At 43.7% G+C, this 288,358-nt stretch overlaps 1 protein-coding gene across 1 annotated transcript; it reads left to right on the top strand.

The window, feature by feature from the left end:
- Positions 1–54,247: 54,247 nt before the first annotated feature.
- Positions 54,248–198,980, top strand: MXRA5 (matrix remodeling associated 5). Its single transcript, XM_073565958.1, is given in 8 exon segments — positions 54,248–54,641; positions 164,478–164,688; positions 176,816–176,945; positions 181,057–181,447; positions 182,502–187,295; positions 191,694–192,594; positions 196,257–198,126; positions 198,128–198,980. Coding segments are annotated over 7 exon segments (8,361 nt in total). The 5' UTR covers positions 54,248–54,641; positions 164,478–164,485; the 3' UTR covers positions 198,200–198,980.
- Positions 198,981–288,358: the final 89,378 nt, after the last annotated feature.

The following is a 288,358-nucleotide window of genomic DNA, read 5'->3' as shown; positions in this document are numbered from 1 at the left end:
AGAAGTTAGAATCAGTTCAAAGATGGGGAAATAGGTTATTACAAGGGATGGAAGACCTTTCATATGATAAAATGTTGGAAAAGTTGGGCTTGTTAAGCTTAGAAGAAAGAAGCATCAGAGGAGATCTCAAAAACATGTATAAATATATGTGTAAAAAACAATGCCACATGACCTATTTCTTCATAAAACTATAGTGAGGACTAGGAAACACTCATTACGGGTGGAAGAAAGGTGATTCTGGCAGCTATACAGGAAAGGGTTCTTTACAGTTGGAGCAGTCAGACTGTGGAATGCCCGACCACAACAGGCAGTAAAGGCAGACACTATCACAGCTTTCAAAATCGGGCAGGACAATTTCCTTGATACACATAACATTTTGGGTTATAGTTAAATTAGTGACAAAATGTACAATTGGTGGAGAAAGGTTGAACTTGATGGACCTAGGTCTTTTTTATCCTATGTAACTATGTACCAAAGAAATGTAGCACAAAGCACATAATACTACATGGATGAGTAATTGAATCCGGACAAAAAGTTGAATGCTTTTTGGAGTCGTATATACTGCCAAAATGTACTACAGAGTACATAATACTTTGTAGATGAGTAATTGAATCCAGAAAAATGTTTCAATGCTGTTTTGGAGTGTTATATACTGCTGAAATCTACAATTCTACAACAGAGCATGTAATACTCTATGACTGAGTAATTGAATAAAGAATAATTTTTCAACACTTTTTTGGAGTGTTATATACCACAGAAATGTAGCACACAGCACATAATACTATACGACTAAGTAATTGAATTCAGAAAAGATTTTCTATGCTTTTTTGGAGTGCTATATACTATACAAATATAGCACAAATCATATAATTCTTTATGGATGACAATATAGTCAGTTTTTCACCCAACAGACTGCAAAGCCTAAAGCCCTGCTTAGAGACTGTATTCAGCCACTCTCTCTGCTCCTGCAGTTGTCCCTCCCTAGGTAATGGCGTCAGTGTGCCATGTTTGGTGGTACCTGTACTCCTGTAAATCCTGATGATGTCATTGGATTAAACAACATATAAGAGAATGCTGCACAATCACTTACCAACTTACACAATGGAAACACACTCCATAATTAAAGCAGGCTTTTCTCTAGGAGTTATAATGGAAAAGGAAAAGTATTATCTAATAGTCAACCATCCAATGCTTTCTTTTTTATATGGTCTTCCGAAAACACATAAAGTTGTTTATCCACCCCTATGAGTCCAATAAACGCAAGCATTTATTCAGTCACAGAGTACATGGGAGATTGGTTTTACACCCTACTACAACTTCTGGTCCAAACAACAGGTACCTTCCTTAATGTCTCACAAGATGTACTGAAACAACTGTCTCATATTTCATGGTGTCCATAGTATACATGGTTAAGCTGTGACATTAGCTCACTGTATACTTGTATTTCTGTGATATTGCACTACAAGCTGTGAAATACCATCGAGCTGAGTATAGCAATTATAAATCTGATTTATGTAGCTATAACCTACAGGTTATACTATTTTTGATGACCCATAACTTTTTTATGTACCAACAGGACTTTTTCCTTCACTGTAAGAGCGTGTTCATGGGGGACAAATACTTACCCTTTCTTGCCAATCTGGTGATGTCCTACTGGGTGCTCAATTACTTCTGTCTCCACTAACCCTTTTATACAGAACTTACTTTGGTGTGCCAGATATATCGATGACCTCCTCTTAATTTGGAGGGGTGATATATTTGCCATTAAATACAATAGGTAGAGATATCAGAAGACATCTATTAGATCTGGAGGCAGTTTGGATGTACAATCTGAATACATGCCATCCAAATGGATTAAACATGCGCCATGAAATAATGTTCCATTATTAATATTGACCTATGTATTTTCACATCTGAACTCTATTTTAAGTCTCTTGTTTCTTTTCAATTGTAGTACATATATATTGTTTTTTCAATTGTGGTTTTAGACACTGCATCATGTGACCACACTGTGCAGTTTCATTGGCGGCTTGCCATATAAATGAACTTGTGGTCAGCATGTGTGCAGCTTTGATAAAGAACGCAGTTTGTGCATTCAAAATGCATTGCTAACTTGATCATGGAATCCTAAACTGAAATAAACTTTAAAAAATGATGAAGCTGGAACCTTTTTTTCGTTTTTGTACTTTACTGCAAGCGGTCCCTTGAAGACATCTAAGCCTGGGCTAGTTGGTTACCTTTTTTTTGGTATACTATAAAAGTGGAGAAGATTGGCTATGAAGAAAAACTCTAGTTCTTGAGGATTTGTTGTGTGCATGGACTGTCCATTCATTTTAATGTCAAATGTGTAATGCTGTATTTTTAAGGAATGTTGCTCAAAAATAGTGAAACATTTGTTGTTCCACAAATTACAGCTAAACTTTGGGGAAGTCTCACGACCCAGTAAACAGTTTTTTCATCAGGATCCCCTTTTAACAAACATGCCCACAACTCCTAAAATTCACAAATGCAAAATTCATAACTTTACGCTTTCTCCATGGGTTCCAGTTTTCTTTTTTAAATATATTAAATAATTTGTGTATTCACAAACCTTATTTTATTGCAGGAAGTCATGAGGTTTATTGCTCAAACTAGCATGGTTATTAAAACACTTTGAACATGCTTAGTAATTGAAGAGTGCAAAGACAAATTGTAATATTTAGAACCACATGTAGAAAGTCTGGACACCAGCTGATTATTTGATCCACTGGTGAAGCTTAAGAAATCTGCGCCAGCTAAGCCCAAGCTTGACCACAAGGTTTAGTAGAAAATATAAAAAAAGACATGTGGGAATAAAATTGAAGAGTATAGAAGAAGGAAGGTCTCATTTTACTTGTATATTGCATGTCTATTAGTATTTGCATGAAGAGATCTTAGAATATGGGGATCTCTTGCAGTCTCCCTGAATGCAGTACCAGGGCGGATTGTTGGAGGACAACATCTTTCTTGTTGTGTTCCCCATTCCGGCTCTGTTCTAATTTGGAGGACCTTCACCCAGCTATGCCCTTCTCTTGAATTGCTTGTTATTAATTATTCTCTCTTCTTTATTATATTCAGCCTAGATATTAACATCAGCATGCTGCATTCTTCCGGCAAATTATCCTATGGAAGATACGTCCATCATCATTGAATTTCATTGAGTTCAACAAGATTTCTCAGTTTTGACCTATCTGCATATTAGTGGAATAATTGCTTGGTCGTTGAATTAATATAATTGGGCGTTGGGATGGTATATTTGGTGTTTTTAGGCACCTTTGGCATCAATTTTTGTATATGGAATAATTGTTATATATGTCACATTGTTTAATGTTAATGTAATTTTATATATAATTTGGTGTGTTAGGTGTTATATATTCACCTTTTATATACAGTGGGGCAAAAAAGTATTTAGTCAGTCAGCAATAGTGCAAGTTCCACCACTTAAAAAGATGAGAGGCGTCTGTAATATACATCGTAGAAGAACGTGAGCAAAGCTCAGAAAAAACGCGATAAAAGGTCCACACATATCATAAAATGTAAATTTATTGTTATGATTAATTACACATTACAACAAAAAGAAAAATGAAAGAAAAATATGGACAAATGGTGATAAAGGGCCGTAGTGTCACAACCATACCAAATGGGCACAGCAGAAAAGGGGCTGGAAACTGGAGAGCCAGTCAAAAGGTGATAAACTAGTAATGTCTTCATAAATACACAAATCACCAATGTCCTCAATTAGAAATAGTTGGCAAATATGGCACACATTCCCATAGTTATGCGGATATACCATAGATGGCGCCACAACGATGAAAAAACCAATTCAAATGTACCTGAGGACAAACACCCAGCGGCTCCCAGAGTCCAAGCACCCACCCCGACGCGCGTTTCGGATGGTTAATCCTTCATCAGGGGGTATGGATAATAGAATAACCATGCTAGTTAAATACCGGAGAAACCGGAAGTAGCAGCGCCATCTGACCGGAAGTGACACGTCCGCGTTCGCAGCAGCCGCGGTCACGAGCGGCGTCGGCGTCAAGTCACAGGGGAGCACCATGGCAACCACTGAGGCTGGGAGACGCCGAAAGCCGCACGGGAGCGGGGGAGCCGAACGCGCACGCGCCACGTCAGCGGCGCAGTCTATAAGATTATTAGGGAGATGCTGATAATAATAATAACGCGGTGAAAGGAAAAGACTGTGAATCTAAGGCTATAACAAAGAACAAAATAGCATAGGTGTATAAATAAGGATATGCAGTGTCCAAAATACAATATAATATCATATAAGCGATAACATCAAAAAAATAATACCGTTTCACATAATATCAGTGGATTACATAGTATGTATATAATATACAATAGTTAACATAATGCATATAACATGCTTCAAATTTACAGAAATAGATCAAAAAACTGTATCAAAAAACTGTATATCCAATACTAATAATAGGGGGCAAGAGGAAAAATGGGTGGGAAGGAGAGGGGGAAGGGGAAGGGGAAGGGAAGGGAAAGGAGGGGAAACAGGCAATCAGCATCTCATCCAGATCGTAGAAATCATCAGGCAACCAACATGGAATCAATAACATCAAAATGTGCAAAACTGGAAAAAGAAGAAAAAAGAAAAGAAATTAGTAAAAAGTTAAAAACATAATAAAACCACACCACTGGTAATGGAGATGGCACAAATATACAGCATGCCAGGCAGTCACAGAAAGTCACCTCTCCTTCCCACCCATTTTTCCACTTGCCCCCTATTATTAGTATTGGATATACAGTTTTTTGATACAGTTTTTTGATCTATTTCTGTAAATTTGAAGCATGTTATATGCATTATGTTAACTATTGTATATTATATACATACTATGTAATCCACTGATATGTGAAACGGTATTATTTTTTTGATGTTATCGCTTATATGATATTATATTGTATTTTGGACACTGCATATCCTTATTTAAACACCTATGCTATTTTGTTCTTTGTTATAGCCTTAGATTCACAGTCTTTTCCTTTCACCGCGTTATTATTATTATCAGCATCTCCCTAATAATCTTATAGGCTGCGCCGCTGACGTGGCGCGTGCGCGTTCGGCTCCCCCGCTCCCGTGCGGGTTTCGGCGTCTCCCAGCCTCAGTGGTTGCCATGGTGCTCCCCTGTGACTTGACGCCGACGCCGCTCGTGACCGCGGCTGCTGCGAACGCGGACGCGTCACTTCCGGTCAGATGGCGCTGCTACTTCCGGTTTCTCCGGTATTTAACTAGCATGGTTATTCTATTATCCATACCCCCTGATGAAGGATTAACCATCCGAAATGCGCGTCGGGGTGGGTGCTTGGACTCTGGGAGCCGCTGGGTGTTTGTCCTCAGGTACATTTGAATTGGTTTTTTCATCGTTGTGGCGCCATCTATGGTATATCCGCATAACTATGGGAATGTGTGCCATATTTGCCAACTATTTCTAATTGAGGACATTGGTGATTTGTGTATTTATGAAGACATTACTAGTTTATCACCTTTTGACTGGCTCTCCAGTTTCCAGCCCCTTTTCTGCTGTGCCCATTTGGTATGGTTGTGACACCACGGCCCTTTATCCCCATTTGTCCATATTTTTCTTTCATTTTTCTTTTTGTTGTAATGTGTAATTAATCATAACAATAAATTTACATTTTATGATATTATGTGTGGACTAGAGTTGAGCGAAACGGGTCGAAAAAATTCAAAAGTCGCCGACTTTTGGCAAAGTCGGGTTTCATGAAACGAAACCCGACCCTAGGATGAGGTCGACCACGAGGTCGGCGACTTACGCGCCAAAGTCGCGTTTCAAAAGTTTGTTTTGCGCTCTTTTTCAGCCAATCAGGATCCACGGACACTGTGGGCAACGTGATGACATAGGCACGGGTCACCACCATCTTTCAGAAGGGCATGCAAGTGATTGGCTTGCTTTGGTGGGCGTCACAGGGGGTATAAAAGGGCGTGCACGCCGACCGCCATCTTACTTCTACCGATCTTAGTATAGGGAGAGGTTGCTGCTGATTCTGTTGGGAGAGCGTTAGGCAGGGAAGAAGACAAAAAAACTGCTTCTGCTGCTAGCGATTTGGCCTGCACAACACACCAGTCACTGTGTGTGCAGTGCAAGGGGAGGCTAAATAGTGGTGTATCAGTGGTGTTGGTTGTTGGGCTGCCTTTTAAGGCTTCCTGACAGGCTGGCATTGCTGTTTACACACTGCTCCGCAAACTGCTTTTTTAAAAGCAATCCCAATTTTTTTTTTGTCCTGCTGAGAAGAAAAAAAAACTGCTTCTGCTGCTAGCAATTTGGCCTGCACAACACACCAGTCACTGTGTGTGCAGTGCAAGGGGAGGCTATATAGTGGTGTATCAGTGGTGTTGGTTGTTGGGCTGCCTTCTAAGGCTTCCTGACAGGCTGGCATTGCTGTTTACCCACTGCTCCGCAAACTGCTTTTTTAAAAGCAATCCAATCTCCCTTATCCTCTAGTCACTTTTGTCACAGCTGTGCCATCGAGCCTGTCACATAGCGCTCAGATATTCATTGGGCCTCACACAATCCAAAAGTGTCCAGTGTCCAAAAGTGTGTGCAGAGATTCAAAATCTCCCTTATCCTCTAGTCACTTTTGTCACAGCAGTGCCATCGAGCCTGTCACATAGCGCTCAGATATCAGTGGGCCTCACACAATCCAAAAGTGTCCACTGTCCACAAGTGTGTGCAGAAATTCAAAATCTCCCTTATCCTCTAGTCACTTTTGTCACAGCTGTGCCATCGAGCCTGTCACATAGCGCTCAGATATCAGTGGGCCTCACACAATCCAAAAGTGTCCAGTGTCCAAAAGTGTGTGCAGATATTCAAAATCTCCCTTATCCTCTAGTCACTTTTGTCACAGCAGTGCCATCGAGCCTGTCACATAGCGCTCAGATATCAGTGGGCCTCACACAATCCAAAAGTGTCCAGTGTCCAAAAGTGTGTGCAGATATTCAAAATCTCCCTTATCCTCTATTTTGATACAGGAAAGATGTATATCTTTGTACCGTGTTAGCCAGTGGATAGAAAAATATTCAGGATTGAGAGTCCTCAGTAGTTGATACCTTTTAATGGCTAACTGAAAAGATGGTAACACATTGCAAGCTTTCGAGACTACTCAGGTCTCTTCATCAGGCTAGACTAATACAAAATCTGAAGTCACATATTTATGCACAATACAGCCTAGAAAAAATGCAATAGATAAGACAAGTGACGTGAAGCAGAACTATCAATATGGGAGAGGGAGAAACATAAATATAAACATTGGACCAGTTCATAGATAAGGTGTCTGGATGTTTTATGGTCCTCTGATTGGGGTCTAGTTCTGTGTTGCCCCGCAAGGTTTTAAAAGGAAATTCCTTAATTGATGTAAAAAGACATAAATCCATGCGACACATTCATTCCAGCACTGAGAGTGTCAAAGTTCGTCATAAATTTGTACTCCCAAACTCGTCTCTCTCTCTGAGATGTGAAGTTACCTTTCAATACCAGTAATTTCATATCCATGCTGCTGTGATCAGGGATACAGAAATGTTTTGCCACAGGTAGATCCATTCTTTTTTCTCTTATTGTGTGACGATGAGCATTCATCCTTGTTCTAAGCTTTTGCCCTGTCTCCCCCACATACAGACCCCCAGTTGGACATTTAGTACAAATAATTAAGTATACCACATTAGATGTAATGCAGGTGAAAGTACCTGGGATCTTGTAGTCCTGATGTGAGTTGGGGATCTTTATCTTGTCCGTGGTCATTATAAATGGACAGGTTTTACATTTTTTCTGGTTGCAAGGAAAGGTTCCTGCAGCTGTTGGAGAGGACAGGGAGCTTCTGACAATGATGCTTCTTAAATTTGGGGGCTGCCTAAAACACAGCAGTGGGGGGTCTAGAAAAATGGATTTTAATCGGGCATCTTTTTGTAGTAAAGGTTGTAATTTCCGTGCAGCTTCCCTTAGCACCTCCAGATTTGGGTTGTAGGTGACGACTAGAGCATAAATATGTGACTTCAGATTTTGTATTAGTCTAGCCTGATGAAGAGACCTGAGTAGTCTCGAAAGCTTGCAATGTGTTACCATCTTTTCAGTTAGCCATTAAAAGGTATCAACTACTGAGGACTCTCAATCCTGAATATATTTCCCTTATCCTCTAGTCACTTTTGTCACAGCAGTGCCATTGAGCCTGTCACATAGCGCTCAGATATCAGTGGGCCTCACACAATCCAAAATTGTCCACTGTCCACAAGTGTGTGCAGAAATTCAAAATCTCCCTTATCCTCTAGTCACTTTTGTCACAGCTGTGCCATCGAGCCTGTCACATAGCGCTCAGATATCAGTGGGCCTCACACAATCCAAAAGTGTCCAGTGTCCAAAAGTGTGTGCAGAAATTCAAAATCTCCCTTATCCTCTAGTCACTTTTGTCACAGCTGTGCCATCGAGCCTGTCACATAGCGCTCAGATATCAGTGGGCCTCACACAATCCAAAAGTGTCCAAAAGTGTGTGCATATATTCAAAATCTCCCTTATCCTCTAGTCACTTTTGTCACAGCAGTGCCATCGAGCCTGTCACATAGCTCTCAGATATCAGTGGGCCTCACACAATCCAAAAGTGTCCACTGTCCACAAGTGTGTGCAGAAATTCAAAATCTCCCCTGCCCTATAGACACCTTGTACCTTGTTTTACATTACTATATAGTTTGTTGGATTTTGTCTACATTTCTACCAAAAATGAGGAAGGCTGGTGGAAGAGGCCGTGGAATTGGGCGGGGGTTGGCAGCTGGTAATGATGGTGTTGGTGGTGGATCTGATGGTAGTGGCAAGAGCAAAATAGGACCGAATGCAGGAGGTGCTGACCCTGCGTCATCGTCTGGCTACATAAGGCCTCGAACGCTTAGTTTTCTAGGAGTTGGCAAACCGCTTTTAAAGGCAGAGCATCAGGAAAAAGTTTTGTCTTACATTGCTGACTCAGCCTCCAGCTCTATCGCCTCCTCTTCTTCAGTTGTAAAAAGTAAAAGCACTGAGTCGTCATTGGAGGCTCATGTTCATGAACCACACCTTTCCTTGTGTCCTTCACCCCAACCAAGATTGAAGGATGACGCAGGCCATACTACTGATTACTCCATGGAGCTGTTTTCACATACCATGCCTGGATTATCAAGTCAAATGGTGAATTACCCAGGCCAAGATGAATCTGACATGGAGTGCACTGATGCACAGCCGCTGATGGATGATTCTGCTGGTACATTCACTCAGAGCACTACATTGTCCTCGTAGTGTACAGAGCCAGATTCTGACCCTGATGAGACTCAGGTGCCCCTTCCCGCACACTATACCACCATACACGGTGACACAGAGGAAGGTGTACATGACATAGAAGAGGAGGTGATGGATGACCCAGTTGTTGACCCAGATTGGCATCCATTGGGGGAAGAGGGTGCTGCTTCCAATAGCTCAGATGAGGAGCATCCACAGCAGACATCGACATCGCAACAGCTGTTATCTGGCAGGCCCGGAGCACTCCAAAGACAGGTTCCAAACATCAAAAGAGTTGCTGGACAGCTTGTCCAGAGGGTCAAAAGATCACAGCGTGCTAGGCCGCAAAATGTCTGCCAAAGTAGGAAGAGTGCAGTGTGGCACTTTTTTGAACAAAATCCTCATGATCAGGCCAAGGTTATCTGTAAGAAGTGCGCAAAGACCTTTAGCTGAGGGAAAAATCTGAAAAATTTGAATACCAGTTGCATGCTTAGACATTTAACCAGCATGCACTTGCAAGCGTGGACACAACACCAAACCTCAAGTGCCACATGTGCAACTGATCACAACGAAGGTAGTCAGCAACGCTACATTGTTTCCCCCACTCTAAGCCCACCGGTTAGCACAGCAGCAAATGTTGAGGTGTCGTTGCAAGGCCACAGCAGTCAGGGAATCCCACTGTTATATCAACGAAAGACTGATTCTAGGCCATCAGAAAGAACACCAACTCCATCACCATCATCAACCCTCTCTCAGTCCGCCCTGTCCACCGCTACTTCCACCATATGCAGCTCTCAAGTCCAGCTCACCCTCCCAGACACTATGAGTAGGTCAAGAAAGTACTCAGTCTCTCATCCGCGTACACTGGGTTTGAACGCCCACATTGCCAAACTAATCTCGTTTGAGATGATGCCCTTTCGGTTGGTGGAAAGCACAGCTTTCCGCGAACTCATGGCCTATGCAGTACCACGCTATGACCTACCCAGTTGCCACTTCTTCTCTCGCAAAGCCATCCCAGCCCTCCACCATCATGTGAAAGACCGCATTGTCCATGCACTAAAGCAGTCAGTGAGCGGAAAGGTGCACCTCACTACTGATGCATGGTCCAGTCGGCATGGCCAGGGCCGTTACGTGTCCATCACTGCACACTGGGCTAATGTGGTGGATGCAGGGTCCACAGGGGACAGCGGTGGTGGGACAGTGCTGCCTAGCCCACGGTATAGGAAACAGTTGGCTGTAGGCGTTCCACCCTCCTCCTCCTCCTCCTCCTCCAGAAGCGAAAGCTCATCCACAGAGCGCAGTCGTACGAGCACTCCATCTGCAGCTGCCACTGTTGCACACGATGTGTCCCCCTATCGAGCAGCTAGTGGAAAGCGTCAGCAGGCTGTGTTGCAGATGATGTGTTTGGGCGACAGACATACCGCCGAGGTGCTGGCCGAGTACTTGAAGCGACAAACTGAGTCATGGCTGGGCAGTGTACATCTTGAGGCAGGCAAGGTAGTTAGTGATAACGGCCGTAATTTTGTGGCAGCCATAGCCCTTTCAAAACTCAGCCACATACCTTGCTTGGCTCACACCTTGAACCTGGTGGTGCTGTGCTTCCTCAAAAATTATCCGGAGTTAACAGCCCTGCTCCAGAAGGTGCGAAGACTGTGCGCGCACATCCGCCGGTCGCCTGTACACTCCGTTCGTATGCAGAAGCTGCAGCGATTGCTCCACCTTCCCAACCACCGCCTCATTATTGACATTGCAACAAGGTGGAACTCCACCCTGCACATGGTGGAGCGGCTGTGCGAGCAGAGGCAGGCCATAATGCATTTGTGGGAGGATACACGGCCAGGCACTTTGAGAGCAGACATGGAGTTGACAGGTGTGCAGTGGTCGAAGCTGAAAGACCTCTGTAAAGTCCTTCAGTGTTTTGAGGAATGCACACGGCTGGTAAGCGCAGACGACGCCATCCTAAGCATGAGCATCCCACTTATGCGTCTGCTCATGCAAACTTTGACGCACCTTAAGGAGCAGGCGTCTGCAGCCAATGTTGATGAGGAGGAAGAGGAGGAGGGAATCCTTGATGACTTTCAGCCATTGTCTGCTCAGGGACCTCTCCTGGACGAGGTGGAGGAAGAAGAGGAGGAGGAGGATGATGATGATGGGGATGATTACTTAGGGGAGGAGGATGCATCTCGTGGGGCAAGTGAAAATGTTGGCGTGGCAAGGTCTGGTACAGGGTTTGTGCGTGACTGGAGGGATGTGGATTTGCCAGAAAGTGCTCCTCCACCCAGCACTCGCAGTGCATCATTGACACCGGGAACATTGGCCCACATGTCAGATTATGCCTTGCGGATCCTAAAAAGGGACCCCCGCATTGCCAAAATGATGAACGATGACGACTACTGGTTGGCCAGCATCCTGGATCCACGCTATAAAGGCAAATTACAAAACATCATGCCACAGGAGAACCTTGACCTAATATTGGCTAATAAACAAGCAACTCTGGTAAATCGGTTGCTTGAGGCATTCCCAGCACACAGCAGCGGTGATGGTTCTCACACGAGCCGTATGGGCCGGGGGCAGCTTGGCAGAGGTGTTCGTGGTGCACACAGCAGAAGTGGCGTTGGAGACAGGGGTTTCATGACAATGTTGTGGACTGATTTTTCAAATACCGCTCACACAACTGGTAATACTGCATCGATGGAAAGTGACAGGAGACAGCAGTTGTCAATTATGGTAACAAACTACTTTTCCTCCCATATCGATGTTCTCCCACACAGGTCATTCCCCTTTGACTATTGGGCCACTAAACTGGACACCTGGCCTGAATTGGCACAATATGCCTTACAGGAGCTCGCTTGCCCAGCTGCAAGTGTGCTATCGGAAAGAGTCTTCAGTGCAGCTGGATCAATCCTGACAGAAAAAAGGACCCGTCTGTCAACCCAAAATGTGGATGATCTAACCTTCATTAAAATGAACCACGCATGGGTTTCCAAGGATTTTGTCCCACCTTCCCCTGATGACAAATAGGGTGACAGAAAAATGGCTTGCTTTGGTCCACCTCTTCCTGGTACTTCACCTATTTCGCCTTTTGCATCAGCTGAATGTCCAACATCAACATATGCCACTTTCTAAAACTCCCTAACTGTGCTGCCTCCCCCCCCATGGCCGGGGTCACCACCTACCGCAAAACACCGTGCGAGTGCCATTGCCCTGGACAGGTGGGTAGGCCGACTCTTGGGCGCGGGCACTGGCACAGGGTCCCTCATAGTGCAATCAAGTGTCTCTGACGGTGGTGGTGCACGCCCGCCGTCAGACACACCGCTGTACTATGAGGGGCCCAGTGCCAGTACTGACGCCCACGAGTGGGCCCCCCTTGCTTGGGCAGGGCCCCAGCATTTGCAATCTTTACCTCTCCCTGCTCCTCCGCTGTGTAATCTGGGCCGTCAAATCCATACTGTGCCTGACACCGTCTGAGCCTGCCTCCTGAGACATATATTTTGAATGTGTACGCTATCCATACATGTTATCCAGGGATACGGTACCCTTTCTAACCTTTGTGCAATCACGTGCAATCCATACTGGGCCTAACACCGTCTGAGCCTGCCTCATGCTGTATAGACATATATTTTGAATGTGTACGCTATCCATACATGTTATCCAGGGATACGGTACCCTTTCTAACCTTTGTGCAATCACGTGCAATCCATACTGGGCCTAACACTGTCTGAGCCTGCCTCATGCTGTATAGACATATATTTTTAATGTGTACGCTATCCATACATGTTATCCGGGGATACGGTACCCTTTCTAACCTTTGTGCAATCACGTGCAATCCATACTGGGCCTAACACCGTCTGAGCCTGCCTCCTGAGACATATATTTTGAATGTGTACGCTATCCATAAATGTTATCTGGGGATACGGTACCCTTTCTCACCTTTGTGCAATCACGTGTAATCCATACTGGGCGTGAGAACGGCTGGCGAGCTGTTAAGCAAGCTACAGCACCTGTCCAGACAAGTACAGGGATTCCCTAGCGAGACTTATTTGATTGTTTTCAATGTTGGGACAGCAATTTTTGGGGAGCACTATACTCTGGAGAATGATAGATGGGGCCCACCATACACTGGAACATTCCAAAGGTGGACATCAGACACTGGAGCAGCATTTACAGGGCCCATTATACACTAGAGCATTAGAAATGGGGCCCATTATGTTTGGAGCATTATTTGGGCCCATAAGACAGTGGAGCTTTATCCATGGGGACCAACATATACTGTAGCATTATGTGGAGCTCATCATATACTGTTTCAAACATTATATGGGACCAATGATTCTGTATGGAGAAATAGATGGGCCTCGTCATGAGATGTAAAAAGTGAGGTATTTTTCATTGTACTATACCGCTATTTCTCTGCCGTATCGGAGCATGATGAGTTGTGGTATGTGTTAAAGGGGCGCTCTTTCGCCCAGGGCACATGAAAACCTGGAGCCAGCCCTCCCCCCGACAGTTTGTAGCCAAATAACCCCCATTTTTCAGTGAGTAACTTGTATTATGAAGTTAATTAAGGTTGACAAGCTTAAGAAAGAAGAATTGATGCTTTTGGCATTCAAATGGGCACTGTAGGTGTGTTTCCTGTCCTCCTCTCACTGCCGACTTTTATTCCCCATTGACTTACATTGGATTTCGTGTTTCGGGACGACCCCGACTTTTCCCTATAATCGGACGATCTTGCTCGACCCGACTTTTGGAAAAGTCGGGTTTCACGAAACGAAACGCGACCCTAAAAAACCAAAAGTCGCTCAACTCTAGTGTGGACCTTTTATCGCGTTTTTTCTGAGCTTTGCTCACGTTCTTCTGTGTCTCAATATGCGATAGGTCATATTATCCCTATGTGTTTTCCCTATTATTGCTTTATTATGTTTGATGGGATGACAATTTGTCACTAGCATGCAATTAATCTATGTTCTTTCTGTGTTATGCACAGGTCTCGCTTTTGACATCATGGATTTTAGAGCCAGGGATCAGTCTTGGCTTGGACAGGTTGATCAAGTGTTTGGGGATGATGGGGCTGGTGTGCAGCGGCCGGGTAGTCATAGATGGGAGGCACTGTGTGAGTCCATACAGACCTTATTGGTTAAACGCACCAAAATTTGGTGGAACCGGGCCTTTTTAGAAAAATATATAACCCGCAAAATTATACCTAGGGGGCTTAGGATTCGTGTGATCCCTGCTTTTCCAATTGATGACGAAGATTTCAGGATCAACTGGGAAGAAGCTTGTAATAATTGTTCACTGACTTTCATGCAGTTACTGATTGGCCTGAATTCGAAGTCGATAGGCGAGCTGGATAAAACCATTGATACAGCACAGGCTGAGCTAAAGGCCGGTTGTCCTCCTGACACTCTAAACAATTTTGAATTACGATTGGAAAAAGTCCTTGATGAGACTGTCAGAAGGATACAGGAATCACAATCTTCTAAAATTAGTAGAGATAATAAGGATTTCCTTCTAAAAAATGTATACCAATGGCGCAAGACGTTTGATAGAGGTGTTCACTCCTTACATCGGGCTACATCAGTGACCTCGGTCTCGTCATTAAGCACACAATCTGAGGCTTCTATGTCGTCCATGACCACTAGGGCAGGCAATAAGAAAAAGAGGAACTATGGATACCACCTGTACAAACGACATAATAAAAGTTCCGTTGATGCTGCTACCACTAATGATAATAAGGTAATTAATCTAAACAGCCATGAATTATCTACCACTGATATGTCTTTATTGTCACGAGGTCTCTCTTTTTCTCCTGCCACTGGTCTGGATTCCTTTACAGTGATAAAAGACTTGCATCTCTTCGCGCGGTCACTGTTATTTAAGCGTTTTTATTTTGATGACAATTCTCACCAAATGTTCCCTACAGATGAGGAGCAGGCAGCTCTAAGGATTCTGGAGGATCTATCCTGTGAACATAATATGGTGGAGGGAGGTAAGATACCTTTATCCATTCGGCCACGATCCAGAAAATTTCCTCCACTTTCTACGTGTAGCAACATCGATCTATTTGTTAAGGTAGTTTCCCAGGAGGTGTTACGGCTTAATAAGAACATCGTGCATGATAATTTGACTGGTGATGAACGTCAACTCCTTAAATACTTACAAAATCTCCCTGACGTGGTGATCAAACCTGCGGACAAGGGGGGAAATATTGTAGTATGGCCAATGATTATGTATGAAAAAGAGGCCTATAGGCAGTTAAACAATTCTATTTGCTATAAAAAACTTACTTTCAATCTCTTGTCCGCCTTTGAGATCCAACTCAGGGAGATTATTACTAGGGCTATGGATAATAACATCATCACTAAAGAGTTGGCAGCTGCACTAATTGTTGTTGAGCCAATGATACCAACATTTTATTTACTTCCTAAAATTCACAAGAATTCCACCAACCCTCCTGGTCGCCCCATTGTTTCTGGTGGGGGTAATTACCTTGAATGTGTGAATCGCTGGATTGATTCTATGTTACAGCCATTAGTTGAGGACCTCCCTTCATACCTGAAGGATACTAATCAGCTACTTCGCAGGATGGATGGTCTATCACTTGATGCGGGGACTCTGTTTGTTACAACAGACGTAGAGTCACTGTATACTAATATAAGACATAGGGACGGTTTACATGCTATTAGCTATTTTCTGGAAATGTCTAAATTCAGCAGGGGTATGAGGGCTCTCATACTCGAGTTGCTTGAATTTACACTGACTCACAATTTTTTCACGTTTAAGGGGTCCTTCTTCCTGCAGCTCCAGGGGACAGCCATGGGTGCGGCCTATGCGCCGGCCTATGCTAATCTGTTCTTGGGACTGTGGGAGAGGGACCTCTTCCTGTCGGATCATGAGATGTCGATGGAGCGTGTCCTTCTGTGGACGCGCTACATCGATGATGTGCTCTTGATCTGGCAGGATACACCCGTGTCTTTTGCACAATTTATTTTGAAGCTTAATAACAATGACCTGAATATACATCTCACTGTTAAATCGGATCCAGATCATATAGAATTCTTGGATGTTAATTTGAGACGAGATTCTTTGGGAAGGGTCCAGACAGACATTTTTAGAAAACCCACCTCTACTAATATGTTACTTCATGCGGATTCCTCGCATCCTGCCCATATGATACGGGCAGTAGCAACCGGCCAGTTCCTTCGTCTGAGGCGCATATGCTCTACAGACGATGACTTTGAGCTGCAGTCACGGGAACTTGAGAAACGCTTGAGTGAACGTGGCTATAGTCATCGGATAATTAAAAAAGCTTACCATAAGGCCAAATACAATTCTAGAAATCTACTTCTATATAGACATTCTGAACAGGATACTGCTTCACAGCCCATCAGGTTTGTAACTAATTTTCATAGTCAATTTGAAGCATTACGTAAGGTCCTTTCGAGATCTTGGCCGATTTTAATGGCTGACCCTGTTTTATCTAAAATTCTACCTGATCGACCACTTATTACCTACCGTCGTGCCAGAAATCTTCGTGATCGGTTGGTACACAGCCACTATGCCCCCGCTCCCCTGTCTCATTTTTTTAGCCACCTAACCCCTAGACGGGGATGCGTTCCTTGTGGCCACTGTGTAGCCTGTGTTAATGTTGAACGTAGTTCTGTATTCACTGATTCCTCGGGATCACGTGAATTTGACATACGCAAGTTTATGACTTGCACTACTAAGAACGTGATTTATTTTGCTACCTGTCCATGCTCTCTGTTATATATAGGTTTGACCACCAGACAGTTTAAGGTTCGTATCAGAGAGCATGTACTAGGCATTCAGGCCGCTGTGGAACATGAGGACGCTTCTACCCTGAAGACCTTACCCCGCCATTTTAAATCACATCATCATTGCGATGCTAGTGGTTTGAGAATTAAGGGTATTGATACATTGGAGGTGGGCATACGTGGTGGCAGGGTCTCACGACGTCTAGCCCAAATGGAGACACATTGGATTTGGAGGCTTAACACGGTCCATCCCAATGGGCTGAATGAGAGTCTCAGTTTTGCTCCCTTTCTGTGACTGCCTGGCATGCTGTATATTTGTGCCATCTCCATTACCAGTGGTGTGGTTTTATTATGTTTTTAACTTTTTACTAATTTCTTTTCTTTTTTCTTCTTTTTCCAGTTTTGCACATTTTGATGTTATTGATTCCATGTTGGTTGCCTGATGATTTCTACCATCTGGATGAGATGCTGATTGCCTGTTTCCCCTCCTTTCCCTTCCCTTCCCCTTCCCCCTCTCCTTTCCACCCATTTTTCCTCTTGCCCCCTATTATTAGTATTGGATATACAGTTTTTTGATACAGTTTTTTTTATCTATTTCTGTAAATTTGAAGCATGTTATATGCATTATGTTAACTATTGTATATTATATACATACTATGTAATCCACTGATATTATGTGAAACGGTATTATTTTTTTGATGTTATCGCTTATATGATATTATATTGTATTTTGGACACTGCATATCCTTATTTATACACCTATGCTATTTTGTTCTTTGTTATAGCCTTAGATTCACAGTCTTTTCCTTTCACCGCGTTATTATTATTATCAGCATCTCCCTAATAATCTTATAGGCTGCGCCGCTGACGTGGCGCGTGCGCGTTCGGCTCCCCCGCTCCCGTGCAGCTTTCGGCGTCTCCCAGCCTCAGTGGTTGCCATGGTGCTCCCCTGTGACTTGACGCCGACGCCGCTTGTGACCGAGGCTGCTGCGAACGCGGACGCGTCACTTCCGGTCAGATGGCGCTGCTACTTCCGGTTTCTCCGGTATTTAACTAGCATGGTTATTCTATTATCCATACCCCCTGATGAAGGATTAACCATCCGAAACGCGCGTCGGGGTGGGTGCTTGGACTCTTTGAGCCGCTGGGTGTTTGTCCTCAGGTACATTTGAATTGGTTTTTTCATCGTTGTGGCGCCATCTATGGTATATCCGCATAACTATGGGAATGTGTGCCATATTTGCCAACTATTTCTAATTGAGGACATTGGTGATTTGTGTATTTATGAAGACATTACTAGTTTATCACCTTTTGACTGGCTCTCCAGTTTCCAGCCCCTTTTCTGCTGTGCCCATTTGGTATGGTTGTGACACTACGGCCCTTTATCCCCAATTGTCCATATTTTTCTTTCATTTTTCTTTTTGTTGTAATGTGTAATTAATCATAACAATAAATTTACATTTTATGATATTATGTGTGGACCTTTTATCGCATTTTTTCTGAGCTTTGCTCACGTTCTTCTGTGTCTCAATATGCGATAGGTCATATTATCCCTATGTGTTTTCCCTATTATTGCTTTATTATGTTTGATGGGATGACAATTTGTCACTAGCATGCAATTAATATACATCGTAGGTAGACCTCAACTATTGGAGACAAACTGAGAAAAAAAATCCAGAAAATCACATTGTCTGTTTTTTTTTTCCTTTTATTTGCATATTATGGTGGAAAATAAGTATTTGGACAGAAACAAGCAATCAAGATTTCTGGCTCTCACAGACCTGTAACTTCTTCTTTAAGAGTCTCCTCTTTCCTCCACTCATTACCTGTAGTAATGGCACCTGTTTAAACTTGTTATCAGTATAAAAAGACACCTGTGCACACCCTCAAACAGTCTGACTCCAAACTCCACTATGGTGAAGACCAAAGAGCTGTCAAAGGACACCAGAAACAAAATTGTAGCCCTGCACCAGGCTGGGAAGACTGAATCAATAGCCAACCAGCTTGGAGTGAAGAAATCAACTGTGGGAGCAATAATTAGAAAATGGAAGACATACAAGACCACTGATAATCTCCCTCGATCTGGTGCTCCACGCAAAATCCCACCCCGTGGGGTCAGAATGATCACAAGAACGGTGAACAAAAATCCCAGAACCATGCGGGGGACCTAGTGAATGAACTGCAGAGAGCTGGGACCAATGTAACAAGGCCTACCATAAGTAACACACTACGCCACCATGGACTCAGATCCTGCAGTGCCAGACGTGTCCCACTGCTTAAGCCTGTACATGTCCGGGCCTGTCTGAAGATTGCTAGAGAGCATTTGGATGATCCAGAGGAGTTTTGGGAGAATGTCCTATGGTCTGATGAAACCAAACTGGAACTGTTTGGTAGAAACACAACTTGTCGTGTTTGGAGGAAAAAGAATACTGAGTTGCATCCATCAAACACCATACCTACTGTAAAGCATGGTGGTGGAAACATCATGCTTTGGGGCTGTTTCTCTGCAAAGGGGCCAGGACGACTGATCCGGGTACATGAAAGAATGAATGGGGCCATGTATCGTGAGATTTTGAGTGCAAACCTCCTTCCATCAGCAAGGGCATTGCAGATGAAACGTGGCTGGGTCTTTCAACATGACAATGATCCAAAGCACACCGCCAGGGCAACGAAGGAGTGGCTTCGTAAGAAGCATTTCAAGGTCCTGGAGTGGCCTAGCCAGTCTCCAGATCTCAACCCTATAGAAAACCTTTGGAGGGAGTTGAAAGTCTGTGTTGCCAAGCGAAAATCCAAAAACATCACTGCTCTAGAGGAGATCTGCATGGAGGAATGGGCCAACATACCAACAACAGTGTGTGGCAACCTTGTGAAGACTTACAGAAAACGTTTGACCTCTGTCATTGCCAACAAAGGATATATCACAAAGTATTGAGATGAAATTTTGTTTCTGACCAAATACTTATTTTCCACCATAATATGCAAATAAAATGAAAAAAAAACAGACAATGTGATTTTCTGGATTTTTTTTCTCAGTTTGTCTCCCATAGTTGAGGTCTACCTATGATGTAAATTACAGACGCCTCTCATCTTTTTAAGTGGTGGAACTTGCACTATTGCTGACTGACTAAATACTTTTTTGCCCCACTGTATGACATATTGTAATTAAAAACATATGATATGTTGTAATTAAACACATTTTGGCTATAATATGACTATATTTTTTTTAATGGTATTATGTATATTTATATGATATTGTTAACCTTATATTGTATTAAGATGTATGTATATCACTTGTATTCACATCATCCCTTTAGCTCACAATATATGTGGTTTTATTATTCACTGGCCACTTTATATAGTTTTCTTGGTTACATTTAGTACTCATTGTAGCGATCTCGGCGCTGGGCTGTAGCGCATGAGTGGGTCATGACAACCACATGACTTTCTGCCCCACTCTCTATGGCAACGTACATTGTTTATGTAGGGAAGGTGACCTGACGGACAGACGGACTAGTCAGAGTGAAGAAGGAAAGGTTTGCACAGTGTAGGTAGGTGTCAGTTATTACAGTGGGGAAACAGCTAGGAAAGTGTAGTGGACGTGCAGTACCTTGGGTCGACATTAGATGGCAGGGAGGAGTGTGAGCAAAGGACTTGACAGCAGCTTAGGGCTTTAGAAACCGTTGGTCATGGGGGGCGTGGTTGGAGTGACAGTTTCAAGGAACTGGGTGAGCTATAAATTCTGAGGGAGGGTTCCAGAAGATTCCAGTCCCCAGGGGGAGCTCCAGTGACAGGAGGACTGCTACAGTCTGTGCGCTGTGAGGTGAATCCAGACCAGGGGGACTGAGGAGAGAGAACAACAAGGGGGTGGTCCTGACAGGTACACCGCAACAGAGACGAGTTAAAAGGGAATAGGCACACCGTGTAGAGTACGACGTCTGACCAGTGAACGGACTGTTGGTGATTTGGCTTAGGGCAGCCACAATGTCGGAAGCTGTAACTACGTCAGGAAAGGACAGGACGTATATATACGTCCCCGGCGAGAAACACGGTGTGTGAAGCGGCTCTGGATATAGAGGGCCATGAGTGAGGTACTGTGCTGTGTCGTGAAGCGGCTCTGGATGCGGAGGGCCGAGAGAGAGCGATATGGCGATGTGTTGCGAGGGCCGTCAGACGGACGGCGCGCAGAAATAAACTTGGACCTGTTGTACCCAGTACCTGCCTCCATCTTGTCTCTGTCTCGTCTCTGCACGGTAAGAAGAGGGACCACCCCCTCCAGCTCGCCCCCCCACCAACCCTACATTTACACTGGCATTCCCAGCACGGTGAGCAGGAAGTTTCTTGTGTGGAGGTAGTCAGTGGACCGGTGCATTCGCAATGTGAAGCCCATGATGCTGATATTGTGATCAGCTGTAGGGAGTTGTATTTAAATCCGGGCATTGCAGAGAACACACATGCCCCTCATGGAGGAAGCCTATGTGGCGAAACGGCGCTGTCAGGGGTGGCTGTAGGCGCTTATCTAAGAAGCACTGTACATGTAAGTGAAGGATTCTCTTTACATTTTGGTGGCTAGCAAGTGTATTGCAGTAATGGAAATTTTCCTCACCTTTCTGGACTTTTTATGTGCCTTTATTGTATCGCAGCAATTAAATACAGATGATTTGGAACATTGCTCTTGGTATTAGAATCCACATTGCTGTGGATACAATTAATTCTCATTATGTAGATATTGGATCAATTGGAATATTCTAGGTCTAGTGTTGATTCACAGGAACCAGAATTTTATATTTTTGGATAATATGCATCAGATTTTTCGTGGTGCCAATTTAATAACTATAGAGTTTTTTGCTCAGTTTTTCCAATCTCATTGAGAAAGTGTTGGTACTAGTCCTATATATTTTTATCCTCAATGTGTTTCTTTACATGTACCTATGGTGCTATTTTATGTCTACTTTCCTTGTTGAATATGAATATTGTGAAAATTGTTATGTAATAAACATTGTTGTAATTTCATTCCATGCCTCTTTTTCTGCCCTTTATTGGTGGTAGATATGGTATTTTCATAATTGTTATTGAGGTGGTGTGAAAATTTAGGACATTTGTTTGACATTAAATCCAATAGGTAGAGATATCAGAAGACATCTATTAGATCTGGAGGCATTTTGGATGTACAATCTGAATACATGCCATGTGATCAACCTGGATATCAATGGACCTAGAAAAAGGATAAATTGGTTTACATACCGATGGAAGATTTCTCAAAAGGTTTGTGTACTAATAAACAAGATGCAAAAAAAACTTGTGTAGCATGGGAAAATAAAATTGTTCTGCTTTGTGCAGGCAGTGTGGAATTTATAGTGGTATAATGTTCCATATTTGACAAGATTGCCCAAAACTTACATCTTTTTGGAGCTCAGTGCTTTCACTTACGAGATGTCCAATATTCCACAAATAATCTTGTAGCCAATGCTGTTTGTGGAGACATGGGGGTCATTGAGTGCTCTTGTCCACTGGTCTGAGACCGCATGTACCAGGGCTCATCCCACTGAATGCCCGTTTTCCTTTCCTGTGGGCAGAATACTACTCAAACCACACTGGGTGAGGGTAAAACAGCATGGCAATGCTTTATTGAACCAATTAACAGACAATAGCATTTAGAACAGTCCCACCAAAATACTGAAGATGGTGCAAAATGACAGAGTTTTACCCTTCTGCTGACTTGCCGGGATTAGAAAAGCTGTGACTTCAAGGCTTTCCAGGACTGACTACCCTCACCAGTGGCACCCTGATTTTGGCAGGCACCCACAGAGAGAAAGTAACGACAGGCTTAAGAAGCTGACAGTCAGTTCATTAAGGCACATGGCCAGGTGACAGGATGGCCCCAACTTGGGTCCGAACCTGGCTTCTTCAAATGTATCCATAGGGGTCAGGTAACGGGAGGGTCGAAACCTGCCTTCCCCAAACATATCCATTGGTTCTGAGAACTGTATTTTTACAACTAGGGCCATTGTCCTTAAGCTTGCATCCTGTAGAATGTCAAATCTGTGTGCCTTTTGATGGATCAATGGTGTAATGGCAGCTGTGCTGTAGAGTGAGTGTTTCTGGCTGTGTTCCATGATTTCTGGAACACAGCTGGCACCATTGTAAGAAAAACATGCCCATATCATGATGCTTGCACCACCATGCTTTACTGTCTTCAGAGTATATTGTGGCTTGAATGCAGAGCTTAAGGGGAACTGTCTGTGACCCTTGGACCCAAAAGGAACAATTTTACTTTCATCAGTCCACAAAATGCTTCTCTGTTTCTCTTTAGGCCAGTTGATGCATTCTTTGGCAAATTGTATCCACTTCAGTAAATGTCTTTTTTTACAGTAGGACTTCTTGATAAGAGATCAGCTTCACACAGGCATCTTCTAACTTTCACAGTGCTCACAGGTAAATTGAGACTGCCTTTGATGATCCTGGAGCTGATAGTTGGCTGAGCCCTTGCCATTCTGGCTATTCTTTCATTCATTCGAATGGTAGCATTCCATTTTGTTTCACATCTCAGAGGCTTTGGCTTTCCATTTGAAAGCATTGGAGATCATCTTAGCTCAACAGCCTATCATTGTCTGCACTTATTTATCAGTTTTACCCTCTCCAATCAACCTTTTGATCAAAGTTCGCTGTTCTTCTGAAATAAGAGCCACCTGATTCATACATGTTTCTTCACATAATGATTGACCTCACTAATTGAACTCCACACTGCTATTATTTTTAACACACCCCCTTTCAATTAATTTTTCTAATACACAGACTCAAAAACATGCAGATCATGAATGCGGAGTCTGTTGATTTTCTTAGAATCTACTGCACCAACTGGTAAATTACTTAACATGTTGTAATATAATTTATACCAAAAACAGTGATTAATCTGGTTAGTCATATTGGACTTCTATTATTTTGAACATTACTGTATTTAACCAATATGCATAGTTTGTCCTCTGTTTTGAAAGTCAGTAAACTTGTTTGACTTCACAACTAGAGAGACAGGTAATCCCTCCAATTTCTCACACATAGTGATCATTTGGTATACTATGTGACACTAGCTAAGCTGACATGCTTTCTTTAATATTCTCTATTTTCTAGATTTGGATGAAATCAATGGTGATGAGCGAGCACTAAAATACTTGGAAGCTCATTACTCGAACCAAGGAATTTCTAATTCTTGGATGCTCTTTTCGAGTAATGAGTATTATAATAGCCAATGGGAAACCTGAGCATTTTTTTCAGGCTGTCCCTGCAAGGAGGTTTGGGAGGCAGTGAAAATGTTTAAATGGATGAAAAAAGTGCTGATTGGAAGGATAACATCAGATGGAAGTCCCCTAGAAGCATTTCTTACTCAGATCACTGCTGAGAGCAATGGTGTCACACTTTTGATTCACTTTAAGGATTGATAATAAAACATTCAAAATCAAAGAGAAATTAGAATTTACAGGAAAAAAATCAATAAACATTATTTCCTGTATAAGGACTTGTACATAAGGCAAAATGTAAAAATAATTAAAAAAAAATTTAAATAAACCAAAATTCAAATTTTTATTAAAAAAAATTGGAAATTCCAGTGTAATTTATGAAGGAAGCAAGAACTGGTAAAAATTAGATACAAAAGGGACACAGATAGACTCTATATTAGACATAATGGAGGGCCTCATAAATAATCTGTTCAAATTGTCATGTAGTAGTACTCAAAGACTCATAAAGATTATGCACTAAGAGCAAAACCAACAAAAAATTACAAGCAGGGTAATCCATACACACCATTGACGCCATGAACTGACCAGTGCATCATTTATATATTGTGAGCAGTCTAGTTGTGCTACACACATAAAAGCTCTGCACACAATTCATGCCAAATATTACAAGCAGGGTCATCCATACATCCTTGAAGGCACCAAGTCTAGTACCTTATTCAAAGATTGTGAGCAATGTGTAGTTGTGGTACTCCTACATTCTTAAAATCTCTGCACACAGTGCAAAGCCTGCCAAAAATTGCAAGCAAGGTCACCCATACAATCTTGAAGGCACCAACTGTTGCACCTCATTCAAATAAAATGAACAATGTTGTGGAACTTCACTCATACAGGCTCTGCACACAGTGGAAAGCCAGAAAAAAAAATTACAAGAAGGGTCATCCATAGACTCTTGAAAGCACCAACTGGAGTGCTTCATTCAAATATAAAGAAAGTGTAGTTGTGGTACTTCTACACTCATAAAGGCTCTGCACACAGTGTAAAGCCATAAAACAAGTTATAAGGAGGGCCATATAAACAGCCTTGAAGGTGACATCTGGAGTGCCTCATTCAAATATTAAAAAAGTGTAGTTGTGGCACTTCTACACTTATAAAGGCTCTGGACACAGTGTAAAGACAGAAACAAATAATAAGGAGGGTCATCCATACACCTTTGAAGGCAACAACTGGAGGGCCTCATTTAAATATTGAAGACTAAAACATTTTACCTGCTGCTGTCATATGATGGTTTGGAAAAATGTGACCTGCGGTGCGTGAGTTATACAAGGGAATCCAGTTTGGCTGTAGCTGCAGGATAGTTCACACCCTTGTGATAATTGGTGGGGACCAGAGCTTCAAAGGGCTTGTTCTTGGAGTTAATTAAAGAAAAACAATGATCCTGTGGAATCCCATGGGTGGGGGGAACATTTCAGGAGTGAAGTGAGATGTCTTGAATCTATAATCCAAAATGGAGTCTCCCTCGTCCCTCACAGTGCTAAGTACTATTAGACTGGTAGTTGCTACCTACCTGCCTGCTATTGCTACCTACCTGCCAGCTGCCTCTGCTGACTTCAGGTTGACAGAGCAGTGGATTCTTTTCCGCTCTGTTCTGTCCACAGGACAAGTCTGCCGACATCATTTTGATTGACAGCCTGCCCTCTGCTGACTAACTGATGGAGCCAGCTGTCAATTAGCAAAATGTCAGAAGTCACGCCCCGTCGACAGAGCAGGGTGGAAAAGAAGCTGCCATTCTGTCACCAGAGGCAACTAAATCGAATTTCCTGCTTGTTAGTGTTATATATATATATATAATTTTTTTTACAAAGACTAGGCTATGCACTTTAAAGAGTCTCTACACCTTTTTTTAAGGTGAGGCAGGAAATGGATGGAGACCTCCACCAATTGTTTAAAACACTTGTCTGATGTGTGTAGCTCTTGAGAGAGAGGTCTACATCTGTAGAAAGTTTTTAACTTTATATATTTAACAATACAATTTAATACATAGAGAAGAAACTTCTGTAACAAACATTGTCATTGCCAAATTAAAACCATTGTATGTAACGTATACATGAGAATGATACATTTTAAATATGTAAATATAGTATACACTCATTTTACTAAATGTTTACACTAATTATATTAGTTAAAAAAAGAAACTGCAGTATGTGCAATGTTGCATTGTCACACAACTTCTCAGGAAATACTCGGAGGCATTTGCAATACATTTACTGTATGATCTGAAAGACATCAAGGAATGGACAAGAACAGACCTGAGCTTCTGAGAGCTAGCATGCAGAAACAAACATTTCAAAGAAAGTAGTTTAAAGGGAATCTGTCAGCAGGATTTTACCCCTAATCTATTTATATTTGCATGTAGCTATTTCAATTACAATTTTAGCAATACCTTTTCATGGTCAGTCAATTCTTCTACTACTCACAAATAAGCTTTCGAATTGGTATGCAAATTAAACTAAAGAGTTATGATAGATATGAAGCCACTATCACTCCTATGTTGTTCCCCAACAAGTGCCCTCTTCCTACTGCTTGATTGACAGATCCTTTGCCTGAAGTCACAGGTCAAATAGGCTGTCAGTCAAGCAGGAGGAAGCGGGCTGGGCAGGGAATAGAGCTGGACTGCCAGAGAGTTTATATACAAAAAGTACTTGAGGGTATCAAAAGAGATGACCTGCAGAGAATAATATAATAAATGACAACCAGCACGATCCGGTTTCCTGTTCAGGTTCACTAGTCTAATGAAACTTGTTGAAAGGCTGCAGTGCAGCCAGTCAACAGGCTTTTAGACTGTGAGCACTTCCAGAACAATCACAAGGACTTGATCACATGACCTTTTTTTGTGGTCAGCATCTCTTTCTGCTGAGCCACAGGAGTCATGCCTTTTCTTTGAGTGTTTGGATTTTGTTTTCTGGCTGCAGTCTTTGTCCACCTATCATCTTTTGAGTGCAGCTTTATGTTCTGTCCCCAAAAGGCGTTTTTGGCTGGTGATAGATTAATTTAGATGTTCTGACATTGTATTGATATTTGGAGCCAGTCTACGAACTTTGAGGTAAGGATTTTTACCTTGTTTTTTCTTTGCTATACTTTGCAACTTTCTTCTGTTTAACTTTATTAAGTAATTGCTTTATTTTTTGTTTGGTATTTTGTTATTTATGTTACTCACTGTTACTTATTCCTTTGTTCAGCACACTTCTCTTTTAGCTAATTCACACTCTGCTCTGCCCTCCAGTTTCTTATTAGTAACATGAAGCAACTTGACATCCATTTATGGAGTTTAGATCTGAGTTGCTATTAAATAGTTCTTTGGTTAGGGCTATCTCTGTACACGCAGGTACCACTTGGGACTGCAGTGTCAGTATATCTAGCCTGGACAGGAACCAGCAGGCTGAGTTGGGTTTTTTAGTGTATAACCTATTAATTAAGAGTGAGTCGCCACATAGGCATAACATCAACGCTGTCTCCTAATAATATGTACTGTATCAGTTGGTGTTGCTGAATGTGGTGATATGCTGGGTAAGGTTTTACATATTTATACCATGCTATCCCTTTCTTTCACGGTGATGTTGGTGCCCTAGCTGCATTGATGACTTCCTCATTCTTTGCCTTGTGCTTCTACTGAGCCACTTCTGTCAGGTGAGGATGCCTTCAGTAGTGCATCTATCAATATGTTCTTGTATTTCTGCATTTTCTGATCATGCTCTAGTGATGGAAGTAAGGATGGCACATTGTGCTGGTAGTTGGAATCCAGCAAGGTGGCCACACAGTAATCAGCACTTGTAACAATTCCATGTACACGGTGGTAATTGCACAGGCACAGCAACATATATTACCTGATGTGTGCCAGACTGCCCAGAGGCAATAACAAGCTGTATCATCTGTATCCCCCCAGCCATGCTCCAGTGGAGTTGCATTGAGTGGCACCCTGCTGCAAAAACAGTTATTCTTCATTCTCCTCCTCCAAAACTGTAGCCTGTTGGTACAGAAGCCCATCCACCAAGACATGTGTAGACTCCTGTTCCAATAATGATGTGAATGGTCCCTGTTCCTCCTCCTTTTTCTTCTCTGCCAACTCCTCATCCATCATCACTTGAAGCTGTTTATCTAGGAAGTATGGGAGTGGGATAGTAATGCTGATGATGTTTTCATCAGCCCTGGCCATGTTTGTAGAGTACTCGAAGCAGTGCAATACGTCACACATGCATGAAAGCTCACTCGTTGGTCATGAAGTGTTCCATAGATCAACTCACTCATGCGTGCTGCTCTTGTGACCTCCTAATTCATGAAACAGTACTTGGGCACTGGAAATTACACTGAAAGTCCTATCATCTGCTTGCCGCAGAAGAAGTGCTTCATTTGAGTGCATAGCAGACACAGATCAACCACACCCTCTCTCTCCCTGCAGCACCTACATCACCACAACCAGCAACACAGCCACATCTTCTATATGATGCTCTCCTCATTGATTTCCACCCAAAAATTGCAGTGTGTTACACAGCCTGTATACAGAGACTGTTCAGCAGATTATTATACTGCCTGTTTTCAGAGTACCTCCAAAAACTTCAATTGAAAAAAACCTTTTTTGTCTACTTACTCCATCTCCACTTTTTCCACCTACATCTCTTCCTCAACCTTCTGCTCCACTTGGACCTTGGCATCCAGTTTCAAGATTATATTTTTTTATTTTTTATTCCATGTAATTTAAAGTAATTATCTATATTTGTTTGCAGGGCAATAATCCTGCTCTTACCCCCATTAGGCTTCCTTTTGCAGTCCCCTAGCCCTTACTACCATTTTACAGCCATTTTTACAAACCAAATTTTGGGTCCCTTTGACCTTTATTGGTTTCAAGGTCAGGGTCATGAATTTTCACTGTTGCTTCATTGAATCCAATAAACCCGAACATCCACGGTCCAGTTCATACCCTGTGTTAGACATAAAGGAGGGCCTCATACAAATTCTGTTAAAATTGTTAGGTGTTAGAACTTCTAGACTTATAAAGCCTATGAACTAAATGCAAAGGCTGCCAAACATTTGAAGGCAAGACTCCAATACACCCTGGAAGACACATAGAGGAGGGTCTCATAAAACCTTTTTTCCCTCATTATTAAGGAGTAGGACTGCTAGACTTAGTAAAGCCTGTGTAGTAGGTGCAAGGCCCAGAAAAAATTAATAGAAGGGTCACATAGAGGATAGTGTTTAAGAATTGTTTAAGAATTTTAAAAACAGTGGGACTCCTACATTGGATAGCCTACGCCCTAAGTGCAAGGCCTAGCAAAATTTTAAAGGAGGCATTGCAATACACCCTAGAAGAGATGTAGAAGAGAGCCTTAGAGTAATTTTTTTGACAATTTTAAAAAGAGTGGGATTCCTACACTGGAAAGTCCTATACAGTAAGTTCTGATATTTTTTCATAAATAGACACAAATCATATCAACCTAAATTTACCATTATTATAAATTATAATGTGCCACAAAAAAAAAACAATCTCAAAATACCTTGAATTTGTTGAAGCATTTCATAGTTATTACCACATAAAGTGACACTTTAGAAGACCCGGTCACTAACTTTATCAGATTTTCAAATAAGTCATAAAAATAGAAAAATAGATAAAGAAAACTAAATTAAATAAGTGAAAAATATTAAGCTTTGTAATTTTGTAAATTAGGAAAACAATCTAATATTAGTTCTTTGAGTGTCAAAAATATGTGAACCTTTAGAATTAGCAGATTGAAGGTGAACCTAGAGTCTGATGTTTTCAATCAATGGGATGACAATCGTATGTGAGTAACATAGTAACATAGTTTTGAAGGCTGAAGGAAGACCTTATGTCCATCTAGTTCAGCCTATTTTTAGTGCAGCTGTTCTGCATTGTTGATCCTGGGGAAGGCAAAAAACCCACAGAGTAGAAGCCAATTTTCTCCATAGGGAAAAAAATTCCTTCCCCTAAGCTGGGTCAACCATCTACCTATAATATTCTGTTATTCATATAGTAACATATAAAATAGGTGGGTGACCTATTTTAATTGAAGATCAGAGATCTATCAAAGTCTAATCTTTTCTTCTCGTTTGTGGAAGTGTATCATGGTTTTAACAAAGGAGATTTCTAAGGACCTCAGAAGACTTTTTGCTGACCATCAGACTGTATAAGAAAAAGCCATCTCTAAACAGTTTGTGCTCCACCAATATACTCTCAGACAGATTGTGTACAAATGGAGTAGATTAAAGACCGTTATTACCCTCCACAGGATTGTTTGACAAACTAAGATCACTCCAAGAGCAAAGGAATCCAAGTAATATATAAGCTATTTTAAGTGTTCTCTCACATTAGCCAATGCTAATATTCATGAGCACACCGTCTAATATTTTTTTAACTTATTTGTTTGATTTGGTTCTTTATCTACTTTTATGACTTGTATGAAACTCTGATGTAGTTTTTAAGTCAAATGTATACAGAAATAAGAAAAATTCTAATTCCGAAGGGTTGCTCAAATCTTTCAAGCAACATTGTATGTTTTATTTGACTAATGTATATCACGCCATATAAATTACTTCTATAATAATACAGAGCTCTTGACAGGTTTTCACAAATTTACATAAACCCATTTCCAAGACACTTCTTAGTGTATAAATTGCAAATGCTTGAGGGAAGGTTATAATAACTATTAAGCAATCATATAAAATATGGCAGCAGAAATATGATACATATATCTACACATTTCACACCATTTTCCTGACCAAAAAATATTTAGTTGCCCAAACAATATTTAGCTACAGGGCAGATATTTTACACTGGGTTTTGTCCACCACACGGATCGCATATCATTGCGCTCAAAATTGTGGCATTTCAGGCCTCCATAGAATTTTTTGTTGTGTCTTAGCCTACTTATTGACACAATTTAGCTGGGAAAAAAAAAAATACAGGCTAGATATTTGAAAGTGGGCTATCTCCGACAGACGCCTCCTCTATCTGTGGGCTACAAAATGTGGCATTTCAGGCCTCCATTCAACTGTTTTTGCTGTGTCTTACCCTAGTTCTATACAATGTTGTTCATGAAAAAACAAAAAATACAGGCCAGATAATTAAAAGTGGGCTATCTCCGTCAGATGCCTCATCTATATGTATGCTACAAAATGTGGAATTTCAGGCCCCCATTCAACTGTTTTAGGTGTATCTTACCCTAATTCTATACACTATTGTGCAGGGGAAAAAAAAACAAAACAGGTCAGATATTTGAATGTGGGCTATCTCCGACAGACGCCTCCTCTATCTGTGGGCTACAAAATGTGGCATTTCAGGCCTCCATTCAACTGTTTGCATGCAGGATGCTACAGGGACCCTGGAGCAGAGGAGAGGGGAAAGGGGGCCACCAGACACCAGGGAAAGGACGGGGCACCAGAGGGAGTCAAAATCCAAGACAAGCCAAGGTCAGTAAATGAGAGAGACAACACAGTACACAAGGAGTAGGCTAATCAGGAATAGTCAGGGACTTAGCAAGAGTCAGAAACCAGAGAAGCAGATGCACAGTAAAGAATCAAAAAGGCAAAATCACAATGGGGGATAGAACCAGGTCAGAACCATACAAACACGCTATAGCACAGGCACAAGGCACAGGCACACAGGGGTCGACACACTCAGCCAAGGGTCAAAGTATAACCGACAAAGGATGGCCCCACAATGAGGCTATAAAAAGCCTCAGAGAAAACCAAAAGGAGGCCATCCGGGTTAACCCTTAACATACCCAACCCACTCACCAGCAAACCATGACAGTACTCCCCTCTTAACAGGTAGCCTGGGGACCCCCAGGTTTTTCAGGATGCCGAGCATGGAAGGCTCGAACTGTAACAAACCCTACCGGCTTCACTGCATGGCCTCCCATCCTACACACATGAACTTACTCACTGCTCCAGGCCTTGTTGTGTGTTCTGTCTGCTTCTGGCTCCATGATGTGTGCCTCTTGCTTCCTGCCTGCTCTCTGCATGCTTCCTGGCTGTGTGCATAGGGGGGCGGCACCAGAACTCTCTGGTTCTTATGGAGTCAGGATGCACCTGTCTAATGTGTCCCTGACCAATTACCAAGAGGCCCCTAGTATTTAGGGCAGCTCCACCCGGTGGTAGCTGTCTGAGCAAAGCCTTAACTCAGTTAGTGTCTTGCTGCTGAGTCGCCAGGTCCTGTCCTATGTTTCGCCTTCTCTGGAGGCTTGAATTCTAGTTCTGTGTCTGTGCCTGTCTGTCCACCCTCTAGGAGGCAGAATATCTTAGTCTCTGTGTCCTTGTTCCTTTACCTTGCCTTGTTTCTCTCCGTCCGCCCTCCAGGAGGCAGAATATCCTGATCCCTGTGCTATCATTCCTTGCCTTGCCTTGCATGTGTACTCTCTGCCCACCAGGAGGCAGTATATCCGGCTCTCTGTGTCTTGGTTCCTGTATATTGTCTTGTACTGTTAACTTGTCTGAACTCTGTCCTACCTCTGTCTGTCAGTCTCCTTGTCTGTGGCTTCTTTCTCTGCTGTGTCTGTCCTTGTGTCCTCTCCACCTGCCTGTGCTCTGGACTCTTGCGGCTCTGCCTGTGCTCAGCACTCTTGTGGCTCTGCCTTCTCCATACCCTTGTGGCTCTGCCTGTGCTCCGCACTCTTATGGCTCTGCCTGCTCTGTACACTTGTGTCTATGCTTATGCTCCGCACTCTTGCGGCTCTGCCTGCTCCGTGCTCTTGTGACTCTGCCTATGCTCCACACTCTTGCGGCTCTGCCTGCTCCGTACTCTTACAGTTCTCCAGTGTGAACAGGTTCAAACCTGTTCCTTCATACACCATTCCTTCCTGCGAGTACCAGTACCTGCACCTGCTGTGTGAACAGGACTCTACCTATTCCATACACCACTCCTTCCTGCCCATGTCCCTGTACCTTTTGAGTTAGTTCCTGCCCCTGTGTCTCAGCCGTGCCTGCCTGCCCTGTGTCTCAGCCGTGCCTGCCTGCCCTGTGTCTCAGACGTGCATGCCTGCCCTGTGTCTCAGCCGTGCCTGCCTGCCCTGTGTCTCAGCCATGCCTGCCTGCCCTGTGTCTCAGCCGTGCCTGCCTGCCGTGTGTCTCAGCTGTGCCTGCTTGCCCTGTGTCTCAGCTGTGCCTGCCTGCCCTGTGTCGCAGCCGTGCCAGCCTGCCTTGTGTCTCTGGTGTGCCTGCCTGCCTTGTGTCTCTGCCATGCCCGCCTGCTAGTGTCTCTGCCGTGCCCACCTGCCAGTGTCTCAGCCGTGCTTGCCTGCCTACTCGTCTGAGTATCAGCCATGCTCAACTGACAGTCGTGCCTGTTGCCCCCCCTGTCCTAATGTTCCATTTCCCTGAGTGGGATCAGCAGCCACAGCCAGACACCACCCTGGAGTAGCACCTGGCAGCTACCTGCCGCACAAACCTGAACTCACCATCAGAGGCTCCAGTGAAGACCGAGGTAGCTGTCTTAGTCAAGCCCCTTCCAGGGTAATCTGGTTTGTGGCACAGTGGGGCCACAACCCCCTCGCTCGCGCCAACCCGCCAAGGCCCCAGCGTGACACAAACCAAGCGGTCAGCATGTACCAATCTGGCAGGTACTCATGATTGATCTTCCAGCCCATACCCCCTCCAATGCACCAGGTATTGCAAAGACCTTCGAACCAGCCGGGAGTTCACAATGTGTTGCACCTCAAACTCCAGGTGTCCATCTACCAACACTGGGGAAGGAACCGAACCAGGATCTTCCACTGCAGACCCCAAGGGTTTAAGCAGGGACCTATGGAACACATCATGGAGTTTCAAAGAGGAAGGAAGACATAAGCGATAAAGTACCAGATTAACCACTTCGATGATTTCATAGAGACTGATAAATTTGGGACCCAGCTTATCCGAGGGTCCCCTAAGACTTATGTTTCGCGTAGAGAGCCATACTTTATCCCCGAGTTGCGACACCTGAACTGAGTTTCTTTCTATCCTCGAAATATTTATACTTCCCCTGGGCCTTGGAAATATTTTGCCTGACTTCAGACCACAGTCCCTAGTTGATTAATATACTCCTCCACCCCCAGGCAACCAGAATCTAGCCGCGAGAATTCCCCAAAGTGGGGGTTCAACCCATAATTAATAAAAAAAATGGAGACCTACCAGTAGATTGATTCACCTGGTTGTTGAAGGCGAACTCTGCAGGCGGTAAGGCATCACACCAGTCATTTTACAAGGCAGAGGTCAAACATCGAAGAATCTGCTTGAGCGACTGGTTGGTGCGCTCTGTTTGACCACTGCTTTCAGGATGGTATGCTGAGGAGAAAGACAAAAATATCCCCAACTTTTTACAAAAGACCCACCAAAACTTGGCTGCAAACTGTGCCCCCCTATCAGACACTATATTCTTAGGCACCCCTTGCAAACATACATGTACAGGAAAATGTCTGGAGAGGGTCTCCGCTGAGGGTAAACCTGTCATTGGTACAAAATGACCTAGTTTGGAAAATCTGTCCACTATAACCCATATCACCGTATTACCCCGGGTAAGAGGGAGATTGGTAATGAAGTCCATGGACAGATAAGTCCATGGCCTCTCTGGAATTGGTAGAGGCACCAATTCCCCAGCCGGCCGGCAATGAGAGCTGTTTGAATGGGCACAGACCCCACACGCCGCAACATGTTTTTTATATCAGAAGCCATTAAAGATCACTAGAATACCCTGGCTACTGCTTCCCGCATGGCCGAAATACCTGTATGAGCACTTAGTTTAGATTCATGAAACTCCCACAGGAGTTTAGTTTGCAACTGTTCAGGGACAAACAGTTTGCCTTCAGGTCTAGACCTTGGAGCTAAAGATTGAGTCTCCACAATCTCCCGCTTCAACTCTGATGAAACCTCGGCTATCACCACCCTGGGTTGAAGAATGGAGGACGACGGTTCGGGGGTGTACACTGGCTCAAAACTATGTGACAAAACATACACTTTCACATTTTTTGATCCAAGGCGAAAAGTAATAGAAAATTGAAATCTGGAAAAAAAGTGACCAACGAGCTTGCCTGGGAGGTAACCTCTTAGCGGACTCAATATATTCTAAATTTTTATGGTCTGTGATGACAGTGATGGGGTGAGCTGCTCCCTCCAAAAATTGTCTCCATTCTTTGAACACCAATTTAACTGCCAGGTGCTCTCTGTTGCCTACGTCATAGTTTCTCTCGGCCAGAGAAAACTTCTTAGAAAAAAAAGCACAAGGCATAAGATTAGTCAAGGTGAGGGGTCCCTGCGACAACACTGCCCCCACCCTCACCTCCGAAGCATCCACCTCTACAACAAATGGCTTGGATGGGTCAGGTTGTACTAAAGTTGGGGCAGATATAAAACACTCCTTCAGGGTTTGAAAAGATTGTTTAGCTAAAGGAGACCAATTCCTAACATCTGCCCCTTACAATTGAGATCTGTGAGGGGTTTAACTATTTGTGAAAACCCTTTAATGAATTTGTGATAATAGTTTGCGAATCCCAAGAAGCACTGGAGTCCCTTAAGGTCTTGAGGCTGGACCCACTCAACTATTGCTTGCACCTCCTTGGGACCCATACAAAACCCTTGTGATTAAACGACTTCACCAAATTTTCAAAGAGATCCTCTGATGTAAGGAAGGCCGTTTTCTATTCATCTTCCTCTCATACTCTTATCAAATTGTAAGCCCCCTAAAAGCCCTTTTACATTTAGCGATGCACCAGCGATCCGACCAGCGATCTGACCCGGTCAGGATCGCTGGTGCATCACTAAATGATCGCTTGTGAGCTTTCATACAGAAAGATCTCACAGCGATGCAGCAGCGACGCAGCGCACGATACTCACCTTTCACACACAGCGATCCTGACGTCCTCCCGCCCGTGTCCAGCATCGCTTGTCTCACACAGCAGGAAGCCCAGCAGGAAGCGCCCGACGAGAAATGGAGCCGGACATTCTCGCGCGATCAGCGATGGACAGCGGGGGAGCCAGTCGTTGGTAAGTATCACACATAGCGATATCGCTAGCAATATCGCTATAACGTCACAAAACCAGTGACGTTTTAGCGATATTGCTAGCGATATCGCTTAGTGTAAAACCCCCTTTAGGTCAAGTTTTGAGAACCACTTGGCCAAAGAGAGCTGATTACACAGATTGGGAATCAGAGGCAGGGGGTATGTGTTCCTGATAGTGATTTCGTTTAGTTCTCGAAAGTCGAGGCAGGGGCGTAACCCTCCATCTTTTTTCTTAACAAAAAAGTACCCGGCAGCCACTGGGGAAACGGAAGGTCGTATATGCCCCTTCCGAAGGCTCTCGGCAATATACTCCTTCATGGCTATGCACTCTGGGCCAGACAAATTACGCAAGCCAGCTTTAGGCAGTTTAGCCCCAAGAACTAAGTCGATAGCACAGTCAAAAGACCTATGTGGTGGTAAAGCCTTGGCCTCGCTTTCAGAAAACATGTCCTCAAAGTCTTTTAGGTACTCTGGATTACCCTCCATACTAACAGAAGACACAGAAACAGATTGTGCAGGTTCCACACAAGAAACAGCTTTATAGCAGGCATTGATACATTTAGAACCCCATCTGATAATTTCCCCCGTCTCCCAGTTAATGACCGGGTTATGGCGTTGCAGCCACGGCATGCCCAGTACCAGCACTGTGGGCAGATTGTCCAGAACAAAACATTTTAACTCTTCCTCATGGGAATAACCAATCCGTAAAGAAAACGCCTCAGAAATATAAAGAATCCCAGCTCGGGTGAGGGGAAACGAGGCGATGGCCACGATTTTAAGTGGGGTCTTGAGCCTGACTATCCCTATCTTGCATTGAGAAACGACACAGGAGCTGACCAGGTTGATGGATGAACTACAATCCACCAAGGCTGTAGAAGAAAAATGACAATTGTCCACCAACAGTTCAACCTTTAGCAAAACTTTAGAACATGAGGAGAAAGGTACCTGAAGGTCAAGAGGAAAGAGAAAGCACTGCTGTAAAATTGCGCACACTAACCCAAAATAGAATATAATGACCTTTATTAGTACATGAGAAAAAGAGCTTTAAAACATAAGTAAAATCACATAACCATGACATCCATGATAATCTGCAAAATCTAACATCATACATATGTCACGATCCATTTTTGGATCTGTGTCAGATTATGGACTCTCTTGTATAAACCTTTTTCATTTCTGGCCCTCGGGGGGTTAATATGGGTTTTTGCCCCGGTGGCCGCTGGTGTTACTACAACTGTAGTTGGTCGGCTGCTGGGTTTTTCCCCCATTGGTGGCCACTGGTGTTACTTCATGTTTAGTTAGTCAGCAGGTGGTGACTACTCCTACTTCCCTTTATAAGGTCACCAGGTGCTGCAGATCACTTTTGGTAATACTGGTCATTTGCTAACCAACCTTGGTGAAGCCTGGACCTACCTGGTGCAGCTTATCGGGAGCAATGGTGATGCTGCTGGATGCTGATTGGGTGCCTTACTTTGCTGCTTGGAGCATTGGCAGCAGATAAAGCTAAGTTTGGGTATTTAGTTGCATTAACCCCATGGTGCCTGTTTTATCTTTCCTGTTAGGCGTCGGATTTCCGGCACTGCACAGCGGGAATCCCGAGCCTTGCCTCCGACGGTCTCCCATTCCTCCCCAGCCGCAGAGGAGCCTGCTCAGCAAACTCGTCGGTCCCGGCGCTCTGTCCAGACCAGCTCCGTGGGTCTGCTTGCTGCTGCTGCCACCCCTGGTTCAGCTTTGGCAATGCATGCTGCTCAGCAGCAAGATCCTCCAGGGACTAAGTCCTCATGTCGGGCCACTGAGCATGCCTGTGGAGTGATCTCCCATTGGAGATCAAAGGTCATGTGCTCAGGTCCTGCTCGTGTTCAGATTGGCCCATCCGAGAAGCAAGGAGGATCACGGACGCCTGCAGATATAAAAGGTTCGCATGGCCTCTCGGCCATGCACTAAGATAGACTCAAATAGTTTGGTGTGTATGATGATGGATGCATGTATCTGGTGTCTGACTCATTATGAAACCCCTACCCTTTGATACGTCTGTTGATAGGGTTTAGAGACTGAGTCAGCGCCTGCTAGTGGCTAGCCTGTAGGCCACAGTGCATACCGGCCGTCTGCACACTTGCACAACGCCATTTATTTGATCCCTGTTGGTATCGCAGTCGCGGTGCCGGGCGCTAGCGGTCTAGAGGGACTTCAGTCCTGCTGTCTAAGGGCTGAGTTCTGTGACGTTACGCTAGCGCTTACTCTGCCGAGCTCTGTGAGCGAAAACAGGCTATGGCATCTATTATTTGCGGTAGTGCGGCTCTAAGTCATAAGAGTTCGCCTCGGTACACCTTGGGTGAGGTTAACCCCGTGTGTGCCGTTTTTGCACCGCCATATCGCGTCCGCCATTACCGAGCAGCAGTTAACACCTCTGCACGGTGGACCTCGGGCTGCGAACGCACCTAAACACCATCTTATTATTTGGTGTGTTCCGCCAGCCCTTAACATTATCTTAGCGCCAGGGTCTGGCCGATAATGGCGGATGAACAACGACTGCATAGGTACATCCAGCAGTTGGAGGGTAGGTTGGCAGCGCTAGAGCGTTCCACCTCAGCTGCAGATGTTACCTCGGTCGCCGTTCAGGCAGCTACAGAGGCTGTCGCTCGTGTCTCCACGGCCAGTCCTGCCCCGACCTTGTCCCGCCTCCCGCTGCCCGAGAAGTTCTCAGGGGTTAGTGCTTCGTGTAGGGGTTTCGTGAGTCAGTGCTCCATTCACCTAGAGCTGCTGGCTACACGATTTCCCTCTGAGCGGGCCAAGGGCCTTGGAATGGGCCACTCCACTGTGGGAGCGTGGGGATCCCCTGGTACAGAGTGCCACCCACTTCTTGGTCGCTCTGAAACAGGTGTTCCTGGGACCTCAGGTCACACATGATACGGCACACCAGTTGCTGGCGCTAGCCCAGGGTTCGTCTTTGGTCAGCCAGTATGCCATCCTCTTCAGAACTCTGGCCTCTGAGCTGGAGTGGCCAGATAAGGTACTCATACCCATATTCTGGAGAGGCCTGGCTGATCATGTCAAGGACGCCCTGGCCACCAGGGAGGTTCCCACCACCCTAGAGGAGCTCATTACAGTCTCCACCCGGATTGACGTTCGCTTCACTGAGCGAGGGTTGGAGCGCTCCAGGTCCCGCCAACGCTATAAGTTGGCTCCAAATTTTGCCAGACCGCTGGAACCCCTCGGCCCACCGCCTGAGCCTCCAGAGGCCATGGAGGTGTCCCGCACAGGGTCCAGGGCCCGGTCCGTGCGGGTACCCCCAGTCAGCTTCCGTTGTCGGCAGACTGGGCACCACGCTAACCAGTGCCCACAGCGGCCGGGAAACGCCCCCGTCTAGTGGTTATCGGAGGGGGCCTACTAGACACAGCTAATTTCTCCTCCAAGCTCCTGTTTAAAGGGGCGTTAGAGTTTGAGTCTTCCACTCTGATGGTGGAGGTTTGCGTGGACTCTGGGGCGGAGGGCAACTTTATGTCATCTGCCTTCGCTCAACAACACGCAGTCCCTCTGGTCTTGCTACCTCAGCCAGTCACCATTAGGGTGGTGAATGGGGCGACACTCCCGTCCCTAATCACCCACCAAACGGCTCCACTGAGACTCTCATTGTCTCCGTCTCATCAGGAGATGCTGTCTCTCCTTGTGATGCCAGAAGTTATCGACCAGGTCCTCCTAGGGGTTCCCTGGTTACGGGCCCACTCTCCCCACATAGACTGGTCCTCGGGGAAAATCCTCGCTTGGAGTAAGTCCTGCGAGGGTAGGTGTCTAAGGGACTGTATTCAGGTCGCTACTTCTGAGGTTCCTGCAGATCTCTCCTCGCTTCCCAAGCCATATCGGCAGTATGCAGACGTTTTCTCCAAGAAGGCGGCGGAGATCCTTCCGCCGCACCGCCCTTACGACTGTCCTATTGACCTCTTGCCCGGCGCTGAGCCTCCCCGGGGTCGAGTATACCCCCTATCTCTCCCAGAGACAGAGGCCATGTCGCAGTATATCAGGGAGAATCTGGCAAGGGGATTCATTAGGAAGTCGGTGTCCCCGGCGGGAGCGGGATTCTTCTTTGTCCAAAAGAAGAATGGGGAATTCCGTCCGTGCATCGATTACAGGGGACTTAACGCCATAACCGTTAAGAACGAGTATCCTCTGCCCCTGATATCGGAACTATTTGATAGGCTACGGGGAGCGAGAGTGTTTACTAAGCTTGTTCTGCGGGGAGCCTATAACCTGATTCGCATCCGTGATGGGGACGAATGGAAGACGGCAATTAACACCAGAGATGGGCACTATGAATATCTGGTGATGCCCTTCGGGCTATGTAACGCCCCAGCCGTCTTCCAAGATTTTGTGAACGATATCTTCCGGGATATGCTTGCCACCTCGGTAGTAGTCTATCTGGATGATATTCTTATTTTTTCTCCAGATATTGACTCCCACCGGAGAGATGTTCGCAAAGTTTTCGATCTCCTGCGGGCCAACTCCCTCTATGCCAAATTGGAGAAATGTGTGTTTGAGCAGGAGTCCTTGCCTTTCCTGGGTTACATCATCTCAGCCCAGGGTTTGGCCATGGATCCTGCCAAGCTACAGGCGGTGATGGATTGGCAGGAACCCCATTCTCTCAAAGCGGTGCAGCGCTTTATGGGGTTCATAAATTACTATCGCCAATTCATTCCCCATTTCTCAACTTTGGTTGCACCCATGGTAGCCCTCACCAAGAAGGGTGCGAACCCCAAACTGTGGTCGGAGACTGTCTCCAAGGCTTTCGCCTCCATTAAGTCCCATTTTGCTAGCGCTCCCATGCTACATCGCCCTGATGTAGATAAGCCATTCATTCTAGAAGTGGATGCCTCCTCCGTCAGTGCTGGGGCGGTCCTTTTCCAGAAGGACTCGCAAGGTCGGAAGCACCCATGCTTCTTCTTCTCCAAGACCTTCACACCGGCGGAGAGGAATTATTCCATCGGGGACAGGGAGTTGCTAGCAATGAAGCTGGCCTTCTCAGAATGGAAACATCTCCTGGAGGGGGCTCGCCATCCTTTCCAGGTGTTCACCGATCACAAAAATTTGGTCTATTTGCAGACGGCTCAGCGGCTGAATTCTCGTCAGGCCAGATGGTCCTTGTTCTTCTCCCGGTTCCATTTCACACTACATTTTCTCTCCGGGGAGAAGAACGTCCGAGCCGATGCTCTTTCTCGCTCTGTGGTGTCATCAGTGGAGGAGGAGGAGCCTCGACTGATAGTCCCATCGGAGAGCCTGAGGACCGTGGCTCCGGTTGCTCTTGAGTCTGTACCTCCGGGCAAGACTTTTGTCGCTGTCCATCTGCGACCGGAGGTCCTCTCGTGGGCTCATTCGTCCAGAGTGGGAGGTCATTTCGGGATCAAACGGACCACTGAACTACTGGCGAGGACGTACTGGTGGCCGCATATGGCCCGTGACGTCAAGGACTATATTCAGGCGTGCGTCTCTTGCGCCCAGAATCGGCCCTCTCGGCATCGGCCCGCTGGGTTACTCTATCCTCTACTGGTTGCGGACAGGCCCTGGGAGATGGTTGGTATGGACTTTGTGGTGGGTCTGCCCAAGTCCAGTGGCAGCACCGTCATCTGGGTGATCACCGATCATTTCTCCAAGATGGTGCACCTAGTACCACTCTCTCGGTTACCGTCGGCACGAGGCCTAGCGGCATTGTTCATTAAACATGTTTCCGCCTACACGGCATGCCGGATAAGATTGTCAGCGACCGGGGTCCCCAGTTTGTTTCTCGGTTCTGGAGAGAGCTCTGTTCTCTGCTCAGCATTGAGCTAAATCTCTCTTTGGCCTATCATCCCGAGACGAATGGGTTGGTGGAGAGAGCCAACCAGACCCTGGTGACATATCTGCGACATTTTGTCTCGGCTAGGCAGGATGATTGGGCATCCTTACTGCCGTGGGCGGAGTTCACCTTGAACAACGCGGTAGCCGATTCCACCGGTCAGACCCCATTTCTCTTAAATTACGGTCAGCATCCGCGCGTCCCCGTGCCCATGCCCGTGTCATCCACCGACTCTAGGGTGGCAGACTGGGCGGTGGAAGCACATGACATTTGGGACCGCACGCAGGATGCTAGCCGGGCCTCCAAGGAGAGAATGAGGTCCTCCGCTGATACCCGCCGGCGCCCTGCTCTGACCTTTGCCCCTGGCGACTTAGTGTGGCTCTCTGCCTGTAACATCAGGCTGCGGGTGGAATCCGCTAAGTTCGCACCACGCTACATCGGCCCTTTCAAGGTCCTCGAGCAGATTAATCCTGTGGTCTACCGTCTAGCCCTTCCACCACACTTGGCTATCTCGGACACGTTTCATGTGTCTCTCCTCAAGCCAGTTCACATGTCCCGGTTTTCTGAGCCAGCTGCCAGAACATCAGATCTGTCATCTGACGAGTTTGAGGTCAATGCCATCGTGGGATGCAAGGTGATGCGGGGCAAAATGTTTTACTTGGTGGATTGGAAGGGTCATGGTCCAGAGGCCCGGACCTGGGAGCCGGTGGAGAATATCCACGCTCCTCTTCTCATTGCAGAGTTTGAGCGAAGCGAGGCTCAGAGAGGAGGGGGGTAATGTTAGGCGTCGGATTTCCAGCGCTGCACAGCGGGAATCCCGAGCCTTGCCTCCGACGGTCTCCCATTCCTCCCCAGCCGCAGAGGAGCCTGCTCAGCAAACTCGTCGGTCCCGGCGCTCTGTCCAGACCAGCTCCGTGGGTCTGCTTGCTGCTGCCACCCCTGGTTCAGCTTTGGCAATGCATGCTGCTCAGCAGCAAGATCCTCCAGGGACTAAGTCCTCATGTCGGGCCACTGAGCATGCCTGTGGAGTGATCTCCCATTGGAGATCAAAGGTCATGTGCTCAGGTCCTGCTCGTGTTCGGATTGGCCCATCCGAGAAGCAAGGAGGATCACGGACGCCTGCGGCTATAAAAGGTTTGCATGGCCGCTCGGCCATGCGCTAAGATAGACTCAAATAGTTTGGTGTGTATGATGATGGATGCATGTATCTGGTGTCTGACTCATTATGAAACCCCTACCCTTTGATACGTCTGTTGTTAGGGTTTAGAGACTGAGTCAGCGCCTGCTAGTGGCTAGCCTGTAGGCCACAGTGCATACCGGCCGTCTGCACACTTGCACAATGCCATTTATTTGATCCCTGTTGGTATCGCAGTCGCGGTGCCGGGCGCTAGCGGTCTAGAGGGACTTCAGTCCTGCTGTCTAAGGGCTGAGTTCTGTGACGTTACGCTAGCACTTACTCTGCCGAGCTCTGTGAGCGAAAACAGGCTACGGCATCTATTATTTGCAGTAGTGCGGCTCTAAGTCATAAGAGTTCGCCTCGGTACACCTTGGGTGAGGTTAACCCCGTGTGTGCCGTTTTTGCACCGCCATATCGCGTCTGCCATTACCGAGCAGCAGTTAACACCTCTGCACGGTGGACCTCGGGCTGCGAACGCACCTAAACACCATCTTATTATTTGGTGTGTTCCGCCAGCCCTTAACATTTCCTTTCTTGTTATTGGTGCAGTTCACTTTATTCCTTGTCTCACCTCTTGGGGAGGGGGTTGGGGGTTTAACTCAGGGCTAAACAGGAGATAAGGACAGGTCGGGGACTTGGGCCTCACTACCATCAAGTGTACCCCCAAGGAGAGTCAGGGCACCCCCTTAGCTTGAGGGGCAGTGCAGGGGCCCAGGTTCCTCATCCCCTGTTTTCCCACTACTGCCCCGTGACAACATATAGCAATATCATATCTAGAATATATACAAATATATACCCAGCAACATGTAAAAATACATTCCCCACCTATCAATATGGTTCATGAGGACATAATAGAACCTATAGGGAGCTGAAAAAAATTCACAAAACCTAAAGCATGGCCCCCCGCATATCACCGTAACCTGTACGGCTTCTTCAGAGGAAGTGTAATTGTTACAGACCACAGGGCTTAAATACCTTGCAGAGTGTCCTCAAAAATTCTCCGGTGTGCAGGAGGCCGCCATCGTACTTAGGATAAACCGGAAGTTAAAGACCGGGATGCCGGTCTTTAACTTCCGGTTTATCCTAATTACAATGGCAAGCCAAGGTCAGTAAACAAGAGAGGCAACGCAGTACACAAGGAGCAGGCTAATCAGGAATAGTCAGGGACATAGCAAGAGTCAGAAACCAGGGACATAGCAAGAGTCAGAAACCAGAGAAGCAAATACATAGTACAGAATCAATAAGGCAAGCTCAGAACGTGGGGACAGAGCCGGGTCAGAACCATACAAGCACACTATAGCACAGGCACAAGTCACTGGCACACAGAGGTTGACACACTCAGCCAAGGGTCAAAGTATAACCGACAAAAGATGGAAAGGATGATCCCACAATGAGGCTATAAAGAGCCACAGAGAAAACGAAAAGGAGGCCATCCGGGTTAACCCTTAACACACCCAACCCACTCACCTGCAAACCATGACACTATTGTGGCATACAAAATCAAATTAAAATCTGGGCACAAACTGTCAAATTGATTGCTAGACACCAGTGGGTCTTGTCCCAGTACCATGTTGACTACAGTCGACAGATGGAATCTAGATCCCTAAGGTCACCTCTACTTTATCAGCATGATGAAGTAATAGGAAAAGCATGTGGTTTTAATGGAGCTATTTTTTTCTTTCCAAAGAAACTATATAAGATCAATGAGGTGGTTAGCCACACACGCAATGGAGAAATAGTAAAGATTACAATTACTTTCACAAATGAGTTGCCACCAACTTCACGAACTTGCTTTCACTTTTACATTATATTGCTGAAGAAGATGATGAATATGAAGCAAATAGGTATGAATTATTATTGCCCAAATGATGTTACAGAAGTCAGAACACACAACCTATCTGTGTGGCAAGGATTTATACAGAAATTTTGAAGTATGAGACTAGTATCTTGTTGTGCATTGATGTGAGCCACAAAGTCCTTCAAAGTGAAACTGTTCTGGATGTAATGTACAATTTGCACTTGAAAATTGGATCACATGCCTTCTATGATGCTTGCATTAAAGAACTGATTGGACAGATATGTAAGGAGGAGGAAGACCGAGCTGCGGGTACCTGTGCCGGGTCCTGAACTGTTGATGCTGCATCCCCTGTTTCTCGGGGGAAGGAATAGAGGACCGGACAGGCCCCATAAGCCTGAAAGAGGGGGTATGTCTTCACAGGGAACCCAGCTGGAAGCTGAGGAAAAAAGCACGCAAAGCAGGAGTGAGTCCCCCGCTGTCAGCGTGTGAGCAGCAAGGGGGCAGCGCGCTATGCACCTGAAGTGCCGATGCTGCGACAGACTGCAGTAGACAGACCCCGTGACCTAGAGTCAGGGGGCAAGGCTAAGAGAAAGCATGCATGACAGCAGAGAGTTTTGGCGGGGACAAGCAATGCGTAGGAGGCTGAGCAGCGTGCTCCGCCCTTAGAGCACTGGCGCCGCTAAAGACTGTTCCCATCGGCTCCTGCCTCTAACAGCCAGACTACCAGAGAGCGAGGTGCCATGTGCCCAGTGACCACCAGAGAGTGAGCCGCCGTGCGCTCCAAGATCGTGAGTACAGCGCATGTGCACAGGAGAGAGAGCCAGTTCATGCCACGTGTCAAGCTTGGGTACCCAATAATTATAAGGCACAGAGGAATCACAGAGGATGTTGCTACAGTCAGCAAGGTGAGAGTACCCCAAGCGTCATGGCCAGGCTGTTGGGAGGGTCTTAGGGTACCGTTACACCTAGCGATGCACCAGCGATCCCGACCAGCGATGTGACGCGGTCAGGATCGCTGGTGCATCGCTAGGTGGTCGCTAGTGAGCTGCCACACTGGCAGATCTCACCAGCGACATCGCTGGGGACGGGGATCGCTACTTACCTGTCAGATGCGGCGATCCTGCGTCCTCCCGCCCGTGTCCACGCGTCGCTCGTCGTCACAGCAGGAAGCGCCGCAGGAAGTGGCCGACGAGAAATTATCCAGGAGCTTCTCGCGCGATCAGCGATAACCAGCGGGGGAGCCGGTCGGAGGTAAGTATCACATGCAGCGATATCGCTAGCAATATCGCTGCAACGTCACAAAATCGGTGACTTTACAGCGATATTGCTAGCGATATCGCAGTGTGTAACGAGGGCTTTAGAAAACTCTCCCAGAACTTTGCCAGTGTTCCACTGCCTCTGCTGGATTGGAGTTGTGTCTCTTTCACCTGTACTCCTTGGCTGTCCAATGAACTGTAACCTCTGCCACCTGCGTTTTCAGATGGGAATGTTTTTAATAATTCCGCAAAAAGGGCCCTCTAGTACTGCAACATTTCAATAATTTTATTACACCTGTCTGCCTCTGGAATAAGAGATATAAAGTTCTCCTTGTAGCGTGGGTCTAGAAGTGTTACCAATCAGTATTGCCTGTCACCCAAACTTTTGAGAATGTGAGGGCCATGGAAAAGGCAGCGTAACATAAACTCAGCCACATGTGCCAGACTTCTGGCAGGCAAGACTTACGTGTCCTCACCAAGAGGATGACTGACCATGCTCTCCTCCTCCTTGTCCTTATCCTCAGGCTATCCATGCTGAACAGATAGTATGACAGTTGTGCTTGTAGTACCATCTATAGCGCTTGAATCTAGCTCCTGTTCTTCATCCTCCTCCTTCTCTTCCTCATTGCATGAGATGAGGCTGGGCTGTATGTAACCTCCCTGTATGGTTCCTTGCTCCATCTCATCATGCTCTACCAGCAATTCATCCGCCTTGATTGTGAGCCTTTAACGCTCTATTAATTGGCATAGCCCCTCACTCGACTTTCCACTCTCCAGTCCATCCTTAATGCAGCAGCCAGGGTCGTCCATCTGGCTAATCGGTACTTAGACGCATCCGCTGTTCGCCAGTCTTTACACTGTCTGCCCATTCATTAGAGGATCCAATTCAAAGTACTTATTCTCACCCACAAAGCTCTCCACAGTGCAGCACCCCCTCACATCTCGTCCCTCATTTCTTTCTATCAGTCTAGCCAATCGCTGCACTCTGCAAATGACTTTTGACTAACCTCTGCACTAATCTGTACCTCCTGCACCTGACTTAAAGACTTCACCCGCGTTGCGCCAATCCATTGGAATGCTCTACCCCAAGAAATTAGGAGCAGTCACAACTTACACAGTTTTAAGCGCTCCCTCAAAACACATGTGTTCAGAGCAGCCTATACTGTAACATTCCCTAATCAAAGTCATTTTATGTGTAAGTGTGTGTGTCCAATGAACTGTGTGTAGCCCATTCAATATCTCTATCTATCCCCACTCCATCAAGATGGCTGGACCATCATTGTAAATACATCATTGTAAATACACAAATGTACTTTGTACCTCCCCCACCTAATTGTAGATTGTAAGTTCTAACGAGCAGGGACGTTTTATTTAGTTTTAATTATTGTATTTTTGTTAATGTTGTTACTTATGACTGTTGTGTTTAAAACTGTTAAACTGTAAAGCACTGCAAAATATATTGTCGCTATATAAATACCGATTATTATTATTATAACACAGAGAAGCGGGATGGTGACGGTAATTATGGCGTCATCACCGTTCACCATCTTGGTGGAGTCCTCAAAGTTTGGGAGGATGGTACATATGTCTGACATCCATGTCCACTCCTGAGGTCTTATGTGTGGAGTCTGAACTGAACACCGACGGCTTTGTTGATGCTGGTAGTCAACAACTGCCCTCTTCTGCTCACAAATCCATTCCAACATCTGCAGTAGGGTTGTCCCACAAGGATTGCCGTGACGTGGCGGGATGGCTTGTACATTATTTTGATCAAAATTATGTTTACTAAATACCCTTATTATTATTATTACCTTTATGCATTATTTGCAGTTTATTTTTTACTTTTTATTTGTGTTTTTTGCCTTCTGTTTTCTCAACATCTGCAGTGTAGAGTTCCAACACGTGGGGACATTACACACCAGTCGGTGTATGTAGTCTGAATTGAATACCGACGGCCTTGTTGATGCTGGTAGTCAACAACTGCCCTCTTCTGCTCACAAATCCCTTCCAACATCTGCAGTGTAGAGTTCCAACACGTGGGGACATTACACACCTGGTGGTGTACTTTCACAAGCAGATCTGGCAGCTGCGGGTAGCTTTTGAGAAACCCTTGAACAATGAGGTTAAGCACATGGGCCAGGCATGGTACGTGGGCGAGCTCAACTCGCCGCAGAGCCGCCACCAGGTTCTGGCCATTGTCACACACGACCATGCCTGGCTGTAGGTTCAGCGGTGTCAGCCCATATCTGTCTGTTCTTTCAGAGCTGTCCACAACTCTTCAGCATTGTGCGGTTTGTCACCTAAGAATATTAACTTCAGCACAGCCTGTTGCCTCTTGGCTGAGGCAGTGCTTCCAGCTTGTGACTGATGTGGTTGTGGTGCCCTGCATCTTTAGCGCCACAAAAGGGTTAAATATGTACTGTTTTGTATGTGTTTTGTGAGCAATGGGAGTTATGCTTTCTCTGCTAGAGACCACAACACACACATAATTTGCCTCACTCCCTCACTTGTCTGAAGCTGAGAGCTTTGCAGACATACCCTAAATGGGAGGGGGAGGGGCCGAGTTGTTGTTTCAGTGGAGAAGAACGAGGAAGGACGCTCTGGGAAGCCATGTTAAGACATGTGCTCGATCCCGGAGTACAGCTAATAAGAAGCATCAGGGAACCAGCCCCTAGACCATCCATGCTTTCAGAGCAGGGTTGTAAGCTGAGAGACTGCGTGGGATTATACAACCAGCAGAAAAGTGTTTTCCCTCAAAAATACTGCAATAACCTAGGATCAGTGAAGGATAGTGCAAGTGGGAGCTTGAGCTGCTTCACAAAAGATTCAAACTGCAAGTTGCTGAAGGCGAAACACACAGTGAGCAGTGGCAATACTAGGAAGTTCTAAACTCCAGCAAGCCTTGGTCCCAGAAGGGATTAGAGTAGCAGGAAGTTACACTGAGTCACAGGAGAGAAAGATAACTCCCATTCTCCAGAGCAGACTGTAACCTAGTGAGAGTTATAATATCTCCTCTGAACTGCACCTGAACTACAGTAAATGATAAAGTGACTTTCCTTGTCTCCTGCCTTATTACTCCGTGCCTTCTACTTGCATCACAATCTCTGGGTGTCTGCCCTGGTTGGAGAGGGTTTAACATCTGCACTGCCATCACCATCTACTTCCCTAGGGATCATCTGCAGTGCTGGCTATACTACAGTCGAACACTCCAACTGGCGTCACGAATCACTACATAAACTTTATCCCCATCCAATTCTACCCCTTTTACATGACTGCCTGGGACCACGGGCTGGGTTACCGCCACTGTAACATCTCCCATTGAAGTTAACGGGCTCCGTACCGAGTATCCCATGGCCCCTCGGGCGCATCATGGTAATTTCGGAGGAGGGAGAGGAAGAGGAGGTACAGGAGCTGTATACTGTGGGGACACCCCAGATTGACGTAGGGCCCACAATCCTCAACGTCGGGAGGACATGTTCCATCACAAATAACTTTATTCCACAGCCTCTCCTCTCTGCCAGGCCCTTCACTGGCTTCCTATTGCCCAGAGGCTATAGTTGAAAACCCTAACTATGACATACAAAGCCATCCACAACCTGTCTCCTCCATACATCTGTGGCATGGTCTCCCAAGGTCCGACTGGATCCCGGCTTCCAATATGTTAACCCAGTGTGCCATCAGTGAGATGTACCGTCCCTGTCCACAAGCACTTTTGCACGTGTTCGTGGTTAGGTGGACTTTCCAGTAACAGCATTGTTTGGGGCACGGGAAATGTTGTGTGATACGTGCTTGTGTAATGCCAGGATGGCACACCGGGAGAAAGAGTGTTGGCTGGGAACAGAGTACTTTGGGACGGCCGCAGCGATTAGGTAAAGCTTCCTTCTCCACGAGCCTAAAAGGCAACATTTCAAATGCAAACAGATGAGAAATGTGTGACTTTAGTACTGTGGCCTGTGGGTCGTTGGCTGAGTGTCATGTCCGCCATGTCTGTCATGTCTGCCATGTCTGTTTTGTCTCAAGAACTTCTGGAGTGATGTGCATGCGCATATCTTGTCTGATATCCTGCTTGTTCCCTAGAGCAGTGTGCACACTCACCTCATGTCTGCTGAGCTGCAAGATGCCTGTGTTTCTGCTTTGCCTTCTGTGATCTTCTCATCATGTCTGAAACCTTGATCATGTGACATTTCCTAAGATCCTGCACTGCCTGGTTCTACAATCATCTCGTCATGTCTGAAACCTTGATCATGTGATGTTTCCTAAGATCCTGCACTGTCCACTTCTGCAATCATCTCGTCATGTCTGAAACTCTGATCATGTGACCTTTCCTAGGATCCTGCACTGTCTGGTTCTGCAATCATCTCGTCATGTCTAGAATCCCTGATCATGTGTCCTTCCTAGGATCCTGCACTGTCTGGTTCGGTGATCATCTCGTCATGTCTGAAACCCTGATCATGTGACCTTTCCTAGGATCCTGCACTGTCTGGTTCTGCAATCATCTCGTCATGTCTAGAATCCCTGATCATGTGTCCTTCCTAGGATCCTGCACTGTCTGGTTCGGTGATCATCTCGTCATGTCTGAAACCCTGATCATGTGACTGCGCTCTGTGATCCTGGAGCATCTGAACTATGAAGTTCTACCCTGGTCCTGACCCGGAAGAGGAGGTGCTATGCCCTATATCAGACCTTACACGTGCAGGCCCCCGTCTCTGTACCCTGTCCCTGACGTGTCTCCCTACACGTGCAGGCCTCAGTCTCTGTACCCTGTCCCCGACATGTCTCCCTACACGTGCAGGCCTCGTCTCTGTTCCCTGTCGCTGACGTGACTCCTTACACGTGCAGGCCCCCGTCTCTGTACCCTGTCCCTGACGTCTCTCTATACGTGCAGGCCTCCGTCTCTGTACCCTGTCTAGTCCCAAGGTTCTCCCTTGGCCCGGCTCTGGGCTTCGGCCTACGCTCCGCTGCTAGACTCTGTCCCAGTCCCTGGCGTGTCTCTACATGTGCAGGCCTCGCTCTGTACCCTGTCTAGTCCCAAGGCCCTGCCTTGGCCTGGCTCTGGCCTTCGGCCTACGCTCCGCAGGTAGACTGTCCTTGTCCCTGGCATGCTCTCTGCATGCGCAGGTCTCTGCCTCATTCTTTGTCTTGTCCCTGATGTTTCATGCGCTCTTGCACTTTTCATACTAGGCTTTGCCATGCAGTATCGCACGTGTCTCTGTCCTGTACCTTTGCCTAGCCCTGCCTTGTGGCTCCGTGCCTCCATGCACATGCCTGGTTGTCTGTGCCTGCCTGGTGTGCCTCAGCCGTGCTCCCGTCCAGTGCTAAAGTGGTTCCCGGCTGTGTGGCCCCGCAGCGGTGCCGCCTCTAGTCGTGCCCGCCTGCAACTGCCATTGTCGGTACCACCTGCCAGTGCCCCCGCCGTGGTCTCCGTGCTCTCTTGCACGCACTCTGGTTCTTGCACTGTGCCTTTTCGTGCTACTCTTGCACAAAGCCTTTTGCCTCTTTTGCTCTGCTCTTAACCCTAATTTGCCTGCCAGATTCCGTAACCTGCCGACCGCTGCCAGAGGTTCGGACCTAGATGACTGCGGCCTGATGTCCGGAGCTGATGTCCATAGCCAGATACCTGGACCCTGTCGGTCGATGCCAGTACCTCGGTTTCCGATTTCACTGTACCTGTCCCTGGCGTGCCCTCGCACGTGCAGGCCACCGTCCTTGTGTCTCTCCCTGGCGTGCCCTCGCACGTGCAGGCCACCATCCTTGTGTCTCTCCCTGGCATGCCCCTTGGCATGCGCAGGCCTCGTCCTGTGAACCCGAACCTGGCGTGTCCGTTGACACGCATCATGTCATTAACCCTGTCTTGTTACCTTGCATGGAACCCTGGCTGACTCTCGGATGTCCGGATCCTGATGATTGCCTACAGAGCCTCAGAACCTGATGTCCCGGTTGATCTTCGCTTGCTGTCCGGAGTCTGATGTCATCGTGCCTTCGCCTACCATCTGCACTTACCATGCTTGGACCTTGGTGTGCCCTTGTACGCACCTTGCTATGTTGTCCCTGTTCTGGTTATGTTTGTACCTGATGTTATCCCTGAAGCCTTCCTTAAATGAAGTTTCTTTGAATTAACGTCTCGTCTCGCCTTGTCTTGTTTCCCTGAGCCGGCCGTCTGGTCCAGCTGCCGTGGTGGCTCACCCCCTTGGTCTTGCCCCTGACACTCCCTGTATAGGGTGTGGTTCTCACTAGGTTAGCTTGCCCTAGGTGGATGGGTGCCACGGCCCAGAGGGTCTACTCATTCAAAGAAGAAACGACTCAGCGTAAGCTGACGCTCATCACACTGAGTATTTCCGCTTGCGTTCCAATAACGGGAATGGACAATTAAAGGCTGCACTGGGACAAGGAAGTGGATATGCCTGATAATGGTGCTAGTCGAGTGTGGGCAACGACAGGTGCAGGGCAGGAGGCATCTTCGCATGCAATATGGACAGGGGATTGGCTTGCATGCACAACACTGGAAGAAGCAGTGGTGTCACCTGCAGACACTGTTCCTGAAGCCTGGGGTTCGGCCCACAAAGTCGGTTGCTTTGCTGCCCAAGGCCTGATCATGCTGGTGGTGTTCAGGCTGGTAAATTTGATAACCCTGCTGATGCGGGCATGGAAGATGTTGCAAATGGCCTGTTTGGGGTTATTGTCAGAGTCTTTAAAAGACAACCAGACTCGGGAAGACCTAACAATTGTACTGCCAAATTCTGTTGTGTTGGTGTTACCAGGAACGGTTGCCCACCTTTTGCCTGCGGCAACCACACTGCTTCTACCTGCCTGTTGGGGCAGGGCAGGCCTTGCATTCGCTTCATGTGCAAACTTTATGGGAGTACAAAAATTATAATAATGGGAACTTTGGTTTCATGTGACCATCCAGTACGTCAGTTCAAAGGGTTATTGGGGTGCGTGTAACTTTGTGGCAAAGCAGGCCTTGCATTCAATGCATCGGTTAAGAGTATTGCAGTACCAAATGAAAAATAATGGGAACTTTGGTTTCATGTGGCCATCCAGGACATCTGGTCCAAGTGTTATTGGGGTGCATGTACCAATGGAGCAGGGCATTCTGTAATGCTGTAGATAAGCCCCTGATGGCGGTGGCCACATCTTATATACCAAAAAATAGGTGACAGATTCCCTTTAACTCTGCATATTGTTTATACTATGAACTGCTTACGCCCCTGATAACCATTTACCTCCCTGTGTGGAGTATTCCCTGTTCAAGTAAAGTTGCTAACTCTTGCTCTGCCTTCTGTCTGTCACTGCATCCCACAACCTGCTCACAAGACCAATACCTACATGCTATGACAGCAAATATTTCAAAATCCCTTTATGACAACTCAGTGGAGTACAATGGCCTGGTCGTTTCAGTATCATCTGTGAAGCAATAATTAATTTTCAGGAGGTCATTTAGATTGGAGAAAATGTCTCACTGTGTAGTGTATCATCCTAATTTGTACCAGACGTGTAGTGTATTCATAAAGCTGACAACTTGCTAATCAGCTTACTACTTGTAAGTGGCATGGCTCTGTGTACCTCATCCGCTAGGATCTCCTGTTTTCTTCTACCCACTGCTATGAGATCAGTGTGTTTGCTCTAGGATTGTTTTTTTCCCTTGGGGAATTTCTCTCTCAGTTAGTCTATCTCTGCATCATCTGAGAAGTTCAGGAAACCTCCTTCTAGCATCTCCAGGCTTCCCCTCACTCTGCATCAGGTCCTGTCTGGAGACAGAGCCGCCCACCAGAGAGCACAGACTGCACACCCCTCCTAAACACTCGACAAAAGCAGGAGGGAGCAGGGCAGGAGTCCTTATTCTAAGGTTCATGCTTTCAGTCTTGCTTGCTCCCTATCTTGGATCACTGCTCACTTTTTCTAAATGGATGATGCTGTATGATTCTGAAAAGAAATTCTGCTTCAGGCTTCCCTCTCCTTGAAGTTGCCAGATTTGACTAATATTTGGAATATTCTGCATCAGGTTCTGGAGCTGTTCAATGGATTTGTGCTTTCGTCTTTACTTATTATCATATATGTGTTCTTCTTCCAAGTGGATACAGTGAAAACATTGTACAGATCACAAAGGGTTAAAATACTAAATCACAGGAGGAGGCAGAGTACAGTGGTTCAGAAGTTTTCTCCTAACATCCAAGAAGTTACTGATTCTATTATCAGGACGATGGACTGTGACAGATTTGTGTGACAGCGCTGCGATATTGCCACCAGCCAGGTATGGTTATACTAATTTTACCATTTTTCTTTTAGTTTCTATGTTTATAGTTATTTTAACCTTTTTTTTTTACTTACTATGTTTGTGCTCATTTTTAGCAATTTTTTAGTTACTTTTATATACACTGCAGATTTTTTCTATATTTTAGGGACAGATGTTGTGTAGCTTGATGAAGTAACATATAATACTATTTTTCCTATACTGATTGTTTTCTATTAATTATAAAGTGTTAGTTTTATAGTTACCTATAATCCATGTGGACATTAACAATGTGAAGGCAGCACAAGTTTGTAGTAAAACTGCCCCACTGCAGCTGTTATGTGTGCCTCCATCCTCAGCGCCAGGCTGTGGTCACACCTTATGGCAGCAGATTCCGAAATATCATTGTGCCTACAGTGATTTTGGAAAACCGTAACTAAAATACTCTACTATGTGTGAGAGTTGACATAATACCCTAGTAATCATTCTTGGTGGAAGTGTGATGTCTGGATGAATGAGTTTGCCTGAGTTCAAGCAAAATTTGGGGTCAGTGTTAAAGGTTAAGAAATTTGCTAAATGTAGACCTCTAATGTGCTCATAGATATCCTTAACTCTTCGTATGTCTATTACGTGCATATACTTTTGGGGGGGTGAAAGCAGATGGCCGATGTGATATATACTGTATATGCATATATTTGCATATACAGTATGTGGGCACATGTTCAGTGGACCACTTTGAATGGTCCCGCCTTAGTTGACCTCAACCGCTGTGTGAACCTAGCCTTGGGCACAATGGCATATTATGCCTCCTTTTTGCTACAGTGGTAGTCATACAAAGGTAGTCTTCTGAGCAGCCATATATGTGGCCAATTTTGAAATATACTGCCAAATATAGATGCAAGCCCCAATACATCGTTCTGTTTCTCCTCTGTTATGGAGTAATTTGCTTTGTTTTAGGGGCTCTACTATTTGCTCCTTACTCTCTATACGTTTTGTGCCACTTTTTAAGTCTTCTTTTGCTTTTCTGCAATAACTTTGCCTATCCAGATGTTTTAGACACATGCGACTTTTACCAAATGTTGGGGGGGTTTTGGCGCATCTCCCTCACATTCCAGCCTCCCCCAAAAAAATATTTTTGGTGGAGGTTTGAATTTTGTGCATTTTTGCCATTTTTTAAAGTTGCAAAACAAAAGTCACAAAATTGTATTTTGCTCTTAATTCATGAACTGCATGTGCCATCTTGAAGAATTTGGGGCATAAAAAGAGTATCAGCAAATGCCATAAGACAAAAAAAAAAAGAAGAGTGGCTTCAATAAATCTTCAATGATGAATCTGGACCCATGTCTCTACATGCCCCAACACATCTCCTCTCATGGACACATTTGGATAAAGAATGGTGCATAGAAATCTGGTGCGCTCTAAAATCAGAGTCCCTTTACACCAACAATGGATTAGGACGTTCTGAATATCGCACTGACATTAATACCTTATTTCTTATAAATGATGAAGACCACAAGTATATAATGTAATAGACGAAGCAGAAACTCAGACTTATGAAAGAAAACTTCCATAGATTAAAATATTAAAATAAATCTTTCCATTTGGTTTCATTTTCCTTTGAAAGGTAGCCGCCATCACAGAGTTCAGGTAAAGGGTTAACAGCGTTCATTAGAGCTCAGTGAAGTAGCTGAGTTTGCTAATGGGAATCATGTGTCAGTGATGAAGTTGGCAGGCAGGGGGCAGGTGTGTCCATAGTCAGCTCACTGACTGCTGCCAGACCTAGGACTAGGACAATAAAATGGGATAGTAGGAGGAAAAACTTCCTTAGCTGCTTATGTAGCTGGTTAAGTCATCAGCATATGAATGTGTCAATGTATTACACAGTTGGAAGATGTAAGAAAATTCTTGCCAAGCAATTCTGCCTCCTGTTGCATTAAATCAAACGCCTCCTAAATGTGTCAGGACAGAGCTTAAAGATGACAGTACCTAGAGGCAAGGTGACCAGACCTCCTCTTTTGGAGAAGGCGCCTGTGAAAGTCACGCTGCACGGCAGCATTTTTTTTTCTAACGCCCTTTAGCAAATATCAAAAGTCTTATTTCCTTAGAAAATAAAATACTTTGTTCAGGGGACGTTTGCTGATATTCGAGGACAGTCTGGCCTCACTTCTACCTTTTGAGCTTCTTTTTTTCACTGGATTTCCTTGAAAGCTCACGTTACCTATAACGTCACAATGACACTTGAAAATACTTAAATTACTACATTATTATTTAGAAAGATATTAAACTCTGAAAAATAAATAGACTGATCCTCCTGAAAATGACACACGCCTCCTTAAAGGGAATCTGTCAGCAAGTTTTAGTGATGTAATTTGAGGACTGCATGTAGTAGCAGCTGAGATGCAGATTTCAGGGATGTGTCACTTGTTGGGCTGTGTGGTGTTGTTTAATAACAATGAAGATTTAACCACAAGGAGATAAATAGTTCTCGAACTGATGTGCCCATGAGTACTGGTCCAACCACACCCCCTCCTCTGATAAGCTGCTTACTGTCAATAGACAATGTACACAGACAGCTGTGGTGTAGGAAGGGCAGCATTCTGAGTTCTGCTACATACTACATCTAAAACTCTAATTGTGTCACAACTGCTGCACCCAGTAAACTAAGTGATACATTTTTTGAATCAGGGTCTCTTCTCATACGTTATGCAGCTCTCAGATGATGCAGCAAAAACTGGTGACAGATTCCCTTTAAAGTAAAAGTTTACCGTTGATTTTTCAGTTGGCAGAAGATTATATGGTTTTTCTAAAATAGTGCATGTACATGACTCTATTTATTGTGCATATTGTTCAGACACTTTTAGGGTAATGTATGTGGATATATCCAGAGTTCATCTAGCAATTTACTTACGTTTTGTGGTCTCCAATCTGTGGCTTTTAACCTGTTTCATCCTCTGTCTCAATACCACTGTACCACTGTACTTCTACATACCTCCATGTTTACATGGCGTAGTTAAGTAGAGTGACCTATAAAGACATGTAGACTTTTTTCAGTTGTGAGTCAGGTTCTGTTGGAAAATGTATTACCAGAAGCATTGGCAAGGGTCACAATGTTAAAAGATGGGATTACTGAAAAGTGAGAGTATGGAAAAAAGTCCAGAAAGGATAGTGTGAGAAGTGACAATCCTTTATTATTGTTGAGTCATCATGGAGCTCCAGCCTATTGACATTATGTTTCATGGGCGAGGTACCGGCATGTTGCACCTCATTGAAAAGGTTGTCTCAAAAAGACAACCCCTTGATTGCCTCATTAAGGGAGGACCTCTCTTGGGACCATCTTATTATGAGCCACAAGGGAAAGCCACTCTGTAAGAGCAATCTTCATGACTCAGCCCATCCATACTTTTGAATAGTCCTCCTGATTTCCTGATTTGGTGCCTCTAGTAGCAAACTTCATATTTTTGCTATTTTCCTTGATACTTGAACTCCGGCATTTTTTCAATCATCATATTGGGATATGGTTTGATAGTTGCTAGTAATGCAACCCAGTGAAGAAATATGGCAAACAGGCCGACAACTAAAGCAACATTTATACATTTCTCAATTCATATGCTTGTCAGTAGGGATTCATGCCCCCAGCATGTGAAACATAAGAATTAATTACACATGCTTTAAAAATGTCTTAAATCATTGGATTTTTTGCTGAGTTTGGCCCGGTGTGAGCAGTCTGTTACTGACATTGTGTCTTCATAATAAAGACTCAATGATTTCGTAAAGCAGTGATATCTGTAATAAGTTCCATCACTGCTGAACCTTCCCATGATGGATGAAGAAGACAACACGGGTGGAGGGTAGACGCATGCAATATTACATACTGATTAGTCATACCCTGGCAGATGCCAATGTTTTAGGATCTCTTCAAGAGCACATCTTGCAGTAAAAATGTGCTAATCAGCTCCAGAAATGGCTCCAATCCAGATCTGACCTATATTACTTCGTAGTCCTACAGGTGAATGGAGTACCCTATACATATGACTATGCCAGATGCACATTATAAGGAGAATAAATTCAGGGGGAGGGTTTTTAATAGTTGTAAGATGCATGTGAAAAAATTATTATGTTACATAATAAAATGAAAACTGTAAAAAAAGAAAATAACAAAATATAAAAAACTAATTTTTGGTGCACTTTCCACATTTTTCTACCGCACATTCATGTAGCTAGAGTCCAGTAAATCTCAGGGCATGTTTCGGACCTTGCCTCCTGTTATACCCAAATATTAGGGATGAGTGAACATGCGTGGTGATACTCAGTTGCCACTCGAGTATCACAGTGCTCCAATATGCTCATTACTCTGTGAGAAATATGCAGTGCTCAATGTAAAACTCGAATTCCCGCCCCTCATCTTTAGCACATGTTACACAGCCAATAAGCATGTGGAAATTGCCTGTGAGTGACTGCAATACTGTAACCATCTTCGTTGTGGCATTACTGTGATTGGTTAGTCTTTTGATATCATCAGGGATTAGAAAAAGACCAGAGGCGAACGTCTCAGCAGACTGACACCATTGTAACTCTTCGTATTGGAGGGAGAGAGTGCTTGCCTAGGCTTATGTGCACAGTATTATGAATCAGAGGCCTGTAGTGTTGTTACTGGTGCTGAAGCTGAACCATCATACTAACTGCTCTTCTAAGGGCTAATTGCTTGCTTTGCTGTTTGTATTGCATATAGTGTTGAGCATTCCGATACTGCAAATATCGGGTATCAGCCGATATTCGCTGTATCGGAATTCCGATACCGAGTACCGATATTTTTTCTATATCGGATACCGGAATCGGAAGTTCCCATAATGCAATGAGCCCGCTCGATTTGATTCAGCCAATGGGAATCCTCAGAAGTGTGGGCACATCCTGTTAGGCATGTAGGCATGTTAACTATTGGCATGGCTGTGATTGGCTGCTTAAATGATGTCATCATGATGCGCGGTCTATGCGCATCATGATGCGCAGTCAGTGCGGGCCTGCCGGAGGTCTGTACGGGCCTCTCAGGAGCCTGTGCCAGCTGTCGGTGGTCTGTGCCGGCTGCCGGTGGTCTGTACGGGCCTCTCAGGGGCCTGTGCGGGCTGTCGGTGGTCTGTGCCGGCTACCGGGGGGCCTGTGCCAGCTGCCGGTGGTCTTGTGTGTGTGCAGGCATCGTCCGATGGGACTACAAGTCCCATCGGGCGATGCCTGCTACACTGACAGTGATTGACACATTAGCCAATGATGGGACAGTAGTAGTCCCATCATCCGGCTAATGTGTTGAATGTAAAAAAAATATATATATACATACTACATACATACTTCATATATACTACATTCATACAACATACATACTACATATATACAACATACATACTACATATATACTACATACATACTACATTCATACAACATACATATATACTACATACATACTACATATATACTACATTCATACAACATACATACATACTACATACATACTACATATATACTACATTCATACAACATACATACTACATACATACTGTATATACTACATTCATACTACATACTACATACATATATACTACATTCATACAACATACATACATACTACATACATACTACAGATATACTACATTCATACAACATACATACTACATACATATATACTACATTCATACAACATACTACATACTACATACATGCTATACACATACTACATTCATGCAACATACATATATACTACATACATGCTACATATATACTACATTCATACAAAATACATACATACTACATACATACTACATATATGCTACATTCATACAACATATATATATATATACTACATACATGCTACATATATACTACATTCATACAACATACATATATACTATATACTACATACATGCTACATATATACTACATTCATACAACATACATACTACATACTACATACATACTACATATATACTACATTCATACAACATACATACTACATACAATACATTCATACATTCACACAACATACATAAATACTACATACTACATACATACTACATACAATTCATACATTCATACATCACATACATATAGACATACAGTACATATAACATAGAGTACATACTCACCATTACTTGTCACTTTGATCCCCGAAGCCAGTGTCACCTATGAAAGAAATTAGAAAAAAACAAACCACCAAATACTCCCTGATCCGCAGAAATCCAAGAGTGAGTGTCCCACGCCAATTTCCCATGGAGAACAGCAGCATCAGCTGATGCGACCACTCTCTAGGGGCTTCAATAATCCAATGACGGAAGGTAGGTATGCTTCCGCACTGTATTCCTCTGCCACTTTAAAAACAATAGTCCCTAGTCTCACGTTATGGCAAAAGCTGCCTGGGAACTTTCTCACACAGCTTTTGCCATAAAGTGAGACTAGGGACTATTTTTTTACAGTGGCGGAGGGATACAGTGCGGAAGGATACCTACCTTCCGACATTGGATTATTGAAGCCCATAGAGAGCGGTCGCATCAGCTGATGCTGCTGTTCTCCACAGGAGATCGGCGACGGACACGCATGGATTTCTGCGGATCAGGGAGTATATTGCTTGTTTGTTATTTTCATAATTTTTCATAGATGACACTGGCTTCGCGGAACAATGTGACAAGTGATGGTGAGTATATACTCTATGTTATATGTACTTTATGTCTATATGTATGTATTGCATGAATGTATTGTATGTAGTATGTATGTAGTATGTATGTATGTTGTATGAATGTAATATATATGTAGTATGTATGTAGTATGTAGTATATATGTATGTTGTATGAATGTAATATATATGTAGCATGTATGTAGTATGTATGTATGTTGTATGAATGTAGTATATGTAGCATATATGTATGTTGTATGAATGTAGTATATATGTAGCATGTATGTAGTATGTATGTTGTATGAATGTAGTATATGTAGTATGTATGTATGTTGTATGAATGTAATATATATGTAGTATGTATGTAGTATGTAGTATATATGTATGTTGTATGAATGTAATATATATGTAGCATGTATGTAGTATGTATGTATGTTGTAGGAATGTAGTATATGTAGCATATATGTATGTTGTATGAATGTAGTATATATGTAGTATGTCTGTAGTATGTAGTATATATGTATGTAGTATGAATGTAGTATATATGTAGCATGTATGTAGTATGTATGTATGTTGTATGAATGTAGTATGTAGCATGTATGTTGTATGTAGTATGTATGTATGTCATATGAATGTAGTATATATGTAGTATGTATGTAGTATGTAGTATATATGTATGTTGTATGAATGTAGTATATATGTAGCATGTATGTAGTATATATGTATGTTGTATGAATGTAGTATATATGTAGCATGTATGTAGTATGTAGTATATATGTATGTTGTATGAATGTAGTATATATGTAGCATGCATGTAGTATGTAGTATGTATGTATGTTGTATGAATGTAGTATATATGTAGCATGTATGTAGTATGTAATATATATGTATGTTGTATGAATGTAGTATGTATGTAGTATGTTTGTATGTTGAATGTATGTAGTATGTATATATATATATATTTTTTTTACATTCAACACATTACCCGAATGATGGGACTACTACTGTCTCATCATTGGCTAATGTGTCAATCACTGTCAGTGTAGCAGGCATCGCCCGATGGGACTTGTAGTCCCATCGGACGATGCCTGCACAGACACAAGACCCCTGGCAGGCCCGCACAGGCCCCCGGCAGCCGGCACAGACCACCGACAGCCGGCACAGGCCCCCAAGAGGCTCGTACAGACCACCGGCAGCAGGCACAGGCCCCCCGAGAGGGCCATTCAGACCACCGGCACAGGCCCCCCGAGAGGGCCGTACAGACCACTGGCAGCCGGCACAGGCCCCCGAGAGGCCCGTACAGACCACCGGCAGCCGGCACAGGCCCCCCGGCAGCCGGCACAGACCACCGACAGCCGGCACAGGCCCCCGAGAGGCCCGTACAGACCACCGGCAGCCGGCACAGGCCCCCGAGAGGCCCGTACAGACCACCGGCAGCCGGCACAGGCCCCCCGGCAGCCGGCACAGACCACCGACAGCCGGCACAGGCCCCCGAGAGGCCCGTACAGACCACCGGCAGCCGGCACAGGCCCCCGGCAGCCGGCACAGACCACCGACAGCCGGAACAGGCCCCCGAGAGGCCCGTACAGACCACCGGCAGCCTGCACAGGCCCCCCAAGAGGGCCGTACAGACCACCGGCAGCCGGCACAGGCCCCCGAGATGCCCGTACAGACCACCGACAGCCCGCACAGGCCCCACCCGCACACACAGACACACACAGTGTCTGCCCACGCACCACCCACACTCTTCCCCCCTCCCGAAAGGGTTTTTTTAATTCTGATATTTCTGTCCCATTGACTTTAATGGGACTTCCGGGATCGGAATCGGCGATACCGATACTTTTTTTAGAGCGGCCGATCCAATCCGATCCGATATTTTTCAATATCGGGTGGTATCGCTCAACACTCATCGCATACCATTTTCATTTTGCCTAGGGAGGGAGAGAGAGTTACAGGAGCAGGGAGAGTGACGGAGGCCAGTCTGTAGACAGAGATTAGGCTTGTCTAATCCGTTGGCAAACATATAGCTGCAGCTTTTTTTGTGGGGGCTGAAAAAATGTAATATATTTTGATCCATCAAGTATTATGTGCTTTGAAGTCCTTTTTTGTGCTATATAACACCCAACATTTTATGGACTGCATTTCTCAGCCATACACTATTCGATAGTGTGGAGTACATTTTTGTGATCTCTAAAACTGATAAAAAGCTTTTAAAAATGTTGTAGGCTTCAGTATCTCAGCCCTTCAGTGATATGTGATCTGTGAAAATTTCTGTGATCTCTAAAATTGAAAAAATGCATTGAAACATTTTTCTGGATTGAATTTGATTGTCATCCATACGCTTTTGCATTCTTTCTTTTACATTATGGTGGAGTAAAGTCCCCAAAACTGCTTCAATTGCTTCCGGTTGACCAATTTTTTTCCTTCTATAAAAAATAAACTTGGTTTCAACAGACCTAGCAATTACAAAATGCCTAAGGAGTACGTTTAAAAAAAGGGGAAGTGGAAGTAATAAGGAATCAGGGCAGGTGCGACTACACATGTTGCTGGAGCACAAGTAACATGCCGATCCATGACACATAGGTACGTGTCCCACTTTGCAAGGAGGAATGGTACACCAGTTCTGAAGCCATAGCAGTGCAAACAGATGGTCAGATGAATAGCAGATAATGCTTCCAGCAGATTGGCAGCACCACACAGTCTTCCACACGGCCAAGTCTCACCAGCCTAAAGTCTGGATCACTTAATCCTAACGTTGATCTGCCTCTGTCACACCATGTTGTGTCCTAGGAGACTAGTTATCCCACACTAGGGCACTCCAAGGAGCTGTTTACCATAACATTTCGTGATTGTAGCTTCTCAACCTGCATGAACCAAGAGGGACAGGAGGACATACTGTTTAAACATGTACAAAACTTAAAGCAGCCACAGAACATGATGGTGGGGAATGTGTTGGTGGGTGGGGAATGCAAATATGGGATAAGAAGGAAGATGATGATGATACTCAGTTGCCGCTACGTCTTGTTGTTAAGTCATAAAGTCAGGAGGACCAAGGTGCAGTGGTGGAAGATGAGGTGGTGGATGACAAAGTCATCCACCCAACCTGGGAAGCTGGCATGCAGAGTGAGACCAGCAGCACTGATGGGGAGAGATCGACAACACCAAAACAGATAGGAAGAGGCAGTGCAGTGACCAGAGTGAGAAGATGGAAATCTATTCTGCAGAGCATCGACATTCCTGAATTTCTCCATCAAAGAGTTAGGTATTCCCCATACTGTAACTTTTGTAAAGAGAGTTCTGAGACAAACAACATGGACATATGCAAACTGTGCAAGAGCTTGACCACTAAGAACCTAATCACCACTGGCCTGATCAGGCACATATCTAAGCACCTGACTATCCTTGCACAATCTCACTTACCATCATCAAGGACTTTCAAATCCATGTCCCAGCACAGCTTCAACTGCCCCTACCCCAGGCCTTGGAGCAAAACAAAAATTCCCAGTCACCCACTCACAGGCTCAAATGCTAAACTGGCACATTTCCAGGCTGCATGCCATGGAAATGTTGCCATTTACACTGGTAGAACTGGAGATTTCTTTCAACTCGTGGTGGCAGCCGTCCCTTGGTACTCAGTCCCCAGCTGCAACTTTTTCTCCCAGTGTGGCATCCCTGCCTTGTGCCAGCACATGCCCAGGAACATCACCCATGCACTTAACGCACTTAAGGGCATTGTCCACTTAAAGATCGCCACATAAACAAGTGCTTTTGGCCAGGGATGCTACATTTCCCTAATGGCACACTGGATGAACATTGTGCAGGCTGGAGTCGAGTCACACTCTGGCACGGCGCATGTACGCAGAGGATTGCTGGCCCTACTTCTATCAGGGTTTCCTCCACCTCCTATAGTAGTTACTGAAACCCCTCCTGCACCTCCTCATCCTCCATCTCCAATGTGCCATCTCAGAACACACATCGTCTACATCATCTGGAATCTGGAAGCTCTGCAGCATTGCCTCAGCTTAGTGGAAACAGGCTCTTCTGAAGCTAATTTGGCTAGCACACCCCAGCAAAGTTACTTAAAGGAATAACAGACCAGGGAGATATGTGGTTTTTGCCGCTGAACCTCCTTTCAGGCATGGTCATGTGTGATAATAGGCATAACCTAGTGGCTGTGAAGCTTGGCAAGCTCATACATATGCCATGCTTGGCACATGTGCCCAACTTAGTAGTTCAGCAGTTTCTGAAAACACCCAGATTTGCCAGAGCTTCTGGTCAATATACATTGCATCAATGCCCATTTCCTCAAGTCGGCTAGAACTGTGGCTGCTCTGGTAGTGCTACAGCAGTGCATGCAAGTGCTAGCTCACTGACTGGTGTGCAATGTCACCACACTCTGGAACTCTACACTGCACATGCTATCAAGGCTTTGTGAACAGAAAAAGCCAGAGATTGAGTACCAGCTCCAACAAGACAGCATTCTAGTCAGCCTCACCATATAACAACTGAAGAGTGGGTATGGTGGTCTGACATTTGTGCTTTTCTCCAAGACTTTAAAGACTTCAGTCAGTGCAACAATCCTGCTTCTCTGCCTACTTAAGCAGTCGCTGCTCACAATTAAAGATGAAGCTTTGCATGCAGAGAAGCTGAAGATGGACAAAGACATAAGACAGAGAGATTGTAGCCAGCCCAGCCTCATCTCATCTGCTCAGTGCTGATTTGTTATATGAGGATGTGGACACTGATGAGGAAGAAGCAGAGGAACAGAAGCTTGTGACTAGCGCAACAAGGGCTAGTAGCCATTCAACCTTCATCCCATCTTTCCTATGTGGATGGGAATGAAATGAAAGAGAGGGAGAAGAGGAGGAGATGGAAAGTTATCATCATGGTGGATACAGGGAAGTGTTGACTGTATGGAGCTTGGCACATATGGCTGACTTTATTTACTGCTCCCTTTCCCTTGACCCTCACGTTACATTAATTTTAGCCAAAAAAGAGTACTGGTTGTTCACCCTGCTAGACCCACGCTACAAGGAGAACTTTGCATCTCTTCTTCCTGAGATGGAGAGGTCTTTTAAAATGTTGCTATACCAGAAGGACATTGCAGAAAATATGTTGAAATATTTCCATCTGACAACTCTAGCAGCAGGGGGCAAGCTGCCTTGCCCAACCAATTAAGAGAGGTCAGGGAGACATACAGCAGAGGCAGTATACTGTCAAAGATGTGTTGCCAATTTCATGACACCTGCCCAGGGCCTGATGATCGGGTATTTTTGACAAGGAGGGAAATGTTTTTAAAGATGGTGAAGCAATACCTGGCTGATGAAACCAGGGCACTACCTAATTGTTCTGCAACTTTCAACTATTGTGTGTTAAAGCTGGACATCTGCCATGAGCTATCCCTCTATGTCTTGGAGGTATGCTGCCCTGATGATAGCATCCCTCACTTTTCCACACCACCAGATGACAGCAGTTCATAAAGTGTTTGGAATATATCCAAAGAGGAAAAATAGGTAACGCTGGATTCTTGAATTAAAAATATCCTTGTTTTTATTTGAAAATCATGTAAAAAAATTACATCAGGATAGTCAGTAACTGGTTGACGTGTAACTAAGGCTCTTGCCGAAAAGTGTCAACCAGTTACTGACTACCTTAATGGGATTTTTTATATGATTTTCAAATAAAAACAAGGATATTTTTAATTCAAGGATCCATCATTACCTTTCTTTCTCTTTGGATATAATTATGCACCCAGCCAATGGGTGGCTGTGTTTCTTATTTGCATGGATCAGGTCAAAGGACTTTCTGGTGAGCAACATACACTCTACTGAATTTTAAAGTGTTTTTAATATTCAATATTTTAATGATTCTTGCCAGTTGTCATCTTTCAGGGGTCTATGGTTGACCCTCCTCATAATTTCTGTCTGGCTTTGTACTTTTGGCAAAGCCTTTATGACTATACATCAGCTACACTTTCAAAATATTTTTGTTCAACATTTTTTTATTGATTCAATGATTCATCCATACAGTTCAAGACGGCTATTGTGTTAGGGTTGGCGGAACGCACCAAATAATAAGGATGGTAATAAGATGCGTGCGCAGCCCGGGGTCCACCGTGCAGGGGTGGTAACCTGCTGCTCAGTAATGGCGGATGCTATATGGCGGTATAATATAAGAACGCATGCGGGTTATCGTCACCCGGTGTGTACGGGGGCGGACTCTGTTGCTTCACAGAGCCGCATGACCGCTGAACATAAAGCGGAGCCTGTTTGTGCTCACAGAGCTCAGCTAAAAGAGCGCACAGTGTACGGCCACAGAACGCTACCCCAAGGACACAGGGTTAGAGTCCCTCTAGGCCCACTGGGCGCGCGGCATCGCTGCCACGAGCGCCGCTATAGACGCTGGCAGTGACGTGTGGAGCACGTGCACTGAGGCGTGCTGGGTCACTGGTGAGGACCAATGTCTGACTCAACCCTGAGCTACCTTCACCTAAGCCTGGGCGCTAGCAGGCTAGGCTGCACAACACATACGTGCATACATCTCTCACACCTTATAGTCTGTAAATACAGTCTATCCTAGCACATGGGCGAGCGGCCATGCGAACCTTTTATAGCCACGGGCATCCAGGACCTTCCTGGCTTCTCGGATGAGCCAATCCGAACACGAGCAGGACCTGAGCACGTGACCCTCGATCTCTAATGGGAGATCACTCCACGGGCATGCTCAGTGGCCCGACATGAGGACTTAGTCCCTGGAGAATCTTGCTGCTGAGCAGCCTGCATTGTCATAGCTGTTCCAGAGGTGGCAGCAGCAAACAGACCCACGGAGTTGGCCTGGGAAGAGCACCAGGACCGACGAATCTGCTGAGCAGGCTCCACTGTGGCTGCAGAAGAATGGGAGACCGCTGGGTGCAATGCTCTGGATTCCTGCTGTGCAGTGGCAGGAACCTGATCCCTAACATGTTGTTGCATTATGGTGGTATGTAAAATTTACAAAAAGAGTAGAAAAATATTTCAGGATTAGATTACTCATCCATACAGTCTTACATGCCTTCTGTTAAATCTTGGTAGTATATTGCAATACAAAAAAGCGTTGCAGTCCAAAAAGTGTTTGAAAATGTTGCTTGTCTGTTCACATTTCTTACTCATACACTATTCTGTGTTCTTGAGTACATTTTTGTGATATATCAGACTGAAAAAAACTTTTTTTTAAATTCATCGGTATTATATTGCTCATCCATAGGGTATTAGAAATTTTTGGGTACACTTTGTTGCTATATGACCCTCAAATAACTTGTTCAAAATTTAGTTGGTAATATATTGCTCGTCCATATGGTATTACATCTTCTTGGGTTCATTTCTGACTTATGTAAACTCAGAAAAACTTGCTCAAAATTTATCGGTATTATATTGCTCATCTATATACTATTCCATGGTCTGGGATATGTTTTGTTGGTATATAACAATCAAAAAACTTGTTCAAAATTTGTTCGTATTATATTGCTCACCCATATGGTATTACATCTTCTTGGGTACATTTTTTGCTATATTGGCCTTAAAAAATTGTTCAAAATGTTATCGTTATTATATTGCTCACCCATGGACTATTCCATCATCAGGATTACATTTTGTTGCTATATAAGCCTCAAAAAACTTGTTAAAAATGTATAGGTATTATATTCTTCACCCATACGGTATTACATCTTCTTTGGTACATTTCTTTGCTATATAAGCCTCAAAAAATTTGTTAAAAAATTTATCGTTATTATATTGCTCAGCTATAGACTTTTATGTGGTCTGGAGTCCATTTTGTTGTTCTAAAAGCATCAAAATATGTCTTAAAATATGTGTGCACACATTGCAGATTAGGTACATTTTTGTCTAGTTTTTTCTGCACAAATTTGTGTCAAAACTAGAGTTGAGCGAAACGGGTCGAAAAAATTCAAAAGTCACCGACTTTGGCCAAAGTCGGGTTTCATGAAACGAAACCCGACCTTAGCGTGAGGTCGGCCACGAGGTCGGCGACCATCGCGCCAAAGTCGCGTTTCAAAAGATGCTTTTGCGCTCTTTTTCAGCCAATCAGGAAGAACGGACACTGTGGGCAACGTGATGACATAGGCAGCGGTTACCACCATGTTTGTGAAGGGCATGCAAGTGATTGGATTGCTTTGTGTGGCGTCACAGGGGGTATAAAAGGGCGTGCACGCCGACCACCATGTTACTTATGCTGATCTCAGAATAGGGAGAGCTGCTGCTGCTGCTCATTCTGTAGGGAGAGCGATAGGCAGGGAAGAAGATACCAAAAACTACTTCTGCTGCTAGCGATTTTGCCTGTACAACACACCAGTTACTGTGCAGTGCAAGGGGAGGCTATTTTTTGGTGCATCAGCTCTGCTGGTTATTAGGCTGCCTTTTAAGGCTCCATGATAGCTGCATTGCTGTTTTTCACACTGCTGAGCAAACTGCTTTTTTCAAAGCAATCCAAATTCTATTGTTTTGTCCTGGTGAGTTACTGAGCGTTCATTTTTTCACACACCGTACAGCGGTGTACGCTCCTCACACAGTACCGTGTACTGGCTGGTATCACGGCCAAATTGAAGCTATCTAAGTGTGTGACTCTGTAAGGAAAAGCCGAGGAATTTGTCCGTTCTTACAGACCTACACTCTAGGGAGATTCCAATTCTGCCCAATTCTATATACACCTTGTAGTTAGTCATACAATAGGCAATTTCTGCCTGTCACATTGCGGTGTAATCTGTCCTGGGCCAGAGACAATAGTTCAGCGGCCAAATTGAAACTATCTTTGTGTGACTCTGTAAGAAAAAGCTGAGGAGTTTTTCCATTCTTACAGACCTACACTCTAGGGAGATTCCAATTCTGCCCAATTCTATATACACCTTGTAGTTAGTCATACACTAGGCAATTTCTGCCTGTCACACTGCGGTGTAATCTGTCCTGGGCCAGAGACAATAGTTCAGCGTCCTCCAATCTACAGTGAGATTCAAATTCTCACCAATACTCTATACAACTTCTGTCTTCTCATACACCAGCCAATTTCTGCTGGTCACATAGCGGTGTGATCTCTACTGGGCCTGAGACAATAGTTCAGCGTCCTCCAATCTACAGTGAGATTCAAATTCTCACAAATACTCTATACAGCTTCTGTCTTCTCATACACCAGCCTATTTCTGCCTGTAACATTGCGGTGTAATCTCTACTGGGCCTGAGACAATAGTTCAGCATCCTCCAGTCTACAGTGAGATTCAAATTCTCACCAATACTCTATACAGCTTCTGTCTTCTCATACACCAGCCAATTTCTGTCTGTCACAATGCGGTGTAATCTCTACTGGGCCTGAGACAATAGTTCAGCGTCCTCCAATCTACAGTGAGATTCAAATTCTCACCAATACTCTATACAGCTTCTGTCTTCTCATACACCAGCCAATTTCTTCCTGTCACATTGCGGTGTAATCTCTACTGGGCCTGAGACAATAGTTCAGCGTCCTCCAATCTACAGTGAGATTCAAATTCTCACCAACACTCTATACAGCTTCTGTCTTCTCATACATCAGCCAATTTCTGCCTGTAACATTGCAGTGTAATCTCTACTGGGCCTGAGACAATAGTTCAGCGTCCTCCAATCTACAGTGAGATTCAAATTCTCACCAATACTCTATACAGCTTCTGTCTTCTCATACACCAGACAATTTCTGCCTGTCACATAGCGGCGTAATCTATACTGGGCCTGAGACAATAGTTCTGCGTCCTCCAATCTACATTGAGATTAAAATTATCACCAATACTCTATACAGCTTCTGTCTTTTCATACACCAGTCAATTTCTGCCTGTCACATTATGGTATAATCTCTACTGGGCCTGAGACAATAGTTCAGCGTCCTCCAATCTGCAGTGAGATTCAAATTCTCACCAATACTCTATACAGCTTCTGTCTTCTCATACACCAGCCAATTTCTGTCTGTCACATTATGGTGTAATCTCTACTGGGCCTGAGACAATAGTTCAGCGTCCTCCAATCTACAGTGAGATTCAAATTCTCACCAATACTCTATACAGCTTCTGTCTTCTCATACACCAGCCTATTTCTGCCTGTCACATTGCGATGTAATCTCTACTGGGCCTGAGACAATAGTTCAGCATCCTCCAATCTACAGTGAGATTCAAATTCTCACCAACACTCTATACAGCTTCTGTCTTCTCATACATCAGCCAATTTCTGCCTGTCACATTGCGGTGTGATCTCTACTGGGCCTGAGACAATAGTTCAGCGTCCTCCAATCTACAGTGAGATTCAAATTCTCAGCAATACTCTATAGACCGTTTACCTGGTTTTACAGTACCATATAGCTGTTGCTATTTTGGGTTCCTTTTTAAAAAAAATGAAGAAGTATGGTGGAAGAGGCCGTGGAAGTGGGCAGGGGTTGCCAGCTGGTCCTGATGGTGGTGTTGGTGGTGGTGCTTCTGCTGGTTGTGGCAAAAGCACAATAGCACCTAAGGCAGGAGGTGGTGAGCCGGTGTCATTGTCTGGCTCCACAAGGCCTCGTAGGCTCCCTTTTCTGGGAGTAGGTAAACCGCTTTTAAAGCCGGAGCTTCAGGAACAAGTTTTGGCTTACATTGCTGACACAGCCTCCAGCTCTATCGCCTCCTCTTCTGAAGTTTCAAAAAATAAAAGCACTGCGTCGTCAGTGGAGGCTCCTGGTCAGGAACAACACCTTTCCTTGTGTCCTTCACCCCTACCAAAAGTGAAGGATGCGGCAGGCCACAGTACAGATCCATGGAGCTCTTTTCTCATACCATGCCTGGGTTGTCAAGTCAAATCGTGAATTCCCCAGTCCAAGATGAATCTGACATGGAGTGCACTGATGCACAGCCACTGTTTGATTTATCTGCTGGTACATTCACTCAGAGCACTACATTGTCCTCGCAGTGTACAGAGCCAGAATCTGACCCTGATGAAACTCAGGTGCCCCTTCCCGCATACTATACCACCATACACGGTGACACAGAGGAAGGTGCACATGACAATGAAGAGGAGGTGATGAATGACCCAGTTGTTGACCCAGATTGGCATCCATTGGGGGAAGAGGAGCTCAGAAGAGGAGGAGGAGCATCCGCTGCAGGCATCAACATCGCAACAGCTGTTATCTGGCAGGCCCGGAGCAGTCCAAAAACGAGTTACAAAAACCAAAAGAGTTGCAGGACAGCTTGGCCAGACGGTCAAAATAGCACAGCGTGCAAGGCCTCAAAATGTCTTCCATAGTAGGAAGAGTGCAGTGTGGCACTTTTTTGAACGAAATCTTAATGATCAGGTAAAGGTTATCTGTAAGAAGTGCGCAAAGACCTTTAGCTGAGGGAAAAATCTGAGAAATTTGAATACCAGTTGCATGCTGAGACATTTAACCACCATGCACTTGCAAGCATGGACGGACTACCAAACCTCACGTACCACATGTGCAACTGCTCCCAAAGAAAGTAGTCAGCAACGCTACATTGTTTCCCCCACTGTAAGCCCACCGGTTAGCACACCACCAGCAGTAAATGTTGAGGTGTCATCGCAAGGCCAAAGCAGTCAGGGAATCACAATGTTATATCAACGACTGAATCTAGGCCATCAGAAAGAACACCAACTCCATCACCATCATCAACCCTCTCTCAGTCCACCTTGTCCACCGCTAGTTCCACCATATGCAGCTCTCAAGTCCAGCTCACCTCACCAGAAACTATGAGTAGGACAAGAAAGTATTCATCCTCTCATCCGCTTACACTGGGTTTGAATGCCCACATTGCCAAACTAATCTCGTTAGAGATGATGCCCTACCAGATTGTTGAAAGCGCAGCTTTCCGCGAACTCATGGCCTACGCAGTACCACGCTATGACCTACCCAGTCGCCACTTCTTTTCTCGCAAAGCCATCCCAGCCCTCCACCTTCATGTGAAAACCCGCATTGTCCATGCACTCAAGCAATCAGTGAGTGGAAAGGTGCACTTCACAACTGATGCATGGTCCAGTAGGCATGGCCAGGGCCGTTAAGTGTCAATCACTGCACACTGGGTTAATGTGGTGGATGCAGGGTCCACAGGGGACAGCAGTGGTGGGACAGTGCTGCCTAGCCTATGGTATAGGAAACAGTTGGCTGTAGGCATTCGACCCTCCTCCTCCTCCTCCAGAAGCGAAAGCTCGTCCACAGAGCGCAGTCGCACGAGCACTCCATCCGCAGCTGCCAGTGTTGCACGCGAGGTGTCCCCCTATCAATCAGCTAGTGGAAAGCGTCAGCAGGCTGTGTTGCAGATGATGTGTTTGGGCAACAGACACACCGCGGAGGTACTGGCCGACTACTTTCAGTGACAAACTGAGTCATGACTGGGCAGTCTACATCTTGAGGCAGGAAAGGTAGTTAGTGATAACGGCCGGAATTTTGTGGCTGACATAGCCCTTTCAAAACTCAGACACATACCTTGATTGGCTCACACCTTGAACGTGGTGGTGCAGTGCTTCCTCAATAATTATCCGGAGTTAACAGGCCTGCCCCATAAGGTTCGAAAACTGTGCTCACACATCCGCCGGTCGCCGGTACACTCCAGTCGTATGCAGAAGCTGCAGCGATTGCTCCACCTTCCCAAGCACCACCTAATTATCGACGTTGCAACAAGGTGGAACTCCACCCTGAACATGGTTGAGTGGCTGTGCGAACAGAGGCAGGCCATAATGCATTTGTGGGAGGATACATGGGCAGGCACTTTGAGGGCAGATATGGAGTTGACAGGTGTGCAGTGGTCGAAGCTGAAAGACCTCTGTAAAGTCCTTCAGTGTTTTGAGGAATGCACATGGCTGGTAAGTGCAGACGATGCCATCATAAGCATGAGCAACCCACTTATGCATCTGCTCATGCAAACTTTGATGCACATTAAGGAGCAGGCGTCTGCAGCCGAGGTAGATGAGGAGGAAGAGGAGGAGGGAAGCCTTGATGACAGTCAGCCATTGTCTGGTCTGGGACCTCAAATGGACGAGGTGGAGGAAGAAGAGGAGGAGGAGCAGGATGAAGATGGAGATGATTATTTAGGGGAGGAGGATGCTTCTCTTGGGGCAAGAGAAAATGTTGGCGTGGCAAGGTCTGGTACATGGTTTGTGTGTGACTGGAGGGATGTGGATTTGCCAGAAAGTGCTCCTCCACCCAGCACTCGCAGTGCATCATAGACACCGGGAACATTGGCCCACATGTCAGATTATGCCTTGCAGATCCTAAAAAGGGACCCCCACATTGCCAAAATGATGAACGATGATGACTACTGGTTGGCCAGCATCCTGGATTCACGCTATAAAGGCAAATTTCAAAACATCATGCCACAGGAGAACCTTGACCTAATATTGGCTAACAAACAAGCAACTCTGGTAAACCAGTTGGTTGAGGCATTCCCAGCACACAGCAGCGGTTCTCACACGAGCCGTAGGGGCCGGGGGCAGCTTGGAAGAGGTGTTCGTGGTTCACACATTAGAAGTGGCATTGGAGACAGGGGTTTCATGACGATGTTGTGGACTGATTTTTCAAGTCCCGCTCACACTACTGGTAATACTGCATCGATTGAAAGTGACAGGAGACAGCAGTTGTCAACTATGGTTACAAACTACTTCTCGTCCCATATCAATGTTCTCCCTCACAGGTCATTCCCATTTGACTATTGGGCAGCTAAACTGGACACCTTGCCTGAACTGGCACAATATGCCTTACAGGAGCTCGCTTGCCCAGCTGCAAGTGTGCTATCAGAAAGAGTCTTCAGTGCAGCTGGATCAATCCTGACAGAAAAAAGAACCCGTCTGTCTACCCAAAATGTGGATGCTCTAACCTTCATTAAAATGAACCATGCATGGGTTTCCAAGGATTTTGTCCCACCTTACCCTGATGACACATAGGTTGCCAGAAAAATGGCTTGCTTTGGTCCTGCTCTTCCTTGGACTTGACCAATTTCGCCTTTAGCAACAGCTGAATGTCCCAGATCAACATATGCCATTTTGTAAACCTCCCTAACTGGGCTGCCCCCCCCATGGCCAAGGTCACCACCTAGTGCACACAACCGTGCTAGTGCCATTGCCCTGGACAGGTGGGTAGGCCGACTCTTGGGCGCGGGCACTGGCATAGGGTCCCTCATAGTGCAATCAAGTGTCTCTGACGGTGGGGGTGCACACCCATCAGGCACACCGCCGTACTATGAGGGGCCCAGTGCCAGTACCGACACCCACGAGTATGCCCCCCTTGCTTGGGCAGGGCCACAGCATTTGCAATGTTTACCTCTCCCTGCTCCTCCGCTGTGTAGTCTGGGCTGTCAAATCCTTCACTGGGACTGCCACTACAAATTTGGTCAACTGATAGATGATGGTTAAGACGTAGCTATGCCCTGTCCCGCTGGCCGGGCTCTAGCTTCAGATGATCAATGGCTTCCATTTCTTATGGACGTCGACTCACAATGACATGCAGTGGTGGTTTATCATCAGCTTTCACAGTTTTCCTACTCACATACGTGTGACATTCCGGCGCACAATTTTAAATGTGCCCTCTCATGCCAATCCCATTGAATTGCCTACGGCCTGTGGCTTCTGTCTTTTGCACTCCAAAGTTACGTGACAGATCATGATAGGCAGTGAGCAACATGTTTACATCTCTCCCTGTGATTAAAATTTGATGGAGATGAGTAACGCTGATGGGATCAACGGTACTGCGATACAGCAACACTTTCTTCACAAAGTTATGTTTTCGCTGTCTCCACACATAAATTAATTGAGGGTCAGCATCGCCTCTGAGAATTGTGACGGGAGTTTTTCCCGTGATTATTAATTCCTAGATTTCTGCAATCAATAGACTTTTTGTCAGTAATTGTATGCATCTCATTTCCTATTACGGAGAGGCTGGACTGTCTTACTGAGACAGAAATATATATGAATATTTAAAAATACCATCAAAAGTGTATACAGGCGTATGCTTCAAAAACATTTCCTTTTTTCTACTTTTTAGATTGTTGTGTAATCCATACTGAGAACACGGAGATTTTAAATGTTTAAACTATGCTATATATACCTGCTATCCAGTGATAATGTACCCTTTCTCACCTTTGTCCAATCACGTCTAATCCATACTGGGCCTAAGACCGTCTGAGCCTGCCTCCTGATCTATAGATATAGGTTTTTAATGTGGTTTGGACACGTAATTTTTTCATTTTGTCAGGAATGCCGGTTAGGCCTAATTCTGTAATTGCGGTTGACCTGCACTTACTGGGAAATCATCGCTCGCGGGGAATTGGAATCCCAGATCCCCATCACTAACGGTGTTCAGCGGGTTATCAACACCTGTAAGCGACAAAAGCTGGTCCTTTCAGTGTAGCACGCATGCAGCCCCGGACATGTAAGGGCATGATAGACCTGTTATTGCTCGATCTCGCGTGCCAGAGCCTCGCGTATCCCTCTAGTAAGCTTGACGCGTACCGCGTGGGCATGCCGGAGTCTCGGTCGTTAACGGAATAAAGCTGAGAAATCGCTAGCACAACTAAAAACGGACATACCACACCACACAGAATCGACAAAGCTTGCAATATGTCCATCTTTTCTGTAGCTTGTATAGGTTGTGGTTTCCCGGGTGGAGTCCAATTAAGCCACAGGCTCCACTCCTGGTGGTGCCCTTTTGGACATTCCTTTAAGGTTCAGCTTTGCAATCATACAGCCGCCAGAAACCAAACACTTTGCCTTCATGGACGCAGTTTGGAGGTTTGTGGGAATAACGCCGCCCCATCGGCAGTTGGCATAATTTATTGGTGGGAAGTCCGACGGTATATGATCGTGTTCGATTTCAGAATTTTTTTTTTTTTTTTTTGGGGTTGTATTTTACATTTTTATTCCAGCCTTTCTTGACTTCATAAGGGCATGACAAGCCTATATCTGTTTCTCCTCCACCTCCTCCTTTTACTCCTCCACCTCTTTTCTAAATGTAGTTGCCCTTTTCCATATGTTATTTTTGTCTTCTGAGCATTTTGTCTGCTTTGGGACACCTTTAAAGGTGTTTTGTAATTGTTTTCTATGTGTTTGCATGTGTTTGTGTTTGCCTGCCATTGTTTTGAATGGGGTTCGACGGTGTTCTTCGAACGTTCGACGAACTTGCCTCCTGTGCGACGAACCAAAACACTAGCGGGGTGGCTCAACACTACTCCTGATATATCGAAGTACATTGTTAATGTTTAAACTATGCTATATATACCTGGTATCTGGTGATACTGTACCCATTCTGACATGAAGTCCTCCTCCAACCAACACTCTAAGTGTATCATTGACACCTGGAACATTGTCCCACATGTGTGATTATTTCTTGCGGATCTTCTTGTTATATTGTGGTGTGATCCATCCTGAGCGTGTGAGTGTCTATGGGTTACTCCTGCAATTTAGATGTACAATTAAAAATGACCCCAACACTGTATACAGCTCTATGCTTGGGATACATTACCCATTTACTGCTTGTTATATTCTGGTCTAATCCAAACTGACCAAGTGAGAGTTATTTTCTGACTGTGGAAATAAATACTGAAATTGACAACAATGACACCTACACTGTGTACAGCTGTACTCTTGAGATCCATTACCGTTTTACGGCTTTTTAGATTGTGTTGTAATCCAAAACTGAGCCTGAGAGTGTCTGTGTGTGCCTCCTCAAATATCTATGGAGATTTAGAATGTTTAAACTATACTATATATACCTGCTATCTGATGATACTGTCTAAATTTTATATTCTTGTCTAATCCATACTGAGCCTGTGAGCGTCTGTGTGACTGATGGAATATATAGGGAGATTGACAATTATCCTTTGACTGAATAGAGCTGTACACTTCTGATACAGTGCCATATATCTGATGTTATTTTGGGTCTATTTTCTGCAAAATTTTGAAGTTTGGTGGAAGAGGTCGCGGACGTGGGCGTGGCCAGCTGGTGCTGATGGTGGTGGTGCATCTGCTGGTAGTGGCAAAAGCACAATAGCAGCTAAGGCAGGAGGTGTTGAGCCTGCGTCATGGTCTGGCTCCGGAACGCCTGGAAGACTACCTTTTCTGGGAGTAGGTTAACCGCTTTTAGAGCATGAGGAACTGGTTTTGGCTTACATTGCCGAAACAGACTCCAGCAAATATGCCCTCCTCTTCTGAAGTTTCAAAAAATGCAAGCACTGAGTCGTCAAGTGCTGGCTCCTGGTCAGGAAGAACCCCTTTCCTTGTGTCCTTCACCCTCACCAAAAGTGAATGATGCAGCAGGCCACACTTCACATTAGTCCATGTAGCTCTTTCTACCATACCATGCCTGGGTTATCAAGTCAAATCGTCAATTCCCAAGTCCAAGATGAATCAGACATGGAGTGTGGGTTGCCAGCCAGGGCAGTGGGGTTAATCAGTACCGGGCCGGTGTCTCACAGGGATGTGTCACGGTGGTGGTGACCCGTTCCGTGGCCATGGGCGTCCATACAAAGGGGTGAATTACGTTGATAGGTGAATGATATGTGACGCCACCTGTGGTTTCTGATTAGATTGACCAGCGCTGCAGTGTCGCTTCTCTGGGACAGATGTTGTGGTGCAGCTAAGATGTGGAAGCACTGCAAAGGTTGGGCCGTAGTCGCAGGGCAGATGAAAGAGTTGGTAGATGGTGTGCAGTGCAGGATGTAGCAGAGCCGTGCGCCAGGCGCAGGAGAAAGATGACAGACACAGTCGTGCAGTTCCTTTACCTGTACTTGGTAAGTGCCGTCCAGGACCCAGAGTACAGATGGAGAAGGAGTTGGTCAGCCTGGAAGCCAATTTCGAATTCTCTCTCTGCAGATAGGTAGTGTGGCCTCCATTGTAGCGCTTATCTGAAGTATTCGCAGTGCTGAGTTCAATGAAGTTCCCCCTGTTGACTCTCTTTTGGAACTTTCTCGTATGGACTCTCTTTTGGAACTTTCTCGTATGGCAGGCAGCCGTAGCCTTTTCCTTCTGGCTCCCACACGTCGATGCTGGGGCCTCCGAGCCTTAGTTGGGTACAGAGCATTTACAGCTGCTACTTCCTCCGGTTTCTGCTGCAGGAATGTCAGTGTCCCTACAAACTCGGAGACCGGAATCCGGAACATGCGCTCCAGCTAGGAGTGAGCCTTCACTCTGCTCATCCTCCAGCTCCCCTTCTCACGTCCACACACTTCCCCTTCCCTGCACAGAGTGCCCTAACTTACCTCCTCCTGACCACAGAGAGCAGCTCCTCAGCAGTCAGGTTCAGAGGTCTCCCTGCTGGCCTGGAGTGGGAATTGTGTTGTGTGTTAGTTGAACTGCTAGAGAGATCCTTCGTTGCTCCCAAGCATGACATCACACTCCCTAGGAGGAAGGTAATGCCACTGTGGCGACCGTACTCCTGGGGACGCCACAAGTGCACTGATGCCCAGCCACTGCTAGATGATTCTACTGGTACCTTGAACCGGACCACTACATTCCCCTCACACTCTACACAGCCAGAATCTTACCCTGAGAAAACTCAGGTTCCCCTTCCCGCATACTATACCACCTTAAAAGGTGACAAAGAGGAAGGTGCAGATGAAAGTGCAGGTTCCTTGAGCAGGTGTGGGGGGCATACTCATGGGCAACGGCACTGGCACAGGGCCCCTCATAGTACGCAAAAGTGTCTCTGTCAGTGGGACACACCGCCACACACCGCCATACTATGAGGGACCCTGTGCCAGTGCCGTCGCCAACGAGTGGGTCCCCCCTGCTTCCTCCCGATCACAGCACTTGCAAAGTTGAAATACTTACCTCTCCCTGCTCCACCGCCTTGACGTTTTGCGCGTGTCCTGACAGTGATATTCTCATCAGAGAGCGCAATGACATCACGTCTGTACGCCCTCTGCCTAAACAGCCAAGTGCAGTGAGATGGAAGATGGGGACGACGAGGATTCCAGACTAGTACAGGGATTCCCTAACGAGGAGACTTATTTAATTGTTTTCAATGGTGGGACAGTAATTTTTGGGGAGCACTATACTCTGGAGAATGATATATGGGGCCCACCATACACTGGAGCATTCCAAAGGTGAACATCAGACACTGGAGCAGCATTTACAGGGCCCATCATACACTGGAGCATTAGAAATGAGGCCCATTATATATGGAGCATTATTTGGGCCCATAAGACAGTGCAGCTTCATCCATGGGGACCAACATATACTGTAGCATTATATGGAGCTCATCATATACTGTTTCAAACATTATATGGGACCAATGATTCTGTATGGAGAAATATATGGGCCTCATTACTTTGTATAGCGCACTATGCGGTGCCCATAATACTGTATGGAGTAATATACTGTCCGTTTTTGGAGCTATTGGAGAATTTAAAATCGATATCAGTCATGAGATGTAAAAAGTGAAGTATTGAAAACCTGGAGCCAGCCCTACCCCTCCACAACTTTAGCCAAATAACCCCAAGTTTTCAGTGCGTAACTATTATTATGAAGTAAATTAAGGTTGACAAGCTTCAGTAATAAAAATTGATGTTTTTTCCATTCAAACGGGCACTGTAGGTGTGTTTAATGTCCTCCACTCCCTGCCGACTTTGCTTCCCTATTGAGTTGCATTGGGTTTCGTGTTTCAGTCGGCCTTCGACTTTTCACGATAATCGGCCGATTTCGTTCGACCCAACTTTTGAGAAAGTCGGGTTTCATGAAACCCGACTCAACCCGAAAAAAGACAAGCTCGCTCATCTCTAGTCAAAACCTGATGCCCGCAAAGTGAATGAGAAGCCTAACGTGTCATACACACATTGAGTATTTTTGACTGAGTTGAAAATTTGTTGCAGAAAATAATCTGCAGCATGTCAATTCTCTGTGCGTTTTTCACCATTGACTTCACTCAAATCAATCATAAATGCATGGCAAAAATGCACCAAAAATGTGCATTTTGCAGCTCTGTTTTTCTCGCATAGGGATGCAAAAATGGTGCAGAAATTTTACTCAACGTGTGCACATACCCTTATCGGTATTTCATTGCTACCCATTTTCAGGCCTCAGAACACAACAGAATAAATTTGGAACCCAAGCAACATCTGTAAATGTATTCAGACTCCAGATGAGACCTTAGAATAAATTCAGACCCCAAGCCAGACCCCAGAATAGAATATTGATGCTAGACTAGAATTTGAAACTCCAGACACAATAAATAATTTTCACCTCAGACCAGATTCCTCCAAACAGCACTTACACTCTTGACTACTAGGTTCATCTTCAGCTTTAAAGGGGTTGTCCACAACTAGCATAACCCCTTCTTAAACTAAATGTTTGGCCTCACTAAAATAAAATAGTTGAGTATAGGTTTTTATTTTATCGTGGCCAAACATTTAGTTTAGGAATGGGTTGTCCAAGTAGTGGACAACCCTTTTTAGGACCTATGCACTCAATATCCTAGAACTGACATTGTCAGAGCTTTAGGTGTGCTATGTTTAGATGAAAAGAGCCTGGAATCACACAGTGTACTCGTATGTAGTAAATATAGGCCATTAAGGAAAAATGGCTCCGTTATATGGAGCCGGTAATTAAAACCTTTCCCTCTGAATTTGTTCATAACCGTACCTCTTTGACCGTGATCGGCACCACAATTGTTCGCACATCTAGCTATATGTGACCTTATCCTAATAAAAATGTTGGTCTTCTTATCCATAGCAATCAATTACAACGCTTCCATTTTGAGGACCTTGGAAAGATTGCCATAAATGACAAGGCCAGTTTTATTCTTAAGGATTTTTTTTACAAGTAACCATAATGCCTTTAGGAAAAATTCAAAAACATCAACATTTTTCAAAAATTGTTGTGAAAACTGCTGTTTGACAACAACTTTTAAAAATCCCCTTGGCCAATTTTGATGAGTACTAATAGTACCTCTTTTGTCAAAATTAGAGGGTCTCATACCAGATCCATACAAATTGCTTATCACATGAGTGGTATGTAGATAAGCAGTCCCATCTTCCAAAGATGACATCAATAAGAATCTGATTTTTAGGGTTTGCTCACAACTGCATGTAAAATCGCCGAGTGCAATGTGATAAAAAAAAATCACATTGCACTAGCACCAATGTTATTCAATCAGGCAGTGTTCATCTGCAAGTTTTTCATTAGCTGGAATTGGGCTATTGAAAAAATCGCAGCAAGTAAATGGGAGCAAGAAAAAAACAGATGGCACACGAACCATACGTATGATTCCATTTTTTTTCTCACATAAGTCTCATAGGAACCCCAAAATTTAATTAGCCATGTACAGAAAATTCACAGTCGGAACCCTGAGAATAGATAAATACAGTATATAGAATAGATAGATAGCATTAATAGATACAGTATATAGATAGATAGGCTGATAGAATGTCACAAGCCCCCTACAAATAGTAAACGCACATCCTTTAGTGCCTTTCACATAGCACTAAAGGGTGTTTAGCTTTGTTTAAACTAACAAATAAATAAATAATTTAAAGAAAACAATGTGGGGTCCTCCCTATTCTTGATAACCAGCAAAGGTAAAGCAGACAGCAGACATCTACCTATCTATTTATCTATCTATTTATATTGTTATACAAAAATTACTGCTTAAGTTACATAGAGTATTATAGTATGTAAAAGATGATGTTGAAAACATGCCATATGGATGTCATACAGATGCTAGGCAAGGAAAATATTGCAAACTTACACTGCACCCGCATGACACTCGTTCAACTTTTCGGGATGAACATTGGATCGATTTATGTGAGTGAACCCTTAAAATGATGCTGGAGCTCAGTTAGCTCAACTGGACTAGGAGAGCATTTGGTTATCAACACTGGCTTAGGCTATAACTGTTGGTTTAGCCAGTCACATGCCACACACTATGAATGTATAGCAAATGGTCTTTAGTTTTCACTTTAGCCCAGCCACCTGTGTTATTTCCAGTTTATAGTATCACAGCTGCACAAATATGTAGAAAAAGTGGATGCTCCTGACAGCCACAAAACCTTAGAGGGCGCTAAAGCAAATTCTGCCTATTACTGCTTACTATTATTTTTAACATTTTTACACCATGTTTCAAGGGGGTGTCCCTCCAGAAAAATGATTTAATGTTTTTTAAAAGATAAAAGTTGATAATTATTGATATACTTAAATTAAGAAAATTAAGAAAGATGCTGTGACCTCAAGATATCAATTCCAGTCTGTGATCTTGGCAGCTTCTTTTTGACTTCTGTTCTAAAATTGTTCAGCCAACAGCTACTGTATCTAATTATGTGGCTAGCTTTAGATATACATCGTTAGTCACATACTGACTTAAAGGGAATCTGTCACTCTACTTTTTGCCTATCAGCTGCCGGCACCGCCATCAGGGGCTTATCTACAGCATTCTGTAGTGCTATAGATAAGCCCCTGATGCAACCTGAAAGATAAGAAAAAAGAGTTAGATTATACTCACCGGGGGGGCGGTCCGGTCTTGGTCCGATGGGTGTTATGGTTTGCCGCCTCCCTTCTTCTAACGGTGATGTCTTCTTCTTTGCTGCCTGTAGTGGCTCCTGCGCAGGCGCACTGCTCTACCCTGTTGAGGGCAGAGCAGGATACTGCAGTGTGCAGGTGCCGGACCTTTGCCGGCACCTGTGCACTGCAGGAATCTGCTCTGCCATCAACAGGGCAGAGCAGTGCGCCTGTGAAGGAGCCGGGGTGAGTATAATCTAACTCTTTTTTCTTATCTTTCAGGTTACATCGGGGGCTTATTTACAGCATTACAGAACACTATGGGTGGCAACCTACTATTTGGGGACTTTGATACCATCACACTCTTTGGGGTGATGTGGGACCATAATACTGTTTAGGAGCATCAAACTGTTTGTTAACCATGAGGGCAATTATATTGTAGGACTATCATACTGTTTGAGGATCTATAGGAGCCATGATTTTGAGCTGGGCATCACATTTCTTTGAAGGGCTCGGGGACTATCATGCCATGTGGGGGTCTGTGAGAATATAGAAGCATTGTAATGTGTAGGGTGAACGGTGGGGGCATCATACTGTGGAGAATGTCCTGTGAAAGCTTAATAATGTGTGGAGAGGATGGACTGCAGGGACATCATATTGTGGGGTGGGCCACTGTGAGGGCATCATGCTGTGTGGGGCCATTATACTGGCGGGGATAGGCAGTTATGTCATCATATAGTATGTGTGAGGGATATTTTATACATCTTGGTTTTCTGGCACCTGGGGCAAAAATTCATTTTGCACCCATGCTCCTATAAACTGCATAAGCGATTCGCATAGTTATTGTGACTTATCAGGTGCAATTTGCGCACTTACAGTTGTGTGCTGACAAGTTGCTCTTCGTTATTCTCTCAAAGTGGAGGGAAATATTAAATCCCCTGCTATACTGGGAGATGCAGACATAGCCGTAAATATGAAATGTATATGAGAAATATGAAAATCGCATATGAGTGATCACGTGAGGAGTGGTCATTTGTAACTGCTGGAACTAACAAGTGGACCTGAATCCTAATATTGAGTATTTTACATGCTGTTAGTATTGGGCACACTACTGTGAGCAGGTCGCGGGATGCAGTAACGGACAAGATGCAGACTAAGGGTTAACAAGGGGTTTAATTAACAGGAGGTTACTCCTCGCAGGGAGATATTTAAATGAGGGGGAGAGTTCTTCCCTATTACAAAGAATACTTCCAAGGGGGTTTTAACTAATAGGGGAAGATAATATAAATTATACACTTATCACTTTGGACTCCATTCACAGGAGTGCCTCTCTCTTTAGCTGGGGCCTCTTGGAATGAGCCACAACGGAGATCTGTTACAGTCTTGTGGAAAATGGGTGAAGCTTTTCTGGCGTTGAGAATTTCCTCTTGTGGTCCTGACGGTGTCGATGTCCTCTATGATACTAGCGATGACAATGTCTTCTTTCGATCCTGACAATGGCGATGATTGCCCGGGATTCTAGCCCGGGCACTGGCCCCAACGGATGCAGGGAAGAAGGGAGGATAGACTCTCCCCTCACCGGTGAGAATCCTTGTACTATCAAGGCCTGGGACATGGTCCAGACACAGTTCACAATGGCCTGTTCGGTCTGCTGTGTTGTACCGTTTAGCACCGGTATCCCTTACACAGACTTTGCGTTCCCCGGTCAGTACCGTCGGCCGGGGCAGTTGTGTCAGGGTCGTCGGCCGAGTTCACAGTCTCGTTAATGCGTGATGTAGGTGGGGACAGCGATATAAGTGGGGACAGTGGTGTTAGCAGGGACAGAGGTATATGCAGTGTGTCAGCGGGACCCTGTCGGTTGGTTCCTGTCAGCGCATCCTCTCACCCCGGCTTCTCTTAGCTCCGCCCCCTCGCCTCACAGCTGAATTTACCTCACAGGATTGATGCGCACTCAGCGTTCCCGCCTCACCAATTTGAATTTCTGCGCGCGCATTTTCTGCCTGCTTAGCCACGCCCCCTTTTCTCAAGCTCAGGGAACATCCAGTTACTCTAAGCACTCCCCCCTGTAACTTAGGTGACAGACCCGATGGTTTTGGACCCTTTACGGATGAGACTAGCCTGGCTTTCTTCTTCTCCTTACACTACAATGCTACAGCGATTAATTTTATACTTAAAGGGTTGTCCATACTTGTGTTGAAAGTCTTAAGTCACTCTATGTGACTGAATCCTCACAGCATGCGCACTGAATGATGTCAGGTTTTTCCCATAGGCAGTCATGTGACCAAAAGTATGCAGTTTGAATACTTCTGGCCACACTCCAACTAGATGTGCAGGGCCTTGACTAATATGTGTGAATTGAGCAAGAAATGCACATCTAGTTGGCAAATGAAAGTTGGTATGAAAATCGCATACTTGCAATTATGTAACCTCCCACTCTCACTACTGGCTCTAGGGAATCCTGCCAGCATGTAGGCCGAGGATTCAGAAGTCTGCAGTCACATATAATGGCTGCAGAGTTTCACTGCAAATCTGGACATGCTCTTAACATAAATACAATTGTAGTAACACTTAACTTGTCAGATAGCACAGCACTTTATTAATATGGCCTTGTGGTCGTAATCTTACAAGTTATGGATTGTTACATATATACAGCATCAGCACCAATAACAGCACAGGAATACTGCATCATAGCCATCAACAGTTCAGAAATGCATCACTAAAACCCCTATAAGTACAGAATTAATGCATCACAACCCCCATCCATTTAAAAATACATCACCAATACCACCATCAGTACATGAATACATCAATAGAATCACCATCAGGACAGAAATGCATCACCAGAACCACCATCAGTACATGCATACATCACCAGAACCAACATCAGTGAAAGAATGCATCACCACAACCTCCATCAGTACAGAAATATTGCATGGGAGCCTCTATTGGTACATGAATACATCACCAATCTTAGTACAACTGTAGGTAACAGCAGGTATGCAGGATGCAGTGACGAGACCCGAGACTGGGTGAACTAAGGCCAAAGAAACTTATATAACTTTGAGCCATTAGGGCTATGCTAAGCAACCAAAAGTAACAATAGCAGATACTGTCCTCGCAGGGACTATGCACCAATAAGCACTTTAACTGAGAACATGACTAATCCGGCAACAGCCGGTTGCTATAGAGCCGCGATATGGCCGACTACGGGTCCTTATTTTCTAAAGTGTCACTTATCCATCCTGACGTCCCTTGGTGCAGTTCCCAGGAGTGGCGGTTGGCAGGCCACGTGCACGGCTTGGACCTATGCGAAGAGTTCCCCTGTAGGTGGGGAGTAGGCCACAACTGCTGACTGTTGGGGGTGACGTCTACTGTGGCCGATGATGAAGAGGCCGCAGCCACGGACTTAGGCGGGGCGGCAGCGTGCAGGCCACCGCAGCGGGCTGGAGTGAAGTGGCGACGGACCAGCCGAAACAGACCAGAGCACAGTGTTAACGGCTGTGGACGACCGTAAGTGGGGAGCGGCCCCGGATTGGAGTAAAGCACAAGTCTCTTGTCGGCAGGTTCATCGCTTACCCTTCGCAGGCCAGTGAAGGTCTCCCCGCTGGTCAACGTCTGTCACCCTGGCTCTCTTAACATCCCACGGTTTCTTGCTCCGTGTTTGCCTCTCTGCTAACTGACTCCCCTGCGCGTTCCCTGTCCCTTTTATACTCGCCCCTCCCCTTGCTGCCCCATCACTCTCAGCAGTCCAAACTCCTCCTCTGCTCCCCGGGAACTGTTTCCTTAGGAACTCAGATGGCGGTCCCCTTGGCTCTGGCCTGGACACTGTACGGGGGTCCTCCTCCCTACACTCCCCCATCCTGTAAGCTCGCCAGTCCTCGGGCAAGGGCCTCAGTATACTTGGGTTTGTCTGTGGAGGTATCAGTTTTTGTTGCCATTTCAACTCGTCCTGTTCATATCGTTCAGGGGGTTTGCCGGCTGTTGACCGCTCGGAGTGTCTTAGTTCGACTAGGGTGGAGTCTTCTGGGGTGGTGGCCGGTGGTGGGCTAGCTGGTTTGGGAAGGCTAATTGTATCAGTTGGTTTGTCATTGAGTAGAGAGCCCCTGGTTATTGTGGGGAAGTCTTCGTCGTTCAGAGACCTGAGGAGCAGGTTCAGGTTGTTTCGGGTCGGTGGAAATACAGGAGTGTAACATATTATGGTGCACAATGCGAGTAGGCAGCACTTTGTCTTTCTCTGGTCGTATCTCATACACAAGTCCCTCAGGGTTTATACAGCGTAGGACCCGATAGGGACTCTCTTCCCAGCGTGACTCTAATTTGTTCTGGGGGACGATGGTCTAGTACGAGTACTCGGTCTCCACTTTGGAGGTTGGGAGGTGGAGATGAATTCTTTCCTGGGTATTCTAAGTCTTGAAGTTTGGTATGTACAATTCGATGAAGAGTTTGCAGCCTGTGCCGGTGATTTCGGACCCATGATGATACCCGGTCCAGAGCTCAGGTTCCTCTGGGTCCAACTCTACCTCCGTAATCCCTTTGCCCTCGCGTCCGAACAACAGGGAGTAGGGGGTATAGCCAGTAACTCAATGTACTCGGTTGTTATAGACCCATACTAGTTCAGGGACATATTCGGGCCAACGGGCCTTCTTGTCACTCTCCAGAGTACGCAACATTTGGATTAATGTCCGATTAAATCGTTCGCAGGCCCCGTTTCCCTGCGGGTGGTATGGCATGGTCCGGGATTTGTAAATACCGTAGAGACGGTGTAGTTCCTCCATTATTTTTCCCAAAAAACATGCTCCTTGATCGGAATGTATCCGTTGAGGGCAGCCGTAAACTTGTATGAAGTTTCTACAAATTGCGGAGGCGGCCGATTCTGCGGTCTGGTCTCGAGTGGGGGTGACCACAGCGAACTGAGTGAAATGGTCTACCATGACGAGGCAGTGTTCATACCCCTGGAATGCGGGACCGATGGTCAGGTAATCCACCGTCAGAAGCTCGAGGGGTGCTGAGGTCATGATTGTTTGTACTGAGGCTCGCTGTGCGGGCGGTTTAGCTAAGTCGCATAGGCGACAGGTCCGGCAAGTCTCGTCCACAACAGCATGCAAGCGTGGATGGTAAATTTTCTGTTGTAACCATTGCAAGGTCTTTTGAGCTCCAAAATGAGCCCCTTTTTCGCGTGCTTCTCGAGCCAGTTCGTTAAGTTTGGCTCCGGGCGCAACTATCTGCCAAATCATCATAGATGTTGTTCGTGATGTCATTTTACGATACAATAGTCCCTTTTGGATAACCAGCCTCTCCCATTGTCGTAACATCAGCGACATGTCCTTGTTAGGTGTCAGGTTTCTGCATCTGCTCTGCAGGAATCCAGACCCTTACATTCTGCAGTCTCTTGCGGTTTATCTACTGCAGAGGAGATTGCCTTGCAGCAAATCTCTCCAGGGGCTAAGTCCCTCTGTCCTCCTACTGAGCATGCTCATGAGACGATTTCCCATTGGAGATCGGGAGTCATGTGCTCAGGTCCTGCTCCAGATCTCATTGGTCCATCTCGGAGATTTGGAAGCTTCCGGAAGGTCCCGGCTGCTATAAAAAGTGCGTATGGCCGTTCCGCCATGCGCTAATGCGCTAATATAGTCTCTAGTTGCTACTGTGTGAATGATGATGGATGTATGATTCTGGTGAATGACTCATTTGAAACCCCTTCCCTCTGATATTACGTATGTGGACAGGGACTAAGCTTAGAGTGCGCCTCTACTCCATCAACCACAGTTGCTAACGTCCGACATTGCGCTTGCATACTAGGTTTGTCGTCTAGCGGCAGTGTCCTGCGCCGCGCTGCAGTTGCAGCCCTCCCTGGCGTCCGCAGTTGCGACGTCGCACGCACGGTAGGTCTAAACGGACGCAGTTTTGCTGTCTTTGGCTCTGCTCCTGTGACCCGATACCATGTGTGCATTTACTCTGAGTACTGTGACTCCAACAGGCTCAGCCTTATTGTATTTGTCTTTGTTGGAACCTCTGTGATTTAACAGAGATTGCTCTGCGCACCTGGGTGACGTTTAACCCACGTGCGCATTTCCGCCATATTGCTTGCCTGCCACCACTTAGCAGCAGTCATATCTTCTACTGCATGGTGGACCCCGAGCAGCGAACGCACTTTATTATTATTTTTATTTAGTGCGTTCCGCTGTTCCTAACAGTCCTAAGTCAAAGTCGGTCTTTGGGAGTCAGTGGGCAGTTTGCCAGCGGTTACCCATTTCCGGAGAAGCCCAATTTCTTCATCTTCTTGCTGCTGTTGGATCCACTTATCCTGGGATTGTTCCAGCATGCCCCTTAGGGTCTCCTTTGGAGGTGCTTTCTGGGTGGCAGCTGTGAGCACAGCAGCGGTGAGGGTGAACGGTATCTCTTCCCCTTCTAGTTTGTCGTCTCAACTCTTCCCTGGCGTTGTATGTCGAATTCTGGAGAGGGCATCAGCATGTACATTCTCTGCCCCTCTTTTATAGATGATTTTATAGTTGAATTTCGCCATCCGGATGACCCATCTCTGTTCTAGAGCCCCCAATTTGGCGCTTTCCAAATGAGCCAGCGGGTTGTTGTCGGTCCGCACCACTACTTCGGAGCCTGCCAGGTACTCTGCAAACTGCTCCGCCATGGCCCACACTACTGCAAGGAGCTCGAGCTTAAAAGAGCTGTAATTGTTAGGGTTGCGCTCGGAATCATGGAGTGAGCGGCTTCCATATGCGATCACTCTCTCCCGGCCATCTTGAACTTGTGACAACACAGTCCATAGCCCGTGAAGACTCCCGTCAGTGTGTAGGATAAATGGTTGCGAGAAATCCGCATAAACTAACACAGGAGCATCCGAGAGCACAGCCTTAAGGTCTTGGAAGGCCTCTTCTTGTGGTTGTTGCCACTGGATTTTTCGTCCATTTGCCCCAGCGTGAGTCCCCTTCAGCAGGTCGTGCAGGGCTTGAGCTCGACATGCAAAATTCTTTACGAAATGACGGTAGTATCCGCCCAACCCCAGGAAGGCCCGCACGTCTTTTATCGTCTCGGGGGTAGGCCATCCCTGAATGGCAGCAACCTTTTCTCGGGATGGCCTTACGCCCTCTGCCAAGACGACATGGCCCAGATATTCGATCTGGGTGCGAAATAGGTGGCATTTCTGGGGTTTTACCTTCAACCTGTACTTTTGCAGCCGGCCGAGTACCTGCCCCAACCGCTTCAGGTGGTCCTCAGATGTGGCAGCATAGATGATAATATTGTCTAAGTATATCAACATGGCCTCAAAATTGAGATCTCCCAGACACCGCTCCATCAACCGCTGAAAGGTCCCCGGGGCTTTGGCCAGTCCGAACGGCATACAATTGAACTCAAATAGTCCCATAGGCAGTATGAACGCCATCTTAGCCCTGTCTTCTTCAGACTTGGGCACCTGTCAGTCGAAAAGTACTTCGCCTTCCCCAAGGCAGACAAGGATTCTTCTATTCGGAGTAGTGGGTATGAGTCTTTAATGGTGCAAGCATTCAGCTTTCGATAGTCCACGCAGAATCGTAAGGTGCCATCTTTTTTGCGGACCAACACAATGGGGGCCGCCCAGGGGCTTTGGCTTTCTCGAATAACTCCCTTTCATAGCATTTAGGCCAGCAAAGTTTTCACCTCTTGGTAGAGTTGTGGAGGATTCTGTTGATATCGTTCTTGTATGGGGGCCACCCCTGCCGTGGGAATTCCATGGGTGATGGCGGTGGTACACCCAAAATCTTCCTCATGACTAGCAAATATCTCATGGTAGTGTCCAAGCAGTGTTACTATCTGGGAAAGCTAAGCTGAACTTAGTCCGGAGAGCTCGGCCCGCATCTGTTCCAGGATGTTTTGACCCTTCTCTTGAGTCGAGATTTCGGTAGCCTGTAGAGTCCGGACAGTTACTTCCCAAGGGTCCTCAGATTGCACTCTCAATTGAACCACAGGGGCCGGCAACACTTCTTCCAAAGGCCTTACTAGCTTGGCCAGTTCCGTCCGAGCTTTCAGGACAATGTCTTGGTCCTCCAGGTTGACACAGCGCACCAGGACGGACCCTTTTTGCACTGTAGTCAGGGAACGGGCCACCAGTATGCTAGGAGGCAAACGCTCCTAGTATGGCTCCATCTGTATCTCCACGCTCCCAACGGGTATTGAGGCTCGAATTGGAAGGGCCATCACCATCTGCCCAGGAGGCAGTACAAGCAGGGGAGCCGCTGGCACGATGACTTTGCTCAGAGCCTCGCCCTCCCGACAGTCCTGGTGTACCCGCACTTCCCGCACCAACTGCTGGAATACCGGTCCTTGGGCAGTGCGGGAACCCCACTGCTTCAGGATCTTGTGTGTGGGATCATTGAGGAGTAGATTGCCGAACTCCCACAGTATGTTCATGCCCAGAATGACTGGATGCTGCTTATCAGTTTCCCCTTGAGTCAGTACCACTCCTCTGCGACTGAGGGATTTACCGCACAGCGTCACCTGTACCCACACCACCCCGGCAACAGGGACCGGTAGTTGATTGGCGGCTACCAGTCTGATCATAGCTCCCCACTGGGGTCTCGCTGCTTTGGGGAAATTTTGCCGGAAATAAGTTGCAGGCATAGTTGTCACTTGTGACCCCATGTCCACTAGGCACCGGACTGCCCGGCCCTCTACTTCTGCCCATACCACCGGACATTTTGCGACCAAATCTTCAGGACTTTCACCACCCCTAATCGTGGTTGCTGGCTCCGAGCGGCATCCCCCCAGCCCTCTAGTTTAATGGCCGCTGAGGTGGGTATCTCCAACACCGCGGACACTCTCGGGCGAAGTGGCCCGGCTTCCCACACTCATAGCACCGGGTCTGCGCAGACTGACCGCCCCAGGGGGAGCGGGGCCCCCAGTAGCCAGGATTGAAACTAGGTCATCCAGTCCTGGACTCAGTCCTTCTCTTCACTTCGGCCAACTTCTTGTTTCATCTCCTCCACCCATTGAGGCTCCTCCACTGCGTTCACGGAGGCCTCTAGACTCCGGACCTTTCCCACGGGGACCGCCATCCCCTGCTCTTGCTCTCGAGCGCGTGCTTGACTTCCCACCTCTGAAAAGTCTATACGGGGATTCATTCTGACCTGCTCCCGTAATGCCTGTATTATTAACGGGTCCCGCAGTCCAGTCACCAGTAGGTCACGGTAATGTCAATAGGTCCTACTCCTACACCGTCCTTTCTTTCGATGGCCATATGCAACTCTTGGAGGACATTCATATATTGGGTGATGGTCTCCCCCTCTCCCTGCGTCCGAATGAACAACCGGGTCCTTAACTCTCCCACATTAATTGGATCCCCATGGGTCTGTTCTGCAATCTGTAAAACTTTATCAAAGGTGTTGCGGTGTCCCAGGGGCCTCAACATTACTGAATTCTGAGCCTCCCCGTCTAACGCCATGAGAGCTACTTCGGCTTCCAGGTCAGGAGTCATCAGGTGCATCTGAAAGAGCCCCCGCATCCGATCTGTCCAGCTCCATAGCATAGTATTGGAACCAGAAAACCTAGGCAGGTTGCTCAGCATAGCCCCCAACGAAATGCTGGAGCGGGGGCCCTCGCTATCTGTCGAGTTCACGGCCCTGCCCTGGTCTGGGGCATCGTTGTCTGTGCTCGGAGACTGCATCCTGCCGACTACGCCAAATGTAGGTAACAGCAGGTACGCAGGATGTAGTGACGAGATGTGAGACTGGGTGAACTTTGACCAAAGAAACTTTTATAACTTTGAGCCACTAGGGCTATGCTAAGCAACCAAAAGTGACAATAGAAGATACTCTCCTCACAGGGACTATGCACCAACAAGCACTTTAACTGAGAACACGACTAATCAGGCAACAGCCGGTTGCTATAGGGCCGCGATATGGCCGACTACGGGTCCTTATTTTCTAAAGTGTCACTTATCCATCCTTACGTCCCTCGGTGTCGCTGATGGGCTGCATTGGCATCACAGCTGCTGGGCCCAGCTGCTGAAGATCTGTCGTAATCTTCGGGCGCCCCAGCACCCAGGAGGAGTTGGGGCACAACAGGCCCTAAAGGAGTCTTGGAGTTGGGGTGCAACAGGCCCTGAAGGAATCCTGGAGTTGGGGCACAACAGGCCCTGAAGGAGGCCTTTGATGAGGTAACCCCATGTAAACACAGCGGGGTTCGGCTTATCCGCAAGTTTAATGAGACTCTCGACTCCAAGCTGGGTTATATCACAGTTCCCAGGAATGGCGGTTGGCAGGCCACGTGCACGGCTTGGACCTATGCGAAGGTGGGGAGTAGGCCACAACTGCCGACTGTGGCGGGGTGACGTCTACTGTGGCCGATGATGAAGAGGCCGCAGCCGCAGACTGAGGCGGGGCGGCAGCGTGCAGGCCACCGCAGTGGACTGGAGTGAAGTGGCAGTGGCTGCGGGGGGCAGCGGACTAGCCGCAACAGATCGGAGCACAGTGGTAACGGCTGCGGATGACCGTGAGCGGGGAGCGGCCCCGGATTGGAGTAAAGCACAAGTCTCTTGTCGGCAGGTTTGTCGCTTACCCTCTGCAGGCCACTGAAGGTCTCCCCGCTGGTCAACGTCTATCACCCTGGCTCTCTTAACCTCCCACGGTTTCTTGCTCCGTGTCTGCCTCTCTGCCAACTGACTCCCCTGCGCGCTCCCTGTCCCTTTTATACTCGCCCCTCCCCTTGCTTCCCTGTCACTCTCAGCAGTCCACTCTCCTCTTCTGCTCCCTGGGTACTGTTTCCTTAGGAACTCAGATGGCAGTCCCCTTGGTTCCGGCCCGGACACTCTGCAGGGGTCCTCCTCCCTACACAACAATCAATTGCAATGTATCTCCAGCCCAAAATACAATTGTATTGCATTAACCTACAATTTGCAATATGTCCTTAACAATGTTGAGGAGATGCTGAAATTGGTTTTTACCAGCCATGATAAGATTCTGCACCATACAGGAACCACAGTGCTGATGAAACGCAGGCAGTATCACAAATAAACATTTACATTCAGGTACCTTATAGATGACATGTTCTCTGATTGGAATCAATCTGAGCACTTTCACAAGCCACTGTATAACCAGAAATTATTCAGATTTTCATGCTTTGCAACTTGCCATCCACATTTATGACTAGTCTTTATCAGCATTCTGCCAGCACTATAGGTCCAGAAATCGCCTTCCCTTCTTTTTCTTTGCAAGCCATGATCTTGCCATTTTGCAATGACTTTAATGACTTGCCTGCCCTTAACTGAAAGCATGCACACCCTGATATGCACGCATGCATTTTGACAGATAGGAGAGCAGGAACAGCTAGAAAAAGACCGGTCCCCACTTCCTACCTATCAGAGTTTCTGCTGTTAAACACAGATTATGCTCTGAAACTGACAGCGTGACAAGTAAAGGGCATGTTGCATTAAGAGATATCGCTAGCAATATTGCTATAACTAGTGACGTTATAGCGATATTGCTAGCGATATCTCTGTGTCTGATACTTACCTACGACCGGCTCCCCCGCTGGTTATCGCTGATCGCGCGAGAACGTTCAGGACTGTTTCTCGTCGTCAGCTTCCTGTGGCGCTTCCTGCTGTGAGGACGAGCGACGCGTGGAGCCGGGCGGGTGGACGCAGGATCGCCTGGTGTGACAGGTAAGTAGCGATCCCCGTCCCCAGTGATGTCGCTGGTGAGATCTGCCTGTGTTGCAGCTCACTAGCGACCACTTAGCGATGCACCAGCGATCCTGACCGCGTCATATCGCTGGTCGGGATCGCTGGTACATCGCTAAGTGTGACAGTACCTTTAGGCAGAAGGTAGACAACAAGAGGCCAGCACTGATTTTTCAGGGATAAGAAAAGATAATCTTTAAATTAAGTGATTTCCGGATTGCCTCAAGTATTATGCTGATTACTGTAAAATACATGAGAAGATATTGACAGTTTTTCATGGGATTGAAAGTAACTATTGTATTATATTTGTAAGGCATATGTTTTCCTACCCTTTAAATGATAAAATGATAAAGCCGAACAACTGCAAGGTGATTCCAGGAATAGAGATTTTGAACCATACTGGGACATACCATGATAGACAGCCATCATACAGCGTAAGTAAGGTATAAGAGTTGACATATCTATAGCCATGGATCATTTCCCGGGACTCAATCTTAGAAATTTTAGTTCTACATGCCACAATTTAAAGATGGTGTTTACAAGAAAATGTGATGGCCAGATGTGGGCTAACATCTAAGAAAACTATTGTTTTTTACTGCTTGCTACTCTCCATTTCAGCACATCACATGTTGTTTATTATGATTAATTTTCTGTTTTAAACCTTGAGATTTCATATTAAGGGTGAAATAGAAGCTACTGAATGGCATGGCTTTTAGGAGCAGCGGTATTTTAAGATGAATACATTTTAGTCAACTGGCCGAGCTCAGTTTTTGTTACACTCAGATATTGTAGGAGAAAGGGGCCCTTCCTTCTAGGGCCAGAAGGGTGAGCCTACAGTGAGTGGGGGCATCAATTGTGCTATTGTACGGTGCTAACCTCCTTGACAAGGCAGGGCCAGTCAGCCTTTGAGCAGGGTCAGGCACCTCCCCCTGGCTTTTCTATTTATATGTTGTCTGTTCATTTTTGGTGGTGGTTCTATTAATTCATGTATTGGAAAATTTTAACTACTTAATAAAAGTTTAATTTTAATATATCTTACTAAGTACAGAGTCTTTAGAATTAAGGAAATAGCCATATCACTTCTGACAGATTGGCGTTCATGTAGGATCCTGTCCCATAACGTGAGATGTAAGAAACTTGGCATCTTCCTCTTGTACACAGCGGTGGATAACGCTGCATTACCATGTGCTAACGCTCATGGTTAAGTTGCTTCCCTAGGCAATCCACACACTAATGAAGGTCAGGTACAGACCGAAATGTTTGCGTATCTTAGTTTTGATTGTTTTTCAACATTAAAAAATGTCCTTTTTCATCATTTTCTATTGCCAAATTTCTAACATCTCATTCCCATCTATTTAGTCACTAGCCTCAATGTATGGCATGAGATTGCTTATAGGCCTTTGTGCTAGCATAGATAGACTAATACATCATCATTGCAGCACAGTTGTGTTGTGGGGGCATCAGTGCAGTAGCAGAGGATTTATAAAGTAATTATAGGTTATTTTGTAAATTTATGTTATTCTTTTCTATATTGGAAAGTCTCTTTAACATGGAGGGTTTTTTTTAACATTGTTTATATCATTCTTAAATAATGCATGTCAACATCACAAGGGCTCAGATGGAACTGTAACCTCTCCAGTCCGCCTTAGTTATGCTCCTGTTTACATATACTCTTGATTCATCCTATGCTTTAGGCCAGAGGTCCCCAACTGTTCTGACCTTGAGAGCCACATTCGTCTGTGAAAGAGGGTTGTGAGCCACATTCAGCTCAGAGAGAGGGTCACGAGCCACATCTAGCTCCTTCCCCACCACAGTAGTGACACCCGGAGCCCCCTGTTACCGATGTAATGCAGTATGCCAAGCTCCAGGGCTTCCTGTCTTACCTCCTTTCAGATTTGCACTTCTGTGCAGGGCTTCACACAAAGGTCACCATCTAGAGATGTAGTCTTAGTAGCTGTTTGCTACACCTGGTGCTAATACAACAAGCTGACAGATTGTCGCTAGTCACACATCACGGGCCTGTGAGTCACATGTGGCTCTCAAGCTACAATTTGGGGACTCCTACTTTAGGCGGAAGTAACACTAGCATGTAGAAAATCTTCCTATTTTCATCCAGAAACCTTGGACAATTTTCAACAGTATTGTCATGTGCATCATCAGTGTGTCCGTTTTTTACATCCACATCCTTATTTATTCTTCAACAATTTAATATGTTCATGATCAAAACAGTTTCCTATGTTAATAATTGCAATGTTTCCTTAAAATTCACATGGACATTTGATCTGAGTGGACATCATCTGATCAAACATATTGATCTTCGCTGGTCAATGTGCTGTCTTATTTCTACTCGGCAGCACATGTCCATATAAAATGCTTGCCTGAATGAACATTTATAAACATTCTGATAATTTATTTTGCCCTTATCGGAATATTAGATGAGGCTCAATGAGAATAGGGACTAAAGTGAGAACCTGGGGGATATGCTGACGATGTAAAATAAGAAAAAAACAAGAGATACCGGGGTAAGGTTGGTTTTGATGTGTGCAGCTGATGTGATGGACTCTGAAATGCGTCAACAACAAACCCCATTTCTTCCTGATACCTTTTGTATTGTATTTATATCAGCATCGCATATCAAAATCCACCCTACCTCAGTATCCTTTGTGCAAATTCTGGCATAAAACACTTTGAAATGTTGCAAAATTTATGTGCAACACAAAATTCCGTAAACATTTTGCGACTTTCAGCGTTTTTACATAAGTTTCAGGCAGCTCCACCATATGTGCGGAGCTGGAGAGGAGCCGGGTTGGAGTGGGGCTTAGCTACATCTACTCATCAATCCGGATAAACATTTCTGACAAGGCGCACCAAGGTGCACGCCACAGATAAGATGCACTGAATTCACAATGTGACATGCACCTTCTAATGAATTTGCTGCATCTTTTTCCTGCATGCCCATTACTAAGACTAGTGTGTCCAACATTAGTCTTAATGAATTGGGGCTTAAATGTTTTTGAAGTCTTACATTGTTTTGTTGAGCACATAGTTAACATGAAAAGTTTACTCATTTTTATAAATCAGTCCTAAATAGTAGGGAAACACATTGCCTCCTTCACAGGTATGCAGTAACTCCACAACAGATGCTGTCATAAGAATGTGCACCAACTGGACTAAACCTTCCTGCTGGAAACAGTAGCTCACTGTTGTCCATCTGGCAGACAGTTTACGGGAACCAAAACATTCTTCTGTTAACTCTATGATCCTGGTTATTACAGAGCTGAAGGTGTCTCTGTCTCTGATTGGGTGAAGTCGATGTGGGAAAGGGTATATGAGAATCGTTAAAGCTGGAATATTCATTTGGCAGTGAAGAACCATGAAGAGGTACAAACCCTAAAACAGCCACAGCGTTCTAACGATATTATGTAACATGATGTCACTATAGACACTTTCATGTGACTGTAGCTGAAGTGCAAACACACGTATTTATTTTCTTTGGAATTCAACCAGTTAACTCCATGTATGTGATAGACATCTGGAAAAGAGTTAATGTACTTCCAGGAAGATGGGATTTGGAAAATCCGACACTTACAATATCACTATTCCAAAATTTGACATTAATTCTATTTGTTAAATAAAAACCATTTTGTCTTAACTTTTTAGTGTTTTAAAAGTTGTGATTTCACATGTGAAATTCACAAATACACATGTATACACACTTTACAGAAAAATATATTCTGTACGCACACAAACATATATAAATATGCATATGCATGTGGCATTCATTTATAAATTATGCTTACAAATAGATATTAAATATGCATATGTATAATACATTCACAAGCTCATACAAACTCGCACATACACATTACACATGCATAAACACATTAAAAGCATATCTTTATATTATATATATTTGTGTACGTACAACGTATGTACAGTATACATTCTGCATACATACACACATTCAGTAAATGTAATTCGTGTCTGCGTGCAAGTTTGTCTTTGACCCAACTCCTTTTCCATCCTTTTAGCTTTAAGAGGTGTGTTCACATCCCTAACAAAACCAATGCAACTATTGGCATATTTGGGTTAGTGGAACCCTGTGATAGTGATATGTGGGTTAACCTTCCATATTGAGTATGTATGACATAACATGGATGTGCTATAAAATGCTTTAAGGGCTTTATTGGTTTGCAATTAAAGGGAATCTGTCACCCTTTTTTTCAGCTTGCAGCTGCCGGCATAGACATCGGGGGCTTATCTACAGCATTCTGTAATGCTGTAGATAAGCCTCCGATGTAACCTGAAAGATAAGAAAAACACGTTATATTATACTCACCGTTGTGGGCCGTCCGGTCCGGTGGGTGTTGCGGTCCGGTCCGACGCCTCCCTTCTTCATGCGATGACATCCTCTTCTCCTGTCCTGTAATGGCTGCTGCGCAAGCGCACTGCTCTGCCCTGTTGAGGACAGAGCAGAATTCTGCAGTGTGCAGGCGCCGGACCTCTCCCACACTGGAAGAAGGGAATAAACAGACACGGGTACAGTCATCAAAAGCAGCAGGATGAATCAGTGTACGCAGAGTCAGCTACACATGCTGTAGGCAGAAACTATAACTGACACCACCTGTAGGATGCAGAGAAGAGAAATAGCCGACCTGACGCCAGAACAAGGCAGAAAAAAGTTAACCCTTGACATGATCAGACTGGGAAAGAGAGACAGGATACAAAACCCGGCCTGGATCATGACACTTGCTATATCCTGGATCTCCTCATAACTTATCAGCCGCACATTTAGCGTTTCCTACTCCCACAATACCTCCTCATCTATAATCTTTGGCTTGGGACAACTCATAAAGTCCTATGTATTCCAGTACCATGTATGTGATGACCCTCAGATCTACGTCTCTGGCCCAGATGTCGCCTCTCTGCTGTCCAGAATCCCAGAGTGCCTATCAACCATATCCTCCTCCTTCTTCTCCTCTTGCTTCCTCAGGCTCAATATGGACAAATCTGAACTAATTATCTTTCCTCCATCTCACATACCTTCCCTACCTGATCTATTTATCACAAAAAATTAAATCACACTTCCCCTGTCCCGGAAATCCGTTGCCTCGGAGTAACCCTTGATTCTGCCCTGTCCTTCAAACCGCACATCCATGCTCATGCCACCTTCTGTCGCCTCCAGCTCAAAAATATTTCCAGAATCTGTCCCTTCCTCAATCCTCACTCTACCAAAATGTTTGTGACACTCTAATATTACTCAAGTATCTTGGTGTTCAGATGTGCTGGCACTTGCCAAGCATTAGGTAGTGCTCTGATTGAATTCTCGAATCCCTTCCCCTCAAATTTGGTGCCTCTTACACAGCGAATAAACATGTGTGGATTGCCTGCCACTGCCAGTCACTGTAATATCGTAGCCATCTTGATATCTGCATTACTGTGACTAGCTGGCCGCATTACCTTATCAGAAGCTATAAAAAGACCGGAGCTGCCACGCTCAGCACATTGACACCATTTCACAGCTCAGGGACAGTTCTGATTGGAGGGAAAGAGTAGTTGTCCAGGCCTGTGTGCACAATCTTGTGCTTTGCTGTTTCTATGCTATACATTTTGAATTTAGCCTAGGGACATCTGCTGGAGCAGGGAGAGTGGCTGATTACAGCCTCTAGGCAGGGCTTATGGCTTTGCAGTCCATTGCTAAACATATAGCTTCTGCAGGTGACCACATTTTTTGGGGGGTGAAAAACTGTATTGACATCCATACAGTTTAACTTTCTTTATGTGAAATTACGGTTGTTTAAAATTTTTAAAAATCACTTGGCCTGCTACAGGGGACCACATTTTTTTGTTTCAAAAATTGACAATTGTCATCCATATCGTTTAACCTGATTTGTGTGAAATTATAGTGGTTTGAAATTTAAAAAAAATGCTTGGCCTTCTACAGGTGACAATATTATTTTATTCCAAAAATTCACTGTTGTCATCCATATAGTTTAACCTGCTTTGAGTGAAATTATGATGGTTTGAAATAGAAAAAAATTGCTTAGCCTGCTACAGGTGACCACATTTTTTTTTTATAAAAGAAGTATTTTCACTTATTCTAGGCAACTTGTTTTCCAGAGACCTAGCAATTATAAAATGCCTTAGGCATGTGGTAAGGGACTGGGAATGGGAATTGCTGATAATGGTGCATCCAGATGGCAAGGACGTGGTGCAAGTGCGACTGCGTCTGTTGCTAGAGCACAAGCAGCACACCATCCATGACACATAGGTTCCTGTTCCACTTTGGAGGAAGTCACAGTACACCACTTCTGAAGCCACACCAGAGTGAACACATGGTTGATTGGATAATGTTTCCAACATGCTTGCTAGCATCCCACAATCTTCCATATGGTCCAGTCTCATGAGCCAACAGTCAGAAAAACTTAATACTCACCCTGATCCTCCCACCTTGTTGCATCCCATGAAAACAGTGCGCATACATTAGAAAACTCCACGGAGCTTTACATGATCATTGCTTGATTGTGGCCTCTCACCCTGCATGTTCCAAGAAGGACAGGAGGACATGCTGTTTAGTGATGCACAAAACTTAGAGCAGCCATGGTCACAAGAAAATGATGGTGGGGAGCAGCAAATTTTGTCTAAGGAGGTAGATGATTATGAGACAATTGCCGATAAATCAGGTTGTTGTCAACACACCAAATCAGGAGGACTAGGGCTCAGCAGTGGTAGACAAGGTGGTGAATGATGAAGTCACTGACCTAACCTGGGCAGCTGGCATGCAAAGCGAGTCCAGCAGCGCTGAGGGAAGAGATCAGCAGAACAGAAAGAAGCAGGAAGAGGCATTGGGGTGACCATAAGTAGAAGGTGGGCAACTGTTTCGCAGAGCACCGACACTACTGAATTTCATCATCAGAGTTAGTTGTTCCCCAGTCTGTGACTTTTTTAAAGAGCATATACAAAAAAGTAGCAACCGACAGCACATCAGAAGATACTTAGGATGCAGGCTCAAAGTCCATAGACACTATAGGACAAAGTACTCACAGTAGAAAAGAGAAGGAGCAGCATCCAGTCCAAGTGAAAAAATAAAAAAAGCTTTATTGTGCTATCAAAGAGTTAGGTGTTACCCAATCTGTGAATATTTTTTAAAGAGAATTCTGAGACAAAGAATATTGTAATTTACAATCTGTGCCATACTAAGATCAGCAGGGGTCTGACCACTAAGAACCTAACCACCACCAGCATAATCAGGCACATAATAATAATAACAATCTTTATTTTTATATAGCGCTAAAATATTCCGCAGTGCTTTACAGTTTGCATACATTATCATCACTGTCCCCGATGGGGCTCACAATTTAAATTCCCTATCAGTATGTCTTTGGAGTGTGGGATGAAACCGGAGTACCTGGAGGAAACCCACGCAAACACAAGGAGAACATACAAACTCCTTGCAGATGTTGTCCTTGGTGGGATTTGAACCCAGGACTCCAGCGCTGCAGTGCTAACCACTGAGCTCAGTGGGCAGCACATGTCATATAAGCACTCGACTTGGTGGGACAAACATTTCATCAACAATTGGTTCAAGTCAGAGATGCTTCCAGGGGTCCTCCCCATGCTGTTCTCCTTCCAGTCAGCACTTTTTCCGTCCATTTCAACATTTTTACTGCCCCCCCAAGACCTCCTTGTATGGTCTGCAAGAAAAACGCTTGGATTTCCCATTTACTTCCATTATACTCATTAGTCGAAAGCAGAATCCAAGTATTAGGAAATGCTCGGTTCGATGAATGAGCATCTGAGCATTTTAGTGCTCACTCATCATTAATTATGAACTGTCTCATAATCTAGAACTTGAATTAGATTTCAAGTTTTATACACCACAAAACTGAGGCAATCTTTTAGGAAAGCTCTTGTAATTTAGAACCAGACTTTAAATACCAACACTTCATGACTTATAAATATGGGATGGAACCCTACTCCATCTTAAAAGCACCATAACTACAGTAAACATAGGCACTAGAATAAATACACAACACATTATTTTGGTTGTCAAAATGGCCACAGCTTTATTTAAATCACAGGATTAAAACAATCACAGTAGGAGTCAGGTGAAGTGCTAGTACATTGGGATTCACAAGTACTGTGATATCCGCAGCTGACTAACATACAGAACCAGGACAGACAGACATAAAGGGGTGGCATGCACTGGCTTGCCATTCAAGCAGAGCCAGTAAACTTTCAGGGCACCAATGACCCTATTATCCTCACTCCTGTGCTTAACCACTGTACCCGCCCCTGATTGATGTTACCATTACAATGTCCTTGAGGCTGGCCACCAAAGCCGAGCCTGTTCACCACCATGAGGTTTTACATCCTCTATTAGTTAAAATGAGTCCACCTTAACTTGTCTGCAACTTCCACCTGACTCCTAAACCGCCACCAGAGAGGCCATTTGACACCTTAAATGGACTCGACCCCCATCAGCCACGCCTCATAAAGCCATCAACCATTTCTTCATGCTATGAAAAGACTGTGCATACAAGTAAAAAAAAAAATAAAAGTCCAGAGTTCCGACAGATTAATTTTATCAATGCCATGCTACCAAGTTATGATCGATAATACGGTAACTACAGCAAAATAACAGTTGCTAAACATCCTGCAATGAGGATCCCACAATGGGGAATGTGGAAAGTGAACCATAATTAAGGTCGTAGCTACAATCTGAATACCTGTATAATGACATCTGTCATGCCTCAAAAAACTATTATACTGCATGTATTGTAGCAAGCTCTAATAATTCATCAATTCACAGATTTTAGTTCTAGAAACCACCATTATTTACAGTAGCTGTGCAGTAAAATTTCTTAAACCCACTTACTATCACTACCCGAAAAGTGATGAACATATCAATAGAAAGATATTATAAATAGGGAGTAGTGTTGAGCGATACCATCCGATATCATGAAATATAGGATCGAATTGGATCGGACCGATACCCAAAAACTATGGGATATCGCCAATTTCGATACCCGAAACCAATGCAAGTCAATGGGACAGAAATATTGGAATTAAAAAAAACTCTTTCTTTCCTTGTAGGTTAATTCTACATGAAGAAAAACAACTAAGAATAATGTAGAATGTATTGGGGGAGGTGGAGGAGACATTAAAGGCATAGAGGTTTAGCCCAATCAAATGGAACAGCAGGAATAAATTTTTTTTTAAAGACGGTCGGAGTTACAAAGATATTGACTATGTTAACCTTTTTTTATATTTTGTCAGATATGTATGTTTCACTACTTCCATGCTCTTCACCTTCTTTTTTACTTCTCCCACACTTTCTCCTTCATGATCCTCAGCAGCAGCATCTTCTTCTTCTTCACCTTCTTCCTATTATTCTTTTTTTTTACATTCTTCATATTCTTCTTATTCAACTATTCTTCTTCTTCATATTCTTCTTCTTCATCTTCTTCCTATTCTTCTTCTTCATCATATTCTTATTTGTGACAGTCATTCCTGTAGTTGTTATCTATAAAAGTTTGAAGATTACACCTTCCGTTCTGCCTGTCACAAAAGATTTACAACAGGATTTGTCCGTGTTCAGTTTGGCCTGCAGCAGCAGGCATTTTCCAGGGGCACCACGAGGAGGAACGGACTCACCCCCATACACTGCTTAGTCTTCATCTGCTTATAATTTAGATAATATATTTTGCTCTGATTTTTAGTCTTATGCTTAATGTTCTTCTGCTTTTTGTTCTTCTGCTTTTTGTTCTTCTGCTTCTTGGTCTTCTGCTTCTTGGTCTTCTGTCTCTTGTTGTTCTGTATCTTGGTGGTTGTCTTCATGTTCTTTGTCCTCTTGGTCATCTTCTTCAGGGTCATCTTTTTGGTCTTCTTCGGGGTGGTCTTCCGGGTCGTCGTCTTCAGGGTCATCGTCTTCGTGGTCGTCGTATTCTTCGGGGTGGTCTTCAGGGTCGTCGTCAGGGAGATCCAGAGTGATAACCAAAAACCATTTCCAAAAGCTTGAACTTGGAAATGTAGTAGAAGGTACAAGAAGGCTGAGGAACTGCCGAGAACCAGCTGACGGTACTGGAACCCGGATGGGTAGCAGAAGGAACAACTGACGGTGCTGGAACCCGGAGGGGCAGCAGAAGGAACAAGAGCCACTGGCACTACCAAGGACCAGCTGATAGTGCTGGAACCTGGTTACTAAGCAGGAGGTACCTGTGCTAGAAAGCAGTACCAAGGACCAGCAGAGGTTGCTGGAACTCGGGATACCAAGAAGGCAGCTAAGCCAAAGGCACTGCCGAGTACCAGCTGATGGTGGTGGAACCTGGTTACTAAGCAGGAGGTACCTATGCTAGAAAGCACTACCAAGGACCGGAACTGGGATACCAAGAAGGAGGCACCTAAGCCAAAGGCACTGCCGATAACCAGCTGACGGTACTGAAACCCGGATGGGTAGCAGAAGCTACAAAAGCCAATGGAACTAGCGAGGACCAGCTGATGGTGCTGGAACCCGGAGGGGCAGCAGAAGGAACAAGAGCCAATGGCACTACCAAGGACCAGCTGACAGTGCTGGAACCTGGTTACTAAGCAGGAGGTACCTGTGCTAGAAAGCACTACCAAGGACCAGCAGACGTTGCTGGAATTCGGATACCGAGGCACCTAAGCCAAAGGCTCTGCCGAGAACCAGCTGACGGTACTGGAACCCAGATGGGTGGCAGAAGGCACCCATGAAAAACAAAGTTGCAAGGCGGCAAGCCGGCCGCAGTTACTGAAACCGACAGTCCTATAGGGGGTGCTTGTCCTATTGGCACTATGGAACCAGCCTTTGTTGCCAGATCCCACAGCCCACATAGGAAGCCCAAAAACTGCAGGCATCATAGACTTGGCTAACCCAACCGCAACACAACAGGACAACGTATTCGTGGCAAAGTGACATTGACACTACCCAGAAGCAGCAGGTGTGCTGGAACCAGGCTGGGCAGGAGGGAGTACCTGTGCCAAAGACAATGCTGGGAAACAGCTGGCGGTGCTGGAACCCAGGGAGAATACTACAGAGTCAAGACAGAGGCCTAATTGGAGCAAGTTTAAAATCTGTAGTTGTGTGAGTGTGGACAGAGCAGGAGAAATTGCCGGACACACAGCTGGAGACATTTCTGATCCCCAATAACACTGGAGCATATGTTGACTGTGCAAATGGCACTTCTGAGCAGCAACTGGTGATGTTGGATCCCAGGGTCAATCAGGGTGTAGGCTGAGGCCTAATTTTATCAAGTTTAATATCTGTTGTAGACTACTACTGATTTTAAACGTGCTCCAATTAGGCCTCTGGCTCCACTCTGTCTCTAGTATTTACCCTGGCCTCCAACACCGCCAGTTGCTGCTCAGAAGTGCCGTCTGCACAATCAACATTTGTTCCTGTGTTACTGGGGTTCAGTAACGTCAGCTCATCCCCTGATGTGTGTCCGGTAGAGGTGAGCGACTTTGCCTTTTTTTGGGTCGAGTCGGGTTTCATGAAACCTGACTTTCTCAAAAGTCGGGTCGAATGAAATCGGCCGACTATCGTGAAAAGTCGAAGGCCGACTGAAACACGAAACCCAATGCAAGTCAATGGGGAAGCAAAGTCGGCAGGGAGTGGAGGACATTAAACACACCTACAGTGCCCGTTTGAATGGCAAAAACATCAATTTTTATTACTGAAGCTTGTGAACCTTAATTTACTTCATAATAATAGTTACGCACTGAAAACTGTGGGTTATTTGGCTAAAGTTGTGGAGAGGTAGGGCTGGCTCCAGGTTTTCATGTGCCCTGGCCAAAGAGCGCCCCTTTAACACATACCACAACTCATGATGCTCCGATACGGTAGAGAAATAGCGGTATAGTACAATGAAAAATACTTCACTTTTTACATCTCATGACTGATATCGATTTTAAATTCTCCAATAGCTCCAAAAACGGACAGTATATTACTCCATACAGTATTATGGGCACCGCATAGTGCGCTATACAGAGTAATGAGGCCCATATATTTCTCCATACAGAATCATTGGTCCCATATAATGTTTGAAACAGTATATGATGAGCTCCACATAATGCTACAGTATATGTTGGTCCCCATGGATGAAGCTCCACTGTCTTATGGGCCCAAATAATGCTCCATATATAATGGGCCCCATTTCTAATGCTCCAGTGTAAAATGGGCCCTGTAAATGCTGCTCCAGTGTCTGATGTTCACCTTTGGAATGCTCCAGTGTATGGTGGGCCCCATATATCATTCTCCAGAGTATAGTGCTCCCCAAAAATTGCTGTCCCAACATTGAAAACAAATAAGTCTCCTCGCTAGGGAATCCCTGTACTAGTCTGGACTCCTCGTCGTCCCCATCTTCCATCTCACTGCACTTGGCTGTTTAGGCAGAGGACGTACAGACGTGATGTCATTTCGCTCTCTGATCAGAATATCACTGTAAGGACACGTGGAAGACATCATTGCGGTGGAGCAGGGAGAGGTAAGTATTTCAACTTTGCAAGTGCTGTGATCCGGAGCAAGCAAGGGGGTCCCACTCGTTGGCGACGGCACTGGCACAGGGCCCCTCATAGTAAAGCGGTGTGTCTGACGGCAGGTGGGCCCTCCCCCTCCCACTGGCAGACACTTTTGCGTACTATGAGGGGCCCTGTGCCAGTGCCATCGCCCATGAGTATGCCCCCCACCTGCTCAAGGAACCTGCACTTTCATCTGCACCTTCCTCTTTGTCACCTTGTAAGGTGGTATAGTATGCGGGAAGGGGAACCTGAGTTTCCTCAGGGTCAGATTCTGGCTGTGTAGAGTGTGAAGGGAATGTAGTGGTCTGGGTCAATGTACCAGCAGAATCATCTAGCAGTGGCTGGGCATCAGTGCACTTGTGGCGTCCCCAGGAGTACGGTCACCACAGTGGCATTACCTTCCTCCTAGGGAGCGTGATGTCATGCTTGGGAGCAACGAAGGATATCTCTAGCAGTTCAACCAACACACAACACAGTTCCCACTCCAGGCCAGCAGGGAGACCTCTGAACCTGACTGCTGAGGAGCTGCTCTCTGTGGTCGGGAGGAGGTAAGTTAGGGCACTCTGTGCAGGGAAGGGGAAGTGTGTGGATGTGAGAAGGGGAGCTGGAGGATGAGCAGAGTTAAGGCTCACTCCTAGATTGAGCGCATGGTCCGGATTCCGGTCTCCGAGTTTGTAGGGACACTGACGTTCCTGCAGCAGAAACCGGAGGAAGTAGCAGCTGTAAATGCTCTGTACCCAACTAAGGCTCGGAGGCCCCAGCATCGACGTGTGGGAGCCAGAAGGAAAAGGCTACGGCTGCCTGCCATACGAGGAAGTTCCAAAAGAGAGTCAACAGGAGGAACTTCATTGAACTCAGCACTGTGAATACCTCAGATAAGCGCTAGAATGGAGGCCACACTACCTATCTGCAGAGAGAGAATTCCAAATTGGCTTCCAGGCTGACCAACTCCTCCATCTGTACTCTGGGTCCTGGACGGCACTTACCAAGTACAGGTAAAGGAACTGCATGACTGTGTCTGTCATCTTTCTCCTGCGCCTGGCGCACGGCTCTGCTACATCCTGCACTGCACACCATCTACCGACTCTTTCATCTGCCCTGCAACTACGGCCCTACCTGTGCAGTGCTTCTACATCTTAGCTGCACCACAACATCTGTCCCAGAGAAGCGACACTGCAGCGCTGGTCAATCTAATCAGAAACGACAGGTGGCGTCATGTATCATTCACCTATAAACGTAATTCACCCCTTTACATGGATGTCCAGGGCCACGGAACGGGTCACCACCACCGTGACACATCCCTGTGAGACACCGGCCCGGTAACAATTAACTCCACTGCCCTGGCTGGCCACCCACACTCCATGTCTGATTCATCTTGGACTTGGGAATTCACGATTTGACTTGATAACCCAGGCATGGTATGACAGAAAGAGCTACATGGACTAATGTGAAGTGTGGCCTGCTGCATCATTCACTTTTGGTGGGGGTGAAGGACACAAGGAAAGGGGTTCTTCCTGACCAGGAGCCAGCACTTGACGACTCAGTGCTTGCATTTTTTGAAACTTCAGAAGAGGAGGGCATATTTGCTGGAGTCTGTTTCGGCAATGTAAGCCAAAACCAGTTCCTCATGCTCCGCCTTCCAGGCATTGTGGAGCCAGACCATGATGCAGGCTCAACACCTCATGCCTTAGCTGCTATTGTGCTTTTGCCACTACCAGCAGATGCACCACCACCACCATCAGCACCAGCTGGCCCCCCCACGTCCATGTCCGCGGCCTCTTCCACCAAACTTCAACATTTTGCAGAAAATAGACCCAAAATAACATCAGATATATGGCACTGTATCAGAAGCGTACAGCTCTATTCAGTCAAAGGATAATTGTCAATCTCCCTATATATTCCATCAGGCACACAGAGACGCTCACAGGCTCAGTATGGATTAGACAAGAATATAAAATTTAGATAAAGTGTACAGTATCATCAGATAGCAGGTATATATAGTATAGTTTAAACATTCTAAATCTCCATAGATATTTGAGGAGGAACACACAGACACTCTCAGGCTCAGTATTGAATTACAACACAATCTAAAAAGCTGTAAAATGGTAATGGATCTCAAGAGTACAGCTGTACACAGTGTAGGTGTCATTGTTGTCAATTTCAGTATTTATTTCCACAGTCAGAAAATAACTCTCTCTTGGATTAGACCAGAATATAACAAGCAGTAAATGGGTAATATAACCCAAGCGTAGAGCTGTATACAGTGTTGGGGTAATTTCTAAATGTACATCTAAATTGCAGGAGTAACCCATAGACACTCACGCTCAGGATGGATCACAATATAACAAGAGGATCTGCAAGAAATAATCACACATGTGGGACAATGTTCCAGGTGTCAATGATACACTTAGAGTGTTGGTTGGAGGAGGACTTCCTGGCAGAAAGGGGACAGTATCACCAGATACGAGGTATATATAACACAGTTTAAACATTAACAATGTACTTATATATATCAGGAGTAGTGTTGAGCCACCCCGCTAGTGTTTTGGTTTGTCGCACAGGAGGCAAGTTCGTCAAATGTTCGTCGAACGTTCGAAGAACACTGTCGAACCCCATTCAAAACAATGGCAGGCAAACACATAGAAAACAATTACAAAACACCTTTAAAGGTGTCCAAAAGCAGACAAAATGTTCAGAAGACAAAAATAACATATGGAAAAGGGCAACTACATTTAGAAAAGAGGTGGTGGAGTAAAAGGAGGAGGTGGAGACACAGATATAGGCTTGTCATGCCCTTATGAAGTCAAGAAAGGCTGGAATAAAAATGTAAAATACAAACCAAAAAAATAAAATTCTGAAATCAAACACGATCATATACCGTCGGACGGCCCACCAATAAATTATGGCAACTGCCGATGGGGCGGCGTTATTCCCACGAACCTCCAAACTGCGTCCATGAAGGAAAAGTGTTTGGTTTCCGGGGGCTGTATGATTGCAAAGCTGAACCTTAAAGGAATGTCCAAAAGGGCACCACCAGGAGTGGAGCCTGTGGCTTAATTGGACTCCACCCGGGAAACCACAACCATACAAGCTACAGAAAAGATGGACAGATTGCAAGCTTTGTCGTTTCTGTGTGTGGTGTGGTATGTCCGTTTGTAGTTGTGCTAGCGATTTCTCAGCTTTATTCCGTTAACGACCAAGACTCCGGCATGCCCCCGCGGTACGCGTCAAGCTTACTAGAGGGATACGCGAGGCTCTGGCACGCAAGATCGAGCAATAACAGGTCTATCACACCCTTACATGTCCGGGGCTGCATGCGCGCTACACTGAAAGGACCAGCTTTTGTCGCTTACAGGTGCTGATAACCCGCTGAACACTGTTAGTGATGGGGATCTGGGATTCCAATTATTCCCCGCGAGCGATGATTTCCCAGTAAGTGCAGGTCAACCACAATTCCGGAATTAGGCCTAACCGGCATTCCTGACAAAATGAAAAAATTATGTGTCCAAACCACAGGTGCTGTAGCTTGCTTAACAGCTCGGCAGCCGTTCTCAGGCCCAGTATGGATTCGACAACATTGTAGAAAGTTGATAAAGGGTACAGTTTCACCAGATAACAAGTATATATGTAGCATAGTTTACACATTAAAAACTTATGTCATAGATCAGGAGGCAGGCTCAGACGGTCTCAGGCCCAGTATGGATTAGACGTGATTGAACAAAGGTGAGAAAGGGTAACGTATCACCAGATTACAGGTATGTATAGCATAGTTTACACATTAAAAACCTATGTCTATAGATCAGGAGGCAGGCTCAGACGGTCTCAGGCCCAGTATGGATTATACGTGATTGGACAAAGGTGAGACAGGGTAGCGTATAACCGGATTACAGGTATGTATAGCATAGTTTACACATTAAAAACCTATGTCTATAGATCAGGAGGCAGGCTCAGACGGTCTCAGGCCCAGTTTGGATTAGATGTGATTGGACAAAGTTGAGAAAGGGTACATTATCACTGGATAGCAGGTATATATAGCATAGTTTAAACATTTAAAATCTCCGTGTTCTCAGTATGGATTAGACAACAATCTAAAAAGTAGAAAAAAGGAAATGTTTTTGAAGCATACACCAGTATACACTTTTGGTGGTATTTTTAAATCTTCATATATATTTCTGTCTCAGTAAGACAGTACAGCCTCTCCAACATAGGAAATGAGATGCATACAATTACTGACATAAAGTCTAGTGATTGCAGAAATCTAGGAATTAATAATCACGTGAAAAACTGCCATCACAATTCTCTGAGGCGATGCTGAACCTCAATTAATTTGTGTGTGGAGACAGCGAAAACATAACTTTGTGAAGAAAGTGTTGCTGTATCGCAGTACCGTTGATCCCATCAGCGTTACTCATCTCCATCAAATTTTAATCACAGGGAGAGATGTAAACATGTTGCTCACTGCCTATCATGATCTGTCACGTAACTTTGGAGTGCAAAAGACAGAAGCCACAGGCCGTAGGCAATTCTATGGGATTGGCATGAGAGGGCACATTTAAAAATGTGCGCCGGAATGTCACGCGTCTGTGAGTAGGAAAACTGTGAAAGATGATGATAAACCACCACTGCATGTCATTGTGAGTCGAGGTCCATAAGAAATGGAAGCCATTGATAATGTGAAGCTACAGCCCTGCCAGCGGGACAGGGCATAGTTACGTCTTAACCATCATCTATCAGTTCAACAAATTTGTAGTGGCAGTCCCAGTGAAGGATTTGACAGCCCAGACTACACAGCGGAGGAGCAGGGAGAGGTAAACATTGCAAATGCTGTGGCTCTGCCCAAGCAAGGGGGGCACACTCGTGGGTGTCGGTACTGGCACTGGGCCCCTCATAGTACGGCGGTGTGTCTGACGGCGGGTGTGCACCCCCACCATCAGAGACACTTGATTGCACTATGAGGGACCCTGTGCCAGTGCCCGCGCCCAAGAGTCGACCCACCCACCTGTCCAGGGCAACAGCACTCGCACGTTTGGTTGCGCTAGGTGGTGACCCTGGCCATGGGGGGGGAGGCAGCCCAGTTAGGGTGGTTTACAAAATGGCATATGTTGATGTTGGGCATTCAGCTGCTGCAAAAGGCGAAATAGGGCAAGTGCGAGGAAGAGGAGGACCAAAGCAAGTCATTTTTCTGGCTACCTAGGTGTCATCAGGGGAAGGTGGGACAAAATCCTTGTAAACCCATGCATGTTTCATTTTAATGAAGGTTAGATCATCCACATTTTGGGTCCACAGACGGGTCCTTTTTTATGTCAGGATTGATCCAGCTGCACTGAAGACTCTTTCTGATAGCACACTTGCAGCTGGGCAAGCGAGCTCTTGTAAGGCATATTCAGCCAATTCAGGCCAGGTGTCCAGTTTAGCAGCCCAATAGTCAAATGGGAATGACCTGTTCGGGAGAACATCGATATGCGACGAGAAGTAGTTTGTAACCATAGTTGACAACTGCTGTCTCCTGTCACTTTCAATCGATGCAGTATTTCCAGTCGTGTGAGCAGGACTTGAAAAATTAGTCCACAACATGGTCATGAAACCCGTCTCCAACGCCACTTCTGATGTGTGCACCACGAACACCTTCCAAGCTGCCCCCGCCCCCTACGGCTCGTGTGAGAACCATCACCGCTGCTGTGTGCTGGGAATGCCTCAACCAACCGGTTTACCAGAGTTGCTTGTTTATTAGCCAATATTTGGTCAAGGTTCTCCTGTGGCATTATGTTTCGGAATTTGCCTTTATAGCGTGGATCCAGGATGCTGGCCAACCAGTAGTCGTCATCGTTCATCATTTTGGCAATGCGGGGGTCCCTTTTTAGGATCTGCAAGGCATAATCTGACATGTGGGCCAATGTTCCCGGTGTCAATGATGCACTGCGAGTTCTGGGTGGAGGAGCACTCCTCCCCTAAATAATCATCCCCATCATCATCCTCCTACTCCTCCTCCTTTTCTTCCTCCACCTCGTCCAGGAGAGATCCCAGAGCAGACAATGGCTGACTGTCATCAAGTCTTCCCTCCTCCTCTTCCTCCTCATCTACCTCGGCTGCAGACGCCTGCTCCTTAATATAACTTTACAGAGGTCTTTCAGCTTCGACCACTGCACACCTGTCAACTCCATGTCTGCCCTCAAAGTGCCTGCCCGTGCATCCTCCCACAAATGCATTACGGCCTGCCTCTGTTCGCACAGCCACTCAACCATGTGCAGGGTGGAGTTCCACCTTGTTGCAACGTCGATAATTAGGCGGTGCTTGGGAAGGTGGAGCAATCGCTGCAGCTTCTGCATACGACTGGAGTGTACCGGCGACCGGCGGATGTGCGAGCACAGTCTTCGAACCTTATGGAGCAGGCCTGTTAACTCTGGATAATTATTGAGGAAGCACTGCACCACCAGGTTCAAGGTGTGAGCCAAGCAAGGTATGTGTCTGAGTTTTGAAAGGGCTCTGGCTGCCAAAAAATTCCGGCCGTTGTAACTAACTACCTTGCCTGCCTCAAGATGTAGACTGTCCAGCCATGACTCAGTTTGTCGCTGAAAGTAGTCGGCCAGTACCTCCGCGGTGTGTCTGTCGCCCAAACACATCATCTGCATCATAGCCTGCTGACGCTTTCCACTAGCTGATCGATAGGGAGACACCTCGTGTGCAACACTGGCAGCTGCGGATGGAGTGCTCGTGCGACTGCGCTCTGTGGATGAGCTTTTGCTTCTGGAGGAGGAGGAGGGTCGAAAGCCTACAGCCAACTGTATCATATACCATGGGCTAGGCAGCACTGTCCCACCACTGCTGTCCCCTGTGGACCCTGCATCCACCAAATTAACCCAGTGTGCAGTGATGGACACGTAACGGCCCTGGCCATGCCTACTGGACCATGCATCAGTTGTGAGGTGCACCTTTCCATTCACTGATTGCTTGAGTGCATGGACAATGCGGTCTTTCACATGAAGGTGGAGGGCTGGGATGGCTTTGCGAGAAAAGAAGTGGTGACTGGGTAGGTCGTAGCGTGGTACTGCGTAGGCCATGAGTTCGCGGAAAGCTGCGCTTTCAACCAACCGGTAGGGCATCATCTCTAACGAGATTAGTTTGGCAATGTGGGCGTTCAAACCCAGTGTACGCGGATGAGAGGATGAGTACTTTCTTGTCCTACTCATAGTCTCTGGTAAGGTGAGCTGGACTTGAGAGCTGCATATGGTGGAACTAGCGGTGGACATGGCAGACTGAGAGAGGGTTGTTAATGGTGATGGAGTTGATGTTCTTTCTGATGGCCTAGATTCAGTATTTCGTTGATATAACATTATGATTCCCTGACTGCATTGGCCTTGCGACGACACCTCAACATTTGCTGCTGGTGGTGTGCTAAACGGTGGGCTTACAGTGGGGGAAACAATGTAGCGTTGCTGACTACCTTCTTTGGGAGCAGTTGCACATGTGGTAAGTGAGGTTTGGTAGTCCGTCCATGCTTGCAAGTGCATGGTGGTTAAATGTCTAAGCATGCAACTGGTATTCAAATTTCTCAGATTTTTCCCTCGGCTAAAGGTCTTTGCGCACTTCTTACAGATAACCTTTGCCTGATCATTAAGATTTTGTTCAAAAAAGTGCCACACTGCACTCTTCCTACTATGGAAGACATTTTGAGGCCTTGCACGCTGTGCTATTTTGACCGTCTGGCCAAGCTGTCCAGCAACTCTTTTGGTTTTTGTAACCCGTTTTTGGACTGCTCCGGGCCTGACAGATAACAGCTGTTGCGATGTCGATGCCTGCTGCGGATGCTCCTCCTCCTCTTCTGAGCTATTGGCAGTGGCACCCTCTTTCCCCAATGGATGCCAATCTGGGTCAACAACTGGGTCATCCATTACCTCCTCTTCAATGTCATGTACACCTTCCTCTGTGTCACCATGTATGGTGGTATATTATGCGGGAAGGGGCACCTGAGTTTCATCAGGGTCAGATTCTTTCTCAGTACACTGCGAGGACAATGTAGTGCTCTGAGTGAATGTACCAGCAGATAAATCTAGCAGTGGCTGTGCATCAGTGCACTCCATGTCAGATTTATCTTGGACTGGGGAATTCACGATTTGACTTGATAACCCAGGCATGGTAAGAGAAAAGAGCTCCATGGAGTAATCTGTAGTGTGGCCTGCCGTATCTTTCACTTTGGTAGGGGTGAAGGACACAAGGAAAGGTGTTGTTCCTGACCAGGAGCCTCCACTGACGACGCAGTGCATTTATTTTTTGAAACTTCAGAAGAGGAGGCGATAGAGCTGGAGGCTGTGTCAGCAATGTAAACCAAAACTTGTTCCTGAAGCTCCGGCTTTAAAAGCGGTTTACCTACTCCCAGAAAAGGGAGCCTACGAGGCCTTGTGGAGCCAGACAATGACGCCGGCTCACCACCTCCTGCCTTAGGTGGTATTGTGCTTTTGCCACAACCAGCAGAAGCACCAACACCACCATCATGATCAGCTGGCAACCCCCGCCCACTTCCACGGCCTCTTTCACCATACTTCTTCATTTCTTTTGAAAAAGGTACCCAAAATAACAACAGCTATATGGTACTGTAAAACAAGGTAAAGGGTCTATAGAGTATTGGTGAGAATTTGAATCTCACTGCAGATTGGAGGACACTGAACTATTGTCTCAGGCCCAGTATAGATTACACCGCTATGTGACAGGCAGAAATTGGCTGGTGTATGAGAAGGCAGAAGCTGTATAGAGTATTGGTGAGAATTTTAATCTCACTGTAGATTGGAGGACGCTGAACTATTGTCTCAGGCCCAGTAGAGATTACACCGCAATGTGACAGGCAGAAATTGTCTGGTGTATGAGAAGGCAGAAGCTGTATAGAGTATTGGTGAGAATTTGAATCTCAATGTAGATTGGAGGACGCTGAACTATTGTCTCAGGCCCAGTATAGATTACACCGCTATGTGACAGGCAGAAATTGCCTGGTGTATGAGAAGGCAGAAGCTGTATAGAGTATTGGTGAGAATTTGAATCTCAATGTAGATTGGAGGATGCTGAACTATTGTCTCAGGCCCAGTATAGATTACACCGCAATGTGACAGGCAGAAATTGGCTGGTGTATGAGAAGGCAGAAGATGTATAGAGTATTGGTGAGAATTTGAATCTCAATGTAGATTGGAGGACGCTGAACTATTGTCTCAGGCCCAGTATAGATTACACCGCTATGTGACAGGCAGAAATTGTCTGGTGTATGAGAAGGCAGAAGCTGTATAGAGTATTGGTGAGAATTTTAATCTCACTGTAGATTGGAGGACGCTGAACTATTGTCTCAGGCCCAGTATAGATTACACCGCTATGTGACAGGCAGAAATTGTCTGGTGTATGAGAAGGCAGAAGCTGTATAGAGTATTGGTGAGAATTTTAATGTCAATGTAGATTGGAAGACGCTGAACTATTGTCTCAGGCCCAGTATAGATTACACCGCAATGTGACAGGCAGAAATTGTCTGGAGTATGAGAAGGCAGAAGCTGTATAGAGTATTGGTGACAATTTGAATCTCAATGTAGATTGGAGGACGCTGAACTATTGTCTCTGGCCCAGTTTAGATTACACCGCTATGTGACAGGCAGAAATTGTCAGGTGTATGAGAAGGCAGAAGCTGTATAGAGTATTGGTGAGTATTTGAATCTCAATCTAGATTGGAGGACGCTGAACTATTGTCTCAGGCCCAGTATAGATTACACCGCTATGTGACAGGCAGAAATTGTCTGGTGTATGAGAAGGCAGAAGCTGTATAGAGTATTGGTGAGAATTTTAATCTCACTGTAGATTGGAGGATGCTGAACTATTGTCTCAGGCCCAGTAGAGATTACACCGCTATGTGACAGGCAGAAATTGGTTGGTGTATGAGAAGGCAGAAGCTGTATAGAGTATTGGTGAGAATTTTAATGTCAATGTAGATTGGAGGACGCAGAACTATTGTCTCAGGCCCAGTATAGATTACGCCGCTATGTGACAGGCAGAAATTGTCTGGTGTATGAGAAGGCAGAAGCTGTATAGAGTATTGGTGAGAATTTTAATGTCAATGTAGATTGGAGGACGCTGAACTATTGTCTCAGGCCCAGTATAGATTACGTCGCTATGTGACAGGCAGAAATTGTCTGGTGTATGAGAAGGCAGAAGCTGTATAGAGTATTGGTGAGAATTTGAATCTCACTGTAGATTGGAGGACGCTGAACTATTGTCTCAGGCCCAGTAGAGATTACACCGCAATGTGACAGGCAGAAATTGTCTGGTGTATGAGAAGGCAGAAGCTGTATAGAGTATTGGTGAGAATTTTAATCTCAATGTAGATTGGAGGATGCTGAACTATTGTCTCAGGCCCAGTATAGATTACACCACTATGTGACAGGCAGAAATTGTCTGGTGTATGAGAAGGCAGAAGCTGTATAGAGTATTGGTGAGAATTTTAATGTCAATGTAGATTGGAGGACGCTGAACTATTGTCTCAGGCCCAGTAGAGATTACACCGCAATGTGACAGGCAGAAATTGTCTGGTGTATGAGAAGGCAGAAGCTGTATAGAGTATTGGTGAGAATTTTAATCTCAATGTAGATTGGAGGATGCTGAACTATTGTCTCAGGCCCAGTATAGATTACACCGCTATGTGACAGGCAGAAATTGTCTGGTGTATGGGAAGGCAGAAGCTGTATAGAGTATTGGTGAGAATTTTAATCTCAATGTAGATTGGAGGACGCTGAACTATTGTCTCAGGCCCAGTACAGATTACACCGCTATGTGACAGGCAGAAATTGTCTGGTGTATGAGAAGGCAGAAGCTGTATAGAGTATTGGTGAGAATTTTAATGTCAATGTAGATTGGAGGACGCTGAACTATTGTCTCAAGCCCAGTAGAGATTACACCGCAATGTGACAGGCAGAAATTGTCTGGTGTATGTGAAGGCAGAAGCTGTATAGAGTATTGGTGAGAATTTTAATCTCAATGTAGATTGGAGGATGCTGAACTATTGTCTCAGGCCCAGTATAGATTACACCACTATGTGACAGGCAGAAATTGTCTGGTGTATGAGAAGGCAGAAGCTGTATAGAGTATTGGTGAGAATTTTAATCTCAATGTAGATTGGAGGACGCTGAACTATTGTCTCAGGCCCAGTATAGATTACACCACTATGTGACAGGCAGAAATTGTCTGGTGTATGAGAAGGCAGAAGCTGTATAGAGTATTGGTGAGAATTTTAATCTCACTGTAGATTGGAGGATGCTGAACTATTGTCTCAGGCCCAGTATAGATTACACCACTATGTGACAGGCAGAAATTGTCTGGTGTATGAGAAGGCAGAAGCTGTATAGAGTATTGGTGAGAATTTTAATCTCACTGTAGATTGGAGGATGCTGAACTATTGTCTCAGGCCCAGTAGAGATTACACCGCTATGTGACAGGCAGAAATTGGTTGGTGTATGAGAAGGCAGAAGCTGTATAGAGTATTGGTGAGAATTTTAATGTCAATGTAGATTGGAGGACGCAGAACTATTGTCTCAGGCCCAGTAGAGATTACACCGCAATGTGACAGGCAGAAATTGTCTGGTGTATGAGAAGACAGAAGCTGTATAGAGTATTGGTGAGAATTTGAATCTCAATGTAGATTGGAGGATGCTGAACTATTGTCTCAGGCCCAGTATAGATTACACCACTATGTGACAGGCAGAAATTGTCTGGTGTATGAGAAGGCAGAAGCTGTATAGAGTATTGGTGAGAATTTTAATGTCAATGTAGATTGGAGGACGCTGAACTATTGTCTCAGGCACAGTATAGATTACACCACTATGTGACAGGCAGAAATTGGCTGGTGTATGAGAAGGCAGAAGCTGTATAGAGTATTGGTGAGAATTTGAATCTCAGTGTAGATTGGAGGACGCTGAACTATTGTCTCAGGCCCAGTATAGATTACACCGCTATGTGACAGGCAGAAATTGTCTGGTGTATGAGAAGGCAGAAGCTGTATAGAGTATTGGTGAGAATTTGAATCTCAATGTAGATTGGAGGATGCTGAACTATTGTCTCAGGCCCAGTAGAGATTACACCGCTATGTGACAGGCAGAAATTGTCTGGTGTATGAGAAGACAGAAGCTGTATAGAGTATTGGTGAGAATTTGAATCTCAATGTAGATTGGAGGATGCTGAACTATTGTCTCAGGCCCAGTATAGATTACACCGCTATGTGACAGGCAGAAATTGGCTGGTGTATGAGAAGGCAGAAGCTGTATAGAGTATTGGTGAGAATTTTAATCTCACTGTAGATTGGAGGATGCTGAACTATTGTCTCTGGCCCAGTATAGATTACACCACAATGTGACAGGCAGAAATTGTCTGGTGTATGAGAAGGCAAAAGCTGTAGAGTATTGGTGAGAATTTGAATCTCAATGTAGATTGGAGGAAGCTGAACTATTAGTCTCTGGCCCAGGACAGATTACACCGCAATGTGACAGGCAGAAATTGCCTAGTGTATGACTAACTACAAGGTGTTTATAGAATTGGACAGAATTGGAATCTCCCTAGAGTGTAGGTCTGTAAGAACGGACAAACTCTTCGACTTTTTGTTACAGAGTCACACACGGAGAAAGCTTCAATTTGGCCGTGATAACAGCCGTTACACGGTACTGAGAGAGGAGCGTGCACGTACACCGCTGTACGGTGTATGTAAAATTGTCAAGCTCCGTGTTTTTGTATACGGACTGACACACGCTGTCTCTCTCTAGTTTTGAATGTAATCAAACAGCAAATATACTAAACTGTTTGAAAAACGGACAAAACTATAAGGTGTAGGTCTGTAAGAACTGACAAACTCCTCGACTTTTCCTTACAGAGTCACACATGTAGATAGCTTCAATTTGGCCGTGATAACAGCTGTTACACGGTACTGAGAGAGGAGTGTGCACGTACACCGCTGTACGGTGTATGTAAAATTGTCAAGCTCCGTGTTTTTGTATACGGACTGACACACTCTGTCTCTCTCTAGTTTTGAATGTAATCAAACAGCAAATATACTAAACTGTTTGAAAAATGGACAAAACTATAAGGTGTAGGTCTGTAAGAACGGACAAACTCCTCGACTTTTCCTTACAGAGTCACACACGTAGATAGCTTCAATTTGGCCGTGATAACAGCCGGTACACGGTACTGTGTGAGGAGCGTACACCGCTGTACGGTGTGTGAAAAAATGAATGCTCAGTAACTCACCAGGACAAAACAATAAAATTTGGATTGCTTTGAAAAAGCAGTTTGCTCAGCAGTGTGAAAACAGCAATGCAGCTATCAGGGAGCCTTAAAAGGCAGCCTAATAACCAACAGAGCTGTGGCACCGAAATATAGTCTCCCCTTGCACTGCACAGTAACTGGTGTGTTGTACAGGCAAAATCGCTAGCAGCAGAAGTAGTTTTTGGTATCTTCTTCCCTGCCTAACGCTCTCCCTACAGAATCATCATCAGCAGCAGCTCTCCCTATTCTGAGATCAGCATAACTAACATGGCAGTCGGCGTGCACGCCCTTTTATACCCCCCCAATCACTTGCATGCCCTTCACAAACATGGTGGTAACCGCTGCTTATGTCATCACGTTGCCCACAGTGTCCGTTCTTCCTGATTGGCTGAAAAATGGCGCAAAAGCATCTTTTGAAATGTGACTTTGGCACGATGGTCGCCGACCTCGTGGCCGACCTCACGCTAAGGTCGGGTTTCGTTTCATGAAACCCGACTTTGGCGAAAGTCGGCGACTTTTGAATTTTTTCGACCCGTTTCGCTCAACTCTAGTGTCCGCCAATGTCTCCTGCTCTGTCCACATTCCCAGTACTAACAGTGTTGGAGCCCAGGGTCATTCATGGAGTAGGCTGAGGCCTACTTGGAGCAAGTGTAAAATCTGATGTAGTTTGAATGTGGAGGGAGCAGGAGATATTGCCGAACACACAGCAGGGCAGCAGCTGGCATTACTGAACCCCACTAACACATTTTACGCTCCCGGTTCAATGGTGTTATGAGGCTTTGTAAGTTGTCACGGTAGCGAGGACCTAGGAGGGTGTACACTCAATATTCAGCCGTGTTGAGAATGTGGGCGATGCGGCGGTCGTTTCTCAGGCACTGCAGCATGAAATCAACCATGTGCTGCAGACTCCCAACTGCCCAAGAAACGCTGTCCCCTGCTTGAGGCGTCATCTCTGCCTGCTCTGCATAACCCCACCCTCGCTGTACATACTGACTACTAGAGCATTGTGTACCTCCCTCCTCTGGAGAGATGTCTTCCTCCTCCATTGACTCCTCCTCATCCTCCTCACAGTGTCCCCTGCCTAGGCCTTTGTGAGGAACCACGTTGCGCAGACTGTCCAGAAGCAGATGGCATTTGTGACTCCTCATCCTCCACCTCTTCCAAAACCTCCTCCCTTAGTGCTTGCAGTGTTTTTTGAAGCAGGCAGATAAGGGGGACAGTCATGCTGACTAGTGCATCATCTGCCACAGCGTCTTCCTCACAGGGCAGCCAGACCACAGACCAGGGCTTCACCAGCGCAATTCAATTCTAGAGGTTGTATACCCACTGCTATCAGCGCTGTCTTTACTCCTTATTTTAGTGACCCTGGAGGTCCCTTTTCTGAAGCTCTATGCTGTACAGTCCACATAGGCTTTCCAGACGCCAGCCATTTAACATTTCCACTGGCCATCCAGACTCTCTACTTTGTCCTTCTTTTGGCTACCATTGCAAGGATTTATTTATTTCAGTAAACGAGATTTTTCTGATGAAGGTCCTATGCTGGACTGAAAACGTTTAAACCTTTCTGTCTGGATGCACAAAATAAAAGTGTCTGAATATCTCACATATTGAGTGCCAAGATTTTTGTCATTTTTGATTGATGGGTTGGATACCCGACTTGAGCACCAACAACCAAACTATTCCTGAGTGCCGTGCTCTCTTAATAAACAAGGGTTCCAATGTTCACTTAAATTGCCTGGTGATCCGACAACCCTTGCCGAAACTCCCCTCCACTTTTCACCAGATCCAGACCCATATTAAATTCCAAAGGGAGAAAACTATATCCCATTGGATCCCTAAGACCATATTTAACCAACTTCAAGGACCCCTCCAACCGCACAAGATGTGAAATAAGTGAGGGTGAAAACCATGCAGGTTTACAACCAAGGTAAACAATAGAGTTGAGCGAAACGGGTCGAAAAAATTCAAAAGTCGCCGACTTTTGGCAAAGTCGGGTTTCATGAAACGAAACCCAACCCTAGGATGAGGTCGGCCACGAGGTCGGCGACTTACGCGCCAAAGTCGCGTTTCAAAAGTTTGTTTTGCGCTCTTTTTCAGCCAATCAGGATCCACGGACACTGTGGGCAACGTGATGACCTAGGCACGGGTCACCACCATCTTTCAGAAGGGCATGCAAGTGATTGGCTTGCTTTGGTGGGCGTCACAGGGGGTATAAAAGGGCGTTCACGCCGACCGCCATCTTACTTCTGCCGATCTTAGTATAGGGAGAGGTTGCTGCTGATTCTGTAGGGAGAGCGTTAGGCAGGGAAGAAGACAAAAAAACTGCTTCTGCTGCTAGCGATTTGGCCTGCACAACACACAAGTCACTGTGTGTGCAGTGCAAGGGGAGGCTATATTGTGGTGTATCAGTGGTGTTGGTTGTTGGGCTGCCTTTTAAGGCTTCCTGACACGCTGGCATTGCTGTTTACCCACTGCTCCGCAAACTGCTTTTTTAAAAGCAATCCAATCTCCCTTATCCTCTAGTCATTTTTGTCACAGCTGTGCCATCGAGCCTGTCACATAGCGCTCAGATATCAGTGGGCCTCACACAATCCACAAGTGTCCAGTGTCCAAAAGTGTGTGCAGAGATTCAAAATCTCCATTATCCTCTCGTCACTTTGGTCACAGGCAGCTGTGCCATCGAGCGTGTCACATAGCGCTCAGATATCAGTGGGCCTCACACAATCCACAAGTGTCCAGTGTCCAAAAGTGTGCACAGAGATTCAAAATCTCCATTATCCTCTCGTCACTTTGGTCACAGGCAGCTGTGCCATCGAGCCTGTCACATAGCGCTCATATATCAGTGGGCCTCACACAATCCACAAGTGTCCAGTGTCCAAAAGTGTGCGCAGAGATTCAAAATCTCCATTATCCTCTCTTCACTTTGGTCACAGGCAGCTGTGCCATCGAGCGTGTCACATAGCGCTCAGATATCAGTGGGCCTCACACAATCCACAAGTGTCCAGTGTCCAAAAGTGTGCGCAGAGATTCAAAATCTCCATTATCCTCTCGTCACTTTGGTCACAGCTGTGCCATTGAGCCTGTCACATCGCGCTCAGATATCAGTGAGCCTCACACAATCCACAAGTGTCCAGTGTCCAAAAGTGTGCGCAGAGATTCAAAATCTCCATTATCCTCTCGTCACTTTTGTCACAGGCAGCTGTGCCATCGAGCCTGTCACATAGCGCTCAGATATCAGTGGGCCTCACACAATCCACAAGTGTCCAGTGTCCAAAAGTGTGCGCAGAGATTCAAAATCTCCATTATCCTCTCGTCACTTTGGTCACAGCTGTGCCATCGAGCCTGTCACATAGCGCTCAGATATCAGTGGGCCTCACACAATCCACAAGTGTCCAGTGTCCAAAAGTGTGTGCAGAGATTCAAAATCTCCATTATCCTCTCGTCACTTTGGTCACAGGCAGCTGTGCCATCGAGCGTGTCACATAGCGCTCAGATATCAGTGGGCCTCACACAATCCACAAGTGTCCAGTGTCCAAAAGTGTGCGCAGAGATTCAAAATCTCCATTATCCTCTCGTCACTTTGGTCACAGGCAGCTGTGCCATCGAGCGTGTCACATAGCGCTCAGATATCAGTGGGCCTCACACAATCCACAAGTGTCCAGTGTCCAAAAGTGTGTGCAGAGATTCAAAATCTCCATTATCCTCTCGTCACTTTGGTCACAGGCAGCTGTGCCATCGAGCGTGTCACATAGCGCTCAGATATCAGTGGGCCTCACACAATCCACAAGTGTCCAGTGTCCAAAAGTGTGCGCAGAGATTCAAAATCTCCATTATCCTCTCGTCACTTTGGTCACAGGCAGCTGTGCCATCGAGCGTGTCACATAGCGCTCAGATATCAGTGGGCCTCACACAATCCACAAGTGTCCAGTGTCCAAAAGTGTGCGCAGAGATTCAAAATCTCCATTATCCTCTCGTCACTTTGGTCACAGGCAGCTGTGCCATCGAGCGTGTCACATAGCGCTCAGATATCAGTGGGCCTCACACAATCCACAAGTGTCCAGTGTCCAAAAGTGTGCGCAGAGATTCAAAATCTCCATTAACCTCTCGTCACTTTGGTCACAGGCAGCTGTGCCATCGAGCGTGTCACATAGCGCTCAGATATCAGTGGGCCTCACACAATCCAAAAGTGTCCACTGTCCACAAGTGTGTGCAGAAATTCTAAATCTCCCCTGTCCTATAGACACCTTGTACCTTGTTTTACATTACTATATAGTTTGTTGGATTTTGTCTACATTTCTACCAAAAATGAGGAAGGCTGGTGGAAGTGGCCGTGGAATTGGGCGGGGGTTGGCAGCTGGTAATGATGGTGTTGGTGGTGGATCTGATGGTAGTGGCAAGAGCAAAATAGGACCGAATGCAGGAGGTGCTGACCCTGCGTCATCTTCTGGCTACATAAGGCCTCGAACGCTTAGTTTTCTAGGAGTTGGCAAACCGCTTTTAAAGGCAGAGCATCAGGAAAAAGTTTTGTCTTACATTGCTGACTCAGCCTCCAGCTCTATCGCCTCCTCTTCTTCAGTTGTAAAAAGTAAAAGCACTGAGTCGTCATTGGAGGCTCATGTTCATGAACCACACCTTTCCTTGTGTCCTTCACCCCAACCAAGATTGAAGGATGACGCAGGCCATACTACTGATTACTCCATGGAGCTGTTTTCACATACCATGCCTGGATTATCAAGTGAAATGGTGAATTACCCAGGCCAAGATGAATCTGACATGGAGTACACTGATGCACAGCCGCTGATGGATGATTCTGCTGGTACATTCACTCAGAGCACTACATTGTCCTCGCAGTGTACAGAGCCAGATTTTGACCCTGATGAGACTCAGGTGCCCCTTCCCGCACACTATACCACCATACACGGTGACACAGAGAAAGGTGCACATGACATAGAAGAGGAGGTGATGGATGACCCAGTTGTTGACCCAGATTGGCATCCATTGGGGGAAGAGGGTGCTGCTTCCAATAGCTCAGATGAGGAGCATCCACAGCAGACATCGACATCGCAACAGCTGTTATCTGGCAGGCCCGGAGCACTCCAAAGACAGGTTCCAAACATCAAAAGAGTTGCTGGACAGCTTGTCCAGAGGGTCAAAAGATCACAGCGTGCTAGGCCGCAAAATGTCTGCCAAAGTAGGAAGAGTGCAGTGTGGCACTTTTTTGAACAAAATCCTCATGATCAGGCCAAGGTTATCTGTAAGAAGTGCGCAAAGACCTTTAGCTGAGGGAAAAATCTGAAAAATTTGAATACCAGTTGCATGCTTAGACATTTAACCAGCATGCACTTGCAAGCGTGGACACAACACCAAACCTCAAGTGCCACATGTGCAACTGATCACAACGAAGGTAGTCAGCAACGCTACATTGTTTCCCCCACTGTAAGCCCACCGGTTAGCACAGCAGCAAATGTTGAGGTGTCGTTGCAAGACCACAGCAGTCAGGGAATCCCACTGTTATATCAACAAAAGACTGATTCTAGGCCATCAGAAAGAACACCAACTCCATCACCATCATCAACCCTCTCTCAGTCCGCCCTGTGCACCGCTACTTCCACCATATGCAGCTCTCAAGTCCAGCTCACCCTCCCAGACACTATGAGTAGGTCAAGAAAGTACTCAGTCTCTCATCCGCGTACACTGGGTTTGAACGCCCACATTGCCAAACTAATCTCGTTTGAGATGATGCCCTTTCGGTTCGTGGAAAGCACAGCTTTCCGCGAACTCATGGCCTATGCAGTACCACGCTATGACCTACCCAGTCGCCACTTCTTCTCTCGCAAAGCCATCCCAGCCCTCCACCATCATGTGAAAGACAGCATTGTCCATGCACTCAAGCAGTCAGTGAGCGGAAAGGTGCACCTCACAACTGATGCATGGTCCAGTCGGCATGGCCAGGGCCGTTACGTGTCCATCACTGCGCACTGGGTTAATGTGGTGGATGCAGGGTCCACAGGGGACAGCGGTGGTGGGACAGTGCTGCCTAGCCCACGGTATAGGAAACAGTTGGCTGTAGGCGTTCAACCCTCCTCCTCCTCCTCCTCCTCCAGAAGCGAAAGCTCGTCCACAGAGCGCAGTCGTACGAGCACTCCATCTGCAGCTGCCACTGTTGCACACGATGTGTCCCCCTATCGAGCAGCTAGTGGAAAGCGTCAGCAGGCTGTGTTGCAGATGATGTGTTTGGGCGACAGACACACCGCCGAGGTGCTGGCCGAGTACTTGAAGCGACAAACTGAGTCATGGCTGGGCAGTGTACATCTTGAGGCAGGCAAGGTAGTTAGTGATAACGGCCGTAATTTTGTGGCAGCCATAGCCCTTTCAAAACTCAGCCACATACCTTGCTTGGCTCACACCTTGAACCTGGTGGTGCAGTGCTTCCTCAAAAATTATCCGGAGTTAACAGCCCTGCTCCAGAAGGTGCGAAGACTGTGCGCGCACATCTGCCGGTCGCCTGTACACTCCATTCGTATGCAGAAGCTGCAGCGATTGCTCCACCTTCCCAACCACCGCCTCATTATCGACATTGCAACAAGGTGGAACTCCACCCTGCACATGGTGCAGCGGCTGTGCGAGCAGAGGCAGGCCATAATGCATTTGTGGGAGGATACACGGCCAGGCACTTTGAGAGCAGACATGGAGTTGACAGGCGTGCAGTGGTCGAAGCTGAAAGACCTTTGTAAAGTCCTTCAGTGTTTTGAGGAATGCACACGGCTGGTAAGCGCAGACGACGCCATCCTAAGCATGAGCATCCCACTTATGCGTCTGCTCATGCAAACTTTGACGCACCTTAAGGAGCAGGCGTCTGCAGGCAATGTTGATGAGGAGGAAGAGGAGGAGGGAATCCTTGATGACATTCAGCCATTGTCTGCTCAGGGACCTCTCCTGGATGAGGTGGAGGAAGAAGAGGAGGAGGAGGAGGATGATGGGGATGATTACTTAGGGGAGGAGGATGCATCTCGTGGGGCAAGTGAAAATGTTGGCGTGGCAAGGTCTGGTACAGGGTTTGTACGTGACTGGAGGGATGTGGATTTGCCAGAAAGTGCTCCTCCACCCAACACTCGCAGTGCATCATTGACACCGGGAACATTGGCCCACATGTCAGATTATGCCTTGCAGATCCTAAAAAGGGACCCCCGCATTGCCAAAATGATGAACGATGACGACTACTGGTTGGCCAGCATCCTGGATCCACGCTATAAAGGCAAATTACAAAACATCATGCCACAGGAGAACCTTGACCTAATATTGGCTAATAAACAAGCAACTCTGGTAAATCGGTTGCTTGAGGCATTCCCAGCACACAGCAGCGGTGATGGTTCTCACACGAGCCGTACGGGCCGGGGGCAGCTTGGCAGAGGTGTTCGTGGTGCACACAGCAGAAGTGGCGTTGGAGACAGGGGTTTCATGACAATGTTGTGGACTGATTTTTCAAATACCGCTCACACAACTGGTAATGCTGCATCGATGGAAAGTGACAGGAGACAGCAGTTGTCAACTATGGTTACAAACTACTTTTCCTCCCATATCGATGTTCTCCCACACAGGTCATTCCCCTTTGACTATTGGGCCGCTAAACTGGACACCTGGCCTGAATTGGCCCAATATGCCTTACAGGAGCTCGCTTGCCCAGCTGCAAGTGTGCTATCGGAAAGAGTCTTCAGTGCAGCTGGATCAATCCTGACAGAAAAAAGGACCCGTCTGTCAACCCAAAATGTGGATGATCTAACCTTCATTAAAATGAACCACGCATGGGTTTCCAAGGATTTTGTCCCACCTTCCCCTGATGACACATAGGGTGACAGAAAAATGGCTTGCTTTGGTCCACCTCTTCCTGGTACTTCACCTATTTCGCCTTTTGCATCAGCTGAATGTCCAACATCAACATATGCCACTTTCTAAAACTCCCTAACTGTGCTGCCTCCCCCCCCATGGCCGGGGTCACCACCTACCGCACGACACCGTGCGAGTGCCGTTGCCCTGGACAGGTGGGTAGGCCGACTCTTGGGCGCGGGCACTGGCACAGGGTCCCTCATAGTGCAATCAAGTGTCTCTGACGGTGGTGGTGCACACCCGCCGTCAGACACACCGCTGTACTATGAGGGGCCCAGTGCCAGTACTGACGCCCACGAGTGGGCCCCCCTTGCTTGGGCAGGGCCCCAGCATTTGCAATCTTTACCTCTCCCTGCTCCTCCGCTGTGTAATCTGGGCCGTCAAATCCATACTGTGCCTGACACCATCTGAGCCTGCCTCCTGAGACATATATTTTGAATGTGTACGCTATCCATACATGTTATCCGGGGATACGGTACCCTTTCTAACCTTTGTGCAATCACGTGCAATCCATACCGGGCCTAACACCGTCTGAGCCTGCCTCCTGAGACATATATTTTGAATGTGTACGCTATCCATACATGTTATCTGGGGATACGGTACCCTTTCTAACCTTTGTGCAATCACGTGCAATCCATACTGGGCCTAACACCGTCTGAGCCTGCCTCCTGAGACATATATTTTGAATGTGTACGCTATCCATACATGTTATCCGGGGATACGGTACCCTTTCTAACCTTTGTGCAATCACGTGCAATCCATACTGTGCCTGACACCGTCTGAGCCTGCCTCCTGAGACATATATTTTGAATGTGTACGCTATCCATACATGTTATCCAGGGATACGGTACCCTTTCTAACCTTTGTGCAATCACGTGCAATCCATACTGGGCCTGACACCGTCTGAGTCTGCCTCCTGAGACATATATTTTGAATGTGTACGCTATCCATACATGTTATCCAGGGATACGGTACCCTTTCTAACCTTTGTGCAATCACGTGCAATCCATACTGGGCCTAACACCGTCTGAGCCTGCCTCCTGAGACATATATTTTGAATGTGTACGCTATCCATACATGTTATCCGGGGATACGGTACCCTTTCTAACCTTTGTGCAATAACGTGCAATCCATACTGGGCATGAGAACGGCTGGCGAGCTGTTAAGCAAGCTACAGCACCTGTCCAGACAAGTACAGGGATTCCCTAGCGAGGAGACTTATTTGATTGTTTTCAATGTTGGGACAGCAATTTTTGGGGAGCACTATACTCTGGAGAATGATAGATGGGGCCCACCATACACTGGAACATTCCAAAGGTGGACATCAGACACTGGAGCAGCATTTACAGGGCCCATTATACACTAGAGCATTAGAAATGGGGCCCATTATGTTTGGAGCATTATTTGGGCCCATAAGACAGTGGAGCTTCATCCATGGGGACCAACATATACTGTAGCATTATGTGGAGCTCATCATATACTGTTTCAAACATTATATGGGACCAATGATTCTGTATGGAGAAATAGATGGGCCTCGTCATGAGATGTAAAAAGTGAGGTATTTTTCATTGTACTATACCGCTATTTATCTGCCGTATCGGAGCATGATGAGTTGTGGTATGTGTTAAAGGGGCGCTCTTTCGCCCAGGGCACATGAAAACCTGCAGCCAGCCCTCCCCCCCCACAACTTTAGCCAAATAACCCCCATTTTTCAGTGCGTAACTTGTATTATGAAGTTAATTAAGGTTGACAAGCTTAAGTAAGAAGAATTGATGCTTTTGGCATTCAAATGGGCACTGTAGGTGTGTTTCCTGTCCTCCTCTCACTGCCGACTTTTATTCCCCATTGACTTACATTGGGTTTCGTGTTTCGGGACGACCCCGACTTTTCCCTATAATCGGACGATCTTGCTCGACCCGACTTTTGGAAAAGTCGGGTTTCACGAAACGAAACGCGACCCTAAAAAACCAAAAGTCGCTCAACTCTAGTAAACAACAGGTCAATAATGGAAAATATCCCATTGTAAGGTCAAGAAATAGAGATGGGCAATGCTGTGTGATATGCTGTAACAATAAATGAGAAGCCATCTGCTCCTCTACAGCAGTTACAGACAGACTCTAATCACCAGCTGCGCATAAATGGTAAGAAATATAATATGTAGGTCTAATATAAGCTGCCTACCGCAATAGGAGTGTGCAGAAAACTTCAAGTTCTGTATCCCAGTCAGTCAGTCTACTACATACAATTACAATAGACAAGAGACAGGGCTGAAAACTGGGCCCATGATGTGTTTTCCAGAGCAATGTGCAGCATCACACAAGGAGTTCCCACTCACTGCCCGCCATGTGCTGAGTTATTAGTGCCCACTCAAATGTGCCGAGTTGCTCACCGATTATTTATTTTACACATGATAAAACATAAACCATTCAGACCTGTGCTATCCACCATCTTAGGTAATATAAAATAAGCTCTTGGTGGGTATACTCTGATCATGCAACATACGAGGGAGACAATATACAGAAACAGGATGGATGTAACATAAGGCCTGTTTCACACTTCCGTTTTTTGCCGTCAGTTAAAATCCGCCAATTTTTGAAAAAAACGGATCCGCCAAAAAGGGTCGGATCCATTTTTTTCCTCCATAGACTTACATTAGTGGCGGATCTTGACTGAAGTTCGTCCGTCCCATCTGTTTTTTGGCAGATCTGCCAAGATTTTAGTGTCTCCCGGGCAGATGAGGCGGACCCTGCAACGTTTTTTTCTTTGACGGTCTGCTATTTTGAAGTGCGTAATCCCGGAAGCTTTACTCCGGGAAGAATTTTAACCATGAAATGCCGTTCCAGGAGCGGCGAAAATCTTTCTTTCCAGCACATTTCATCTTCGCCGGATCCGACCAATTTAGCGGCCACTGACATCCGTATGTCACATACCGGAGGCGGATCCGCTACTTTTCATTTTTGGCAGATGTAAGCTGTCCGCCAACAAAGGAAGTATGAAACAGGCCTTAGAGGACTAAAGGCAGCAATAGCTACAGAAATTAAGCACTAAGCTGGAAGTCATGTCCAGATTATATGTACAGCCAGGAAAATAACCTGGAGACACAGGATGTCTATGCACAACATGATCCGTATATAGCAGAGTGAGGAGTGATATCATGTATACAGACCTGTGGTACAGGTTAAGTATACAGCACAGGAATAGAGCCTTTACACATACACCACATATAGTGAGTAACCTGGTTACACTGGATCTGCACACCCAGCATCACAGTATGTAACAGAGATGAGGTCACATACAGATCATCAGACTCCATAACTGGGAAGGGGGGATAATCAGCACACAGTAGGGTCAGTATACAGTGCACTAACATGAAGTGCAGCCTTTCATCATTATACATATGCCATCCCCCGACTGCTCCTCTCTCACCACTGTCTCTAATACATGTGACTGCCCAGCTCCACCACATTAATGGCAGACACTGTATGTGTCCCTGCTCTGTCCTATCATACATAAACCCAGAACTCATGAAGACCCTGTATAATACAGCAGTAATGTGGTATATCAGAAATGTCTGCAAGGAGGTAACACAAAAGCTGCCTCTGCAATAAGTGAGGGAACATGGCAGCTAAATCAATTTCTTAGATAATTTTGATCCCAGATATGATGTAGGAGCTGATACAACACTAGTACACACTACACAATGTCTGAGGTGCATGCAGAGTAGTATATCAAACATGTCTGCAGGGAGGTCACACAGAAGTTGTCTCACAGTCTGTGAGGAAAATGTAGCATGCACATGAGGAACATGGCAGCTACATGAATTGCTGAGGTAATATTGATCCCATACATAATGTAGGAGCTGATACTACACTAGTACATGATGTCTGAGGTGAATGTGCTCCTATCATCTGTCGTGTGAGGTGATAACCCCAGTATTATACTCCCTGAAACTGCAGACATGCTTCCTCCTGTTCATCCTGTGCAAGAAAGAGGGAGAAAGATAGATTCCCTGTTCTATATAATCCCCACCCTCCCCACAGTAACCCACCAGGCACAGACATACTGTGTGCAACATCTCTCGCTTAAAATCTACACCACTATACCAAAAAAGCTGGGGGAGTAAAGGTCCACCCATCCCCAAGTCATGTCCTCCTCCGCCTATGGCTCCAGTGGTTTCTTTCTATCAGTGTTCTTCCTCCTTCATCACAGTATTGTGCGTTCTCAGAAGGCAGCCTCAGGTGTAAAAATCTATGTGCAGAAATACAAATTTCATCTAAATGCTCAATATTATGGCATCATTTGGCAGCAATGTGAATGAAGTTAATTTCTTCTTTGCCTGAAGTTAGAGGAATATAACTTGCCTTCAGTTCATGTTGTCATAATGAAATCATTACATGTATAAAATATATCACTTACATGAGCAGCATAATTGTTAGAGCAACACGTGTTTTACGGCAGATTATGTTGGTGTTAACCGTCGCTGCCGAGTGCCCTATAAAAGCAGGAGGCTGCAGGAGGTGTTTTTACTGGAATAACGGAAAGCTTCTTGATGATATCTTTGTGGGTTACAGGGGTGTAAATCTTTCAGGATGTACAGTTTGTATATTTTCTTCTCACATAATAATGTACTTCCACATTAGAATAAAATATCCGACCATTGATAGATTTTATGCTGATCAAGCATTAACTTTATATAAAATAAGAATTACTTTAATCGGGTTAAACGCTACAGCCAAGTTGGCTGCTTCTATGAGTTTCTTTGGGACAATCTGACTATCTTATCTCTCGACTCTCCCTAACAGATATCATGTTGGAAAAACAAAGAATGATCAGGAATATTGATTTTCACTTTTGTTCTCATGGGAGAAAAGCTGAGGTTTTTGTCAGTGGTTACTTTAGAAATTGAAAACACATGTAAATATGTATTTGTTGGGTTCAGGAGGGATAGCCGTTGGCCGTACAACTCACTTAAAGCTGGCCATACACTTTGGATAGTTGTTTGCCAATCATCAGTTATCACTCTCAACTTCCCCATACACATACATGCTCAGCTTGGCTGAGAGTGCATGTGTTCTTAAGAGAAAGGGTGGAGGAACTAGCTGCCAAACAACTCTATGGATGGCTTAGCTCCCTGGATAACAAAGGATGAGCTGTGTCAAAGCATAAGTTGTCTGATTGTACATTTTCCAAACTTGTGCCACAAAAGGAAAGTCAGGGAAGAGTCACAAAAGATGGCTGGTCAGCTGGTCCCACTGAAATTAGCATAGGCTATCTTCTACTGTGTCTAAGACCATGTTCACATTTCGCTGGCTATTAACCAGAACAGCTACAAGCAAAATCTCTCTTAGGTTTATCCAAAGTGTCATACAGTTGTGCTCAAAAGTCTACATACCCCGGCAGAATTTTTGCTTTCTTGGCCTTTTTTCAGAAAATATGATTGATAACTAGTGTTGAGCGATACCGTTCGATACCCAAAAATATCGTATCGGATGGTATCGCCCGATACGAAAAAAATATCGGGTATCGCCGATTCCGATACCGGAAGTCCCATTCAAGTCAATGGGACTTCCGGTATCGGAATTAAAAAAAGGCCTTTATTTCCTTGTTGGCTAATTCTACATAATTGAAAACAAATAAGAATCATGTAGAATGTATTGTGGGAGTTGGAGGAGACATTAAAAGCATAGTGGTTTATTCAAATCACATGGCATAGCATTAATTCCAATTTTTTTTTTCAATACGTTCGGAGTTAAAAAGATATTGACTATGTTAACCTTTTTTATATTTTGTCAGATATGTACTGTATGTTTCACAACTTCCATGCTCTTCACCTTCTTTTGTACTTCTCCCACACTTTCTCCTTCATGATCCGCAGCAGTAGCATTTTTTTCATCAACTTTTTCTTCACCTTATTCATCTTCTTCTTCTTCATCTTCTTCCCATTAATTTTTTTTTCCATTCTTCATATTCTTCTTATTCAGCTATTATTAATTTTAATATGCTATTTCTTCATCTTCTTCCTATTCTTCTTTGTCTTCATTTTCTTATGGTGACAGGCATTCCTGTAGTACTTATCTATAAAAGTTATAAGATTACACCTTCCGTTCTGCCTGTCACAAAAGATTTACAACAGGATTTGTCCGCGTTCAGTTTGGCCTGCAGCAGCAGGCACTTTCCAGGGGCACCACGAGGAGGAACGGACTCACCCCCATTTACTGCTTAGTCTTCTTCTGCTTATAATTTTGATTTCTTCTATGCTGATTTTTAGTCTTATGCTTAATGTTCTTCTGCTTTCTGTTCTTCTGCTTTTGCTTCTTCTGCTTCTTGTTCTTCTGTCTTTTGTTCTGTATCTTGGTGGTTGTCTTCATGTTCTTTGTCCTCTTGGTCTTATTATTTAGGGTCATATTTCTGGTCTTCTTTGGTGTGGTCTTCAGGGTCGTCATCATCAGGGTCGTCGTCATGGAGATCAATAAGGATTACCAAAGACAATTTCAAAAAGCTTGATCTTGGAAATGTAGCAGAAGGTAGAAGAAGGCTGAGAAACTGGCGAGAACCAGCAGACAGTGCTGGCACCCGGATGGGTAGCAGAAGGAACAAGAGCCAATGGCACTACCGAGGACCAACTGACGGTGCTGGACCATGGTTACTAGGCAGAAGGTACCTGTGCTAAAAAGCACTACCAAGGACCAGCTGACGGTGCTGGACTTCGGATACCGAGATGGAGGCACCTAGGCCAAAGGCTCTGGCGAGAACCAGCAGACAGTGCTGGAACCCGGGTGGGTAGCAGAAGGTACCCATTCAAAGCAAAGTAGCCAGGCCGCAAGCCGGCCGCAGTTACCGAAACCCACAGTCCTACAGGGGGTCCATGTCCCATTGGCACTACGGATCCAGCCTTCAGTGCCAGTTCCCGCAGCCCACATAGGAGTCACCTAAACTGCAGTCACCGTAGAGTCGGCTAACCCGGCCGCAAGACGACAGGACAACGGATTGGTGGCATAGTGACCTTGACACTACCCGGAAACAGCAGGCATGCTGAAAACAGGCTGGGCAACAGAGAGTACCCGTGCCAAAGACACTGCCGAGAACCAGCTGACGGTGCTGGAACCCAGATGGGTAGCAAAAGCTACAAGAGCCAATGGCACTACCGAGGAACAGCTGACGGTGCTGGACCACGGTTACTAGGCAGAAGGTACCTGTGCTAAAAAGCACTACCAAGGACCAGCTGACGGTGCTGGACTTCGGATACCGGGATGGAGGCACCTAGGCCAAAGGCTCTGGCGAGAACCAGCAGACAGTGCGGGAACCCGGGTGGGTAGCAGAAGGTACCCATTCAAAGCAAAGTAGCCAGGCCGCAAGCCGGCCGCAGTTGCCGAAACCCACAGTCCTACAGGGGGTCCATGTCCCATTGGCACTACGGATCCAGCCTTCAGTGCCAGTTCCCGCAGCCCACATAGGAGTCACCTAAACTGCAGGCACCGTAGAGTCGGCTAACCCGGCCGCAAGACGACAGGACAACGGATTGGTGGCATAGTGACCTTGACACTACCCGGAAACAGCAGGCGTGCTGAAAACAGGCTGGGCAACAGGGAGTACCCGTGCCAAAGACACTGTCGAGAACCAGCTGACGGTGCTGGAACCCAGATGGGTAGCAAAAGCTACAAGAGCCAATGGCACTACTGAGGAACAGCTGACGGTGCTGGACCACGGTTACTAGGCAGAAGGTATCTGTGCTAAAAAGCACTACCAAGGACCAGCTGACGGTGCTGGACTTCGGATACCGAGATGGAGGCACCTAGGCCAAAGGCTCTGGCGAGAACCAGCAGACAGTGCTGGAACCCGGGTGGGTAGCAGAAGGTACCCATTCAAAGCAAAGTAGCCAGGCCGCAAGCCGGCCACAGTTACCGAAACCCACAGTCCTACAGGGGGTCCATGTCCCATTGGCACTACGGATCCAGCCTTCAGTGCCAGTTCCCGCAGCCCACATAGGAGTCATCTAAACTGCAGTCACCGTAGAGTCGGCTAACCCGGCCGCAAGACGACAGGACAACGGATTGGTGGCATAGTGACCTTGACACTACCCGGAAACAGCAGGCGTGCTGAAAACAGGCTGGGCAACAGGGAGTACCCGTGCCAAAGACACTGCCGAGCACCAACTGGCGTTGTTGGAGCCCAGGGACAATCATGGTGAAGGCCGAGGCCTACTTGGTGGTAGTTTTAGATTGTTTGTAGGCTACAACAGACTGTCAACGTGCTCCAATTAGGCATCTGTCTCCACTCTGTTTCCAGGATTTCACGTGACCACCAACACCGCCAGTTTATGCGTACAGCAGCCGTCTGCCCAATCCACACGTGTTCCTGGGTTACTGGGGTTCTGTAATGTCAGCAGATCCCCTGATGTGTGTCTGCCACTGTCTCCTGCTCTGTCCACATTCCCACCGCTTGCAGTGGGAAGGTGGACAGCGCAGGAGACAGTGGCGGACACATATTGGGGGATCTGCTGACGTTACAGAACCCCAGTAACACAGGAACACATGTGGAATGCGTGGACGGCAACTGTGAGCAGGAACTGGCGGTGTTGGAGGTCAGGGGAAATACTAGAGACAGAGTGGAGACAGAGGCCAAATCAGAGAATGTTTAAATCTGAAGTAGTTACAATTTGGAGGCAGCAGCAGTTTGCCCTCCACACAGCAGGGGATCAGCTGACGTTACCGAACCCCACTTTCACATGAACGAGTGTGTTTTTCTGTGTGGACAGCACTTCCGAGCACCAACTGGCGTTGTTGGAGCCCAGGGACAATCAGGGTGCAGGCTGAGGCCTACTAAGAGCCAGGTGTAAAGCTGTGGTATTTTGAATTTGGAGGCAGCAGCAGTTTGCCGTGCACACAGCAGGGGATCAGCTGACGTTACCGAACCCCACTTACACATGAGCGAGTGTTTTGTCTGTGCGGACAGCACTTCTGAGCCCAACTGGCGGTGTCGGAGCCCAGGGAAAATCAGGTAGTAGGCCGAGGCCTACTTGGTGGCAGTTTGCGATTGTTTCTAGACTACTACTAACTGTCAACGTACTCCAATTAGGCCTCTGTCTTCACTCTGTTTCGAGTATTTCCTCTGGCTCCCAACCACGCCAGTTGCTGCTCTGAAATGCCGTCTGCACAACCCACACTTGTTCCTGTGTTACTGGGGTTCTGTAACACCAGCTTCTCCCTGGAGGTGAGTAAGGCAATGTCTCCTGCTCTGTCCACATTTCCACTACAAGTAGTGGGAATGTAGACAAAGCAGGAGACATTGCCGTGCTCACCTCTGGAGATGAGCAGATGTTACAGGACCCAGGTAACACAGGAACAAGTGTGGATTGTGCAGACGGCACTTGAGAGCAGAAACAGGCGGTGTTGTAGGCCGGAGGAAATACTCAAAACAGAGTGGAGACAGAGGGCAAATCAGAGAACATATTAAATCAGAGGTAGTCAGAAGTTGTAGGCAGCAGGAGAGTTTGCTGTACACACAGCAGGGGATCAGCTGACGTTACCGAACCCCACTTACACATGAGCGAGTGTTTTGTCTGAGCGCACAGCACTTCTGAGCACCAACTGGCGGTGTCGGAGCCCAGGGAAAATCAGGTAGTAGGCCGAGGCCTACTTGGAGCCAGGTGTAAATCTGAGGTTGTTTGACTGTGGAGGGAGCAGGACACTTTGCCATACACACAGCAGGGGATCAGCTGACGTTACCGAACCCCACTTACACATGAGCGAGTGTTTTGTCTGTGCGGACAGCACTTCTGAGCAACAACGGGCGTTGCTGTAGCCCAGGAAATAAATTTCAGGTCATAGAATCATGAACACAACAGGAGACCTGGATCTTGTTGCCAGCCAATTATTTATTCTGGAAGAGGACTGGCAAATTCAGGTGAGATCCAGGCCTTGTTCATTTTCACAAAAGTATGCCGGTCAACATTATCGGCGGATAGTCGCGTGCGACGGTCTGTTACCACACCACCTGCAGCACTAAAGACACGTTCCGATAATACACTGGCAGCAGGGCAAGCCAGCACCTCCAATGCATACTGGCTAAGCTCTGGCCATGTATCCAGCTTAGAGACCCAATACTTGAACGGGGAAGAGCCGTCTGGGAGAACACTAACAGGGCACGACAGGTAGTCTGTCACCATCTGATGGAAACGTTGCCTCCTGCTGACTGGAGCCGTCTGTGATGGTGTAGCCGTTTGTGGCGGTCCCACAAAACTTTTCCACATTTGGGCCATACTGGCCTTGCCTTGTCCTGCGGCACTGCCTCTGCTACCTCTTTGTGCAGAGCTTCCTCCACTGCCTCTACCCACATGGCTGCTTTGAAAAGCACTACCAGCAACACTTGCGGGGGGAATGGAGAACATGATGGCCTGCACAAGTGTTTCTTGGTACTCCCGCATTTTTCGCTCCCGGTTCAACTGTGGTATGAGGCTTTGTAAGTTGTCCCGGTAGCGAGGATCTAGGAGGGTGTACACCCAATAATCAGCCGTGTGGAGAATGTTGGCGATGCGGCGGTCATTTAACAAGCACTGCAGCATGAAATCAACCATGTGCTGCAGACTGCCAACTGGACCGGAAACGCTGTCCCCAGCTTGAGACAGCATCTCTGCCTGCTCAGCATCACCCCACCCTCGCTGTACACACTGACTACTAGAGCCTTGTGTACCTCCCTCCTCTGGAGAGATGTGTTCCTCCTCCTCCATTGACTCCTCGTCATCCTCCTCACTAAGTGTCCCCTGCCTGGGCCTTTGTGTGGAAGCACGTTGCGCAGATTTGCCAGAAGCAGATGGCATTTCTGACTGCTCATCCCCGACCTCTTCAAAAACCTCCTCACTTAGTGCTTGTAAGGTTTTTTGAAGCAGACAGATAAGGGGGACAGTCATGCTGACTAGTGCATCATCTGCACTGGCCATCCGCGTGGAGTCATCGAAGGCACGCAAAACTTGGCAGATGTCCCTCATAGTGGCCCACTCAGTGGTGGTGAAGTAAGTGTGTCCGGCGCACAGTGCGACTTGTTTGCGCCTGATGCAGCTGGTACTCCATTACTGCTGCCTGCTGCTCACACAACCGCTCCAACATATGTAACGTTGAATTCCACCTGGTGGGGAGGTCACATATGATGTGATGTTCTGGCAGGCGGAATCGTCGTTGCAGAGATGCAATGCCCGATCTTGCCATGCTGGAACGCCGCAAGTGAGCACACTCTAGGCGAACCTTGTATAGCAGTGCATCAAGATCTGGATAGTCCCTCAGAAAGCTCTGCACGACCAAATTGAGCACGTGTGCCAGACATGGTATGTGAGTGAGGTTGCCTAGGCCCAGAGCTGCCACTAGATTTCGGCCATTGTCACTCACTACCAAACCTGGCTGGAGATTCGCTGGCACAAACCACACATCGCTCTCCTGCTTGATGGCATTCCAGAGCTCCTGTGCTGTGTGGCTCCGATTCCCCAAAGAAATTAATTTAAGGACGGCCTGTTGACGTTTGGCCACACCTGTGCTCATATCTGGCCTAACAGGCTCACGCAGTGCTGATTCCGAGGAACTAGAGTAGGAGGAGGACTCAATATGTACAGACTGCATTCCTGCAATCCTTGGAGTTGGCAGAATACGTACAGAGCCACTCTCCAGATCTGTACCCGGCTCCACAACATTGACCCAATGGGCAGTGAGGGAAAGGTATCGTCCCTGTCCATGGCTACTGGTCCACGCATCGATGGTCAGGTGGACCTTGCTACTGACGGCATTTAGTAGCGCATTTTTAATTTTTCCCTCCACATGCTTTTGCAGGGCAGGGACGGCTTGCCTGCTGAAATAAAAGTGGCTGGGCACATTGTATTGTGGAACTGCCAATGACATAAAGTTCCGGAAGGTGTCAGTCTCCACCAGCCTGAATGACAGCATCTCAAGGGCCAGTAGTTTGGCAATGCCGGCATTCAGAGCCAGTGCTCGGGGATGGTTTGCCGAGTATGGCCGCTTTTTCTCCCATGCCTGTGCTACCGATTGCTGGTGAGTGGCCTGGGAGTGTGCTGATGACTGTGAACGTGGTTCAGTGGGTGGAATTTCACTGGGTCTCTGGACAACAGTGGCAGTGGTTCTTCCATGGCGTTCCAGTGAGGAAGCCGAACCAGCTGTGTGTGAGCTGGAGAAAGAGGCCCCAACACGAGCTGAAGAGGTGGTAGGTGCTGCTGAAGGTTGGCCTACATCTTCAGTGTGTCTGTGTAACTCCACCTCGTGCTTGGTACGCACATGTTTCCACATATTTGTGGTATTGAGGTTGGTCACATTTTTCCCTCGTTTCACTTTCTGATGACACAGCTTGCATTTGACAAAGCAAATGTCATCTGCAACTGTGTCAAAAAAAGACCACGCACTGCAAGTCCTGGGAGCGCCCGTTTTGTGTTTTGGAAGAGGATTGCTCCTCACGGGTGCCAAAGTGGAGGCTACAGGCAACCAAGTCTGCCCCCGCCCTCTCCCTCCTCTTTTGGCCGTTCGGGGAATCTCTTCCTCAGAGCTGCTCCCACCACCTTCCTGTGGCTGACGCCATGATGGGTCAAGGACCTCATCATCTCCACTCCCCTCTTCAAGCACCGGCTGGTCCTGGGTTGTCTCGCCAGCACCGTACGCACCTGAAATTGGCAACTGAGTCTCATCATCATCAGATGAGCACTGAGGTGTGCTGACAATAGGCACTGGCCCACCCGCCTCTTCAGATTCAGAGGGACAAAGCAGTTGCGCATCACTGCATACTCCCGCTTCTTCACGCTCTAGAATGCTGCTTGGCTGGCCACCTCTTTCCAAGCCAACAGATTCTGAGAACAGAAGTAAAGATTGAGATGGCTCCTGTCCAGGGCTCTCAGACTGCCTGGGCAATTTGGCAGGTGGTGAAGAGACAGATGGTTGCTCTTCAGTGCTCTGGCCTTGGGAGGATGCGGGAGTCATTGAAGTGGATGCGTTAGCTGCCATCCATCCGACAACGGCTTCAATTTGTTCGTCACGCAGCAGTGGGGTACGGCGAGGTCCTACAAAGCTGCGCATGAAGGACTGTTGCCTGGTAAAAGTGGGGGATGCCGGGTCACTGGTGGCCGCAGCAGACACCGAATCCCCACGTCCTCTCCCTGCTGAATCCCCCCGTCCTCTCCCTGCTGAAACTCCACGGCCACGACCACGTGCCTTACTCCCTGCCTTCTTCATCTTGGTAGACTGATAAAGATAGGCAGAAAAGTAAAACAGGGGTGGCTTAGTGTTCTTATTCCTGAACACTTGCTAACCAGTATAAGAAACACTAATTTGGCTAAGAGTGTGTGTACTACACTTTAATATGATCTAATGTGGCCTAGACAACTGTAAAGTGGAGTGTTTGGTGAACTTTATTTCCTTTTTTTTTGGGGGGGGGAAGAAAAGGATGTGACCAAAGTTTGAAAGCTATAGTATCACAAACTTTTTGGAGCGATTACAATGCAGGAAGCTAACCTACAATGCAATTGATGAGGCTCCAAAAAATAGGGTGATACTAGTCTGGCTGGCCCTGAAGGGCACAAGCCAGCAAAAAGGCTCCTCTATCTAATCCTATATAGTGTTTGCAACCAACCAATGACAATGGATGTGGTTGGAAGCACACTAATATAGGAGCAAAAATCTGGCTAAATTAGCTGCAAAAAAAGGACTATGTATGAGGCAGTGACGCACGCTGAGCGGACTACAGCTAGCGGTGGCTGTAGAACACACTGCAACGTGAGCTGCACTCACACACAGAGAGACCTATCAGACAGCCAAAAACAGTGCAGAGAAATGGGCTATAGCACTGAAAGGCTGCTGAAAGGCTCCGCTGTCCACTCCTTTAGTGTTTGCAACCAACGTATATGGATACGTATGGAAGCACACTATACAGGAGAAAAAAAAAAGCAGCAATAAAAGAAAAATGTGTATGAGGCAGAGACACACGCTGGGCGGCCTACAAGCAGACGTGCCTGCAGGACACACTACACAGCGTGGGTCTGCACTCACACAGCCCTTGCAGACAGCTGTGAAAACAGCGCTGCTAGGGAAAAGCAAGCTACAGTGGTGGTTTATGTAGCCTGGGTTAAGCACTATATGTGTTTTGAGAATCGCTATTTCTAACTGTCCCTCACAGTCTTCAACAGCAGCCTGTCCCTAACTGAATTTACAGCAGAGTGACCAGAAATGGCGGCTTCAGCGGTTTTTATAGTGCATCATGACATCATTTCAGCAGCCAATCACAGCCATGCCAGTAGTTAACATGCCTACATGCCTAACAGGATGTGCCCACACTTCTGAGGATCCCCATTGGCTGAATCAAATCGAGCGGGCTCCTAGCATTATGGGAACTTCCGATTCCGGTATTCGATATGAAAAAAGTATCGGAACTAAGTATCGGAATTCCGATACAGCTAATATCGGCCGATACCCGATACTTGCGGTATCGGAATGCTCAACACTATTGATAACACAAAAAATATTTCTCCACTCATGGTTAGTGGTTGAGTGAAGCCATTTATTCATCACAAAACCACAAAACTTCACATAAAGCAAAATAAAATTAAATGTAATCTTTATTGAGAACATTCATAAAATGGAACCAGGCAGGCACCACAGGGACAGAAAAAGAAGGTGGGTAACCCAAGGAGCGACCAGAAAAATATATAAATATAATGATACATATAAATAGCATGCACATATATAATAGAGGACCAAAGTTGATTCTATGTAACTATTCACAAGAAAAGGGGAGTACTATCAACATATATCATAAAGAGAAGAATTATATATATATACGTTATGACCCGTTGTTTCCACCTCAGGACACATAGCAAAAATGAAAGCATAAGTTGCCAAGGTAAATTCCAAGACATAAGAAAAAACAATGTGTCCAAGGTTACAAACAAACAGGTAAAAATATCATGATGACAATTATATCCCAAAACAAGTGCCAGAGGTGTATATATTGTGATGCAGTGACCGCTGTGACAGCTAGGGGGCGCTGTCTAGGTCATGCACACAGGCATCTCCATTATTGTAATAGGGAAAATGGTGACCGGCAGGGTTGATATGTATCACAGGGGTGGGTGCCCTGTAATGGAAGTCGAATCATGTTGTGATTAGCAGATCTACTGCTAATGTTTTTTTTTGTTTTATATGGGGTGGCTTTCAGGTGACTTGGTGAGATGGGTAGACCAGTCACCTACAAACCCACCCAGGGGCGTGTGTCTGAACTCCCAGGATAAAGCCTGTGTGTGGCTGTGTGGATCATATAATGTGCCTGAGGTAGGTCACATGAGGAGAGAGTGTGTACCTGAGTGGTTCAGGGTGCAAGGTCCTGGAGGGTCAGTGTTGAGAGATTCTGCTTGAAGGATCGGATCCTTGGAGCACATGCTGTGACCTTGGACCTGGTGAGGCTGGTATGTTGGGAGTCCCTGGGAGTAGGGACGGATCCCTGAATAGCGCCCGGTGAAGCGTGAGTGTTGGGTTGGGAGTCCCTGGGAGTCGATTAAGTCAGAGTTGGTTGGGAGTCCCTGGGAGTAGGGATGGATCCCTGAATAGCACCCGCTGAGGCCCTGGACCTGGTGAGGCCGGTGTGTTGGGAGTCCCTGGGAGTAGGGACGGATCCCTGAATAGCACCCGGACAGGCCACGTGTGTTTGCAGAGTCAGTGACGACACTGCATTGGGGGAGCTACTGTCCGTCTGTGGATCTGGACTGTCAGCTGGCCTGGTGAGCAAGACATTACCTGGGACGGTGATTGTAGTTCGGCAGCTTCCCTGGGAAAGAGAGGTGTTGTGAGTTCATTTTCCCCTCCGTCACTGAGGTCTGGTGAACTCCCTATTCTAGTGAAGGAAGGTAGTGAGCCTGATTATCAGGCACCTGGGACTAATGAAGACGATTGGCTGAGTGGAGTCACTGACTGGATTTAAGGCAGCCTACGCCCTTTCTGCCCTGCGGGTGATTTCTCTGTGGACTCTTGGACACCAGTCTTATTCCTGCTCTCCTAAAGCTAAGTTTTCTGTTTTGCCTTTTTGCATCTAAGATTTGTTTTTGTTTTTCTTGCTTTTTGGATTCTGCCACTCCCTGCTGGAGTGTGCAGTGTTCCGTGAGCTCTGTCTTCTGAAAGTACCTGAGTGCTGATTTAGTTTTTGAAGCTTAGTTGCGTCAGGGCCATTTTTTTATCAGCTTGTTGGCTTTTGTCTCTGATAGGGTTTTGGCAGATTGCAGACAGCAGCCTTCCTATCCGTTCCTATCTAGGTAGTTTTTGGACCCCGTCTTTGCTCAGCCTGTCTTTCTGTCTGTGTAAGTGTTTTCATCTTGCTTCACTGTCATTATATGTGGGGGGCTGCCTTTTGCTTTGGGGTCTGCTCTGGGGCAGTTAGATTTCCCCTTTCCTTCTTTAGGCCTATGTATCTCTCCGGCTGTGATTGAGGGGTCTAGGTCATCGTAGTAACTCCCCACGGCTACTGCTAGTTGTGTTGATAGGTTCAGGGGTCTGCAATCTGATAGTTGCCAACTTCTCTGGTTTTCAGGACTTAGCTAGCATTTCTGTTTTTGCCTCCTATGGTGACTCAATCATAACAGAATCACCCGCCAGACCGCAGATCCTGGGGTACTCAATAGCAGGAAAGAATTGTGTTTAAAAAAAAAAAAAAAAAAAAGGTGTGTGTATATTCTTTCCTCTATATCTCTGAGGCCATAGGGGGAATTTTTTTTTCTCTCAATGGAGATAAAGCAAGTGTCTGATCGTGTGGAGCAGCTCGCTGCTGAAGTGCGAGGAATTTCCGCCTATCTTGCTCGTTCACATGCTGTTGAACCAAAGATCCCCACACCTGATGTATTTTTTGGGGATCGATCTAAATTTTTTCAAAAAAAATTGTAAATTATTTTTTGCTTTGAAGCCTAACTCGTCAGGGAGCCCCGCGCAGCAGGTTAAAATTGTCATCTCTTTGCTGCGCGGCGATCCCCAAGATTGGGCGTTTTCTTTGAAACCAGATGACCCTATTCTCACTAATGTGAACGCATTTTTTCAAGCCTTGGGGTTGCTGTACGACGAACCTAATGCTATTGATCAGGCTGAAAAGACCCTGTTAGCATTGAACCAGGGTCGAGAATCTGCAGAGTTGTACTGTCAAAAGTTCCGAAAGTGGGCGGTCCTTACTACCTGGAATGATAGTGCCTTGGCTGCTCTCTTTCGGAAGGGTTTGTCAGAAGCCGTAAAAGATACTATGGTGGGATTTCCTGTTCCCTCTGGTCTGGACGATTCTATGTCTTTAGCCATTCAGGTTGATCGGCGTTTACGTGAACGCAGGATTACACGAGAGGTGTTGCCACCGGTTGAACAGACGTCTGAACCTATGCAATGTGATAGAGTTTTGTCTAAGGCGCAACGTCAGGAATTTAGAAGGCGTAATAAGCTGTGTTTTTTCTGTGGAGATGCCTCACATGTTATTTCTGTTTGTCCTAAACGTGAGAAACGCTTTGCACACACGTTTTCTGTTGGTGGGGTTCAGCCTAAGTTTCTTTTGGCGATTACTCTGATCTGTTCCCTGTCCACATTTTCCGCCAAGGCTTTTGTGGATTCGGGAGCAGCGCTAAACCTAATGGACTTGGATTTTGCTAAACGTTGTGGATTTCCGTTGACACCTCTGCAGACGCCTATTCCTTTGAGGGGGATTGATGCTACCCCTCTGGCTAAAAATAAACCTCAGTTTTGGACCCAGTTGGTCATGTGGGTCACCCCAGACCACCAAGAAAATTGCAGATTTTTGGTGTTGCATGGTCTGCATGATGCCGTTGTTCTGGGGTTTCCCTGGTTGCAGATTCATAATCCAGTTTTGGATTGGAAGTCTGTGTCTGTGGTGAGTTGGGGTTGCCGGTGTACCTTTAGTGAGGCTCCGGTTTTTTCCACCTCTCCTCAGTCGCATGAGGTTCCTGACTATTTGGCGGACTACTATGATGTATTTAGTGAGAATGAGTCTGCGTCCTTGCCTCCTCATAGGAGTTATGACTGTGCAATTATTACCCTCATCCACAAAGCCCTCCATGGCTCAGCACCACCCTACATCTCCTCCCTTGTTTCAGTATACCACCCTACCCGCGCCCTCCGTTCTGCTGATGACCTGAGGTTAGCATCCTCAATAGTCAGAACCTCCCACTCCCATCTCCAAGACTTTACACGTGCCGCGCCAATTCTTTGGAATGCACTTCCCAGGTCAATACGACTAGTCCCCAATCCCAACAATTTTAAGCGTGCCCTAAAAACGCATTTATTCAGACTGGCCTATCGCCTCAACACATTAACCTAATCTATCCCTGTGTGGCACAGCCAAAAGTTTTACCATAACCAGATTTCCCACATCATGTTCCCACATGCTTTATGCATCCATTAGCCCTCTGTGTCTGTACTGTCACACACTTAACATTATGGCTGGTCCATACAATCAGGGCAACTGTTACCACCCACCTTTCGTGTCTACCTCTTTCCTCATAGACTGTAAGCTTGCGAGCAAGGCCCTCTTTCCTCTTGGTATTTGTTATAATCTACTGTATGTGATTATTGTTATGCTGTAATGTCTATTGTCTGTACAAATCCCCTCTGAAATGTAAAGTGCTGCGGAATATGTCGGCGTTATAAAAATAAAATTTATTATTATTATTATTATTATTATAACTAAACCCGGGGTGTAAATTTCCTAAGGGTCGGCTCTTCAATTTATCTGTACCCGAGCACGAGGCTATGCGGTCCTATATTAAGGAGGCGTTGGAGAAGGGTCATATTAGACCATCCTCTTCACCCTTAGGTGCAGGTTTTTTTTTTGTGGCCAAGAAGGATGGTTCTTTAAGGCCTTGTATTGATTATCGTGCCCTCAATAAAATTACTATTAAATATCAGTATCCGTTACCCCTGATTTCTGATCTATTCTCTAGAGTCAGAGGTGCTTGCTGGTTTACCAAGCTTGACCTCAGGGGGCGTATAATCTTATCCGCATTAAGCAGGGGGATGAATGGAAGATGGCGTTTAATACTCCGGAGGAACATTTTGAGTACCTGGTGATGCCTTTTGGGCTCACTAATGCCCCTTCTGTCTTCCAGTGCTTCATGAACGATATTTTCCGAGACTTTGTCGATAAATTTTTGATTATCTATCTGGATGATATTTTGATCTTCTCCAAGGATTGGGATTCTCATGTAGAACATATTCGGACTGTGTTCCGGAACTTGAGAGAGGATTCTCTGTATGTCAAAGGATCAAAATGCCTTTTTGGAGTACAGAGAATTTCTTTTTTGGGATTTATTTTGTCTCCGTCAACTATTGAAATGGACCCGGCCAAGGTACAGGCCATTTATGATTGGGTTCAGCCCACTTCTTTGAAGGCCCTCCAGAAGTTTTTGCTAATTTTTATCGGAAATTTATAGCAAAATTTTCTAGTATTGCCAAACCATTGACTGACCTGACCAGGAAGGGTGGGGATGTTTTGAATTGGTCTCCGGAGGCGGTTGCTTCCTTTCAGGAGCTGAAGCGTAGATTTACCTCCGCCCCGGTTCTGCGGCAACCTGATGTCTCACTCCCGTTCCAGGTAGAGGTGGATGCTTCTGAGATTGGTGCAGGAGCGGTATTGTCCCAAAAGGATCCGGTAACATCTAAAATGAATCCCTGTGCTTTCTTTTCCCGTAAGTTCTCTTCATCTGAACGTAACTATGATGTGGGGAATCGGGAACTGTTGGCCATGAAATGGGCATTTGAGGAGTGGAGACATTGGTTGGAGGGAGCCAAACATCAAGATGTGGTCCTCACTGACCACAAAAATTTGATTTACCTAGAGTCGGCTAAACGCTTGAACCCTAGACAGGCTAGGTGGGCCTTGTTTTTTACACGTTTTGATTTTGTGGTCTCTTTCCTTCCTGGAACTAAGAATGTCAAGGCAGACGCCCTCTCTAGGAGTTTCTTTGCTGATTCTCCTGTGGTGACCAAGCCTGCCACCATCTTAGGCGAAGGGGTAGTTCTTTCTGCCATCTCGCCCGATTTGAGACTTGCTCTGCAAGAGTTCCAGGAAGACAAACCTGAGCATTGCCCCAGTGGAAAGTTGTAGGTTCCTGACCAGTGGAAGAAGAGAGTGATGTCTGAAGTTCATTGCTCTGCATTGGCTGGTCATCCAGGTATTTTTGGTACTAGAGATCTGGTGAGTCGCTCTTTTTGGTGGTCCACCTTGTCTCATGATGTCAGGAATTTTGTGCAGTCCTGTGGGACTTGCTCCCGGTCTAAATCTTGTTCTCGCTCTAGTGGGTTGTTGATGCCTTTGCCGGTCCCCAGGAGGCCATGGACCCATATTTCAATGGATTTCATCTCTGATATGCCGGTCTCTCAAAGAATGACTGTTATTTGGGTGATTTGTGATAGGTTCTCTAAGATGATTCATCTTGTACCACTCCCTAAGTTGCCATCTTCCTCTGAGTTGGTGCCTCTGTTTTTGCAACAGGTGGTTCGCTTGCACGGGATTCCTGAGAACATTGTATCTGACAGAGGAGTTCAATTTGTGTCTAAATTTTGGAGGACGTTCTGTTCCAAGTTGGGAATTCAGTTGTCCTTCTCCTCTGCTTTTCACCCTCAGACCAATGGGCAGACAGAGAGAACAAACCAGACCTTGGAGTCATATTTGAGATGTTTTATTTCCGCTGATCAGGATGATTGGGTTTCATTTTTGCCCTTGGCCGAATTTGCTTTAAATAATAGAGCTAGTTCTGCCACTTTGATGTCACCTTTTTTTTGTAACTTTGGTTTTCACCCTCGATTTTCTTCAGGGCAGGTGGAGCCTTCTGCCTGCCCAGGTGTTGACACTGTGGTGGAGAGAATGCACCAGATCTGGGACCAAGTGGTGGATAAGTTATCTCTCTCCCAGGAAAAGGTCCAGTGGTTTTCCAATCGACATAGGACCATTGGTCCCCAGTTTAAGATTGGTGATATGGTGTGGTTATCATCAAAAAATATTGCTATGTAGGTGGCTTCTCCTAAGTTTAAGCCTAGTTTTATTGGACCTTACAAGATTTTGGAGATTATTAATCCGGTCTCTTTTCGTTTGGCTCTTCCTGTCACATTTAAGATCCATAATGTGTTCCATAAGTCCTTGTTGAAGAGGTTTGTTGAGCCAGTTGTGCCTGAGGTGGCACCTCCGGACCCTGTATTGGTTGAAGGTAACTTGGAATTTGAGGTAGAGAAAATTCTGGATTCCCGTCTGGCTAGACGGAGACTCCAGTATTTGGTTAAGTGGAAGGGTTATGGTCAGGAGGATAATTCCTGGGTCTCTGCCTCTGATATTGATGCCAAAAGATTGGTGCGTGCCTTTCATCGGGCTCACCCTGATCGCCCTGGTAGCGTTGTTGAGGGTTCATTTTCCCCTCCGTCACTGAGGCCTGGTGAACTCCCTATTCTAGTGAAGGAAGGTAGTGAGCCTGATTATCAGGCACCTGGTACTAATGAAGACGATTGGCTGAGTCGAGTCACTGACTGGATTTAAGGCAGCCTACGCCCTTTCTGCCCTGCGGGTGATTTCTCTGTGGACTCTTGGACACCAGTCTTATTCCTGCTCTCCTAAAGCTAAGTTTTCTGTTTTGCCTTTTTTGCATCTAAGATTTGTTTTTGTTTTTCTTGCTTTTTGGATTCTGCCACTCCCTGCTGGAGTGTGCAGTGTTCTGTGAGCTCTGTCTTCTGAAAGTACCTGAGTGCTGATTTAGTTTTTGAAGCTTAGTTGCTTCAGGGCCATTTTTTTATCAGCTTGTTGGCTTTTGTCTCTGATAGGGTTTTGGCAGATTGCAGACAGCAGCCTTCCTATCCGTTCCTATCTAGGTAGTTTTTGGACCCCGTCTTTGCTCAGCCTGTCTTTCTGTCTGTGTAAGTGTTTTCATCTTGCTTCACCGTCATTATATGTGGGGGGCTGCCTTTTGCTTTGGGGTCTGCTCTGGGGCAGTTAGATTTCCCCTTTCCTTCTTTAGGCCTATGTATCTCTCCGGCTGTGATCGAGGGGTCTAGGTCATCGTAGGAACCCCCCACGGCTACTGCTAGTTGTGTTGATAGGTTCAGGGGTCTGCAATCTGATAGTTGCCAACTTCTCTGGTTTTCAGGACTTAGCTAGCATTTCTGTTTTTGCCTCCTACGGTGACTCAATCATAACAGAGAGGACTGACAAAGAGTCGGCATCTGGAGCCGAAGCTCCTCCGAGGTAACCCCGGACATGGGGATATGACTGTTGGTGCCTGTTGTGTTCTATGAACATTAATTAACTGTACGGCATGCGGTCGCCCACGGTAACTGGACAGTGAGGAGGTCCAGCATGTTTAGGGACTGCAAGGAAAAGCCACATGTTGAAATGTTATGAACTATGTGTAGGCCTATGAAGTATAACATGGCTTACTGTGTGGTTTATGATGCCATAATAAACTGCAGTGGACTGTTTTAAGTGAAAGTGTTCCGGTGTGCATCAATATCGTGGCTAAGCGAGTATCCCCCAACACTAACAATAAGCGCCACCTTACTATATATATATATATATATATATATATATATACTATATATCAATAATGCCAGTGTGTATAGACATAGAGAAGCATAGTTACCTAAGGAGCACTCCTGGGGAACCCGCCACACCCGAGGTGCGTTTTGCACTGAAATGCTTCACGCGTCAGGTGTGGTGGGTTCGCCGGGAGTGCTCCTTAGGTGACTATGCTTCTCTATGTCTATACACACTGGCATTAATGATATAATTATATATATATATATATATATATATATATATACCTCTTGCGTTTGTTTTGGGGTGTAATTGCCATCATGATATTTTTACCTGTTTGTTTGTAACCCTGGACACATTGTTTTATATACCTCTGGTGCTTGTTTTGGGATATAATTGCCATCATGATATTTTTACCTGTTTGTAACCCTGGACACATTGTTTTTTCTTATATCTTGGAATTTACCTAGGCAACTTATGCTTTCATTTTTGCTATGTGTCCTGAGGTGGAAACAACAGGTCATAACGTATATATATAATTCTTCTCTTTATGATGTATGCTGATAGTCCTCTCCTTTTTTTGTGCATAATTACATAGAACCAACTTTGGTCTTCCATTATATATGTGCATGCTATTGATATGTATGATTATATTTATATATTTTTCTGGTCGCTCCTTGGGTTACCCACCTTCTCTTTCTGTACCTGTGGTGCCTGTCTGGTTCCATTTTATGATTGTTCTCAAAAAAGATTACATTTAGTTTTATTTTGGCTTATGTGAAGTTTTGTAGTTTGGTGACACACTTATGTCTACTTCATGGCTTTGTTTAAGGGATATGCTTAGGCCTCTTTCACACTTCAGTTTTTTACAATAAGTCACAATCCGCCAGGTTTTGAAAAAAACGGATCCTCAACTTTCTTTTGAGGATCCGTTTTTTTTCCCCATTGACTTCCATTACTGGCGGATTGTGACGGATTGCCGTCCGTTGCATCCGTTTTTTTCGCGGATCCGCCAAAAGTTGCTGTCCGTCCACATCCTCAAAGATTTCAAAACGGAGCTTGCAACGTTTTTTTTTCTGGCGGATCCTCCAGACACTAATTTAACCCGAAATTCTTTCTAGGTGCCGGACAAAAAAAAAAATATTCTCTCTCTCTCTCTCTCCCCAGCCAGCGTTTCCTTTAAATTTCCTCATTTTCAGGATCCGTCTGAAAACGGATCTTGTGCCATCCGTTCACATCAGTTGAGAACGGATCCGCTTGTCTGCCTTTTTGGCGGATTTGAACTGATGCAAAAAACTGAAGTGTGAAAGAGGCCTTAGGTGTTTTTGAAGCCATTTATTGTCAAACTACTGTGTTTTCTCTTTTTAAAACATAATGACAACTCAAAGCATCCAAATGACCCTGATCAAAAGTTCGCATACCCCATTACTTAGTACCATGTATTGTAACATCAATGACAGCTTGATGTCTTTTGTGGTAGTTGTGGATGAGGTTCTTTATTTTCTTAGATGGTAAAGCTCACCACTTTTCTTCTCAAAAGCCTCCAGTTCCTGTAAATTGCTAGGCTGTCTAGAATGAACTGCGCACTTGAGATCTCCCCATAGTGGCTCAATGATATTGAGGTCAGGAGACTGACATGGCCACTCCAGAACCTTTACTTTGCTCTGGTGTAGCCAATGACAGGTCGACTTGGCCTTGTCAATTTATGCTGTGAATCTGGGCACGAGTTTCACCCTTTAAAAATTTTCACAATGAAATCTACAATACCGCTGTGGACATCAATAAGAAAAGAGCTGGATATCCGAAGTAAATATGTTTTGTGGGAAGGAATGAATCCAAACTAGGCTGCATTTGTACACATAGTCCTAAAAGACTGAGCTCTTATATTATAATTAACCTTTTCACCCCGAAACCTGTTTTCACCTTCATGAACAGGCCAATTTTTACAATTCCGACCACTGTCACTTTATGAGGTCATAACTCTGGAATGCTTTAACGGATCCCGGTGAATCTGAGACTATTTTCTTGAGACATATTGTACTTTATGATAGTGGTAAAAATTTCTTTGATATGACTTGTGATTATTTGTGAAAAAAAGGAAATTTGCCAAAAAAATTTTGCCCTTAAATCAGCGAGTCAAATCGCACAAAATAGTTAAAAAATAACATTTCCCACATGTCTAGTTTATATCAGCACAATTGTGAAAACATAATTTTTTCTGTTAGGAAGTTATAAAGGTTAAAATTTGAGCAGTGATTTCTCATTTTTACAACAAAATTTGCAAAACCATTTTTTAGGGATCACCGCACATTTGAAGTGACTTTGAGGGGCCTATATGACAGAAAATATTCAAAATTGACACCATTCTAAAAACTGCACCCATCAAGGTACTCATAACCACATTCAAGAAGTTTAATAACCCTTCAGGTGCTTCACAGGAATTTTTGGAATGTGGAAGAAAAAATAAACATTTACTTTTCTTTCACAAACATTTTCCTTTAGACATAATTTTTTTTCACTTTCACAAGGGTAAAAAGAGAAAATGCACCATACATTTTGTTGATCAATTTCTCATGAGCATGCCGATACCCCATATGTGGGGAAAATCTACTGTTTGGGAGCACGGCAAGGCTTGGAAGGGAAGGAGCGCCATTTCACTCTTTGAATGTAAAATTTGCTGGCATAATTAGCAAATGCCATGTCATGTTTGGAGAGCCCCTGATGTGCCTAAACAGTGGAAACGCCCAACAACTGACACCATTTTGGAAACTAGACCCCTTACGGAACTTATCTAGATGTGTATTGAGCACCTTGAACCCACAGGTGCTTCACAGAAGTTTATAACGTAGAGCCAGAGAAATAAAAAAAATTACATTTTTTCCAAATAAATCTTTTTTAACTCCAATTTATTGCGCAATTTCTTCTGAGTACACCAATACCCTATAAGTGGGGGAATACTACTGTTTGGGCATACGGCAGGGCTTGGAAGTGAAGGAGCACTATTTGACTTTTTGAATGCAAAATTTGATGCAATAATTAGCAGATGCCGTGTCGCGTTTGAAGAGCCCCTGATGTGCCTAAACAGTGGAAACCCCCCACAAATGACACCATTTTGGAAACTAGACCCCTTTGGGACCTTACCTAGATGTCTATTGAGCACCTTAAATCCCCAGGTGCTTTACAGAAATTTATAATGTTGAGCCGTGAAAATAAAAAAAATAACATTTTTCCCGGATAAATCTTTTTTAGCTACAAATTTTGTATTTTCACAAGGGCAAAAGGAGAAAATACAAGGTTTGTTGTGCAATTTCTCCTGAGTTCACCAATATCCCATATGTGGTCCAAAATTACTTTTGAGGTCCAGCGCAAAGCCTCTTTTCAGCGGTGTCCTTTTCAGAAGTGCAAAAAACTGTGCAATCCTAAAAAGACAGACACCACTGGATCACAGTTCCTATGGTGTCAACAGTGCCTCCATCTGCCTCATTATAAGGAGTCTTCCACCGGGGGTTCTGTCTGAATCACCTATTTCAGAGATTTTCACATAAACCCCGGTGTAAGCGATCAGCGCAGAGTGCAGGATAAATGTTCACCAAGCCTTACTGTGATCTTTGGGAAGCAGAATGAAAAAATCAACAATTGGTTTTATTCATTTTTTACGTCGTTCTTCGTGCGGTATACAGTAAGTGATTAGGCGACGTTTTTCTTCGGGTCGGTGCGATTACAGCGATAACAGATTTATATCGGGTTTTTATGTCTGGCTGCTGTCACACACTAAAAGACGCTTTTTGTTGCGAACAATAGTTTTTGCATCACCATATTTTGAGAGCTATAATTTTTCCATATTTTGGCCCACAGAGTCATGTAGGGTTTGCTTTTTGCAGGACAAAGCTAACGTTTTTATTAGTACCATATTTGGGCACATGACATTTTTTGATCGCTTTCTATTCTGATTTTTGGGAGACAGAATGAACAAAAACCATTCAGGAATTGCTTTTTGTTTCATTTGTATTTTTACCGTTCAACTTGTGATAAAATTGGTAAGACAGCTTTATTCTTCGGGTCAGTATGATTACAGCGATACCTCATGTATATTTTTTTAAGTTTTGGCATGAAAACATGAAACTATTTTATAGATAAATTAATTATGTTTGTATCGCTTTATTCTGAGAGTTATAACTTTTTTCTTTGCTGATGGAGCTGTATGGCGGCTTGTTTTTTGCCGGTCAAGATGACATTTTTAGCTGTACCATTTTTATTTACATCCGTCTTTTTGATCACATTTTATTGCACTTCTTGTTCGGCGGTATGATGATAACGCATTGTTTTTTGCCTTTTTTTTACGTTGTGCACTGAAGGGGTTAACTAGTGCAACAGTTTTATAGAGCGTGTCGTTATGGATGCGGAAATACCGAATATGTGTACTTTTATTTTTTTTTATTTACATAAATAAATGTATTTATTGGAAAAATACTTATTTTTCTTATTTAGGGATTTTTAAAAAAAATATTTTTACACTTTGTAATTTTTTTTTTACTTTTTTACATTGTCCCAGTATGGGACATTACTATATTATAGCAGATTGATGATCTGATACTCTGCACTGCAGAATATCAGATCGGGATCTGACAGGCAGGGAAGGAGGCATGTCGGCACCTGCTCTCAGCAGGCGCTCACAAGTCACCTACCCTCCAGGACCCGGAAGGACCCCACGGTCATCTTTGTGCCGGGGGTTTCCATGGAGACCATCGATGGAAGCGTGCAAGGAGCCCCATCCCTGCATTATGATTCTGTATGCTGCTGTCGCTACTGATGCACCGATCGTGGGCATTGCTGCAGCTGTCACATACAGCTGACACCTGGACACAATCGCCGCTGCGCTCAGCTCTAGGCCGCGCAATCGTGCTGCCATAGATATACTGCTGTTTGCGGGAATGCACCTCCTACATACCAGTATATGTACGGCACATGTCGGGAAGAGGTTAGAAAGGTAAAAAAAAAGTGCCAGTTTATAAAAATTAAAACAACTACAGCTAGTGCTGTACAGATATTTTCCGAGATTACAGCTCTGAAGTCAGCAGAATTAACTCCTTTACCACCTTGGGTCTATCCGTTTTTGCATTTTCATTTTTTGCTCCCCTTGTTTCCAATTACATAGCTTTTTATTTTTATGCCAATATGGCCTTGTGAGGGCTTGTTTTTTGTGGGACGAGTAGTGCTTTTGAACAACACCATTGATTGTACCAAATAATGTCATGGAAAAAGGGGAAAAAAAAATAAGTGCAGTGAAATTGCAAAAAAAAGTGCAATTCCACAATATTATTTGTTTTTTTTCTCTACCATGTTCACTAAATGCTACAGCCCTGCCATGTGTAGTAAATATGCCCATCTGCTATGAGCACCGGACATGGGGTGACGCTCATAGCAGTTCGGTAATGACAACTGCAGGCGTCTCCTGCAGACTCCGGGTTGTCATGCCAACCCATCTGCATCCCGTGATCATGTAACAGAGAGGTAGAGCTAGTGATGCACATCCGGTTTGCGCAAGTTAAATGCCGCTGTCAGAGATTGACAGTGGCATTTAACATAACAGCTGTGGTTGCATCGCTATTCCATGAGCAACTGTTATGGGCACATGTCAACTGCCAAAATAACCTGTCATGTGCCAGAAAAGGTGCGGGCTCAGAGCCAGGTTGCAGTGAAATGCCTAATTTATGGGGCTTTTAATATTTTGGTTTGAATTAACCTTAGTATATTGCAATTCAAAGCAGACTTAAGGTTTTACAATTAACTGTATATGTATAGAAATCTGAAAAAATTACAATTTTAATGGTTCCACTTAAATTTTCGGTATTTTAATGTCATGCAAAATGGTGCAGACTCTTTGGCTCTGAGTTCAATTCTGTTCTTGGCTTCTATAAGCAGAAAAAGAAATTATCAGATGAAAAATGCTAAAATGGCGATATTCCAAAATAATTATTGTATTAAGTTATAAAGTAGGACTATAAGTGTTACATTTCTGTCTTCTAAACTCCTTCATCTATATTTTTTTTTAATTTAAATAAGAATATTAGTGTAAAAAGTTAGGAATCAATCTCTCATCAAATATCGTAGATTATCTGAGCTTTCGTGGGAGAGAGAAAGAAACAATATTCTATGTCGAACCTGAAAAATGACTTTAGCATATCATTACTAACTTCTTCTATATTCTTTTCCTTTTAGTTAATACACACCGCAAATGCTGGACAATAATCATCAATATACAGTACATTACACATAATCACTAACACCACCATAATATGTACAAGTAAATCTACTGTATATACTGTATATGGAGAGCAATTAGACTATTTTGATTTCAGCAAATTGACAGCTATAGAGTTTTCTAATATACTTTATGGTATCAGTTTTTCATGTGTTATATCAGGTGTGCACTGTCTTTTCTGTCTTGCAGGCCACATTGACTTGCTGAACCATTGCTATGGCTGCACAAAAAGTTGGGAAATTTTTAATATCAAAAGTGTATGCCACAAATGTCTGACAGGTGCAGGTTCTGTTGGTTTCAGTACTCCCATTTGTCGAGGAAATAGGGTTTTCACATTTTTCACCAATAAGCACTCCAGAGAGAAGGTGACAATGCCTGCAAGTCTAAATTATAGATTATAGCTACGGTAATAGCCTCGCATATCACAACTGCAAAAACTACAACGGTGAGGCCCACAGCTTACCGTAACCAAAGTTATACAGTTTACAATTTTAGTACTTGTACACCCCTATTGCTAAGGTATCTCCACTTTTCCTTGACATGGAAATTACACACGAGTAGCCACTTACAGACAAGCAATTCTATACCCAGATACTTGAGGACTGCACAAAATGACACTGTATGATGCATGTGTCCCCCAGGCTACAGGTTGTCCACCCCAGCTTTATAAGATCTCTGTTCACAGTCATTCAGTAGGAACTGTGTTCAATCCAAGAAACAAGAATCTATAGTGGCCAAGGACTAGTCGCCTCCTGTTAGCTAGATCACAGAAACCCTATAAATGATGGTTCTCTATCTGAATGATCCAGTAGTCCATCTGTATATAACTTGCCCATTTTAATAGGCAGCATTTAGTTCTTAATGCTTAATGAAAGAGAGATGTTAATTTGACCTCCTCACATCCTGGCAATGATAAATGCTTATAGTGAATTTCACGTTCCATTACTTTTAGATCATTGGGCTTCTTGCCTTAATGGGTTATCAAAATTAGGTAACAGCATGAATTGTTCTCCAGCAGTCAGACAGGTGTAAGGCTAGGTTCACGTTAGCATACCGGGGCTCTGCGGACGGCTGCGTAATTCCTACCTGAAGCTCCGCCCACTTACACTTCTTCCGTTTAGGTCCGCCTACTTCTGCATGCATCCTGAGTACCTATATTTAATATTGGGTATGCAGGACATGCAGATGTATGTGGATGCACCATTTTGATGGACCCGCCGACCGTACGGGAATGCAACTTGTACGCAGCCATCCGGAGAGCCCCGGTACGCAAGTGTGAACTTAGCCTTACAGAATACATTCTTTTGAGTAACACATTTTGTTTTTTTTAGCACAGAGCAAGTAGTTAACTAAAGAAGTATGCTTCAGAGGGTCAGGGAACCCCCACAATCACAATGATCTTTACAGATCAGTACGATACAGCTCTTTATGCTGGCCTCATTTAGCCTCATTTGCAAGATGCATTGTTAGCCTTTTACTCTAGCAATGTTCTCCACACCAGTAATATAATTTACAATATATATCTTATTTCATAAACAAGGATCAAATTCATTTAATCACATCATTTGGAAACAAATTTATACAAATTTATTCACTAAAACCGTAAAACACTAACTTTGGCTATAACTTAGTAGTGAAACACAATGGAGATGTAGCATAGTAAAAGTAGAATTTTGGATTAATTTGTAGTACATTAAAGTCTGTGTAATGTGTTCTAGATTATATTGTCTTCTGCCAAGGTTCTCCTATTACCTCTTGGTGACAAAATATTTTGAACAAGTAACTTTTTATAATTGCTTCCTGGCAACATTTGTTATGGATAATACTTTAACTAAAGAGAACATGTTGATAGGAATCGCATTTCTAAAATACGTCTAGGTAGGCGACAATTGTTTGTACATTTCCCAGTTAATGACATTATGTAGAATAAAAGTGTCGGCTCTAATATGACAGCACAATCCTATTATCCTTATTCATCATTCCAATCATATTACATGAATGGATACACAACTGTCACTATACAACAATCCAGTACATCAGTCAAATTTTCTGTCGATGCTAATGCTATTACTTTTGCAGTTATTACACTCATATATCTCTGTAGAAAGTATGCTTGTCTATCAAATTCATTTATATTTAGTCCTTTACTGAAAAGAGAACAACAGAACAACGGACATAGATAAATGTCTTGGCTAAGGACCTGACAACTCAGGTTATTGGACACGGGTACTTCTTATGGTTGGCAAAGGGAGAGTTATATGACAAGCAGTACTACCTGGGCAGAGACTCATGTGCATTAAGAGGAAGAACCTTGTAAAGCTAGTGATATCTATTGCTTTTAGCTACCTTTTTTGTCTGGTCCTTTATCAAGACTTGCTTCATGACTCATGATCTGAGGGAGCATTAATCAGCCTTTAAGTCTTCCTAAGCAAGCTGCTGTTCTTTTTACCGAGAAAAGGTACAACCTAGACCTTCATCAAAATCTATTCACAAAGCCAACCAATATCCTGGTCTGCACTGACGAGGGGCAAGAACCCCTAAACAACTGTCTGTTTATTGGTATTATTTCCTTTCTTTCAAGAGTCTGATTAGTCTTCATGCGGCAAGCTCCTTAATAGGTAGGACTTTGACTTTTAAGTTAGCTACCTTCAATATATGACACTAGAGTGCCAGCTTCCACCCTCTGAGGGTAGCTAATTTGTATATGTGAGAGCAGTAAGCAAAACTCTAGAGTAAAGGTGTAATTTCAATCAGGAATCCAATTCAGGCTCCTTTCTTCCGTTGTGCCATTTTAATACTGTTGTCTTCTATGTGACAGAATAACTTTTCGTCCTGTCATGTACTAGGGTCTAGGTACAACAGCTACCACGTCACCCCAATCTACATCCTTGTATTAGAAGTATAGATTCAGGTGTATTAAAATATAAGGATGATAAATAAGACAGCACTTTGGCTCAGTAGTTTGCACTAGTGATTAGTAATATTGGGGTCTTGGGTTCAAATCCTACCAAGGACAACATCTGCACGGAGTTTGTGTGTTCTCCCCGTGTTTGCCTGAATTTCCTCTGACACTCCAAAAATATAGAGATAGAGAATTTTGATTGTGAGCTCCAATGGGGTCAGTGATGATTATTTCTGTAAAAACTCTGTGGAATTGATGCTGTAAAAGTAAGCAACATAATAATAGATATGAGCTAATACTAGAACAGGAGCTATGAATTAAATGGTGGTTGTAAACATTATACTACTGCTTTGGATGTCAGTATTACTGATGTTTCAGATTAAAAAAAAAATGTTTTCATCTGAATTTCCAGGCAGCACGGTGACTCAGTGGTTAGCACTGTTTCTGGAGTCCTGGACTCAAATCTCACCATGGACAGCGTATGTAAGAAGTTCATGTGCTCTCCCTGTATTTGCGTGTGCTTACTCCAGGTTCTCCGGTTTCCTTCCACATTCCAAAGACATACTGACTGATAGGGAATCTAAATTGTGAGCCCCAATGTGGACTGAGATGATAATGTCTGTAAAATGCTACGGAATATGATGCGCTGTTTAAGCAAAGCATAATAATAACCCTTCACCTTTTCTTCTCTTATTTTCTGCCCAACAAGCTCAATGAAGGTCACAAGATTCTCATTTTCCAATTATGTGGTTGTCTTAAAGGTGGAACCCTAACTATCTGGTTATAATGGTATCTCTGGTAAATATCTATTCGTTTAACGAGTAATAAAAGGCAGTCATGTTTCCACCATATGATATTTGATTGCCGCAATGTTAGCTTTGACTTCCATTTGATGAATCACCTTCTTTGTCAACAAGAGTGGTAAGCCACTAACCCAGCATGTAATGTCATCTGCCATCCATCATGTAATATTACACTTTTTAGAGAAAAAAGTATAGGCATGCATGGCCAATCACATATTGCTTTTCAAACCCTTGTCAAACAGCAGATCAATGGGGTTTTATGCTGACTATAAACATTAGATGGATGTCAACCAAACAATGCTTCTACCAATCATTTGACCAACAGACATCTCAGCCAACAGTCCCATACATAGGAGCGCTCAGGAGGACAATACGATCGGCAGTCCGAAATTGGACATCTGTGATCGAGATCTCTCTCAACCATAAGTCGGCTGGCACCTCCATGCACATTAGATCATTGGCTGAATCCATGGATATCGAGAGGTCCAGCCAACATTAGTCTAATTTGTATGGGGTTCTTTATAGGCATTACTTGTTTTGATCAGCTTCTCACCAGGTCAGCTTCATTTTGAGTTTTTCCTTGAGTCCTTGGGCTTGATGATAACCCGTTGAATTCCTTTATATTATGTATTTATTTATTTTCATTGGTCTAATGCAATAGAGATGCTACGCCTTTGTGCCATAAACTGAAATGCCATGGTGACCATCGCATGCTGTAGTTGCAGTGTCCACCATGACAGGATGTGATTGACAGACTTTCTGCTATTTACCCACATTTCATTGTATTACTTTCAGTATTTTCTTGTCAAGATTTTTTTTTTCTAGTGCAAATTCTTAGTTCACTTCTGTCAACCTTCTGTCATGATAATAAGACTTAATATCTTAATAAAGGAAGATAAGTTGAATTTGTATACATCCAGAATAATTGTCATGACTCACAAATGGTATTATTCTTTCAGAATTCACATCTTTATTACTATATGAGTTTTACCCTAAAGGCGATGTTATCCTATCCTTAATACTCTATGTCATCATTATATCTATGAGCAGAGACTTTTATATTATATTGTGTATTGATATATAATATAAAATAGGAGTTTAAACACGACAAGCTTAATATCAGTCTTCAGTATCTAAATGGTAAGGCAGTTCAGAATATTACATGTGTTGAGATTTTTCAGCACTTCTGCATCTTTTTCCTAGATAACTATGGGGTCTCAAGATGTAGACTCTCAGCACTGTAGGGCATGTCAGACATTTTTTAAACAGCATTTTAGACATTTTATAAACTTTAATGTTCTTATACATTAGAAATTACAGAACATCCCAACTCAACAAGTGCCCAACGAAACCTATTGCCTCAAATGGCGTCTGTTAGGTTACAGTCATGGTATCTGCCATTTTACCAGGTGACGTGTTATTTCTCTCTGGCAAAACTGGCTAAATGTGCAATGGCGATTGTAATGTAGGCTCCAATGCATATGTGAATCTAGCCTAATATCAAATGACTTTGAACAGGTAAGTGGTCTTCTACTAGCTCACCAGCTATAAGGAAAATGATTACTATTCTTGAACTTGGAATTTACACATTAAAGAAGCATCCAGCCCCACGTAAACCATAACACAAAAAATGCAAAAAAAATTTCTTTTTATTAATCATCACATAAAATCACAATAAATATAGTAATAATAGATGAAGTGGTCAGTTTAGGGAGACAAACAGAAAAACAATTCCAGAGCCACTCGCAACCTTGACACGATAACATGCAGCATATAGGAAAATCTCCAAGGGAGAGAGGTAATGTTGCAATAATAGGGTGAACCACAAGGTCCAGCTAAGCTGTATTTCAAAGTCAAAAAAAGGAAATAATACTAACCCTGTCACAAATAATATGCCTGCAAAGATTCCCTATGAAAGGGAAAAAGAAATCCGATGCAGGGTGACAAGACTGTGATGAAATCGTAAGTGTGGTTAACCTAATGTAATTCCTCCACAAAGTGACGGTGCAGGTTAAAGTGCCTTTTTGTGCTTACCCATATGGGTGAATGTCCGGCTCCAGGAACGTGCCCCGACACACGTTTCACCGTATTGACTTCCTCGGGGGGGGCAGAGGAACTTGGGTATCAGACAAGAAGCTGAAATTGTAGGACTTTTTATTATTACACAGCTGAACAGTGTCGGCAAATATTTTCTAACTTTTTTCACAAACTTTTACAAACTACAGAAAATAAAAACAGCAATCATTTATTAGAACAATATGCATACATAAAACTGGCAAAATATGACATTAAAAAGTGTGGGGAGAATGATACAGAAGAAAGTTAGGAGAATAAATCATATAAATGCATGTAATATACATGGTCAAGTGGCTATTCATTAAACAGTATATGGATATAGTGAAAATAATAAAGTGCAAATAGTGGAATATAGCTATCATATGCAAACATACAATGTATCAAAAGAGTAGTTGACTAGATCTGAATGACCTAAAGTTCCAACACATGTTTCGCCTTTAGCTTTCTCAAGGAGTATTTTGTGGTTCTCTTACTGACTGTTGTCATGGTTGTTCATGTCAATAATAAGTAGCTTGAATAATATTGTTTACATCACAAATAAGAAAACCTATGCTTTTATGTCCTATGACCTAAAATTTGGTTAACATAATAACTGCAGTCTTCTTGTGGTTGATAGAGAATGTGTATAGGATATTAAATTCACATTGGGTTTTCCCAGTTTTCCATTAACTATGCCCAGTGGAGCATTTTATCATTTAAAGTTTAATAAAAATTGTGCTTAGCATTTTTACTTTGAGGTGAAATTGATATGTTAGTATTTTTAAACAAGAAGTAATTTATTTTGTTTTTTTATCAACAGGAGCAAAAATGAAGACAGTAACCAGAATGTACCATGGGATACATTTATGGTTGTTTCCATTAATTATCATATCGTTGAGGTTTCCACAAAGTGCCTTTTCCTGTCCTCATCCATGTGCTTGCTATGTCAGTTCTGAAGTTCACTGCACTTTCCGATCTCTAGCAACAGTACCATCCAGAATTCCAAAACATGTGGAAAGAATCAATTTAGGGTTTGTATAAACACTTTTTATCCTTGTGTGAGATTTGCAGTTTGCATGTATGAAAATCACCACTTATTTCCCGGCCAAATTACTAAACGGGGGTCTGTTTACTATAGATGGGATGCAGGCATTTAGCTTGCTTCTGGATTCCTTCATTATGAGCGCTGAATTGTTAAAGGGATTCTGTCATTGCAAAAAAACAATTTAAATTAAGTACAGAGTTCTATCAGGGAAAATAGCCCCATAAAAAATCATACCCGTAGTCAAGTTTTCACTGTCTTTGTGATCCAGAAAAGATTATTAACTACACTGCCACTTTTTGTAGCACTACTGATTGACTTTAGGCCAGGTGGTTCACATAGCCTTAACGCAGTCCGTTCAACGCATAGCGTTGACGGACTGTGTTAACGCTATAGCATAACACAATCGTGTTATGCTATACCGATAGCGCAGATGCTTCATCTGCACTAGCAGTGACGGACCCTTGGACGCTGCAGCCCGCGTCTGAGTGAGGGTCCGTCATAGAATGATGGCACACCGCTAACACATGCCAATTATGATATGCGTTAGCGATGCGCTCGTCTATAGTAGTGTATGGGTGCGTTAACGCATCCATTACATAGTGTTAGTGCCGCTATGTAACGGATGCGTTAAACGCATCCCATTACGCTATGTGAACCCAACTTTAACAATAAAGTAACAGCTGCAGGACTACCCAATTGCATAAAACTCAATGTATTGCATGAGACTACAGGTTTAGCTACTGTAAATAGTTAAAATCAATCAAAAGGTCACAGTGTAACCCTGGCCTTATTCTATATGCAAATTAGGTGCTCTGTGCTCAATTGGCATGGCCAAACACTCAGTGCATTTTTCCTTCCCTCAATTAGCATGCCCTGCAATTTTCCTGCCAATGAACTCTTGCTCTGGACAGAAGTCTCTGACATGCTGAAATACAATGTGACTGCAGGAGCAAGCATGCGCACATACAGCCCATTGTTCTCTTTGGGGTGACTGTTTGTTACACTCACCGTCTGACTGGGGTGCCAAGGGCCCACCAGTAACCAAGTCCAGGGCCCCACTTTTCAGCTACATACAAATGTGACATTATCCTCAATCACAAATTTATACAACAATGAACCGGGGAGATTGTTAAATGAATAGCATGCCGCCTTTGTATATAGTGATTCATTATATAGTGGCAAGTACTGCTGATATAAGAGAGTGGTGGCTCACTCTTGCACAGGGGCCCACCGGAGGATTTTCCACTCTAATGAGGGCCAGTCCAAGCCTGGTTACACTGTTACTGTTCGGTGTATCAATCAAATGAATAGCTGCAGCAGAGAGAAGAGAGGATTGTATTCACATGCTGTCTCCTGCAGTCACACATGGTGCATGCACGCCAGATGTTTCTTTCCCTAAACACCTGCTCTGACCAGGCAAGCACTGTCAATCAGTTTACAGCATGGTGGCATAGCCTGCTCAGCAGTAGCGAGGGTGCACTAAGCCATCAGCCATGGCTAGGGTGCAGTAAGCTGTTGGCCATGGAAAGGGTGCAGTAAGTTCTTGAACATTGCTTGGGTGCAGTGAGCTGTAGGCCTTGGCTACAGTGCAGTGAGATATCATCATGGCAGGTGCAGTGACTTGTCTGCCAATGCCAGGGTGCAATGAGCTGTGGACCATGGCTAGGGTGCAGTAAGTACTCTAATTTGCACCTAGAATGTTTTCTGAACGACAATGGCAATGAAAATAACAGTACAGACTTCTATAAAATCCTCTATATGACTAAAAAAGGTAGCAAATAAGGGGCATACCTTCCCAGGTGTAAGCATAACCTTTATAGAAACAAAAAACAGAAGAAACAGTGCAAATTAGAAGACTTTAATGGACCATGTGATGATACTGTTACTATATACAAGTGCTTCTCACTAAATTAGAATATCATCAAAAAGTTAATTTATTTCAGTTCTTCACCACAAAAAGTGAATCTCATATATTATATAAAGTCATTACACACAGTGATCTATTTCAAGTGTTTATTTCTGTTAATGTTGATGATTATGGCTTAAAGCCAATGAAAACCCAAAAGTCATTATCTCAGTAAATTAGAATACTTTATAACACCAGTTTGAAAAATGATTTTAAATTCTGAAATGTTGGCCTACTGAAATGTATATTCAATAAATGCATTAAATACTTGGTCGGGGCTCCTTTTGCATCAATTACTGCATCAATGCTGCATGGCATGGAGGCGATCAGCCTGTGGCACTGCTGAGGTGTTATGGAATCCCAGGTTGCTTTGATAGCAGCCTTCATGTCCTCTGCATTGTTGAGTCTGATGTCTCTCATCATCCTCTTGACAATACCTCATAGTTTCTCTATGGGGTTAAGGTCAGGCGAGTTTGCTGGCCAATCAAACATGGTGATACTATTGTTTTTAAACCAGGTATTGGTACTTTTGGCAGTGTGGACAGGTGCCAAGTCCTGCTGGAGAATGAAATTACCATTTCCAAACAGCTTGTCGGCAGAAGGAAGCATGAAGTGCTCTAAAGTTTCTTGGTAGATGGCTGTGCTGACTTTGGTCTTCATAAAACACAGTGGACCTACACCAGCAGATGACATGGATCTCCAAGCCATCACTAACTGTGAAAACGTCACATTATACCTCAAGCAGCTTGGATTGTGGCCTCTCCACTCTTCCTCCAGACTCTGGGACCTTGATTTCCAAATTAAATGCAAAATTTACTTTCAACTGAAAACAACATCTTGGCCCACTGAGCAGTCCAGTTTTTTTCCTCCTTAGCCCAGGTAAGACGCTTCTGGCATTGTTTATTGGTCATGAGTGGCAAGACACAAGGAATGTGACACTTGTAGCCCATGTCCTGGATACATCTATGTGTGGTGATTCTTGAAGCAATTACTCCAGCAGCAGTCCACTCCTTGTGAATCTCCCCCAAATATTTGAATGGCCTTTTCTTAACAATCCTTTCAAGGCTGCGGTTATCTCAGTTGCCTGTGCAATTTTTTCTACCACACTTTTCCTTCCACTCTACTTTCCATTAATATGCTTGGATACAGCACTCTGTGAACAGCCAGCTTCTTTAGCAATGACCTTTTGTGGCTTATCCTCCTTGTAGAGTGTGTCAGTGACTGCCTTCTGGACATGTGTCATGTCAGCAGTCTTCCCCATGATTGTGGAGCCTACTGAAATAGACTAAGGGACCTTTATAAACAAGCCTTTGCAGGTGTTTTTTGTTAATTATTCTAATTTAGGCTACTTTCACACATCAGGTTTTCGGCGTCAGGCGCGATCCGGCATCGTGCCGGAACACCGGATCCGGCAAATGTTTTGTAAAACCTGATGTGCCGGATCCGGTTTTCTGCCGGATCCGTCTTGTTCTTGACAGACAAAACCGGATCCGTCTCATCCGGTTCATCCGTTTTTCTATCCGTTTTTTGACGGATTACGCCGGATCCGGTTTTTAAAATTGACCCTTGTGGCCTTCCGAACGGGATTGGCTACTGGAAAACTATATATAGCGTGTTCCTACAGCCCTTCTTTGACAGGTTGTAGAGGAGAAAGTGCAGGTTGGAGAGAAGAGCAAGTTGGCGAAGATGGATGTTGTGATTGGAAGTATTTTGAAGAATTTGGCGGATTTTATAGCGGAGGCGAATCGTTTGAGGGTGATTGTTCTGGAGAAGGAGAGAGCGAGACAGCAGCGCATCAGGCATCGTAGACGATGTTTGTGGATCCACCCCATCACAGCCAAGAGAATGACGCGTGGGGTCTATTCTACACTCTGCATGGACCTTCGACGAAACCCGAATACATTTTTTGGATATGTTCGGATGGAAATGGAGAATTTTGATTACTTGGTGGAGCGCATTGCACACCTCATAAGAAAAGCGGACACCTATTGCCGCTTCTCTGTTTCACCCGCAGAGCGTCTGATGGTGACTTTAAGGTAAGCCACATTTATTGGATGTGATCGCATCAGATAACACTTTCACTGCAATCTTGTTGGTGGTAGTTTGTATCTCCAAGTGTTATAGCTGAGTTTTGGTATGTAATGCTGTGATTTAAAACTAATTGATTGTTTTTTAATTCCCCACAGATTTCTTGCAACTGGAGAATCCCTTTTGTCACTGCATTTCCAGTACAGACTCGGGATTTCCACCATATCTGGAATAGTGAAGTACACATGCCGTGCACTGTGGGACTCCTTAGCTGAAGAGTTTTTACCAGAGCCCACAACAGAGAGGTGGATTGAAATTTCAGAAAAGTTTCAACAGATATGTCAGTTTCCCAACTGCTTGGGCGCTGTGGACGGGAAACATATCCACATTGTAAAGCCAGCCGGATCGGGATCGGAATATTTCAATTACAAGAAATATTTTTCAATTGTCCTCATGGCCATCGCTGACGCGGAATACAAATTTATTGCTGTTGATATTGGGGCCTATGGCCGCTCCAATGACTCTCAAGTTTTCAAACTGTCTGCCATGGGGCGTAAACTGTATGGAAACACCTTCCAGTTCCCACCACCTAGACCGCTGCCGCAAACATCTGGTCCACCTATGGCATTTGTCTGTGTAGGGGATGAAGCCTTCCAGCTGTCAGAACACCTTTTGAAACCGTACTCTAGCAGAGGATTGACAAGACCAAAACGCATTTTTAATTACCGCCTCACAAGAGCAAGAAGAATGGTTGAATGTACCTTTGGTATTCTGACAGCCAAATGGCGGGTCCTATTGACTGCGATCAACCTCAAGACAGAAACTGTTGACGAGGTGATCAAAGCTTGCGTGGTACTCCACAATTTTGTTATCTGCAAGGAACCCATTTCCATTGAGGACACCTCTGAAGAAACCACCTTGCAAGATTACCATGACATTACCACTAGAAGTTCTGTGACGGTTTCAGTAATGAGGGACAATTTTGCACTATACTTTATGTCACCTCAAGGCAGAGTACACTGGCAGGATGACAGAGTGTGAAAGATTTGTGCCCTAACCAAACTTGTGTACCTTCGGTACCAACAGTATATACCTTTGCCAACCAAAGTTGGCTATCTTGTCATGGTCTCTATTTTTAGCTTTAGGCCACAGGTGTGTACCTGGTTGTGTTTTATGCAAAGTATTTCACCTTTTAACAAAAGTTGTGTACATTGTTAGGAAATCACCAACAATAAACACAACTTTTTAGGTGAAATACTTTGCTTCAAACACAACCAGGAACACAACTGTGGCAAAAAGCTAAAATTTACCCACAGTTATATACCTGGTTTTGAATACCTTTTTACCTTTTAAATACCCTGTATTTAACCTTTTTTTTAAACATATATCGCTGCAGAAAGAAATGACAGACAACCAGTGTAAACAATAATTTAACTTTTATTTAAAATATTTTTTTTTTGTAAACTGTTTTTAAAGTTAAAAAAACTTTTTTAATAAAGGTTTGAAACCAACTGGGCATTTTTATTACAAAACACATCATAAATCTGTGTAGTGTGGGGTGGAAATACTGCTGGAGGGGCTGTGGGACACTTCGACAATGGGAGTGTGGAGAGAGGACTGGGATCGTGGTGGGGAAGGAACAGTTAGAGGTGATGGTGTGGAAAAAGCTACAGAATGGGTGGACATGTGGGAGGCAGAAGAGGTGGTGGGCGGTGGAGTGGAGGGTTGGGCAGGGACTGTAGGAGCAGATGATGTTGATGGAAAGTTGTATGGGGAAGGAGTTTGGTACGGGGAAGGAGTTTGGTACGGGGCAGGTTGCTGGAAGTGGGGAGATGTCTGGTACTGGGGAGGTTGCTGGTACTGGGGAGGTTGCTGGTACTGGGCAGGTTGCTGGTATGTAATAGGAGGGGGAGGATGGAAAGTGGCTGGAGGGGGTGCAGGTGGAGGAACTACAGTGGTGGGAGGTGGAGGTTGGGAGGTAACCTGCTGTAGAGCACCGTGGCACGAATGCATTACATGCATCTGCTGGGTAGGAGATAGTGTTGCCATGCGCTCCACAACAGACCTGAAAAAGGTGTGGTTTGGCGAAGATCTTGCTTCTGAATGCATGGTTTGCAGAAGTGTCTTCACCTCCAGAATGCTGGAGTTGATCTGCTGAAAGCCTGCGGAGATTTGCTCTGACAAGACTTTTAGACAGTTCTGGAAAGATGCATTCAGATGCAAGAACTCTGGCGCATAACTCTTTTCCTGACCCCTCTGCCGCTGCCGCCCAGTACCCGCAGGTGTACTAGAGGTGGCAGGGGCAGAAGGGTGGGGTAAAGGGAAAGCGATCTCCTCACCAGCAGCTTCATGTAATGTAGGCGGCCACGATGCTCCTGTGCTAGTGGATGGGACAGATGGGTCGAATGTGTGGGAAGGCTGGGAAGGTGCAGATGTACCGGGGTGGTCGAAGTGTCCCTCGGTGCCGGTCTCCTCAGGGATCGCCTCAGAAGGGTCCAATCGTGCAGGCTCCCGAGTGCTGCTCACCGTGCTGTGGAATAAAGAGAAAAAAAACCAATTAAAATAGTGACATGGTATGGCCCTGGCTGAAAAAAAAAAGTTACATCTAAACATTTTTTTGTCACATGTGGTGGGTAATATTTACCTTCTGGTGAGCATTGTCTCCCGGAGGAACGACAGGGCTCGTGCGTACTTGTACTTGCTCCTGCGTCCTCCAGATCCACTCGGGGCCCACATCTCTTTATTGAACTCCTTCTTGAAACGATCCCTCACAGACCGCCACTGCTTCACAATTCTCTCCCCTGAAACGAGAAAGGACAAAGTGGTTAGTATACAACATCAGTGTTTCCCAAACTCCAGTCCTCATGGTCCCCAGGGGTCATGTTTTCAGGATTTCCAAAGTAAATAGAAATCCTGAACACATGATCCGTGGGGACCACGAGGACTGGAGTTCGGGAAACACTGGTTTAAATCAAGCAACCGGTACTGTATATACTTACGCTCTTTAATCTGGGCCCGAGCTTCGAGGTCCTCCCAGCGGTCCACAAGGAGCGAACAGATTTCCTCCCAGAGTCGTCGGGTAACGATAAGGTCAGCGTGGCGGCGGTCAGCCATATTCCAGAGCGGCTCCCTTTCTCTGACGAGATCGATGAGGTGGTCCACATCAATCCCTCCATCCTCACCGTCAGAGTCGGGAGCACGCTGTGAAGGCTGTTAAAGAAAAAGACAAAAATAACATAATTAGCCTCCACAAAAGAAATGAAATAAAAAGTGCAAAAAAAACAAAGCAAAAATATTTATACTTACACGCTGGTGACCGCCGCGTTGCTGTCGCCGATGACCCTGGGAGGCACAGCGAGGACCTCTTGGCCGAGCACCAGATTGGGAAGACTAGAGAAGAAAACAAAAAATGTTATGTCTTTGGATGTAGGCATTTGTTTGCTGTGTGTGGTCTGCAGAACATTGTTTTCTATGTGTTGTGTGTAGTGTGATGTTGTGTTTCTGCGTTTGATGCAAAAAACTTACCAATTGTGAGCCCACTCCAAGTGTCTGTCCACCCCTTCCTTCTTCTTCTGGGAGCTCCTCTTCATCTTGTGATTCCTGTTTTGAAATAAAAGGCAATGAATAGACATATATTACAGAGATGATGGATTTTGGAAATAAAAACTTACCGTCAAACGCTGATGATGCGAGGGAGGGCTCCCAGAAGAAGATGTGCTGTCTTCCTGCTGGCCAGACTCCATGGCTGTGGGTGGTGTTCCTGCTGCTGCCATTACTGCTGCTGCTTCTGCTGCATCTATTGGGCGGCTGTTGAATAAAGAGAAACAAAGGGCCAATGAATATCTTGATATTCCATAGCCCTAGTTTGGAGGAATGGGGGATTTGATAATTACCGTCTCTCATCTGCTGCTGGACTCCCCTCCCGTTGTTCAGCATGCTGCTCCATTTGGGGTGGTGCTGATGGTGCTGCTGCAGATGTCTGCTGCCTTCTCCTGCTCCTGGTTCTTGGCTTGGATGGCATGTTGGGTGTGGCTGAGGGTCCCACTGTCTTGCTTTTATATATGTCTTGTGGGCAGAGCTACTGAGCATGCTCAGACCAAAAAAACCGGATCCGGCCACCGGATCCGGCTGTCGCCGGATCAGGCGCATTGCGGCGCTCATAGGCTTTCATTGTATGAAAAAGCCGGACACACCGGATCCCGCGTGTCCGGCTTTTTCGCCGGAGACAAAAAGCGTTACATTAGCCGTTTTTTCCAGACGCCGGATCGCGTCACTTTGCCGGATCAGGCGAAAATCGGATGAAACGCATGGCCATCCGGCTCGATCCGGCTCTAATGCAAGTCAATGGGGGGGAAACCGGATCCGGCATTGCATTTCGCCGGATCCGGTTTTTGTCAAAAGCGCCGGATCGCGCCTGACGGCGAAAACCTGATGTGTGAAAGAGGCCTTACTGAGATAATGACTTTTGGGTTTTCATTAGCTGTAAGCCATAATCATCAACATTAACAGAAATAAACACTAGAAATAGATAATTCTGTTTGTAATGACTCTATATAATATATGAGTTTAACTTTTTGTGTTGAAGAACTGAAATAAATTAACTTTTTGATTATATTCTAATTTAGTGAGAAGCACTTGCATATTATAGTAATATAAATACATATATACTGTATTTATCTATATGGTGTTCAGCATGAATGAGTACACCCCATCTTATTTGTCAGAAAACCTTTAGCTTCCTTTTAGAATCAACATTTTGATGGGATACCATAATAATAATAATAATAATACATTTTATTTCTATAGCGCCGACATATTCCGCAGCACTTTACATTTCGGAGGGGATTTGTACAGACAATAGACATTACAGCATAACAATAATCACATAGATTATAACAAATACCAAGAGGAATGAGGGCCCTGCTCGCAAGCTTACAGTCTATGAGGAAAGAGGTAGACACGAAAGGTGGGTGGTAACAGTTGCCCTGATTGTATGGACCAGCCATAATGTTAAGTGTGTAACAGTACAGGCACAGAGGGCTAATGGATGCATAAAGCATATGGCAACATGATGCGGGGAACCTGGTTATGGTAAAACTTTTGGCTGTGCCACACAGGGATAGATTAGGTTAATGTGTTGAGGTGATAGGCCAGTCTGAATAAATGCGTTTTCAGGGCACGCTTAAAATTGTGGTGATTGGGGACTAATCGTATTGACCTGGGTAGTGCATTCCAAAGAATGGGCGCAGCACATGTAAAGTCTTGGAGACGGGAGTGGGAGGTTCTGATTATTGAGGATGCTAACCTCAGATCATCAGCAGAACAGAGGGCACGGGTAGGGTGGTATACTGAAACAAGGGAGATGTAGGGTGGTGCTGAGCCATGGAGGGCTTTGTGGGTGAGGGTAATAAGTTTATACTGAATTCTGGAGTGGATGGGTAGTAAGTGTAATGACTGGCACAAGGTAGAGGCATCGGTGTAACGATTGGTGAGTAATATGATCCTGGCTGCAGCATTCAAGACAGATTGGAATGGGGAGAGTTTGGTAAGAGGGAGATGGATTAGAAGAGAGTTACAATAGTCGAGACGAGAATGAATAAGAGAAACAGTAAGAGTTTTTGCAGAGTCAAAAGTAAGAAAAGGTCGAATTCTAGAAATGTTTTTGAGGTGCAGATGACAAGAGCAAGCCAGTGATCAAATGTGGGGGGCAAAGGAAAGCTCGGAATCAAGTATGACCCCAAGACAGTGGGCATGTTGCTGGGGAGTAATAGTGGAGCCACACACAGAAATGGCAATGTCTGGTATAGGTACATTAGTAGAGGGAGGAAACACAAGGAGTTCAGTCTTTGACAGGTTCAGTTTCAGATATAGTGAGGACATGATGTTAGACAATCGCCGGTGTTTTCTAGAAAGGCTGGCGTGATGTCAGGAGAAGAAGCGTATAATTGGGTGTTCATCAGCATAGAGATGGTACTGGAAACCAAATCTACAGATTGTTTGACCAATAGGGGCAGTGTACAAGGAGAAGAGGAGGGGGCCTAGAACTTGAGGAACCCCAACAGTAAGGGGAAGGTGAGAGGAGGAGGAACCGGCAAAAGATACAGTAAAGGAGCGATCAGAGAGATAAGAGGAGAACCAGGAGAGAATGGTGTCCTTGAGGCCAATGGAATGGAGCATAGTGAGGAGGAGCTGATGATCCACAGTGTCGAATGCTGCAGAGAGATCCAAGAGAATTAGCATGGAGTAATGACCATTTGATTTAGCTGTTAGTAGATCATTAGAGACTTTAGTGAGGGCAGTTTCAGTAGAGTGTAAGGAGCGGAAACTGGATTGGAGAGGGTCGAGAAGAGAGTTTTCTGAGAGATAGCGGATAAGACGGAAGTGGACCAGGCGTTCCAGGAGTTTAGAGATGAAGGGAAGATTAGAGACAGGTCTATAGTTAGCGGCACAGTTTTGGTCGAGGGATGGTTTTTTTAAGTAGTGGATGTATGATGGCATGCTTAAATGAGGAGGGAAAGATACCAGAAGAGAGAGAGAGAGGTTAAATATTTTAGTTAGGTGAGGGGTGACAGCAGGGGAAAGGGACTGGAGGAGATGTGACGGAAATGGGTCACTGATGCAAGTGGTTGGGCGAGAAGATGCAAGGAGCATGCTTCCTTCTTCTTCTGTGACTGGTTCAAAATCAGAGAGTGAGCTAGATGCAGTGAGGGAGGGAGGACAGTGCATGGTATGAGGTGAGTGGGAGATAATTTCCTGTCGAATCTGGTCAATTTTTTCTTTGAAGTAATTAGCCAGATCGTCAGCTCGGAGCTCCGTGGTTGGGGCCTGTACTCTTGGGTTGAGTAGAGAATGAAAAGTGTCAAAGAGACGTTTCAGGTTATTGGACAGTGAGGTGATGAGGGTGTTGTACCATAATACAAAATACTTCCACAAATGTGGGCAATTGATTGCAAACAAGATTTGTTATTTTGCACACGCAAAAATTTATTTTTCTAAGAAAAATGGTAGGCATTAGTAACATCCATGAAGGAAGCTTTTCCAAAAGCGCATGCACAGAAAAGCCTGCCTACAATTTGACAGGAGCCATGATGAAAATATGAGGCTACTGGAACTATATGCTCTGGTGTGTTGATATCAAGATAAATGTGTAACTCTTGAATTTCTGAAGATGAACAGTTTGAAAGTGACTCAGTAGCCAAGCGTCTCCTGATCTGAACCCAACTGATCACCTGTGAGGAATTTAGAACAGTTTGAGCATCACTCTCCGTCCAGCATCCAAGCTATAAAAGAGGTTATTCTTGAAGAATGGAAAACATAGATGTTGCAATATTTTGCCAACTTGCTTATTCCATTCCAAGAAGACTTGATGCTGTCCTAGAAAATGATGGAGGTCATACAAAATACTAAATGTAGTTGTACTAAATGTGGGGTGTATTCATTTTGCCCAACTAATTTGTGCAAAACTAACGATTTCGTAATGAAAGTAAACGTTATTGGTTAAAAAAATGTTCTATGAAACAGTCTTGTTAACATTTCTGAAATTTTTCTTGTGTTCAGGGAGATATTGATTAAATTCTTATTTTTCAAAGGGGTGTATATATACACTGATGAGCAAAAGGGGTAACAATGTTTTGAACTTTTGACTTTCAGGCTCCACATCTCACCATCAACTTCTGCTTTGAACATCAGACTACCATCATTTTATAGACAATCATCTTGGATATCTCGTAAATAAATTTGACTTGAAACTATTTATCATGTGATTAGTTATGCAGATTTAAGTCAAGTCACTGTATTGTTTCTGCTTTGCTCCTAAAAAATCTAAATTTAAATTTTTATTATTTTGTCAGTATTTTGTAAATCCACCTTTGGCTTTCAACACTGCTTGAATGCTTCCAGGAATGGTCTCAATCAGTTTCAAGCATGTCTTGACGAAAATCTGATCCCATGTCTCTTCTACACGTTCAAATAGTTGGTGCATACTGGTCGACTCACTTGGGTACACGGTTTATTCACGTCAGAAGCAGTTGAGGATGGTGAAATATGGAGCCTGAAAGTCAAAAGTTCTAAACATTATTGCCCTTTTGCTTGTCAGAATATATATATATATATATATATATTCACACCCATCATAAACCCAAAATAATCTCATCAGCTGAACATTGATGTTTGTATACAGGTTCAACAGCATCCAGTCCGTCCCTGAGCATGCATTCTCTGGATTATCCAAACTGGAGATGCTTCTGATGCATAGCAATGATATTCAAAATATTCCCAATGGGGCTTTCAAAGACTTAAGTTCCATGCAGGTAACATATGTATTTTCCATTATTCTTCATATCAATGGTTCAATGTATTGTAATGTTCAGGATTTATAATGTATCAAAACAATATGATCCCATGTTACCACTGTAATAAATGCCCCTGATGCTATTGCTATGGATATGGATTGAGTGTGACTACTTATTTTATTTTCTTGATAAAAAAAAGTTGTCTCAAGCAGCCATCATTGATATTGTTCCAAGCGTATTATCTGCATGGATGTGATGGCTCATTGGTTAGTCCTGTTCTAAAGGTATTATGTGCTTGGAATTTGCAGGTACTTCTAAGGTTTGTAAGAACGTCCTTTCCTCCTTTCCTCCATAATTAGGATCTCCTGTCGGTATCGGCAGCCAGCCGCTGCATGAACCTGTGTGCAGCTAACGGCCTCTACACAGAGGAGGGAAAGATGAAAGTACAAATACTGTCACTGCACGAGCTGAGAGCACTGACAATGACAATGTGTGTGCACATTCTCATCCCTCTCCTTTCAGCATTGGCATCTCGCTGGTTTGTTGTCCTGTGTGCAGCAAGCAGCCACTGCATACAAGCAAGGGGCATGAGACTACAACAGCACGCATTGCCCTTGTGAGTGCTCTCTGCCTCTGCAATGTCAGCGTGTGCAGGATAGGGGTTGTAGATTAGGCAATGCTCCAAAGCAAATGCTTTGAAATTATGGTCCCCTATATGAATGTCTGAAAAGTTCAATTTGAGGTTTAGAGTTGACAGATTCCCTTTAAATGTTATCCAACACTCAAAAATATATTACTAAGTTAAAGGTCCCGTCTCACATAGCGAGATCTCTAATGCGTCACCGATTTTGGGACGCAACAATGATCTCGCCTGCAATCTCGCTACATGTGACACGCAGCAGCAACCGGCCCCCCTGCTGGATATCGCTCTTCGTGTAGGAATGTCCTGGGCCATTTTTTTGCCATCAGCGTCCCGCTGACCAGCATGCATCATTGTGTTTGATCGCTGGATCGTTGCTGCGTCGCTGAAGAGATCTGCCTGTTTGGCAGCTTACTAGCAAACATTTAAGTGAAACGGGACCCTAAGTACTATTAACCCCTTCATAACCTTGCAACTTTCTGTTCACTTTCATTTTTTTCTTCCCTTATTCCAAGTGACAAAACTTGTTTATTTTTGTCGTCCCCATAAGCTTATGTTGGCTTGTTTTTTCTGGGACAAGTTGTAGGTTTGAATGATGCCATTCATTTTATCATATAATGCAATGCAAAGCATGAACAAAAATTCCAAGTGCATTGAAATTGCAAAAACAGTGCAATTTCAGAATAGGTTTTTTTTTTTTTATTTACCATGTTCAATGTATGGTAAAACTGACCTGCCAATATGATTCTCCATGTCAGTACATGTATACAGATGCCAAACATGTGCAGCTTTTTTTATTTAAGTGGTAGAAAAAATTCTGAAATTTAAAAAAAATATATTTTGCTTTTGTCTCCATTTTCCGAGACCTGGGTGAAGGGTTATTTTTTTTGCACTGATGATTTTATTCATACAAATTTTGGGTAGTTACGATGTTTTGATCACTTTTTTTGTATTTTATTGCAATGTTATGACGGCCAAGAAAACAATTGAGGCATTTAAATTTTTTCTCGTTATGATGTTTACTGATCAGATTAATTTAATTTTATATTTTGATAGATCAGACTTTTATGAACGCAGTGATAATAAAATATATGTATTGTTTTAAAACGGTTTTATTTTTAATGGGACAAAAGGGAAGTGATTTAAACTTTTGTTTTTTTATTTTTTTCATATTTTGGAAAACTTTTTTTCCACTTTTACTATATTAAATAGTCATCTTAAGGGACTTGAAGCTACAATCATCAGATTGCTTATGCAATACATAGCAGTGCTTCAGAAATGACGCACTTCCTGCCGCTGCATGGCTCTTGAATTTTTGGAAGATTTTTATTCCTCTATTTGTGGTTTTGCTTTTAAGATTAGTGTTAGAACTCTCAAGTGTGAGGACCCTTGATGCAGGTTGCATATCTTGGCCAAAATATTGATCAATACCTCATATATTATGTATATATTTTACTTTTTTTTTCCACTTCATTTTTCAGGGTGCAGCCATGCCCAGCATTTTTGGTCTTGTAAATTAGGGTGTCTGTTCTCATGGGATGCTCTTTTGGTGCTGGGCATCCCGCCTGCCTAATATACACACGCGGTCAAAATTGTTGGTACCCCTCATTTAATGACAGAAAACCCCACAATGGTGACAGAAATAACTTGAATCTGACAAAAGTAATAACAAATCAAAAATTTATGAAAATGAACAAATGAAAGTCAGACATTGCTTCTCAACCATGCTTCCGCAGAATTTAAAAAATAAAAACAACTCATGAAATAGGCCTGGACAGAAATGATGATACCCTTAACTTAATATTTTGCACAACCTTTTGAGGCAATCACTGCAATTAAACAATTCCTGTAACTGTCAATGAGACTTCTGCATCTCTCGATGGGTATTTTGGCCCACCGCTCAAGAGCAAAGTGCTCCAGTTGTCTCGTGTTTGATTGTACCCTTTTCCAGACGGCATGTTTCAGCTCTTCCAAAGATACTCAATAGGATTTAGGTCAGGGCTTAAAAAAAGGCCATTTGAGAATAGTCCAATGTTTTTCAACTTAGCCTTTCTTGGGTATTTTAGCTCTGTGTTTTGGGTCATTATCCTGTTGCAAGACCCATGACCTGCGACTGAGACCAAGCTTTCTGACACTGGGCAGCATATTTCTTTCTAGAATCCCTTGATAGTCTTCAGATTTCATTGCACCCTGCACAGATTCTAGACACCCTGTGCCAGATGCAGCAAAGCAGCCCAGAACATAATAGAGCCTCCTCCATGTTTCACAGTAGGGACAGTGTTCTTTTCTTGATATTCTTCATTTTTACGTCTGTGAACAAAGAGCTGATGTACCTTACCAAAAAGTTCCATTTTTGTCTCATCTGTCCATAGGACATTCTCCCAGAAGCTTTGTGGTTTGTTAACATGTAGTTTGTCAAATTCTAGTCTGTCTTTTATGATTTTTTTTCAACAATGGTGTCCTCCTTGGTCGTCTCCCATGAAGTCCACTTTGGCTCATACAACGACAGATGGTGCGATCCTACACTAATGTTCCTTGAGCTTGAAATTCACTGTTAATCTGTTTAGAAGTTTTTCTGGGCTCCTTTGTTACCATTCGTATGATCCATCTCTTTGATTTGTCATCAATTTTCCTCCTGTCGCCACATCCAGCGAGGTTGGCTACAGTCCCATGGAGCTTAAATTTCTGAATATTTGCAACTGTAGTCACAGGAACATCAAGCTGCTTGGAGATGGTTTTATAACTTTTACCTTTAACATGTTTGTCTATAATTTTCTTTCTATTCTCCTGGGACAACTTTTTCCTTTGCATCCTCTGGCCCATGTTGAGTGTGATACACACCATGTCACCAAACAGCACAGTGAGTGTCTTTAGCCCTCTATACCGGCTCACTCACTGATTCCAAGATTGTAGACACCTGTGATGCTAATTAGTCGACACACCGTGATTTAACATGTCCCTTTTGTCACAATATTTTCAGGGGTACCATCATTTCTGTCCAGGCCTATTTCATGAGTTTTATTTTTTTTTTAAATTCTGTTGAAGCATGGTTGAAAAGCAATGTCTGACTTTCATTTGTTCATTTTCATAGATTTTTTATTTATTATTACTTTTGTCAGATTCAAGTTATTTCTGTCACCATTGTGTGTTTTTCTGTCATTAAATGAGGGGTACCAACAATTTTGACCATGTGTGTAATAGTTTGGGTGTCACTAATAAGCTGTAAGCCAGATACTGTGCATTATCTGTATGTGGCCAGCGTCCTATACAAGCCGCTTTTTTGCAATTTAATATTAAGCAATCACCCCCTCCATGAATTGGTAGGTTGTGAGTGGTTGTCTCATCAGTGTTTTGCACCTGTGTTGCCGCCATTTTTAATACATGGGTTTGATGTATCCTGAGAGTGCATCATCTCTGTAATAGTAGTTAAAATTGGGATTAAATTCATTATTTCTTACAGAATTTTTTCTTGTTTTGTTTTCTTTAAAGGTTTTTAAAATGAGCTACAACAAGCTGAAAGTGATTACCAGCCACACATTTCATGGACTTTCTGGTTTAACCAGACTACACGTTGACCATAATAAAGTTGAATTCATACATCCCAATGCGTTCAATGGATTAACTGCTTTAAGACTGGTTCACTTAGAAGGGAACTTGCTTCAGCAACTGCATGCCAACACCTTCTGCACTTTTAATTTTTTGGGCTACTTCAGGCAATCTACTTTGAAGCATCTTTATTTATCAGACAACATGATTCAGATGCTTCCAGCCGACATGATCCAAACAATGCCATTACTAGAGAACTTATATCTTCATGGCAACCCTTGGGCCTGTGATTGTCAATTAAAATGGTTGCTCAAATGGGATGAACAGTCCAATGGTAAGTGTTTCTTGTAATAATTTTGATGATAGGTGTTGGCAACTTAATTCCTAGTTTTCTGTTTTGCTATGTGACAAAGGGGCCTGCGACTGAAGCTTCTGGCTGTATGGCAGAGCCATGTCTCATAATGTGTGGCTGACTTAAAGTCTACCCCACTTTCTTTCTACATATTTAAATATGACTGTAATGCAAGAGAATGTACACTATTTTTTCTAAATTAATTGCATAGAACATTCTGCAGGCAGTACTGAAAGCAAATCTTTCTCCAGATTTTACAGCAGAGTATGAATTATTACATAGACCTCTTAGACCTGATGAGGCAAGTGTTCTTACTATGAAATCTTTGGAATTATGGAGTATAATCCTTTGGAATGTTTCTATGAGTAATATTAAAATGAACACTTTATGAGATCAGCTGTAGCTGGATTCAAAAAATGCTTATTGAAATTTGGAGATAATACAAGCATTCTGACAGTGATTTTCAAAGTCAGTACACCAGTCTTATCTGGTCAAAGATTATAATTAAATGATGTATACAGTTTGTAATGTGAAATCTGGTGGCAGATTCACTCTAAACTTTTATTATCAACAAATAGTTAACTTTCAAACCACACATGACATTTTCTGAAGATCTAAAAGATGACGGCAATATCTACAATGAAGGTAAAACATAGTGTTTGATCTGGATCTGGCAGAAGTTCTTAGTGTTGTAATTGCATGGTGCTGCTAAGTGGACTTGTGGTCATCTACAGTAATTTACAACAGGCGTAGGAAGAACCTCCCCCTCTTATTATGTGTAGACATAGCATCAAGCAATGCGGCAGCCACATGCATCAAGGGCTAAACGAGTGCATGAGTTTTCTGGTAAAATCTTGGTGTTACCCTAAAGTGGTGCACTAATTCGCCTGCAGCCTCCTCGCTGTGGTGCTCTACCTTGTAGACAATGCTGGCTTTCGTCTCATTTTATCCAAGTGTACAATAAATATTGTTTATGCTTTTAATTGTAACAAGGGTTTTATAATGATGAAATGTATTCTTTTTCATATTGTTCTAGGTGTGTTAAAATGCAAGAAAGACAGATCATATGAAAACGGACAACTGTGTGCTATGTGTTCTAGCCCAAGACATCTACAAAACCAAGAAATTCAAAGTTTGAAAGATATGTCCTGTACTCGACCTACTATTTCTTCACCATTAAGGATAAACAGCACTGATGATAATGCTGAAGACGATGACACCGAGCTTCAGCTGTTAGAGTTAAATAAAGATTTTGTTGGTCAAATTATTTTAAATATGACCGATGAGCATGGAAACCTAGTTAATTTGGAATGTCAAGTGAAGAAAACTGAAGACTATAGCAAAATTCAGTGGAGTCAACTTCATCAAGAAGAAATTGATGTTAATGCAACCTTTACTTTAGATTTTGAATGTCCGATGACTCGGGAAAACTATGAAAAATTATGGAAACTAATAGCCTACTACAGTGAGGTTCCTGTGAAGTTGGAACGAGAACTCCAGTTTACAGACAGCACTAAACTAACATACCGATATAAGCAGAATCTGGATCAAGATTCATATTATTACACGGGAGTTCGAGCTGTCATATCAGCTGAACCGGAATGGGTGATGCAAAGTGCCGTCAGGATTCAGCTGAACAGAAGAAAGAGTACGGCCAAGAAAGTTACCCTGTCTTTCTCCACACAGTTCTCCCAGTCAATTCACACAAAAGAGATTCAATATCCAAAGAATAGCTGGGTCATGATAAACAGGAATGAAAACACCAAAACATCATATAGCATTATTAAAGGAAGTGTCTGCCAAATGACCTGCCATGTAAAGTCTTCTGAAACACCAACTGTAGAATGGAGTTTCCCAGATGGAACAAGATTAAAAGCTCCATACATTGATCGAGATAGCAGATATTCTATATCACCAAGTGGACAGTTAATGATAAAAGAAGCAAATTTCCAAGATTCTGGAATCTATCACTGTATTGCACAAGTAAAACATGAGGTTGACACCTTGGCTGTAAGAGTGTTGGTGCAGCCTCCATCAAATGACATATCTGAAAGCAACATTAAAGTGGTCACAAAAAATGTTGGAGAACCTGTTACTCTACCATGTAGTACAGTGGCAAATCCCGACGCCAAGGTGAATTGGATTTTACCAAACAATAACATTAATAATTCAGGGACAAATAAAACAGGTGTATATTTATCAATGAATGGATCATTGCTGATTCCAACTGTAAAACTTACAGATAGTGGCCTTTATAGGTGTATAGCTCTTAATCAATATGGAGCAGATCACTACAGTGTGCAGGTAGCAATCATGAGAAAGTTCTCTGAGCAGTTAAATAAAGTAACAATAATAAAGAAACGGCCTATGGTAAAGGTTTCTTCAAAGCCCACATATGATCTGATAGATGATGATAGGGGATCTGGTGAGAGAGATGTAGAAGAAGAAACAAAGAAATTCAATGTTCAAGACAGAATAGATTCTGGAAAAGATAAAAGTTCTAGAGTTCAAGGCAAAAATGCCAGAAAAGACAGGAAAAAAAATAATTCCTGGAAAAATACAGATAAGGATGAAGACAGCAATATAGCAGAAGGCCGACGAAAATTTGAATCTAGAAGAAGAATAATAGGGGGTAATAAGCAGATTGATCCCAAGAAATGGGCGACTATTTTGGCTAAAGTTAGAGGGAAAACTAATCTAAAAAATACTGATGTTCCTATTCTAACCACCCCAAGAGCTGTAACTATCCCCTTCGACCAGCATGAAGACACAACTCCTTTGATATCTGAACCACTGTATACAATTATAGACGAAGCAAACAACCTGGTGGAAGCGTCAGCAGATGACGAAATGTTATATATAACTTCATCTCCAAAAGTGACCAAAACACAATATCAAGACCTAACAACACAGGTAGACAATGATCTGGCAGCATCTAAGGAAGATGTGGATGGTTATAGTGAAGTTCCATTTGTAGAGGAGATCCAGGAGGAAACAACAACAGAATCTTCTATCATAGTTAATACTTTAAGTGCAAATCCTATAATATCAACTATTGAAAATCTAGATATAGAAGATTCCATTTATTCTACAGATGAGGAAGATTTTAAAGCTTTCACTGAAGATGATTCAGGTATTGAAAATGTTGATCCAACAAATGGCTTTGAAACTGAAACTTTTCAAACTGATTATATTCCAGAACAGCAAGAACACTTTGTGGTTGAAGACCCTACTTCAATTTCAACTAACACAATTACTACTATGCCTATTACTGAAATTGATGAAACAGAAGATTTTGAAATGGCTACAACACCAAACTATGACACCACACAACATTATGCAGATGAAATATTGAATCATAAATATCCAACATCGCCAGAAATGAATGAAAATGACCTTAATGTTTATTTACAAGTTGACAGTACCATATCTCCTCCATTTCCATCTGAATCTAATATTCCAGGGTATGATCAGATGGTCTCTAAAGCCATAGATGGTATTATACCTAAATCAAATGGTATTCCTTCTGCAACATCACCTCCCCTTGAAAATACTCCTGATTCAGATGTCATGTTATCTGTTCCAATCTCCTCTGTACCTCTTGAAGAAGTATCTACTACAGAAAGTGACATTAATAACTTGTACAGTGCAAATTATCCAGAATCCTCAATAGAAGCAGAGCAACATTTATGGATGACGAGTCCACACACTTTAGTGACAATCCCAGGAACAACTAGTAGGGCTTTGCCGATTACGACACAAGAAACAACTACAACAGCCTTTACAACAAATTCCTATATTCAGCATTCTAGGAGAAGAAACAATGGGAGACGAAAGTTTCGACCAAACAGATTCCGACACCGCCAAAACCAAATTCATTCCACAGTGTCTTCTGTGCAAAGTTATTTAAATTTGGTAACTCCGAAAAACACAATACCTGAACAGGAAATGATCACAAGAATTTTGGCAAATGAAGATAATATTGTGCATCAACCTGGGATAACTACTCACCCAACACATATTCAGTCAATGCTTCCATCATCAGAAAAGGATAAACAGATTGCATCTATTACTCCCACAGCAAAAGTGTCATATACAACACAAATACCTGCCACAGTGGCGGAAATTCCACTTATTCCTCCATTTATAGCAAAGGAGACTTTGGATTCTGTAGATATAAAAAATACCAAAGAATTATACATATTAAAATCTATTGATGACTCAGAAAAAGAGAATAACATTCAAACTATTAATGTCCCAAAAACAAAGAGCACCACAACAGAATTACCAAAAACGGATTTACGTCAATATTGGCAACCTGCAACACCTGAAACTGATACTTCAGAAGATACTGAAATAGAGCTTACAGAACCTGTGCCTTTCTCTATAACAGAATCTCCAGTGCTTCTTGTAACAGAGCCTCCAACATTACCCACTCATTCCGTTAAAACCCACAGTCCTGTTAAATATGGGATTATTACCCCAAAAGATACATCTAGGCAGTCAAAAACGGAGCAACCAACTCAAAAAACATCAACTGCTCTTACTAAAGGCAAATATTATCAAAGAACGTTCCATAATTATCACTCAAATGCAGCAACACTTAGTCAGTCATTTAAGCATAATGTAACACCCAATCCTGGCAAATATGTGACAGCTCATCCAGTTACAAAAACTGTTTTTGCCCCTACTAAGCATGTCTACATGACTTCTCCGAGCATGCAGCATTTACCAATACAGCCTTTAGTTCCTAAGACCAAATATCACGAAATTTTGAAACCAATTTCACCAACCAAGGGTGCTAAATTATTCCAGTCAAGTACTCTTCCTTCAAAGATAAATGAGCTAGATTCCTATTCTTCCAACCAGAATAAAGTGTTTGTGCAGTCTAAACAGGAACAATTTAAAGACACTTATGGTGTAAAATCGAACAACAGTCTGCCTTATAATCCAAAGTATCATCATCAACCTCGAGTAGTGAACAACTACCATCTTGGAATAGTTCCACCATACTATAACCCAGCTAGAGGAAATATTAGACCCCCTCACGTTGGAACCAATGGACCTATACGCTACTATGTTACAAATCAGCCTATTATAATAACCAATAAACCTGAAATAACAGCTTATACTGCACATACAATGCAAAATGTCCCAGAAAAGAAGCAGATCACCCCACATATGTCCACAACTACTCCAGTAACAACCACTACTACAGTTATTCCCATATACAGACCAAGACAAGTGACACCAAATAAATTTACTCAGGGACAGAGGATAACACCCCACTACAGACCATATGGAAATAACTTTATAACTGATGATAAGGGTACCTCAGTACGAATCCCTTATTATGGAAATCCATATAACATCAACCCAAGAATCCCATATCGTTTTAATAGAACTAGGCTTTTTCAGTTTACTGTTACAGCTAAGCCTGTTCCCCCAACTGTAAATGCAAATAATAAAGTCTGGACAACAGCCGCAAGCACAGTAAAAACCACTAATTCCCCTGCTCGAGTAGTTACCCGAACTTTTACCACAACTACATCTACTGCAACCCCAGCTTTCTTTGTGCAAAGTCGAGCATCTCAGCCAAGTTCTACCACCCAGCCAATGTGGCATTACTTTAATGCTAATCAAAGACCTCGTCTTACCTCCAATAAAGTAGAATCATCACAGCAAATCAACAAAGTCCAAGAGAGCAAACCCAATATTGTGACCAACGGATACCAGCTTGTATCTGTACCATATGGATTGGATGCTGTTTTTCCATGTGAAACTACTGGAGAACCTAAGCCGTTCATTACTTGGACAAAACTTGCTACAGGTAAAACATACAATGAGTCTTTAAAGGGAAAAGTTTCATAAAAAGTCATACTATTAAATCAGGTTTTATGTGTTATTAAAGATTTTTAGTATTTGTTAAAATATGATCCGTATTAAAAACAAAGTTTACACTGGCAATGCGCTTTTCTAGACTCACGCTTCCTATTCTTTCAGGAAATGCACATGATCATTAGGAACTGTAGATTGACTCAGACTCAATTTTTTGTATTGAGGCATTTAAGGTGCATGTGCTAAGATCATTGTGAAAGGGAAAAGGAACAGGATGAGCAGAGATTCACCTGCTGAAGGGAGACTGTGTTATCAGCTGTGTATAGAACTGTTACTTTTCATTGTAACCACGTTTAATGGTAATAAGACGTCTGAAAAGTCCTTTCTACAGAACAGGAAGTATGAGTCTAAAATAGTCCCATGGACAGTGTGAAATGTGCAAGAATTCTAATATTTTTATGTAAATCCTAAGATCTAAAAAAAAATATCAACATTAGCAAATATGATTTTCACATAAAAGCATGGTTTAAACCAGTGGTTCCCAAACTCCAGTCCTCGCGGACCCCAACAGGTCATGTTTTCAGGATTTCCTTAGTATTTCACAGGTGATGGAAGTATCATCAAGGCATCAGGAATTCTCTCACCTGTGTAACACTATGGAAATCCTGAAAACATGACCTGTTCGGGTCCGCGAGGACTGGAGTTTGGAACTACTGGTTTAAACAGACGGTCATAGTCTAGTGATTGATATATGCCTTTTATACATATACAGTACACAATACAGAAAAAAACACACTGTATTATAGTCTTAGATAATTTTGATCATTTTTATCCAAATCGCTCCAATATTTTTTTAAAATGATAACAGTAATTAAATGTTATCCCAAAACAACCACTTTCTTTATGACCAAATAAGTGAGTGATAATAACAAGGGACTCTAAGACACCATTTCCAGCTAGAGAGAGAGTTATGAGATGAACATGCGTTTCCTAAACGAGACTGTGCTGGGTGTTCACTGAACATGCAGTGGGTATGGAAAGTATTCAGACCCCTTTAAATTTTTCACTCTTTGTTTCATTGTAGCCATTTGGTAAATTCAAAAAAGTTCATTTTTTTCTCATTAATGTACACTCTCCACCCCATCTTGATTGAAAAAAACAGAAATGTAGAAATTTTTGCAAATTTATTAAAAAAGAAAAACTGAAACATCACATGGTCATAAGGAAAATAGTAACACAGTTAGCAAGTCTGAAAAAAGACATTTGTCCATCCAGTTCAGCCTATATTCCATCAGAATAAATCCCCAGATCTACGTCCTTTTAAAGAACCTAATAACTATAAGATACAATATTGTTACGCTACAGGAAGACATCCAGGCCTCTCTTGAACCCCTCGACTGAGTTCACTATCACCACCTCCTCAGGCAAGGAATTCCAGATTCTCACTGGCTTAACAGGAAAGAATCCTCTTCTATATTGGTGGAAAAACCTTCTCTCCTCCAGATGCAGAGAATGCCCCCTTGTGGCCAGACCCTTTGCTCAATATTGAGAAGAAGCACCCTTTTGAGCTAGTACAGCCATGAGTCTACTTGGGAATGATGCAACAAGTTTTTCACACCTGGATTTGGGGATCCTCTGCCATTCTTCCTTGCAGATCCTCTCCATTTCCATCAGGTTGGATGGTAAACGTTGGTGGACAGCCATTTTCAGGTCTCTCCAGAGATGCTCAATTGGGTTTATGTCAGAGCTCTGGCTGGGTACGTTAAGAATGGTCACAGAGTTGTTCTGAAGCCACTCCTTTGTTATTTTAGCTGTGTGCTTAGGGTCATTGTCTTGTTGGAAGGTGACCCTTCAGCCAAGTCTGAGGTCCAGAGCACGCTGGAAGAGGTTTTCATCCAGGAAATCTCTGTACTTGGCCACATTCATGTTGCAGTCAGTACTGTCCATGCAGCTGAAAAACACCCCAAAGCATGATGATGCCACCACCATGTTTCACTGTTGGGATTGCATTGGGCAGGTGATGAGCAGTGCCTGGTTTTCTCCACACATATCGCTTCTAACTTCATCTCATCAGACCAGATAATCTTATTTCTCATAGTCTGGGATTCATGTGCTTTTTAGCAAACTCTATGCGCACTTTCTTATGTCTGGCACTGAGGAGAGCCTTCTGTCAGGCCACTCTGCCATAAAGGCCCAACTGGAGGAGGGCTGCAGTGATAGTTGACTTTGTGGAACTTTCTTCCATCTCCCTACTGCACCTGTGGAGCTCAGCCATAGTGATCTTGGGGTTCTTCTTTACCTCTCTCACCAAGGCTCTTCTCCCACATTTGCTCAGTTTGGCTGGACTGCCTGGTCTAGGAAGACTTCTGTGGTCTCAAACTTCTTCCATTTAAGGGTTATGGAGGCCACTGTGCTCATAGGAGCCTTGAGCACTGCAGAAATTCTTTTGTAACCTTGGCCAGATGTGTGCCTTGCCACAATTCTGTCTCTGAGCTCCTTGGCCAGTTCCTTTGACCTCATGATTCTCATTTGGTCTGACATGAACTGTGAGGTCTTATATAGACAGGTGTGTGCCTTTACAAATCAAGTCCTATCAGTTTAATTAAACTCAGCTGGACTCCAATGAAGGAGTATAACCATCTCAAGGAGAATCACAAGGAAATGGACAGCATGTGACTTAAATATGAGTGTGTGAGCAAAAGGGTGTGAATACTTATGACCATATCATATTGCAGTTTTTCTTTTTTAATAAATTTGCAAAAATTTCTACATTTCGTTTTTTTTCAGTCAAGATGGGGTGCAGAGTGTACATTAATGAGAAAAAAAATGAACTTTTTTGAATTTACCAAATGGTTGCAATGAAACAAAGAGGGAAAAATTTAAAGAGGTCTGATTACTTTCCGTACCCATTGAAAAATGGAAAATGGAAGTGGGGTATTCACAGACACAATGTTTTGGTCCAATGGGTTCCTTTAACAGTTAGAAAGTGAATACCACAGCTCATCAAAAAAAGTGAAGACCTGGTAGTCACCTAGAAGCATAATGCAGCATTCCAAATTTGAAATGTTGCATCATGGTGCTGAGAGAAAGAAAGCTTACAGTTTACCTTCTTAAGTGAAAAGTCAAGATAAACTGTCCTGCTTGCTTGAAGTATCAAGTCCAGGAAGCAAAAAAAAAAGAAAGACTAAGAAAAACTTGCTCTTTTGAGTCAACTCTAAAGGAAAATTAAGTTAAAAACAGCAATTTTGTGCATTATATACAATATAGAAATTATACCTTTCTTCAGAAATATGTCCCTAGAAAAAAAAGCTTTTTCATAGTGTTTGTGTCTTATTCTTACTTAACAAATATGAATTATTGTAATAGCCAACACTGTCTCTCTGTCTTATAATTAAGCTGCAACACTCCTATTTTAGTGAATGCTGCTTTAAGTCTTCTTAAAAAGATGGCAAAAAGCTGACAAAAGATTTCTTGAAACATAGAGGCTTTCATTCATTAAAGTGTTTATGGCACAATTATGGCATAAAATGCTTAGAAAAGCAAAGTTGCACCCAAAAAAAATGAGACTTTTGGCATTTCCACACCACTTTCTTTCACATTCGGCAAAGTGAGCATTGCTGGGGAGGAGCTGGGACAGGATAAGGCATGGCAAATTCATGAAAAATGATGGCGTATATTATACCAGAAATGTTTCTCCAGTTTCTGTCGGTTGCACGCACGCAGTTGCACATATTATTTCTGTACATTCTTCATTAAGATTAGGATACAAAATTTCAGTCTTAATGAATTAAGGCCCGAGGGTTTTTCTGAACGGGACACTTGTTCATCAGCCTCTTCTTCATTGATAGGCAAATTTAGGTAAAGTACAATTCCAGGGTTTTACATTTCACCACCAGATACGTATCAGTAATTTATGTTCCCCGTATGAAGTAAAATACTTAACGGTCACTGTCTTCTACTGTTTCTGGTCCCTCTCTGCTATCTTGTGATCACAGCGCTGACTTGCCAAAAGTCACTGCTAATGGTTACAAACTCTCATATTGTAAGTCTATGAGAGCCTCATTCTGAGTATTACAGACTTATATTGAATTGTGACTTCCGGTCCACTCACCGAACAGTGGACTACTCTGATCAATCACAACTCCGGTTACGTGGTGCAGAAGAGGACCAGAATGGTGTTGGGTATAACAGAAGATGGTGACAGGTAGGTGTTTTACTACACACAGGGAGTATATAACTCATACCTATCCAATAATTAAATTAAAAAACCATGGCAGGAAAACATACCTTTACATTGCATCCATTCAAATTATGCAAGCTACAGTTTTAGCAGAATAATTCTATAGTAATTTTTTTTGCTGACAGCTTTTTTTTCTTTTAACTTTTTCAGGTGCAATTATGTCCTCCAAAAATAAAATACAACGGTTTGAAGTGTTAGATAATGGAACTTTGCATATACAGAATCTGCAACTTCAGGACCATGGTCAATATATGTGTACTGCACAGAACAAACATGGTACTGATAAGATGACTGTTACTTTGTCGGTTGTGGCTCAGAAACCGAAAATAATACTACCTCGTTTCAAGGATATTTTGGTATATCTTGGAGATACAATTACAATGGACTGTAACACTACTGGTGTACCGACTCCTCATATTTCTTGGATATTGCCAGATAGAAAAATACTACGTATGGTTTCCACCACAGAATCTCGTGTGATGCTGTTTGCCAATGGAAGTTTATCCATTAAAGATGCAACATTTCCTGACAGAGGGATCTACATGTGCGTTGCTAGCAATGTCGCAGGAGCAGACAGTTTAACTATTAAGCTTCAGGTATCACCCTTGCCTCCCATAATTCAACAGGAAAAAGTTGAAAATATTTCTTTGCCTCAGAGCCATAGCATCTATATTCATTGCTCAGCAAAAGGTGCTCCTCCACCCACCATTCGTTGGATGCTCTTAGATGGAACACAGGTCCGCCCTTCTCAGTATGCAAATGGAAACTTATTTGTATTTCCAAATGGAACACTCTATATACGTAACAGCTCACCAAGAGACATTGGAAAATATGAATGCATAGCCGCAAACATCGTAGGGGCTGCCAAGAGAATGGTGCATCTAGATGTAAGGAAATTTTCATCAAACGCGAAGATTACTGCAAGTTCCCCACAAAAAACAGATGTTTCATATGGGGGAACTCTACGCTTAGACTGTAGTGCAGCAGGTGATCCATGGCCAAGAATAATGTGGAGGCTTCCATCTAAACGTCTGGTGGATTCATTTTTCAGGTAGGATGTAATCATGTATTTTTTTTTTAATAATTAATTTTGTAATAACTCTGGTAATATCAATAAATGTAAATTATATTTTAGATATAGATCCTCAAACATATCTACAGTGAAGTTTTATCAAGGTCACCTTTTGAAGAAGACCAGACCTTATCGAGACAAGATTTTCCAATTTTTTTTGCATCCTGTCCATATTATATTTTTTTAGAAGTCTGTCCTTCATCCTTTACATGACAAAATGTATTTACTTCAGTTATGGATGGCCATCTAAAAGCTTGGCCATTGATGATTGATGAGTTGACTGTTAAAATAATCTTTATCACCTATACTTATTTGGACCAATTCCATCTCAACCCACTTCTCACAAACTAATTTATGAAATAAGACTCAGACTTGATTGGATTAAATTGGCCACTTTAGTAATTTTATTAACAAACTATACACTCAACAATGCAAAAATATATGCTACAACATTTCATACAATCACAGCAATCACCCTAGTATTGATGCGATGAAATGAGTCATTAGAAATGCTAAATATGATTCCAGTTTGCCAGCATACTCCATTTATCCCTAGCTGCACCACCACATGCTTAGAGTCACTGTTCTGTCCTCAATAAATGTAGCAGACTTCAGGTAGCTTATACAGGCAGCTAAACCACTATACCAGGGTCCAATAAGGAGACTGTAGGTTGAATCTGAAAAAAAGTTTTTTATGGTTCCAGCACACGATGTGAAAAAATTAAGAAAAGCCTTTATTTAATCCATAATTAAAAAATGCAATTCCAGTGATGATAAAAGCATGTGTAGGCTACACATGCTTTTATCATCACTGGAATTGCATTTTTCAATTATGGATTAAATAAAGGCTTTTCTTAATTTTTTCACATCGTGTGCTGGAACCATAAAAAACTTTTTTTCATTGAGCATTTCTCCCAGATGGGGAAGGATCCACTCCGTGCACCGAGATTATGGAAAGGAGCACTGGGCAGGCTGAACCAGGTGAGCTGAAGATCAATTCTACATTGTTTGTAGGTTGAATCTGTGTTTTATTGAACGTGGTGGTATATTAGCGCAGTGAAACTACAAACAAAAACACATATATACACTGAGTCAATACAGGGTACATCAGGGATACATACCATACATAATACATTATGAATCAACGTTTGCACTACTTGCTGAGCAGTTGAAAACTAACTAGGCAGACTAATATGGGACAGAAATTAGATACAGGAAGTGTGATTACATAACAGCGATGCTGTCACAAGGGGAGAAGAGAAATGAGATGCTTCCAGGATGCAGGCTGAGGGAAAATGGAGAACTGGAGGGAAAATGGAGACTGGAATAACCATAATCCTTTGCAAAGCTTACCAGGGTGCATTGCAACTTTACCAGAATGCATTGCGAATGGAGGGAAATGGGAAAATGAAAGTAAAACACACAATAACACTTCGGTTATGAATCTGGTCACTAGATGGAGCCAGAGAACACTGAAAACATTCAACAAGCAGATAATCAGGGACTCTGAATTTAATGTCGGAGGCAGAACAGTCATCATGACCATCTTCAGCTAGCTGTTATATATTGTACCCACTCTAATGGACTCTACCCAACAGGGGCCCAAATTTGTCCAGACCTCGCAATCATTCTGTAAAATTTGGAAAAGACCGTATATTTCTAATATGATTTTTCCCCTAATTAAACACCAATCCTAATGATCATAAACTTGTTGCATTGGCACTACAGAAACAGCTACAAAGCAAAACTAAGAGCAGATACACTCCACTCCATACAGTATAAGGAATTATATGTATAGACAAAGCAAATACAATACAGGATATAAATATGGTGCTATTACTATCAAAACCCCTGAAAAGGATAGAAACCCTCCCTACCAGTACTCCCACCGAAATCGACTCCACCTCATTCTTCCATGGGCCAGTCTGACTTCCACCACATCTTTGAAACTACGTCTGACCTGTCTTTACAAACACTACTCATTTCTGGAGTCACATGATGCTCAGGTGTTCAATCAGGACACTCAACATCAGGCAGGACAGGCAAACCACAAAATATGTGGAATAGCAAAAGTCCTAATTGAGCACACTTATAACTGAGCACAGTGTATAGGCACAGACACATTTTTTTAAGACAAGGAGAGGTATGTGCTTTTGCAGTACATAGTAATTTTGCTACTATTGAAGTCTTTAGTGGTCTCATGACTACAATTGCCCTTTCATGGTCCTCAGAGAAAATGATGCCCCCAAAAATGTCCCCCTTCTCATACAGTGTACCACCACATTGAATCCCCCCAAAGTTCACCACATGCACACAATATGATGCCGCTAGAGTATGATGTTGTCACACTGCTCCCATGTACAGTAGGGTGTCCCCACATTTTCCTCATACACCTTATGAAGACCCCACAGTGACCCTCAACCCACAATATGATGACCCCCCAGCTTTCACACACATTATGAGGACACAGTTATCCTCAGCACAGTACGATTCCCCACAGATCTCCCATAGCATGACGGTGCCTAAAGTTCTACACACATTATGATACTCAAGCAACCCCCACACAATATGCGGGCACTCACAGACCTTACACAGTATTTTGCCCCCACAAATTTTACTGGCATCCAAAGATACTCCCACATCACAGTATGGTAGTCCACACAGTCCGACAACAGTATGATAATCCCACAGCTCAGCTGCATGGTATGATGTCCCCACAAACCTTATCACACAGTATGATAACCCCCACAGCCCTTTACAAGCCCATGGCTCCCTTTGTCACTCTTGAATTCAACTGTATAAGCATCCTAACCATGCAGAAGCTATTGAAATTGCTACATACAACTATAATATATACCACTGTACTTACCCTAATACCTAGCAGGACATGACTGAGTTCCTCTGTACAGTCACCCTTTAATATGCATTCCATGGTCCTTGTATGGACTCCAATTTCAAAACTGTCTATAAGTCTCCAAACTAAAGTTGGCTTGAATGATCTCTCTCTTTGTCATCTTCAACCCATACATAGAAAAGAAAGGCACCTTTCTGTTCTAGAGTTTATATGTATGTATGTATGTATGTATGTGTAGCCTTTTTCTTGTATGAATAGTTAGAAGATGACAAATAAGAACTAGATCACCCTGTGTTAAGGTGTGTCACCATCAGTAGAGGTTTTGTTTTTTTGACAAGTGTCTCACTTCCTTTTGTATACTTTGCTTGCCAATGTTACAGTGCTGTAGATTATTGTAAGACAAGAACAGAACAAACTGACCAGTGATTGCATTTATGTATGAACTCGATGATCTGCCTGTATGGTACATTTACCCTTCTTTCCCCCACATCATCCTTTTAATATATTTAACATCAGAAATATTTGGTTTTAACATATAGGTTGTTTTTCATAACATTGCTATGAGAATGGATTACCATGATTATCTTTTATAAAAATGGTCTCCATCCACCTCAGCAGTCCAAAAGCAATAAATGTAATACCAAAAATAAAATTCAAACTTGCCTATCCATGTTACTCTTTAGCAGTGTTTGCATGAAAAGATGGATTCTCTCAGTTCTTGGCTAAGAAACAACATGCTATATTGGGTATGCATACTAATGGTATATTTTTATATTGTCTTGACTAGTTTTGACTCAAGAATCAAGACATTTTCGAATGGAACTTTGATCATCTATTCAATCACAGAAAAAGATGCTGGAGACTACCTGTGCATGGCCCGAAATAAGCTGGGAGATGACTATTTGGTGCTCAAAGTCAATGTGATGATGAAAGCTGCTAAGATTCAGCATAAAAATGATGTGGACCATAAGGTTACATATGGTGGAGATCTGAAGGTGGATTGTGTCGCAACTGGTGTTCCTAATCCTGAAATCTCATGGAGTCTACCAGATGGAAGTATGGTCAATAATGTCATGCAATCAGATGACAGTGGGGCACGGTCAAGAAGATATGTTGTTTTCAATAATGGAACCTTGTTTTTCAATGAGGTAGGGATGAAAGAAGAAGGTGATTATACCTGCTACGCAGTTAACCAAATCGGACAAGATGAGATGCGAGTAAGTGTCAAAGTAGTGGCAGAAAAAGCAATTATTAAAAATAAAACCTATTCAGTTATCAATGTGTCCTATGGTGATGTTGTTACTGTTTTGTGTGAAGTCAAAGGTGAGCCTGTTCCCAAAATAGCATGGCTTTCACCAGCAAATCGGCCCATACCAGCTTCATCTGAAAAATACCAAATTTTCCAAGATGGGACTCTTCTAATCCAAAAGACTCAGAGATCTGATAGTGGAAACTACACTTGTTTGGCACAAAATAAAGGTGGCGAAGATAAAAAAGTGGTTCATATTCATGTAAATGTTCTTCCACCTAAGATCAATGGTCATTCCAATGCTATAATGACAATACAAGAATCTGCCATGAAAGATTCACGATTATTGATAAACTGCAAAGCTGAAGGAATCCCAACACCTCGTGTCATGTGGGCTTTTCCCGAAGGGGTGATTCTTCCTGCTCCTTACTATGGCAACAGAATCACAGTTCATCGCAATGGGACCCTTGAAATTAAAATACTACGGAAAACAGATTCGGTACAATTAGCATGCATTGGAAGGAATGAAGGTGGGGAGGCAAAGTTAATTGTACAATTGACTGTGACTGAGCCAGCGGTGAAGACTCAATTTAAGAGTGACAATGAAAATGTGATTGTGGCTGAGGGCCAGTCTGCTAAACTTAACTGCTCGGCTGCAGGTATTCCACAACCTGTCTTAATATGGATTCTTCCAAATGGAACACAAATTAGTAGTGGCAATCATCTCCACCGAATTTTCCATGGACAGGATGGTACTTTACACATTGGTTCTACAGCAGTTCCAGATGGAGGAGTATATCGATGCAGAGCTGTAAATGTTGCTGGATCTACTGATAGAATGATCACTTTGCAAATCGGCCGTAAACCTCAAATAAGTAACAATTACAATAATTTAGTTAGTATCATCAATGGGGAGACTTTGCAACTTCACTGTGTCACACAAGGAGAAGCAAAGCCTCAGATCTCTTGGACCTTACCTAATGGAATAGTAATCGATGGTCCACAAGTAAAAAGTCGTATTTCTCTCTTACAAAATGGCTCCCTTGTTGTAAGAGACACTACTGTATATGACAGGGGAAGTTATCAATGTAAAGCAAAAACACAATATGGTTCATCCACATTGAACGTTCCAGTGATAGTCATTGCTTATCCTCCCCGTATAACTACTAGCCCTGCACCTGTTATTTATGCTCGACCAGGAAGCTCTGTTCAGCTAAACTGTATGTCAATCGGCATACCAAAAGCTGAAATATCATGGGAGCTTCCGGATAAATCTCACTTGACGGCAGGAGCTCAGTCTCGATTGTATGGGAACAAATTTCTTCATCCTCAAGGGACATTAGTTATTCAACATTCTTCAAAGAGAGATGCAGGTTATTATAAATGCACGGCTAAAAATATATTAGGCAGTGACACGAAAACAACCTATATACATGTATATTAAGACAAATGAGATCAATTATCCATGTAAAAGCCCATGACTGCCATGCAAGTGCAACGTATACTGTATCACTTCATTTTTCAGACATCCTTCGATTATATTATCTAATAAAGCGGTATAACAATATACTTACAAAACCAGAAATCACAAGTACTATTAATGAGACCAAAGGCATAGATGTACAATATATCAGATTTTAAGGCTTTTGAAACTCAATCACGTTATTTACCATTTGCATTTTGGAATGATACAGTATCACATTGACTTGATCTGCACCTTACTTACTACCAAAGAAGTATTAATACCATTCACATCCTCCAGTTATATGTCTTTTACTATTTGTTTGAAGATGTTTTGTTTTCCTATACCTCTTATTGATCCAATACCACTATCTTAAGGGGGAAATTAGAGTGAAAATTTCAAGTGGCCTCTATCAAAAGATAATCGAACTACCATTATTCCATCATAGGTTTTCCTATAGGAACAATTGGCTTTTTCATTAGAGTTTGGCAACTGTTATGCGTGCATCCACATACTGAATAACTAATGTTCTGCCATGCTGAAAGTCACCCATCTCAACTCCCAAAGGGTCTTTGAGAAATAAGAACTTATGAATATGCAACACAAAAATATGACCGCGGTTACTGCTTTTTGCATATGTTTTATCTTAGTAATCTAACCATGAGACAAAAATTACTGCAATCCCTGTCTCATTTTTATAAATTATTTGGTCTTTAAAAGACTTTGCTGAAAACTGTGTTTATATTATGATTATTGTACTGTACATTTTATAATAAATATTATTTTCCAAACGATTGTTATAGCTGTAGCATTTTATTGAGGTCAATTTAGATTGGGATTGGCATTAATATGTAAATTTAAAGGTCGTTTTAGTCGGCCAGAATATGTGGCTGTTGAGTAATTTAAGAGTACCTGTGCTTTCAAGTAACTTTTCAGAATAATATGTCCTGTATGTGAGTAAACAAGTAATAACACCATTTTTGGCCATTATGTGACTTATAGCCTGCATTCACACAAGATTTCTCCTTTACAAGCTCTATTAGTAGTTTGCAATCCACTCAGAGCTGGTGGAGGAAATAAATGGTTGTGGGATAGCCCATAGATAGCACAGAGCAGAATGTCTGCTCTTTATTCACTATTTAGTACATAGACAAGCTGCAGCAACAGGGAGTACATTATACAGCAGAGCTGAGCTGTCAGGATCTAAGTCTAGCTCTGATGTGAGGTAAAGCACTTGTTTGGCTAAGTTCACATTAACTTTCGGGGGGCTCTGCGGAGGGCTGCGTACTTCCTCCATGAAGCCCTGCCTACTTCCGCATACTTCTGCATGTGTCCTGCGTACCTATCTTTAACATTGGGTACACAGGACATGCAGATGTAAGCGAATGTTTGCAGGTGTGTCATTTTGACATGCCCACAGACCGCATGGGAATGCAACTTGATATGTCTGTGCTCTCCGTTGTGCGGCTGTAGACAGAGAAACCAAGGAAAGACTCTGCCCACAGGCTTGCCCCAAATCACAAACATGTTCCTCATCATACAGAGAGAGAGAAAGAGACAGACTGCTTGTGCTTCGTGGCAGCCTGTGGGCAGGTCTTTCCTTGGTTTCTCTTGGGTAGAGCAGGAAGAGAAGACTCTGCTACTGTCCCACCCTGGAGCATGGGCATCTCATTAACTCAAAACTTTTAACACTGATTACACAAGAACCACAAGACTGATTTCTTCATCCCAAGCATCATTTTAATCAGTTTAATACTGCCAACTTGACAATAGCTGTAGTTTACTTAGAAAAATCCTGCTGACAGGTTCACTTTAATAGTGATTATGTAATCCTTTTGTATACTTTGTATATCAGAACATTAATTGGTATCAGTAATAAATCATACAGTAGGTCCACAGTCTAAAAGAAATCAAGGCTTAGCAGGTCCGGATGACATTGTTAGCAAACTCCCATATATAGCTATGATAGACACAACTGTATACCCCTTGACATTCATGGTGCATGGCATTGATGTGACAACCTGCCATGTCTATCACCTAGATGCTGCCAGGCTTAATATATTGTTGGCCTCTCATCTCTGGCCACTGTGTAGTGGCCGACTAATGCAGCTCAGCTGCTTTCTTAGAAAAAAAGCTAAGATAGAAACAAAATGGGCATATGACCTGCTGTAAAAAACAATAGTGCATATAAATAACCTAGGGTAATTTGAAAAAAAATGTTTTTGATCAAGAAGAAAATAAAAGTCCTACCAAAATGACAGGCTTTATTGAACTATTCTCCAATGATAAAACCTCAACTCGTGTCAGACTATCTCAATGTAGATGGGGCAGAGCAGGACCAGGGCACGACTGTACAGACACCCAGCCATGGGAAGCTATATAAATGAGATGCTCGACTCAGAAAAAGGGGGCTACGCCTTGTTTGTACCGAGTATTAGCAACTAAAGCAAATCTACAGAAATTAGCCCTGCATGCAAAGTACAAGCCATTTAAAAGACAAAACCTAATATAAAAACAAAATGAGCATGTACCCTGCTGCAAGTTAAGTCAGTAAAACGCAATAGTGCAAATAAATAACATGGGGTACTTAGTTAATACTGTTTTTGATTAAAAAAAGTATAAAGGCCATCCTACCACGACAAGATGTGTCCCAATCGCGATGGTGCTATTCTCTAATAATAAAACATACATTTATAAAAATGCACTAAGCATCCCATGTTATTTATATGCGCTATTGCTTTTTACTTACAGAAGGGTGTAATGTCATTTTGTCTGTTAAATGGCCAGTGTAAACATGCTTTTATACTTTGAGTAGCAATAAAGAACATGTGGGAGCTTACATCCCTAACCACAAGGTCAATCATGTGTGCATGCTCTGATTTTTTTTGTATTTAAATAAAGTCCTTTTTGCACTTTTGTACAAACAGGGTTTAGACTGATTTTTTTTGTGATTTAGCATGCACACATGTGATTGACCTTGTGGTTAGGGATGTAAGCTCCCACGTGTTGTTTATTGCTACTCATATTGTATGGAGAGGAGAGTATCTCTAAAATATGTTTTCTCTGTCTAGTTCTGTTTCTTGCTATGTCTTCACATGCTTTTATACTCTGCAGGCATACCAACTTTATACTGTGGCTCATTTCTTTGGACCAGCTTTCTTCTTGGCTTTCTTATGCCAAGAGAAATTTTCCTGAAATATAATGACTTACTCATGTTAAAGTTAATCACCTATCATTCACTAAGAGTTATTCACTTATCATGTTATTAACTTATCATAGTTCATTCAGTATAAAAAAGAAGTTGATAGTACCATTTGCATATTTATTTATTTCTTTTAATCTAAATAATTGCACTTTTTACTGGCAGCCATGACACTTTAAACATTTTTAAAGGGAATCTGTCACCGGAAGTTGCAGGCCTATGTAAATGGTCTTGGTCCTGTCCAATGGGCGGTGTTCCTTTTTTCTCCACCCCATCCATGGCCCCCATATGCGCTCTTCTCCGGTATTCTTCTCCATTATTCGTGCGTGCGGAAAGCAATCTTTCTTCGTGCATGCGCAGTATGCTTTGCCCAACTGCAGGCAAAGCCGAAAATCATTACTGCGCATGCGTCGGTACACTATGTCCCAGAAGAATTTTGCTGTGTTCTGGGACATAGTGTACTGGCGCATGTGCCGTAATGATTTTCGGCTTTTCCCGCAGTTGGGCAAAGCATACTGCGCATGTACGAAGCAAGATTGCTTTGCGCATGTGCGAACAATGGAGAAGAATACTGGAGAAGAGATCGGACAGGGGCCATGGATGGGGTGGAGAAAAAAGAAGAAACACCACCCATCGGACCGGACCCAGACCATTTACATAGGCCTGCAACTTCCGGTGACAGATTCCCTTTAAGGAGTTGGATTCCTATATTGGTAAAGCCTATACACTAAGTGGAAGGACTGCCAAAAATTAGGAGGGACTGAAATACACCCTGGAAGACACATAGAGGATGACTTTGGAAAACATTTATTTTCCATTTTTAACCCCTTTACTCCCAAAGTCTGTTTGCATCTTCCTGATTAGGCCAAATTTTACAATTCTGGCCAGTGTCAATTTATGAAGTAATAATTCTGGAACTCTTCAACAGATACCAATAATTTTGAGACCGTTGAGACATATTGTATTTCATAATAGTCAAAACATTTCTTTGATATCACTTGCGTTTATTTGTGAAAAAATAGAAATTCAGCAAAAATGTTAAAAATGTTGCCATTTTCAAGCTTTTATTTTGCATGTCCTTTAAATCAGAGCTATGCCACACAAAATAGTTAATAAATATAATTTCCCACATGTCTACTTTACATAAGCGCAACTTTTGAAACATAATCTTTTTGATAGGCAGTTATAAGAGTTAAGGCTGTGTGACCACGTAAGGGTTTTTTTTAGCGTTTTTTAAGCGTTTTTACTGGAAAAAACACTTAAAAATAGCTTAAAAGAAGCATCCCATTTATTTTAATGCATTTTGCACTTTTTGTGCATATTGATGCGTTTTTTTCCGCGAAAAAAACGCTTTGCGGTAAAAAAAAATGCAGCATGCTCATTAATTTTGCGGAAAAGTCTGTGTTTTTAGCTATTTTCTATGTGTCTGGGGATGCACGGAAAAATCGCATAAAAAACGCTGATTTTTTGCGCAAAAAAAGCCCAAAAAACGTGCGGAAAAAAACACGCGTTTTCTGGGAAAGAGTCCGGTTTTGATGCAAAAATTTTCTGCATACATGGGCACATAGCCTAAAAGTTAACCAACAATTTCTAATTTGTTCAGCAAAATTTATAAAGCCATTTTTTTAGCAACCACATTACATTTGAAGTTACTTTAAGGGGTTTATATGACAGAAAATCCCCAAAAGTGACACCATTCTAAAAACTGCACCATGCAAGGTCCTCAAAACCACATTCAAGAAGTTGACTAACCCAGTGCTTCACAGGATTTTTTTGAATGTGGAAGGAAAAATTTACATTTTTATTTTTTTACATAATTTTTTTTATTTTCACAAGGGTAACAGGAAATTTACCAAAAATATGTTGTGCAATCTCTCCAGAGAATACTTACACCCCATTTCAGGGTGGGGAGGAAACAACAGTTTGAATGCATGGCAGGGCTCGGATGGGAAAATGCGCCATTTGACTTTTTGAAAGAAAAATTTGCTGGACTAATTAGCGGATGCAATGTCACATTTGGAGAGACACTGATGTGCCTAAACAGTAGAAACCCCCCACAAATTAGAAACCCCCTACAAATGACACCCTTTTGGAAAAAACACTCTGGAAGTTATCTAGATGTGTGGTGAGCATTTTTATCCCCCAGGTGCTTCTCATTTTATAACACTGAGCCGTGAAAATAAAAAAAAATCATATTTTTCCCACATAAATGTTTTAAGCCCCAAATTTTGCATTTTCACAAGGGTAACAGGAGAAATTGCTCCATTGCTCCATACAATTAGGCAGGCAATTTCTCCTGAATACACTTATACCCAATATGTGAAGGAGAAATACTGTTTGGGCAGGACTTAGAAGCGAAGAAGCTCCATTTAACTTTTTGATACTCAAAATTTGCTGGAATAATTAGGGGAGACCATGTCCATTTGGAGAGCCCCTAATATGTCTAAAGAGTGGAAACCCCCACAAGTAACACCATTTTGGAAACTAGACCCCTCAGGGAGCTTATCTAGATGTGTGGTGAGCCTTTTGAACTCCCAGGTGCTCCTCAAATGTTTATTACATTGAGCCATAAAAATAAAAAAATCATATTATTCCCACAAAAATGTATTTTAGACACAAATTTTGCATTTTCATAAGGGTAACAGGAGAAATTACACTATACAATTTGTTGTGCAATTGTTCCTGAGTACATCAATACCCAATATGTGGGCAAAATGACTGTTTTGATGCACGGCAAGGTTTGGAAAGGAATGAGAGACATTTTGGAAAGCAGACTTTGATCGAATTGTGTGTGGGTATCATGTCCTATTTGGAGAGCCCCTGCTGTACTTAAAAAGTGGAAAATCCCCACAACTGATTTAATTTTGGAAATATGGACCACAAAAGGAACTTAGCTAAACATGTGGTGAGCACTTTGAACCTCCAGGTGCTTCATAGGATTTTACAACGTTGATCAGTGAAAATGAGAAAAAAATGTAATCAAAAATTTTGAATTAGCCCCACATTTTTTATTCCTCAAAGATAGCAGGAGAAAGTGGACCCCAAAATTTGTTTTGCAATATTTCCATACACCATATGTGGTCAAAAACTACTTTTTAGGCACAGTACAAAGCTCAAAAGGGAAGAAGCGCCATATTGGAGTTAAGATTTTTGCTGGAATGGTTTGATGGTGCCATGCCACATTTGCAGAGCTCCTGATGTGCCAGAACAGCAGAAACCCCCTATATATGACCTCATTTTACAAACAACACTCCCCAATGAATTAATGTAGGGGTACAGTGATCGTACACCACATGTGACTCACAGATTTCTATACTATTGGGTGGTGAAGAAATAATAATTTCATTTTTACCACTAAAATATTGTTTTAGCCCCATGTTTTTAATTTTTCTAAGCGCTAATAGGAGTAAATAGCCCTTATTTTGTTGTAAAAATTTCTCCTGAGTGCACCAATACCCTACATGTAAAGGAGAAATACTTTTCAGGCACAATGTAAAGCTCAGGACAGAAGGAGTGCCATATTATATTGCAGATTTTAATGTTATGGTTTGCGGGCCGGGTACCATAACCCACTGGGAGAACTCCTGAGGTACCAGAACAGCAGAACTCCTCATGAGTGACCGCATTTTACAAAATTCACCTCTTGATAAATTAATCTAGGGTTACAGTGATCACATTGACACCACAGGTGTGTCACAGAATTGTATACCATTGGGCTGAGAAGAAAAAAGAATTACATTTTAAGCACAAAAAAATTTTTAGCCCCAGATTTTACATTTTTACAAGAAGAAATGAATAAAAATGGCACCAAAATTTGTCCCACAATTTTGCTGAATGTAGAAATACCCCATATGTTACTGCAGCACTGCCTAGCCATACAGAGAGACTCGGGAGGAATGGAGCATTATTTGCCTCCTGGAGCATAGATTTTCTTACAATAGTTTAGAGTCTCCATATACAGAGCAACGAAGTGCTAGAAGAGCAGAATTCCCCCTCACATGACCCCATTATGGAAATTATACCAATTTGTGAATTTATCTACAGGTATAGAGATGATTTTGACTACAGGGATGTTTTACTGAGTAAATTGCAAACTACTATTGTAGTGACCAGTACTTTGAATTGACCAGTATGCTATAGTGTCCAGTACGTTGTTATGACCAGCTCATGCTTCTGGAGACATGCACCTGTAAATTAGGTGGGCTCTCATCACTACAGAAATGGCAAACGGGAACGCTAACTGTGGTTTAGGCACACTGTGGGGCTCAGAAGGGAGGGGGGCAGTTGGATTTGGGAGCGCAGAATTCACTGGATTTCTTTTGAGGTACGAGGAGCCATAGTGCTTTTCCAAAGCCTTTGTGCTTCCAGTAACGTGGAAGCCCTCTATATCTCCATTGACATATGATGGACCTGAATTGGGACTTGTTATTTTTGTGGATTGAGTTGAAGCTTTTATTGGGAACATTTTACATAATGTTTGGGATCACATTTATTCTGCACTCTATGCTGAGCAATTACTTAATTACTTTGAGTTTTCTATCTAAACAGCTGAGTGATGTGATTTAGATGAAACCCTAAGGCAGTGTTTCTCAACTCCAGTCCTCAAGACCCACCAACAGGTCATGTTTTCATGATTTCCTTAGCATTGCACAGGTGATGGAATTAATGCTTGAGCAGGTGTTGAAATCACCTGTGCAATGCTAAGGATATCCTGAAAACTTGACCGGTTGGTGGGTCTTGAGGACTGGAGTTGAGAAACACTGCCCTAAGGGATTCACTCACTATAATGAGGCAGCAGAGTTAGTCTGGACTCCGTCTGGCCTCTCATTAGTGGTTTCCTTCTTTTTAGAAGTGCCCAAAACTGTGGCTGACTTATATTTACTGTATATACTCTCCTAAAAAGAAGGATATCGCTGCATCATAGGCCAGGCAGTGTCCACAGTGCCTCCATCTGCCTCGTTATTGGGAATCTTACGCCAGCATTTCCATCTGAATCATGAATTTCAAAGAAACAGCACGAAACACCATGTCTGCAAACTGAGATTCTGATTTGGCTTTTATCCTAAGTCATATTACAAGACTCGTTAAAGGGTTGATTGTGACTTGTAGGATCGCTACTACCAATAGGTGGTGCTGTAGAGTAAAAGTCCTCTTTCTCTCTGAAGAGGCAATTTGCATATTAAAGAATCACAAGGAAACCCTGGTGTAAGCGCTCAGCACAGAGTGCAAGATAACTGTGTGCTGAGCCTTATTGTGATCTTTGGGAGGCAGAATGAAAAAATCAACATTAGGTGAAGAATTGGTTGCATTTATTTTTTACGCCGTTCCTCGTGTGGTATAAATGATTAGGCGACTTTATTCTTCTGGTTGGTTGCGATTACAGAGATACCATATTTATATATTTTGTTCTTTTTGGCTGCAGTCACACACTAAGGCCGGTTTCACACTAGCGCATTTTCAACGCGCGCGCAACCGGGGGTAGCTCCGCCCCCGATCCGGCTCTCTGCCCGGCGTGCCCGCCCCTTCCTTGTAGCGCCGCCTCCTAGCGGACAGCGGCGCCTGCGATCGGCGCACCCTATCTTTAGCATAGGGTGCGCCGATCGTGCGCAGGCCGTGCGCTAGTTGCGCTTTGACCTGCGCTGCGCACTTTTGACGGTGCGCCGTGCGCGCCAAAATCAAACTTTTCGGATTTTGGCGCGCACGGCGCACCGTCAAAAGTGCGCAGCGCAGGTCAAAGCGCAACTAGCGCACGGCCTGCGCACGATCGGCGCACCCTATGCTAAAGATAGGGTGCGCCGATCGCAGGCGCCGCTGTCCGCTAGGAGGCGGCGCTACAAGGAAGGGGCGGGCACGCCGGGCAGAGAGCCGGATCGGGGGCGGAGCTACCCCCGGCCGTGCGCGCGTTGAAAATGCGCTAGTGTGAAACCGGCCTAAAAGACGCTTTTTATATATTTTTTTAAAGTCTTGACGCTTTTACACAGTAAAAACTATTTTATAGAAAACATAATTATTTTTGCATCGCTGCACTCTGAGAGCTATAACTTATTTATTTTTCCACTGATGGAACTATATAGTGGCTAGTTTTTTGCGAGACAAGATGACATTTTCAGAGATACTATTTGTATCTACATTCGTCTTTTTGATCGCATTTTATTCCACTTTTTGTTCAGTGATATATTGGAAAGCATATTTGTTCCTCCGTTTTTTTGTGGTGTTTACTGAAGGAGTTAACTAGTGGGAGAATGTTATGGGGTGGGTTGTCATGGATGCGGAGATAACAAACAAGTACTTTTTTTGTTTACATTTTTTAAATAAAAATAGAAAATTATCTCTACGATATATATACTTCTTTTACTACTATTATTTTCTGATTTTCTTGTTAAAACTATTTTTACAATTAAATTGAAAAAACGTCTCTGCACTATATAGCGTGAACATGTGCGGTAATTAGTCTTACAAGATACCATCCACACTAATCCCCATCAATTGTGCAAATGCCTGCTTGATAAATTGAATTGTTAGTCATGCATAGCAAATTGCAGCATAAAAAGATATAATCAAAACAACAGGCACATACAGTTAAACATCATGCACCATGCAATAAAAATTTGTTATCCAATAGCCGTAATTGATAAAGTGAATACCACGGTTGGCAGGCACAGTTCGTTATTTACTAATTGATGGAGCTGTCCATAGAATAATTTTTGTTGATTTTTAGTTAAGCCCTTTATAGGGACAATTCTTTAATAGTTATTAGCCACAGCTGGCAGGCACAGTTCTATAGTCGTCCACAGGTTTTGTCTTCGTGTTGCCTAAGCCACAGGACAACAAAATAAAGTAGCATATAATCGATGCTTGCAAATAATGAAGCATGGTGTTAAACTTGTAACACAAATTGGTATCCTTGTTGTTTTCCTCTGATGAAGGAAAAAGCAGTATGTCTGTTAAGGGAAAGTACAACCCTTTGGGAATCCGTACACGAGCAATGAGTGACGTCACACGCCAACTGCTCCTACATGTGGCATGAACCAGATCGGGTGGGTCACCGGTGGGGACTCATTGTTTTGAGGTTTGCTGCAATGTACTTTTGAGGCTTCTTCTCATGGCAGTATCTTTTCTATACCATTGGAACTCTGAATGTAAGGTATTACTTATCACAAGGATACTTATTTATGTTACAAGTTTAACACAGTGCTTCATTATTTGCAAGCACCAATGTAAAGCCACTGACACATGACTTTTATAGTCCTTGGGGCAGAAAGGATATTGATACAAATGTAATCTTGTCCTGCAAAAAACAAGCCGACATACAGCTCTATCGGCACAAAAATACAAAAATTATAGGTCTCAGAATAAAGTTGTTAATAGTAACTAGTATTAAAAGTTAATATTTTTTCTTCAAAATCGTTTTTATTGTGTAAAAGCACCAAAATATAAGAAAACATGTAAATGTGATATCTCTGTAATCACTCTGACCCTAAGAATAAAATTGCTTATCAACCACATGTGGAACGGCATAAAAAAAAGAAAATTCCTGTATTGCTCACTTTTGGTCATTATACCTATCAAAAATTGGAATAGAAAGTGATCAAAACATGTCATGTGCCTGAAAATGGTAGCAATAAAAATGTCAACTTGTTCCGTAAAAACAAAGCCATTACATGACTCTGTGGGACAAAATTTGAAAAAATTATAGTTCTCAAGATATGGTGATGCGAAAATTAGTTTTTGCAAAAAAAAAGCATCCATTAGTGTGTAACAGCAACCAAACAGAAAAAGAACTATAAAAATCTGGTATCGTTGTGATAGCACCAATGAATAAAGTTCTCTAATCATTTATCCTACGCACAGAACAGCAAAGAAAATGAAACCAATTCTTCACCTGCGGTTGATTTGCTTATTCTGACTCCCAAAGATCGCTGTAAGCGAAGTACTTACACCAGGATTTCCGTGTAAAGCTCTGAAATACATGATTCAGACAGAATCCCCGGCAGAAAATTCCCTATAATGTAACAGATGTGACACTCTGGGAGTAGTCTGGCCTATGACCCGGTGGTGTCTTTCTTTTTAGGCGTGTATAAAAGCGCGATTCGCCACAGTTTTGTACACTTCTGAAAAGAAGTACAATGCTGAAAAGAGACCAGATGGAGTCCAAAGTAACTTTGCTGCCTAATTATAGTGACTGACTCCCTCAATGTTTTCATCTGTATAGGGTCACTTTGCGATTTTGACGGAAACCCAAAAGTAAGTGCTCAGAGTAGATTGAAGGATAAATGTCATCCAAAATGTTATTTAAAATGTTCCCAAGAAAAGAGTGAAATTAATCCAAAAAAAAAGAAAGTCCTCACTCAGGTTTAACATGTGTTAACGTAAGCATAGGGGGTTTCCACGAAACTGGTAGTTCAAAGGCTCTGGAAAAGCATTATAGCTCCTCTCCCCAAATAGAAATCCAATTAATTCTACACTCTCAAATCCAAATGCACCCCTCCTTTCTGAGACCCACAGTGTGCTTAAACCACAGCTAATGTCCACATGTTTAGAGTTTCTGTAAGGATGAGAGCCCAACTAATTTAAGGGTGCATGGTCCCAGAAGCATGAGCTGGGCACCACAATGTACTGGGGACTACAAAGTACTGGGCACTAGAATGGCTGTTTGCAATTTTCACTCCACAACATCCACTGCTGCTTGTTTCTGAAAAACACCCATGGAGTCAAAATTGTCACTATACCTGTAGATAAATTACCAAAAGGGTATAATTTCCAAAATGTGGTCACTTGAGGGGGATTCTGTTTTTCTACCACTTAGGTGTAGAGTCTGCAAACTATTGTTGGAAAACCTACGCTCCAGGAGGCAAATAGCGCTTCCTCACTCTTGAGTCTAGCTGAACATCTAAGCAGTACTGTACAGCCACATATGGGATATTTCTACATTCAACAGAAACTGTGGAACAAATTTTGTGAAAGCGTAAAATCTGGGGCTAAAACTAAATTTTGGTGGTAAAAATGTTAATAATTTTTCCCCTTGCCCAATGGTATAAAATCCTACGACACACATATAGTGTCAATATGATGATCACTGCACCCCTCTATAAATTCACTGAGAGGGGTAGTTTGCAAAATGAGGTCACATATGGAGGGTTCTGCTTTCTGGCATTTCCAGTGGGTCATGGCACCTGCAAACTATAACAGTAAAATCTGTACTATAAAATGGTTCTCCTTCCCTTCTGAGCTTTGCACAGTGCTTGAAAAGTAACTAGAAATTTTTACAACAAATGGAGGTCTATTTTTTCCTACTAGCCCTTAGAAAATTAAAATCTTGGGCAAAGAGCAATATTTTAGTGGCAAAAATTTAATTATTCTTTATTCACCGCCCAATGGTATAAAATTCTGTGAAACATGTGTGGTGTCAAAATGCTCACTGCACCCCTAGATGAATTCATTGGGGGGTGTAGTCTGTAAATAGAAGGCACTTAAGGGGATTTTCTGATGTTCTGGCACCTCAGGGGCTCTACCAATGTGACATGACCCCCTTCAAACATTCTTGCAAAATGTGAACTCTAATATGGCACTTCTTACCTTCTGAGATTTGCACTGTGCTTCAAAAGTAGTTTTCCCCTACATATGAAGTATTGGCGTACGTGTGGTGGAATGACACGTGATGCTCAGCAACCGATTAGTGCTGGTATCTCTTTCTCTGCCTTCGCACAAACTAAACACAAAGAATATGTTCGAGCTGCAGCTGATCCCTGGCTTCTTCTTCATGTTCAGTTTGTCTGAAGTCAGAGGCAGTGACGCCAGCACTGATAGGGTGCCAGAATCACGTGAAACAACACCGCATCACAGCCCCGGGAAGAGCGAATGCTGACACTGAGGGAAAGGCACCGGCATGGTAGGTGAGTATAAGCTTTATTATTTTATCAGGGCCAAACATTTAGTTTAAGTAAGGGTTATCATAGTAGTGGACAACCCCTTTAATCTATGCTTTGAATATGATGGACGGCTCCTTATGAGACTTTAGGATGCATTTGTGTATATGTGTGTGTATGTGTGGACTTTACCCATATATGCACACTCATTCATTTATATATTCTCACCACAACAATTTTCTTTTCAAAATTTTTTGTATTTTTTTGTACTTTGGTGTTAATCACTAATATTTATTACCCTTTGTGGGTTTTCATCTTAATTTATGAGTATTGCTTGTGCATTTATCCCGTGATTGGTGGGTCAACACAAGGTTCACTTGTCTCCATGTGTATATCCATGTCTCACAATTTATTCACTTTTTCCTTATGTGATAATTGGCCCTGTATAATTATTATTATTATGCATTTATATAGCGCCATTTATTCCATGGTGCTTTACATGTGAAAAGGGGAAATATAGACAAGTATAATAAACATGTGTAAGACAAGGGACACACAAGTACATAAGGAGAGGGGACCCTGCCCGCAAGGGCTCGCAGTCTACAGGGATGGGTGAGGATACAGTAGGAGAGGGTAGAGCAGCTCGTGCGGTGGTTCAGTAGACCGAGGATCATTGCAGGCTGTAGGCTTGTCGGAACAGGTGGGTCTTCAGGTTCTTCTTGAAGGTTTCTGTTGATGGTGAGAGTCTAATGTGTTGTGGCAGAGAGTTCCAGAGTATGGGGGAAGCACGGGAGAAGTCTTGTATGCGGTTGTGGAAAGAAGAGATAAGTGGGGAGTAGAGAAGGAGATCTTGAGATGATCGAAGGTTGTGTGCGGGTAGGTACCTAGAGACCATGTCACAGATGTATGGAGGAGACAGGTTGTGGATGGCTTTGTATGTCATGGTTAGGGTTTTGAATTGGAGCCTCTGAGCAATAGGAAGCCAGTGAAGGGCCTGGCATAGGGGGGAGGCTGGGGAATAGTGGTGAGACAGGTGGATTAGTCGGGCAGCAGAGTGTAGGATGGACTGGAGTGGTGCCAGAGTGCTAGAGGGGAGGCCAGAGAGTAGGAGGTTGCAGTAGTCAAGGCGGGAGATGACAAGAGCATGCACTAGTGTTTTTGTGGTTTCGTGGTTGAGGAATGAGCGGATTCGGGAAATATTTTTGAGTTTGAGGCGGCAGGAGGAGTCATGTGCATACATCTGAAGACATGTATCTCTAAGGAATATATATATATATATATATATATAATATTTATACTAACACACAGTTGATTGTTTTATATTTTATTGCATATATTTTTGTAATTCTTTGCATAAATACATGAATATTTAGATGGATATAAGTAAATGTTTACACTCATACACTTTATATATGGTTAAAGTAGCTGAAGAGCCCAGGGCTGCCCGGGCATACTAACTAACTGTGGTTAGTTATAGCAAATTATAATTATCCTCCATCCCATAGTCCCGTGCCCATATACCCATCATACATATCCATGATCCCATAGGCCCGTGCCCATATACCCATCATACATATCCTCCATCCCATAGTCGAGTGCCCATATACCCATCATACATCCTTCATCTCATAATCCCATGCCCATATTCCCATCATACATATCCTCCATCCCATAGTCCCGTGCCTATATACCATCATACATATCCGCCATCCCATAGTCTCGTGCCCATATAACCGTCATGCATATCCTCCATCCCATAGTAGAGTGTCCATATACCCATCATACATCCTTCATCTCATAGTCCCATGCCCATATACCCATCATACATATCCTCCATCCCATAGTCCCGTGCCTATATACCCATCATACATATCCTCCATCCCATAGTCCCGTGCCCACACACCCATCATACATCTGCCATCCCATAGTCCCGTGCCCATATACCCGTCATACATATCCTCCATCCCATAGTCCCGTGCCCATATACCCATCATACATATCCGCCATCCCATAGTCCCGTGCCCATATACCCGTCATACATATCCTCCATCCCATAGTCCCGTGCCCATATACCCATCATACATATCCGCCATCCCATAGTCCCGTGCCCATATACCCGTCATACATATCCTCCATCCCATAGTCCTGTGCCCATATACCCGTCATGCATATCCTCCATCCCATAGTCGAGTGTCCATATACCCATCATATATCCTTCAACTCATAGTCCCAAGCCCATATACCCATCATACATATCCTCCATCCCATAGTCCTGTGCCTATATACCCATCATACCTATCCTCCATCCCATAGTCCAGTGCCCATATACCCATCACACATCCTCCATCCCATAGTCCCGTGCCCATATACCCGTCATACATATCCTTTATCCCATAGTCCAGTGCCCATATACCCATCACACATCCTCCATTCCATAGTCAACCATTATGACATAATGAGCGGCGGCAGGGCTTGCAACCTATGATGACATCAGCGTCGCCATGGCAACCATTGTGACATCTTAATGAGGGGCGGGGCTTGATACGCTCACACTGTTTCCCCAGTATGCAAATAGGGGCATTATGACATCATAATGAGGGGTGGGGCTTGACACACACACACTTTTTCCCCAGTATGTAGATAGGGGCAAAATTATTTGGTGAATTGGAACGCGCAGGGTTAAAATTTCACCTCACAACATAGCTTAGGACGCTCTCGGGGTCCAGACGTGCGACTGTGCCAAATTTTGTGGCTGTAGCTGCGACGGTGCAGATGCCTATCCCGGACATACACACACACATACATACATACATACACACTTTGAGCTTTATATATTAGATAAGTGCCTACATTTCCCGTTTAGCTTCTTGTTCACATTATCTGTTTTTTATCTTCAGCACTCTTTCCACACTTATAGTGCTCTTGCCACACTGTTTTCTGGAGTATGGAGCTTTCTGCCCATGCGCCATGATAGCTGCATCCTCCTCCTGCGGTGAGCTCTCCCTCTGACTTCCGGCTGTGGGTTGCAATGGAGACGCGTCTGTGTTGCGGCTGGCTTTGCCCCCTGTCTTGATGCATCGGACAGGGGTGTGGACTAGTGGCACGTGACGCCGACCTTGCGGTGATGTTACACCCGGTCCGTCGGTGTGAGCGCCGAAACAAACCACTGACATCACTAATTATCAATGCTATAAAAGCTGCAACATGTTCACCTACCCCCACAGCTACCCCCCAGGAAGAAGCCTCACGCGAAATGCGCGTCGGGGCTCTGCGCTGCACTGCCAGGTAATTTGCATCATTCAGCATACTGCACTCGAGACACTTTACCCTTTGCATTTTGCACATATATATCTGTTTAGTATATTGTCCTTGTATAGGAGCCGTCATGGTTTCTCTGACCACTTAGTGAATTTGATCACTTGGTTTGTTTTTTTACACTAGCCCTAGCTAATACTTATTTCATATAAACTGTAAACCATTTTGTGGATACCTATGTAATCCCTTTACCTCTTTTTACATTTATATGTGATCACTATGAACAGCTCCTATGCACATACACTTTTTGATTGGGCGTGGGCATCAGACCTTTGTATCTTTTGCTGCTAGAGTGTCCCTTGTGCTTTCATACTGCCGGCTTCAGTATATGAACTCTTTCATGTGAGTGGATATACACATGATCCTTCGGGCCTTGTAAGAAAGGAAAATTTTTTTTTCTTTTGTATCTACCTTTCAAACACTTGTTTTGTATGTATTTTTCTGCCTTAAAGAGAATCTGTCACCCTTTTTTTTTACTATCAGCTGCCGGCATTGACATCAGGGGCTTATCTACGGCATTCTGTAATGCTGTAGATAAGTCCCCGATGTAACCTGAAAGATAAAAAAACACGTTAGATCATACTCACCGGAGGGCGCGGTCCAGTCTGACGCCTCCTATCTTCACAAAATGCCATCCTCTTCTTCCCTTCCTGTAGTGGCTCTGGCGCAGGTGCACTGCTCTGCCCTGTTGAGGGCAGAGCAGAGTCCTGCAGTGCGCAGGCATCGTGAGAGGTCTGGCGCCTGCGCACTGCAGTATTCTGCTCTGCCCTCAATAGGGCAGAGCATTGCGCCTGCGCCGGAGCCACTACAGGAAGGGAAGAAGAGGACGGCATTGTATGAAGATGGGAGGCGTCGGACTGGACCACGACACCCATCGGACGGGACCATCTAACATGTTTTTCTTATCTTTCAGGTTACATCGGGGGCTTATCTACAGCATTACAGAATGCTGTAGATAAGCCCCTGATGTCAATGCCGGCAGCTGATAGTCAAGAAAAGGGTGACAGATTCCCTTTAAACGACTGGCTATTGTTTTCATACAATTCGATGTAACTGAATCTGGATTAATTTATGCAATCAAGTAGGACCTGAATATTTGCCTTTATGACATATATCCTTTTCAGGCTTTGGTATATTTTCTGTGCAGGCAGCATATTCTGCATTTGATCTCCCTTTGACCTATTGATTTTATGTAAGCTGTTTAATCTTTTTGATTCAATAAAATATCATCACAAATTCAATTCAAAGTGTTTTAATTTGCATGGAACCCTGATTTTCAGGAAATTCAACTTGAACTCAATTCTCCGCAGTTCGATCTGCTCATGTATTGCTCCAATTCATTAATGCTAGAGATCAGGTGTAAATATATTTACTTCTAATTACAACACCTGCATGTTGGAGGTTTTCTTAAATCTTTAGCCAAGATTTCTATAAATTGCTTTGGGAAATGTAAAACTCACCAATACCTGATCAAACTGTAAAAAGAAGTGTAGGCAAAATAGAATGTTATTTTTGTCAGGATTATATTAAATGAACTCCCCTGTAGAACTGCCAGTGTTTGACATATTTCCGTGATGTTTCCATTGTATGGCTCGGTTTTATATATAGCATGATTGAGGATTTAGCAGTATGCTGGGAGATAAAATGAAACCCACATATTTTCTTCATTTACGTCACCTTTTTCTTTGAAAACCTCATTTATTGTAGCTTATTCTTTGAAAACTTTGATGGATGATCTGTTGCGATAAAGCTCATAATGTTTTATGTATGATTTATCAAAGAGCTTTTCTGTACTTTGATTTTAAAAGGAACTCAACAGATACGCTGGCAAAGGTAGAGGTGAATTGACTTTTTATATTCGCATATAGCAACCAAAGAACAATTTACAGTGAACGAATAATTCAATTACACACTGAAGCTTTTCAACATAAATGTGCAGAATACAGATGTGTTCTGTGTGAACCTAGTCATATATTTGTTGTCACCATTTATAGATCTACATGTAGATACATACACACCAGTCACACACTAGACACAGGATACATACACACCAGTCATACACTAGACACAGGATACATACACACCAGTCACACACTAGACACAGGATACATACACACCAGTCACACACTAGACACAGGATACATACACACCAGTCACACACTGGACACAGGATACATACACACCGGTCACACACTAGACACATAACACATACACACCAGTCACACACTAGACACAGGATCAATACACACCAGTCACACACTGGACACAGGATACATACACACCGGTCACACACTAGACACATAACACATACACACCAGTCACACACTAGACACAGGATCAATACACACCAGTCACACACTAGACACAGGATACATACACACCAGTCACACACTGGACACAGGATACATACACACCGGTCACACACTAGACACATAACACATACACACCAGTCACACACTAGACACAGGATATATACACACCAGTCACACACTAGACACATACATACACACCAGTCACACACTAGACACAGGATACATACACACCAGTTACACACTAGACACAGGATGCATACACACCAGTCACACACTAGACACAGGATACATACACACCAGTCACACACTAGACACAAGACACATACACACCAGTCACACACTAGACACAGGATACATGCACACCGGTCACACACTAGCCACAGGATACAAACACACCGGTCACACACTAGACACAGGATACATGCACACCAGTCACACACTAGACACAGGATACATACACACCGGTCACACACTAGACGTAGGATACATACACACGGGTAACACACTAGACACATAACACATACACACCAGTCACACACTAGACACAGGATACATGCACACCAGTCACACAGTAGACACAGGATACATACACACCGGTCACACACTAGACACAGGATACATACACACCGGTCATACACTAGACACATAACACATACACACCAGTCACACACTAGACACAGGATACATACACACCGATCACACACTAGACACAGTATACAAACACACCAGTCACACACTAGACACAGGATATATACACAGCAGTCACAAACTAGACACAGGATACAAACACACCAGTCACACACTAGACACAGGATATATACACAGCAGTCACAAACTAGACACAGGATACATACACACCAGTCACACACTAGACATATGACACATACACACCAGTCACACACTAGACAGAGGTTACATACACACCAGTCACACACTAGACACAGGACACATACACACCAGTCACACACTAGACACAGGATATATACACATCAGTCACACACTAGACACAGGATACATACACATCAGTCACACACTAGACACAGGATACATACTCAACAGTCACACACTAGACACATGACACATACACACCAGTCATACACTAGACACAGGATACATACACATCAGTCACAAACTAGACACAGGATACATATAGTACACACCAGTCACACACTAGACATAGGATACATATACACCAGTCACACACTAGATACAGGATACATACACACCAGTCACACACTAGAGACAGGATACATAGACACCAGCCACACTCTAGATGCAGGATACATACACACCAGTCACACACTAGACACAGGATACATATACACCAGTCACACACTAGACACAGGATATATACACACCAGTCACACAGTAGACACAGGGTACATACACACCAGTCACACACTAGACACAGGATACATACACACCAGACACACTCTAGAAACAGGAGACATATACACCAGTCACACACTAGACACAGGATACATACACACCAGTCAAAGTCAAACACTAGACACAGGATACATACACACTAGTCACACTCTAGACACAGGATACATACACACCAGTCACACACTAGACACAGGGTACATACACACCAGTCACACAGTAGACACAGGACACATACACACCAGTCATACACTAGACACAGGATACATATACACCAGTCACAGACTAGACAGGGTACATACACACCAGTCACACACTAGACACAGGATACATACACACCAGTCAAAGTCAAACACTAGACACAAGATACATACACACGAGTCACACTCTAGACACAGGATACATACTCACCAGTCACACTCTAGACACATGACACACACACACACCAGTCACACACTAGACACAGGATTAGAGATGAGCGGACCCCTGGATGTTCGGGTCTGACGGGTTCGGCCGAACAGTTGAAAAAAGTTAGGGTACCAGAACAGTACCCGAACCCCATTCACTTGAACGGGGACCTGAACATCCAGTGTTTTCTACGCTGTCATGTGCATAACAGTGCAGCAAACACTGCTTCTGATCAGCGGTAAAATCATTACCGCCGGTCAAACAGCCGCGGTTCCCACGCTGTCAAGCGACAACGTGAGAAGGCAGCTGGGATTGGAGATATACAGTTTACCATGGGTCACTGCCATCAGCTTATGGGACTACTGCTCCCATCAGCTTACGCCTGCTGTCACTAAAAACAATGAGAGCAGGAGCGGTTGATAGGAATATTCATCAGCCGGCGCCTGCACTATAAATAATTAAAAAGAGAAAAAAAAATGGCTTGGGTTCCCCTGCATCTTTGATAACCAGCCAGGTAAAAATGACAGCTGGGGGCTGCAACCCTCAGCTGTCAGCATTAGCAAGGTGAGTTATATAAATCATTTTAAAAAACTATGTGGGGTCCCCCCCATTTGTGACAACCAGCCTTGCTAAAGCAGACAGTTGGGGGCTGGTATTCTCAGGCTGGTAAGGGGCCACTGATATTGCCCCCCAGCCTAAAAACAGCAGCCCGCAGCCACCCTTAAAAGGTGCTTCTATTAGATGCGCCAATTCTGTCACTTTGCTCAGCTCTTTTCACTTGCCCTGTAGCAGTGGCAAGTGGAGTTCATATTTGTTTGGTTGATGTCACCTTACCGCCGGTAACCTTCTTCACACAGTCCTTCTCCACACAGCACCTCATGATCATCTCCCTTATTCAGTCCCACTCAAATTACATCAACCCTTCCCAAAATGTATCCTCTCAGCACTCACACGGAGTCCTGTGTCCTCATTCCCATCTATTCATGGGTTCATTGTACAGCCCCTTAGTCCTCTCCTCACACGGCTAGATAGTACAGTTCCTCATTTTCCTCCTCTCAACTCCAGCAGCCAAAGCACATCACTGCTTCCTGCTATTGGGTCTTCACTGGACTGAAGGAGGCCCCATCCAGTGAGATTATTCCTTAAAAAATCAACTCCGTTCTAGATGCTACCATGCTGTGTGTATGTACAGTCTCACAGTTAGCTTAGTCTGTGAGTGAGCCGGCTTTGCTGTGTGTGTGTTATTCCATACCTGGTGGTGGAGAGCCAACTGCACTGCTCAGCATTAAGTGATGTGTAGTGAGTGCTTTCTTATTACATGCTGCTGCTGGCTTCTATTGATCTCATTGCATTCACTACTCTCACAGCTGTGGAGTGCTCAATAGAAGCCATTAGGGAGACAGGAGTTGTGATGATGGTCAAGGGGTGGGCCCACCGGAGGACTCTGAGATTTCCCTAATTGGCTAGTCTGACCCTGACCTTAATTAGGACTTGAGTTTTCACTCCCCTTTTTTTGTGGGTCAGATTGTTGAATGAGCTAACATTTACAGTACAACAATTTTGATAATTAAGCAAGAATTTGTTCACACTCTCTTAAACGATTTCATGCACGATGTTTATCTATCTACAGTTGCGCCCAAAAGTTTACATACCCCGGCAGAACATTTGCTTTCTTGGTCTTTTTTCAGAAAATATGAAAGATAACACCAAACTTTTTCTCCACTCATGGTTAGTGGTTGGGTGAAGCCATTTATTGTCCAACTACTGTGCTTTCTCTTTTTAAATCATAATGACAACCCAAAACATCCAAATTACTCTGATAAAAAGTTCCCAAACCCCATTTCTTAATATCGTTTATTGCCCCCTCTAACATCAATGGCAGCTTGAAGTCTTTTGTGGTAGTTGTGGATGAGATTCTTTGTTTTCTCAGATGTAAAGACGCCCACTCTTCTTGGCAAGAATACTGCAGTGGGAAGGCGCCAGACCTCTCGTTTGCCTGCGCACTGCAGGACTCTGCTCTGCCCTCAACCTGCGCCGGAGCCATGACAGGCAGCAAAGAAGAGGACGTCACCGTTAGAAGATGGGAGGCGCCGCATAAAAGGGAAGACTTTAAATTATTAAATGCTAACTTCACTATTGTGCAACCTTAAAAATAAAAACCTCTGGAGTCTGCGTAATTTGTATAGATCTGTCGTCAAGGACCTAACGATCCACAAAAACATATACATGAAGAGATGGGAGTCCGATTTAGGTGCTGATATCCGTCTCGAGAATAGGAACAATGCCATCAAATTCACTTACAATTCCAACATATCAATGGGTCTTCACAAGGGTTATTTTAAACTGTTAAATAGGTGGTACTATACCCCGACAAGGTTATCACATTTTAACACAGAATTATCTTCCTTGTGCTGGAGAGGCTGTGGACATCAAGGGAACCTCTACCATATATTTTGGGGTTGTTCAAAGATCAAAAACCTCTGGTTCCAGGTCACACAGCACATTAACCTCATTGCTAAGGACTTCACAATTACGCCTGAAAGAGCACTTCTTTCATTAGACATGGAACAATTTGATGATTCGGTTAGACATATTATCATCCACATCATCTTAGTGACTAAGACCATATTAGCACAATGGTGGAAGAAAGTCGAGGTTCCTAAGTTTTCGGACATACTTGATAAAATAGGCCAACATAGTAATTTAGAACTCAGATTTGCGATTAACAACAATCACATCCACAAATATACAAAAAAATCGAAGACTTGGAACAACAAATTCCATATCAAATAAACCTATTAAGAGGTATTATATTTTGAGGTCTAAACATGGCCGTTGTAGTACCGGGATGTCGTATCTCCTTCCAAGAATGTTACCCCATAATAAAGATTGTCGATTTTCTTTTCCTTTTTTGTTGTTATTTGCTATATGGTATTTAATGCCTATTTGTGGGTTCTCTAGTTTTACATTTTTTCTGTACCTGTACAAAGTTCTTTACTTCCCATTCCCTTTCCTCCCTTTCTACCTTCCTTCCCTTACCCTGTTTAATGACTGAAAACCAATAAAATTATTTGAAAAGAAGATGGGAGGCGCCGGACCAGACGGTGACACCCATCGGACCGGACTGAACACCGGGGTGAGTATAATCTAACTCTTTTTTCTTATCTTTTAGGTTACATCGGGGGCTTATCTACAGCATTACAAAATGCTGTAAATAAGCCCCTGATGTCGGTGCCGGCAGCTCATAGTCGAAAAATGGGGTGACAGATTCCCTTTAAAGCATCATTCCAGAGTTTATTTTTTTATTTTACCGCTGAAGTGGTGCTGCTACCATAAGTTTCCTTCCTACTTAACAGCCACAGTCTTCTGTTATCAGCATCGCTCTGTCATCTCCTACAGATTGTGACCTACCAGACTCTCTAGTGTTTGCTGGGCGAGCTGGAAGTCATTTTTCAATATAAGTCAATGAGAGCTAAAACATGAGGCCTGATTTTTTTTTTCAAAGTTTGAACAATGTAATCTATGAAAAGAAAAGCTCTTTGTAAGCCCAGGAACCATATTACAACATTGAAGTCTATGTAGCTAATTATTATTTTATTAATTTTGTTCATTATCTATAACCATACAAATTGTCTGAATTTGTGAAAATCTGCTTTGTTGTTGTGTTCTTTAATTACCCTTGGGAGACAGAAATACAATTTTGATTTCCACGATGGCAAATGTACCTTTATCTGGTTTCATACTGATAAAGCAGATTTTCCCAATATGAACATATCTTAAAACCGTATGACAATATTCATATTCTGTTCTGAGTTGTAGCATCGTATACCTGAGGTGTATATGTATGGTAAAGTATGCATTATTATTGTACACTAGCCACTTATACCAACTATAAAAGTCTCATTCACCAAAAAGTGAATAGTCCAGGTATTGAAGTGCTATTTGTCTGCAGTCTATAGCCAGTAGGGGCTTCTCCTGAAGTGTTATGTCCTGCCTCCCAAGTAAATAGATTCAGTGCAGTGCTAAACTTCACACCCAGCAGCTGACTAATCTGTGATGTGTGAGAGTGATGCTAGTGATAGCCTGGCAATGCACTCCAATATGAAACACCTGGGATAGTAGGGATCTGAGAAAATCTGGGAAATACAGATGCTTGCTGAAATTGCTGCATTTCAAATCTCACATCCCATGGACTTTATAAAATGTGATGAGCAATAATTATTCTGCAATTTATTATGTTTTTTTTGCAGAGAATTAATAGGTTGTAAAATGAGTCCACACTTTCTCGTAAACCTAATGAACATGATATTGGATTGTCATTTACAACATTGTAAAGCATATTTTTTTCTTAAAAGGAACATGTCACATGAAAAAATGCTATTAACCTGCAGATATGGGGTTAATATGCAAATTAATAGCTTTCTGAACCTGGGGTTACTGCCACCGCACTATATGTACAGAGCAGTGACGGAACCCGCGCTGGCGCCACCCCAGTGACTGAAATCCAAATTCTGCCGGGAGGAATAGAGTTAATTTCTTCCCAGCAGGGGACTAATTACGGGCGTGGGGTAGGTTCAGAAAATTATTAACCTGTACATATGGGGTTAATCTGTAGATTAATAGCTTTCTGAAAATGCCTGGTGCCGACATATAGAACCCTGCTGCTGGGACGAAATGAACTTTATTTCACCCAGCAGCGCTTAGATTTCAGGCAAGGGGATGGGGTTATCATGGGTTCAGTCATCGCTAAGTAAAGTCAATATCTTCCTTTTATTATCATGTCATCGTTAGGTCCAAACTTCTGTGCTAATTAGATCATTATTGTAATAGTGGTTGTTGCCATATTTTTTTAAAAGAGTTTCATGTGTATTAATTCTCCTCACCTGGAGCAAGAGGCAACAACTGTTATTTGTATGGGCACCATATCGGCATGTGCTGCAGAAAGCAAGAGAAGGCAGAAGTTTACAGAGATGAGATGATGAAAGTCATCAGGGAGTCTGGACCTGATGGAGACAAAAGGGATGAGAATAACTACAATCAGAAAATATGTCTTCTATTGTAAGTGTAAAATGTTTATTTGTTATGCAGACTATGTCTCCTTAAGAATGTGGTTCCAGTATGGTCTGCAGTTTGATTATGGCTATTAAAACCAAGCTAAATATCTCCTTGATATTGTTGAGGACATCTGGTTCTGGTAATGCATTCCTGTACTGATGATGGTTCTCGATTGGCATTCATGTACTGATGGTGGTTTTGGTGATGTATTCATGTTCCCATGGTTGCTCTGGGGCTCGATTCCTGTACTTTTAATTTTTATGATGTTGTATATATGTAGCAAGCCCTAAACTCCAATGGCTATTTTAATAAAGTATTATCCCGTTTGACATGTTAAAGGGAATCTATTAGTACGATCAACTCTTTTAAGCCATCTATATGTAACATCAGGTCATAGAAAGTTGAATAAAATGTTACACAGATATCTACAATACAATGTCTTAGTCAAGAGAAATCAATGTATTTCTTGTATGCAAATGAGTTGCTAAGATATAAGTGCCTGACAGATTTTGCATGAAAATATTTCTCCAGAGCTTATTTTAAATAAAAGGGGGCATTACCAGCATGAACTACACTTGTAAGGAGAGCTTTAAACTAGAACAACATGGGAAGGGAAGCAAAAGACCAGAAAAAGCCATACACCTGACAAATGCTATTGAGAACTCTGCTATTAGAAGTTAAAAGGAAGAACAAAGACAAAAGAATCTAATTAATAAAAATATTGGAGAAAGAGAAACCAATCACAAACTAAAATGTTTCTATACTAATGCACAAAGCATGGGCAACAAACAAGGAGAATTGGAACTACTAACACAGGAAAAGAAATATGATGTCATTGGAATCACTGAAACTTGGTGGGACGATACACATGATTGGAATACAAGACTAGAAGGATACAACTTATTTGCAAGAAACAGACTTGATAAACGAGGAGGCGGTGTCGCATTGTATGTTAGAAACGCGTATATCTGCACAGAGATTGAAGCTTCAGAGACTGGGAGTTCTTTGGAAACTGTTTGGGTAAGAATACAAGGACAGAACAATGGAAAGGACACCATTTTTGGCATTTACTATAGGCCTCCTGTGCAAGCTGAAGACATGGATGAACTCTTTATGCATCAAATGGCCAAGTTCTCCAAAAAATACGACATAGTTGTCATGGGAGATTTCAACTATCCAGACATTTGTTGGGAATCTCTCTCAGGCAAAACTAACAGGTCAAGGAAATTCTTATCCTCTCTTGCTGACAATTTTATCTTCCAGAAGGTAGGGGAGAAAACAAGGGGAACTGCTACCTTGGATCTAATCCTTATAAACAGGGAGGAAATGGTTGAGGAGGTAAAAGTGGCTGGGACCCTAGGAGGTAGCGACCATGCTATTTTAGAATTTTGGATAACTAGAGGCGGAAGACCTGTGAAGACTCAGACGTCAAGGTTAGATTTCAGAAAGGCAGATTTTAAGGGATTCAGAAAGAGAATTGGAGGGATCCAATGGCTGGATATCCTTAAAGACAAAAATTTCCAGGAAGGATGGGAAATCTTGAAAAATGAAATTCTCAAAGCACAGTTGTTAACAATTCCAAAAAGAGGGAAGAATAGGAAGCATTTAAGGAAACCAGGATGGATGAACACAGAACTTAAGCACATGCTAAAAAGGAAGAAAAAAATGTTTATAAAATGGAAAGAGGGAGGCATATCTAAAGAAGAATATAATACTGTCTGCAGAACCTGCAGGGCACAAATCAGATTAGCTAAAGCTGAAAATGAATTGAGGCTTGCAAGAGATGTCAAAAGAAATATTAAAGGATTTTGGGGATATGTCAAAAGTAAAAGAAAAGTCAAAGATGCTATAGGATTTTTACAGGATGAAAATGATGAAATGGTAAGACAGGATGTTGAGAAGGCCGAACTTTTAAATTCCTATTTTGCATCTGTTTTCTCTCAGAAAGGAAATGTAACATCAACTGTTCTTCACTGTCCTATTAAGGGAATAGAAGAATCCAGGATATCTGTAAACAGAAAGATAGTGAGGAAACACTTAGCTAACCTAAATGAATTCAAGTCTCCAGGTCCAGATGAATTACACCCCAGAGTACTGAAGGAGATAGCAGAAGAAATTTTTGAACCCCTCTCCATAATCTTTGAAAATTCTTGGAGAACAGGAGAAGTGCCAGAAGACTGGAGAAGAGCAAATGTTGTTCCTATCTTCAAAAAGGGGAAGAAGGTGGACCCAGGCAACTATAGGCCGGTGAGTCTGACTTCTATACCAGGAAAGATCTTTGAACAAATTATTAAACAACATGTATGTCAGTACCTGGATAAGAATGAAGTGATTAAACAGAGTCAGCATGGGTTTGTAACTAATAAGTCATGTCAGACTAACTTAATATCCTTCTATGACGGAATCACTGATTGGGTGGATCAAGGAAATGCTGTAGATATAGTATATCTTGACTTCAGCAAGGCAGTTGACAAAGTCTCTCATACAATCCTTATTAAAAAAATGACTAAGTATGGAATGGACAAGGCAACTGTTAGGTGGATTCATAACTGGCTTAGTGATCGGACCCAAAGAGTGGTCGTAAATGGCTGCACATCCAGTTGGAAGAATGTCTCAAGTGGGGTACCACAGGGCTCTGTCCTGGGCCCTGTATTGTTCAACATCTTTAGCAATGATTTAGATGAAGGAATTGAGGGTAAACTGATTAAATTTGCTGATGACACAAAGCTAGGAGGGATAGCTAATACTAGAGAAGAGAGACAGAGGATTCAAAAAGATATAAATAAACTGGAGAAGTGGGCAGCAACTAACAGAATGGTTTTCAACAGGGAGAAATGCAAAGTACTACATCTGGGCAATAAAAATGAAAAAAGCATATACAGAATGGGAGGAATAGGGCTAAGTGACAGCACATGTGAAAAAGACTTGGGTATACTAATAGATCACAGACTGAATATGAGTCAACAGTGTGATGCAGCAGCAAAAAAGGCAAATGCAATTCTAGGATGTATTAACAGAAGCATACAGTCTAGATCACGTGAAGTCATTATTTCCCTCTACTCCTCTTTGGTCAGACCTCATCTGGAATATTGTGTCCAGTTTTGGGCACCACATTTTAAAAAAGACATCAACAAACTGGAGCAAGTTCAGAAAAGAGCGACCAGAATGGTGACCGGTCTGCAAACCCTGTCTTATGAGGAAAGGTTGCAGGATTTGGGAATGTTTAGTTTGCAAAAGAGAAGACTGAGAGGAGACTTAATAGCTGTCTACAAATATCTAAAGGGCTGTCACATTGTAGAAGGATCAACTTTATTCTCATTTGCACAAGGAAAGACTAGAAGCAATGGGATGAAACTGAATGGGAGGAGACACAGATTAGATATTAGAAAAAACTTTTTGACAGTTAGAGTGATCAGTGAGTGGAACAGGTTGCCACGAGAAGTGGTGAGTTCTCCTTCAATGGAAGTCTTCAAACAGAGGCTGGACAGACATCTGACTGGGATGATTTAGCGAATCCTGCTTTGAGCAGGAGTTGGACCATTCTGGTCGCTCTTTTCTGAACTTGCTCCAGTTTGTTGATGTCTTTTTTAAAATGTGGTGCCCAAAATTGGACACAATATTCCAGATGAGGTCTGACCAAAGAGGAGTAGAGGGAAATAATTACTTCACGTGATCTAGACTGTATGCTTCTGTTAATACATCCTAGAATTGCATTTGCCTTTTTTGCTGCTGCATCACACTGTTGACTCATATTCAGTCTGTGATCTAGTATACCCAAGTCTTTTTCACATGTGCTGTCACTTAGCCCTATTCCTCCCATTCTATATATGCTTTTTTCATTTTTATTGCCCAGATGTAGTACTTTGCATTTCTCCCTGTTAAAAACCATTCTGTTAGTTGCTGCCCACTTCTCCAGTTTATTTAAATCTTTATGAATCCTCTCTCTCTCTTCTCTAGTATTAGCTATCCCTCCTAGCTTTGTGTCATCAGCAAATTTAATCAGTTTACCCTCAATTCCTTCATCTAAATCGTTGATAAAGATGTTGAACAATACAGGGCCCAGGACAGAGCCCTGTGGTACCCCACTTGAGACATTCTTCCAACTGGATGTGCAGCCATTTACGACCACTCTTTGGGTCCGATCACTAAGCCAGTTATGAATCCACCTAACAGTTGCCTTGTCCATTCCATACTTAGTCATTTTTTCAAATAAGGATTGTATGAGAGACTTTGTCAAATGCTTTGCTGAAGTCAAGATATACTATATCTACAGCATTTCCTTGATCCACCCAATCAGTAATACCGTCATAGAAGGAAATTAAATTAGTCTGACATGACTTATTAGTTACAAACCCATGCTGACTCTGTTTAATCACTTCATTCTTATCCAGGTATTGACATACATGTTGTTTAATAATTTGTTCAAAGATCTTTCCTGGTATAGAAGTCAGACTCACCGGCCTATAGTTGCCTGGGTCCACCTTCTTCCCCTTTTTGAAGATAGGAACAACATTTGCTCTTCTCCAGTCTTCTGGCACTTCTCCTGTTCTCCAAGAATTTTCAAAGATTATGGAGAGGGGTTCAAAAATTTCTTCTGCTATCTCCTTCAGTACTCTGGGGTGTAATTCATCTGGACCTGGAGACTTGAATTCATTTAGGTTAGCTAAGTGTTTCCTCACTATCTTTCTGTTTATAGATATCCTGGATTCTTCTATTCCCTTAATAGGACAGTGAATAACAGTTGATGTTACATTTCCTTTCTGAGAGAAAACAGATGCAAAATAGGAATTTAAAAGTTCAGCCTTCTCAACATCCTGTCTTACCATTTCATCATTTTCATCCTGTAAAAATCCTATAGCATCTTTGACTTTTCTTTTACTTTTGACATATCCCCAAAATCCTTTATTATTGCTTTTGACATCTCTTGCAAGCCTCAATTCATTTTCAGCTTTAGATAATCTGATTTGTGCCCTGCAGGTTCTGCAGACAGCATTATATTCTTCTTTAGATATGCCTCCCTCTTTCCATTTTATAAACATTTTTTTCTTCCTTTTTAGCATGTGCTTAAGTTCTGTGTTCATCCATCCTGGTTTCATTAAATGCTTCCTATTCTTCCCTCTTTTCGGAATTGTTAACAACTGTGCTTTGAGAATTTCATTTTTCAAGATTTCCCATCCTTCCTGGACATTTTTGTCTTTAAGGATATCCAGCCATTGGATCCCTCCAATTCTCTTTCTGAATCCCTTAAAATCTGCCTTTCTGAAATCTAACCTTGACGTCTGAGTCTTCACAGGTCTTCCGCCTCTAGTTATCCAAAATTCTAAAATAGCATGGTCGCTACCTCCTAGGGTCCCAGCCACTTTTACCTCCTCAACCATTTCCTCCCTGTTTATAAGGATTAGATCCAAGGTAGCAGTTCCCCTTGTTTTCTCCTTTACCTTTTGAAGATAAAGTTGTCAGCAAGAGAGGATAAGAATTTCCTTGACCTGTTAGTTTTGCCTGAGAGAGATTCCCAACAAATGTCTGGATAGTTGAAATCTCCCATGACAACTATGTCATATTTTTTGGAGAACTTGGCCATTTGATGCATAAAGAGTTCATCCATATCTTCAGCTTGCACAGGCGGCCTGTAGTAAATGCCTACAATGGTGTCCTTTCCATTGTTCTGTCCTTGTATTCTTACCCAAACAGTTTCCACAGAACTCCCAGTCTCTGAAGCTTCAATCTCTGTGCAGATATACGCATTTCTAACATACAATGCGACACCCCCTCCTCGTTTATCAAGTCTGTTTCTTGCAAATAAGTTGTATCCTTCTAGTCTTGTATTCCAATCATGTGTATTGTCCCACCAAGTTTCAGTGATTCCAATGACATCATATTTCTTTTCCTGTGTTAGTAGTTCCAATTCTCCTTGTTTGTTGCCCATGCTTTGTGCATTAGTATAGAAACATTTTAGTTTGTGATTGGTTTCTCTTTCTCCAATATTTTTATTAATTAGATTCTTTCGTCTTTGTTCTTCCTTTCCACTTCTAATAGCAGAGTTCTCAATAGCATTTGTCAGGTGTATGGCTTTTTCTGGTCTTTTGCTTCCCTTCCCATGTTGTTCTAGTTTAAAGCTCTCCTTACAAGTGTAGCAAGGCGACTTCCAAATACCTGCTTTCCAGTCTTCGTAAGGTGCACCCCATCTCTAGCAAGTAGTCCATCGTATAAGTAGTTCACTCCGTGATCCAGAAATCCAAATCGTTGCTGACGGCACCATCGACGTAGCCAGTTGTTCACCTGCAGAATCTTATTCCACCTCCTTGTTCCATGGCCATCCACTGGGAGGATGGAAGAGAAGACCACCTGCGCTCCCAGTTCTTTCACTTTCTTGCCTAAGTCTTCAAAGTCTCTGCAGATGGTTTCCAGGTCGTTTCTTGCGGTGTCATTTGTCCCCACATGTAGTAGCAGGAATGGGTAGTCATCTGTAGGTCTGAAGAGTCCTGATATCCTGTCAGACACATCTTTAATTTTTGCACCTGGAAGACAGCACATTTCTCTTGAAGTTATATCCGGTCTGCAGATAGCGGCCTCTGTTCCTCTCAACAGGGAATCCCCCATGACCACCACTCTCCGTTTCTTCTTCACAACATTTTTCTTTCTCCATCCAGGAGGACTCTGAAGGCGTACAAGGTTGCTGTTTGTTGGCAAAGTCTTATCCTGATGTATTTCTTCATCGTTTTCCTGCGTGAGAGCCTGGTACTGGTTTCTGAGCAGTATGGGTGCTGACTGCCTCCTGATCCTCCTGCTTCTCTGGGTCATGTGTCATATGTGTCAGCTTGTACTGCTGTTTTGAGGCAAAGTAACAAAATTCTCAATTGTGAACACATTCGTATGTAAATTAATACACTATTACTATAAAATGTTATCATTAGTAATATTAAAATCTGAATCTGTGAGTAGTTTTGGCCAGATTGAAGGACTATGTGGAGGCCTCCCTATCTGACTCTAAAACAAACCTAATCTAATTTGACCGCCTTTGAAACGTCTTTTTAACCATACAGGTTTCATAATGAAGTGTGCCAAAGCAGACTATAAAATAGAAATGTACAAATAATGTTTATGTTAGAGACGAGCAGGCTGATTTTGCCACTTAAGTAAAGGAAATAAGGCGAAACGTGCACTTAGGGTTGTTATTAAGAGAATTAATTAAAATTATTGCAAGGAAAACCACCCAGAATGATGACAGGGTTTCTTTAAGAGTTACAAATATGCTACTGTGGTATCAGATTTAAGACAAATATACAGCATTTTAAAGGTCTTTATAAGGATAAACAAAAGTCTGTTTATACATAGAAAAGTAATTCTTCACTCATGGAAAAATGCAAAAAAGAAGTCGATATACGTTTTAATGGTTTGCATTGTATGTTTCCTAAATAGATTTACTACCTGGCCCATTAAGATAAATTATTATTTAATAGAAATGTCAAACCCTGATATGTTCAGAAATTAACTTTTTTTGTCTAAAACTGAAATGTTCAATATACTGTAAACACTAGAGCAATATGGAGCCACATAAGCTGCTATTTGTAATACTCTAAATGTTGTCAGTGCTATTGGGGAGGTCTTTACCTTAGCGGTTGTGTCTGTAGTTTGCCTAAAAATTAATTATACTCTCCAGCCGTGTGTGTACGAGGAGTGTGCCTAAAAATAACTACTCTACTGCTGTGTCTGGGCCAGTTGGGGACCTAAAAAATGAAACTCTGCCACCATCTCTGTGAGGGTTGTGTGCCTAAAAAACTGTTCCAAAAATGAGACGAGCATCAAATAGGGGACATGCATGTGGCCGTGGTGGTGCTAGTGTATGTGCTGCTGGTGGTGGTGATGTAGTTGCTTCAGGGAAGGGACATGATCGTTCTGTGTCTGCTACATGCCCAAATTAAACACCTTCCTCTGATGTACGCATGCGACAGGACATTCTGAATCATTTCATAGAGCCTAGTACTGCTACACGAATGGTGAGGCCAGACAATGTTGAGGCAATGTTAGATTGGATGGCTGAGAGTGTCTCCATTTCCTTCATATTATCTTCCACTCGGGCCACTGCAGAAAGTCCTGGCCATCAGGCTTCCACCTCACCCCCTTGAAAATCAGCCAAGCAATATGAGCCCCAAGTTATGCAAAAAGTCTCTTCTGCTTTTTGATGACTCCGCTGGCTGGAGTTCTGTGGCCCATCCACCTGACCCTGGCCAAGAAGTGGAAGAGACTGAGAGCACTGATGTCCAACCACTTGATAGGTTGGAGTATGAGTATATGGGAGGCCTAGTGCACATGGTCAGTGGACCACCGCAGCACATCTTAGAGGATGACAAAACACAGATGCCAACTGCAGCGTCTTTCTGCAGTGTTCATACCAGCAAAGACCGCAGTAGTGAGGAGTGGGTGGAAGATGATGCGGGTGTTGAAGTCCTAGACCCTACATGGAACAAAGGTCATCCTAGTGATGTGCGCAGTTTGGAGGAAGAAGAGGTGGTCATATTGCCCCAGCAGATCAGCAAAAGATGAAGTAGGGTGCAAACCTAATCTAATCTAATCATAGCAGGTTACCCCTATCCAGTAGGTAGGTTGACACTGTCCTCCACGCCACTGAAATGAGCACACCAAATCAAAATCAAAAGAGCTCCCCGGTGTGGGATTTCTACAGGTAGTATACTGACAACAAGTGACCGGTGGTTTGCAAACTGTGACATCAAAGCCTAAAGCGAGGCATAAATCTTATGAAAATTAGCACCACCTGCTTGACGAGGCATTTAAATTCCAAGTACGATGGAGTACACACCTTAAACAGATTGAGATATCTGAGCCTCCTTATACTCCCTCTTCTGCTCCGGTCTCGGCCTCTTCCTCCCGCTCACGATCAACAGGGCCACCTGCCTCTCTGCCATCAGAGGATGTGACAGCACAGCATCACCACCAGTGTCACCGAGCATCTCCACACTAAACCATGGAATTGTTCAGCTTTCTATTCCCTTGCCATTCTGGCTGGTAGAGATGGATAGTTTTTAAAAAAATTGATGGTGGTGGTTGTTCCCCAGTACTTTGTTCCCAGCTGCAACTACTTTTCCAGGAATGCCATCCCTGTCTTTTATACATGTGTTGTGAACCAAGTCAAGTGTGCACTGCGCAATGCCATCAGTGGCAGGGTCCACATTGTCACCAACACATGGACCCGTAAGCAAGACCAGTGACTGCCCACTGGGTTCCTAACTGACCACTGGGTCAAAGTAGTGATAGCTGGGGCAGAGGCAAAATGCATTCTAGCTCATGTGCTACCACCTCAGAGGATTGCTAGATGTTTCTCTGTCCATGTTGCCTCTTCTTCCTACTCTGCTTCCTCCATAACCTCCCCATCCTGTCAAAGCAAGACCTGCACCACCATCTTCAGCACAGCCAGGGGGAAATGACAGCAAGCAGTTATGAAACTCATCTGTTTGGGGTGCAAATCTTGCACCCCACAGGAGGTATGGATGAGGATCAAACGGCAGACAAATGAGTGTTTGATGCCGGTGAACCTCAAGCCCGACTTGGTGGTATGCGATAATTGGTGAAATCTCTTAGCAGGTCTGGGCATAATCAGGTTTGATGTACATAACTTGCCTGGCACATGTGCTGCATTTGGTTTTCCAGAGCTTCCTGAAAAATTACCCACATATGTCAGAGCTGCTGCTGAAAGTACGGACATTGTGTACGTGATTTCGGCACTATCACCCTGCTGCTGTTTGTCTGTCTGTGCTGTTGCATCACTTCTGACTTCCCGCTCACAGCCTCCTTTGTACCAACAAGGTGGAACTCCACCTTGGATATGCTGTAGAGACTGTGCAAGCAACAGTCAATAGTGGAGTTTCAGCTGCAGCACACATGGGTGAGTTTTTCTGCAGAGCAATATCACTTCAGCTCCAATGAGTGGGCCTCCATGCATTACATGTGTGTGCCATGTAGCACTGCTTAGAATACTCCACCAATATGGCCAGCACTGATGATGCCATCATCATAATTACTATACCATTTATATATTTGCTGGAAAAAAACAATTCAGGCAATGATGTATGAAATGGTGGCACAAGGAGAATAGGTGCAGGATAAGCAGGGCCAAGTCACACCATTATCAGGCCTGTTATCCACACATGATTCAAAGGGTGGGTTACAGTCCCAGCAGCAGCCAGGTACCCGACCGTACAGCAAAGTAACAGTTTTGGAGGATGAGGATGAGAAACAAACGTGTTGGGATGGCTTTTCCAACAGATACTAGACACACCCTCTGGATTGGCTAGGTTAGTCAATGTGCACAAATACAGACAATTAAGGAATTATACATATCTGACCGGGTTCGTAGGCTCAGGACTTTCAAATGTGGTCAGTTAAATATCCAGAGAAGACAGCCGACTATCTCATCCCAGCCCGGACGTGAATACGGAAGGGTAGGTGAGATGATATATTTTCTCACCTGGTTTTTGGGCTGTAGTCCCGTCCCTCTGAAGATGTCCGTCCTGGGAGGAGATGTTTTTGCGGCTGTGATCATCTGGGTGATCGTCCCGGCCCCTCGTTGCAAGCGCCACTGTTGAAGTTGTCCCACTAGGGTGAGACCCTTCTTAATTGTCTGCTTTCGAATTGTAATGTGTTCCGGACGGGAAATCAGACACAAATGCAAGCAATTGTATCAAGATGATTTCTGTTTATTAGCTGGAAAATGCAGAGTACTTATGCAGAAAACAAGGTACATCATATCTAGCTAATAGGTTTGATTTTGCCAACACTGTTTGATTTCTGTGAGAAGTGGCAGCTGTGGAGCTTGATACTCGCTGGTACATTGCAGTTTCCATTCATTAATCATGTCATCCTTGCTGATGGTCAGCTTATTGACAAGAATTAAATTAAAAAACAAGTAGGCATTTAATACAAGTTCAGTAAAAGCAATCATATACGTTTGATTTTGATATACACTCACTGGCCACTTTATTAGGTACACCATGCTAGTAACGGGTTGGACCCCCTTTTGCCTTCAGAACTGCCTCAATTCTTCGTGGCAGAGATTCAACAAGGTGCTGGAAGCATTCCTCAGAGATTTTGGACCATATTGACATGATGGCATCACACAGTTGGCGCAGATTTGTCGGCTGCACATCCCTGATGCGAATCTCCCGTTCCACCACATCCCAAAGATGCTCTATTGGATTGAGATCTGGTGACTGAGGAGGCCATTTGAGTACAGTGAACTCATTGTCATGTTCAAGAAACCAATCTGAGATGATTCGAGCTTTATGACATGGCGCATTATCCTGCTGAAAGTAGCCATCAGATGTTGGGTACATTGTGGTCATAAAGGGATGGACATGGTCAGCAACAATACTCAGGTAGGCTGTGGCGTTGCAACGATGCTCAATTGGTACCAAGGGGCCCAAAGAGTGCCAAGAAAAAATTCCCCACACCATGACACCACCACCACCAGCCTGAACCGTTGATACAAGGCTGGATGGATCCATGCTTTCATGTTGTTTACGCCAAATTCTGACCCTACCATCCGAATGTCGCAGCAGAAATCGAGACTCATCAGACCAGGCAACGTTTTTCCAATCTTCTACTGTCCAATTTCGATGAGCTTGTGCAAATTGTAGCCTCAGTTTCCTGTTCTTAGCTGAGAGGAGTGGTACCCAGTGTGGTCTTCTGCTGCTGTAGCCCATCTGCCTCAAAGTTCGATGCACTGTGCGTTCAGAGATGCTCTTCTGCCTACCTTGGTTGTAACGGGTGGCAATTTGAGTCACTGTTGCCTTTCTATCAGCTCGAACCAGTATGCCCATTCTCCTCTGACCTCTGGCATCAACAAGGCATTTCCGGCCACAGAACTGCCGCTCACTGGATTTTTTTTCTTTTTCGGACCATTCTCTGTAAACCCTAGAGATGGTTGTGCGTGAAAATCCCAGTAGATCAGCAGTTTCTGAAATACTCAGACCAGCCCTTCTGGCACCAACAATCATGCCACGTTCAAAGGCACTCAAATCACCTTTCTTCCCCATACTGATGCTCGGTTTGAACTGCAGGAGATTGTCTTGACCATGTCTACATGCCTAAATGCACTGAGTTGCCGCCATGTGATTGGCTGATTAGAAATTAAGTCTTAACACACAGTTGGACAGGTGTACCTAATAAAGTGGCCAGTGAGTGTATATTCATATGCCATATATTCTCCCCTTAACAACATGTGGGTGGAACTCAAAGCAGCTCACCGGCATCAGTGGAGTGTGGCTGGAGGGATACAGAGGACTCAGACGATACACCTTTCACTGAGGACAGCTTGACGTTGCCTCTGGGCAGCCTGGCACAAATGAGCCAATAGATGCTGCTGTGCTTGTGCAATGACCACCAAGTTGCTCGTATCGTTAGCAGTGCTGTTACTGGGTGGCCATCCTGCTGTGTCCCCACTACATGGATAACATACCATCATTACTTCCATGACTGGAATGGGAATGCAAGATGCATGAATACAAGAGCATGCTGTTTGATGTTAGAGAAACTACAAATGGCTATCCCAATTGACAGCGGGAGCCAGGGCCGGACTGGGACTGAAAATCAGCCCTGGCACACAAACCCCAGCAGCCCACGTACTAAAACGTCCTCACCCCATTAAAACAGTTTATATATAAAGAATAACACAGATACTGAGAATTACACCCACTATCTAGGACAGGAGAATACTAATAAGGGGATTATATTGTAGTATATACTGTGGAACTGTGTATATATTTTATGTGGAACTGTGACTGCGTATATGATATGTTTTGGGAAGTTCACCACATACAAAGTTCCGTTCTATATTCTGCATTATAGAATAAAGTATGGAGTTTTGTATATACTATATATTGTAGAGCTATGCCTGTGTATATTATGTATAGTGTGGATTCAACACTATATACCAGTGATGGCGAACCAATGACACGCAGAGCCCTCTCAGCTGGCACGTGGCCTCACCTCACTGTTACAGAGCTGCAGCTTCCTGCCTCTCACACATTGAGCGGTGCGGCCGCGCCTCTCAATGTGTGAGACCTGTGAAGACTCAAACTTCAAGGTTAGATTTCAGAAAGGCAGATTTTAAGGGATTCAGAAAGAGAATTGGAGGGATCCAATGGCTGGAAATCCTTAAAGACAAAAATGTCCAGGAAGGATGGGAAATCTTGAAAAATGAAATTCTCAAAGCACAATTGTTAACAATTCCGAAAAGAGGGAAGAATAGGAAGCATTTAAGGAAACCAGGATCGATGAACACAGAACTTAAGCACATGCTAAAAAGGAAGAAAGAAATGTTTATAAAATGGAAAGAGGGAGGCATATCTAAAGAAGAATATAATGATGTCTGCAGAACCTGCAGGGCACAAATCAGATTATCTAAACCTGACAATGAATTGAGGCTTGCAAGAGATGTCAAAAGCAATAATAAAGGATTTTGGGGATATGTCAAAAGTAAAAGAAAAGTCAAAGATGCTATAGGATTTTTACAGGATGAAAATGATGAAATGGTAAGACAGGATGTTGAGAAGGCCGAACTTTTAAATTCCTATTTTGCATCTGTTTTCTCTCAGAAAGGAAATGTAACATCAACTGTTCTTCACTGTCCTATTAAGGGAATAGAAGAATCCAGGATATAAACAGAAAGATAGTGAGGAAACACTTTGCTAAACTAAATGAATTCAAGTCTCCAGGTCCAGATGAATTACACCCCAGAGTACTGAAGGAGATAGCAGAAGAAATTTTTGAACCCCTCTCCATAATCTTTGAAAATTCTTGGAGAACAGGAGAAGTGCCAGAAGACTGGAGAAGAGCAAATGTTGTTCCTATCTTCAAAAAGGGGAAGAAGGAGGACCCAGGCAACTATAGGCCAGTGAGTCTGACTTCTATACCAGGAAAGATCTTTGAACAAATTATTAAACAACATGTATATCAGTACCTGGATAAGAATGAAGTGATTAAACAGAGTCAGCATGGGTTTGTAACTAATAAGTCATGTCAGACTAACTTAATTTCCTTCTATGACGGAATCACTGATTGGGTGGATCAAGGAAATGCTGTAGATATAGTATATCTTGACTTCAGCAAAGCATTTGACAAAGTATCTCATACAATCCTTATTGAAAAAATGACTAAGTATGGAATGGACAAGGCAACTGTTAGGTGGATTCATAACTGGCTTAGTGATCGGACCCAAAGAGTGGTCGTAAATGGCTGCACATCCAGTTGGAAGAATGTCTCAAGTGGGGTACCACAGGGCTCTGTCCTGGGCTCTGTATTGTTCAACATCTTTATCAATGATTTAGATGAAGGAATTGAAGGTAAACTGATAAATTTGCTGATGACACAAAGCTAGGAGGATAGCTAATACTAGAGAAGAGAGAGAGGATTCAAAAAGATATAAATAAACTGGAGCAGTGGGCAGCAACTAACAGAATGGTTTTTAACAGGGATCATTCATCACATGTAATGTGCACTTACTGTGTGCGCACTACAGGGAGCTGGGCCATCTCAGAGGAGCACAGAAAACCTGCTGAGGAGACATGGAGCTTGTTTATACTGTCTGCTCTCAGCCCTGCAGACTGAAGCGTAGCTGCCAGTGACAACCATTCCTCCTTCCAGATTCCAACTACTGAGCTTCCTGTATTAGTAGGAAACTATCTCCAGCAGTGGTGAACTGAGCTGTGTATTGTATGCTGCCCTCTTAGTGCTGCAGCATACAATACATCATGACGGGGAAACGATCAGATTGGCTGAGATTTTACTTTCTTGATGGGGCCCTCTCCCTCCATAGGGCCCTGAAGCGCTGCACACATGCGAAGAATGCTCACCCCTGAGCTGGGCTGTGCCAGGCACTACTCACCCATCCCTCCGGAGCAGGAGCAGTCAGCTGGCGGAGCCGGTGTCAGTGAGGAGATTCATGGCAGGGAATCAGATGCTTCCTGCCCAGTAGCACTGCTGCGTCCCGCTCACACTGTGCGTGTGCGCACATTGCAGCAGCGCACACTGATGACATCATTTGTATTTAAAGGGCCCAGCCATGAAACCAGGGCCCACGGATCACTTTGAGTCAAAGAGCTCCAGCCCAACGGGAATCTGCCCGGTTGGGCAGATTATCAATCCGGGCCTGGCGGGAGCTCAGTGGAAAACATGGAGAGCCGGAAGAGGAATTCGCCATTGCAGCTGCAGCACCGGCACAATCTCAGAAGACAGGGTTAGGATGGCCAAAATGTGGCAAAACTTTATGAGCACACCACAACATCCGACACCATCTGTTCATACGATCCATATTAGCAGGAGGCAGCATTACAATAACATGATGGAAAAGTACGTGTCCAGATGTCTCCATATGCAAACTGATGGGTCTACCATATTTAACTTCTGGTTCTCCAAATTGGACACATGGCTTGAGATTGCCCTTCATGCCTTGGAGGTGCTGGCCTGCCCTGCGGCAAGTGTATTGTCTGTATGTGCGTTTAGCACAGCAGGATGTGTGATCACAGACAGGCGCATTCGCTTACCCACAGCCAACATGGGGAAGCTAATATTCATGAAAATGAACTAGGATCCCACAGGACTTGTCTATACCTTTTATCAGACTAGACAACTATACCAGCCTCTCCCAGCTAGTGTTCAACTCTATTTGCCATTCATTTCATTTGGGTGCCTCCCACAATAAAAAAGCAAAAAAGATGTGTAGGCTACCACCTCCTGCACTGCATCCACCTTCTCCTTGAGCTTGACCTCTGCTTCCTGGTTCTAACTTGTTAGATTTTTGGGTTAATTCTATATTCTATGTTATGTTATGTTCATTTAAGTCAGTTCCCTAAAAAAACAAACACCCCCCAAAAAAGAAAAAAAATAAACCCCCATGACTCAAAAGAGCCTTAATAAACATAAAAACTTTGTTGGATTACTCCTCCCTTGCCTCTCCGACCTACACTGCAATGTCCACTTTGTCCTCCACTTGGACCTACGCTTCCTAATTTTAGATTGTTATTTGTAGTTTTGTTAATTCTAGGTTATTTTAATCCAGTTCCCTAAAAATAAAACAAAATAAAATGAAATTGTTCACTAGTCTCTTCCACCTACACCGCCATGTTCACGTCCTCCTCCATTTAGACCTATGCCTCCTTCTAGAATGCTCTTTGTAGTTTTTTAAATTTTAGCTTCTTTGAAGTGAGTTCCCTAAAGAAAACACACTAAAAAAGAAAACAAAAAAAACAAAAACAGTGCTGAATTACTCATCCCTTGCCTCTTCCACCTACACCTCCATGTCCACCTCCTCCTCCGCTTGAATCTACGCCTCCTGGTTCTAGGTTGCTATTTGTAATTTTGTTAATTCTAGGTTCTCGTAAGTTGATTCCCTTAAAAAAAATTTAAATGTAAGAAATAATAATTAACTGTGTTGAATTACTCCTTTCTTGCTTCTTCCACCACGCCCACCTCCTCCACTTGGGCCTACATCTCTTGATTCTAGATTGTTATTTTTCATTTAGTTAATGTTCTTTTCAGTTCCCTAACTCCCCCAAAAAAACAAAACAAAAACTCATAAAAACAGTGTTGGATTCCTCCTCCCCCGCCTCTTACACTTATACCGCCACTTGCACCTCTACATCTTCCACCTTATCCACCTCCTCCTCCTCTTGGACATCTTCATTTTGGTTCAAGGTTATTATTTTTTATTTCTGCTCTTCTTAGCAAAGAGACAGGATTAGGTTTAGTGTGTGCGCAGTTTTCCTAAAAGACTGTATGTTTACTCTTCATCCTTGTCTGTGATAGCACTGTAAATACCCAGAAGTTTTTCTTATCTGCTACAATGTCTGTGGGCGTAATGTGTGTCAAACCTATTTTTTCTACTGTTATGCACCTATGTCTGTTAGCATTGTTCATCATAAAAAATGTTCTACTTTTATGCACCCATGTCTGTGATAGTACTGTTCGTCAAAAAAAATCCACTCTTATACTCCTATGTCTGTTATAGTACTGTAGTACTGTGCTTACCAAACAATGCTTCTACTTTTATGCACCCATGTCTGTGATAGAACTTTGCATAAAAGCAATTTTTTTAAACTCTTATGCACCTATGTCTGTGATAGTACTGTGCATAAAAACAAATTTTTCTACTCTTGTGCACCTATGTATTATATAATTGTGTGTACAAACACATTTTTCTACTCTTATGCACTCATGTATCTGATAGCACTGTGCGCAAAAGCATTTTTTCTACTCTTATGCACCCATGTCTGTGATACTGCTATGTGTAAAAACAAATTTTTCTAAACTGTCCTTCAAGTTCTTGTTTTTTACCATCTTTTGTTTCTTCTTGTTTAAGAACAGCATCATTTGCTGGAAATGAGTGTTCACTGTGTTCATATACAGTGGGGGAAAAAAAAGATTTAGTCAGCCACCAATTGTGCAAGTTCTCTCACTTAAAAAGATGAGAGAGACCTGTAATTGACATCATAGGTAGACCACAACTATGAGAGTAAAAATGAGAAAACAAATCCAGAAAATCACCTTGTATGATCTGGCATCTGTAACTTATTCTATAAGAGGCTCCTCTGTCCTCCACTCATTACCTGTAGTAATAGCACCTGTTTGAACTTGTTATCAGCATAAAAGACACCTGTCCACAACCTCAAAGAGTCACACTCCAAATTCCACTATGGTGAAGACCAAAGAGCTGTCAAAGGACACCAGAAACAAAATGGTAGCCCTGCACTAGGCTCAGAAGACTGAATCTGCAATAGGCAAGCACCTTGGTGTGATGAAATCAACTGGGAGAGCAATAATAAGAAAATGGAAAACATACAAGACCACTGATAATCTCCCTCGATCTTGAGCTCCATGCTCGATCTCACTCCGTGAGGACAAAATGATCACAAGAACGGTGAGCAAAAATCCCAGAACCACACATGGGGACCTAGTGAATGACCTGCATTGAGCTGGGACCACCGAAACAAAGGCTGTCATCAGTAACACACTATGCCGCCAGGGACTCAGATCCTGCAGTGCTAGACGTGTCCCCCTGCTTAAGCCAGTACATGTACGGGCCCTTCTGAAGTTTGCTAGTGAGCATTTGGATTATCCAGAAGAGTATTGGGAGAATGTCATATGGTCTGATGAAACCAAAGTAGAACTGTTTGGTAGAAACAAAACTCGTTGTGATTAGAGGAGACAGAATGCTGAGTTGTATTCAAAGAATACCATACCTACTGTGAAACATGGGGGTGGCAACATCATGCTTTGTGGCTGTTTTTCTGCAAAGGGACCAGGATGACTGATCCATGTACATGAAAGAATGAATGGGGCCATGTATTGTGAGATATTGAGTGCAAACCTCCTTCCATCAGCAAGGGCATTGAAGATGAAATTTGGATGGGTCTTTCAGCATGATAATGATCCCAAGCACACCACCAGGGCAACAAAGGAGTGGCTTTGTAAGAAGCACATGAAGGTCCTGGAGTGGCCTAGCCAGTCTCCAGATCTAAACCCCATGGAAAACCTTTAGAGGGATTTGAAAATCCGTGTTGCCCAGTGACAGGCCCAAAACATCACTGCTCTAGAGGAGATCTGCATGGAGTAATTGGCCAACATACCACCAACAGTGTGTGCCAACCTTGTGAAGACTTACACAAAACGTTTGACCTCTGTCATTGCCAACAACGGATATATAACAAAGCACTGAGATGAACTTTTGTTAATGACCAAGTACTTATTTTCCACCATAATTTTCAAAATAAATCTTGCCAAATCAGAGATTTTCTGGATTTGTTTTCTCATTTTGACTCTCATAGTTGTGGTCTACCTATGTTGTCAATTACAGGCCTCTCTCATCTTTTTAAGTGGGAGAACTTGCAGAGATGGTGGCTGACTAAATACATTTTTCCCCACTGTACATATCTTCCACAGTACAAAACATGCTATCTGCATTCCATGTATTCATTTATTAGTTCATAATTTCATGGCCATACTTAGCCAGAGATTCAAAAAATGTCATCCAAATTTACTGATTTAATGACCATTGCAGTTTCACTTTACCATCCATGTGTATGTAGCAGTGGTGGTACACAGACTCATCTTCAAAAAATGTTTTAATCCAATCCACTTCACAAACTTTTTAAATTTTACCTAAAATTCGAAGAATGGTGACTTGCATGACTGCTGCCTTCCTTGGATATGGCACCCATTTATCATACTCGCTCTCCAGATTCAAACCCTTAGGGCTCATTCCCACTTGCGATGAAATCGGACGAATGCAATCCGATAAAAAATTGCATTACATTTGAGGGCTTCCAGCTAAGAAGGCTTACACTGCTCCTTTACATACCCCGTCTTAATTGAAACTTCAATTTAAAACTCTAAATGCTGGCCCAGACGCTGATACCTCATGCATTGCCCATGGTTGACTGCTGCTGTGCCATTATCAATTTTCTACTGTGGGTCAATTGATCAGTTAACTACATGTGTTACTAACCTCACATTTTTCTACCAATAGTAGTCTACGAAACTGATGTTTGCGCCACCTGAGTGTGGCTAGGTATAAAAACTGTTTCAGTTGTTGCATGAGGTATGAGGGATCCCAGCAAAGAAGGCTAAAGGCCCCTTTACATTTAGTGATGCACCAGCGATCCCGACCACAATATGACCCGGTCAGGATCACTGGTGCATCGCTAAATGGTTGCTAGTGAGCTGCCAAACAGGCAGATCTCACTAGCGATGCAGCAGAGGTCGGCGGTCGTACTTATCTTTCAGATGCGACGAGGGTGACGTCTTCAGCCCGTGTCCATGGCTCGCTCGTCAGTGCCAGCAGGAAGCCGACGATGAGAAATTGACCAGGCCGATCTCGCGCGATCAGCGATAGCCAGCAGAGGAGCTGGTCGGAGGTAAGTATCACATGTAGTGATATCGCTAGTGATATCGCTGCTGCGTCACAAAATCGGTGACGCTTTAGCGATATTGCTAGCGATATCGCTATGTGTAAAGCCCCCTTTACACCTCTCCTTTATCCATCTCATCTTAATTTAAACTTCAATTCAAAGCTCTAAATGCTGGCCCAGACCCTGATACCTCATGCATGACCCATGACTGACTGCTGTTGTGCTATTATCAAATTTCTACTGCGGGTCTGATGTCAATTTTCCTGATGTCTGCCCAGAATTTTTGTAAATGTTTGGCCTTAAAGTTGGGTCTCCTTCATGTGTGTTGCATGAATTTGGCAAACCTATCAGAGCACCAGGCATACACTTGTCACTCATTCATCTGTTAATGATCAATGTTTCAGCTAGAAATGCTAGTCCAAGCCCTGTTCCATGCATCCATGCTGCGTAATTATACTATTTGTACTCTGGATCAATTGATGCCACTTTTTCTGGTGTCTGCCCTTAATTTGAGCTGATTGGGAAGCTTTTTGGCTCCTCTTAATGTGTTGTCTATGCATTTGGTTTTGCATCCCATTGAATTCATTTGGGATCGGGTACGTTCTACAAACCATTAGGCAAACATGTTTGGCGAACATCAAGAAGTTCGACTAACCGAACCAAACTTTGAAAGTTTTGCCCATCTTTGGTTGTAATCTGCAGATGAGTCCTGGCTGGAGAAGTTGTCATGTCGGTCTGGACAAGATGGAGAAGAATGGAAAACTGAACGACTATCAGAAAGAATGTCAGCTATAAGCCATTATCTGTATCTGTACTGTAATCTCTAACATGTTCTGCAGCACTGGTATCTACCTCTATATGGTCCCTATATGGCAGCAATTTAAAAAAAAACATTTTCAGTAACAGCAGGGTCATCTGCTGAGGTTCCCCAATGCCCACAATTAGGGTATTCGAACCATAGTTTTAAGCACAGTTACCTAGTTAGGGGTCCACTCAGATGTTTTGCCCCTAAAGCTAAACCTCTGGCTACACCTCTGCCACTGATAGATAGAGTAGTTAGAAAGAAGGCCACTTGTGGCCTACATATGGTAGTACTATTGTCTGGGCAACTGGTGCCATAGATTGTGGTGGCTATTAGGTACTTAGGCTGCTGACAGCAGATCCCACATTCTTACCTGTGGTATGTTTCGTTTTTTACACTACCTCTGTCAACGATTTCAGCCAGGGGGGTCGCAACTGAGCCCACCACTTTGCTACCTTTAGAGCAAATAGTTTTCTGTTATACCCTATCGTCTGGACAATTAAAAGATTGACTGACGATTAATGAAGGAGGCGGCAGACTGTTTCCACTAACAGGCCAGTTATCGGAAATCTAACAGTGAGCGTATGATATACAGTCATGGCCAAAAGTATTGACACCCCTGCAATTCTGTCAAATAATATTCAGTTTCTTCCTGAAAATGATTGCAAACACAAATTCTTTGGTATTATTGTCTTAATTTAATTTGTCTTAAATGAAAAAACACAAAAGAGAATGAAGCAAAAAGCAAAACATTGATCATTTCACACAAAACTTCAAAAATGGGCCGGACAAAAGTATTGGCACCCTCAGCCTAATACTTGGTTGCACAACCTTTAGCCAAAATAACTGCGACCAACTGCTTCCGGTAACCATCAATGAGTTTCTTACAATGCTCTGCTGGAATTTTAGACCATTCTTCTTTGGCAAACTACTCCAGGTCCCTGATATTTGAAGGGTGCCTTCTCCAAACTGCCATTTTTAGATCTCTCCACAGGTGTTCTATGGGATTCAGGTCTGGACTCATTGCTGGCCACCTTAGAAGTCTCCAGTGCTTTCTCTCAAACCATTTTCTAGTGCATTTTGAAGTGTGTTTTGGGTTATTGTCCTGCTGGAAGACCCATGACCTCTGAGGTAGACCCAGCTTTCTCACACTGGGCCCTATATTATGCTGCAAAATTTGTTGGTAGTCTTCTGACTTCATAATGCCAAGCACACGATCAAGCAGTCCAGTGCCAGAGGCAGCAAAGCAACCCCAAAACATCAGGGAACCTCCGCCATGTTTGACTGTAGGGACCGTGTACTTTTCTTTGAATGCCTCTTTTTTCTCCTGTAAACTCTATGTTGATGCTTTTGCCCTAAAAGCTCTACTTTTGTCTCATCTGACCAGAGAACATTCTTCCAAAATGTTTTAGGCTTTTTCAGGTAAGTTTTGGCAAACTCCAGCCTGGCTTTTTTATGTCTCGGGGTAAGAAGTGGAGTCTTCCTGGGTCTCCTACCATACAGTCCCTTTTCATTCAGATGCCGACGGATAGTATGGGTTGACACCGTTGTACCCTTGGACTGCAGGGCAGCTTGAACTTGTTTGGATGTTAGTGGAGGTTCTTTATCCAACATCCGCACAATCTTGCATTGAAATCTCTTGTCAATTTTTCTTTTCCGGCCACATCTAGAGAGGTTAGCCACAGTGCCATGGGCTTTAAACTTCTTGATGACACTGCGCACGGTAGACACAGGAGCATTCAGGTCTTTGGAGATGGACTTGTAGCCTTGATATTGCTCATGCTTCCTCACAATTTGGTTTCTCAAGTCCTCAGACAGTTCTTTGGTCTTCTTTCTTTTCTACATGCTCAATGTGGTACACACAAGGACACAGGACAGAGGTTGAGTCAACTTTAATCCATGTCAACTGGCTGCAAGTGTGATTTAGTTATTGCCAACACCTGTTAGGTGCCACAGGTAAGTTACAGGTGCTGTTAATTACACAAATTAGAGAAGCATCACATGATTTTTCGAACAGTGCCAATACTTTTGGCCACCCTCTTTGTTATGTTTGGTGTGGAATTATATCCAATTTGGCTTTAGGACAATTCTTTTTGTGTTTTTTCATTTAAGACAAATTAAATGAAGATAATAATACCAAAGAATTTGTGTTTGCAATCATTTTCAGGAAGAAACTGAGTATTATCTGACAGAATTGCAGGGGTGTCAATACTTTTGGCCATGACTGTATACACCTCAGATTCCAACACATGAAATGTATGTGATACCCCGCAGTAATCTCCCTACTAACTCCATGATAACCCCAGAATTATTCGCTGCCACCACCAGTCATTTATTTATACATGCTGACTGTCCGCCTGTTTCTGGGAGCATATGGCTTCACCAAAAATTGCACATTTTGCAAAATGAAGCAAAAATTACTCCAAAATACTAGAGTTATAAAAATACACCAGGGAGAAACTGAAGTGGAGTTGTGTCAAATTAAGCCACTTTTGAAAAATTCACAATTGATGAATCAGGAAAACATTTGGAATCGCTAAACTCAGTCCATAAAGTGGTAAACAAAAAAAAACGCATATTCTCGAGTATAAGCCAAGTTTTTCAGCACTCTCTCTGCTTATACTCCAGTGAGAGTCAAAGAAGACAGAAGGGGACCGGCAGCAGCGGACCAGCAGGTCACAGGAGGCAGGAGCCAGCCGCTGCATCTAAATCTTGTGCCCACTACTAAAGAGAAATGAATATTCGCTGCGCTTCCAGCAGTGGCCGGGCGATTATGTGTGCACACTACTTAAGAGAAATGAATATTCACCTCTCTCCACTCCCATAGGTGTGGAGGGCAGTGACTTGTTATTCCCTTAAGTAGCAGGCACATGTGATCGCAAAGTCGCTGCAGCTGCTGGCACAGGAACAAGACACTGCGAGGGAATGCAGGGATGGTAAGTAGGAAGGTTTTTTTTATGCTTTTCTGATGGGGCCATGCATACCAGACTAGGAATGAAGGGCCAAGTAAAACAGGATAGGGATGAGTAGCCACGTATACCAGGATAGAGATGAGGAGGCCATGGATACTAGGATAGGGATGAGAAGCCATGCAGACCAGGATATGGATGTGGGGGCCATGCAGACCAGGATGGGGATAAGGAGCCCTGTTGACCAAGATAGGGATGAGGGGGCTATGAAGACCAGCCTGGGGATGAGGCCATGTATCACAGGATGGGGATGATGAGACCGTGCAGACCAGTATGGGATGAGGAGCCATGCAGATCAAGATAGGGATGAGGTGGTCATGCATACCAGGATGGATATGAGGGGACAATGCATACCCGGCTTATACTCGAGCCAATAAGTTTTCCCATTTTTTGTGGTAAAATTAGGTGCCTCGACTTAAACTCAAGTTGGCTTATACTTGAATATATACGGTAGGTAAGCACATATAATAGAATAAAGCAAAATATAGACCCAAAACTAGACAAAAAAAAGTGCCAAGACATTGATAAATCAGGGCCATATTGTTATTTTTAAGTTGTTATATTATCCATATTAGAAACATTACTGTTGTACTTTCACTTGTAAATTGTAAATATCAGTGTACTGGGTTAAAGTACTGGTAAAACCGCAGTTTCTACTTTTTTTACAACGTTACCACAACATGTAAGTACGACCTAATGAAACAATAGTAACTGACCTGCAATGGGAAATCTCAAAACAATACAACATCTTTTCATGGTAGGCATTAGTAGAACCTAATGGAAACAAAGAAAGCAATCTACTAAAAATAGATTTTTTTTCTTAACTTTCTTTAAGAGACATTTGAAAACTATCATATTCACAAAAGACACTGTCAAGACAAATAAAATTAAAATGTCAAAATGCAAAAAAACCCAATTTCCATGAGAGTTCTTTAAAGTTTTTAATCTATTAAATCCCTACCTGATCGGGCTCTCATATATCATGGAAGTATTTGTCATATATGTTAACCCCTTACCTACAATTGACGTAATATTCCGTCCATGTGACCATGGACCTAATTACCATGGACGGAATATTACGTCATCGCGATCAGCGGCGCCCACGTGGTGAGCGCCGCTGATCGCGGCCGAGTGTCAGCTAATTATCATAGCTGACACCCGGCACAATGTGTCAGGGGCGGTCACGGACCGCCCCCGACACGTTAACCCCTTGCACACCGCGATCAAACGCGATCGCGGTGTACCGGGGGTTAAAGGGAAGCATCAGCAGGGAGGGGGCTCCCTCCGTGCTTCCCTGAGCCCCCCACGGCAGCGCAATGTGCAGCGCTGCTGCGGGGGGCTCTTTCCCTACAGGCCCCCGGATCCAAGATGGCGACGGGGGCCTGCAGGGAGCTGACTTCCTCACTGCCTGCAAAGCGCAGGCATGAGGAAGTGTGCAGCAGTGCCTGTGACAGATCGCTGATCTGTCACAGTGATCTGTGATGTGACAGATCAGCGATCTGTCACAGGACAGTGATGTCCCACCTGGGACAAGGTAATAAAGTAAAAAAAAAAAAAAGTGTTAAAAATAATTTAAAAAAAATCGCTAAATAAATCAGTAAAAAAAAAAAAAAATATTCCCCAATAAATCCATTTTTTCAAAATAAAAAAAAACAAAAACAATAAAAGTACACATATTTGGTATCGCCGCGTCCATAATGACCTGCCCTATAAAACTGTCCCATTAGTTAACCCCTTTAGCGAACCCCTTAAAAAATAAAAATAAAAAACGAAGCAAAAAATAATGATTTATTATCATACCACCGAACAAAAAGTGCAATAACGCGCGATAAAAAAGACGCATATAAATATGCATGGTACCGCTGAAAACGTCATCTTGTCCCGCAAAAAACGATCCACCATACAGCATCATCCACAAAAAAATAAAAAAGTTATAGCTCGCAGAATAAAGCGATACAAAAATAATTATTTTTTATATAAAATAGTTTTCATTGCAAAAAACCGACAAAACATAAAAAAACGACCTAAATGAGGTATCGCTGTAACCGTACTGACCCGAAGAATAAAACCGCTTTATCAATTTTACCGCACGCGGAACGGTGTAAACGCACCCCCCCAAAAGAAATTCATGAAACGCTGGTTTTTGTTCATTCTGCGTCCCAAAAATCGGAATAAAAAGCGATCAAAAAATGTCACGTGCCCGAAAATGGTACCAATAAAAACGTCAACTCGTCCCGCAAAAAATAAGACCTCAGGCTGGTTTCACATTTGCGTTTTTTAGCGCTGGAAAAAAACGCACACCTGCGCATGCGTTTTTTCCCCTATATTTAACATGGGTGCGCATACCTGCGCACTGGTCAGCGCATGTATGCGATTTTCATGCGCTGCGTTTTTTTGGGGTGTGCGTTGGTATTTTCCAGACGCAGCATGTTGCATTTTTTGGCCCTGCAAAAAAGCGCATGCGCACATATGCGCACGTTTTGCGCTAAAAATGGCCATTATAGCCTATGGATGCGCATATGTGCGCACTGGCATGCTCATGTATGCGTTTTTTTGCATATGCGTTTTTTTTTTTAAACCATGGAATTTAGGGGTTTGGGTTAGAGTTAGGGTTAGTTAAGGGGGTTTAGGGTTAGGGTTATGGTCAGGGTCAGGGTTAGGGTTAGGGTTAGGGTCAGGGTTAGGGTTAAGTATGGTTTTGTTAAGGATTAGGGTCATGGTTAGGGTCAGGATTAGGGTTAAGTATGGTTTTGTTAAGGGTTAGGGTCAGGGTTAGGGTTAGGGTTAGGGTCAGGGTTAGGGTCAGGATTAGGGTTAAGTATGGTTTTGTTAAGGATTAGGGTCAGGGTTAGGGTCAGGATTAGGGTTAAGTATGGTTTTGTTAAGGGTTAGGGTCAGGGTTAGGGTTAGGGTTAGGGTTAGGGTCAGGGTTAGGGTTAGGGTTAGGGTTAGGGTCAGGGTTAGGGTCAGGATTAGGGTTAAGTATGGTTTTGTTAAGGATTAGGGTCAGGGTTAGGGTCAGGATTAGGGTTAAGTATGGTTTTGTTAAGGGTTAGGGTCAGGGTTAGGGTTAGGGTTAGGGTCAGGGTTAGGGTCAGGATTAGGGTTAAGTATGGTTTGGTTAAGGGTTAGGGTCAGGGTTAGGGTTAGGGTTAGGGTCAAGGTTAGGGTTAAGTATGGTTTTGTTAAGGGTTAGGGTTAGGGTTAGGGTTAGGGTCAGGGTTAGGGTTAGGGTTAGGGTTAGGGTTAGGGTCAGGGTTAGGGTTAGGGTTAGGGTCAGGATTAGGGTTAGGGTTAGGGTTAGTTAGGGTTTAGGGTTTGGGTTAGGGTTAAGTATGATTTGGTTAAGGGTTAGGGTCAGGGTTAGGGTTAGGGTTAGGGTCAGGGTTAGGGTTAGGGTTAGGGTCAGGGTTAGGGTTAGTAAAGTCATGGTTTGGGTAGTGTGAGGGGCCACCTAAAAATGTTGGAAAAAAACGCAAACGCGGTAAAAACGCGCTAAAAACGCATACAAACGCATAAAAACGCTGCGTTTTTTTCATGCATGCTCATAAAAATGCTTGAAAAAAACGCAGCAGTTGTATGCTTATGTATGCGTTTTTTCAATGCGTTTTTTTGCGGGAAAAACGCGCTGCAAAAAAAAGCAAGTGTGAAACTAGCCTCACATGACTCGGTGGGTCAAAATACGGAAAAATTATAGCTCACAATATGTGGTGATGCAAAAACTATTTTTACAATAAAAAGCATCTTTTAGCGTGCGACAGCCGCCAAACATAAAAACCGCCATAAATCGTAAATCAAACCCCCCGTTATCACCCCCTTAGTTAGGGAAAAATAATAAAACTAAAAGAAAATGTATTTATTTCCATTTTCCCGCTAGGGTTAGGGCTAGGGTTAGGGCTAGGGTTAGGGCTAGGGTTAGGGCTAGGGTTAGGGCTAGGGCTCAGATTAGGGTTAGGGGTGTGTTGAGGTTCGGGTTGGAGTTATAATTGGGGGTTTCCACTGTTTGGGCACATCAGGTGCTCTCCAAAGGCAACATGGCGTCTGATCTCAATTCCAGCCAATTCTGCGTTGAAAAAGTCAAATGGTGCTCCTTCCCTTCCAAGCTCTGCCATGTGCCCAAACAGTGTTTTACCCCCACATGTAGGGTATCAGCCTACTCAGGACAAATTACAAAACAACTTTTGGGGTCCAATTTCTCCTGTTACCCTTAGGAAAATAAAAAATTGGGGGCAAAAATATAATTTTGCGGAAAAAAATGTTTTTTTTATTTTCACGCCCAGGCGTTATAAACTTCTGTGAAGCACTTGGGGGTTCAAAGTGCTCTCCACACATCTAGATAAGCTCGGTGGGGGGTCTAGTTTCCAAAATGGGGTCACTTGTGGGGAGTTTCAATAGTTTAGGTACATTAGGGGCTCTCCAAACGCATATGACACCCGCATACCAATCCATCAAAGTCTGCATTCCAAAACGTCACTAATTCCCTTCCGAGCCCCGACGTGTGCCCATACAGTAGTTTTCTCCCACATATGAGGTATCAGCGTACTCAGGACAAATTGGACAACAACTTTTGGGGTCCAATTTCTCCTGTTACCCTTGGGAAAATAAAAAAAATGGGGACTAAAAGATGATGTTTGTTGAAAAAATACGATATTTTTATTTTCACGCCCGGTCGTTATAAACTTCTGTGAAGCACTGGGGGGTTCAAAGTGCTCACCACACATCTAGATAAGTTCATTAGGGGGTCTAGTTTCCAAAATGGGGTCACTTGTGGGGGGTTTCCACTGTTTAGGTACATCAGGGGCTCTCCAAACGCAACATGACACCCGCAGACCATTCCATCAAAGTCTGCATTCCAAAACGTCACTACTTCCCTTCCGAGCCCCGACGTGTGCCCATACAGTAGTTTTCTCCCACATATGAGGTATCAGCGTACTCAGGACAAATTGGACAACAACTTTTGGGGTCCAATTTCTCCTGTTACCCTTGGGAAAATAAAAAAATGGGGACTAAAAGATGATGTTTGTTGAAAAAATACGATATTTTTATTTTCACGCCCGGTCGTTATAAACTTCTGTGAAGCACTGGGGGGTTCAAAGTGCTCACCACACATCTAGATAAGTTCATTAGGGGGTCTAGTTTCCAAAATGGGGTCACTTGTGGGGGGTTTCCACTATTTAGGTACATCAGGGGCTCTCCAAACGCAACATGACACCCGCAGACCATTCCATCAAAGTCTGCATTCCAAAACGTCACTACTTCCCTTCCGAGCCCCGACGTGTGCCCATACAGTAGTTTTCTCCCACATATGAGGTATCAGCGTACTCAGGACAAATTGGACAACAACTTTTGGGGTCCAATTTCTCCTGTTACCCTTGGGAAAATAAAAAAATGGGGACTAAAAGATCATGTTTGTGGAAAAAATACGATTTTTTTATTTTCACGCCCGGACGTTATAAACTTCAGTGAAGCACTGGGGGGTTCAAAGTGCTCACCACACATCTAGATAAGTTCCTTGGGGGGGTCTAGTTTCCAAAATGGTGTCATTTGTGGGGGGTTTCTACTGTTTTGGTACATCAGGGGCTTTCCTAACGCGACATGGTGTCCGATCTCAATTCCAGCCAAAAACGTCAAATGGCGCTGCTTCCCTTCCGAGCTCTGCCATACGCCCAAATAGTGGTTTACCCCCACATGTGGGGTATCAGCGTACTCAGGATAAATTGCACAATATCTTTTAGGGTCCTGTTACTTTTGGAAAAATAAGAATTGAGGGTGAAAAGATCATTTTTGTGGAAAAAATATGATTTTTTAATTGTACTGCTGTACGTTATAAACTTCTGTGAAGCCCTTCGGGGTTCAAAGTTCTCACCACACATCTAGATAAGTTCCTTGGGGGGTCTAGATTCCAAAATGGTGTAATTTGTGGGGGGTTTCCACTGTTTTGGTACATCAGGGGTTTTCCAATCGCGACATGGTGTCCGATCTCAATTCTAGCCAAAAACGTCAAATGGCGCTGCTTCCCTTCCGAGCTCTGCTATGCGCCCAAATAGTCATTTACACCCACATATGGGGTATCAGCGTACTCAGGACAAATTGCACAATAACTTTTAGGGTCCTGTTACTCTTGGAAAAATAAAAATTGGGGGTGAAAAGATCATTTTTGTGGAAAAAAATATGATTTTTTAATTGTACCGCTGTACGTTATAAACTTCTGTGAAGCCCTTGTGGGTTCAAAGTTCTCACCACATATCTAGATAAGTTCCTTGGGGGGTCTAGTTTCCAAAATGGGGTCACTTGGGGGGGTTTCCACTGTTTAGGTACATCAGGGGCTCGCCAAACGTGACATGGCGTCCGATCTGAATTCCAGCCAATTTTGCATTGAAAAAGTCAAACGGCGCTCCTTCCATTCTGAGCTCTGCCATGCGCCGAAACAGTGGTTCCCCCCCACATATCAGGTATCAGCGTACTCAGGACAAATTGCACAATAAGTCTTGCAGTCCAATTTCTCCTGTTACCCTTGGTAAAATAAAGAAAATTGAACCTGAAGTATTTTTTTTGTGAAAAAAAGTTAAATGTTCATTTTTTTTTAATATTCAAAAAATTCCTGTGACGCACCTAAAGGGTTAATAAACTTCTTGAATGTGGTTTTAAGCACCTTAAGGGGTGCAGTTTTTAGAATGGTGTCACTTTTGGGTATTTTCTATCATATAGACCCCTCAAAGTGGCTTCAAATGTGAAGTGGTCCCTAAAAATAAAATGGTGTTGCAAAAATGAGAAATCGCTGGTCAATTTTTAACCCTTATAACTTCCTAACAAAAAAAAATTTTGGTTCCAAAACTGTGCTGATGTAAAGTAAACATGTGGGAAATGTTATGCATTAAGTTTTTTGTGTGCCGTATCGCTGTGATTTAAGGGCATAAAAATTCAAAGTTGGAAAATTGCAAAATTTTCAAAATTTTCGCCAAATTTCCGTTTTTTTCACAAATAAACGCAAGTTATTTGAATGCAATTTTACCACTAACATGAAGTACAATATGTCACGAGAAAACAATGTCAGAATCACCGGGATCCATAGAAGCGTTCCAGAGTTATGACCTCATAAAGGTACAGTGGTCAGAATTGTAAAAATTGGCCCGGTAGTTAACGTGCAAACCACCCTTGGTAGTGAAGGGGTTAAAGGTGTCCAAAAATTTGAACTTTAAATATGATGCTGTCTACATCTTCATAAATCAAACCCTTTAAGGCTTCAAAGGGAGCATGTTTTGAATATCACTTGAAGAAAACAGCAGTAGTACCAGATTCCAGCTGAAATGTGTTGTTCATTTTTAGTGTGTATATTTTGTCAAAGGTTCATGTTTCAGAGAATGGTTATGCTTAAGTTTTCAGGAGAAGGCTCAGACATTTTGGTACGATGGGATTTTGACATTCTTGTTTAGGTTTTTCATCATGGATTAGGCTAAAGTTTGTATAGGACTTTGCTTATATATACAGATGGTAATTTCAATTAGGTATGAAAAGATTTTAGGATTTTGAGAAATTCCTCATTTCCACTTTGCAGCTAATGCTAAGTTCCGCACATTATTAAAAATAAAACTGGTCTCTAATTGTCCATAATTGTTATCCCTTTTAAATGTTTTGGACAGAGTGCACTACTTGACTGTCTCCACCATTTCCAGAAGCAATGAAGGGCTATAACTCCATACCAGCCCAATCAACTCAACCCACATACCCTATGTAGAGATTTGAATTTTGAATTGAGAAGGCTCCCAAAACTAAATATATATAATTTTATTTTAAGAGAGCTGCGAAGAAGTACATTTGTGATGTCTACGCCAAAATTATTTGTGTCCAATGATTCTGTAATTCCTCCAAAGTAATATTGCTGAAGAATGTTCAAATGACAACATTGTGACATATTAAAATCTTGCATAAACACCTTAAAGTATTAGTCCCAAAGGTTCTGTTTTACATTTAAATGCACTTTCCTCTCTTCAATTTAGATGTAACATCTGAACACTTGTGATAATGCAAATACAGACATTTTTTAGCAATGGCACAAAAGCAGATGGGACGGCTTAGAAAACTAGTGGCTGAGGGATTTTTCTTATTTTTTGAATGATGCATATTCATCATTAGGGAAGTTAGTGTCTAACTCTAATGCAGTTACTTCTGCTATAAATATTGTAACTAAAAAGAAAAATGTTTATGGTAGAAAAATTTATTTTATCATCCTGTAAAGTCCTGACTGCCTAAGACTACAAATCAGTGAGTCTTGTTTTTTAAGTTTCCACATGGGAGGATTTGCCCTATGCCCTCCCACAGTCAATTAACTAACGCAACTGCTAAGTCTTCCGGCTGAGTGTAAATAATCTGACTCTGATGTAGGTACAGTACTTCTCTGCAACTGTAGCCTTGTAATTGTCTACTGTTCTCCAAATATACCATCTTATTACTGCAACTGTAATTATAAACATTATTAGTGTTCTTGCTGTTATGGATGATGCCACTCTCCGCTCTATTGATGTGCAGGACCAAATTCCCTTAGGATCGAAATAAACAAAATTATAGGCTGATTACCCCCAGATGTAGGGATCTGTAAACAGGCTGTTATGTGCTGAAATATTTCATTCATATAGTTTGTCTCGTTAAAATGTTTATGTATTGTAGATGTTACCTAATAGCTGACACATGCTGAAAGGACTTACTGCTCTAATGGTGCATTAAGCATTATGTTGTCAGCCTTACAAATCTATACATCTCTCCAGTAAGGGAGCATGTATGTGTTAGAATCGGGAAAACTCAACTGTGCTAGTTCAATCAAAGTCATTTTAGTTCATCAAAATGTACACAATAGATCATCTTGATGTGAAGATTGGCCTTCTTCTCATATACATTGTGAAGAACATTTAGAAATTTTAACTGACGCCATCTCCTTGATGTTAAACCCAATAAAAAGTAGGATTGGTTATGTCGGCATCTTCACGGGTCTTCACAGGGTGATTACATTCAACGTACAGTAGTTTTACCAAATTTAGTTGCCACTGTTGCTTGGGTCTCCATAAATTCTTACCTGGTAGAGTGTCTAAGGACTACCAAAGATGGCAATTTGGCCGCTCTTTCAGAATGTAGTGTATTTTTATTATAGAGATTAATTTACAATGATAAATGCATGTAATGTTCAAATTCAGAAATAAAAACAAAATCATAGCTGTATAAAAATTTCAATTTCTTCCACAGCCAGAACTTAAGCACAAGAACACGAGGGAAGGATTAGCTAGTGATCTGCTACAGATGTATAAAGGAGCAATAGGAAGCCTATACAGACAGAGTAGAGGGAAACTGATTTGGGCATAACTGTAAATATGTATGGCGTGCCAGTCAAGCATATAAGATTAACCAATGGAAAACAATAGCATATATGTAAAAAGAGGACTGCACATCCAAAAGAAATTATCCAACAAATATGATACAGTGATTGAGAACAATAAAAAGCACTAAAGGTGTATATGATAACATATCTGAGCCCAAGAATATGAGAAAAATAAACCACATTATCATATCAAAATAATGGGTACAGATATAAACTTGGAACACACAAGAACAAAAAAAATACCCTCAATATAATGATAGTTACATTAAAAAAATAATTAGAAGAATGGGTGTATAATAAATATGATGTTTCAGAACCTAAAAATGATGATGAGAGAATAAGAAAAAAAAAATCACTAGGAGTGTACAGTGGCCACAGTGATTAGGGTTAGAATAGAAAAACCATGCAAGGTAGATAAATAAAGAAAAAAATGTAAATAACAATGACATCAACTTGTAGGTGAAAAGGAAAATGAGCAAATTTAGCCAACCATATCTGGAGACAAAGAGTAGGCGACAGAGAGGTCTAATGTGTAGCGCCGCTGATAAAACTGCTGTGAATCCTTTTCTCCAAATATGGTTGGCTAAATATGCAACTTTATTTTCATTTTCACATTTGAGTTGATTTCACTATTCTTTAGTCTATTTCTCTACTGTTCTGCCCATTTATGTGCAGCAAGTAATTTATAAGTGCTGTTACAGCTATGGCCATTAGATGTCACAGTTGTCTTCTTTTTTCTGTTCTTGGATTTTTTGATCCTCTCACTTTAATGGTTTGTTCTGTTTAGAACCGCCCCTTCAGCTTTCCCAGGCTAGGAAACTTGTAGCCATTTTCCCTCCGGAGCTCTGAGCTACACACACACGTTTCCCTGCTCCCTGCAAGTCACTGCTTCTGTCAGTCGGATTCCAGTGAGGCTTTAATCCAGTTATTTGTTTGTGCTATGTATCTGTGTTATCTAGCCTTAATGCAGTCCCCGTGATATGTGCAATGTATTTCCAGCTCGTTGTAATGCCCTTGCACTGCATGTAGTTTGATGCATTTCTGTTCAAGGTAGTGCAATGCTGCAGCCTAAGTTTGCTTAGATATCCTCTTAACTGCATTATGTGTTGTATTGTGCAACCTCTGTAATACTCCTGTATCATTGCCTTTACTTATGTAATAGGACCCTGTATTACTGCTGCTGTTATCTGCCAGTACTGATATACTGTACTGTCTATTTCTTTGTAGTTTTTACCTGTAATCATCCACTATTGTATCCACCATAATCATTCACTACTATATCATCCGATCTCATCCACTATATCATCTGTTATCATCTACCATGGTTGTTCTATATTACTAAGTTCATTACCATCTCAATAAACATAGACTTAAGCACCCATACAGTCTTTTTACTGAAAGTGGATGAAGGCATTAGCAGTATGCTGGAATTCACACAGCGTCATATGTGGAAGAAGGCAGAACATCTACAGTGCATGGTTTTTCTATCTTGACTAATATCGCTGTTGCTACTACACACCTCTAGTGATCCTTTTCTTTTTCCTCCATTATTGCTATTTTAACCTGGGGTCACACTTGCGAATGCAATGCGAGAAACTCGCGCGAGTCTCTCACCTAAATACCCGTAACTGCCGCAGGGACTCAAGACCGGAGTGTGCGGCTGCATGTATTTCCATGCAGCTGAACACTCCGATCTGAGCCGCCAGTGGCAGTGCTGAGTATTGAGACGCGAGTCTCTTGTGAGTTTCTCACAAGTGTGACCCCGGCCTTAGGCTCAGAAACATATTATTTATTATGCACCCATACACCCATTCTTCAAATATTTTTAGAATTGTGTTACGTTGATATCATTGGGGGTATTGTTTTTTAGTTTTATATGTTCCAGCTTAATATCATATCTGTACCCATTATTTTGGTTTTAGACATGGTTTATTTTTGCCTATTATCTTGGGATGGGATATTTTATCATACACACCTTTGTAATTTTTAATTGTTTTTGTGTTCTCTTTGTTTAATAATTAAGTTTCATTTTTTTGGATGTGCAGACCTCCTATATATGCATATGCTTTTTGTTTTCCATCTATACAGGCCAAGTGGCACACCCATGTGATGTATTTTACTGGCAGAATTTTCACGTAAAAATGTGGTTTCTCGCAAAGATTACTGATCCAGTTGACAAGTTTGGGATGTTTTTAATTTTACAAATACCCCAAAAATTAACAATGAAGAAAAACATGATAAAAAACGACATTTGCACTACTGGAGCACTTTCACATTGAAGTCAATCAGAAGCTTATATTATTGAATAAGTAATTGTTTACATTTTAGGGTATGTTCCCACGGACAGTAAACGCAGTGGGTTGGGCGCTGCGTACATCCACAGCGTCCAACCCGCAGAGGCCAGATGTTACAGCATAGTGGATGGGATTTCAAGAAATCCCATGTCCTCTATGCGTGCACCGGCACCCGCGGATTACCTGCAGAGACGCAAATGCGGGGCGTCTTTCCAGACCTCAGCATCTCTTTATCTTGCGGAGATAAATGTCACCCATACAATGTATTGGGTGTGGTGATTCCACACTGTTCAATGAACACATGTGGAATCACCTGCGTTCAAAAGCCGTCAGCGCTTTGGCCGCAGCTAAAATGTGCTGCGGCCAAAGCGCTGCCTAATATTAAAAGTGTGCACATACCCTTAAGCATTTTCTGCAGAATCTGCACCAAAATCCATGTAAAAATGCCATGGTTTAGTCTGGAGTTTAAATTTACTTTAAAAAAAGGAAACACTTAAGTATCACGTTACCACCCATATTAAATTAACCCCTTAAGAACCAGGAGATTTTTCATTCATTTTTGTGATTTCATTTCGTCTTCTTCCAAGAGCCAAAACTTTTTTTTATCTTTTCCATATGTATGAGAGCTTGTTTTAGTGGGAGGAGGTGTAATTTTAAATGTAACAATTTATTCCCCCATTTCATTTACTAAATAACTAGAAAACAAAGTGGTGATATAGTGAAAAATCCTAATTTCCCTAAATGTTTTGGGGGTTTTGATTTTACAGTGTTCCCTGTGTGGTAAAAATCATCCAAAAACAGGATTCTCCAGGTCAGGGTGTTTACAGCTATACAAGATGGGATGTGACCAATATTTATGACTTAACTCTTTGGCGACATGTGCCATATATATGTAATGCAAGTCAGAAGCAGGTTTGCGGAGCAGGCTCATGCAGCGAGCCCGCCTCATACCCGTCAGGCATTGGCTGTGTATTACCTCCAGGACCTGCCGCTAACAAGTGTGGGTGAAGCGGAACTCAGCCTGTGATTGTTCAATCTCTGACAACTGCATTTAACATGCGCTGACGTGCCCACACATCCTTACTTTTGTCCATTGGTGCACCCGTTACATGATTGTGGGTTGCCAATGGGTTGTCATGACAGCCAAGCTGTGACTACAGAACTCCTTTGAAACCCTACCTGTGGCATTGCTACATCTAGCACAAGTGATCTGACTAGCATATCTTCAAGCCCCCTAGAGGGGCTAACAAAGTCAGTAAAAAAATGTTTTAAAAAGTATAAAAAATGAATAGTTCAAATCACCCCACTTTCACAAGAGTGAAGATAAAGATATAAAAAAATACACATTTGGTATTGCCACATTCTGAAGTGTTCGATCTATCAAAATATAAAAACAATTAAACCAATCGGTAAACATCATAAATGGAAAAAATTTTCAAGAACGACAAAATTTTTTTTTTTTGTCTCCACAATTCCACAAAAAATGGTGTAACAAACAATCAAAAAGCTACATCTATCCAAAAATGGTGCTAATAATAACATTGTCTCACTCTGCAAAAAATAAGCTATCTTACAGCTCAATAGAATAAGAAATAAAAATGTTACTGGTCTTGGAAAATGGCAACACAACTCTAAAAATTTTGTTTTGCAAACTGCATATTTTTTTCACTATTAAGATAATAAAAACTGGTCATGTTTGCTAGAGCCATAATCACATTGATTAGGAGAATCATATTGCATGGTCATTTTTACCTCAAAATATATACCGTAAAAAACAGTACCCCAAAAATAAATGTCAGAATTGTGTTTTTTACACAATTTCAGCACACTTAAAATTTTGTTCATGTTTTTGAGTACACTATCTGGTAAAATGAATGTTGTCATTCAAAAACACAACTTGTCCTGCAGAAAACAAGTTCTCATATGTCCATGTGGACAGAAAAATGAACGAGTTATGGCTCTGAGAAGAATGGGAGGAAAACACGGAACTGAAAATGAACTCTGGCGTGAAGGGGTTAAAGTAGTTGTTTTGCCTTAGGCTACAAGTCTGCTGTCACTCTATGTGACTGTAGACTTTTAAATCCTCCCAACGTGGGCATTATGCTCTCTGAGGATTCTCCAGTGTCAGGAGTGGGCGGACCTGTGACTGCAAGTATGCTATTTGAATATTTCTGGCCACATTCAGTCTAGACTGTATCCAACCTCGCTCTTTACACTTGTATTGAGCAAGGTCATGCCCATCTAGTTGGCATGTGACTGCTTGTTTACAAATCACATACTTCTGGCTATGCACCCACCACTCCCAAGACTGGAGAATCTTCACAGCTTTCAGTGTTAGGAATGTTAGGATTCACATCTTTGCAATCACAGAGTGACTTCAGACGTGTACCTTAAGACTAAACCACCCCGTTAATGTTTTCTTTATTGAATAATCTGCATTCCTGTCTCATTTCTTACCTTCTATTTCATTGAATTGCTTTTTCTTAGCCTAATGATTGCATTGAATGGATTAATATATGCTTCCCTGTTATTTATTGCAACCACTTGCTGTATATACTCGTGTATAAGCTGAGTTTTTCAGCATTTTTTTGTGCTGAAAACGCCCCCCCTCGGCTTATACACGAGTCAATTGTCACAGAGGGCCAGCGGTGGAGGGGGAGCGGCGGAGCAGCGGGTCACAGGAGGCAGGAGCCAGCAGCTGTGGCTGTAACTATGCCTGCTGCTAAAGAGAAATTAATATTCATTTCTCTTATAGCGCACACAGTGACTCCTGCAGCTACCGGCTTCCAGAAGACATGCTACTCACCTTTCTTTACGCCCTCACTGTTTCCTATTAAAAAAAACAAACATCCTACTCACCTTCCTGCATGCCCTCGATGCATCTCATTCTGGTGCCAGCATCTCTTCTTGCCGAGCGATTACGTGGCCCCGCTAATTAAGGTAATGAATATGCACGCCTCTCCACTCTCATAGGCGTGGAGTGAATATTCATTACCTTAACGAGCGAGCCCATGTGATCACTCAGCAGGAAGAGCTGCTGGCACCAGAACAAAATGCATCAAGGGCACACAGGAAGGTGAGTAGGATGTTTTTTTTTTAATAGGAAACATGCATACAAGGATAGGGGTAAGGAGCCATGTATACAAGGACAGCAATGGGGGAGTCATGCATATAAGGACAGGGACTGGGGAGCCATGCATACAAGGATAGGGGATAAGGAGCCATGCATACAAGGACAGGGACGGGGGAGCCATGCATACCATGAAGGTACAATGCATACCCGGCTTATACTCGAGTCAATAAGAGTACCCAGTTTTTTGTGGCAAAATTAAGTGCCTCGGCTTATACTTGGGTCAGATTATACTCGAGTATATACGGTATAATTAGACTGTGCTTTTCCTCCCCATTTGTAGTCTTGTATATTGGATCTCTTTTAATTTGTAATAGAATATAGATATTAGATGAACCTTAAGTAATCAAGTAAGTTGGTCAAATCTTATGACTCTTAACATCTGTACGTATGAATACATGGGACAAGTTAGCTGTTTTATTTATTTAAGCCTTTCCACCTCAACAGTTAGTGCAAACATATTGTAGTATCTAGTTTATTAGATTGCACTTAGCTTAAAATTGTAATTTCTTATGCTAAGAAGCCAAGCAACTTGTCTAATTTATGTAGTCCCAATAAATCAGAAAGTTACGATTTTAGCAGAGTTGTCTATTCATTTCCATAGTGCTAGAAACATAGCAAAAATTATGACACTTGTCAACACCAAGGTTTTTATTTTTCATTTTTGAAAGCTGCAGAGCAGTGCTAATTAATTTGCCTCCCAATATGCAAAGGAAAACCCATTTGAAAGTATGATGCTATAACATGGCATATATCTATGGAAGTTCTGACAGCGGAAGGTGGTAAACTGTTAATAACAAGCTGTTACTGTGTGGGAAAAGCAAGAAAGCTGGTAAGTGTACAACTCTGAGCCATAACAAACAGTACTGTATGTAGAGGGTATGTTCTATTGCTTTAATTTCTCAGTTTGACATAGCAAGAAAAACATAATAAACATCATGCGATTAACAGATGATCTATCAGATGCATTACCAGAACATGGAAATCTCCAACTTCTCCAAGATAAAATTTTAAAGTTTACCTGTACTTATGATTTCTCCTTTGATATCAGGCATGGAGAGGAGCTGTTGCACAATGTCTATTAGGTTAGGCTCACACGAGCGCATAAAAAAACTGTTCAGAGTTTCATCCAGAATAGTGGGACAATATTTTTCTCGATTATCATCCATCTGCAGTCCGTATACAATCCATTTTTTGCTGCAACAGTTATTAATCATTTATCATAAGACCATTTATAGTTTCCATTGTTAATAAATTGCAATATACCCTTTAAAATCAGATGCTATATTGTGGCTTCATATTGCATGCGATTTTTTTACGCACACATACACTTGGATATGCGAGTCTCTTCAGGTTTACAGTAGAAACTAGGGCATGCTGCAATTTTTAGCACACAGATTAAGGCTAGTTTCACACTAGCGTATTTTACATGCAGCGCACGGCGCTGCTAAGCCCCGCTCCCTGCCCGCTCCCTGCCCGCCCCATCCGGTCATCGCCTCCTACTATCGCACATGGCCGCATGCGATCTGCGCACCCTATCTTTAGCATAGGGTGCGCAGACCATGCGCTGGCTGTGTGCTAGTAGGATTTTTGCATGCGCTGCGCACTTTTGAAGGTGCGCCGAGCGCGCCAAAATGCAACATGGTGCGTTCGGCGCACACCGGCGCACCTTAAAAAGTGCGCAGCGCATGCAAAAATCCTACTAGCGCACGGCCAGCGCAAGGTCTGCGCACCATATGCTAAAGATAGGGTGTGCAGATCGCATGCGGCCGTGTGCGATAGTAGGAGGCGATGACCGGATGAGGCGGGCAGGGGGCGGGGCTTAGCGGTGCCATGCGCTGCATGTAAAATACGCTATTGTGAAACTAGCCTTAGACAGTGAAAAAAAATAGTTCATCTACATTGCCCCATTAACCCCTTAAGGACCAAGCCATTTTGTAGGTTAATGACCAGGCCTTAATTTTGAAATCGGACCACTGTCACTTTATGTAGTTATAACTCTGGAATGCTTCAACGAATCCCACTGATTCTTAGAATGTTTTTAGTGACATATTTTGCTTCACGTTAGTGGTAAAATTTCTTTGATATGACTTGCATTTATTTATGGAAAAAAGTGGAAATATGGCAAAAAAGTGTAAAATTTTGCAATTTTCAAACTTTTAATTTTTATGCCCTTAAATCAGAGAGATATGTCACACAAAATAATTAATAAATAACATGGGCAGCACGGTGGCTCAGTGGTTAGGGTCCTGGGTTCGAATCCCACCAAGGACAACATCTGCAAGGAGTTTGTATGTTCTCCCCGTGTTTGCGTGGGTTTCCTCCGGGTACTCCGGTTTCCTCCCACACTCTAAAGACATACTGATAGGGAATTTAGATTGTGAGCCTCATCGGGGACAGTGATGAAAATGTGTGCAAACTGTAAAGCGCTGCGGAATATGTTAGCGCTATATAAAAATAAAGATTATTATTATTATTATTATTATTTCCCACATGACTACTTTACATCAGCACAATTTTGGAACCAAAATTTTTTTTAGTTAGGAAGTTATAAGGGTTTAAATTTGACCAGCGATTTCTCATTTTTCAAACAAAATTTACAAAACCATTTTTTTTTTAGGGACCACCTCACATTTGAAGTCACTTTGAGAGGTCAATATAACAGAAAATACCCAAAAGTGACACCATTGTAAAAACTGCACCCCTCAAGGTGTTCAAAACCACATTCAAAAAGTTTACTAACCCTTTAGGTACTTCACAAGAATTGAAGCAATGTGGAAGGAAAAAATGAACATTTAACTTTTTTCCCCAAAATATTTCTTTGGACACAATTTTTTTTAATTTTGTCAAGGATATCAGGAGAAAATGAACTACAATATTTGTTGTGCAATTTCTCCTGAGCTCACCGATACCCCATGTGTGGAGGAAGACCAATCTTTAGGCACACGGCAGTGCTCAGAAGGGAAGGAGCATCATTTGAGATTTTGAATGTCAAATTGGCTGGACTCGACAATGGACGCCATGTCGTGTATGGAGAGCCCCTGATGTACCTAAACAGTGGAAACCCCCCATAAGTGACCCCATTTTGGAAACTAGACCCCCCAAGGAACTTAGAATCTAAATGTGTGGTGAGCAATTTGAACCCCCAAGGGCTTCACAGAAGGTTATAACGTAGAGCCATAAAATTAAAAAAACATATTTTTTCAACGAAAATGATCTTTTCACACCCAATTTTTATTTTCCCAACGGTAGCAGGATGCCAAAAGTTATTGTGCAATTTGTCCTGAGTACGCTGATACCCCATATGTGAGGGTAAACCACTATTTGGGCCCATGGCAGAGCTCAGAAAGGATGGAGCTCTGTTTGACTTTTTCAACGCAAAATTGGCTGGAATTGAGATCAGACGCCATGTCGTGTTTGGAGTGCCCCTGATGTGCCTACACAGTGGAAACCCCCCACAAGTAACCCCATTTTGGAAACTAGACCCCCCAAAGGAGCTTATCTAGATGTGTGAAGAGCACTTTTAACCCCCATGTGCTTCACAGAAGTTAATAACGTAGAGCCGTGAAAATAAAAAAATCATATTTTTTCCACAAAAATGATCTTTTTGCCCCCAAATTTTTATTTTCACAAGGATAACAGGAGAAATAGGACCCCAAAAGTTTTTGTGCAATTTGTCTTGAGTATGCTGTTACCCCATATGTGGGGTGGAACCACTGTTTGGGCGCATGGCAGAGCACAGAAGGCACAGAAGGGAACGAGTTCCGTTTTGGAATGCAGACTTTGATGGAATGGTCTGCAGGTGTCATTTTGTGTTTGGAGAGCCCCTGATGTGCCTAAACAGTATTGTATGTGTCAGCATACATCTGCATGGCCTGCGTACCCAATGTTAAAAATAGGTACGCAGGACGAATGCAGATGTAAGCGGAGCTGAAAGAAAAGGTTCGGCAGTGGGCTGGGCTTAACAGAGGAAAAAAGAAGGAAGTAGGCTGCTATCCACAGCCCTGATGAACTCTAGGGTGAAGCTACCCTTATTACTTCATAAAATGACACTGGTCAGAAATGTAAAATTTGGGCTGGTCAAGAAGGTGAAAATAGTCGACAGCTGATCAGAAAATATTTGCAAATATACAGTCATTTAATAGCCTCTTACACAACGAGACTTTCCTTCAGATGTGAGCTGAACAATCTGAAATAGGCCACCGAGTGTGCATAGGCTGCCATTGTCCTCTGTAGCGTGATTTGGAATTGTTGGCTGTGTAAAACCAGTTTTAAGTGCAAAAATGTTCTCCAGCAGTTAGTGTGGCTTTCATTTTGTGCTCCAAAAACATACTGCCAAGTACCGGGTGAGTCATAAAGGACGGACGTTTTTAAACTAATCATAAAATCGTTAAATATTTATTATATATAAATGTATTCCCAGATTTGGTTACGTATACTAATAGCATTTGACAAATTCAAGTGTGGAAAACAACATCTGCCATGTGGTGGCCATTATCAGTGATGCATTTCCAAAGGCGTTCTTGGAAGTTGGCATCAACACGTTCCAACACAACTCTGTCGATTTGGGCAACTTCCACTCGAATAGCTTCCTTCAGTTCTTGTAATGATCGAGGCTTAAGCTTGTATACACGTGATTTGAGGTGACCCCATAAGTAATAATCGCACATGGACAGGTCTGGGGACCTAGGAGGCCAATTAATATCGCCAAACCTGGAAATGATGCGACCAGGGAAGAGAGGGCGAAGAACGTTCATTGTTGCTCCGGCTGTGTGGGCCGTTGCCCCATCTTGTTGAAACCACACACTAGAGATGGGGATATGTTGCCGTCGTAACTCAGGAACAAAGAAGTTATTTATCATGGCGATATAACGTTGTGAGTTCACGGTAACAGTATTGCCATTATCGCCTTCGAAAAAGTACGGACCGATCACGCCATATTTGCCCATAGCGCACCACACCGTTACCTTAGGGCTGTGCAGCGGTCGTTCATGTAATTCTTTCGGATTTTCATAGGCCCAATAACGGCAGTTCTGCTGATTAACCATGCCATTGACATGGAAATGAGCTTCATCACTCATGAATAAAATAAGGTTGTCGTTTTGCTCAATAATTGCTTCCATCTCATGTGCGAACTTCAGTTGCGCTGCGTAATCCCCGCGCTCCAACTGTTGCACAATGGCCAATTTATAGGGGTGGAAATGCAGGTCTAAATGCAAAATACGCCTTACTGTACGATTACTGAGGGCAAGTTCTAAAGAATGTTTCCGAGCAGATCGACTCGGACTACGCAGCATGGCTTGCCTGACGCGTTCCACATTTTCAGGGGTACGTGCCGTTCGTGGAGCCCCCGGTGGTCGTTTGTTCATTAGTGTACCTCGTGTACGGAGTGCTTCAACCCAACGTAGGATAGTGTTACGAGCGGGAACAGCTTGATTTCTGTGAATATTGAAATGACGCCGAAACTCACGCTGAACGGCTGTGATACACTCATTATTCTTGACAGAACAGTCGTACGCAAAAACGCGATGTTCTATCGTCCACGGCACCATAGCTTAAACTGAAACTAAAATAAAAACAATGCTTTCACCTCACAAACATAACCCCGCCTCCCGCACATCTCTACCTCCACCTGGTGGTGAGTTATAGCCACTTCAAATACATCCGTCCTTTATATTTAACGATTTTATGATTAGTTTAAAAATGTCCGTCCTTTATGACTCACCCGGTATTTGGCTTCTTAGAAACTTGACAAATATGTGTGAACTTAGATCATCAGTACTAATGAGGACGTGGACTTATCTGAATGGTGACAATCACTTTACACCAATGTGAAGTACGTCTGTGCTACATAACCAACCAAAACAAATACTTTCTTGTTTAATGTGCATGCTGAAATCTGAAATCTCCAGCTAAAGTTGGGACAGGTAACAATGGTCATTTTTGACAATACCATGCAGAATTTGGGGTTAGGTATTTACAAGAAGTTCTATTTCCTCTTGAAACAAAAAAGTTTGTGGTTTTCATTATATAGAGTATTCTGTGCCTCGGCTGCTGCAGAATCTTGTTTTGAAGAAAAAGTAGATGATTTAAGTTCTTGCATCAGTGATTGACATAGAGCGTCAATTTCCAATATACGTTTTTGTAGCAACTGAGGTGTGAATAATAACAAATATTTCCCCAAAAAGTTGTCTTAGAGCTCCATGAGCTAACCAATCTTTTTTTACATATTCACAATATGGACTGAGTTATAATAGACCTGTGAATTGATCCAAGCAAATATCTGGATGCTCTATCTCTCCAGTGTATTATGAACACTTGATGGCAATAGACAGAATACATCTGTTTTGAATGTTTTAGTGTGGGAAAATTGCAGCAGTACAAATGTCAGTGTCATATAATCAGCTAGTCATTTGAGAATTGCATGGAGAAATGTCTACCATATTGCCATAGCGCTCACATAACAAAGCATGCAGCATATGTGTCACTACCATTTACTAGTTTATAATCAAATGTAGTATTATGGAGGCTGTAGCTGAAGACATGTCTTATCAACATCATATGTAAGATTTAGCTTTAAGATCAGTGATACGATGGGTCATTTCCCAGTGGAATGGTAATGATTCCACAGAGTATTTAAAAAAAAGATAATTGTGACTCAGAAACGCAAAAAATGTAAAAAATGTTCTAGCAACGCTTCTGTTTTACAAGCCATCTGGTGCGAGCGTAACTATAACATCACGGTATACATTTAAGATACCGTTAAAAAAGAGCCATCAACTGTCCTGATGTTTCAGTTTTAGCAAATATGTATATTCCTCAAAAAAAATATTCTGTAGCAACATTGTGATGTTAATTTGTTATTCTTTCTGGAAATGAATGAATAGATTGATAACTGGGTGTTCAATTCTTGTCAATAGAATAAGATCCATGCAGTACAACGAGGATAAAACTGATTGGACAATGTAATATTGTATATAGTCATAAATGGTACATTATTATATTATGTATTGTGCATAATATATTATTATATTCCAGACATGTAATGGGAGCTCAGCTGACAAATCAGACAGATGGTTGTAAATGTAATCCTTGCCTTGATTAACTCTTTTCAGTAAAGGTCTCCATATACGTACCAATGCTACACAGTATATGGTAGAGTTGAGAAAAAAGTGACTGTCACGGGCAACAGCTGGGGGAATTGCACAGATCCCAACGCTGCCACCAATTTGTCAAGGAGAACAAAGGAGAGATCATGCAGATCCAACCACTTCCACCAGTTTGTCAGGGGACCCAGCAGGGAGGATCGTGCAGATTCCCACCTCAGCCACTAATTTGTCAATGAGATACAACCTCACTGCCTTCAATCGACAGAAAAATTATACAATTGACTGACTTATGATGGACAAGGCTGCGGCTGTTTCCACTAATAGGCCAGTTATTGGGGAACTCACAGTGAGCGTATAGTATATGCACCTCCGATTCCAGCTCATGGAATAAATATATATATATATATATACTGTATATATATATAAATAATCATATATACACACATATGCCCCGGTAGCTGCCACTACATTTTTTACATCCCGATTGGACATCTATTATAGGTAGCACATGGCTTCAGGGGCGCTGTTTACAGAGCAGAAGGAATGGAGCTATTAAATTTTACAAATTTAATCCAGAAAGGTAGACAGTGTTTATAAAAAAAAAATACAAAGATGTTACAGAATAGAAACAAAACTTTATAGTATATACAATTACATGTAATAAAAGGCATAACAAAAGAAAAGTTCTAAACCTGTGTCAAGGAAATGGCTCAAAGCTTAGTGGAGGGAGGTACTCATTAGGAAAATGAACAGAACCACAGCAATCTCTACCTTCCAGAATTGACAAAAGACCAAAACCAAAGCTCAGATTTTTTTTAGATCAAGTTTACCTCACATACCTCCTTTCTGTGAGCTCATATGGGACGTGGGATCTGCAAGGCTTTTTAAAAGTTTGTGAGATCCCCAACTTTCAGGATATCTTTACCGCTGGAGGTCCCAGACAGGAGAAATTTTCTTCATGTCTCCTATCGCAAATTCTCTAAGGATGAAACATGGTATGGATAGCATAATTCTTCTGACTGGTATTAAGTTGGAGGCATTAGAATGACCATATGTTGATGTGAGTGAATGTGTTATGTCCCTTCACTATGACACCAAAAACATATCTCCCATAAATAATGGGAAGAAGTAAACCCAAATATTTATCACAGACCACTGACTCAGAAAATCTGAAACCAGTGCTTTGAGCTGGCTCCAGAAAATCTGAGACCAGTGCTTTGAGCACAGGAAGCTGTTGCCTCAGAACTATAATTCTCCACCTCTGAATATACGAATTCTAGGCTTAGTGTCTGGTTCCCAGAGCAGATTTCTGCTGTAATTACCTGGTCACTGCAGAAGGTCCTACTTCAATGGAGGTTGAAAAGTAATTTCTTTTCACTTCGAAAATCATAATTAATCCCATGTGTTCAATGTGAGGGTAATATGTCCCCTCTACGGAGATGCCTTTATCGATTTAATTTTTTCTCTAGGACAGTGACCATTTGTCAAAAAATGCCTCTTAGTGGATGTTAATGGCATGTAAGGTTTTTAGATGTTTTGAAAATGGAAATGAATAAATATTTACAATTGCTGCTATAATTTACAGTACATATAATGCTAAGAATAAAATCTGCAGCTATATCACTATTTTAGTCTTTCCCTAATGATCTAGGAAGCTTCACCTCCAAATTGTTGAGACCCAGACAGAGAGTTTCCAAAACAACCTCTCTGTATTAGTGACATGATAAAAGTGTCTGGTTTTGCATCTAGAGTGATAGCGAAGGAGACTGGCCTAGCTAATGAATTAAACCAGACATCCAACTCAAACTATGCATTTCACTGACACAGAGAGGGAGGAAGCTTTCTGCCTGTGTTGGAATGTTTGTGCAAATGGAAGAAGAGGCAGTCTTAACCACTTCATGACATATAACATAAAACTGCATCATATGTCATGTCCCTGCATTTGAGGTGGGCTCACAAGTCAAGCACACATCTGATGGCTGATTTAGTCAGTCATGTGCCTCTAACAGACATGGGTGGAGTGAAGCTCCACCCAAAGCTGCTAACCTGTCAAACTCCCGACAGTGCATTTAACATGCACTGACAAGGACACTCCCATTGCCCGAGCTGTTTTGAACAGCTGACATGTGTCCGCAATAGGTGCGAGTAGAATCGTGATCCACTTGCACCTATTAACTAGTTAAGTGCTGCTGTCAAACGCTGACAGCGGCATTTAAATGGCGCTTCCGGCCGCTGGGCCGGAAATACGCGCACCGCCACGTGATCGGGGGTCATCGGTGCATCGACATAACAACCAGAGGTCTCCTTGAGCACCACCCTGTGGTCGGCACTCATAGCAATGCTGTCATTCTGCTACACAGAGGCGATCTGAGCTTCGCCTCATTGTAGCAGAGCCGATCAAGCTATAGCAGCTTCTAACCTCCCATGAAGGCTATTGAAGCATGCCAAAAGTTAAAAAAAGTTGTGAAAAATTTTGAAAAAAAAAAAGCATGAAAGTTTAAATCACTCCCCTTTCGCCCCATTCAAAATTAAACAATAAAAATAAAATCAAACATAGCCATATTTGGTATTGCCGCGTTCAGAATCACCCAATCTATCAATTAAAAAAGGATTAACCTGAATACTAAACGGCGTAGTGAGAAAAAAATTGAAACTCCAGAATTACTTTTTTTTGTCGCCGCAACATTGCATTAAAATGCAATAACGGGCGATCAAAAGAACATTGCTTCACAAAAATGGTATCATTAAAAACGTCAGCTCGGCACGCAAAAAATAAGCCCTCAGCCAACCCAAGATCACAAAAAATGGAGATGCTACGGGTCTCGGAAAATTGAGCAATTTTTTATTTTTTTTTTTAGCAAACTTTTGAATTTTTTTTCAGCACTTAGATAAAATATAACCTACACATGTTTGGTGTCTATAAATTCATAATGACCTGGAGAATCATTACGGCAGGTCAGTTTTATCATTTAGTGAACCTAGCAAAAAACCCAAGCAAAAAACAAGTTTGGGGTTGCACTTCTTTTTGCAATTTCACCGCACTTGAAGTTTGTTCCCGTTTTCTGTTACACGACATGGTAAAATCAATGGTATCGTTAAAAAGTACAACTCGTCCCTCAAAAAAAAAGCCTTCATATGGCCATACTAACAAAAAAGTAAAAAATTTATGGCTTTGGAAAGAAGGGGACTGAAAAACGAAAACACAAAACCGAAAAAAGCTCTGGTCAATAAGGGGTAGACTGTCGTTGATACAATTTTTCAGGGTTGTCCCTATATAACATCCAACAGTCATCTGCCATCATTGAATCATTCCAAAAACCCTGGTAGCGGTGTTCTATTACTTTAATGTCCTGGTAAAACCGAGAGTAGAAATCTAAATATGAATGCAAAAAGTTAATTTTCAGCGATGTGACATCCAAGACACTGGTTGTATTTAGCAGTCCCTCAACACCTTCATCTTAATCTGGAGATTTTTGATTTCCTAAGAAGTTTTCACAGATCCACTTGAAGTTTTTCCAAGAGCTCAATTCCTTATCATTTAGAGTTCCTTCAAACACATCATCTCTCATAAGCTCTCTGATCTGAGGACCAACAAATATCCCTTCCTTCAGTTTAGCTGGTGAAATGCTGGAGAATTTCTGTGAAATGTACTTGAACCCTTGTGAATTTGTCTTTGCCATGGCTTTCACAAAGTTTTTAATCAATCCTAACTTTATATGTAGTGGAGGAAGAAAGATTTGTGTTGGAGCAACTAAAGGATTATGCTGAACATTGTCTCTACCAAGAGCATAGATGTTTCTCTGTCACCAATCACGATGAACATAATGCTCTTCTGTATTTCTTCTGTCCCATAAACAAAAGAAGCAACAATAGTTTGTGAAACCTCCTTGACTTCCCATTAGCAGACCAATCACTTTCAAATCTCCACAGATATTCCATTGATGACGCTTTTATTATATAGCATCCCAAACAACTGACAGATTTTCATAACTTTCCTTTAGATGACATGAGTGAGCAATAGGGATTGATGATTTCACATCTCCATTGTGAAGCAACACTGCTTTCAAATTTCTCTGGGATGAGTCAATAAACAATAGCCAATCTGCAATAAAATACTCTTGATTCAGTTCTTAAAAGAGGCCATTCACATTGTTACAGTGCACCATTGATCCATCAACTGTGGAAAAGTGTGTTAAAATGTTGTAAAGGAAAGGAAAATTTTATTGGTCTTTTATCTCTTTCTTGTATTTTACTGGTACTGCTACAGGTTCATGTGTATCAGCATTATGTGTGTGTCACATAGGTACTGCTACACTATTCTGTATATTACCTGGCTTAAGGGATAAAAGTGTAATGTATATTTATGTTAATGCTATGTATAATTACTGTTATAGTTGTAGGGAAAGCGTAGTACCCCAGTTAGGCCACTAGATGGGGATAGAGGACATACTCAGCCTGTAAATATTTAAAGTAGGAGGATCTAATGGCAGTTAAGCTGAGGAACAGATGAGATTTGAATTAGTTGGGCGGGAGTGCCCTGGCAGGGCATTCGGCTCTGTATAGTTAAAGACTCGGGCCCAGCCATCCAGGGCCTGAGGGCCACAGATGACAACACTGCAGAACACAGCAGCACAGATCACAGCCGCAGAGTTCACAACAGCGCAGAACATAGCAGTGCAGATGACTACACTACAGATTGTAGTGAGACAGTTGGCAGCGGTATGGCAGCACAGATTGCTCATTATGAGGCAACTTGCTACGTGGAAATACGCCTTTTTGTCTGGGGCAAAACAGGCAGGGGAACTCCCAAAAATGGTGAAGCTGGAAAGTGAGGATGCAGTGATGTGAAACGGGACGGGACGTCCTGGAGATATGATGAAGAAGGCAGTGAGAGCATAGGGAAAGTGACAGAATTGTGTACTGTGGAATCTGAGGTAACCGCTATAAAGAAAATGGATGTGCTGTGTACAAAAATGAGTAAAGCTGTTATTGTTAAAGTTGAACGGGACTGTGACTCTGTTTGTTCCACATCGTCTGAGGAGAACGTGCAGTGCATTACAGAAAGTCCTGAGAAGAATGGAGCTGCAGGTATGCTGACAGGAAGCTGTCATGTCTATGTGAGGGGAGGCCAGGACATAGTTGCCCTGAGTCCCCGGCCATGACTACGGTCCTGGCCAACCCTTACACTGTTACTTCTGTTTCAGTCATTACACCCTTAGACATCATCATGAAGAAGATTATTCTGTTTCAACCTAGATGCAAGAAGTTCAGCTTTGTCTTTTGACATTGAAAGGTCTCTGATGAGATCATTTAATTCATGTTGGATAAAGCATTTGTCACGTCACCGTCAGACTCAGGGCCTGCTGTCCCGGCCTCGGCCACTAGGAGGCGCCGGACTGTCCCATCACCGTCTGACTCGTGGCCTGCGGTTCCGGCCTCGGTCTCTGGGAGGCGCTGTGCTTCAACCCCGAGTGATGGCGGCGATAGTTATGAGGCTCCTGCGCAGGCGTCTGCTGGACGCAGGCTTCGCTCCTCTGTCAGTCATGAAGGGGCTGGTGCATCACCATCCAGCCTGGTCCTGGGGGCGGTCCGGATTACATCATCAGCTCAGGAGCCTGTGAGGGATGACCTGATCCCTCAAATACCTTGGGACTGCTCTTGCAGGCCGCCGGATATATTCTTGGTTCCCCTGCGTGTTACTTTGTGAATTACTGTTTGACTGACTCTGACTTTTGCCTGGACTTCTGACCCTGCTTCTGCCTAACGATTCTGTACCTCTGCGACTCTCCTGGTTTATGACTCTGACTTCGGCCTGGATTCTGACTCTGCTTCTGCCTAACGATTCTGTACCTCTGCGACTCTCCTGGTTTATGACTCTGACTTCGGACTGGATTCTGACTCTGCTTCTGCCTAACGATTCTGTACCTCTGCGACTCTCCTGGTTTATGACTCTGACTTCGGCCTGGATTCTGACTCTGCTTCTGCCTAACGATTCTGTACCTCTGCGACTCTCCTGGTTTATGACTCTGGCTTCGGCCTGGAATCTGACTCTGCTACTGTCTACTGTTTTTATACCATTTCTGCCTGACTGGTTTAGTCTTGGATATCATTGCCTCTGTGTCCTGTATTGGAACACCTTTCTGGCGACCGTCCTGCTCTGGTCATTGCTCCTATTCAGACAGCGCCTCCTGGGCTCTGCTATAAATCCAGATCCCTGTATAGGGGTAAAGGGTATCAGTGTTTCTCGGGGTGTTGTCTGGCTGCAGCCCAGACCGCAGGCAGACGTCACATTATATCCGGCCCAGAAAATAAAACTGCTTCTTGTATCTATACTTAACACATATAAAAGCAGTTTTCCTTACCTTTTTTTTTCTCTCTTCCTCCTGACTGAGCTGATTCTTGGCCCAAACACCTGTTACATTGCACAGCCTGGAAGGTCACTCTCAGGCTCAAGCATGCTGCAGCCTGGAAGCTTCAAAGAAAATGCTGGCTGTTGGAAATCCACATTCCTGGATCATCGCCCCCTGGACAGCTCTGGGGGTCAGGTATTGCCCGCAAATGCGGCCAAACTGTTGTTACCAGTTTCCCTTTCTTTTGCTAAGAAACATCTGTGTGTGAAGGCTTATGTGGATTGTGGTGCTGCCGGCAACCTTATGGATTTTTTATTTGCTAGGAGCCTTGGTGTACCTCTGTCAAGGCTTAAAGCGCCTATTCAGACTACTGCGATTAATGGTACATCTATATTTCAGGGAGGCGTGGAATTCGTTACTGCCGAAATTTCTATGTCAGTGGGGACATTACATAACAAACAGATGTCATTTTTTGTTATACATAATTTATCAGATCCCGTTGTATTAGGCATGCCATGGTTGCACCAGCATAATCCGGTTATTGACTGGCACATAGGTGATATCGTGCTCTGGAGTCCACGGTGTCAGAGTAACTGTATGTCACTGTCAGTGAACCAAATTAAAATTAAAACACCTTCTATTCCATATGCGTTTAGGGATTATGAAGATGTTTTCTCCATAGTGGAGTCTGAGAAACTACCTCCTCACAGAGAATACGATTGTCCTATTGACTTGGTCCCTGGTGCCCGTCTCCCTAAGGGGAGAATATTCAACCTCTCTGGTCCTGAGCGTGTAGCCATGAATGACTACATAGCAGGCAGCCTACGAAAAGGCTTCATTAGACCTTCCACCTCACCTGTAGGAGCTGGGTTTTTCTTTGTAGAGAAAAAAGATGGTGGACTCAGACCATGCATTGATTACCGTGAGCTGAACGCCATTACTGTAAAAAATCAGTACTCGCTGCCACTCATTCCTGATCTTTTTAATCAGTTACTGGGAGCCCGCTGGTTTACTAAACTTGACCTCCGGGGGGCATATAACCTGGTCCGCATAAGAGATGGTGACGAATGGAAAACGGCCTTTAATACACCCCTTGGCCATTTTGAGTACCTGGTAATGCCGTTCGGACTCAGTAACTCTCCTGCAGTATTTCAGCACTTCGTCAACGATATTTTCAGAGACATTTGTGGGGTGTATGTCGTCGTATATCTGGACGACATTTTGATTTATTCTGCTGACCCTGTGACACATGCTCAACACGTTCGTTCAGTACTGCAAAGACTGCTCGAAAACTCTTTGTTTGCGAAATTTGAAAAATGTTTTTTTTTTGCCGAAGAGGTGCAGTTTTTAGGATACATGGTCTCAGGCAAGGGGTTCCGCATGGATCCTGCCAAGATTCAACCTATTAAGGATTGGGTGCAACCCAAATCGCTGAAAGCACTGCAGCGATTTTTGGGATTTGCGAATTATTATCGCAAATTCATCAGGGGATTCTCAGAGATTGCCAAGCCACTCACAGACCTTACCCGGAAAGGGGCGGACGTGACCAATTGGAATCCTGAGGCAACTCGGGCTTTTTATACACTAAAAGAGTGCTTCGTGGCCAACCCGGTGTTGATTCAACCAAACTTGGACCACCCGTTTATTGTAGAAGTAGATGCCTCCGAAGTCGGAGTGGGAGCAGTGCTCTCGCAAGGCACTGCATCCCTCACTCAGCTTCGCCCATGTGCCTTTTTCTCCCGCAAATTCTCTGCCACGGAGAGAAACTATGACATCGGCAATCGGGAGTTATTGGCAATCAAGTGGGCCTTCGAGGAATGGCGCCACTTCCTCGAAGGTGCCAAACATAAGGTTACTGTTATTACCGACCGCAAAAACCAAACCTACCTAGAGTCGGCTAAAAGACTAAATCCTAGGCAGGCCAGGTGGGCCTTGTTTTTCTCCAGGTTTGATTTTTTAATCACCTTTTGCCCCGGAACTAAAAATGTGAGGGCAGATGCCCTCTCCCGCAGCTTTTGCCCCACACAGACAGAGGACTATGAACCAGTTCCAATATTGGCTAATGGGATTGTCGTGTCGGCAGTATCTCTGGACCTTCTGGAGGAGATCCGTAGGTCATCAGAACGAGCTCCTGACACTACACCCCCCAAAAAATTATTCGTTCCAGCTACCTTTCGCTTACAAGTGTTAAAAGAATCACACGACTCCATCCTGGCAGGCCATCCTGGTCTTAATAATACCACTTGGCTGGTAACCAGGAACTTTTGGTGGCCGACGGTGGCCAAGGACTGTAAGGACTACGTCTCAGCGTGTGAAGTCTGTGCCCGCGCCAAGTCCCCCCATAATCGCCCTACCGGCTGGCTTCAGTCCTTGCCCACCCCTGAGAGTCCATGGACCCACATTTCCATGGACTTCATTACAGACCTGCCACCCTCCGATGGGAAAACTTGTTTCTGGGTGGTGGTGGACAGGTTCAGTAAGCAGTGTCACTTTGTTCCCCTGTCTGGCTTGCCTAACTCTGAAACTTTAAGTAAGTTGTTTGTTCTTCACGTTGTACGTTTGCACGGTGTTCCGGAAAATATTGTGTCCGACAGGGGTACCCAGTTTGTCTCGAAGTTCTGGAGGGCGTTCTGTAAACGTATTGGTGTTGAGTTGTCCTTCTCCTCGGCATACCATCCCGAAACCAATGGTCAAACTGAGCGTGCCAACCAAGCGCTGGAGCAATACCTCCGCTGCTATGTCTCAGCACATCAGTCAGATTGGGTAGAACATTTGACATTGGCGGAGTTCGCTCTCAATAATAGATACCAAGACTCCATCAAAACTACCCCCTTTTTCTGTAACCTTGGACTACATCTGCGCTTTGGATCATTTTCGGCCAAGATGTCGGAACTCCCAGGGGTTGAGCAAAATATACATCGTCTGAAGACAATTTGGTCCGAAGTAAACTCAAATTTGAAAGGGGCTCAGATTAGACAGGCTTCAGCGGCTAATAGACGACGATCCCAGGGGCCGCACCCGGGAGTTGGTGACAAGGTTTGGCTCTCTACAAGAAACATCAAACTTAAGGTACCGTCTGCCAAACTGGGTCCCAGGATCATCGGCCCATATGAAATATTAGAGGTAATTAACCCGGTAGCGTTTCGGTTGAAACTCCCGCAGTCGTTTAAAATTCCTAATATTTTCCATAAGTCCCTCCTCAAGGTGTACCGCTCCCCAATTCGTCCCGTCCAGTCCCCTCCTCCTCCAGTTTTGGTCAAGGGTGCCTTGGAGTACGAAGTGCAGGGCATCTTTGATTCCCGTCTAGTGAGAAACTCTGCAATATTTAGTGCATTGGAAGGGCTACGGCCCAGAGGAGAGGTCCTGGGTAGAGTTGAGCGAAACGGGTCGAAAAAATTCAAAAGTCGCCGACTTTTGGCAAAGTCGGATTTCATGAAACGAAACCCGACCCTAGGATGAGGTCGGCCACGAGGTCGGCGACTTACGCGCCAAAGTCGCGTTTCAAAAGTTTGTTTTGCGCTCTTTTTCAGCCAATCAGGATCCACGGACACTGTGGGCAACGTGATGACATAGGCACGGGTCACCACCATCTTTCAGAAGGGCATGCAAGTGATTGGCTTGCTTTGGTGGGCGTCACAGGGGGTATAAAAGGGCGTGCACGCCGACCGCCATCTTACTTCTGCCGATCTTAGCATAGGGAGAGGCTGATTCTGTAGGGAGAGCGTTAGGCAGGGAAGAAGACAAAAAAACTGCTTCTGCTGCTAGCGATTTGGCCTGCACAACACACCAGTCACTGTGTGTGCAGTGCAAGGGGAGGCTATATAGTGGTGTATCAGTGGTGTTGGTTGTTGGTTGTTGGGCTGCCTTCTAAGGCTTCCTGACAGGCTGGCATTGCTGTTTACCCACTGCTCCGCAAACTGCTTTTTTAAAAGCAATCCAATCTCCCTTATCCTCTAGTCACTTTGGTCACAGCTGTGCCATCGAGCCTGTCACATAGCGCTCAGATATTCATTGGGCCTCAAACTGCTTAAGCAATCCCAATTTTTTTTTTTTGTCCTGCTGAGAAGAAAAAAAAACTGCTTCTGCTGCTGATAGCAATTTGGCCTGCACAACACACCAGTCACTGTGTGTGCAGTGCAAGGGGAGGCTATATAGTGGTGTATCAGTGGTGTTGGTTGTTGGGCTGCCTTTTAAGGCTTCCTGACAGGCTGGCATTGCTGTTTACCCACTGCTCCGCAAACTGCTTTTTTAAAAGCAATCCAATCTCCCTTATCCTCTAGTCACTTTGGTCACAGCTGTGCCATCGAGCCTGTCACATAGCGCTCAGATATTCATTGGGCCTCACACAATCCAAAAGTGTCCAGTGTCCAAAAGTGTGTGCAGACATTCAAAATCTCACTTATCCTCTAGTCACTTAGGTCACAGCTGTGCCATCGAGCCTGTCACATAGCGCTCAGATATTCATTGGGCCTCACACAATCCAAAAGTGTCCAGTGTCCAAAAGTGTGTGCAGACATTCAAAATCTCCCTTATCCTCTAGTCACTTTTGTCACAGCAGTGCCATCGAGCCTGTCACATAGCGCTCAGATATCAGTGGGCCTCACACAATCCAAAAGTGTCCAGTGTCCAAAAGTGTGTGCAGATATTCAAAATCTCCCTTATCCTCTAGTCACTTTTGTCACAGCAGTGCCATCGAGCCTGTCACATAGCGCTGAGATATCAGTGGGCCTCACACAATCCAAAAGTGTCCAGTGTCCAAAAGTGTGTGCAGATATTCAAAATCTCCCTTATCCTCTAGTCACTTAGGTCACAGCAGTGCCATCGAGCCTGTCACATAGCGCTGAGATAACAGTGGGCCTCACACAATCCAAAAGTGTCCACTGTCCAAAAGTGTGTGCAGATATTCAAAATCTCCCTTATCCTCTAGTCACTTTTGTCACAGCAGTGCCATCGAGCCTGTCACATAGCGCTCAGATATCAGTGGGCCTCACACAATCCAAAAGTGACCAGTGTCCAAAAGTGTGTGCAGATATTCAAAATCTCCCTTATCCTCTAGTCACTTTTGTCACAGCAGTGCCATCGAGCCTGTCACATAGCGCTGAGATATCAGTGGGCCTCACACAATCCAAAAGTGTCCAGAGTCCAAAAGTGTATGCAGATATTCAAAATCTCCCTTATCCTCTAGTCACTTAGGTCACAGCAGTGCCATCGAGCCTGTCACATAGCGCTGAGATAACAGTGGGCCTCACACAATCCAAAAGTGTCCACTGTCCAAAAGTGTGTGCAGATATTCAAAATCTCCCTTATCCTCTAGTCACTTTTGTCACAGCAGTGCCATCGAGCCTGTCACATAGCGCTGAGATATCAGTGGGCCTCACACAATCCAAAAGTGTCCAGTGTCCAAAAGTGTGTGCAGATATTCAAAATCTCCCTTATCCTCTAGTCACTTTTGTCACAGCAGTGCCATCGAGCCTGTCACATAGCGCTGAGATATCAGTGGGCCTCACACAATCCAAAAGTGTCCAGTGTCCAAAAGTGTGTGCAGATATTCAAAATCTCCCTTATCCTCTAGTCACTTTTGTCACAGCAGTGCCATCGAGCCTGTCACATAGCGCTGAGATATCAGTGGGCCTCACACAATCCAAAAGTGTCCAGTGTCCAAAAGTGTGTGCAGATATTCAAAATCTCCCTTATCCTCTAGTCACTTTTGTCACAGCAGTGCCATCGAGCCTGTCACATAGCGCTCAGATATCAGTGGGCCTCACACAATCCAAAAGTGTCCAGTGTCCAAAAGTGTGTGCAGATATTCAAAATCTCCATTATCCTCTAGTCACTTTTGTCACAGCAGTGCCATCGAGCCTGTCACATAGCGCTGAGATATCAGTGGGCCTCACACAATCCAAAAGTGTCCAGTGTCCAAAAGTGTGTGCAGATATTCAAAATCTCCCTTATCCTCTAGTCACTTAGGTCACAGCAGTGCCATCGAGCCTGTCACATAGCACTGAGATAACAGTGGGCCTCACACAATCCAAAAGTGTCCACTGTCCAAAAGTGTGTGCAGATATTCAAAATCTCCCTTATCCTCTAGTCACTTTTGTCACAGCAATGCCATCGAGCCTGTCACATAGCGCTGAGATATCAGTGGGCCTCACACAATCCAAAAGTGTCCAGTGTCCAAAAGTGTGTGCAGATATTCAAAATCTCCCTTATCCTCTAGTCACTTTTGTCACAGCAGTGCCATCGAGCCTGTCACATAGCGCTGAGATATCAGTGGGCCTCACACAATCCAAAAGTGTCCAGTGTCCAAAAGTGTGTGCAGATATTCAAAATCTCCCTTATCCTCTAGTCACTTTTGTCACAGCAGTGCCATCGAGCCTGTCACATAGCGCTGAGATATCAGTGGGCCTCACACAATCCAAAAGTGTCCAGTGTCCAAAAGTGTGTGCAGATATTCAAAATCTCCCTTATCCTCTAGTCACTTAGGTCACAGCAGTGCCATCGAGCCTGTCACATAGCGCTGAGATAACAGTGGGCCTCACACAATCCAAAAGTGTCCACTGTCCAAAAGTGTGTGCAGATATTCAAAATCTAACTTATCCTCTAATCACTTTTGTCACAGCAGTGCCATCGAGCCTGTCACATAGCGCTGAGATATCAGTGGGCCTCACACAATCCAAAAGTGTCCACTGTCCAAAAGTGTGTGCAGATATTCAAAATCTCCCCTGTCCTATAGACACCTTGTACCTTGTTATACATTACTATATAGTTTGTTGGATTTTGTCTACATTTCTACCAAAAATGAGGAAGGCTGGTGGAAGAGGCCGTGGAATTGGGCGGGGGTTGGCAGCTGGTAATGATGGTGTTGGTGGTGGATCTGATGGTAGTGGCAAGAGCAAAATAGGACCGAATGCAGGAGGTGCTGACCCTGCGTCATCATCTGGCTACATAAGGCCTCGAGTGCTTAGTTTTCTAGGAGTTGGCAAACCGCTTTTAAAGCCAGAGCATCAGGAAAAAGTTTTGTCTTACATTGCTGACTCAGCCTCCAGCTCTATCGCCTCCTCTTCTTCAGTTGTAAAAAGTAAAAGCACTGAGTCGTCATTGGAGGCTCATGTTCATGAACCACACCTTTCCTTGTGTCCTTCACCCCAACCAAGATTGAAGGATGACGCAGGCCATACTACTGATTACTCCATGGAGCTGTTTTCACATACCATGCCTGGATTATCAAGTGAAATGGTGAATTACCCAGGCCAAGATGAATCTGACATGGAGTGCACTGATGCACAGCCGCTGATGGATGATTCTGCTGGTACATTCACTCAGAGCACTACATTGTCCTCGCAGTGTACAGAGCCAGATTCTGACCCTGATGAGACTCAGGTGCCCCTTCCCGCACACTATACCACCATACACGGTGACACAGAGAAAGGTGCACATGACATAGAAGAGGAGGTGATGGATGACCCAGTTGTTGACCCAGATTGGCATCCATTGGGGGAAGAGGGTGCTGCTTCCAATAGCTCAGATGAGGAGCATCCACAGCAGACATCGACATTGCAACAGCTGTTATCTGGCAGGCCCGGAGCCCTCCAAAGACAGGTTCCAAACATCAAAAGAGTTGCTGGACAGCTTGTCCAGAGGGTCAAAAGATCACAGCGTGCTAGGCCGCAAAATGTCTGCCAAAGTAGGAAGAGTGCAGTGTGGCACTTTTTTGAACAAAATCCTCATGATCAGGCCAAGGTTATCTGTAAGAAGTGCGCAAAGACCTTTAGCCGAGGGAAAAATCTGAAAAATTTGAATACCAGTTGCATGCTTAGACATTTAACCAGCATGCACTTGCAAGCGTGGACACAACACCAAACCTCAAGTGCCACATGTGCAACTGATCACAACGAAGGTAGTCAGCAATGCTACATTGTTTCCCCCACTGTAAGCCCACCGGTTAGCACAGCAGCAAATGTTGAGGTGTCGTTGCAAGACCACAGCAGTCAGGGAATCCCACTGTTATATCAACGAAAGACTGATTCTAGGCCATCAGAAAGAACACCAACTCCATCACCATCATCAACCCTCTCTCAGTCCGCCCTGTCCACCGCTACTTCCACCATATGCAGCTCTCAAGTCAAGCTCACCCTCCCAGACACTATGAGTAGGTCAAGAAAGTACTCAGTTTCTCATCCGCGTACACTGGGTTTGAACGCCCACATTGCCAAACTAATCTCGTTTGAGATGATGCCCTTTCGGTTGGTGGAAAGCACAGCTTTCTGTGAACTCATGGCCTATGCAGTACCACGCTATGACCTACCCAGTCGCCACTTCTTCTCTCGCAAAGCCATCCCAGCCCTCCACCATCATGTGAAAGACCGCATTGTCCATGCACTCAAGCAGTCAGTGAGTGGAAAGGTGCACCTCACAACTGATGCATGGTCCAGTCGGCATGGCCAGGGCCGTTACGTGTCCATCACTGCGCACTGGGTTAATGTGGTGGATGCAGGGTCCACAGGGGACAGCGGTGGTGGGACAGTGCTGCCTAGCCCACGGTATAGGAAACAGTTGGCTGTAGGCGTTCGACCCTCCTCCTCCTCCAGAAGCGAAAGCTCGTCCACAGAGCGCAGTCGTACGAGCACTCCATCTGCAGCTGCCACTGTTGCACACGATGTGTCCCCCTATCGAGCAGCTAGTGGAAAGCGTCAGCAGGCTGTGTTGCAGATGATGTGTTTGGGCGACAGACACACCGCCGAGGTGCTGGCCGAGTACTTGAAGCGACAAACTGAGTCATGGCTGGGCAGTGTACATCTTGAGGCAGGCAAGGTAGTTAGTGATAACGGCCGTAATTTTGTGGCAGCCATAGCCCTTTCAAAACTCAGCCACATACCTTGCTTGGCTCACACCTTGAACCTGGTGGTGCAGTGCTTCCTCAAAAATTATCCGGAGTTAACAGCCCTGCTCCAGAAGGTGCGAAGACTGTGCGCGCACATCCGCCGGTCGCCTGTACACTCCGTTCGTATGCAGAAGCTGCAGCGATTGCTCCACCTTCCCAACCACCGCCTCATTATCGACATTGCAACAAGGTGGAACTCCACCCTGCACATGGTGGAGCGGCTGTGCGAGCAGAGGCAGGCCATAATGCATTTGTGGGAGGATACACGGCCAGGCACTTTGAGAGCAGACATGGAGTTGACAGGTGTGCAGTGGTCGAAGCTGAAAGACCTTTGTAAAGTCCTTCAGTGTTTTGAGGAATGCACACGGCTGGTAAGCGCAGACGACGCCATCCTAAGCATGAGCATCCCACTTATGCGTCTGCTCATGCAAACTTTGACGCACCTTAAGGAGCAGGCGTCTGCAGCCAATGTTGATGAGGAGGAAGAGGAGGAGGGAATCCTTGATGACATTCAGCCATTGTCTGCTCAGGGACCTCTCCTGGACGAGGTGGAGGAAGAAGAGGAGGAGGAGGATGATGATGGGGATGATTACTTAGGGGAGGAGGATGCATCTCGTGGGGCAAGTGAAAATGTTGGCGTGGCAAGGTCTGGTACAGGGTTTGTGCGTGACTGGAGGGATGTGGATTTGCCAGAAAGTGCTCCTCCACCCAGCACTCGCAGTGCATCATTGACACCGGGAACATTGGCCCACATGTCAGATTATGCCTTGTGGATCCTAAAAAGGGACCCCCGCATTGCCAAAATGATGAACGATGACGACTACTGGTTGGCCAGCATCCTGGATCCACGCTATAAAGGCAAATTACAAAACATCATGCCACAGGAGAACCTTGACCTAATATTGGCTAATAAACAAGCAACTCTGGTAAATCGGTTGCTTGAGGCATTCCCAGCACACAGCAGCGGTGATGGTTCTCACACGAGCCGTACGGGCCGGGGGCAGCTTGGCAGATGTGTTCGTGGTGCACACAGCAGAAGTGGCGTTGGAGACAGGGGTTTCATGACAATGTTGTGGACTGATTTTTTAAATACCGCTCACACAACTGGTAATACTGCATCGATGGAAAGTGACAGGAGACAGCAGTTGTCAACTATGGTTACAAACTACTTTTCCTCCCATATCGATGTTCTCCCACACAGGTCATTCCCCTTTGACTATTGGGCCGCTAAACTGGACACCTGGCCTGAATTGGCCCAATATGCCTTACAGGAGCTCGCTTGCCCAGCTGCAAGTGTGCTATCGGAAAGAGTCTTCAGTGCAGCTGGATCAATCCTGACAGAAAAAAGGACCCGTCTGTCAACCCAAAATGTGGATGATCTAACCTTCATTAAAATGAACCACGCATGGGTTTCCAAGGATTTTGTCCCACCTTCCCCTGATGACACATAGGGTGACAGAAAAATGGCTTGCTTTGGTCCACCTCTTCCTGGTACTTCACCTATTTCGCCTTTTGCATCAGCTGAATGTCCAACATCAACATATGCCACTTTCTAAAACTCCCTAACTGTGCTGCCTCCCCCCCCATGGCCGGGGTCACCACCTAGCACACGACACCGTGCGAGTGCCGTTGCCCTGGACAGGTGGGTAGGCCGACTCTTGGGCGCGGGCACTGGCACAGGGTCCCTCATAGTGCAATCAAGTGTCTCTGTACGGTGGTGGTGCACACCCGCCGTCAGACACACCGCTGTACTATGAGGGGCCCAGTGCCAGTACCGACGCCCACGAGTGGGCCCCCCTTGCTTGGGCAGGGCCCCAGCATTTGCAATCTTTACCTCTCCCTGCTCCTCCGCTGTGTAATCTGGGCCGTCAAATCCATACTGTGCCTGACACCGTCTGAGCCTGCCTCCTGATGTATAGACATATATTTTGAATGTGTACGCTATCCATACATGTTATCCGGGGATACGGTACCCTTTCTAACCTTTGTGCAATCACGTGCAATCCATACTGGGCCTAACACCGCCTGAGCCTGCCTCATGCTGTATAGACATATATTTTGAATGTGTACGCTATCCATACATGTTATCCGGTGATACGGTACCCTTTCTAACCTTTGTGCAATCACGTGCAATCCATACTGGGCCTAACACCGTCTGAGCCTGCCTCATGCTGTATAGACATATATTTTGAATGTGTACGCTATCCATACATGTTATCCGGTGATACGGTACCCTTTCTAACCTTTGTGCAATCACGTGCAATCCATACTGGGCCTAACACCGTCTGAGCCTGCCTCATGCTGTATAGACATATATTTTGAATGTGTACGCTATCCATACATGTTATCCGGTGATACGGTACCCTTTCTAACCTTTGTGCAATCACGTGCAATCCATACTGGGCCTAACACCGTCTGAGCCTGCCTCATGCTGTATAGACATATATTTTGAATGTGTACGCTATCCATACATGTTATCCGGGGATACGGTACCCTTTCTAACCTTTGTGCAATCACGTGCAATCCATACTGGGCCTAACACCGTCTGAGCCTGCCTCATGCTGTATAGACATATATTTTGAATGTGTACGCTATCCATACATGTTATCCGGGGATACGGTACCCTTTCTAACCTTTGTGCAATCACGTGCAATCCATACTGGGCCTAACACCGTCTGAGTCTGCCTCATGCTGTATAGACATATATTTTGAATGTGTACGCTATCCATACATGTTATCCGGGGATACGGTACCCTTTCTAACCTTTGTGCAATCACGTGCAATCCATACTGGGCCTAACACCGTCTGAGCCTGCCTCATGCTGTATAGACATATATTTTGAATGTGTACACTATCCATACATGTTTTCCGGGGATACGGTACCCTTTCTAACCTTTGTGCAATCACGTGCAATCCATACTGGGCCTAACTCCGTCTGAGCCTGCCTCATGCTGTATAGACATATATTTTGAATGTGTACGCTATCCATACATGTTATCCGGTGATACGGTACCCTTTCTAACCTTTGTGCAATCACGTGCAATCCATACTGGGCCTAACACCGTCTGAGCCTGCCTCATGCTGTATAGACATATATTTTGAATGTGTACGCTATATCCATACATGTTATCCGGTGATACGGTACCCTTTCTAACCTTTGTGCAATCACGTGCAATCCATACTGGGCCTAACACCGTCAGAGCCTGCCTCATGCTGTATAGACATATATTTTGAATGTGTACGCTATCCATACATGTTATCCGGGGATACGGTACCCTTTCTAACCTTTGTGCAATCACGTGCAATCCATACTGGGCCTAACACCGTCTGAGCCTGCCTCATGCTGTATAGACATATATTTTGAATGTGTACGCTATCCATACATGTTATCCAGTGATACGGTACCTTTTCTAACCTTTGTGCAATCACGTGCAATCCATACTGGGCCTAACACCGTCTGAGTCTGCCTCATGCTGTATAGACATATATTTTGAATGTGTACGCTATCCATACATGTTATCCGGGGATACGGTACCCTTTCTAACCTTTGTGCAATCACGTGCAATCCATACTGGGCCTAACACCGTCTGAGCCTGCCTCCTGAGACATATATTTTGAATGTGTACGCTATCCATACATGTTATCCGGTGATACGGTACCCTTTCTAACCTTTGTACAATCACGTGCAATCCATACTGGGCCTAACACCGTCTGAGCCTGCCTCATGCTGTATAGACATATATTTTGAATGTGTACGCTATCCATACATGTTATCCGGGGATACGGTACCCTTTCTAACCTTTGTGCAATCAC

Source organism: Dendrobates tinctorius, unplaced genomic scaffold (genome assembly GCF_039654945.1).
Source record: "Dendrobates tinctorius isolate UK_male_01 unplaced genomic scaffold, ASM3965494v1 ptg000016l, whole genome shotgun sequence".
Lineage (NCBI taxonomy): Eukaryota > Metazoa > Chordata > Amphibia > Anura > Dendrobatidae > Dendrobates > Dendrobates tinctorius.
This window is presented reverse-complemented; position numbering and strand designations above follow the sequence as displayed.